This window comes from Paroedura picta, chromosome 14 (assembly GCF_049243985.1).
Source record: "Paroedura picta isolate Pp20150507F chromosome 14, Ppicta_v3.0, whole genome shotgun sequence".
In the NCBI taxonomy this organism is placed as follows: domain Eukaryota; kingdom Metazoa; phylum Chordata; class Lepidosauria; order Squamata; family Gekkonidae; genus Paroedura; species Paroedura picta.
In genome coordinates, this window is record NC_135382.1 from 22,212,320 (window position 1) to 22,500,677 (window position 288,358).

Here is a 288,358-nt window from a genome sequence, read left to right on the forward strand (position 1 = left end):
AGCTGGGTGACCTTGGGCTCGCCACAGTACTGATAAAGCTGTTCTGACCGAGCAGTGATATCAGGGCTCCCTTAGCCTTACCTACCTCACAGGGTGTTTGTTGTGGGAAGGCGATTGGAAGCTGCTTTCAGACTCCTTTGGGTAGAGGAAAGCAGCATAGGAGAACCAACTCTTTTTCTTCTCCAGTAATATGAGGGCTATCTCAGCCTCACCCACCTCACAGGGTCTCTGTTATGGGGAGAGGAAAGGGAAGGTGAACGTAAGCCGCTTTGAGACTCCTTCGGCTAGAGAAAAGGGGCAGATAAGAACCAACTCTCCACCTCCTCCTCCTCCTCCTCCTCCTCCTCCTCCTTCTCCAGAAATTAACTCCCAATAAAAAGTAATGTGGAAGTATGACCTAATTTATAAGGAGCCAATCCCTCCCCTTCCATATTTTACACAAGAATCCTGTCCATAGAATCCAAACAGAAGGGTTGTTGTTTTTTTCCAGCCTTATATTTTTATTATATCATTCGCATCATCCATTAATTCCTTTCAGCACCAATAAAAAGTGAGGGAGGAAAGAATTAGATTCATTTGTCCAAAACCCCTTTCAACGGAGGAATAAGCCATTCATTTCTTTACACACAAAGAAACGGTTGGAACGTTTTCATTCGGCTTTCCTACATGCCAGAAGGTTTTATGTGCTTACCATATAAAAACAGTTTTTGTTGTTGTTTATTTTAGATACAGAAAAAAAAATCATTGAAATAAAAAAAAAGTTGTAGGCTTTCTAAACCTATTAATATTAATACAATATTTATAAAGACAAAGATTCATAGGTTAAAATATGCGCGGGTTATGGATGCATGGATTATAATCCTTTTTCATTGAACTGGGTTGTCCATGAGATCTGTTAATGGGCGGCATTTTGGCATCACATGACTGAATTTGCCATGGTCCCTCCTCCACATGGATGGACCCAGACAGCGTCTCTTAACAGCCTGCAATGGTCTGAAATGGACAAATTCCAACAAACTAGCCTTCCAACATAGTCCAAATTATGGTGGACAACCATAATATTGAAGGAGAAGCCATCCATTGGAGACTCAGAGAATAGCTTTACGCAGCATAAGGGCCCTGTCGTGTTCAGCATGTCTGGGAACCAGGGACGGTCCAAGAACTCAATGCCCAAGGGAGCTCTGGAGACTTATGTGGTGAGAATTTTAAGGGAAAAGGCTCATGGGCGGGTTTTTTTTTTTTTTTTTGCAGTACCTGAAATCTCTCACATCATGCAGATCAAGAAAAAAAAATCTCTATGCAAGAACTGCCCTGTTACATTAGGTCGTGTTCAGCGTTCTGGGTTGGATCCGGTCTGCTTTTTCACTCAATCTCACCAAATGGCTTTTCCTTGCTACAGCTCCCGTGCCGCTGGTCTCATGATCCTCAGCATAGCCTTTTGGGTTTTCAGAGGGTGGCAACCTTTTTCAAGCAACCCCCACCCACAAAATAAACCCGGGTTGGATCCTGTTTCCAACAGGGCTTTGAGGAGGAGTGCAGTCAAGAGCTCTTCCAAGGCTTGTTTAGTTATGGTGGCCATGTGAGGTTCCCCAAGATTCTTTTATAAAAGAGAGAATCATTCTTTCATCCCATAGTTCAGGGCAGAACTAGCCTCTGAGAATTGACTGTTTTCTAATAGTCAGGTTTGCCACTCTTAGATCAAGTGATCTGGATCCCACCTGCTGCAACTCATCCTTCCCTATTCTACAAGACTCAAGACACCTTTATTGGCATCACCTATGCAAGTAGCCTTCACGCTTCACGTGCCTGTTTAAGGTACAGAGAGCTGGTTGCCTTAGTCCTGACCTAAGGCAGAGGATGGTTTCTTAAACTGCCCTGCATCCAGGTAATCTGAAATTCAGGATCCACAAACAAAATAATACCGCTTTCCTACAGGGCTCCTGTTTCTACAGTTGCCACCCCACATGACTTTTGCCCAGGCAGTTCCCATGATCCTCGGCATAGATTTTGTTTTGGCAGTTTTGTTCACCAGCATCAAAATTGGTTGGATCTGACCTGTGGTCCCTGAGAAAGCAACATTATCATTGACTGAGGTGCTCTCTGGAGCTAGAAATGCTTTCTGTTCTTTTGTCTTTGATTCTTATCATATATATTTTTAAAGCAACGCCCTGTTTTCTGGGAGCTTGTTAAGTCATGCAGCTAAATGCTTGGAAGCTGCATGGCTGAAGCCAAATCTTCAAGGACTGGATCCAAATAGTTTGGTCACTCAGTGGCCTCTTGTTCCCCCCTCCCTAGTACAGCTGTATGACTTTTGCCCATGGAGGTCCCATATTTCCAGGCTGCTTAAGGTGGTCAGAGGGAGACCCTCTTTTTCCTTTTTCACCAGCTGAAAAACTGGTTGGGATCCAACCCTGGGGGGGGGGGGGCAGGATACGTAACAAAGGCATCGACTAGAGTTCTTTTGCATTTCTAGCATTAGCATGATCCTTTTGCACACACAAGGCCTGTTCAAACCTTTATCCCTCTTGTGTACTTAGGAAGCCCTTGCTGTTTGGTGGGAGAACTCTGGCCTTTTGCTGTGGCCCCAAACCACAGGATGCATGGTCTCGGAAGGTCCTGAATACAAAATGCAGGCATGTGAACTCAGTTGTGTTCATGCTTCCCTAATTTATGTAAACGGGGGAGTGGGAACGGGTTATCCCGCTCTTGTGTTCTGAAGAGAAAACCCCATTTACATTGTACCCTTCACAAAGAACACTCCATGCATGTGTTCGGTGCTGTCAAATTTGGCTTCCAAACCTTTCATTCAAAGTGTTCTGACTGCTCTTGGCATGGACCTCCACCACGCACCTCTTAAAGGCTGCCTCTGTTTGCAGGAGCTGGTAAAATACATGGCCAGCCAAGCCCTCCAGCTCCATTCTTAGGGACTGATATTTGCGTTAAATATGGAACAAGGTGTTCGGAACAAAATCTTGTGGCACGTGGGATTCAGGTCCTGGGTAGGTTATGTGGGACACCGGGATTTGCTGCAGGAATACACTCTCATTGGACTTTGGTTCTCATGTCACCGGAAATACAATTGGGCTCAAAGACCCTATGGAGAATGATGCATTCCTTTGGAGCTCATGCACAAAAATCCCATTGAAGTCAATGGGTTTAGAAGGGTGCAATCCTGCTTAGGATGGCACCGTTAGCTGAGTACACCATCATCCGAGCAGCACATCCCTCAGCAGTAATGACCAACAATATAGTCATGGTTGCATTGGGAGTTTTCCTGCTTTAACTTTTAAAATGTAGATTTAATATATTTAATTGGGATTGGGAATGTCCTTCTGTTCCCCCACTCTGTGGAGCAAGGAAGCCGGTTTCTTTCCATGAGCCCTCTAGAATCATAGAATCATAGAGTTGGAAGGGGCCACACAGGCCATCTAGTCCAACCCCCTGCTCAACGCAGGATCAGCCCAAAGCATCCTAAAGTGATGGTATTCCAACCCAGGAAAGCAGATCAATGTATCAGAAGGCACAAGGTCGATGCACTAAAAGCAGGCAAGGAATACAATTTCCCCCTCCTAAATACTTCCCCCACTGTTTGACCACGAGACCGTTCAAGGGTAACGGACAACGCTCATTATGGCTAATCCAAAAACAGGCCAGTCTTTTTTTTTTTTTTTTTTTAACAAGAATGAATTTTTTCCCCCTACGGTTAAAAATGGAGAATCTCCAAGAATGATAAAACTCAGAAAATCTACTTCAGCACTGGCCCTCCCCTCCCCCTCCCCAGATTCTCAATGCATCTTAAAATCGAGAGTAGTAATAATAAACTCAGTTCGCATCTGAAATCGCAAGAATCCACAGAAAGGTGAACAGAAAGGAATTTAGACAGCCATTAGTCGCTTGTTTTTACTGTAAAGAATAGAGTACTGTTTGGCAGTCATTTGTACAGGTTTACTTCTAGACTACACAGAATGTCTACCGGAGCTACTGGGGCGGGGCGGGGGGGCGTGTCTCGGAGAATGCAGAGAGCCAACTGGAATCTACACGGTTAGGAAAGCTATTAAAATACCGCACCTTGAGTTAGTATTATGATGGGCGGCAGACGTTCTAGGCAGAGATGGTGGTCTGAGGACACATGGTGGTTCATACGGCTTTTTAAAAAAAAATGGAAATAAAAATGCAGGCAAGATAGAGAACAGAAGCAAGGCTTCGGATTTCTTTTAAAGAACTCTCCGATTAGGCTGGGTGTCTAAGCTAGCAAACGCCTTGCTTTGCACACAGGTAGAGAAAGGGAGTGGAGACAGAGTTGCATGGTAGGATGGATCCTATAGCTCCCTTCTGTTATTCTGGATCCTGTGCTAAGTGCTCCTTCAAGCCTTCCTCCAGGAGAGAGGAGTTGTTTTCTGACAATGTGCTCCTCAGATGAAGACCAGCCTTTCTCTGTTGGAGGAAGATTTGGTGGAATGGAGTCCTGAGAGGCATCAGAGCTAGGCCTACATCTTTGCCTCTGAACAAGAAGTCCCTCACTGGCCGAAGGAAGGGCTGCTTCCAACATCCCAGAAGCTGCTGGCCTCGAGCCACCCCATGGTAGGTACAGCACGGTCAGTAAGCTGCTCGACCAAATGAGGTTTGCACAGGTGCGCCTGGAAGCAGAGCAGTGGAGAGACGGGGAAGTTGAGGCACCCCAGACTTCCCTCCCCGAACTCTCCTCCAAACCTGTATTGCTCAACTCCATTGCTAGATGTGTTTTTGCCATGGGGGGGGAAATAAAAACAACTGGGGGGGGGATGCAGGGGATAAGCAGCAGCAAGAACTGATGAACCATCCCTTCCCATGCCTTTCTCCTAAAGTGTTCCCCCTGCGGTTTTTCAGAGGTTTGGAGATCCAGGTTTCAGGCCCCAATTTCCCCCAGCTGATTTTGTTTATTGGTTCTTATAACAAAATTGGAACCAAGTGGTGGCATACCTTAACTGCATTTTATGCTTCCCCCAGGGATGTCTCCAAGTTGGGCTGAGAGGCATGCTCAGAAGTCCTGTATTCTGCAGGCACTTGGGAGCCTGATTTGGATTGGGACTATGGCATGAGGAAAGAAAGGAGGGCCTTCTACACAATGATTGCAGGGCTGTCAACATCCTTGGCTTCATTTTTGAGCATGGCTGGATTCTCTAACCCAGCCCCAGTCCCCAAGCTGCTCTGCCAGGGCATTTCCAGAGTGCAGCTAACTCTTCTTCCCAGCTTGCCCTTCTCAATTCATTATGTTATCTTCCCATGGCATTTGTTTCTCCAGAAATCTTCCTTTCCCTTTCAATCAGTTTCCACCCATGTGCTGATGCTTTGACTCCTTCCCTTCCCTCCATTCCTTTGTTTCTGGAAGAACCATAACACTGTTTCTGGTACAACGCTGGGACCATATAGCTCCTCTAATCATGACCCCAAGGACGGGTTACCCAGCAAATCAACGTGAAACGGTAGGCAACAGAGCTTCCTGTTCTTGAGGTACCAGGCATGTCTTCCACAGCATAACTCTATGCCCGATGTTCTGTCCTGCATTGCCAATCCCATTGTTACCTGTTCATTGTATGCCAGGGTTGGCCAAACTGGGTTCATTGTATGCCAGGGTTCGCTAGATGTCCATTCCCATGAGCCCCTGCCAGCATGATCAATTGTCAGGGGCTCATGGGAATTGTAGTCCATGGGCATCTGGAGAGCCACAGTTTGGCCACCCCTGTCCTATGCTAATTCCCCTGCTCCTCTAGTCAATGCCGCAGCCCTGCGGAGAAAACCAATGACACAATTTCTTAAGCAAACCATGCCTAGCCCAACTGCTCTATCCAACTGCTTCCAGAGCAGTATTACAACAACCCACTGGGGGAAAAAACAAACAAAAAGAAGTTCTGAGGCTCCTGAAAGTTAGTTATGGACCAGCCTATGTTGGTGGGGACTCTAGCAATGACTCTAGCAACTCCTCAGTGGAGTTGGCTGTATGCTGGCACAGTTGTGGTCTTCTACGTGTTGCCCTAAGGATGAACATTTGCCCAACACAAGGCCCAATGTTTGGGAGGCTAGCCCAATCCGGTGCTTTTGAAAGTACCAAGTAGGTCACCATCATTTGATTTAAGAGACGGTCTCCACCACTTTTCTCTTCCTTGCTCTCTCAATTGTCCTTGGTGTTGAGGAAGCCTCATTCAGCTATTGCTGGAATTGCCACTTGCCTGTGGCTAGATCCCACAACTGTTCAGGTAATCCCTGGAGAGCAGACTCTCATGCCCTGGTAGGAGAGGCTTCTCAGCTGTCATGGTGGTTACCAGTGCTGGCCATCCATTCATCTATTCCACTGAGATTCCTCGGCCAAATGTTATTGGGCCCCCAAGGAATTTGGAAACATTGTTCCCTCCCCAACAGTGTATTTAGTAGGCTTACAGCCAGCTTATACCAAGTAATTACTGTCTAGGATTCGGCTACACTGTACACTTTGAACTGCACGTTGTCATCTTGATGGGGTTTGTCCAACTCAATACTTTCCCCACCTCTTTATGTTCTACGTGTAGAAGACCAGATTGTAAGGGAGAAACTAGGCTTACCCTCTTCTTGACTCCTTGGTTTTCTATGTGGGGAGAAAGATTTCCCCATGGGGAAGAGCCACTCCTATCTCAGGGAGGGTCTGTGGACTGATGCTAGTACATGAATGTATGCACAATGCACACAGGAAATCCCAGGCTCAAATCCACTAATAAGAACTGCAAGTAGCCAAACTGGGACTGCAACATTCCCCTGTAGTGTCCAGGCATCCAGTTGTCAGTCCTGGTAGACAATGTTAGTCTAGGTAGGCCAAAAGTCAGAGAGAGAAGACATCTTTGAAACCCCCATAGCCCTCAAGCGTAAGTGGTACAGTGCAGGGAAAACTTTGCTACTTGCCTCATCTGTAAGTATAAACTGGGCCTTGGTGATTTCATTTGCACCAGCTGGGTTTGCTCTGCATGCAGAGCTCCTTCCAAGTTTTCTTTGGTGGAGGAGGCCTGGACAGATAATTCCCAGGGTGCTACGCCCTTCTTCTGCCCACCATCAGGCCCCCTGCTGGTGCTCTCCTTCCCTCCCACCCACCTGCTCGTCTCCTACCAGCTTACCTATATGTCCTTCCACTGCCCACTTGAAAGCCCTCTAAGTTTGTCAGGTCCCTCCTGGTAACCAGCAGGGGATTGGGGTGGAGGTGGAGGTGGAGGTGGGGGTCGGGGGACTTGCTGGGAGCAGCAGGGAGGCCCGTCAGAAGCACAGCAACATGCAAACTCTTCCCAGACATCAAGACAATACTCTGATATTTGGGCAAAAACTGCATTGTAAATTTGGTTTTGACCACAGGAGTTTTGGCCAAATACCAGTGTGTCACTCCAATACCCTAGACAGGATGATGTTACTTCTGGGTCACATGGGCAGTGACATAGACACATTGCTGTGCTTTGGATATATCTTCCTACTGGGGCGGTAAGTTCCCCCTGCTGGCCAGCTGATTGGCAGTGGAACCTGGCACTGGGGGAGTCCAGCAACCTTAGAGCCCTTCCAGTGGCCACCTTCAAAGCTGCCTGCAGCCCTTCCACTGAAGGCAATAAGCCATGCATGTAGCTGGGACAACGGGTGGTGAAGTGCAAGCAAGCGACTGAGTGGAGAATAGTAGGGTGGCCAATTTCCAGGTGGCAGTAGGAGATCCCCCATCTCCAAGTGGCAGAGATCGGTTCACCTGGAGAAAACGGCCGCTTTGGAAGGTGAACTTTATGGCCTTGAGGTTCCTCCCCTTCTCAGACTCCACCCCCCAAACTGTAGGTACTTCCCAATCCAGAGCTGGTGACCCTAAGATGAAAGCAGTCCCCTCTCCCCAAGAAACCCTGGACCAAAGCAGATGTTCCACTCCAGCGCATGCTGACACCGGCCCCACCTGTATTAAAATGTATTACGTTTCAGCGTTACAGTTTAAATGGAGAGCCCGCAGGAAATATTCCTCTATTTTACAAACTGGACATATCTCTTCTACAAGAAATGGAGTATGGAAGTTGGATTCTAAGTCCCAGAATGCCGTCCTCTGGGCAGCTTGGATTCTGAATTGTTGCGGCAGTCTTATACGTCTCCCCTCCCCTCCCCTCCGCCGGTCCCTTCCTGACCGTTCTGTCCCCGTAGGGAGTGGCATGCAACGCGGATGCATGCTTTTGATGCAGGCATGCTACTACGACATTGACAGGCTACAAAATTAAAAAGAGAAATTAAGCATTTAGCTCGTTAAGGATATATAAAGAAATGATGCAAAAAAACCCATATAAATAAAAAGCTCACTTTCCGGAGCTGCACTAACACAGAGACGGATTACAAACTAAAGTTGTGCTATATATAATAATAATAATAAGTATATATAAAAAAGAAGAATTTAGTAAGAATGGCACTGGTTCAGAAGGAATCGGGACTTCTAGCTTGGTTCCTTTTAGTCCACAGTGAGAGTCATAGAAGGACAGGCTTGCCCGGTGGCCTGGGCAATTGCGATGCTTGTCTGTGGCTTGGCCCCTGCCCCTCCCAAGCACCCCCTCCCTTCCCCTCCCCTCTCGCCCTTCCCTTTGTACCATCCTCCCGCCTTGCTTGCGAATGGTGAGGAATGTCAAAAGCAGGTGGGCGTCATGGCCGCAGGGGAGCCTGAGTCAGGCCTGGTCCGGCTCGCGGGGAACGGAGGCACCAGAAAATGTCGTTCTTTGACCTGCATCTTGGTCACAAGTTTGGAAGTCCCGTCTTCTAAATTCTTGGAAACGGTCCTTCTTTAAGGATCCTCCTCTCCCATGGAGACCATCAGGCGCATGGCGACAGGCAGGTGATCCGTCAGGCCTGCCAACTGGGTGATAAAGCTGAACTCTTCCACTTCCTGCAGAGAAACAAAAGAGGAAAGGCTTTTTAGGCCCAGCATAGGCTGATGGACGGTTGGCCATTCCCCCGCTTTCTAGTTTCGGCTTGCCTTTCACAAGGGCAGAAGCAAAACTGATGTTCAAATACTGGCAACTGGCAGGGGATTAGCATGCATGTGCTTACCAGGAGTGGGAGGGTGGCCCCTGCTTAAGGTGACCAGATGGTCCCACTTTTGGAGGGACATCTGGGGGCACCTGGCAAATTGTACTTATGTTGAAATTAAAAAATATATATTGCAATACTATTTTTGCATTCTATGCGTTCTATGAAACTTTTTGTTGCTCCATATAGACCAAATTTTTAATCAAGAACCGGTCAATGGTGTCCCGCTTTACCAATATTAAAATCTGGTCACTTTATCCCTGCTACATCACCAGCAATGGGGTGACATCACTTCTGACGTGCACTGGAAGTAATGTCAATACGCTGGGTCTTCCTTGTGATGCTCTGGTATTTGGGGCAAAAATGTGTATGAACCATGTCACTCCATGCGCGCTCAAAACAAATAGACCGGTGGTGGTGCTGGTTAGCTCTGCTTGTTTCAGGCAGCCAGCAAGTAGCCTTCCAAGCCAGGGGACCTGTCAGCAAAAGGGCCAATCCACCCCCTGCTTTCCACATACCACTTTCCACTCCAGGTACAGTCCTTCATCCGTGTAAAGCATGTAGTCAATCCGCCTCCCGTTGCCCTTCAGCGCCGCTTTCCTCCCCTTCTGGCTCGAGCCGTGGGTCTTGCTGGTGGGAAAGACGAGGTACCTTTTGCGCCCGTCTTCACTTTCCATGGTCCTGGTCCACAAACACACACAATCATTTAGCGCCATGCCATGTCAGCACCTCTGTCGCTGACCCCTTGACCAAAACAATAGGTTGTCTTAACTGATGTTTCCCTTGGCACAGAACAAAAGAAAGGCCTTGCAACAAAGGCCTTACAGAATGCAAACTCCATCTACACCAGCCTTTCTAAACTTTTTTTTTATCAATGAGAACCCCCTGAAAGATTCTTCAGGCTTCAAAAAACCCCAGAAGTGGTACGATGGTGCAGAATATGGTTGGGAAGCCTAGCTGTGGACACACCCACACGGGGTCCCTCCCCTTCCAACCCCCCTCCAGGCCCATCATTGGCCATTTTGGGAGGGGAGGCAGGTCAACATGACCATATAGGGCCATATCACCCAATCAATGTTGAACTCATTTAAAAATATATTAAAAATGATTAATTTCTTTCCCTTGGGGAAACCCTTCCAGGACCTTCAAGAAACCCCAGGGTTGAGAAAGCTTAACCTAACAACATTCTCCATCTACAGCAAAACTCCTACAACAACTTTCTTTCTCCAGAGAACTGGGAAGCCAATATGGACACGACCCCCCCCCCCCCCAATTCTTTCCCCAATCTACATTAGCCCATCTGCAACAGCTCTTCTTTATGCATCGGTCTCGTTCCTTTCTAAAGCACCACTAATTATGTGCTGGGTAAAGAAATATTGCACACTCTTTTAAAGTTTACATTTTATAAATATATTATTCCCTTCCCCCCCTCCAGATAGCCTATGAAATGGCCCTGCATCCAGTCTGATTGTCTAGCTCTATACTGTCCACTCCAAAAATCTTTGTGACCATTTGCTATTTTGAGATCTGCAAATATCAGGGGGGGAATGTCTTCAAAAGCAGATGCTTTGCCCCTAGGTCGGAGCACTCTATTGAAGGTGCCTTATGCTAAACCAGATCATTGACCTAACAAGGTCAGTATTGTCTCCCTTGTCTGGTGGCAGAGATCTTTCTGAGCATCTGCTGCTTTCGAACTCCTCTTAACGAGACATGCTAAGGTCTGGACTTTCTGCGGCCTTCTCCCTGGATGGAGAGCTAGCGCAGTGAAATGGTTAGAGCAGGGGTAGTCAAACTGCGGCCCTCCAGATGTCCATGGACCACAATTCACAGAAGCCCCTGCCAGCAAATGCTGGCAGGGGCTTCTGGGAATTGTAGTCCATGGACATCTGGAGGGCCGCAGTTTGACTACCCCTGGGTTAGAGGGTTGAGGTAGGATCTGAGAGACCCAGGTTTGAAGCTAGTTGGCTGACCTTGGACCAGTTACACCCACTCTCAGCCTAACCTACCTCACAGGGTTGTTGTGAGAATAAAATAAACGAGAGGAGAACATTGCAAGCTGCTTTGGGTTGCCACTGAGGACAAAGGTGGGGTATTCATGAAGGAAACAGACAAATGACAACCATGAAGAAATCGTTGTGCCGGAAGCACGTGGGCACACATGTTTGCGAGACACTTAATCCCTGCAAAACCATCTAGGATTGCAAAAGAATCGACTGATGGGCAGCCCAATCTGCTGCAACGTTCCCCAGAAGTCAAGACTACCAAGATCAATGCTGATTACTTTCAAATGAGCACAGAAGGCCGTGCCACAGAGGGGTTTTGAAACATCGAGATGAATGGCTGAATGAGGGGTACAACGATATAGGCTAGATATCAGGAAATTTTTTTCACAGTCAGAGTAGTACAGAAGTGGAATAGGCTGCCTAAGGAGGTGGTGAGCTCCCCCTCACTGGCAGTCTTCAAGCAAAGGTTGGATACACACTTTTCTTGGATGCTTTAGGATGCTTAGGGCTGATCCTGCGTTGAGCAGGGGGTTGGACTAGATGGCCTGTATGGCCCCTTCCGACTCTATGATTCTATGATTCCAATGGTGTTTTTTTTTTTTTTGCCTAATCAGGATCATTAATTGGATTTGATACCGTTAAGCAAGGATACAAGCTCAAACAGATATAAGAAGTTTATATCTTCTCTGCACGTCAGGGTGATGCTCATATTTCTAGACAACTTTTTTCGAAAGGAGTCACGTGGCTGGATCCAACCCACTTTTTTACTCTGCCCCACGTTACAGCCTCCAACCTACATGGCTTTTGTCTCTGCAGATCCCACAATCTTCTTGATGGACAAAGTGACCCCGTTCCTCCTTTTTCACCAGTGGAACAGCTGGTCGGATCCAATCAATAAGGTTGAACCCAATAACTTTGTCCCACTAAACTGAATCCTATGATGTTCTTCTGCTAAGTTTTCCATTAGGGGAGATAGACTTCTTCCAGATAGAGAAAACTTTTTAATGGAGGAAGTCTTTCTACGTTGGAAGAAAGCTCGGTAGAAAGGAGTCACAGAATCCAGCCCATAATGGCTGAAGTCCCATGGCTCATTTCTAATGAAAACCAACAGTACATGAAAATAATTGCTACAATTGACTCTTACTAAGAGGCGGGCTATTTATCAGCTTTTCAAATGCAATATCCGTTTTTTAAACACGTACGACAGTCTTATCTCTGGAGACCTAATCAATTGACGTCTGTTGGCCGCTTCTGATTCGTTTCAGTATCAGGGAATCGATAATTATCCATGCCCGCCCTCCAGAGGAGCATTTTTAATTAACCAAGACAGGCAGGATTGGGAGGTTTTTCCTTTTTGTCTTTTTCTAATTAATTGTCTTCAATAGCACCATTGACAGGCCATTCTTCAGCCAGCTTCTGAAAACATGTGAGATCTTCATTCCTTTCCCTCCTCCACCCAGTGTAGAGCAGGGGTAGTCAACCTGTGGTCCTCCAGATGTCCATGGACTGCAATTCCCATGAGCCCCTGCCAGCAAACGCTGACAGGGGCTCATGGGAATAGTAGTCCATGGACATCTGGAGGACCACAGGTTGACTACCCCTGGTGTAGAGTTTTGGCTCAGATGGAACTGACCTCTCCTGAAACACTGGTGGATTGTCTCCACCTCATAACGCCAAATTAAAATTTAAAAGCAGACCAAAGTGTTGAGGCATGCTCCATGTGTTTTGCAACCTTTTTGCTACTGTGCTAACTCAAAAAGGCAGCGGCACGACCCTTCAAATGTCAAGCCTTTAGGAGACAGCTTCTAAACCAGCTTTCCTCAATGGCAGCTTGAGGGATTTTGTTGGCTAAGCCTCCTCTCATTTTCCTGCATCTCTCCAACTGTTTCCTTGGCCTTTCACTTCCTCAAGCCTCTCTGAATCCAATGTGGCAAGCCATATTGGCCCTCAAGGGGCCCTCTTTCTCAACCAGATCTTGATGATGCTCAGAAAAAAAGTCATCATTCATACCCCCGTTGCTTAAAGCCACTGGCAAGATATGGATTCTTCCACTCTGGAAACAGCATCCATTCAGGTTCTCGTGAAACCTGATCTGCATGTTCTTCAATTCACAGGAGAAGGCACCCACGCATGCTGCGCTTCCGATGAGCGCAACTCGTAGACTCTTGATTTGCGTCAGTGGGACAGAACGTCTTCCATGGGCCTAGTGCATGAACCTGTGCAGACCCCGCATTTAACTGGAGTCTAACAACTGATCTAGGTTTGCAAATAGCATTTCCCCATGTTTGTCCCAACAGTGCCCTATTAATCAAGCAGAAGTTGGGAGGAACATTTGTAGCTAAGTAGCAATAGCATTTATTGATTGGTTTAATAGGGGAACAGGGCCATGTAGTCACTCTCATTGATGTATTTAACTTGGTGATCTCTTTAACTTTATTAATGGGTTTCTAGAGACTGGAGGTGCAAGTCTAAACATTAGTCTAATTTACTGGGCTCCTTTCAGAACTATCGATGCCCCTGTAACCAGGGTGACAAATTAGTTTCCAGATTTTAGTCTTATTGTTGAAGGATACCCGTGAAGGGTTTATTTTAAGCCTAATCTGGTTGAGCCATGACATGAGGAACGCAAGCAGGTATCTGCAAACTCCTCCTCGGTTCATTTTCAATACGACAATGACGTTTCAAAGCTCCTAGACAATTTATCGTTTGTGAACAGCCTTTCAAGGCAAACGGAATTCGGTGTCTGGAATTGCCAGGAGATACAATGCTTTGAAAGTTCAGACAAGGGCTTCCTTTTTGAGATTCTGCAGAGACTCAAGGTTTAGATCAGGGGTAGTCGAACAGCGGCCCTCCAGATGTCCATAGACTACGATTCCCATGAGCTCCTGCCAGCGAAAGCTGGCAGGGGCTCATGGGAATAGTAGTCCATGGTCATCTGGCCACAGTTTGAGTACCCCTGGTTTAGATTACTACTGTCATGTCTGTGGAACAGATGGGCGGCATGCCAATTTGTGAGAAACAAAGGCCGCAAACCTCAGAATCCTTTCCTGGGAGTAAGCCCTATTGGATAACATAGGACTTAATTCTGACTATAACAGGGGTGGCCAAACTGTGGCTCTCCAGATGGCCATAGTCCATGGCCATCTGGAGAGCCAGTTTGGCCACCCCTGGACTATACCAATCAATCAATCAATCAATCTTTATTCTTATGGTCACAGACCAGACCAGATCTTAGACTATAGAATTATCCCCCCACTGCATGTCTTTACACTGCCTAAAATGTACATTCTTGACTCAAACGAATGAAGCAAAGATCACGTACCTTGTTCAGCCCAAACTGCAAACACATTTCTCTCTTTATAATGCTAGTACGAAAGCTCGGAGCCCAAGATGTAATTCACATCTGGAGGGTGAACAACTAAACCTCCTCTTCTCTCCTGCATGGCCTCAAGGCAAATTGTGGCTGTGTGCCATTACCAGGCAGAACAGAACGTGTGATCTTTGTCATGTCTGTTTGAGCCCCTAGATATAGAGGTATGCTGACGTGAGTCTTGGATTTGCATGCAATGCATCTTCAAATCCAAATCCTCTGAATACCAGTATTAGGAGACGACACCAGCAGAAGGTCTTGGCCTCTGCTGCCTTTTCATTGGCTCTGCAATGCTACAGGTTTGCCTGTCTGAAACTGGTGTGATTAGATGGACCAGTGGTCAGATCCAGCAGGGCTGTTCTTATGATCTCATGCATTCCTGCTCCATTCACCAAATGAATATATTCCAACCTTTATCCGTACTCTTCTGTAGGCCCCACCTATATTATTCCTCTACCACAACAGCAAGGAAAAAGTGAGTTGTACAAGTGTCAGAGCACCTAAGAGATTGCTACAAACTGGCCATGGTGTGAATGCAGGGCACATATCCAGCAAAACAGAGTTCATGTTTGACATCTGAATTAACTTGGGAGTCTTGTCAGGCAGGCAATATGTTTCTTTGGAGGTGCTAATTAAAGCCATATCTATAAGCGGAAAGAAAGGCTATACGTACTTCTGTAAGTTATCTGGGGTACAGATCTCTTCATCGTACAGTCCTTCTGGATCTAACAAGGTTCCTGTGAACAGAAAGGCACATGTGATCCTCTTCCAACCTGTACTGTATCCCCGATTCTGCATTGCATGGGGTTTTTTTGTTTGCTTGTTTGTTTGCATGGAAGTGTGCGTGCTGCATTACCATGTCATTTAGTCCCTGGACATTTTGATATGTTCACTCATTGCTTGGAATCATTTCAGTCTTGCGCAATATCATTTTCCTGAATTATCAGGATAGGGTGGAAATCTAGCCCAGAAGCGTACCAATTTAATGTTTGTTGTTTGCATATTTTAAAAAAAAATTCAACATACTCTTTTCAAGGTGCCTTACAAGATAAAACGATTAAAATAACAAGTCAAGGAAACAAGAAAGCAATCAGATAAAACCAGCCACAAAACTCAGAATGTAGTGTCAGGAACTGTACCCCACTTAGCAGTTAAAGGCACAGGTGAACATGATAGACTGGAATTGCCCTTGGCCCCTAAAAAGCCGAGGGTGTGAATTTGGATGGGAAGGAAGTTCCATAAGTGGGGTGCCAGTGCAGAAAAGCCCCTGACTGAAGTGGCCACCTAGTTCAGATCTTAATGGATGGGCAAATGCACACCTTGAGATCTCTTGGGACCAGAATTAGGTGTTTCAGAATTAGGGAAATATGTTTTAAAGCAGGGTTAGTCAACCTGTGGTCCTCCAGATGTTCATGGACTACCATTACCACGAGCCCCTGCCAGCAAACGCTGGCAGGAGCTCATGGGAATGGTAGTCCATGAACATCTGGAGGACCACAGGTTGACTACCCCTGTTCTAAAGGATTTGCTACAGGCAATAGTCTAGCTGCTTTATTCCAGGCTAGCTGAAATGTCTGATCAGTCTTCAAAGGCAGTCCTATGCAAAGCACATTACAGGGACCAAGGCCAGATGTTACCACAGTGCAGAAAACAGCAGAAGGATAATTTGTGGTCCTAAAATGAATGCAGCTGTTGCACAAACTGAAGCATTATATACTGCTTCAGCATGCAACTGCAAAGTTGGTGTTTGGGTTTTTTTTAAACCACACTTGACCTCAATCAGTTTAAAAGTAGCTGCCTGGAATCATATGAGGATACTAATGATCTGGGTTTTCAAACGATAGACTCTCTCCCCTTTCCCCTGGAACTGGGTTGTGGGACAATTTCTGTAGAAATGTTCTTGGGTCCAACAACCACAGCACAAGGGGTATTCAAGGCTACAGTTTGTTGTGGCTTTCTTAGGAAGAAATGGGAAGAAATGCCAGCTACATCCGCTCAAGTATACAGTGTAGATATCCCCTGAGTCTTTCACTCAAACCTCAGACTCCTTGTTCCCAGCATCTCTTTCATGAGGTGTGCTTCTTTTTCTATTTGTATCTGACGACTTATTGGTTTGCCATCATATCGGATTTATGAAACCAAACCAATATTTCTGCCCTTAAAACCGCATTTCACACTAACAGATATAGCCATGGCTCTTATATCGGAGGATGAAATACTGGGAAGATGGAAGAATCATTCTTGGAGGTGGGTGGGAGGAGAAATCAGTGCTTGTACAACTCAAAAGGAGGTTGCGGAGAGCTTCCTGTTCAATCCCATCCCATCCCATCTCTTGTGAGGGGCAGCTATGTAGTAGTGCGTACAGGAGATGCGGTAGCTGTGCACAGCGTCAGTTGAGCACTTCTGACTTTTCCAGAAATGTGTAACATGCTGATAATGGCCCTTGAAAATCACAGCTTGAAACTATTTAATTCCCATTATGGGCGGCTGAAACAGCCCTTCCTGTTCCAGCACGCGTTTCCTGCAGAGAGACGTTTGGTGCTAGGTACTGGGGTTGCAGCTGGCTGTTCTGTTCTGACAGAAAATCAGAAGGTGAGAAAGAGGTAGCCATGAGAAAGGAGCCATCTTTTCCCCTCAGGTTAGCCCAGTGTGCCTAGATCGTTCTTTCTTCCAGATCTCAGATGGCTTGTGCGTTCAGTTTCAGACTCAAAGGCCTAAGACCCCAAAACTACATCATAGCACAGAGCAACCTCATTCCCCCATCTTGAGGATGTTCCCACACTGCTAGCAGGGCCAGTTTATCCATGTAGCATGTATAGCACATGCTACGAGCCTTGCGATTTCAGGGCCTCACAAGGTGCCTTCCTCCTGTAGAACAGGGCCGTAGCCTCTCCCCTCCCTTCTTTTCCTTCTTCACAGGAACTCAGAGTGACACCCCTTTCCACTGTGGGGAGGGGGGTCCCTGTACCCCAGTCTAGCTGCTTCTACCACAGCTGTACTCTGCTATGGCCTCTCAAATCCTTAAACCGGCTCTGGTGCTATGAGCCCCATGAATCCTCAAAACACTTCTGACTGCTAAGGTGGCATATAAAAGTGCTGTCAACATTGTGGGGAAGACTTGGATGAGTCTGAGCTATAAACAGCTAAACCATCAAGAGGCCTTGTTAGGCCTTGTTAGTTGTGTGACGGATTCAGGGTGGGAACGAAATGACAGAGTCTGGAGCAGGGGGTCATGAACTGTGCCACCCAAAAGGCAGGGCAACAACGAAAACCCAAGACAAAGTAGCAAACTAGGTTGAAAAACAAGTTGTGCGCAAGCTTAAAAAAATATATGCAAGCAGAGTAACCAAAAGTACACATTAATAGTAACCGCACAATATATTTCACCGTAAGCAACACAACACAGTAAAATAGCTTCTCCAATGCCAAATCGCCAATAAAGCGATATCAGCAATGCAGATATGGCACAATATTTTATTGTCTTAACGTATAACGAACATCTATGCCCCCTCTCCGACAAAAAACACCCCTTTAGTAATATCCAGCCGGGGATAAACTATCAGCAGGGATGAACCTCCTGGCTAACAATGACACTTTGCTGCTTATTGATGCTCTTATTAATTAGTTTAATTGTTAATGTATGCTGATATTCAGTGTTGTTATTATTTTAACTCTATGGATTATTATGTATGTACACCACCCTGAGCCAGTTTTGGAAGAGTGGTCTAGAAATTTAGACAAAATATTAATATTCATCATTTCATTCATTTATGTGTTTATCACATAATTTATTAATCCAGCAAATGAGGAATGCTGGCATGTAATCTGGGCCTCTTCAAAGGGCAAGCCAATGCCTGCCCTTGGCCCCAATTCCCTGCCCTTGAGAAAACGATGAGCAGGAGGTAAAAATGGCAGGAAAATGGCCCCATAGCATACTTGAGGAATTTCCACACTTAACCACCCAGAAGTGATGTTACATCCTCCCGAAACTCCACCCTCCCTGGGCCCTGCCCTAAACATCCCCCAGCCTTTGCCAAAGCAGAGTGGGTATCCCTAACAACCCACACCTTACTAATTGCTGCTGCCCCACACCTTACCAATTGCCCATGATTTATCCTCCCCCGGACCAAGACGGCACGGGTCCTTGTAACGTGTAAACAAGGAGTGCTGCTGCTCCAGCTTGTCATCTGCAGGGAGAAGAGAGAAGTGAATGAAGAAGCAAACCAATTGTAGGTGAAGAAAGGAAGAGGAGAATCCCATAGGGAAGAACCAGAGCGGACAAAATGCATGAGTGGTCCATGGAAAAGGACGAGTTCCAGTTAATGATGAGACTGAGATGTTACAAAAATTCTACCTGGGTCTTTCCAGAGACTTGTTCTTTCCCTTTTATTTGGAGAAGGGCTGTCCCCTTCCATATGGACCTGTGAGCAACCTGAGGTTGACTATCCATTGGCTATCTTAGGGTCCAGTCCAGCATTGGCCAGTGCCTGGGCCATTTCCTATCTAGCTCCAGCTCTATGGAATGAGCTCCATGAAGAGGTGAGGGGGGGCTGCTTCCTTGGAGAAAGGGTGAGATACCAATGTTCCAATAACTAGCATAGTAAATAGATAAATTGCTGCAATGTGAATATGCACCCAAGGTAGGTAGGGCAAAGCAGGTGCCTTGGGCAGCCTTGAAATGTCCAGTGATTTATTTCACTGGTATTATGCTGTTCGGGCTGTGTGTGAATAGAGGGTTATTGATTTCACACATAGGCGTGGAAATGGCTTGGAGCCAACAGCATGTTCCACCTCTAAATCTGAGCCAGCCTGTTCTCTCCATCTCACCCAGTTTCCTTCCACATTGCAGATTTCAATTCTACATGGCCACTGCTTCCCCCCCAAAAAAGTTCCATGGTCTTCTGCTTGGCCCTAGATGTTCAGAGGGTGCTTCTTCCTCCTCCCTCCATCAGCAGAAAGCCAGTTGGATCCAAGCCGTTACTTGGCCAAGCTGCCTACTATAATCTGTTGCAAAGGGAATAGTATATAAAGCACTGAAAGCCAAAAGCAACCCTCCATCATGGCTGCACTTCTAGCCAGATAAAACTACAGCATTTCTTTTTAGTTCCCCCTGGGGAATCCCACGAGTGAGCATAAAGGGTGCTAATGATATCATTTGTCACTGTCTACTGTCAAGGCAACAGAAGTAATATATTTATGCCTCTCTCTGTCTCTTTTAAAGAAAAGAGAACAATCCCAACTGTTCTGTAGTTCAAAATAAAATCCCGTGAAGGTGACTCTGATTCAATCATCTCCCTAGGCCCCGCTCCCGCATAGCGCAGTGCCTACATTTGCGTTCAGGTAGTTATTTAACATATTGATTTAAGAAACGTAATGTCCCCGCTTTTCCCAAGCCAACAGTCAAGCTGCCTAAGAGTCACAAAACCCAAAATGCAATAACCCAGTCAGCAAAGGTCTAATCCAATCCAACTATGGATAATATTATTGAGTGAAAACAGCAGCACAATAATGAAACCGGGTATATTAAGCGGAACAGTAAAACCGGGCATCTAAGGACATGGCAAGGAAATGGGACTTTGTAACCCATGCTGCTAACAGGGAGAGCTTTGAGGTTTAATGCTGGCCAGCGGAGAGGTTAGGAAAACAAAATGGGATTTGTGAGGTTGCCAACCTCCAGGTGGCACCTGGAGATTTGATTCCCCCAGACGACCAAGATCAGTTTCCCTGGAGAAAATGGCTGCTTTGGAGGGAGGACTCTATGGCAGTATACAGAGGATTCTCCCATCCTCAAACATTGCCATCTCTAGGCTCCTCCCACAAATTCTCCAGGTATTTCCCCAAAAGAGAAGAAGAAGAAGAAGAGGAAGAAGAGGAGGAAGAAGAAGAGAAAGAAGAGTTGATTTTATAATCCGCTTTTCACTGCCCATAGGAGTCACAGGGCGGTTTGCAATCACCTTCCCTTCCTCTCCCCACAGCAGACACCCTGTGAGGCAGGTGAAGCTAAGAGAGCCCTGGTAGGACTGCTCTGTGAAAACAGCACTGTGACGAGCCCAAGGTCACCCAGCCGGCTGCATGTGGAGGAGCAGGGAATCCAACTCAGCTCACCAGATTAGAAGCCACCATTCTCAGCCACGACACCCTGCTGGAAATCCTGGGGCTCAAAGTCTTCCCAAAATTACAACTGATCTCCACGCTACAGGGATCGATTCCATTGGAGGAAACAGCAGCTTCAGAAGGTGGACTCTAGGACATGAGCCCCTGCCAGCAAATTGTAGTCCATGGACATCTGGAGGGCTGCAGTTTGACTACCCCTGCTCTAGGGTAACACATCCCCACTAGGCTCCCTCCTCTCCCCAAACTCTGCCTCCCCAAGCACTACCCCCCCCCAATCTTCAGGAATTTCCTAAGCCAGAAAATGGCAACCCTAAAAGGCTTCAAAGCCCGCTCGTAAGAGCCCCCCTGCCCGCCCGCCCCCCTCCCCGCCGAGTTCCCTGCTTCCCCACGGGCCTCGGAGCAGGCCCACTGCGTCCCTGACGTGGCGGGCCTGCTCCAAGGCCCGCAGGGAAACCTTGCCTGCCTGCCCCCTCCCCCCCAAGTTCCCGCCTTCCGATTGGCCCCTCGCCCAGACTGGCTCCACCCCTTTCTCTGCCCATTTAGGGTTTAGCGCATTATGAAGGCAGCTCCTCCCAGTGGTCACAGATTATGTCAGTTTCCTGTATGGATTTCTTGGAGAGGAGAAGAAACAGAGAGAGGAGGACTTCATCTCACCTGATGAGCAATTGTCGAAGTTCAGATCCCCGCAGAGTACATCAAATGCCACCAGCTCCTCTGGATTGGCTGTGCTGGAGGAGGAGGTAGATTTTCTGAAATCAGACAGCCAATCCTGAAGCAGATCCAGTTGTTCACACCGAACAGTGGTGTCTCCTGGGAGGGAATCGCAAATGAAACAGAACGAAAAAGCCAAGCTGGAACGTTTCAAGTTTCACGCTATTTGGAACGGTCACCTCTTTGCATGTCCAGCCTTAAAATGCAGCTCAAAAATAAAACGCACGCAAAGTTAAACCGAAATCAAGGAGCACCGTTTAGACTCACCAAGTTTATTCCTGCACCAGCTTGTTGCTTCTTCAGATGCTATGAAATGGAAATTTCACACCGACATTTGTAACCAAAACCACAAAGGCATGATCTGCAAGGCTGCCTCTCCCAATATACCCCTGTTAGAGCTTTATGCTCTCAAACAGCAAGCCTCCCCCTGGTCCCTGGTCCAAAGCAAGTGTTCCTTTCATCGGGCTGGTGGGTCAATCTGCTGACCTAATCCATTTCCATTCCCACTTATTTATGTATGTTCTAACTAAAGGCTTGAGTACTGACACTGAAGAAGAAGAGTGGTTCTTATATGACACTTTTTCTCTACCCGAAGGAGTCTCAAAGCAGCTGACAATCGCCTTCCCTTTCCTCTCAAACCCGGCTTGCCAGATTAGAAGTCCACACTCCTAACCACTATACCAAATTGGCTCTGTCAATCAGAGATCCACATACAGTCAGTGACAGAGGCATAATTGCTGACCTGGTTTACGGCTGCCCCATGGAATTCCCTGAGTATAGTGGCAATTAAACCGATGGGACTCTCCCTGTCTCTTTAAGATCTTCTAATACCACCTCATGAGAAGGAAGGACTGCCTGGAGAAGAGCCTAATGCTGGGAGCGACTGAGTGCAAAAGAAGAAGGGGACGACAGAGAATGAGGTGGCTGGATAGAGTCACGGAAGCAAACTTAAATGGACTTCGAGGAATGATATAGGACAGGAAGGCCTGGAGGATCATTGTCCATGGGGTCGCGATGGGTCAGACACGACTTCGCACCGAACAACAACAACAACAATACCAGCATGGTGGTGGTCTCCAGCCCAAAGGACGTATGACTGGCCTCAATCAGGGCCAGTGCCTTTTCGGCCGTGGCTACCACAAACAGTCACCACACCCAACTTCAGGTTCACAGCATCTGGGTCAATGTGCACGGCACTGAGCCATCCTCCACCTGCTGGAGTGGATGTCAGGGACACAGACCAATCCCAGACCAGGGCATGTACCGGGTTGCCATGCCCTAGACATGCCACTGCTCTCGACAGCAGGAGTTTCTGAAGGATAACCCAGGAGGCTCCAGAGATCAGAGCTGAGACAAAGAGAAGCACAGAGTGAAATGCAGAGACCATCTCTAGCACGGAAACCTGACCTCATCCAGGTCCTAGTGATCATTCTTGGCTTCCATGGAGGCCTCTCCACTTGGCCTGCTCAATGATCTACCAGTAAGCCACAGTTTTCCAATATAACTTTCACCAATCATGTATTTGATCCCATCCTTAATTGGCTTTCTGGTTTTGTTCCAGTCTTTTTTTTTGCCCATGGCAAATTTGGATTTCATTTCTTAAAACATAACATTGGCTGTATGCGTCAGATCAAAGTTCAGATGGGGTGACCGGCAAAAGGTATTTTTTATTGCAATTGCTGCTTCACCTTTCCAAAGCTCATGCTTGTTGGGAGGGGGAGGGGGAGGACTTCCGATAAGACAGTGTCTGAAGTTCCCAACTTAGATATGACTTTTGCTACGCTCTCATTGGGTGACGTTTGGCATTCCTCAGTCTCCCTATCTGCACTATGGGGGATTATCTATTGTAATCAGTAGGCTGGGGCAATATTTGTGAACTGCTTTAAAAATTGAAAGAATTCTAGCAAGACTACGTATGTACATACGGATATAAGTGTTGCCATTGCGACACACTTGTGGTGACTCCAGCAAGGGACTCACCACCTTGCCATGGCCTTCCTCTGCAGAGTATTCCTTGGTGGTCTCCCACCCAAGTACCAACCCTGCTCAGTTTATGAGATTGGGCAGGGCCAGATTTACGTGAAAAGAGGCCCTAGGCTATTCCACTTATGTGGCCCTTTCACCTCCCATTTTTAAGTTTGTAAATTACATGAGAGATAACAAAATACATCATTACTGTGATATATATCGATAGGTTAAATGAAACATGTTGTGATTGGTACTAACCTTTAAAAAAAATGTGGAATATAGGCCCTTCTTGATCTTGAGGCCATCGGCTGAAGCCTAGTTATTCTATAGAAGGACTAAGTCATTGAATTTAAGCCTTTGGCTCCCCATATGTGCTATTTAAGTGCTGGCATCTAAGACCAAAAGAGAGTCTGTAAAGCACAGCTCTTTGTTGTTCTTTCGGTAGCCCAAAAGAACTTGCTTGCTTCATATTTCTCTGTGAATAAGATGGTGTATTTTTGTTTAGAGTTATGTTCTTTGAGTCCAGTTGACTGGGACAAAAGTGCAGTATAGACATTTGAAGGAAGGGGGGAGGAGAAGGAAGGAAGGCAGGGAGGGAAGTGAGATCTTTCATTTGTTCAACTCTGGATGCAAATGCAGTGCTAGCACTTGAGGATGCTAATAGCTTCCCAGAAGAAGCAAAGGAACCATCCGCTGGACCTACTTGCCTGTCAAGTCGGGCTCAACAGTGACCCACCAAGGCCTGTGTGCTCAGCCTGGCTTGCATCATCGGTGTGTCTGTCCCTCACTTGCAAGGTTTGATTTATTGCCCAGCGTAACCGTCTGCAGAACAGGCTGTAAATATCCATGCCTTACTTTCTCAGATCATCATTCATGCCATCCAGTCGTCTAGCTTCAAGGATAATTTGAGGCTGCTTGAAAATCTTTCTTTCCAACCGGCAAGAACAGTCTGCCCATATATTTTCATTAACTCCTTCTGAACTGCTTTCTGTCTGAAGTTGAGTCATTCAGCAGTTTGCAGTTGTCTGTTCCCGGACAGCTGGGGGCCTGGTTTGGATTGGCCCCATGGCAAGCAAGAAGGGGTGTCTGAACCACCCACTCTAGTATTTTTCTGGACCTGAAGTGGCCCTCTGAATCTCCCTGCCAGTTGGACAAACTTAAATGTAGCCTGTAGGAACAGCACCAGTAGTAGTAGAAGAAGAAGGGTTTTATACCTCACTTTTCATGGCCTGAAAGTGCCTCAAAGCAGCTTACAATCCCCTTTCCTTCCTCTCCCACAACAGACACCCTGTGAAGTAGGGGAGGCTGAGAGAGCCCCAATATCACTGCTCAGTCACAACAGCTTTATCAGATGCTGATTTTAAGAGGTTTAAAAATGTTATTAATTGTATTTTAATTAAATATTTATGATTGTTGTATACAGCACTGAACTGGGTTGCTGGGAGAGTGGTACATAAACCTAACAGAAACAAAAGACCAGCGAACTCTAATCTGGAGAACTGGGTTTGATTCCCTGCTCCTCCAGATACAGCCAGCGGGGTGTCCTTGGACCCATCACAGTTCTTTTAGGGCTGTTCTCACAAAGCAGTTCTCTCAGAGCATTCTCAGCCCCACCTACCTCGCAAGGTGTCTGTTGTGGGGCAAGGAAGGGAAAGGTGTTTGTCTTTGGGTAGTGAAAAGTGGGGTATATAGAAACCAGCTCTTCTTTTTCTTCCCTGCCTTAGACTGGCACGTCTAAAGCATCAGTTTTGAAATGGGAGCTCCCAAATACTGGAGAGGTTTGCTGGAGAGGAACTTCTGCAGTGGTCAGCTCGTGAGTGCAATAGACTCCCTGCCAGGGCAAGCATGACTCACCCAGCCTTAAGCTCTTTCCTCTCACTTCCCCCAGGAGACTGAGAAGTCTTCCAAGAGCTCTTTGTTTTCACAGCTAATTTGCCTTCCTTTGCCTACTGGAGCTGCATCCAAGTTCTTCTCCCCTCCCCTCCCCACCAGTGGCCTGATTTGTCCTTTCAGTCCCCTAGCTTTCAAATGGGGCTGCTGCTTTGGGTTTTTTCAAAGGCGTATTGCAACAACTAAGTAGAAGAGCTCTTTTTATTTGAGCCATCTCCTCTTCCTCTTGAATGCAGCAATTGCTCTGAACGTTGACAGGGAACCAGTGAGACCTAGGCACATTCTGCACTTGTTGGATAATGTGCTTTGAATGCACTTTAGATGTAGATTTTCCTGTTCTGCACAGGAAAATCCACCCGAAAAAGAACTGTGAAAGTGCATTATCCAATTTGTGCAGAGTGGGCCCTAATGCCGAGAGAGCCAGAGTTGGACCTGGATTCACCTATGGACCTGGGTGTTCTTTGAAAAGGAACGATCTTGTTCTTGCGCCCATTTAATGAACATAAATAGCCTGCAAACCTCCAGAGAATTGTAGTCTCGAGAGGTTAGGAAGCCTTTGTATACATGCTGTGTTTTATGATGTTTAGGGGACTGAGGAGACAAGGTGTGCTCACTTCTCTGGCTCCCGGGTGGGGGAGTAAGAGTTGGGGATAGCAAGACCAACAGAAGTAAGAGCAAAACAAGGGTCGAAAAGGCACGCCCCCCCCCATCTACTCCCAGAGTCCACTTTGCCTCATTATGTCACAGAAAGTTTTCAGGTGGTTGGGATTGGTGGGAAAAAAGAAGACTTGTTTTTTATACCCCACTTTTCTCTACCAGAAGGAATCACCAAGTGACTTACATACATCTTTCCCTTCCTTTCCCCACCACAGACACCTTGTGGGGTAGAGGCTAAGAGAGCTTGGAGAGAACTGCTCTGTAAAAAGAGCTCTAGCAGGACTGTGACTAGCTCAAGGTCACCCAGATGGCTGAATGTGTAAGACTGAGGAATCAAACCCGGCTGTCCAGATAAGAGACTTATGCTCTTAACCACTATACCAAGCTGGAGCAGCCGTGCATGTAGAACATGTTTCTGTTCACAGATCAGAGCTGGACTTCTCTCTGGCAATAAATAGTCTGCTCTTTCCAAAGTAATATGCTTTCTTTGAAAAACAGATCCCAGACCCCCCTGGTCCCTTTTATGCGGCTGAACTTCCCCTTTTGTTCCTGATGTCGCTTTCTACCTCTCTTTTTGAAAAATGCGAAATGTTTGGGATCTGATAATTGAATGGAGCCAAGGAAACTTGGCTGTTAGGAACCTTCAGGTGTTTCTATTTTGTTCCATAAACGAGCAGAGATTTATTGCAGGACATCTAAGCTCTTAAGTGTAAGCGCCCGCATTGGAACAGAGCGTGACCGATAAGACTGGAAATACAGAGCAACCCTAAGATGGGAAAACAGGAAAGGCACTTCTGTAGCCTTAAAGGGAAGCATTCTGGCGGGCGAGGGGAGATTAACTTCTTCAGGTCTGAAATGGATTTGGCAATAAAGAGGATGGTACAAAGGAACTGTGCATACACTGGAAGAAGATCAGATTCATGAATGTAGGAGCTGCAGCTCTCAAGAAGCTGTGCTCGCAATGTAGCTGAACCACAGTACAAGCTATGTTGTGGATAAAACCACGTAAACAGCAGATCCGGATTGAAGGATGCTGGGTAGGTGGGTGGGGCTATCTTGAACTGGTTCAGTAGGGTTGCCGGGTCTGGCTTGGGAAACACCTGTAGATTTGGGGGATGGAGCCTGGTTTGGGAAGGAGAGGGGCCTCAGGAGGGTGTAAGGCCAGAAAGTCCACCCTCCAAAGCAGCCACCTTTTCCAAGGAACCTGTTTTGATCCTCTGGGGATCAGCTGTAGTAGCAAGAGATTGCCAGGTGCCATCTGGAGGTTCCCAGCCCTGCAATGCAACCATGGCCAAACTTGGAGGTGTAATTTACCTAGTGGGGGGAACATTGCGGACATTTTAAACTCTACTCTGCACCATTTTCCTGTTGAGACGGCTCCCCTTGCTTTTAGCACAATCCGGGAATATAAGCCTGGCTTGGCTTCCGCTCCCTGTCTCCCGGCTGGGTCGATGTAACTGGGGAGAGTCTGGGGAAATGGCACGGGGAAGGGGTTAAAGATTTCATGCCCAGCACTGAGGCCCAGTTCATGTATGTCTAGATGACAGGGAGAGTTAATAATGTTTTCCATGAATAAGGGAAACAAGGGAGGAGGCAGCTTTTCCTTCCCTGCTCAGTTTCCTATAAAACATGGACTTCTATTTTGAATGGTGAATGGAAGGCAATGAATAAAGACATATCTCTGACCATCTATGCATGGCAAATTGTAGGCCCATGCAGCCTCTATTTGTTTGGGGGCTGTTCAGGGAAGAGATGCCAGTCCCAGGAGTGACCTGGGGATCCCCCGTTTTACCACTCATCTCCAGACGACAGAGATCAGTTCCCCTGGAGAAAATGGCTGCTTTGGAGGGTGGACTCTATAGCAGGGGTAGTCAACCTGTGGTCCTCCAGATGTTCATGGACTACAATTCCCATAAGCCCCTGCCAGCAAATGCTCTATAGCATTACACTCCACAGAGATCCCCCCACCCCCAAATCCTGCCCTGTCCTGGCTTCACCCCTAAAGTCTCCAGGTATTTCCCAACCCTGAGATGGTAACTCTAGTTCAGGGAAGGGTGAGCTGGTTTAGCCCTTTGGTCTCTGCTTGGTTTCATCTCCCCCAGTCTGTTACAAGTATTTTAAAAGACGTAAACATGTGTTTTAAAAAAAACCCTTCCTCCTCCCTGCCTTTAAAATGCTAACAACAAAGGAGAGGCCTGCTTTGATTACTAAAACTGAATGGAAGTTAAAGGGTTAAATTGGCTCTCCCTTTTCTTCATGGCTCCCGAGGCAAATTGAGGTTGCTCAAGCCCACAATTTAAAATTTATGAGAAGAACAAGTTGCGTGATATTGATCACGGTCAGCTTTCACCATTAAAGGTAAAGGTAAAGGTATCCCCTGTGCAAGCACTGAGTCACACCTGACCCTTGGGGTGACGCCCTCTAGTGTTTTCATGGCAGACTCAATACGGGGTGGTTTGCCAGTGCCTTCTCCAGTCATTACTGTTTACCCCCCAGCAAGCTGGGTACTCATTTTACCGACCTCGGAAGGATGGAAGGCTGAGTCAACCTTGAGCCGGCTGCTGGGATTGAACTTGCAGCCTCATGGGCAGACATCTTAAGGCAGCATTTCTGCCACTTACCAGTCTGCGCCACAAAGGGCTCTTCTTTTACCATTAGCATCCATGAATTGTGTGTATCTGAAGCCTATAGGGCAGCACTGAGTTCTGACTGAAGTTCTGTATAAAGTAGACCATGCACGAGCAGAAGTGTTATTTGAAAAATATTTCCACACAGATAATTAAATTTTGACTAACCGTTTATGTTGGAATGAGAAAGGCCAAGGTTGTAAATTTATCTGATACCAGGAGTTGCTGGGCACAATGAGTTTCCCATCATTCCTTGTGGATGTTAAAAGAGACCCTTTTAAATTTATAATCTAATCCCAAAGCTTTACCAGATGACATGATGTTTATCTTGAGATAAGATTTAACTAATATTTGGATTATCAACAGTTACCCAGATTGGCCGAGAGAAGACAGCTCTGTTGGCTGAAGTGGGCTTGATAAAGAAATAACATCGCTCTGGACTCTTTCTGGATGTGTTCATGCTGATTGAACATGGTGGGAGCATGACCATCCTGTAATTTACTGCAGAATTCTTTTGGCAGAAATTGAAGTACCACTAAAGCCCTTCCCAACTGTTAATAATTTTTGTGCTCAAAGTAAGAGCTACCCTTGAGCCTCCCATAGCACATGGCTGCTTTTCCTTGTAAACTGAGCAACAAATGTATTTTTTGGTCTCCATATGCCGGAATCCATTAAAAAATATCTGGATTTCCAGTTGAGTGTACCAAAGCTGTAAATATGCATATTGCCCTATGTTCCCTAAAACTGAGGACTGCAAATATCAAGAGGACTGCAGGCAGATCCAAACCTGTAAAAACAGAAAAAGTCTTAGGTCAAGGATCTCCAGCCTTTTTGAAACGAGAGGCATTTTGGGGAATTATGACATAGGACGATGAGTTCAATCACAAAATGGCTGCTACAGGAGGTGGGGCTAATCAAACAATGGTTGCCGCAGGAGGCGGGCCCAACCACAAAATTCCAGGGACTGATCTTATATATAACTATAATAGTACTTCTTCAGCATTTCAGGCAGAAACTCTGTTTAACATGATACCTTTAAATCTTCACAGCCAGTGAAATCACCAGTGGCTTGTCAGAAACCCCATTAAAAAAAAACTTGGCCCCACCAACTTTCTAAAACTCTTGGTGGGCACCATGGCACCTGTGGGCACAACAGTGAGGACCCCCAACTTAGGTGATGATTACATACCCTGAGATAAGAGGCCAAATGCAAGACAGAACCTTCCTAGGACTTTGATTGGGGGAGCCAGCCAGTGCCCAGTATGGGAAGATCGACTGGGTAATTTTAGAATAAACTCCCAAAATAAAATGGATGCCCAACAAAACAAGAGATTTATTTATTCCAAAGATCTATGTCCCACATTTTTGTCACTAAGACGCCACACAAGGAAGGTCAGAAATCTCAAACAGCTTAAAACTATTACATGAAGAAGTTAAAATACAAAATCTACAACCAATAGCTAAATAAACTTCTTTTATTTGCTAGAAGTTGCTATCAAAGGAGGTGCTTTGGGCTGGATGAAATCGTTCCTAATGGACTGTAATCAGAAGGTTGCAATGGGTAACCAGTCATTCTCTCAGAATACGCAGGTCTCTGTCCCCTCTCCCATGCTATTCAATCGCTATGCAAAGCCCTTGGGAGATATCGTTTATGGCTTTGGAGCTAGCTGCCATCAATACGCTGACGACACCCAGCTCAATATTTCCTTACCCATATCACCCTGGAATGCTGTGATTAATTGTCTAAGAGTGAACCCTGACAGGGCAGAGGTAATGCTGGTTAGGAAGGTAGAGATCTTGAAGAAATGTATGCTTCCCTCTTTCGATGGAGTCCAGCTGACACTTGCTGACTCAGTTAAGAGCCCAGAGGTTATACTATCCCCAGCTTTGTTGCTGGCAAAGAAAATAAACGCAGTTGCAACAAACTAAGCTTTCAGGCCTGGAAGATGGTCCCCTACCTTGACTCAGCTGATCTAGCTACCTGGATCCATGTTGTGATAGCAGCAAGACTAGAATCAAATTGGCAACCATAACTGAGAAGTGTGATAGGGAATATAGCCTTTGCTGTGTACAGAGTCTAAGATGTTGGTGCATGCCCTCAACCCACTGGATATAGCCTGATGGGCCCTGGATATATTGCACAATTACCAGCCCAACTAAAATAAAAACTCGACATCTTTCTGTATTTTCCACTTGAAAATGGAATCTATGAAGCTATGGCAGCCTCAGCACCATGGAGAGCTCCCCACCCCAATCACTGCTCCTTTCATAATCTCTGACAAGTCTTGATGGATACTTGTGTTGGGGAAAATAACCTGCTCATTGGCATCAATACTGAGGGGGTGGGATGCTGAGCAAACCATGAGCACCATGCTGAGTAACATAAATGCTCAAGTCAGGTTCATACACAGAAATGCAATACAGCTGACAACAGTGTGATCATGTAAACATGCCTAGGAGAGACACGAATGCACTTTCCAAATCAAACCTAGAGGTAAATGAGCCGGGAGATGGGTATTTTTTTCTTGAGTTCTTCCTCTGTCTACAGAACACTTCAATTAGTGGTTAAATCTGCATTCCACTCATGTTGGATCATGCATTTTTTCGTGTGCTTTTGTGTGCCAAACAGGAAATTCTAAAGTTCTTTGAACGTGCATTATCCAGTGTGTGCGGAATGAACCTCGGTCCTGCCTGGAACTTTTGTAGCTGAGAATTGTACAGTATTACCAGGTAGGCAGATCAGTTCTGAAACATCTGGCTGTATCACTATCCCTGTTCTGCTGGTGAAATCAGAAAGAACACACATGATGGAGGCAGTCATAGCAATTCTGGGCCCCTGGGTAAATGCCTAGTGTAGCTCTGCTCAAAATCCCCTTTATTACAACCCAATCCACACCGAACAAAAAGTGCCCAATTTCCACCAGGCACAAAATGCACTGCATTTTGCATTTTGACTTTGTTTTCTCACCAGCATTCTCTATCACCCACACTAATGGTGGCCCCCTGGCCTTCGCCATTGCCTAGCTTGCCCCAGAAGCAAAACTGCCTGTGCAAGTCTCAACAAGAAGTTCCATGCAGTACAGTACCTGCCAGAGCTTGCAAGTGAGTGCAGGAAATGTATCCCACAATTCTTTGGTCCTGAGGTGTACTTCCCACTTGCACCTGGGGAGAGAGGAGGGGGAAGAAACAGAATTGTTAATGGACATCTGGATGGTGTCTAAGATCAAAGGCCCACAATCCAATTTAAAGCATTAGATCTATTATGCAGCAACAATCTCATTTCTCCAAGTACAAACTGTGCAGAAGAGAGGAGACTGTGTTGCTTTTAGGGCTGTGGGTCTCGGACAGAACTTCTCTCGGTAAAAATTAAAACATCACGGAAGCAGCCCACCAGGAAGTAATCCTGCACATTTGAGTTGACAGACACTTTCCCTAGAGCATTAACAATTTTGCCACTGCCACCACATTCACCCCGTCCCTCTTAAGGGGAGGGGCCATCACTCAGTGGCAGAGCATCTGCGTTGCACCAAGAAAGTTGCAGGTTCGATTCCTGGCATCTCCAGTCAAAAAGATCAGTTAGTAAGTGAGGTGAAAGACCTATGCTAGAATGAGTAGTCAATGGACTAAAGCTCAGACTCAGTTAAGGAAGCTTCATGTGTTCATGTGAAACCAATGAGAGGCCAATAGCATTACTCTTTCTTGACTGTATTTACATGTCAGATTTCTTGCATCATGCAGGCTGCCTATATCAGAGGGGATCTGAAGAGGTGCCCCATCTGGGCCCAGTCCAGACCCACACTTGATTACTGAAGCATCAGGGGTTGTCAGACCAGATCCATTCAGATCAAGACTGAATCACCTGGGATCTTATTCCCATTCTCATTCAGCTTTCTGTCTTGAGAATGGGAATAATGTTCTTTTCCAACAAAGTCCCTTAGATTTTTTTTATGTTAGCCCATACAAATGGTTTTCCATCTAAGGTTTTATCGGGAAGATATAGTTGAATCCCTTTTCACAAAAGACTTTGTCCTCATGGACAAAGTTTGCCTGATTCCTTTCCTCATATAATCCTGGATTGTTCTCTATGAAATCCCCTGCAGGAAATTTCTCTCCACTTTTCTACAGGATGAGATTCGTCTGGATAAAGATTGCATGTGCCAACTCCAACTGAATGACATTAATACCAACATCACCAAAGAGGTCGCTAAATTTCTCGTTGCTGTTATTAGAACCAATTCTAACTCTTAATTGCTATTTTCTAATCTTTATGATACTTGGGGCTTTAGCAATCAATTTTTATGCTATTTTAATGTGGTCAATTGTTTGCTACTGTGGTTTTACAATTATTCTAATTAGTTTTAATAGCACACAGTTTTAATTAATAATTGACTTTCATCTTTCTCCTATGATTCCATTACTCTGACTGGTCTTATTTCTATGTCGTTATGCTAGATATGCCAGTAATGCTAACTGGAACTGGATTTGGCAGGAGTTGACCTTTATAACCCCAAGGAGCTTCGGGATGCATGTGGCTCTCTTCTGTTTCATTATTACAACAACCCAATGAGGCAGGTTAGGTTGAATGGCAGTAACTGGCCCCTGCAGCCAGTGATTTGCATGAGGAAGAGGTGCTGTGGCTTAGTGGTAGAGCATCTGCTTGGCATGTAGAAGGTCCCAGGTTCAATCCCCAGCATCTCCAGTTAAGAGGATCAGCTAGTGGGTAATGTGAAAGATCTCATTGGAGAGATGCTGCCAGTCTGACGAAGGTTTCCCAACTAGAGTTGTGCGTTGCAGCATCTGAATCGGTCACGGACAACTCTATTCCCAATCATGACACTGAGTACTGTGTAGTACTTAGAAGGCCCCTCAATGGTACCACGGCATGTTTCCCCCTCCTCAAAATGGAAGCTGGGGAGAGACCTTCCACCCTGTTCCTGCCATTTCTGGCTCCAAGCAAAGATGAAGGAAAAAGTTTTTAATAATTTTGTTTAAAATTTTCTTCCATATTTGGGCACCTTGATCCATCTCCTCATATACTGGCCAATTGTGGGCCTGGAGAAGGAGGGAATTGCCATCTATCTATCAATAAATTGCCATCTATCTATCCACTTATTGTTGTAAGGGGTGTTTTATGGGGTTTTATTGTATTTTTGCCATTTTATCTTGTGTAATCTGCTGCAAGACCACTGGAAGAGTGGCAGTACAAAAATGAATGAATGAATGAATGAACATGTTCATGAAAGAGTAAAAAATTGAAATGTCCCTGGTCTTTCATTCCAGCTTTCAATTTATCGTGATATCTAAGGAAAGGCTGCCCTGAGCAGTGTTTGCATGGAATACCATTTAAGGGACACAGGATGCCTTTCAGAGCTGCAGAACAAAGCAGTTTTCCTGCTGGACAAGATGCCATTTGTCTTTGATGGTACCTTTCTGAGATAATCTGCCATGCACCTTCCTCCAGACTTTGTATATTGATTGCCAAATTCACCACTTGACAGCTTCTTCTCCCTCCCTGCTTTTAGTCTGGAACTGAAAATTGGGCTTTGCAGGAAGTGTGGTTCGAATAATTTGCATGGGCTGATGCTTTGATCGGTTTCATTATATCTCAGTTGCACAGCAAGCTCGCTCCCTCTCTCCCGTTTACTGATTCATCTTGCCCACGGATTTCCAGCAGGGGTACCGTTCCTTCTTCACGGTATGCAGGTGCTCTAGCGTGGTGTTACATTCACCCAGAAAGACAGAAAGCCCTGGAAGGAGCCCATTGGATGCATTTACTGGAGCTCAGTCTCCTCTGAATGGAAAGGCAAGATGGATTTCAAATTCACTCACTTAAGTCCCATATCCACATCGATTTTAGGAAAGCATCCACAGTGACGGTTCAGATTGTAAATCACTATGGCATTATCCAGATTGTAGATCAGCAAACAAAAAAAATGTGTGTTGCATAGAGATTTAAAGTGAAGAGAAAGGGGTTTTTAATTTATTTACATGGCTAGATGGAATTGTTGCTATGCGATGCAAGACCCTTATCCTACAAATCCTGCATTCAGTCAAAAATTACCCAAACTCACAAGAACAAGCCAAAAGACCATGTAAAGAAACAAAACCGTGTTCTGTGTCCTGCCAACAAACCCCCAATTCCTTCCAGCAAATTGGGGGAAATTGAAAATAATCTGGTTGGATCTACACTGCATTCTTTTCTGCATTCTTTCTGCTGCTGCTGTGAATGTACAGGCATTTGAAGTGGCGATGGAGTATCTATATGGTAGTTTCTCCTAAATTTTTCTTTCCCCAGCCATTCCACAACCATCATTTCCCTGCTAAACTTTTTAAGTCTCAGCATATGTCAACTACATTTGGTAATTGACATACCTCTATATCTTAAGATCTGTAATTTACATATAGAAGAAGAGTTGGTTTTTATACTCTTTTCTCTACCCGAAGAAGTCTCAAAGCGACTTACAACCACCTACCTTTCTTTTTCCCACAACAGACACCATGTGAGATAGGTGAGACTGAGAGAGCCCTAAGAGCACTGTCACTAGCCCAAGGTCACTCAGAAGGCTTCATATGGAGGAGAAGTGGGGAATCACACCCGGCACTCCAGATTACAGGCTGCCACTCTTAATCACAATACCATGCTGTAAAGATTAACTGCCCCCCCTCCCTGGAAAAAATAGCTGGTTGGAGGGTGAACTGTGGGGCATTATACATCACTGAGGACCCTCTCTACTCAAACCCCACCCTCCCCAGGTTCTGCCCCCAAATCTCCAGGAATTTCCTAACCCATGGTTGGCAACAGTATGCTGATGGAATCTGCAAACCCATGCACCTTTCCATCCACATGGTGAGCAAACACACTCTGGCTGTGATCTTTCCAGAAAGCCTATACCAAGCTGGGTTTAGGAAAGACTGCTAAGGGAGAGCAAACATGGACTAGCAGGGAACCCCATCATGAGGCTGCCAGTTCAGGTCCCCCCAATCCACCCTGACTAGTCACAACCCCTAAACGGCTCCAGGGTTGCCCACAAAACAGTTGCTGAAATCACAGCCCGACTTTGCATTCCGGTTTGGCTGTAGACTCTCAAACCTTGAGGCAGCGAATTTGTTAGCCTCTCCTATGAATTTGTTAGCCTCTCCTATGCTCCACAAAGGCTTTTGGGGCACACGCAGCTCCAGGAAAGCATGGCGAGAAGGCTGAAAGACATTGCTTACCACCAGTTCCTTTGACACTGTCAAAGAGCGATATGGACTTAATCAGCAAAAGGCGCCTCTACGATCCTGGGGTTGTTGCGGAGATCTACGCCCCCTCTGCCCCCTGAGGAGTTATAGCCATCTAATTCTAAAGAGGTCTTTCCTTTGCAGTGGCAGGAACATCCATATCACAATGGAGTGGACCCGTTTGTGTGCAGGAGCCCAACTGGCCATCCCTCATCCCGGATGGCTGATGAACTCGGCTGCAAATAGGTTTTTATACCCCGCGGAGAAAGCGCATTCATCCCTTTTGACATTTGCCTCATGCTCGCCGGAGGCTCCAGCCAAATTATGTCATTTAAAAGAAAAATTAGTCATGGGCACCATTAAGACCCTAAGTCATCCAGTCAATATTTTCTCGGCAGACGCATTGTGAGGTGCCCTTAACCTGACTTCAATTCCCAGGAGCAAAATTCCTACCCTGCCAGCTCAGACAGTAATGGGGTGACATATGTCCACCTGGTCCTGCTTGGGCTAAAATGCTGTGCTCCCTACAGATGTGTGTGTGGTCTTGGAAGGGGGCAACACTGCCTAGTGGGTGGGGAGGGAACAAAAGCGCTGCTGTTCCTCTCACCCCAATGAAAATAATACAGGTATAGGTCCTGTATATGGATGATTTCACCTTGCTATTAGAATAATAGAATCATGGAATCATAGAGTTGGAAGGGGCCATACAGGCCATCTAGTCCAACCCCCTGCTTAATGCAGGATCAGCCCAAAGCATCCTAAAGCATCCAAGAAAAGTGTGTATCCAACCTTTGCTTGAAGACTGCCAGTGAGGGGGAGCTCACCACCTCCTTAGGCAGCCTATTCCACTGCTGAACTACTCTGTGAAAATTTCCTGATATCTAGCCTATATCGTTGTACTTGTAGTTTAAACCCATTACTGTGCATCCTTTCCTCTGCAGCCAACGGAAACAGCATCCTGCCCTCCTCCAAGTGACAACCTTTCAAATACTTAAAGAGGGCTATCATGTCCCCTCTCAACCTCCTTTTCTCCAGGCTGAACATTCCCAAGTCCCTCAACATATCTTCATAGGGCTTGGTCCCTTGGCCCCAGATCATCCTCGTCACTCTCCTCTGTACCCTTTCAATTTTATCTACGTCTACCTATGCCTCCAGAACCACACACAGTTCTCCAGGTGTATGGAACACTTTTTCCATTAGTATGGAACACTTTTATATAGGACCCGATCTCCACTGAAAAGGACAAGTTCCTAGTTTTGAGAAATGTACCGAATGAAGGGGGGAGGAGAGAAAGAAGATGAAGAGTTGGCTCTTATATGCCACTTTTCTCTACCCGAAGGAGTCTCAAAGCGGCTTACAGTCACCTTCTTTTCCTCTCCCCACAACAGACACCCTGTGAGGGAGATGAAGTTTAGAGATCTCTAAGAGGACGGCTCTGTGAGAACAGCTCTATGAGAACTGTGACTAGTCCAAGGTCACCCAGCTGTCTGCATGTGGAAGAGCAGGGAATCAAACCCGGCTTGCCAGATCAGAAGCAAACTATGACACCAAGCAGGTAAGAGTAAAGAGCCATGAGCTAATGCGGGCAAGAAGGAAAGCCGGGGTGTGGTGTCATGATTAAAATGGCTGACTAGGGTCTGGGCATCTCAGATGCAAATCCCCACTCCTGCTAGGAAATTTCCTGGGTGACCAGTCATAGTCTCTTTCAGCCTGGCCTACCTCACAGGGTTGCTGTGAGGCCAAAATGGGGAAAGAGAAAGCCACCTATGCCACTCTGAGCTTTTTGAATGACGGACAGAATAAAATGGGACGAGATGGGAGGTTCTCAATACTGTTGCGATGGACACCATCATGAAATGAATCCCGCATATAGGTTCTTTTCCCCCTGATCTGCTGTGCAGGAGAATTCTGTCCACAACGGGTCTTTGTCGCAGTAGCTCTGTGCTGACTCTCTTGTAAAGCCTTCCAGTTCCTTCTGCAAAGGATGCTCCAGACGTACCTGCAGATGAGTCACCAGAGGGCTGGGGAGAGACGATTCCACTCCAGCAGCCTGGCTCGCTCCTGAGCAAGTCACCCCCCATTAAGCTTCCAAAAGGATCTGTCAGAAGGCACAGCTTGCATTCTGATGGAGGGGCAGAGGAATTGGGGAGGCTTCAGCCAAGTCTGTAGCGCTGGATTGTTGCTCAATTTCACCTGAAGTGTGAAATTTGGCAGTAAACTCAATAGATTCTCGTGGAGCAAAATGTTCCTTCTTTTGTTGCTCTGGACTTCTGCTGCTTCTCAATTCCAGTTGACCAGGGAGAATTTTAAAATCTGTTCTAGAATTTAAATACTTGCTAACTCCTGAGCCTTTCTGCTCCATTCCTTCATCTGCATCTTCCGGTTGCACGGGCAGTGTCCCAAAGACCCATTCTTTTCCCCTGTAAAGAGCTTTCCCTGGAGCAAAGGGGCCTCTTGCATCAAGGGAAAGACTCCTTGTCCTCCTGGAGAAAAGTGGGGTGGATACATGAGACCCAGCTCAACTTGTACAGGGTTCATTAAAAAAACTGTTGCAAGAAATGCTACCTTTGATTGCATCAAGAATCTCTTTTTGTCCAGAGCTTGAGGACCTATTGAGCACAAGTAGCTCCTTGATACAATTATAATTAGAATCATATCAAAAAAAATATTTTTTGCAGGGTTAAGCATTGCCACCTCCAGGTTTGGAAATTCCTGGAGATTTGGGGGTGGAACCTAGGAATAACGGGATTTGGGGAGAAGAGGGCTTCAGCAGGGTATCATGCCATGGCCCATCAACCATTTTCTCCAGGGGAAGTGATCTCTGGAGTTGAAATTCCAGGAGATCTCCAGGGACCCCGTGGAAACTGGCATCTCAGTAATGTTTTACCAACAATGCATGTTGGTCAAGCAGAAGGGGAAAGATTGACTGGAGGCATACAAAATTCAGAAATAAAAACGGGAAAGATGGAGTATTCCGTGGTAGACCATCTGTTCCCCTTCAGAAAGAAGACCTGGGAAATTCAGAAGTCCAGATTCCCAGTCACAGTGCAGAATTTCAGAAGCATTCATAATTTACCCAGAGTCTACTGGGCAAAGTTTTCATTTTTAATTTTTTTATCATAAAGTTGCCGCTGACTTGCAGTGATCCTGTTGGGTTTTCAAGGCCAGAGAGGGACAGAGGCAGTTACCCACTGCTCAGTGGTCTCCTATCCAAGAACTAAACAAGGCCAACCCTGCCTAGCTTCTGCAATCTGGTGAGATGAGGTTACCGCAGGCTATCCTAGCTGAGAGCCAGTTCTTCTTCTTCTTCTTCTTCTTCTTCTTCTTCTTCTTCTTCTTCTTCTTCTTCTTCTTCTTCTTCTTCTTCTTCTTCTTCTTCTTCTTCTTCTTCTTCTTCTTCTTCTTCTTCTTCTTCTTCTTCTTCTTCTTCTTCTTCAGTAATATCAGGGCTCTCTCAGCCTCTCCCACCTCACAGGTTGTCTGTTGTGGGGAGAGGAAAGGGAAGGCGACTGTAAGCCACTTTGAGCCACCTTCGGGTAGAGAAAAGCAGCTTATAAGAACCAGCTCTTCTTCTTCTTCTTCTTCTTCTTCTTCTTCTTCTTCTTCTTCTTCTTCTTCTTCTTCTTCTTCTTCTTCTTCTTCTTCTTCTTCTTCTTCTTCTTCTTCTTCTTCAGTAATATCAGGGCTCTCTCAGCCTCTCCCACCTCACAGGTTGTCTGTTGTGGGGAGAGGAAAGGGAAGGCGACTGTAAGCCACTTTGAGCCACCTTCGGGTAGAGAAAAGCAGCTTATAAGAACCAGCTCTTCTTCTTCTTCTTCTTCTTCTTCTTCTTCTTCTTCTTCTTCTTCTTCTTCTTCTTCTTCTTCTTCTTCATACAAAGATTGCAATTGCTTCTCACATGCCCACATCTCAGTGCACATTTCAGCAGCAGCGTCTCAGATATTTCCCACAGGAGCCCATTTCTCTTACTTACCTGACTGCTCCGAAATATTATCTTCTCAACCTTACTTATGCTTAGATTGCTTCCCTTCCCTCGGCACTCTGGCAAGGCATCAGGAGAAGCAATTGCTTGAAACTAAAACCGGCCGAGAGGCACAGCCCGATAATGCTGTTCCGTGGAGGCAGTTCGGTGCCCGAGATCTCCCTGCGTAGCTGGGATTAGATCATGCCAGCGTTTCGCCGTCATCCTCGTGTCCCTCTGCCAAAAGGCAAGACCGCAGACTGAACGCAAGAACAGATTTTCTTGGGGCAAACACGCTCCAGAAGGTAGCAAAACGTGAGGCTTCCTCTAAGGAGGTTAAGGGAACAGAAGCTATTACTTAATGTCATAGTGGCAACTTCAGCCTTCAGTACCTAGTGGGAGGGAGATTATATGTGTACCAGCGGGCACGACTAAAGATTTACAAGGTTTGATGGGCAAGTTTTGACTGTATCCAAGAATAAAACCACAAAAGGAATAAAATCACAGCCTTCTATATCAGCCTTTCGCAACCTTTTTACTGTTGAGAAACTCCTGAAACATTCTTTGGGCTTTGAGAAACCCCCGAAGGGGCACAATCATGCAGAATATAGTTGGGAAGCATAGCTGGGTAGATGCCCACCTAGGACTCCTTCCCTTCCCACCCCCGTCAGGCCCATCACTGGCCTTCTCCTCCAAGGCCTTACCAGAAATATTAAGTGGAACCGATTAATGAACTCCCACCCTGCAGGAAACCCTTCCAGGGCTGTCAAGAAACCCCATGAAACTCTGATTGAGAAAGCCTGCTCTAGACACAAAAATCACTGAGGGTGCAGCTCCCACATTCTCCTCTGTCACGTTTGGCTATGTAGGTCTCTGCCAGCTTCAGAAAAGGGGTCAGTAGACTGAGGTTTTCAGCACTCCTCATTTCCCCTTCTTGCCCCTGGAACCTTCACTCTTACAACCAGGCTTCCTGTCCATCCTTCTCCTCCTTGGCTGGCTCAGAGTCCTTTTATACCCCTCCCAAACTTCTGATTTGGCCCCATATGGTCCAGCTTAGACCAATCTCTTGGCCCTGGGGCAGGGAGGGACCTCAGTGGAATATAATGCTATGGAGTCTACCTTCCTAATGAGCAGCCAGTTCCTTCAGGTATTTCCCAATCCTAGATTAGAAGGAAGTTCTGTTTCTTCACTCTTACAGTTGCCAGCCTCCAGGTAACACCAGGAGAGCTGCTGCTGTTACAATGGATCGCCAGAGAATCAAAATCAGTTCCCCTGGAGAAAACGGCTGCTCCAAAGGGTGGAGTCTATGGCATTAGGCCAGGATTTAGCCATGCAAACTGTGGCTGGAATTATATAGTGAGCCTATTGGAATTGTAGCCCATGGACATCTGGAGAGCCACAGTTTGGCTAGCCCTGCATTAGACCATGTTGAGGTTGCGCCCCTCTCCAAGCCTTGCCTTCCCCCGGCTCCACCCCCAACATCTCCAGATATTTCCCAACTCTACCCACTCTCCACTCAGCACTGGGATGACTTGGGGGCCCCATTTCTTCAAATATGTTGCTGCCATCTGATGGATCCCCCAGTGCTGAAGGACAGTCAGTTTTATGTAATGCGAAGGTTAAATATTCAACACTCCAGCAAAAGTCTCCATTTATATGAGGTTACGCTGATATTCAGTGTGTGGTGTGTGTTTTGACTGCTCAAAGGTAAAGGTAAAGGTATCCCCTGTGCAAGCACCGGATCATGTCTGACCCTTGGGGTGATGCCCTCTAGCGTTTTCTTGGCAGACTCAATACAGGGTGGTTTGCCAGTGCCTTCCCCAGTCATTACTGTTTCCCCCCCCAGCAAGCCGGGTACTCATTTTACTGACCTCGGAAGGATGGAAGGCTGAGTCAACCTTGAGCCGGCTGCTGGGATCGAACTCCCAGCCTCATGGGCAGTGCTTTCAGACTGCATTTCTGCTGCCTTACCACTCTGTGCCACGAGAGGCTCAGGCATGTCTTAATCTCATCACAGCCGGTGGTTGTTGCAATGGGGTGGATACACCCCATTGGGGCGGAAACTGAGCCTGAATGGGTCCCCAATAATCTGTCACCCCCAAGGTTCCAGCAAGCAAGCAAGAGCTGGGCTTTAAGTGAAGGTGAAGCAAGTCATGTGCTCCATCTGGAACTGCTGGACAGCGGCTTCCTCATGGCTGGCTGACCTCCAGGCGGCCAGATCCGCCCATCCTGCACTGATGCTCCTTGCCAATAAAACTGTGGCCTAATTAACTGCCAGGCAGCCATGGTAGTCTATTGCAAATCCAGCCAAGGGGAATGGGAACTTTTCCCAAGCCAGCACCCCCAGTTGCCCTGGGGGCACGAGAAAAGCCACATTCTCCTTGAAGCTGTGAAAACTTTGTTGTTGTTGGTCCTACGTGCTGACAGCCTCCTGCATATTTGGCTTCTCGCTGGGGCAGGACAAGATTTGTAGAAATCCGTTTTTAATGAACTTGGCATTCTTGCCTTCAAAGATTTTTTTTCTCCCCGGTACTTTTAAAGCAGCCATATTAGCCATGCAAACTTAATATATTATTTAAACATGTTAACACATAATTAAATGCAAGTATATAAAACATTAATGGGAACTAATTCCAGACTATTTTTTTATGGTGGGACTGCCCAGTGGCTCAAGGCTGTATATTGTAGAACAGTTTAGGACATGTGATGCCAACTGGTGACTGTGGAGTGTGGGAGATGCATGTGAGCTTATTGGCAAGAAGAAGAGTCAGTTCTTATACCCAGCTTTACTCTAACTTAAGAAGAAAAACAAGAAAAAGATTTTTTCTACTAGGAGTCTCAAAGTAGCTTACAATCATCACGCCTCCTCTCCCCACAACAGAGGTAGGTGAGGCTGAGAGAACTCTGAGAGAACCGTCACTGGTCCAAGGTCACCCAGCTGGCTACATGTGGAGGAGGAGTGGGGAATCAAACCCAGTTCTCCAGATTAGAGGCTGTCGCTCTTAACCTTGACACCAAGCTGACTCCCAAGGAACCTCTGAAGGAGTTTCAATGCAGCTTACAATTGTCTTCCCTTCCTCTACCCACCACAGGGGCCTTGTGAAGTAGGTGGGGCCAAGACAGTTCTGAGGAAACTATGCCTGGCCGAGCCCACCCTCCTTTCTCCACAACAGACCCCCTGTGAAGTCAGAGTAAGAGCACTCTGACAGATCTGTGAGTGGCCCAATGTCACCCAGCAGGCTTCACGTGGAGGGTGAGGAAGGAACCAAAACCAGTGCTCCAGATCGGAGTCTGCACCTCTTAACCACAGCGTGACACTGGCTCACCTCAGTGGCAAACATAACAATGGCTGAATGAGGATGGGATGAGGTTCGGATGTAATGCAGAATGGGTAACACAGTTCACTGATGGTATTGGGCACTATTGAGACATGATTCACTGCAGGCAATTTGCTGGCTTTGCAAATTGATTGGTCCGGTCAGACGTTCAGCCTGGAAGCCACCAAAGTGTCACATTTTTGCGAATGTGTTTTGGCAGTTAAGTCTACCTCGTTCAACCGCAAAGGTCAGATGTGAGTTGGTTAATGGGTCGGTACGGCTCAGCGCCGACCGACGCAAAAACCTGCTGAAATTTGCACCTTTCCCCCAAAACAATGATTTTGCTTGCAGAAAAACACCGCCGATCCAAAGAGATCAACAGCCATTAACACTGCTAAGGACGACTTAGACGCACATCAAATTGTAGGTTATTTCCCCCCCCCCAAGCCCACAGTGGTTATTTATGACTGATTCATCTGATTTGAGACTGAATTAGCTGTCTATTGCAACCCTTGCCTGCTGAGTGGAACAGCGGAGAAGCAGGGAGGGGAGGGGGAGTCAATCCGGCCACGGAAGAATGGACAAGCACCAGAAGCCGACTGTGCTGTGCGCTTCCGGAAGGAATACAGCAGACCAACCGCAAACGGTTCCATGAGCAGATGATTGGTGGTGGAAAGCGTGGCCAAGATGCAGCCAATTGATGGCAAGCCCTCTCAAGGGGTTTTCAAAGCAAGTGGTTAACAGAGGTGGTTTGCCATCGCCTTCCTTGGTGTAGTGACCCTGGGAGTCTTTGGTGGTCTCCCATACAAGTACTAACCACAGTCAACTCTGCTTAGCTTCCAAGCTCTGATGAGATCAGGCTAGCCCAATCAGGGTGAGACCAGGGCTCATTCCGCACACATAGGATAATGCACTTTCAATGTGCTTTGGCAGCTGGATAGGAAAATTTATTTCTAAAATGCATTGAATGTGCATTATCTATTTGTGTGCAGAATAGGCCCAGGTCACAGCAGATAACAAGTCTGAATCCACGGGACTTTGGGTAACCGTAATCTTCTGATTTAGGGATTTCTGTGATGGGAGGGGGACTACCTAAGGAGGGGTAAGGAGCTGTGGGATAATCCCAACCCCCTGGCTTCTGAGATTTCAGCAGGTATGGTTTGGACCTATCGAGCATCCCTTTTCAACCATAAGGACTAGACAGTTCATTCAATGAAAACTGAGGTGCACAGACAGTTGATTTCTTTCTCCGGCCACAGCTCATTTGATGCTTTGTCTCTACTCCCAGATACCTGCAAGGGATCGTGGGCTTTCATCCCTCAGCTCCTAGTATGCAGATCGTAGACTGGACCTGGATCAGTAGGACACAGGGAAAGTACAGATGCTCACGCTGTTCCCCATTTCCCCTTGGACTCTTGGCTGTACTTTCAGTCCTTTCTGAATCAGCAAGAGGTTCACACACATATTGAGAAGTCTTTGAAAATGGAACGCTATAAATCTCGGAGGATTCCAAGCCACCGGCTCCCAGTTGCAAATTAAACCGCCACCTCTAATTCTCTGGAGGGCCTTTTGAGATTATTGAGCTATTGGGCTATTGAGAAAAGCAGAACCCATTAACAGTTGGGCCTTGAAGTAGAACCTACTCAATAAATAATGCTTAGCATTTCCGCAACACTTCCGGTGTCCGGCAAGCTGTGCTGAGATCCACCCTGGCAAGAAATGGTTTTAGCCCCCCCCCCACTGTCGCCAAAGGAGATGGGAGCTAAGGCAAGGAGAAATCTGATCAGTCAGGCTGTAGCTGAGATTTAAAACTGGTACCAAGAGGCGTGGGAAGCCAAAAGGGCCCTAGAAAGAACCCTGGCCAACAGTACTGCCACCAGTTTCCACTAGAGGAGGGCAGGAGTGGTTTAAGGAGCTGCGGGGCCCATACCATCAGAGACACTTTAAGGCTCTGTGGGGCCCTAGTAGAGTACAATTTCGGTGGGACCAGCCAAATGGGGGGCAGAGGGCCCCCCACAGTGGAAAGAGGTGTCACTCTGAGTGTCCTTAAAGAGGGGAAAGGAGGGAGGAGCTATGGACCTGATCCATGGGGGAAAGGCAGTACATGAGGCCCCTGGAAGTGCGGGGCCTAGCACTTGCTACATGTGCTACATGAATAAACTGGCCCTGGAGGGGGGCATGTGTGCCTGCCTGCATGGGGTAGGGGCCATCATTTCCTGACTGTGCTGGCTTCTGCCTGCCTATTGCATTCAGGGCAGGGACTGGAGACCTGTGGTGGCAGCAGTTGCCACTCACCCCTCGTGGGGGGCCACCAGCTAGTGATGGTGGGGGTAGCTTTCAGCTACCCTGAGGTCAGGGGCAGCCTCCCTTAAAACATACTTGGTGGAATGGCCAGATAGTCAGATGACTAGGATCTGGGAGACACAGGTTCGAATCCCCATTCTATCATGGGTGACTTTGGGCTACTCACACACACACATCTTAACATGTATCATGGGTTTGATTTAAAGATGACAACAAAGTATGGTATGGGAATTTCCTCCAAGCCAGGCTAGAGCCTGTAGATTTTTGGTGGAGGGATCAATTGGGCATGAAATTGGGGGTCACTGTGGGTGGACAGGTCAATGTGAGTTCCTGCATTGTGCAGGGGTTTGTGGCTAAATGGCTCTGGAGGTCCCTTCCAACTCTATGATTCCATGAGGAAAGAAGAACAACGTACATCTCGTTGGGGAGAAAAGTAGGTCGAAAACATCTAAAGAAACAAATTCATCTTTAAACTTACCAAGAATTTCAGGAATGGGCATAGTCTAAGCACAGCGCTTGTCCTCCCATCAATCCCTGCCCCATCCCTCCCCCCAAAACACTGCTTAAAATTATTCTAATGGCATTCTGTCTTAGAATATAGAATGGATTCAATTGGTAGAAGCTATATCACTATGGCATCACTATACTGCAGCGTCAGGGATCCTGCTATTTTTGAATGGTGGCAAAAGGCCCTCTGGTGGTGCAAAGGTGGGTGGAAGGGCAAGGGGGAATGAAGGGAAAGGGCACCACATCCCCATGCAGATCTTTCATTTCAGCTGCGAATGCCTCTGCACTTGTTGTAGAAATGAATGCACAGCAGGGGAAATCATGCGTGGAAATGACGTCTGTTAATCAGGATATGCCAGCTTGCAAGGACCTGGAGTCTAGAAGCTCTTGGCTCTGAGATGGATGGCACACTTTTCATTCCATTTTCTAGGACTGACCAGGATTTTGCTAGTGGTTCTATGCAGCTGGCCAAGAACCAGCCACCTGAGAGACTCCGGTAAGCCATGCAGCTCAGCTACCTTGTCAGGGATGCTTTCCAGCTGTCTCTTTTAAGATTCTTACCTTATGACTCTACTAAGATGGTTTACCCTGACCTGGAAAGCCCAGGCTAGCCCAATCTCATCAGCTCTTCAATGCTAAGAAGAATCAGGCCTGGGCCCATTCCGCACACATAGGATAATGCACTTTCAATGTGTTTTGGCAGCTGGATTTTCCTGTGCGGAACAGCAAAATCTACTTATAAAGTGCATCGAAAGTGCATTATCTATTGCGTGCAGAATAGGCCCTGGTTAATACTGGAATGGGAGACCACCGGGGAAGTCCAGGGTCACCGCACTGAGGCAGAGAATGGCTAACCACCTCTATTCCCCTTGAAAATCCCGCAGGATCCCCTTGAATCAACTGCAACTTAATGGTTCTTTCCACCATGCGTTGGTTTACTTTAGAGGTAAGAGTGTATCAGTGCATCTTCTGTAGAACGATTCATTCTTGCTCAGGTGTGTAAGCATGTAGGTTTTACTTCAAGTAGGACCTTCTGCCTGGGCAGAGAGGGCTGAGTTACATCATCGTTCCTGGTTTTTTATATTTTATTCTCCTTTCCCATTTCAGGTTTTCAAATAATTTGCACCATGCCCACCTAGCCCTAGGGACGAGCGGTAGGACAAAACAGGCAGCATAGGAGTCACATCTGATCCCAAGAGGACTAGGAATTTCCTTGTAAAAAAATGAGGGTATAATGTAGGACCCATCTTCCAAAGGTAGTCTGAGCAAAGGCTAATTTATCAGTCCTGTCATGCCCAGTGATGTACCTCTAGATAGCAGTATTATATATGATTTCTAAGGAAGAAGAAGAGAGTTGGTTCTTATATGCCGCTTTTCTCTACCCGGAGGAGTCTCAAAGCGGCTTATGTTCGCCTTCCCTTTTCTCTCCCCACAACAGACACCCTGTGAGGGAGGTGAGGCTGAGAGAGCCCTGATATCACTGCTCGGTCAGAACAGGTTTATCAGTGCCGTGGCGAGCCCAAGGTCACCCAGCTGGCTGCATGTAGGGGAGCGTGGAATCAAACCCGGCTCGCCGGATTAGAAGTCTGCGTTCCAAACCACTACACCAAACTGAAAGGATCTATAGGCTGCAGAGGTTACCATCCCTCTTGGGGAAGGTGCCATAATACCTGGAGGAGGGTCAAGACCTGCAGGCTTGCTCCAGAAGGTTGACACTTTGTGATGACTCAACTAGAAAAAAATTATGAATAAAAAACCACCCAAAGAAGTTCCTAGTTAGGGCCCCTTCTTACTGGGTTTCAGAAGGTCAGCAGAGGACTGGTAGTACAGATAAGACTAAGGCTTGCTGTATTCAGCCTACCCAGTAAGCATCTGGAGGCCACGTGAAGGGTCTGGGTGTTCCAACGTGGCAATTGCTGATATTTCTGCTGAGAGAGTGACAGAGGAAGACACCAGCCGGGAGGCTGGCATGCAGCTTGAGAGATCCTGGGCGGTGAAGGGAGATCTCCACCTCTTCAAGTGGCTCAGCCAATGACATCTGTCTGCCTTGAGGCAGGACCAAAGACTGGAATGCAAGAGAGAAACCCCTCCCCTCCAGGAGACAGATAGCCCTACCTGACTACAGGGAGCAGCTACTTGCAGAACTTGAAACTGCCCCATCCTGGAGCACTGGAGAACACTGCTCACCAACGCCAGTCAAAAGGTAACATAAACACATGAAGAAGCCTTATTTTGAGTCAGCCCATTGGTTCGTTAACCTTTGTACCTTATACTGAATTCCGCAGACTCTTAGGAGGATTAAATAAACAAATAAGAAGGTCTTTTGAATCACCTACTACCCCTGACCTACTACATGTGCTACTTAACTGTAGATTGAAGCCGGGTCAGTTTGCATGCACTGGGTCACAGCTACTTCCTAGAGGAGGGCAACACATGGGCAGAGTCCTACCTTGAGAAACAGGGCCCCCTTTGAAGCCAAGGAGTCTGTTCCTTTTCCGTTGGGATAACAGTGATAGGCAGCATCCATGACTGGATAGCGACTGGCAAAAAGCAGGCCACTGTTCACAAACTTAAAGGTACAGCAGCCGTGGCAACTGTAGACCCCAACATCGTAGAGAACGTATTCAAAATAATGGTGGAGCTGTTCTTTCAACTTCTCCGCTGCTCTTTTGTCAAACACTTCCTGCAAACACAGGAAGTCCAAGTTGGCAGGGAAGAAAGCGGAGATCTCGTGGTCAAAGGCCTCGTCTGTGTTCTTCTTCTTCCGCACAGAGGTCTTCTTCATGAGCGAGGCCTTGTAAAGGAGCTTGCTGTTGACGGTGCTTTGGTCTACCATGCCATCTCCAGCCCGTGCCTTTACTAGGGACTCTCGCGAGGCAGTGTAGCTATCCAGACTCCCAGAATCCCCTTCTTTCTGCTTATGATTTGGGGTCTGTCCTTTTAGGCTCTCAGCTTCAGATTCTGGCGAGCGGTCTGCTGGCCCCCTGTTGTTCATCTGCCCCCCTGTGCCATCCACGTCTGGGTCAGAAATGTGGCCGTTGTCCTCTCCACCTATCCGCACGATGCACGTGTTCCCATCTTCCCCCTCATTGGCTTCCCCTCCAGCTTTGGCATCTTTGCATTCTTCACTGTTGTTGGAACCCGAGTTGTCCCCTTTGTACTCCATGGAGGTGGTTCTTTTGATGCCTGCACTGACAGCTCGGTTATTGCTCTCACCGCCTTGAGGGGAGACCAGGCTGCTGAAGCTGGCCGCGCTGATGGACGTGTTGGTGGGGGAATCGATGTAGATCTTGATCTGAGGCCTGCTCGCCCCATTCCGGATCCTCCGCCCGACTTCCTTAGCTCGCGTTTGCGTGTTGAAGACATTGTTGAGCCTCGCCAAGGAGTCCGGGAGGAGGCAAACGTTGGCGCTGCCAAAGCAAAAGCTTTTCCCGTTGCTGGCAGCTTTCCACTCGGTGAGCAGCGTACTCCCGTCGACTTGGCCTTTGTCCTGCAGCCTGGAATAGACATACGGCCGTCGGGCAGACTGGAGCGGGGACCATAACAGGAAACCGATGATGGCAAATGGAAGGGAGACCACGAGCAGCGCTAGGTAGATGGGCGTGGTGATGAAGATGCAGAGAGCATGGAAGTAACAGGGGTCATCCGCCCTTTGGCGCTTCTCGTACGTGGTAGGCACAAACGAGGCGATGAGCCGGTCTCCGAGCCAATAGCATGGGAAGATTAAGCCCCAGGAGAAAGAATGCAGCGCTGATAGAAAGCCGTTGGGAAATGGGGAAGTGTATAAAACCATTGCAACTCCGTTAGGACTCCCTTTCAGGACTTTCTACATGGTGTCCTCTCGCTCAGCCATCCATGGGGACATTGGTTGGTGGACGCGGGAGGGGGCTCCTGATAAGGTTGGGGTCAGCAAGTATCACCTTAGGCGCACCATTTCATTTTGTTGTAGTCAGAAGGAAGGGAGGCAGTGGGTCCTTGGGGCTCTTGGACTCTGCGTGCTTCAGAAGGTTTCATTGCTCACTGCAGCAGGCCATCCTCGACCAGTAAGAAAGATCACCTGCAAAGACAAAAAGGAGGGGGGGGTAATGCCAGTCTGTCAGTGATTTAAAGGAGGAGACAGCAGAATCCAAGCACCCTCAGGTGACAAAGTTTGCTTAGCCCAACTCTCTGTCCCCAGAATATGCTTCTCCCCATCACACCAAAATATCCATCTTATGCAAGGCATGTCTCAGGCAGAGAACTGGTTTGTTACCCACCCCCCTCCATTAAAGAAAATTAAAAATGCACATCAGGATGTACACAACCTGTTCATTTATTTCTTCAGGATTGTCTAATTCTCCATCCTACGGTTTCATGACACGAATGTCATGGACCATCTCAGAGAGCCTTTGTTTTTAACAGATGCACACCTGGAAATTCGCCCCAATGTGGATGGCGTCTGTTTTTGACGGGAGGTGCGTCTAGAGAGGAAGGGGGGAAGTCACATCGCTGATGGAAATCCTTTCTGCGGAAATTTTCCACTGGATCTACCCCAGGGTGCTTTATTTATTTAAGCCTGTTATATTCTATTTCTGCAGACTCCAGCAAAAGCAGCGAAAACCCTCCAAAATCCAAACACATCATAAAGGCCCGCTGTCAAGTTAGAAACCCATGCACGCGGTCCAAAGGCAGTTCAAACAGTTGGCCTTCCAACAGCTCTCCTCTGGAAGAAAACAGACCTCTCGTACGTACCTCCTGAATGTAACAAGAAAAGCTGCTTGGGTAGATCATTCCAGAGGAATGGCTCTACCATGTTCAAGAAAATCTGTCTCCTAACTGGACAGCAAGATCCTTCTGCATTTAAGTACAGATCCACATGATAGCATGCTCATGCTGAATAGGACCCCTTGAGGTGAACTGAATGAAAACCTCCTTTGATCTGTCTGAACGGAGGAACCCTGCAGCAACTTAGGGCAGAGCCATCTATGCAAATATTCAACCCGCAGCCAATAAGGGGAGAGGGCAGGGCTAAACTCCTCCTTCAAAGTGGCTGAGCTCAGTGCCACATTCCCTCCCCTCTCTTAAGCCCTTTAACTGGGTTGTTTGTTTTGCTTCACAGCCCAGACTAGATGTAACTTAATACTTCAGCTTGGCAGAGAAGAGGGAAGGGAAAGGTGGATTGTTGGGCCGTGGGGTGCTAGAGGGACTGTTGGCGAACGCTGACCAGGAAGGGATGGGGGTAAGGCAGCCTCTGCAGCAAGGGGCATGGGCACATGGTGTACAGATGTTATACCCACCCACTTCCAGACTGCTTGCTGCCTTTTCCCACCTCTGCATGGAAGCAGTCACCGACCGATGTGTGCATCAGAGCCCTTGCTGAGTACTGAATTGGATCAAGAGTTCTTAAAAAGCACATCAGGCCGCAGATCTAAACGCTCGATGGCAGGACTGCAGTGGCACTTCAGAGAGAATTTTATCATTTTTCACGGCTTGAGCCGCTGATCACAGCTCTGTCAAGTTCTCAGCGAACGCCGCTTGCCACTTATTTGGAAGTAATTTCTAGACAATATCCCGGGTGGCATCTTATCATTGAAATGAATCTGCCCCTGAAATAGCATCGAAATCTACCAATGAAAAAGGCGGAGGGAAGAATGGAAAGGTCTCCATTCAAGGCAGAAGTTCAGTGTGGCCTGGGAGAAAAGAAAACAAACCCCAAATAGTTAAATCTCAACCCTTTTTTGAAAACAAACCCCGAGAGAGAATGAATTATTTTATACTCATGCTGTGTATTTGCTGAGATGGATCCTGCGAACTTTTTCACTGACTTTTGCCCAGTTCTCCTTTCTACTGCCCCTTACTCCATTGCCCTGACAGCTTCTGTACACGAAGATCTCATAACTGCCAGCTTGGTGCAGTAGTAAAGATCAGCCATTTCTAATCTGGAGAGCCAGGTTTGATTCCCTCCTCCTCCTCCACATGCAGCCAGCTGGGTGACCGCTTGGGCTAATCACAGTCCTGTCAGAGCTGTTCTCACAGAGCAGTCCTGTCAGAGCTCTCTCAGCCCCACCTATCTCACAGGGTGACTGTTGTGGGGAGAGGAAAGGAAGGCGATTGTAAAACCAATTTGAGACTCCTTTGGGTAGTGAAAGGCGTGGTCTAAAAACCAACTCCTTCTTCTTCAGTATTTTTAGGTGGTCAGAGGGGAATCCCCTTTCCTTTTCATCAGAAGAAAAACTGTTTGGATGCAGCCCAAAGTCTAAATGTGTCTGGGTGTGCATGGCTGGTTTCACGAGTGCTTCGGTGCTGCTGGTGTTTTAGATGTATTTTAATGAGGTTGATGTTTTAATAGGCTTGGCAGATTGCATTTTTTAAAAATGTTTACATGACCTAGATACTGTTTGTTTTTTTTTAATTACTGACTCCAGCTCAACTAAGGGGCTGGGGAGGCAATCCTGGGAGTTTGAAAGGAAGTCAAGAACCGTCTCAGCCTGTGATAATGGTTCTCAAACGGTCTCAGGTGGGATCTATTTCTAAACTTTCCCGTATTTTGAGGACCAATTGGCAAATGTACTCCATGCTGCACTTAGGGTCACTAACCTCCAGGTGGAAGCTGGAGAGCTCTAAGAGTGACCCGGAAGTGATGTCAGAACATCAGGATTGTTGGTGTGTGTGTGTGTGACATTCTAGGTTTGGGACAAAACTCTATGGTTATTCCTGATGAACCAAGGTCACTACCAAGTGATGTAGGCATGTCACACAATTCCTCCCTACTCCCAGAAAGGGGCCCTCGTGCCAAGGGACCTGGCTACCCTAGGGAGGAGGATCAGCAAAATGTTAAGAGGAGCATCCTTCTATGATGGAGGGCAGTTGTGACCAACTGGGTGCTCTCTGTAGTCACAGCCTGGGTTTTCCTGAAGCATTTCCTACTCCAGGGAAGGGAAGCCAGACTGCCACTTTGTTTCAGAGAATAGAAGCTACAAGAAAGAGAATTGTTAAGAATTGGAGTTGATCTCCCGCTCCTCCACCCGCAGCCAGCTGATTGACCTTCAGCTAGTCCCAATTATTTTAGAACTGTTCTCCCAGAGCAGTTCTGTCAGAGCAGTTCTGTCAGAGCTCCCTCAGCCTCACCCACCTCACAGGGTGTCTGCTGTGGGGTGACGAAGCCGACTGTAAGCTCCTTAGAGGCTCTTTCGGGTAGTGAAAAGTGGGGTATAAAATCCAACTCTTCTTCTTATATAATTTCCCCCTCCTCCATTTTATCCTTAAAACAATCCCTTGAGGTAGGTTAGGCTTAGTGTGTGTGACTGGCCCAAGGCCTCCTAGCAACACCACTGCAAAGAAACCAGGAGGTGCCAGTTAATGTTTTGGCAAACACCATGGTATCCACTGACACCATTTTGGAAATCTTAGCCTAAGCTATCTCACAAGATTGTTGTAGAGGTAAAAGGGGAGGGTGGGATGGGTGATGCATAGCTCTCCATTGTGGGGGGGGGGGAAGAGAAATGTCGCAAACAGATGTGCAGATCCTGCCCACAACATGCTGCTAGTGGATCTGGGGACACTGTTTCTCTCTAATGTTCTTCTTTTTAAAAAGCGTAACATGATACAGTAATGAAATTTCACTATGGGCAGTTTTCCTGGTTCAGCAAGCACACACCGACTGAACCTCTGCCCTGTGCTGTAATTATCCAGGGCTGTGCAATGACCATGAAGGCCTTTGGCAATCCACAGGGTACTTCAAATGCTTAAAAAAAAATCCCTGCCTAATTGTGTAATTACCCAGCAGACCAGAATGCTCTAATCTACTCTTGTCTCTGGGATAAATAACCTACAATTCTTCAGGGTGTGGATATGCCAAGTGGCTGAGGGACTCATTACATTCTGCTAGGGGGAAAACAGCATGCCGGTTGGGTAGGAATGCCTGCGGGCACTTAAAAGAGGGTCTGCTTGCATTTAGGAGTCAGGTTCCTTCCCTTCTTTTTGTCTCTTCAGAAGTAGCCACATCTGATCCACTGAGTAACCCAATCTCTGTGTAATTTCTTCCTTAGAATATCCTTAAATATAACTTCAGTCCAACTGGCATGGCAGAACCACTCTTACCACACAGGCCTCTGGGTTGACTGGAATTCAGGTGACCATTTTGGTTTCTCTTGGTGGCTTGGCACAATATCGGGTGACACGGCATGATCCGATTTTTAACTGTTCCTCCCCAACAGAGGTGACTTTTAAAAGTTAGCAGGGTAGTGCTCCCAGAGAGCTACATTTACCACTGTGGAGAGAGAGCTCCCTCACCCTTTAGAACAGGGGAAGTCAACCTGTGGTCCTCCAGATGTCCATGGACTACAATTCCCATGAGCCCCTACCAGCGTTTGCTGGCAGGGGCTCATGGGAATTGTAGTCCATGGACATCGGGAGGACCATAGGTTGACTACCCCTGCTTTAGAAAACCTTCATGGGCAGCATCCCTCAGTGATTCAAAGAGCCAGGAGGAAATGGCAGCAGGGTTCTTTTGGGGCGAACCTGCGTGCCGGCTCTTTCTTTCCCTTACCCCTTCCTTCCTTCCTACCTCTTCTGACTGAGGTAAGATGCAAGGGGCCACTTCACTCTGCTCGAAAACAGGGATGCTGGAACTCCTGCCAGTTCTGCTTGTTTCTGGCAAGCAGGGAGACGGTTTTTATGACAAGCTACCGGATGTTTTTGAGCAGCTCAAACCTGCTCATCACGATACTTTTTATGTATTTCAACAGTCCAGTGCTATCAGCATATATTTTGCACATGTGCGATCATCCTGGTTCCCCCTCGCTGCTTGTTATTTGTATAAACCAGGTTTTCTCACCAGGGTTTTGTGAAATCCTGGGGTTTTTGATGGCCCTGGAAGGGTTTCCAAAATGGTTGGGAATTAATGAATAATTTGTTAAACATTTATTAAACGATAGGATCACATACAGAAATGTCACCCTATCCCCCCTTCCCCCAAACGGACCTGGAGGGGTGGGAAGGGGAGGGACCCCGGGTGGGCGTGTACACAGTTGTGCGTCCCAATTCTGCATGATCACACTGCATCTGGGGGTTCTCAAAGCCTGAAGAATGTTTCAGGGGTTTCTCAATGGTGAAAAAGTTGAGAAAGGCTGGTAGAAACAGTCAGTTTTATAAAAGCCATCAAACCTATACAAAAGTCAGTTTAAAAAAATCACGCAAGCCGTGTTATCTCTGCAGGTGCACATTTTTTGCACAGCTTCCAGGAGCTGTAGCACTTTCCCAGCATCCAAGCACAACCATCTCTGATCCTGAAGAAGAATGATTTCGTCTGCTGTGAAGATGTAAAAAGGGGCTTCCAAGACCACAGCTAGTGCTCAGCTGCAAAGCTGTCAAGCAGCTGCTGGAACCAGATGGCCATCAGGTGAGAACATTTACAGCTTGGCTCGCTAGTGATCCTGGCTGCCAAACATGGTCCGTTTCCTGAAAAGGTCATAGAACCCCTGCTGTAAATGAGCAGTCAAACAACTTGCAGAACATCATAAATTACATCTACTCGGTTTCCTGTTGTGGCAGTCTCCTTGCAGAAGGAGCAAAACTGAAAATGATGCCACGCAAGGCCATGATGTCACTTCCAGGTGACAAAGGGCATCACAGCAACTCATGAAGCTCTAGGAATTTCTCCAATCTCTATGGTAAAAATCACACAGTGGAGTATATGACTGGGCCAAGGTCACCCAGGAAGTTTTTTCGGACCATTATATTTTCACAGCACCCCTGTGAAGTAGGCGAGGCTGAGAGAATGTGACTGGTCAGCTTCACTGCTGAGCAGGGATTTGAACTTGGATCCAGGAATCTAATCATGCTCTGGGTAACTCTGGCACTGTGTGTCCTGCATATGCAACCCAGAATAGTGTCACTTAGACCATTTATGCACTGGAGGTTTCATGCTCGGCTGCAGGCTGGAGTTTTACTCATGGCAGGTTGCCCCACCTCTTCCTGCACCCACATGGGGGAGCATTTGGCCTGGTGCCCCTCAACTGCCCCCTATTTGTGCTCCTGCATGGGAGCTGGGACAGTGAAGTTCCCAGTGCATAAACGGTCTTACTTTGCAGAATCCACTGTTCTTCTGCAAATCAAGGGGAGGGCAAGGAGTTAACTGGGGCATCCAAAATGCTGCCCGTAATTTCCAGACCTCCTTTGCCAGTGATGATAACGGGGAGTTCGTAAAAGCTCCCACTTCATCATGGGAGTATCTTGAGTGTTTGTGATACATAGCTGGGGGCAAAAAGGCATGTTTATTTGGTGTCACCGGTTTACATTCCTTCCTTCTTGTGTATCAAACTGTCCCAGGGAAAAGAGAACCATCCCTTTTTAAATAAAACATCCAGGCCATGCCAGAGATGTGCAAGATGTTTGGAGGCAGTGGGAAACGAATCAATGGCAAGGCCTTCTGAGAATCTCTTTCCCGGAGACACCATATTTCCCATCGAAAAACACAGCAAAACAAAGTCTCCCCCATGCTGCCAACTGCTTTCACGAGCAGCCCTCTGCAAATAAGGGCAAGCAGTTGCTTTCACGAAAGGTAAGAATATTGGTCTATGTTAGGGGTGGCCAGTTCTGTGTGGTAAGGAGAAGAGAATTCCTCATGGGACTATCTCATGTCTGGGGAAATCGGGAGCAACAGAATCATCCTCTTCTTGGTCTCTAGAGGGACATCTTGAGGTCCAAGAAGCTAGAGAGGTGGCCAGAAGTACATATTGAAAAGGCAGCATTAAACTGACTCAGTGATTGGAATCCACGTCTTTATTCAGAGGTCAGAACATACAGCTAATCCACACGCTGTTTTCTTTAGGCATACATTGGAAATATTTTACTTATCTTGTTTCTTTAAAAATGAGTATATTATGCTGTCACTATGAGATTCTAGGCCAGGCTTTCTCAACCAGGGTTTTGTGAAACCCTAGGGTTTCTTGACAGCTGTGGAAGGGTTTCCTGAAAGGGTGGGGGTTAATTCATTTTTAATATATTCTTCAAATTTGTTAAACATTCATGACGAGATGATCATGTATGGTCATGTCAACCCATCTCCTCCTCAAATGGCCAATGATGGGCCTGGAGGGGGAGAGAGGGGGCGGGGCCCCAGGTGGGCATGAGCACAGCTGTGATTCCCAACCATATTCTGCAGGAAAGGCTGGGAAAGGCTGTTCTAGGTGGCTCACAGTCTAATAAAGGCCAAGCGAATACAGAAGGTAATCCTTCATCACAAAGAGCAGGGAGGCTCCCAACTTTTTAGCTTTCTGAAAACTGGGCAAACCTGAATTATTCAAGAGGATTTTCCATGCAGGCCATAGGGCAGCACTATACAAAAGGGATCACAAAGTTATTTGGACACATTATTGGGGACTGGAGTGCGAACTACTGTGTATACTTGGTTGTGGGCTGCATCCTATTATGTATTTTTGCACCACATGTTTCATGGTCACACTTAAACTGGTGCTGGTGCTATGGGCTCTGTGAATCCTTAAATCTTTCAGTGTGGTCAAATGCCATTCAGCCCACCTTCTAAAGCAGCTACCTATCACCTAGAGATCGGTGGTAATACCAGGCCACCAGATCACAAGGAGGTTGTGAAGCCTAGCACGGTCCCAGGCCTAAGCTGTGTACTCTGTCATGTGTGAATCGATCACATCATCTCCTGAAGGCTAATCATGAACGAGGGAAGGTCGAGTTAGGATTTTGCAAATGTGCACATTGCATAGGCAGGTCTGGTTCACACAGGGGCTCTCCCTTTTCCTACCCCAAGGGCTGGCCACTGAATGTGTGAACTGAACAGCACAGGGCCTGAGATGGCAGGACAATTTGGCCTGAGCATCATTTCAGACCGTGAAGGATGAATTTGTGCCTGTGACAGTCATGCTCATTGGGATTTTAGGCTTGCTCGTGACTCCTTGAAACAAGGTCTTTCAGTGGCAAGGCTCAGTCTGCCTCGAGCGTGAAAGGACTTGAAAGTTCTCTGCCGACATGTATGTTCTGTTCCACAGCATATGACCAACAACTTTAAGTTTATATAACCATATAGCAGCTGGCTATTGGCCAGCCCTGGGGAAGTAATCCTCGCCCACCCACAAAGCTGACCTCATTAATTTTAAAAGGAAAGATGTCTTGGCTCCAAATCCTTATTTGGGTACGAAGCAATAGTAGCACTAGCCCTTGAATCTGTGACACGAAGCTGTGTTTACACAGGAGAGATGGAAAGGGCCGTGTTTGCAAAACACCTTTCAGTACAGCTTAAGCCTCCTGCTTCATAGGAACCGCCATAACTCAGTTTATATCTAAATAAATCTCATCTTTGCAGGCAGCTTGTTTAACAAAGCTCTGTTACGGTAGAGTGGTGTTTACCGTGCTTGCCTTTGAAAACAGAAGCATGAAAAGGAAACTGGGGCGGGGTAGGGCAAGGAGGAAAGAGTTGGAAGGGGCCATACAAGCCACCTAGTCCAACCCCCTGCTCAATGCAGGATCAGCCTCAAGCATTAAGTATCTATCCAGCTGCTGCTTGAAGACTGCCAGTGAGGGGGAGCTCACCACCTCCTTAGGCAGTCAGTTACACTGTGGAATTACTCTGACTGTGGAAAAAAAAATCCTGATATTTAGCCAATATTGATCTACATGTAGTTTAGGTCCTATCCTCTGGTGGTCCTATCCTCTGCTGCCAACAGGAACCTTTCTCTGCCCTCCTTTCAAGTGACAACTTTTCAAATACTTAAATACTAAAATGGTGCCTAAGGCACAATTAGAGCTTACTGTCATGGTGGTATTTACAACGAGGTTGATCACTGGAGTCAGCTGCATACAAAAGTGAGCATTAAAGAAACTCACTGAGGGTTAAAATGACAACTGGACTTTCTGGGATGCTGTCCTCTTGAGCAGTGGTCCCCAACCTTTTTATCACGGGGGACCACTCAGCGCCGGGGACCACTCAGCGCCGGGGACCACTCATTGGGGACCACTCAACGCCTTTTACTGAGGCCCGGTGTGTGTGGGGGGGTAGTTTACTCCTCTACTCTCAACCACTGCCCTAACGCTCTCTGATCGCTATGGTAATGTTTAAACATCCCTTCAAAATAAGATACAGATATGCCACAACAATGAACATAAGGAACATTTTATTTTTGTGGAAATTTTAATTCACGACAATGACAAATCAATGGGAACCCTGAGCTTGTTTCTCTGCAACGAGATAGTCCCATCTGGGAGTGATGGGAGACAATGACACCCAAAGTGTGTTGTAAAGGGCCGGGGGGGATGAAGGGCGGGGGGGGGGGAAGAGAAGCCGTCCTTTGCAGCCCACCTCCAATTAGTCGACGGACCACATGTGGTCCGCAGCCCACAGGTTGGGGATCGCTACTCTTGAGTTCAGGCCAAGGGTGACCAACAGGTCAAATTACATCTTCAACCCAGACAATGATTTTGGAAAGCATCCCTGAGTTGACTGTCAGTGGGGCACAGGAATGTCACCAGCATTGTTAGTTATGACTTGATAGCACTTCCTTGTGTTTTTTTTTAACAAGAAACTGTTACATACTGAGCCATACCTGGCAATAGATGGCAGACCCCTGTTCTAATAACACCAACCAATGCATAAGTTGCTGTTTTGATGGATTTTTTTCATGCTTGGCCTGAAGATCCAGAGACATGGCATGGTCATTGAGGCCTTAGGGGAGAGGTTGTGGCTCAGAGGTGGAAAGAAGGCTCTGCATGCAGAAGGATCTTGATGTCATCTCCACCATAAGGATCTCCAGTAGGAGGCAAGCAAAAACCTCTGCAGATCTGTTGCCTATCAGAGTGGAACATGCAATGCTAGGCTAGATGAACTGATGGACTAACTCAATACAAGATAGCTTCATCCATCCACATAATCCCTAGTGCATGAGCACATTATCTGCAATCGCTATTTTTTGTGAGTAGGGTAATGCACATATTTGCCACCTATGTGTGGCATTTTTGTGTCCTGAGGCTGGGAGGCACACATATATTCATGAAAACAGGGACCTGCTCATGTCAGGATGATGAGAAAACATGCACACTCCCCTTTCTTGGTGTTAGTGCCTCCAAACTAAATGACCTACACATTGGGCTTTTCCATAGTCTCATTTTCCTACCTTGTAAATTCCTGTTTCTTCAAGGGGGGATCTGTTCCACACATGTTTTGCTCCCTCTAGTGGTCAATTGTATATCACTCAGGCTTATGTCTGGCACATCTTCCTGTAGATTTACAGTTTTTATATGCCAGACATAAACCTACATGATATCAAATGACCACCAGAGGGGAAAAATACAAATGGAACCAGCCTCCCATTCAGAAGAAACAGGAACACATAATTGAGGATAATGAATAGGCAGAAGCCCAATTTCCCATACTTTTGACTTTGACTTAATTTGTGTTATGATGGCCAAAGATTCTGGCCATGACTTATACAAAATTCTTGCTCCTCTCCCTGTCTTAAGTGGATATGGAGGATTCATGCAATGTTTGAGATGAATTGAGAGTTTACTGGAGAACATACTGGAGATATTCTCAAAAGCCCATTGAATTAATACACACGAAGCAACTATCACAGCTTTGAAGCAGAGAACCCCTTGCTATTTATACAACACTGATCATGCAAGTTAAGCAGGATACAGACATGCATATATAGATGTGTGTGTGTGTGTATATCAGACATTCACACAGTGTTAGCAGCACCTTAAGTAATTCCACCCTGATCAGCGGAATGTTGCAGTCCCTGGATGCCTAGCTTTGAAAACATTTAACGAAGTGTAGAAAAGGGCAATCAGTATAATGAGGTAGTCTAATGAGATTTGTTATCAATAGGTTCCTGAGCTCAACAGATTTCTACCTGGGATAACGAGTGAGAATTCTGAGTGCACCCAATGGACTCATGGGACTGTGGAGGAAAAAAGCCTATATAGCCAAAAGATTTTACTCTGGAGCCAAATCAAGAAGAATCTTAATTAGGCTCCATTATCATTTGACAAAGAAACACAACATGCTTTGTTGTGATCCTCAAAATATTCTGAAAGACTGAATCTTTCTAGTACTATATGTCAGAGGACAGGGATTTTCCCTATCTCTTTTTATTTTAAGGTCACGTTTTCTGGTGAGAGTCGTCCCTATGGCCATCGCCCTGTTAACACCTGGAGGAGAACGAGCTGGTAGGTGAGGGAGAAGACTATCCCATTCGTGCGGCAGGTGGAAGATCATGGTTTGGAATGTTTGCCGTGTCAAAAACTCCTGGCCAATAAAAAGTCAACACTGCAAGCAGAAAGAAGGGGAAGAACCTTTTCCTTTCAGGAGCCCTGTTTCTGTTGGCCTGTGATGTGTGTGCCCGAGGGGTAGGGATGCCAGTCAAAGAAACATTCCAAGCAGGAATCTAAAGCCTGCAGCTCAAAGAAGTCTAGTCAACGTTCAACAGCCTCATTCTACTGCACGGCTGAACCAGGTCTTCGACTTGTCATTTCATAAAGGCTTACCCGGGTAAACCATTCCGATGGCCGGGATAACATGCAGACTGCATCCTCTGAGCTGAAGAACGGTGTACTCAGACCCACGCAAAGTGGCTCTGGACAACGATGCCAATTCAGTCGCAAATACTAGTCTGATTCTGCCTCAATGGTTAGAGAGATTTGGGGAGTCAGGGAATCATTTGCCCAGAAAAGGTTAGCAACCAACAATGCAAATGGGTCCAAATACCCTTTCCCTCGTTAGATGACTCCAATTAAATCACACAGCCCACTGAAGAATTCGGCAGGAGGCCGCCACTCAAGATGGGTCTCTATAGCAACTCCTATCCATTCTATTTGCCCCTGCTTTGGGCATCATCTGGGTGTACTAAAACACCCAGAGGCGAATGTTTATATGGGGTAAGGAGGAAGCATCAGCTGTAATCTTTCTCTTGCAGCACTCTTGGCTCCTGATTATTTCACACAGTGGAATTCAGAATAAAGCCCCGCTTCGGCAAATGGCTCTTGGCGGCTAATTTGGGACGTGGAAACCCACAGAGAAGTTGATGGGGTTTCCTCAGGGCGGGGGCAAGGCAAATCAATTGTGTGCTGTCCTCGTACCCACTCATGTGCTTCCATGACACCCCCTCAGGGCTCATAACACAGCCTGACTTCATAAACCGAGGGACAGACGGGCGGAAATGCAGGCAAACGGGCCTTTTATTAGAAGCGGTGAGACTGAGGCTTTAATAAGGCCGGCCGCGCGACAGGCACTCCTCCATTTATTATTGAGCACCAGAAACAATTTCCCCCGCCGGCCACCCAAACACCCCCAGCTCAGAATGCAATATCACAAGAGAGCCGGCTCTTATCACAAAGAAAGGAAAGGCTTGAACGGTGCACGGGAGTTTGAGAAGCCGGCCTTGAACTTCTAATCAGATGTCTGATTCTCATTTCTTTCACAGGAACCTTTCTGGGGTTTTTGTTTTAATGTGCAGAGAATTCTCAAGAGGCTTGGAGACCTCATAACTCTTCTTCGGTTCTGTGCTCGTAGAAGTGAGCCCAGAAATCGCAGGAGACCTGGGGCAACTTCATAAGCCTCCATCAGGCTTTCTGGGTGGTCATTCTATAAAACTGCCTTCAGCTGAGGCTAATCTTTGAGCTATCAAGGTGAGTGTTGTCTACAGTCTCAGGTGTCCTCTTAAGTATAGAGGATGGGGATTGAACTTGGGACCTTCTGCATGCAAAGCAGATGTTCCGTAACTGAATCCAGCTGTCAGGTAGCCTTGCTGGCTCCTTCCATTGTTTTTCTAAGGGGTGCTTGACCAAAGTTCCAGGAGGCTCTGCAGAGATTACTCCCAGGTTCCCCCCCCCCACATACTTTATGTTCCCATCCTTGGAGCTATATCCTCACAGATCAGAATGATTAGACGATCATTTTGCATTTAGAAGTGTTCATTGTGACTGCATTTTCCCTTTGAAGGTAAGACCTGTTCTGTGTGAACGGAAAAAAAATACATTGTTGGTAGAAGGAAGGATTTCTCTGTACCAACTGTCCTCTGAATTTTGACACCTTTGTCTAAAGCGGGCTTCCTCAATCAGGGTTGTATGAAACCCTGGGGGTTCTTGTTGGCCCTAGAAGGGTTTCCTGAATGGGTGGCAGTTAATTTTTAACATATTTTTTACAATTTGTTAAACATATATCGGGTGATATAGCCATATATGGTCAGGTTGATCCACCCACCCCCTCCCAAAATGGGCAATGATGGGCCTGGAGGGGGTGGGAAGGGGAGGGGCCCGGGTGGGCATGGACACAGCTATGCTTCCTACCCTACTCTACACAACTGTTCCACTTCCGGAATTTCCCAAAGCCTGAAGAATGTTTCAGGAGTTTCTCAATAGTCAAGAAGCCCCCTACAGATAGCCTCCAGTGTGTACTCGGTGCGTTTCTCCCTGTATATCTGAGCATTCACAGATACTTTCCTTCTCTCCCAGATGTTTGCATGATCAAGTATCTATCTATCTATCTATCTATCTATCTATCTATCTATCTATCTATCTATCTATCTATCTATCTATCTATCTATCTATCTATCTATCTATCTATCTATCTATCTATCTATCTATCTATCTATCTATCTATCTATCTATCTATCTATTCCCCGCTGTTCCCTGAAGGCTTGCGGCGGGTTGCAACACCTGTTAAAACCCCAATAAAACCCCATAAAACAATAAAAAGATCTCTTACATAAAACCAGCAAGATGTCAAAAACCAGCGGTAAAGCTTGTCCCAATTTAGCAGAACCCTAAAACCATCTTAAGGGGAGAGGGAGGGAGAGAGCACTGATGGAATTCGCTACCACCGCTTCTGTAGGAGGGGCCCTGATCTATCTGGCTGCCCGGCCTCACCCATAGACCTGGCAGAAGAGCTCCGTTCTGCAGGCCCTGCGGAACACCGAAAGCTCCCACAGGGCATTAGGGTTTTCCATTAGGACATTAGGGTTTTCCACCCTCCAAAAGACGGGGGCCGTCATTTATATATACCATCTTCCACTTGATGGCACTTTCCACCACCAAAAGTTTGGGGACAATTGAAAAATGGGTTATGAGCAGGTGGTGGTGGTGGTGGTGGTGGGGAAAGCCGCCTTTTGAATCCATCCTTGTCCGCTTCCTTATTTGCAAGTTTGAATAATCTCTGGTGAGTCATAGAGGCATTTGTCTGAGCCTCTGAGGCCGAACTGGGTGTGAGATTAATGTGCATGATTAAAGCAGTGCTTAGTCTGTATCTCACCGTGAATCTTGGGGGAAGCATTATTCATCCAAGAGACAACACTCCTGGGTTAAATTGTTATTTTTTCAGCACACACGTTCCTCAGGAATCTCTCTTTGGGATGCGACTGACATCGATTTAGGGAAAGGACAGCCCCCCTCCTCAAGTTTAAAAGGGCTCTCGTCACAGATCAGCCTGACCCTAAATGAATTTAAATGCCTGCTTAAAATCATCTTGTCGTTTAGGCACTGTCATGGCCGATCTTCATGTTATCAACATCTTCATGTTTCTGTCCCAGATGAGCGATGAGAGGGGCTTTATGGCTTACAAGAGGCATGCTGATCCTTTTATGTCTGTGTCACTGTGAGGTATGGGGTGAAGGACCTCCAAGCTTCCCTTCCTGACAATGCTTTGGATTCCTGAAACTGCCCTGGGGAGCCGCTGCTACCTCTGCTGTGAAAATTACATGTAGCCACGCAAACTCTGAGATTTTCACAATGAAGCTACTGCCCCCCATGAGGCACAAAGACATGAAAACACCACTGGTGTGGGAAAGGGGGAAGGTTGAAGCTGTGTGGATACCATGCTGAGAGCCAGCTTGGTGTAGTGCAGAGATGGCCAAACTGCAGCTGTCCAGATGTCCACGGACTACAATTCCCATGCTGGAAGGGGTTCATGAGGATTGTAGTCCAGGGACATCTGGACAGCCATGGTATGGCCACACCTGGTATAGTGGTTAAGAGCAGTGGCCTCTAATATGAAGAACTGGGTTTGATTCCCCATTCCTCCACGTGCAGCCAGCTGAGTGACCTTGGGCTAAGCTTTCAGAGCTCTCTCAGCCTCACTACCTCACAGGGTGTCTGTTGAGCGGAGAGGAAGGGAAGGCAATTGTAAGAACCTATGAGACTCCTTTGGGTAGTGAAAAGCAGGTTAATAAAAACCAGCTTGTCTTCTAAACCATATATTTTCAGGGGGGGGGGGATAGCTGCCAGGACTGTTGTGAGGATAAAATAAGGTAGAGGAATCATGTATGCTGGTCTGAGGAAGGATGGGGCAAAATATACTAGATGGGCAGAATTTTGTACAGAGGTTCAGATGAAACACAAGAAGTTTCCTTCTACTGATAGACCTACGGATAGGTCTATCATTGGCCACTAACCATGGTGACTAAAAGCACCCTTCACAATTGGAGGCAGTAAACCTCTGATAACCAGTGCCAGAAGACAGTATTAAGGGAAGGCCTCAGCCTCTGTGTTCTGTTCTTGTTCCTCCAAAATAACTGTTTGGCCACTGTGTGAGACAGGATGCTGGACTAGAAGGACCACTGGTCTGATCCAGCAGGGCTCTTCTTATGTGCACATGATGAACTGCACTATTGGTCTATCAAGGTGAATACTGGATACTACTCTGACTAGAAGTTGTTTCCCAAGGTCTCAGGTGTCTTTCACGTCACCTACTACATGATCTTCAAACTAGAGATGTCCAAGATTGAATTTAGAGACTTTTGAAGGCAAGGCAGATGGCTCATCTCTTGAAGGAAAGGTTGGGGTGGTATTTTCAAAGATTCTGTGAGGTCCTTTCCCTGAATTCCTTCTGGCAACTGTGACTAGATCAGGAAACAGTGTCCCTTCCTCTCCATCTATTGTACTAATGAAAGAAACCATGTTACATGTTCTATCTTAGCCTAGAATAACTCTACTTCAGATTGCACAGTTGTTCATGAAATAAGGAAATTAGAGGAATCATGGGACATGGTTGCTAGGGAATCACCCACGTCTGAGCTGTAGGCCTCATTTTGCAAAGGGGAACATACGTGTGCTTGCAAGCAACCATCTGGTTTATAAAATTGTTCATGATGGGGAGAAAGCAGATACTCTCTTTATCTGCAGCCACACTTTGTGGTATGTTACACTATTCTTATGCTATACCAGTCATTCACAACTGGATTGTGTGCACATGGAAATGCAGTCCAATGACTGCTATCAATATATCTAGTTCTCAACATGGCCAAATCCATGGATACTTAAATCCATAGTTCAGGGCCATGAAGAAAAAAAAAAGAGAGAGAGAGATTTCTGCAAACTTGGGGGGGCACACAGGTTTGTAAAATATACAATTTAAAAAATCCTCTGCAGAGAGGAACATTGTCTATGCTTACAGAGACAATGCTCCTCCAGTGCTCTCCCCCTCCTCACTGTGTATGTGAATTAGCTGCTTGAATCACGACAGGGATGAGTACAAATAGGTAGGCCAAACAATAGAATAAAGAGACAAACAGAGTGGCAGGGAGGTAAACAAATAAGGTAAACAGCAAGTGTTGATTCAAGTGGGTAACCATGTTGGTCTGAAGTAGCACAACGAAATCGGAGTCCAATGGCACCTTTAAGACTAACAAAGGTTTACTCAAGGCATGAGCTTTCGAGTGCATGCCCACAGCAACAGGCAATGCAACAGGGATCATAAAAGTACAGAGAGGAGGAGAAAGTAAATTAGTAGCAAATCAGTAAATAGCATCACAACGTCCAGAATATGCAGTATGACCATTCTTTGCTAGAAAAGCAAATCAGTCCTTTGGGGTCAATTGTCCTTCACAAAAAAACATTTGCCATTCTAGCAAAGAATTATCCTAATGCATATTTTGGACATTGCGATGCTGTTTACTAATTTGCTACTAAGTGACTTTTAGTTATGATGGATCAAGAGAACTTCCATGTTCAGATGCAGCGTATGCCTGAATGCAAGTTGCTGGGCAGCAACAACAAGGGTCAGTGGGCCCTCCATGCCGTGTTTTTGGCCTTACAGGGACATCTGGTTGGCCGAAATGGAATGTTGATTTAGAGATGGCCGGATTCTGCTGGTGGACTTTTCTCCTGTCTTTATAGCCCTCTCCAAAGTACCGTGCAGATTGTAAGGTCAGTGGCAGCAAGAATCAGTCCATAATGAGGAAGTTGTTTTGACACATAGAAGACCCTGAGTAAGCTGGTACCATGCCATGGGGGCAGTCAGTCCAAAGCAGCAGATCTTTGCTTGGAAAAGGACAGCCTTCCCCCACCCAAATGAAGTGCGCATCTGCGACTCACATAATTCATTGTCTCCCTGACTTCCTCAACTTCCCCAAAACCTCATTGGCTCGATTTCAGATTCAATAAAGATGTCTGAATCTGAAAATCTTCATTGGCTATTATTACCCCAAAGCTACCATTTTTGTCCCCCATCTTGTTATTGCTATTGGTCTGGGTTTATGTTTTAATTGTGTGTGTGTGGGGAGTACTGATTTTATTGTATTGACTATTGTAAAGGCTACATGCTTTTTTATTTATAAGCCTCCCCGAGCCGACTTGTCCGGAGGGGTGGGATATAAACCTAATAAACATAAACATTTGTAGCTAGCTTGTACTGCCCCGCAGGGTAATACAGCTGGTGAAGGGCTGGTCTAACGCAGGTGTCTCCAACATAGTGCCTGTGGCACCCATCAGCACCTTTCCTGGAGCCCACCAAATGTTTTGAGATGGGGGCTTCTATGCAGCAGGACCAATGGAAAGCTGATTAACTGTGCAGAGTTTTAAAAACATTGCTTAATCAACAGCTGTCACTACAGTGTAAGAACCTTCCCCATGGTGTTACGGTGCATGTACGCAAGAAAATATTTTGTTTGGGGGGGGGGGGAACGATATTCCTTTCAAAAAGCGTCATGTTAAACTGAAGCTCTGCTTGAAGTGGTGAACAGTTATTTAAATCTATGCACAGCCTGACTCCCTGACTCCCGTGGCAGGCACTTTGTGGTTGTGGTCAGAACGCCAAAGGTAGGAGCAGAATTGAAAAGGTTGGGAACCCAACTCTAAGGCAACACTAACACAGAAGCCAGTAAATGTGTGTGCGCTGTTTATGTTCTTCAATGTGGGAATATTTCCAAGAAGCAGGTAAAAGGACGGTACGGCTTGCTGAGTCAAGCCCCTAAAGGCAACGGACAAGCTTCCAAAAATAACTGCATTTGCTTTAGGAATAAATATTTCCATTGTATTTTTTCTGTTTCTTTATTTACTCATCTGTGGTTATACAGTCATATTTTTAAGCAGCAAGACACATCTGGAAGTCTTCCTTCCTTCCTTCCTTCCTTCCTTCCTTCCTTCCTTCCTTCCTTCCTTCCTTCCTTCCTTCCTTCCTTCCTTCCTTCCTTCCTTCCTTCCTTCCTTCCTTCCTTCCTTCCTTCCTTCCGTGAAAACCTGGGCTCTACTAGCTCCATTTTTAATGCTTGCTTCGGTGGTCAATCTGGAGCCAGCTCAGCATTCCTTTTTTCAGCGATGATGTACTGGCACATGAATAGAAAATGACCAAGGACAGGGCCTCCACTGACATAGCCCTGTTGACATAATTTCACCAACTCCACCCTCCAAGTAGAGCCTGCAGATCCCATGGCATTACAGTTAATCTTCAGAGGGATAAGTTTCCCGGGAGAAAATGTCTGCTTTGGAGGGCAGTCTGTGGCATGGTATCCCGCTAAGGTCCCGACCTTTCCCAAACCCTGCGTTCCTCGGGCTCTATCCCCAAATTCTTCAGGTATTTCCCACGCCAGAGTTGGTGTTGCTACCAATATATATATTACTAAGCCAGCTTGGCATAGAGGCGGCTTCTAGTATGGAGAGCCAGGTCTGATTCCCTGCTCTTCGGCTCTTCCCTGCTTTTTCGGCTAGTCACAGTCCTGTGAGAGCTGTTCTCTCAGAGCTCTCTCAGCCCCACCTACTTCACAGGAGAGAGGAAGGGAAGGCAATTGTAAGCAGCTTTGAGACTACTTTGGCTAGTGAAAAGTAGGGTATAAAATCAACACTTCTTCTAACTCTTATACTTCAGGGGGTAGCCTCCCCTTGCCAGGTCTCCACAGCCTGGGGAAGAGGTGGTCAAAAAGTAGAGGAGGAAGAGACGCTGACTGAGAAGCAGCTGCCATTCTGCTGAGGTTGGATTCTCATCTCAGCGGAAAACAGTGGGGGAGGCCTCCTTGAGAGCAATAGCCTACTTGTGAGCCACAGCCTGCAGGAGAATACTTGTGAGCAAGGCAAAGAATGTAGGGCATTGAGAACATCCATTTGTATAATTATACGACCACTACTTTGGTTTGAGTGTTTTCTCAATGAGCACTCAATGAGCAGATGCAGCAGGAGACAAGTTTGGGAGGGGAGTCATCTCAGCTCAGTTCAATATCACTCTAGGACTTTCGGTTTTCCTAGACTCAATGGTACATCATAGAGTTTGCCCTCCAAAGCTGCTATTGCCTCCAGGGGAATAGATCTCTGTAGTCTAGATATGAGTGGCTACCTTGAGGGAGGCAACCCTAAATAATGGCTTACGTGACTTCCCATTCCGTGAAAGAAATTTCCTTCAGCAGCAAAACGTACATGAAGCACAGCATTTGACCATGGATAAAAATTAGGTCTTGGCTGACAAACATTTTTTTTTTGAAAGGGCAAACCAATTACAAAACCAATCACGGTTAACAAGCTGAAACCATGTCATGTGTTCATCAATTTAGATAAGACTGAAAATAGCAAGCACAGAAAATAAGAGAGGTTAATTCTAATTTAATTCTGATTTAAAGAATTGTTTCCCTTTGATTAACACAGCCAGTATAAGAACCAATTAGGCTAGGAATTATCTTTGCAGTGAGCCTCGTGGTGGGATCGGATTTTGAAGCTGGTTCGCTGAACATAAAAGGTGGCTAGCAAGGCCAGCTGCAACTAGAGGGTGCCTGATAGCAATCCCCTTTTATTGACTTTGAGCATGGTAAGATGAGGGCGTAGGAAGCATTTCAGTAAACAAACACTCAGGGTCAAAACTGAGGTGCTTTTAAAAAAGAGTTTCTTCTGAGTTACCCAGACCTAACTTGGTTTCCCTGCAATAAATGCTTGTCAAAAAAAATAAAAATAAAAAAATAAAGGAGAGCCTGTTGGGGGCATGAGAGAAGGAATGCTTCCCCCCCTCCTGCCGCCAGCTATTCCCCCACACCAAAATGGCAGGGCAGAGACCCGAGACTCAAGTTTTGTACTCCATAATTCTCTGAAGAGCTATCTTTAGTCTGCTATTTGGCTGCTATTGTTGCAAAAGGGGAAAAAATGGCTAATCTATTTAGTGTTCAGGCTGCATTTCAGGCAAGGGCAGAGGAGAGAGGCTGTGACTCAGTGATATGGCATCTGCTTTCCAAGCGACAGGCCGCAGGCCGCAGGTTCAAGCCCCGGCATCTCCTGCTGAAGGGAACAGGGAGCAGCTGATGTGAGAAACCTCCACCTGAGACCCAGGAGTGCTGCTGCCATTCCAAGCAGATAGCCTGGACAGTACATACTTCTGACTCTGTGCAAGGCCGTTCCTTCTATTTGCACTGTGTTTAGCCTGCTCCCCCTTCTTCACCCGCTTGAAACTCAGTCCGTAGACGCGACACTGTCTAATCAAGAGGTGTAATTATACCAAATGCATTGATCTAACAACTTAGAGACCCCCCCCCCACCTCACACATTTACTCTGAATAAATGACTGTCTTATATTATTGACTTTATATAAATTATATAGTAGAGTCAGAGAGACTGTCTGGCTACTTGAATATTTCTTACACTTGTGGGGAAAGCAGCCCCAGCCAATTGCTAAAATGTTTTAGGGCCTTCTGTTAATTGGAAAATGGGTCATGCTCCTCTGTCCATTTGATGTAAATGCTCTGTAGTCAGTGGCTTTAAATCCACGGCAGTGGCAGAACAAAAGGCGCAGAGACTCAGGACATAATTTTGCATTCTTTCTGCTGACGGCTGGATAGACAGGGCTTTTGTACAGCAGACTTGCTGCTGATATCTAAACCCCTGATCGCTGTAAACAATCTCTAAGAGAAAGCCAAGGGTTTGAAAAGGGACACTTAGGCACAAGGTCTCAGCAAAAAGGTAGATGACGAGTTTGCAATAAAAAAGGAGCTCAAAAAATAAACTGGCTCCAGTTCAGCACATCCATTTGTACAGATTGATAATTTCTCTGCGGTTCACAATGAGAATAGTATTGTTAAACTGTATTGATACTTGCACAGTTAGCATCAGTCGGTTGATGTCTGTTCAGAACTTAACTGAGCTGGTGGGTGTTTTGGGGGAGTTATTGGGTTCTTATGGAGTTTTATGGGGGTTTATACTGTAACCCACCATGAATCTCCAGAAAATGGCAGGCTAGAAATGCAACAATAATTTTTAAAAACCCAATTTTTAAATCTTTCCCTTCAATCTGGAAGGCTGCAGAAGCACAGTTCACATCAGCTGTGGCAGGCAGGCATCCAGGGGAAGACTAGGAACTGTAATTTGCAGGGGAGATAGCCCTTGATACAAAGTAGGGTTGCCAGCTCCAGACTGGGAAATTCCTGGAGATTTCGGAGGTAGAATCTGGGGCTGGTGCCATTTGGAGTGGGCAGGACCTTCAGTGGCAGGACCTTCAGCTGTGGCAGGACCACAGAGTCCACCATCCAGAGCAGCCATTTTCTCAAGGGGAGCTGATCTCTGCCACCTGGAGGTCAGTTCTAATTCTGGGACCTCTCCAGGCTCCACTTGGAGGCTGGCAACCCTATCAAAGATTAAGGTTGGGGGTTTAGTCGGAGAGAATTTGTGACTATCAGGCACTTCTGTGAATTTGTGGATATCAGGCACAGCTGTAAACATTTCCTTGAACACTCAAAAGCAACATTTTATTTATTTAAATGTTTTTGAGTGTTAAATGGAGGTGCTCCAAAATTTGCAAACTTTCGTGTCAAGTACAAGAATGTTCACTCAGCAAATATTCAAAGCAGAAAGCCACAGATGCTCTTCAATATAAGATGGTCCAGTTTTGGCTGCATGATCATGCATACACCCTCTGACCTGGGATGGTCCTGGCTAGCCTGATCTAATCAGATCTAAGAGAGATCTAGCTTCTTGTATATCCTAATAGATGGTTGGCAAAGCTCATGTTGACAGGCTTAATTGAGTTTTTTAAAGGCAGGACAAGGCCAGACATTCATCTCTCATCAGTCCCCCGCAAAGGCAATCAGAATTATTGGGGCTGATGCTGCTGACAAGTCATTCAACAGTGTTCCCCTATTCTGCTCTAGAATGAGCAGAAATGGACCAACAATGCTTCCCCCATTGATGGACTGTGAGAGCTGTCCAAGGTTTTGATGTTTAGAAGTTTAGCAAACAAAGCTTTTAAAAATACACATCAGAGAATCTTCTACAAAATGAGAACCTTTGAATATATGTTAAGAATTCATTTGTGCTGCCTGGAGGTCTTCTGAGATTACAGCTGAGACAGATTGGTTCACCTGGAGAAAACAGCCACTTTGGGAGATGGACACTATGGCATTGTACCCCATTGAAGTCCCTCCGTCTCTAAGCCCTCCCGTCTCCAGGCTCCACCCCCCAAATATCAATGCATTTCCCAACTCTAAGCAGGCAGCCCTATTCTAGGCCCACTGACCTGTTTCCAGCCACACCCTGGGCCCTGGGCCATTCAAAAGCAAGACAAAAAGCCCCTCTTCTCTTGTCTGTCCCTAACACTGGGGGGCACAAGAGCTTTGGAGCAGAAGTTCTGTTTGTCTAGCCGGGCTACGCTGCATGATTTTGCTTATTATTTTTTAAAACGCCATGTAAGCACTGCCCAGTGGGGCAATGAATGCCACAGCTCAGTTATTAATCTACTGCAGCTTTTGGTTGTTGTTATTTTTTAAATGAAGAACAACTTCAGTGGCTAAGGACAGCCTGAGGAGGAGCAAATGAAAAAGTGCTACGTTTTATCTGCTTCTCCCTTTTGAGAAGCATCTGGTGAAATCATGAATACTGTTTTCCTTAGGGGAAGGAAGGCCTATCGACATAAATCATCCCCTCTCTCTCTGAGCCCCACAGCACCGCCGGACTCTCATTTGCTTGCCTCCAGGATCTGAAGCAACTCCTAACGCATCTCCATATCTTGGCTTTTGCTTTGATTACAGACTTAATGTTGTTATCTAATCTCACAGGTTTCAAAGGTAAACTGTTCTCATTTTAGCATCTGGTTTCAGCAGGAAGCCAACTGTATTTTGGGTTTGTTTCAACTTCCCTACCAGGTGAGGGGAAAAAAACCCCACTTGTTCCAATGATTATCCAGGAGTTTTACAGTGCAGTCCTAAGAACAGTTTCCTGGGAGGAAATGTCATTAAACACACTTAAACAGGTTTAGGATTCCAAGGACAACTCCTTAGGACTGCTGTCTAAAGGAGCCGCATAATAGGTGGGGCTGAAGTTATGTTATGCCACTCTAGGATTAAGTTGAAAGTTAAAACGGCATGACATCACTTTCAGGTACCATAGAGTTTTGCCCAAATCCTAGAGTGTTGCCTCAACATCACACCAACAGTGTGATTTCACTTCTGGTATTTGCCAGAAATGACTTTGCATGACCAGCTGGAGTCCCACACTTCACTTATAGGGCAGCTTAAGAACGATTAGTAACAAAAGTAGGAGGAGAAACCAAATCTCGTTGACTGAATTAACTGAATCCACTCAGGTTCAAGTTTGCATAAAAATGAAATTTGAATTCAAAGACAAAAGGAGGCATTGTCAGTCATCCAGAAACATTTCAGCCACAGTGAAGTTGATTTATGGCAGATGTCTGAGATCCAAAAGGGGAACCTGCCCTAGAACTTGGAAATCAGGCTCATTCTCTATAAAGACTGAAGCTGAACTGGACTTGGGACTCAATTTGTCCAATGATATTTTGTTGTGGGTTTTCTGGACTGTGTAGCTGCGGTCTGGCAGTTTTGGTTCATGAAGTGTCACCAGAAACTGTGGCTGGCATCTTCAGAGGCAGGACATGGCAAGATGGGTCTCTCTCCATACTAAAATGTCTGGCTCACAGATTCCCATCTTGCTGTGTCCTACCTCTGAAAATGCCAGCCACAGTTATTGGTGACACTTCATGAGCGAAAACTACCAGGCCACAGCCACGCAATCCAGAAAACCCACAAGAACCAACTGACTCAGCTGTGAAAGCTTTAGGCAATTCTTCAGTAACTGTTTTTACTTAATTACAATAAAAATATATCCTACCCTTCTGTGCAAATATCAGATCCTCAGGGCGGGCTATAAATCAAGCAAATGGTATGATAAAATAGGCTCAAAACCTTGGAAAGAAATTTGGATCAATTGGAGGTATTGTGGGTTAATGAGTGGAAATTTACTGAATGTCAAGTGTTAAAAGAAAACTGGGATGAAATGTTTTCAGGCGGCAGACTGCCCCCTCAAGAGATCGCAAGAATTACAAACAGTTGTAATGGCAAATGTTGGAAATGTCAGAATATAAATGCATTACTTTATCTTACGCAGTGGACTTGCCAGGAAGTAGGGAAATGTTGGACTATGATTCATGATGAGATGCAAAAGATATTGAAAATTAAAATTGCACTGGATCCAAAGTGTATGTTATTAAATATGATACCATATTATGACAGCAAATAATATTAAAGTGTACAGTGAGCTTGTTAAATAACAAGATTGTAACAGCCGCTAGGATCCTTTATGCATCAAGATGGCAAAAAAGAATCTTCACCAGGCAATATGGACTGGTTAAACAAACTTTGGAATAAGGGACAGTGGCAAAACTTACCTATCTGGTGCATAATTAAATCAACACTGGAATTCAGAAGAAAATGGAGTCTGGTATTAGATTAAATTGAAGGATAAAAACTGAGTTGGAAAGAAATAAATCAATTTTCAGACTGTATATGTAATTTGCGGCAAAATGTGAGCTCTGGAGAAATTGCAGTAGGTGGTCTATGCTCCCCCCTGCTGCCCTTGCAAGGGCCTTCCTGTTTTGGGTTGTTTTTGCCATTTGTTGAGATTTTGCATATTTTAGTAATTGGGTTTTAATGGGGTTTTATTGGATTTTATTGTATAGATTTTCTTTTGTGTGACCCACTGCGAGCTGATTTTCGAGAGTGGCAGGCTACAAATCCAATTATAAATACATACATACATATTGGAAACTTCCTGTTCCTTTGAGGGTACTTCCTCCCTGCTTGCCTCCACAGCAGACAGAATGAATACAGAACAACAGAGCAGTCAGTGCCTTAGACCTGTCTTTCCCCCTCTTTCTATACAAAGTTGTTTCTCTTCTAAATGAAACTATTGTTCTTTTAAGCCACTTGGTGCTTTGAACTCTTTGCATATTTAAACCCTGCCAACAACAGCTTCATGTGTATAAGTCTCAGAGCCCTCTTCAGGAAGCAAGACCAACATCAGCCCATGCAGTTGCAAGGTATTATCCAGGGTTGGTGATGTAAAAGAACAAGTATAGCCCAAGGTCAGCTTTATGATTATGTTTCCTTCCTTCCTTCAAACAGTAGTTCGGTAATATGTAATATGTAGTACTTCTCTCTTTACTGAATAAACATTTCTACTTAAAAAGGGGATCCAGTCAAAGTCATGAGCTTTGTACTAGTACCAGCCAAGGTGCTCCTAAATGGGGCCTTCTTCCACAAATAGCAAAGACAGGATGAGGCAGATTTCTCCTGGGAATGCAGAAAAATACCAGAGGATACACTGCATGAGCCATCTCTCCGTTCAAGAAGTCTGAAAATCACACGTTTCAAATGTTGAAATGTTCTAGTTGTGCAAATAAGAACCAGATTTTTCCCCCTGTCGACAACCTCTTCCATTGTAAACTCCTCCTCAGAACAGAGAACTGTTTCTGAGCAAAATCCCTCAAAATGTACCACAGACAGATATAGAAAACCACATGGACAATTATCGCCCACAAGCTGATACTGCAGAACCAAGTAGCAAGTGAGGAAGCGACAGAGGCCTGATTTCCATCAACAGCCCATCTGAGGGGCAAAGATTGGCCGTGTACTACAGGCCCCTTGTTCACACCTTGGCAAGCCTGTGCTATTTGACCAAAGAGCCAGTCAGCTGCCAGCAAGACTCTCTTCAGGGCCCACACAGGGTCATTCAAGGTTGTGGAATGAAAGGCTGAAAGAACCAAACTCTGTATTACATTGAGCATAAAAACAGGACCCAGCTGCTATAGGATTGTCCCTGATGATGGGGTCTGGGGAAGAACTTTTGGGTAGGGTGCCCAGGGGAGAGACTGTGGCTCTGGGGCACAGCACAAGATTCACACACAAGAGATCCCTGGTTCAATTCTCAACATCTTCAGTAAATGTATCATAGACACAGCTTCTGCCAATCATTCTTGAACGGTTGGTTGTGTTAATTTGTTGCAGCAAAATCAACCAGAAGTCAAGACCGCTGTCAATGTTGTTGTGCATGTAATCCCTGTTCATTGTCGTGACTCTCCAGGGGGTTTGGCATTTTGGGTCCAGTCAGCTGGCTAGAGACTTAATGGCAAGAAAATTAGGCCCAGGACCACATCAACATATCTTGGGTTGCCAGCTCTGGGAAGGGAAATACCTGGAGGCTTTAGAGATGGAACTGGGAGTGGGTGGGATTTGAGCCAGGGAAGGATCTTAATGGAGTATAATGCTATGGAGTCCACCCTCCAAAGCAGCCATTTTTTCCAGGGGAACTGATCTCTTTAGTCTGGAGATCAGCTAGAATTCCACGGGATCCACTTGGGGACTGACATCCCTATGCATGTCATTACATTGCTGGCAACCTGGAGCCTCTCTGTCGTTTGGGCAACAACTCTATGACAAAAATGGCTTCCACTGTGGAATGTGTGCCAGCCACTGTGTGGCTGAAGGCAGGACATGGCACCCATGTTGTGACTGGCTTTATTTTATGGCTACCAATCTCCAGGCATGGCCTGGAGCTTTCCCAGAATTATAACTGTTCTCCAGACTGCAGAGATCAGTTCCTCTGTTGAAAATGGCTGCTTTGGTGGGTGGTCTCCATGGCAACACATTCCTGCTGAACTCCCTCCCCTCACTTTCCCCTCCCCAGGCTCCGCCCTCAATTCTCCAAGAATTTCCCAGCCCAGAGTTGGCAAAGCTACTCTGCCTCCTGTGGCAGCCATCTGGGGCCATGCCCACTATCCCATCTCAGAATTCCAAAGGTGCCCCCACTACAAAAAGCTTGGGGATCTCTGAGGCAGAGGGAAAGGGGAGCTCTGTACTTCCCCAGTGGCCGCTGGCCCAGTTGTCTTTAGCCAACCTGCCAAGGAAACCCTGTATAAATTGTCTTAAGTTATGAAAGAAGCATTTAGTTTGGCTTCATTCGGCTTAAAATAGGGTCACTGGAGGCAAAGTTTACAAAGGGCTCACTTGAGAGCATTGTTGCCCTGCTGCTGCTGCATCCTCTGGTAGCTCGGCTTCCTCTCCCCTGTGAAAGAGAGAACAGAACTGGATGTGCCGGGGGGGGGGGGGGGGGAGATGCTCTTGGCTATTGTCCAAGATACATCTGCCATCTGTCTAATAGACGTTCCAGTCCAGTGTGCCAACACAGCAGGTCTGAGACTGTGGCTGACCAAGCAGAACCACTTGTAGAAATTACCTGCTTCTCCCCGCTGTCCAGAGTGTTAGCTAAAAATATGGATCAGGAGCCCTGTGCTTTGAAAGGAGAAACTCATGAGCTGAGACAAGGCTGTATGCTGACAGAAGAGGAGCTATAGTTCAGTGGCAGAGCATCTGTCTTACATGCAGAAGGTCCCAGCATAAATCCGCATGATTTGCATGATTGAAAACACAATTAAAAACAAGAAAATGAATAGCAATACAAAATATACTAAATTTGTAAAATTTACAAAGCTGCAACTAGTAACCATCACACCGATCGTTACTTATGTTTTGTCGCCACCATAGGGGTTTTAATGGGTGTTTTAATGGGTTAATATTGTATTTAATTGGGGTTTTAGTGTTACCCACCATGAGCCAGTTTACTGAGAGCAGCGAGATACAAATCGCAACATAAATAAATAAACAAATAAACAATATTGATATAATCACACTGGGCTACTAGATATTAAACTAGGAGGAATCAAAGGGGAACAAAAGGGCAGTGAGGGCAGGAGAGAAGCCCAAGATTCCTTGGATTGTTGTTAAATGGCTGGCCTCAACCATAGACCTGGCGGAAGAGCTCTGTCTTGTAGGCCCCACGGAATTCGGAGAGCTCCTTGTGCTCCAGCACTTCAGATTCTGTTCCAGCCCACAGAGTTTGGCCTGGTTCTATGGCTGGCTTAATATGGCCTACCTGTGCATTCAAATGGGCGCACACATTCCAGCCATCCTTATCTACCATTACTGGCCTGTTTGGTCATTTGTAGGTTGGCTTGTTTTTTGCAGGGTTGGTAGTACCATGCTTCAAAGTTCTTCTCCCACCCTAGGGCCTCGTGATGTGGAACACATGAAACTTCCCTTAAACAGTCAACCTGCAGGTCTATCCACATCAGTCATGTCTATTGTGATTGGCAGCAATTCTCCAGGGTTCCAGCTGAGAAGGACTTTTCCCAATACCTCTTCTTTGAGGTCCATTAACTGGGCATGCCAGGGATTGCATTTAGAACGTTCAGCAACCAAAGCAGTGTTCTTTCACGAAGCTAAATCAAACAAACCTCCAAACCTCCTTTCTCTCCTGAAGGAGACTGCTGAGCTGGGAAGAGAAGCAGAAGCAAAAGCATTGTTTTTACACCCCACTTTTCTCTACCAGGAGGAGTCTCAAAGCAGCTTACAATCACCTTCCCTTTCCTCTCCCCACAACAGACACCCTGCAAGGTATGTGAGGCTGAGAGAGCCCTGATATCACTGCTCAGTCAGAACAGCTTTATCAGTGCTGTGGCAAGCCCAAGGTCACCCAGCTGTGGGGGAGGAGAGGGGAATCAAACACGGCTCACCAGATTAGAAGTCGGCGCTCTAAACCACAACACCACACTGGCACCAAGAGGGCACATCATGTGCTCTTGCAGTGCTGTGCCACACACAGCCTACCAAGGTCAGACACGGCAGCTTTTGGGGTGTATTTTACATGGCTGCTAACTTATTTTAAGAGAACGGCATGTTTCTGGTTTATCTTTAACCAAAGACTAGCATTTCCCTTCCTTTTAAAGTTGTAGGGGGGAAGAGACACATAATAGCAGGGCAAGCCAAATACAGTGCACAAAAGGCACCACTGAGCAGTCTGCTTCCACTGGCATTAAACCCATTATATTAGCGGGTTTATTTTTTTAAGTGGCAGTATCCCAAGAGCTATTTTCATTTGTTAAGGGCATAGCACTGTCATAACAATGCTGGTCTACATTTTTAAACTGAGGAATGCAGTTAACAAATGGTATTCCAAAGCATGAAATGGCTGCAGAAGGATCAGAGTATACCTCGGTATACTTTGGAGAAAGGCTGGCTCCCAGAGGACAGGGATAGTCAACCTGTGGCCATGGCAGGGGCTCATGGGAATTGTTGTCCATGAACAAGCTCACCTACTCTTGTTTTTTTGTAATGGGGAATCTTCCTTTACTTTTTATTGGTGTTGGGGTTTTTTTTCTCCTTGCCAATGTCCCTGCCCCGAGCAGCAATACACACTTAATGAGGATAAATTTAAGATCAACATTCCCCAGCCTATTTAAGATTAGCAATACATGCTGTTCTTTTTTTTTTCATGCTGAATGTCTTCATTATTGCAAAGATTAAGAGTGCCAAGTCCTACACTGATTAATAATACTTAGGCAGCATTGGCAAAGAGTTTGGAAGTTCTGTATAAAGCAACAACACCCCCCTGCTGGTATTTGGAGCCACAGGTGCTAAGGGATTTGTGGCATTGAGTTATGTATAGGATTCAAAACAAAATCTTCCCTGTTTGGTTCTTCAGGGCTACCGGAATACAGCTCCTCTGTACTTACATACCCTGTTGAACCAACACACAGAAATCCATCCTCAGAAAATGAACCTCAAGCAGAGGCAATTTCTAGCTCTTTGACTCAACAGGAGCAAGCTGTTGACAAAAGCTTAATTATACAGGTTTCCTAAACAACAATAAGAAATGGCCCAAGGTATCACTAGATGCGCAGCTTTTTAAAAAACCTTTTGCAGCTGTTATACTTGAAAAACCTGCAATGACAATAAGAGAAAGCCAGCATTCTTCAGGTGACTTTGGGCAATTTTTACTTGGAAATGCACCTCTGGTATGGTAACAGGCAGAGCAAATTTATTTGTGAAGATATTTGTACCCTATGAAGCTCTTATGGTGGTTGACCACCTGGTCAGTTTGGGAGATCTCTCAGTGACAAAGATCAGATCCCCTGGGAGAACAGGCCGCTTTGGAGGATGGACGCCATGGTATTATACCAGGCTAAGGTTCCTCCCTTTCTCAAAACCCACCCACCCCAGGCTCAACTCCCCAAGTCTCCAGGAATTTCTCAATATGATGCATGCAAACCTAGCAGCTCCATATCATCTCCTTTGACTAGCAACAGGTCTTGAAGCTATCAGGCAGAGAAAGCTCCATCCCATCCCAGGTACTTCTCGTTCAACCTGAATTAGGTTGGGGAGGAAACCACTTATATGTCCTTGTCCACCAGTTCAGTAATCTCCAGAGTGGTGGCGATTACAGGCACCCTGGTATCTGGCTTTGTGCTGCCTGTTTGCTTCTTCCCCGAAGCAAGTCGCTAGTCCTGGCTTTTCCCCACCTGATTGGAGCAAAAGGTGTTTCAGAAGAGTCCAGGAGCCTTCACCTCTGCATCTGCAGGGATCATCTGCCCAGAAACAGCCATCTCCATCATAAGAGGAATAGAATCAAAAAATAATAGAGTTGGAATGGACCTCATGGGTCATCTAGGCCAGCCCCCTGCACTATGCAGGACACTCGCAACTCTATCGCTCATCCACTGTAACCTGCCACCCCCTTGAACCTTCACAGAATCAGCCTTTCCATCAGATGGCTATCCAGCCTCTGTTTAGAAATTTCCAAAGATGGAGAACCCACCACCTCCCGAGGAAGCCTGTTCCACTGAGAAACTTCTCTGTCAGGAACTTCTTCCGGATGTTGAGATTGAATTTCTTTTGAATTAATTTCATCCCATTGGTTCTGTTCTGTCCCTCCGGGGCAAGAGAGAACAACTCTGCTCCATCCTCTTTATGGCAGCCTTTTAAAGGAAGCATGACTTACAATCCTTCAGAGTTGTGCCTAGGAGCTGCCAACTTCCAGGGGAAGTCTGAAGTTCTGTAATGACAACCAATCTCCAGAGTACAGAGATCAGTTCTCCCACAAGAAATGATGGCACTGGGAGATGGAATATCTGGTATCACTCTCCTAGGAACTCCCTCTCCAGGCAAACTCTGACCACCCTAAGCACAGCTCTCAAACCTCCAGGAATATCTCAAGCCAAGACCATCAAACATGGTGTAGTTGATAGAGTGTTGGGCTAGGATTCTGAAAGACCCAGGGATGAATGCCAGCCTCTACTATGGAAACACTAGAAGACCTTGGGTGACCTTGGGCCTGTCACAAACTCTCAGCCTATCTCATAGGGCTGGTTTTGTGCCAGAATGGAAGGGAGAATGATGTCCTAACTGGGAGAAAAGTGCAATATAAATATATAAATAAATGCAAATGCAATGCAGAGTCACTATAGCCATTTTGTCACGGCTTTTACTGCCCATTTTTAAAATCACGACACACCTCCGCTGGCTTAAGGAGACCGGGGACTCCTGAAGGGCCGGCATACCATAGGCTGGCTTAAGGATCTCTCACGCCTCCAATATCAGATTTCACTCTCTCCATGCAGTACAATAACGTTACCAGCTGCCGTTCAGACTTGTGGCTGCCGAGGCATGCAAAGGAAAGAGCATGATTTCCACAGGGACTGACGAGTTGAAGCATCGGCAGCAGCAAATATCCGGCAACTCTTGCCCTGGATTCCAGCTCATCAGCTCACCAGCAATCGTTAAACATTTATATATCTCTTCACCACCTTTTCAAAGTGATTTATAGATAAGAGTCAACTGTTAAATATTGCAGTTACCGGTGCCCACCATGAGCTGCTTTTGGCAGAGAGTCAGTCGGAAGATTTCTCGGCTGTATTGATCAAAAGCTTTCAGCATCCAGCAGAGAAATGGGAAGGGGGGGGGGAGGACACGTCTTGACAAGTACAACACAATCAAGTGCATGATTGGGAAGCAAGCTGGCTTTGGGACAAGACACAACAGAGGGGAAGAACAGTCATCATCTGCAGCATGGAACAACCCTCTCTTTATTCTCCTTAAACCGTACACCTGCACAACTGCTTGTTTCCTCTGTCTGGGAGAAGAATAAAACAGGGGCAGAAGGGATCATGCAGCCAGCGGACTGCAATACACAGCCTGTGTTCAGTCGGATTAACACCGCTTTTGTTTGGAGGGTTGTTTTTTTGGAAGGTCAAGGCTGCCTTTCTCAATTTTTTGACCATCGAGAAACCCCTGAAGCATTCTCCTAGCTTCAAGAAACTCCAGATGTGGCATGACCATGCAGAAGATGGTCGGGAAGTATAGCTGTGTACATGCCCACCTGGGGACCCTCCTCTTTCCACCCCCTCCAGGTCCATTATGGGCTATTTTGGGAGGGGGGTAATGTGTCAATATATGGTCATGTCATATGTGTAACAAACTTAACACACATATAAAAAGTTAATTAACACCCACCCATTTGGGAAACCCTTCCAGGGCCATCAAGAAACACCCTGGATCTAGATTACAGAATTGTTTCTGTTCAACAGAGAGCCAAGCTCGTCATTGGGCAAAAAGATGCCCTTTCTCTTGGGTTTGTTGTTCATTTTATATTGGCTTGTTCTTCTTCCCTCCCTGTTTTTACTGTTGGTCCATGCTGTTCCCTACTGTAATTGATTTGGGTTTCTGTGACTTGTTTATCGGCCCATCAAGGGGTTTTAACTAATTGTTTTAGCAACCCCTGGGTTTGCTGCTTTGGTTAGATAGTTATGATGTTACTCATTAATTCTTGCACAGAAGCTGTCCTGAGAGCACTTTGGTACTGAGAGCTGATATATATACACAAGTCTTAAATAAAATAAATATTTGGAGCATCCTGAAATGTAGTGATGTATGAAATCAGATTTATAAATATTTTCCAGTAGTTGGCATTGCTTTTTCGATCACAAGGCAGCATCATGAAGCATTAAAAAGTTCCCTAGTACAAGGGCTTAAAAAAACAACGACATGGCTAAAGCTTCCATCTATTAATCACGCTGAATAATCGATAAGGGCAGCCCGTGATGATGAGAACCTTATTTCCCTGCACCCCTCCCTTCCCTAGTCTGTTGTGGTGAATTGTCTCTAAACCAGGGGTAGTCAAACTGCAGCCCTCCAGATGTCCATGGACTACAATTCCCATGAGTCTATGTACATCTGGAGGGCCGCAGTTTGACTACCCCTGCTCTAAACCACCTGCAGTGCTTCAGACTCAGCCGCACCAGTTCCTTCTAGGATATTTGCAAGCCCATCTGCCTCCTGGGCCATTCTCTTACAAATCAATAGGGATGCCAACCCCCAGGTGGGACCTGGGTATCCCTCAGAATTACAGCTCATCTCCAGACTACAAGGATCAGTTCATTTGGAGAAAATAGAATCTTTGGAGGGAGGGCTCTAGGGCAGGGGTGGTCAAACTGCGGCCCTCCAGATGTCCATGGATTACAATTCCCATGAGCCCCTGGAAAACTGGAGTTTGACCACCCCTGCTCTAGGACCTTGTGCCCAACTGAGGCCTCTGTTCCCCTTCAGGCTCTGTCCTTAGATCTCCAGGAGTTTTATAACCTTGACCTGGCAACCCTGTGCCCTTATCCCCTGACACTGTCCAGGGGGGACCTGGCAACCCTAGAAATCAAACCTTCTTCAATAATCGTCAGGCTGAACACATTTTCAAGACTTCACACCAAAGCCGCTCTCTATAGCTGGATTAAGCCAGCAACAAGCATGGGAGTCGGCGCTAGCTGCAGACACGAGATGTTGCCCCTTGTCATTCTCCGGCTACGTATAATCCACCAGAGAAGCCGGAGGACAGTCAAGTGCCGAGTTCCTCTTCTCGGGTCTCAGCAGAGGGCTGGAGAGGATGTGGATGGCAAGTGGGGGAAAGTAGAGGCCATCTGCTTATTATCGGGATGCTTTAATGTGCCTTCTATATTTAGAAAGCAGCCTGATTTAATATTTATAAGATGCACTTTCAATCAGGTGGTTAATTTCTCCTTTCAGGGAATCTGACGGTGTTAATTCACTTGCACAGCCTTCCTTGAACACCGAAGATATGAATTTTGTTTCCTATTCCGCAAGAAGCAGGACGGAGAAAAGGAATTTTTGCTCCTGGCTTCCTTTGTCCACCGGCTGAACTTAACATTGGGTGATGGCAGACTTCGGCTTTATTTGTTAGGGTGGCTTGCTTTGGATGAGAATTAGAAGTCTTCTGTTACTAGCAAGCCTGATTACTATTTGCTGGGGAAAGGAGTGGTTTATTTAAAGACTCAGGATTTAACCACTGCATGTGACCTTTCTCAGCTGGGCCCACAGAATAGCTCTTTTATTTCTATTGGGGAACATCTGTACAGGTTCACACATTGATCATACAGTGATTGCAACAAGTACTGGGGCAGATCATGCAAAATTCTTAAATCAAGACGGGCTAAGATCAAGACTTTAAGTGGCATTACTATTACTATTATTTATTTATCTATTTTCCACCACTCTCGGCAAAGCCAGCTCATGGTAGGTTGCAAGATAAAAATAGAATAAAATACAAGTCCCCTAAAAACACCACTAAAACACAACAGTTAACAAAATACAAAACCAGCAACAAATGGGCCGGCAAACTAACCCCCCACCTCCCCTGCTGGGAACTATGGGAGAACTGCTGGCCACCACTGTTAGAATGTGGTAGAATTCCTTCCTTCCTTCCTTCCTTCCTTCCTTCCTTCCTTCCTTCCTTCCTTCCTTCCTTCCTTCCTTCCTTCCTTCCTTCCTTCCTTCCTCTCTTTCCTTCCTTCCTTCCTTCCTTCCTTCCTTCCTTCCTTCCTTCCTTCCTTCCTTCCTTTGGGGGCGGGGCACAGATCTTCTCTTTGCACTCACCTCAACCATAGACCTGGTGGAAGAGCTCCATCTTGCAGGCCCTTCAAAAAGCTGAAAGCTTCACAAACACAAGCCTTCACAAACACCTAAGACCTGATTAACATTGGGCAGAGACATCGTGCTGAAACAACCATTTAAAAAGGACCAGATGGTGCTCAGAGACTTATGCGACCTGACTCGATTCCAAACTGCCATTCTTAGGAGGAGCAGATCTAAGATATTTTATCAGCAATGAACCTGGCAAAGTCCTCATCACTGCAAGCTGAATTCTAATGATTGTCTGAGAGATGAATGCCCGCAGCTAAGAAGGGGTTTCATAGAGGCGGATAAAGTTATGCATGGGGTGGAGGAAAAAGTCAGATTTTTCTTCCTTTTCCATAACACTAAAACTTGGGAGCAACCAGTAGATTAATGGGCAACAGGTTTATGGCAGACAAAGGGAAGTACTTCTTTACTCGTTGAATAAGTAAGCTGCGAAATTCACTGTAGCAATAGCCACAGGCATGGATGGCTTTAGGAAGGAAATAGATCCATGGAGAAGCCCACCAATTCTCACTAAAAGTTGCCTCCATATCCAGATGCAGCAAATCTCAGAATACCAATGCAGGAGGCAGCGTTAGTGGAAGGCCTTGACCTATCTGCCCTGTTTTTTGGCCCTCTAAGACATACAGTTAGAGCCTCTTGTGGCGCAGAGTGGTAAGGCAGCTGTCTGAAAGCTCTGCCCATGAGGCTGGGAGTTCGAGCCCAGCAGCCGGCTCAAGGTTGACTCAGCCTTCCATCCTTCCGAGGTCGGTAAAATGAGTACCCAGCTTGCTGGGGGGTAAAACGGTAATGACTGGGGAAGGCACTGGCAAACCACCCCGTATTGAGTCTGCCATGAAAACGCTAGAGGGCGTCACCCCAAGGGTCAGACATGACTCGGTGCTTGCACAGGGGATACCTTTACCTTTACCTTTAAGACATACAGTTGGCTACTGGGTGAAACAGGATGCTGGGCTAGATAGACCACTGGTCTGGTTGCCAGAGAGAGACCTCCTGATAGCAATCCTTACCTCTCTGTCAGCCAGGAGGAGAATAATTAATTTTGAAATCACTGCCAATGTGATGACATGACACCACCTCCATGGAAAACCTAGAAGTGATGTTACAGTGCTCTAGGGATCACTGATTCTCAGAGCAGCATGATGTCACTTCTGGGTGTCCCCCAGAAGTTACATCACGTTGTGTCAATGAAGACCCGCCCCCCTCCCATGTCCTCGCCCCTCCATCTCCTGGCAGGTACTAGTCATTGGTTGGAAATTCTGGTCTGATCCAGCAAGGCTGTTCCTATGTTTTTTATTTCCCCCCCACTCCCAAGACCAGCTCATGGCAGGTTACAGAATGCCCAATAAACCCCCAAATAAAACCCCATTAAAAACAGGACAACAAAATCAGAACAAACTGGAACAAACATGACAGTAATTCCTCAATCTCCCTACCTCCCAACCAGCCTCTAGTAAGGGGTGGAAAGAGGGATCAAAGATAGTAAATAGCCTAACTACTGCGTAACACCAGGTACTTAGATATATGTTCAGATCAGGGCCATAGTGCCTAGGGGAAGGCGGATTCAGCCTCCTCTCCTGTGCTATTTCCCAAAACAGAAATGGTCCCATGGGGTCACTCTTTGCCCTACTGGGGAAATGTGCATGTGCTGATGAGAAACACGTAAACTTTCCCTCTCGCCTCTGTTTCCAAATTCCAGTTCACCTGCTATTCTGAGTACTTGCTCACTCTCTTTGGCCTAGTTCTCACCCAGGTGCTAAACTTGTGACCAGACCAGATAGTACTTCTGCAGACTGCAGGCAAGGACTCATATGGGTAGATGTTTCTCCATATAAACAAACAAAGCCATCCCACACTCAGAAAACTAGCCTATCGAAGGAAAAGAAGGAACTAGCCTGCCTTCTTCCTTGTACCATAGTCCTTTACATTAAATAAGCTATTTTTTTCATGTAAGAACATTTAGTCAAACTCATGAACTCTCAAGTTCAATTAGGTTTACCAACCTCTAGGCCGGCTCAAGGTTGACTCAGCCTTCCATCCTTCCGAGGTCGGTAAAATACCCAGCTTGCTGGGGGGGGGGGGGGGTAAACGGTAATGACTGGGGAAGGCACTGGCAAAGCCACCCTGTATTGAGTCTGCCAAGAAAACGCCAGAGGGCGTCACCCCAAGGGTCAGACATGACTCAATGTTTGCACAGGGGAAACCTTTACCTTTACCTAGGTGCACTTCTATAAGAGCCTCTTGTGGCGCAGAGTGGTAAGGCAGCTGTCTGAAAGCTTTGCCCATAAGGCTGGGAGTTCGATCCCAGCAGCCGGCTCAAGGTTGACTCAGCCTTCCATCCTTCCGCGGTCGGTAAAATGAGTACCCAGCTTGCTGGGGGTAAACGGTAATGACTGGGGAAGGCACTGGCAAACCACCCCGTATTGAGTCTGCCATGAAAACGCTAGAGGGCGTCACCCAAAGGGTCAGACATGACTCGGTGCTTGCACAGGGGATACCTTTAGGTGCACTTCTGCTGGAATGACAACTAACCCCCGAGGTGGAGACACCAGCTTTGCAGGATGGACTCTATCACAATTTCCTTCCCCTCCCCGAACACCAGCCTCCCCTGGCATCGCCTCCAAATCTCCAGGAATTCTATCTGAAGTGATACAGCCCACGGAGGGAGAGCAAGGCCAATCTGAGGCAGGCGTCCTTTAATATCTTGGCACAAAAAGAGGATTATTTGACCTGCCGCTTGACAATCACTGCACACTCTCATATCATATAAAAAAAAATCTGAAGGATTTAGGGGCGGTAAAGGTGGAAATGTCAAGAACACAATTACTTTTGAATGGCAATATGCAAATCCCAGGGTTATCCAAGTCAACATGTGGTATTGCACAGAGTACACACCCCCTTATCGAATAGATTTCCCATCTTGAGCTTGCTTAGTTTTTAATTTCAGGGCATTTGTCTCTCCCTTGCTGTACCCCAGGGAACAGGGTTGGCATGGCAACCACTGTCTCTGTGAATGGCTGGCTGTCCCCCCACCTCCCTGCAAGTCATCTGATTCTCTCCCATGTTCTTCAGGATCAGGTACATTCAAATGCACACTGTTTGTTTGCAGTCTAGTGCTTGGGGAGGATTGGGAGGATTTGGAGAGGTGGCTGGGGAGGAGGGTTAACAAGAGGTTCAGTCAAGCACACCATTAGCAGGAGACCGGGCAACAATTCAAATAAAACTCAAGTCAAAGTGGAAAAAGCAGCCAGAAGGGACCTATCCCCCTGTGGCTGTGCAGACTAGGAATACTCAAATACCTGGCAGGTGGGCTTACGTCTTCTTCTCCAGTTGCAAACAGTAGCCTGATTTTTCAGCAACTGGTTCAACAATTGGTCAATCCATTTGTCGGTGATCGGCAGGCTGTATTCCTTCCTAGCCGTGCAGTTGAACGCGCTTGGCTTTCTTGGCACGCGTGTTTTCATGACGCCTAGCTGAGGTCTTCTGCCTCCCCATCCTTGCCTCAGAACTGCTCTGTTCAGCAGGCAAGAATTTAAATAGACAGATCACTCCTGCATCATACAAATCAGTCATCAATAAAAGCCTAACCTTTTGGTGTTCATCTTAGTAGCCCTTTGTGATGCGAATGGACACCAATCACTTTGAATCATGCACACATGAAGCTGTATTATACGAAAACAGTCCCTAAAGATCAGTATTGTCTATGCCGGTGGTGGGCTAACTGTGGCCCTCCAGATGCCCATGGACTACATTTCCCATGAGCCCCTGCCAGCATTTGCTGGCAGGGGCTCATGGGAATTGTAGTCCATAGACATCTGGAGGGCCACAGTTTGCCCACCCCTGGTCTACTCAGACTGGCATGAGGACTTTCACGTGACCTAGTGCCGGGTCCTTTAACTGGAAATGACAGGGAATGAACATGGGACCTTCTCCATGCCAAGCAGATAGTCCCTCACCATAAAAGGAGCACCAGAAGTGCCTTTGCACATGCGCAGCTTTGGGGAAACGGGTTCAGTAGGCTTTGAGCTGCTAAGCATGAACTGAACAGACCAAATGACTTTGAACACAGTAAGCCGGACAGTCAAGTATATTCACTGCAAAATTTGCAGCAGCTCTAGAGCAGGTGTGCTCCCCCACCCCCATCCCGATTGAGAGAAAATCCCGCTCCCAAGGCCCAAACATTATTGATTGCTCCATGAGGCAATCCGAGAACCAGACAGGTGCACTGTTGGGTAACTGGCCCAACCAACTCAAACTCTACAAGTTGTTACTGTGGTTCAGAGGCTGCTAAAACTGTTGCTGTAGTAGAATTATGATGTAGTTGGATACAGTAGTATCGTGGCCTCCATTTTGCTGGGGAGGGGGACTGTGAGAGCAAAACAGCTTGTTGAATGCTTCCAAGTGAGATCATGTTAGTGATGATACTCATGTTTCTAGTCATTTAGGAAATTTCTATGCCACCTTTCCAGCGGACCTGCCCTAGGTGCCTTACAAAATAAGAACATGAAATGCTATAAAATATTGAAAGTCAGCATTAAAAACCCAGCCAAGCATAAAAACACAGGCCAATTTAGCAAGAATCTTAATGGTCTTCTATGATGCTTTGGATTGGCCGTGGCTGGACACAGGAGATTGAACGAGGCCATATGTCTTCAGCCTTCCAACCCAACTTGAATCTTCTGGCTGCAGCATGTGCCCCACTCAGTACATAATGTGAAGTCACATGATTTTAGTCACATGACAGAAAGAGAAGGAGCCTGAGTCCCCAAAACCCACCCGTATTCAAAAGGAACCCTCTCCTTCAATGAGTGACACTTGCTGTACCATCCTGACCCACCTCTCAGCACACATGCAAACCACACATGCACATGAGCAACAAGTGCTTCCAAAAGGCAACCAAAACATGACACCTGTCTAGAAGTTTGTAATGCAGAAGATGGAGCTCTATGACACACCTGGGGGGGATCCTTCACCATGGGCTGAAGACCACTGAACCAGACACACCCTGGTCTGACCCAGCAAGGTTCTTCATACGCTCTTCTCTGCACTTCCTCCATGCCATCCGATGTTCATCCTCGGAGACAGACAATTTTTACCTTTGTTCTCTCCTAACGGCTGTGCAGGAGCGATTACCTGCCTTAGTCACCACTTGTCTAATTGCTAAGCACTTTGAATGACAAGTATGTGAAAACGAGATCAATGTAATTAAGGTCTGAGTAACGAAAGCAACTCAATATTGGAAGGAAAAAAATACCAAGCCACCGTTAACCTAATAGCAGGTACGATGGAGCAAAAGAAAGCGTTTTTTTTTACCAGCCTGACCTTTTGAAAACATAAACATTAAAAAGGGCAAGTTAAGAGCCCACCTTCAGGATTAGGAGTAGGGAGTGGTGTTCATTTTAATGTTATTTTTTGGAAGAAAAGAAAAAAACATAGCCTTGTACAGTTCATTAAATTGCAAATATTTACAGACCTTGCTTTTTGCCCTTGGATGGAGCAGGTTGTAAATCATGAAAAACAAGGGGGGGGGGCAGAATTTATATTCATAGAAATGCCAACTTGAACCACACATCACAAAACATAATTGAAGGTCATTAGTTCTGTCTGATTGTTACAAAATTGAGATGATTAATACTTGCCCTCTTTTAAACCAATCAGTGAGTTAATGAATTGATCCAATCTCAATAAATGTGCACATTACAAAAAATAAAAATAAAATAATGCAATACATGAGCCCTTTTGAGATACTGAAAGAACCACAGGGCCTCACGGTTTAACCTAATTAAAACCAGAGGAAAGCCCCCCCCTCCCAATCAAGACATCTCCTTTATTCCCCAGGACAGGGACACATCAGTAACAAAGAGCCTCAAAGGGGGGGGGGGAGGGAAGGAGCCATTTAAGGAAACAAAAATTAACTCTTATGTTGCTATTTAAAATTTGCACTCACTAAGCATTGAATATAAACTTCAGTCGATACACTAAAAAAATGAAAACTGGCAGGATTGCACTATTTTGGCTTGTGATATATATGTACTCTTGCTGACCTTTGGCACTTTTTCACAGGCTCATTTTGGCATTATCTCTGTCATGGAAATGGTTGCATTTGTTAATGTGTGGGCAAGACAGCCTGCATGTGCTATCTGTGGTCCCTGAGGCTGGCTGCTGGCTCATAGCTTCTGTGGTGTCCTGGTCAGCCTGAGAGTTGGGAGACTTGGATTCAAGTCTTGAAGGTCATGGTGGCCTTGGACCAATGGTTCTCTCACAGCCTAAAATGGGAGAGGGCATGATGCCAGTCCTAAGGTAGGACCTGGGGTTCCTCTGGTTTTACAGAGATCAGTTCCCTGGAGAAAATGGCAGCTTTGGAAGGTGGACTCTATAGCATTATACCCCACTGAGGTATTATACCCCACCCCAAATCACACTCACTCAAAGTCTCCCAAAGTCCCACTTTGATGTTATCCTGGGCTAGTTACTCTCTGCCAGCCTAACGTATGTTACCAAGTTGTTGTGAGGATAAAATGAAGAGGAAAGCCATAGATTCCACCTTGAGTATCTTGGAAGACAAACAGGATAAAAATGTACATGGAGGTCCATCTTGGTCTTGTGGTTAAAAGTGACGGCTTTTAATCTGGAGGGTTTGTACTAGAGATACTAGTTAGTCCTATGGTCATGAATGTATGTACCTGCTCATTCCCAAAGGCATCCAGTTAATGTACAGATTGTTCTGTGCCCCCTGACTCATCCATGTGTGGTGATGGACCAGTGTTTCTTCTCTTTCCCTCTCTGTATCAACTGTGTCCTGCATACAGGACTATGGTCCACAGAGACAGCTTTTGAATTGGTTTGTCACAGCTTGTAAAGGTGGAACTCCAGCAGAACCACCATTCCGGAAGAAGGCTAAAGACCTCCAAAAAGTTCTTAGCAGCTTCCCACAGCTACAGTTCCTTAATCCTCTCAATTTGCAAAGACGCCATTTTGGTGCATGCAACTGGAGACCGTTAAAAAAAAGATGGTTTCCAATCACAGGTAGTAAAACTGAAAAAATATGTCTGCTGCCTTGTCCACACAAAATGCTGCTCATCTAGATAGAGAGGCCTACTTCCCAGGACACTCAGCAGGAGGCTCCAAAAACATAACTGAAAAGGGGTTTGCGTCACTGCCTCCCAATTACAGAAAAAGCGACCTGAGTTAATGGCGAAGGGGTGGGTGTGCTTAAGACCTGTGCAGTGACAAAATAGGATGTAACAAAAGGCCACGCAGGAAAGAAAGGAAATAAGATTATACTAATTCAAAAAGGGCATAATGAATGGGCTGACTGCCTTAATTCAGGCAATCTGAATTATTAATGAAACTGCTTTTGCCACTGTGGAGGCTTGTTCTACTGGGAAGACTTCCTCGGTGCTCGGATCAGGAAATGGAGGAAATCAGTTTTCGAAAAGGTCAGATGCACTGAGCGGCAGAGAGATTTGTCTTTTCACACGAAGCCTGGTTTCTTTCACAGGCACACCCAGGAAATCATATCCCCCTTTTTCTGTAGAAAAGGAAATGATGGAGGAGGCTGGCGGCTGGATTTTTGGAACAAAAATTCTATGGAAGGCTATTGTACAACAACCACTGTAAAACAAAACGAATGCTGTATTTCCTCCACCCTCTTGTGGGTTTGGATGGGCTAATGAAAAACACATGTGTGAAATTGCAGTCTGCAATGTACCTAAAGCAAAACTGCTTTTGCACTTTCTGGGGTGATCTGTAATTTGGAATACCCGGTGGTATTTAGAACAGGGGTAGTCAACCTGTGGTCCTCCAGATGTCCATGGACTACAAGCATTTGCTGGCAGGAGCTCATGGGAATTGTAGTCCATGGACATCTGGAGGACCACAGGTTGACTACCCCTGATTTAGAATACCCAGTGGTGGGTTTTCTACCCAGGACTGGTTTATCCATGTATCACATGCAACTGGCCGCACGCTTCCAGGGGCATTGCGCTGTGTCTTCCCCCCATGGATCAGGGCTGTAGCCTCTCTCATCAACCTTTTCCCCTCTATAAGAACATTCCACTGTGGGGGGGGGGCTCCCTCCCATATGGCTACTCCTGCTGCAGTTGTACTCTGCTAGGGCCCTGCAAATCCTTATCTGGTTCTGGTGCTACGGGCCCCATGAATTCTTTTCAATTCACTGTTTGTGACCAGTTTGTGACACGGCTAAAGATTGTGATGGCCCATGGTTCACCCATGGGGCATGTTGCAAAACACAAACTGAAACACATATCTCCAGTTTGTACCCATCCATGATCTGTGACGCAGGATTGCACATATAAACCCTTTGTAGCATTTCCTGCACAGCTACCCATTCATTCATTCATTCATTCATTCATTCATTCATTCATTCATTCATTCATTCATTCATTCATTTCAATGATACAAACGAAAACAAAAAAAAATCTGATAAGGCATATGATGAACAGAAATGAACATTTGGAATGGAACACAGGCACAAAAAGGAAAACAACCTCTCTTTTTAACTAGGTTATTTCCAGAACTGCCTCCTAAATCCTGGTGCATCAAAGTAGAGTTGTAGAAACACAAACCACCCACCTCGAATGACGGCTTCAGCGTCTGCCTTTTAAACTCTCCTTCAGCGACTCCTCCTCCAGCATCAGCTTGTTATTGTACGGCTCTTTACCTGAAATAAAAATTTACCTTTATCAGTATTATTTGGGTAAAGGTAAAGGTATCCCCTGTGCAAGCACCGAGTCATGTCTGACCCTTGGGGTGACGCCCTCTAGCGTTTTCATGGCAGACTCAATACGGGGTGGTTTGCCAGTGCCTTCCCCAGTCATTACCGTTTACCCCCCAGCAAGCTGGGTGCTCATTTTACCGACCTCGGAAGGATGGAAGGCTGAGTCAACCTTGAGACGGCTGCTGGGATCGAACTCCCAACCTCATGGACAGACAGCTTCAGACAGCATTTCTGAAACTTACCACTCTGCTCCACAAGAGGCTCACTATTATTTGGGAAGGCTGTGAAATGAAGAAGCAGTCCCCCCCCCTCTCTCTCTCATTAAGATCATGACCTAATTTTAAATTTTATAATGATAATAACATGTCACTATTTTTGCTGAGACCCCTTGCAAAGAGTGATTGTATCCGTTGCTCAGGCTGAGAAGCATCTGAGTAACTAGTATCATTTTCATTCTGTCTTGAAAACTGCCTTAGCCAGGTGTCATGTATGCGTTTAAAATGATGCATCCTTGTTTGGAGACCCTCCCGCAAGGTCTGTGCAATTTGCAAAGTCTGATTTGTCTTGTGTTTATGGAACAGGAGTAACTAGTAAGGGAAAAACCCCTTGAGCGCCCATTCCGCTTGCTGGGTGGTCTACCACTATTTTACCTTCCCTGTTGATTGAGAGATGCAAGGGCTGCCACCCAGTGTTCTGTTTGGGGCAACATGTCCTTAGAATGTTCCTGGAATTGTTCAGGCAATGCTTTTTGGCATTGTTCAGGGAACATTCTGCAGGAAGCCGAACGACTGTCATCTCTAGTCATTTGCCAACCAGGCTGCATCAGGGCTTCACTTTGCCATTGGCTCTCCTCTATAGCAGGGGTGGTCAAACTGTGGCAGGGGCTTGTGGGAATTGTAGTCCATCGCCATCTGGAGAGCCACAGTTTGGCCACCCCTGCCACCGCAGCACAGCATGATGAGTCAAGCAGAAATCTACCTGTTGTTGCCAACCTCCAGGTGAGACCTGGAGATCCGCTAGAATAACAACTGATCTTTAGACTATGGAAATCTGTTCCCATGCAAAATAAATAAAAAGGAAAACGGAAAAATAAACCAGGCTGCTTCAAAGGGTGGATTCCCTGCTGTGCCCCAACCCAAACTCTGGCATTCCCAGGCTCCATCTGAGTCTCCAGAAATCTCCCCAACCAGATTTGGCAACTATACTTGTAGCTAAGAGATCCCAGATGGTCAACTGGATCTTTCATCTTCTGGACCTTGGAGAGCTCCCAGATTTAGAATTGATCTCTAGATCAGGGGTAGTCAACCTGTGGTCCTCCAGATGTTCATGGACTACAATTCCCATGAGCCCCTGCCAGCATTTGCTGGCAGGGGCTCATGGGAATTGTAGTCCATGGACATCTGGAGGACCACAGGTTGACTACCCCTGCTCTAGATGACAGAGGTTAAGATCCCTAGGAGCAAAGTGGGAGCTTTAGAGGGAGGATTCTATGGGGCATTTCCCACGGCTTAAAAATAGCACAATGGTTGCCGATTGAAAACGCTACTAATTTGCCATAACGCACGACGTCGTCAACAATCTGCAACAATCCTGAAACCGATCAGCAATAAGCGCTTCGTTGTGGCGCTTTCAGGGGAATCCAGAAAACTGGATTCACCCTCCGGATAGCGATACACTCCTGCAACCAATCTGCAACAGTAGCGCTAAAGACCTGTGCGTTACCATTGTAGCTGGTTCTTCAAAGTCCCTCCCCCTGGATCTCTCCTCCAAACTTCCGGCGAAGCGATCGCCATTTTTTTTTCTCGGAGCGAGCGGGGATAAACGCACCGGCGAGCCTCTTTCTGTTTAGAGGCTTCCCTGGCTTCAGTCCTTCACCTTTAGTCACTAAGCACAAACCACATAAAAGCCCGTTTGCTGAAATAAAGTCCCTTTATTTTTTACACATAAATTCAGCCGAAAATCGAGCCCGTGAGAAGGGGGGGGGGGAATTTTTTTTTATCACTCGAGCCAGCGTGCCAACGATCATACAATCAAACGATAGATCACATTAGGCAGCTGGATGGGTCTCTCCAGTGCAAGGAATCTACGTAGATTCGTTGCTATGGGTCTGTTTTTTTTTTTAAAAAAGCTTTCTTAAAGGGAAAGGGGCTGTTTGGGAGCATGCTAACGGCTGCCCATTGGCTGCTTGACGGCCAGGGGCGGGACAAGCTTGGCAATAGCGCTTCCTTTCTAGCGATTTCTGCCGAGACCGGAAGCCTGTGGGAAACGCTAAAAAACGCAACTGATTCCACTACAAAGCCAGGTGTGCAAAACGACGAATTCCACTATTTTAAATGGCGATTTTTCATTCCGCAAACAATTTGCAACAAAGATCGCCGTGGGAAATGGCCCTATGGATCGCACCCCAATGGAAATCCATCCCCTCCCCAAATCCCACCCTCCCCAAACTTTGCTCCCTAAGTCTCCAGGAAGTTTCCAACCCAACTCTGCAGCAAATGCTGTCAGTAGATAAATATGTCATATTTAAATCCCTGAAACATCAACATAGTTGACGTTATTTATGACGAGGGTCAAATCTGTCCCTTTGTAGGGCCGGGCCTTATGTGCCATAAAATACGATGCCAGATACTGGAGAGAGAAACTTTATAAAGGACACGGGCAAACCCCATTAATGATATTATTTGTTATTCAAAATGCAAACATGCTTAAAAACGTGAACACTCTTGCAGCATTTTGTTTATTTAACAGCCTTTGATAACTGGCACCTCTTGTTCTAAATTATTCCATCAAAATCTGGAGTCAACGTCTGCTGTAGCAGTCTTTACTCTGCTGTTGAGGTGTGCATCTGTAAACTGAGAAATTTTGATTTATTACAGCCTTTATTACAGGAGAAAAAGAGTCATTCACAGATCTATGTTGTCCCAAACACAGATTTTTAGAAGCAAAAGCCTTAAACTGGGGGGTAATTTTGACCCAAAATCTGGCCTGAAAGCTTATCCTTCAGTACAGCATCTCCCTGCTTCTCCACCTGCCTGTGATTTGTGGCAAGCCTTCATCGGTAGATGGGGAGCAGTGTCAATGTCCCATTTTGTCAACTGTACTGACTCATGATGTGTAATTCACCTTGAGCACACTTCCCATCTTAGAGAAACCTTTTATGTCCACTCCCCCGCCCCTCGCCAACACAAGTAATCTCAGGGGTCCTATTCCCGGTCTAAAAATACACTTCCCCACTACACTAGATCAGCAATTTTTCCCCTCTGCAACACGGGAAGCATTTGTGTGTGTTTGTGTGCATGTGCATGAAAGAGAGAGGGGGGGGGTTCATCCGCATTTAGAGAGCTCCACCCCAAAATGTACACATATAAAATAAACAAGGGACTGGAGTCCTCAACGCTTGCTCAATCCATCACAAAATCATGAACTATCCACCAGCTTTCTAAGTGCACTCCCACCACTCACCCGACTGTATACCCGTCCAGGGGTAGTCAAACTGCAGCCCTCCAGATGTCCATGGACTACAATTCCCAGGAGCCCCTGCCAGCGAATGCTGGCAGGGGACTCCTGGGTATTGTAGTCCATGGACATCTGGAGGGCCACAGTTTGACTACCCCTGCATTAACCCTTCCCATTGGTGCTCCTCTGTTTAGCCCCTTATACCCCTCCCCAGATACTTTGGCGTTTCCATTCCTATGCTCCCTCTAATGCCCCTTTCCATCAGCAGTTCCCCACCCCTCACCCCACATAACAACTTTCTCCCTCCCTTCTTCTTCTTTCTTTCCTCTTTCTTCCTCCCAAAGGGCTACTTCTCCAGCATTGCAAAAGAGAAAAAGCAAGAGAGGAGGGCAGAGGAGGACAAGAAGTTAGTGGTGGCAGTGGTAAAGGAGGCGGCTTCTGCTGCAGGAGCAAAGGGGGAGGTCCAATGTAGATGCGCATTGACAGGGAAGTGATGAACCGCCCCTCCCTCCCCCAGCCTCTAGCCGCAGGAGGAGAGAGGACAGCAAATACACATATGCTTCCAACAGAAAGAGGAAGGGGAGATGGACCCTCCTGCCAGCTGACCAGACGCAGGTCTTTTTGCTACTCTTACTTGCTCGTGGTCCAGATAAGAGACCTGAATGGGCCACATTTGTCACCCCAATTTTAACATGTGATTTTTAATTATGATAGATTCATTAGTAACTGCTAACCTCCATTCATTCAATAACTTCCTCATTTGATTCTGGGAAGGTACTTTGCATTTGAAAGCATCTTGAAAATAGGAGGGTTCAGCCTGCCCACCTGGAGCCCATTCAAAGCAATGTGTCCTTCTTTGTCCACTGGAGTTAGTGGGCTTAGAAGGGTATGGGATTGCACTGCATGGCAACAGTCAATTCAGTGTTGAAGTGAGGTCAGTCTTCAGCTGTGAAATTGCATTTCCCCCCCTACGGTTTGACAATTTATTCCACGTTTGGTATTCAAAATACAGGGTTTGTATTTTTATATATAAAGAGGATTAGCATTATTCATCATGACCCTTATAGTGACTAGATTCTGCATGGAAGCTCACGGCTCCTTGCCTTGGATCAGGTCAGAAATCACTAGCTTCGTTTATGGGCTGGGCTGGAGATTGTCTCCAGAAGTGTAGAGTTCTCAGCTGCCCTTACCCTGCCAACCAGTAGGAATCAAATTCAAGATTTATTGACTGTAAACAAACATTCCCTGTTGGCCCAGCTGCAGGATTGGTCATTGATTTTTGCTTTGAAGAGCAAAACTCATGTTGATGTTGTTGAAAATGTTCTGCATGTTTTCCCTGCGAATGATCCATCACTTCCTAGAATCATAGAATCGTAGAGTTGGAAGGGACCTCATGGGTCATCTAGTCCAACCCTCTGCAATATGCAGGACTCTCATAACCCTATCGCTCATCAACCTGCCGCCTCCTTCATCCGCTGTAACCTGCCACCTCCTTGAGCCTGAAGGAAGAGACCCGTTTTCCAGGCTTCAGAGATGAAATCTGTACTTGCAGGTTCACACATTGAGGTGGGATGGCGAGGCAGCAGGAGTCAACAGCAGAAGGTCTCGGCAAAACGCAAGAACCTGTGCTAGTCCCAGATTTGAACAAAATATAACAGTTCATCAGATGACTCTCACTGGGTCTCTTCTTCAAAGATTTAACAGAAAGAACAGCTATCAATCACCTTTCTGTCATGCTTGGCCCTGGATTCAGCAGAGAGCAACTGACAAACTCATCAGCATAATTACAGGGAAAGGGCCTTTTAGATATTTGTATTCTGCTTATCACTCCTAGCTAGGGTTGCTAGACTGCCCCCCCTCCCAAGTGGAGGTGAGAATTCTCTGCTGCCAGGCTCTGTCCCCTAGTTTCCAGCAGAAAGAGGAAGACCCAGGCCACATCGTTGGTGTTGTGCAGGAAGTGGGATCAGAGCTGGCAACCCTACCTGGGACGTGGATCAAGGCTCAGAAAAAGGAGACTGGCCCTGTAGTCACCCAGTAAACTTCCACGAATGAGTGAGAATTCAGCCAAGTTGCGTTGAAGCCTGGATTTCTCCAGATCCTCATTTGAAACACTAGCCAATACACCACTTGGGATCACTCCTGGCACACGGCCATAGCATCTTTTTGATATTATCCCCCAGCATCTTTTTGATATCACTTGTTCTGCAATCTACTTTGTGCATTTTTATAATAGGGACAAAGCAAGATCAAGATGCAACAAAACACAAATAAATGCCAAAGCGCTTGCTCAGGTCTGGAAAAATCTTACATATACAAAATCTTACACGTACAAAAAACTTACGCTTACAAAAAATTAACATCTGGAAAAATCTTACATTTAAGCAAGTGAATGCTCAGAGCTGTTTGGCGGGTGAAAATGAGCACAGGACAAAGAACATACATTTTAATTTAGGGCTGACTACCTTCTGGTGAGCCTTGGAGATCTCCTGGAATCATAACAGATCTCCAGACAACAGAGATCAATTCCCCTGGAGAAAATAGCTGCTTTAGAGAGGGCATTCGATGGTTTTAAGCACTGCTAGAATCCCTTTCCATCCCAAATCCTCCCTTCTCCAGTCTCCACCCCAAAACCTCCAGGAATTGCCCAGCTTAGGACTGGCATAGCTAAAAAATTCTTGCTGATGACTTTTAAGGCAATCATCCAATTCTATGATCTATGGCATTGCCCCCTGCTGAGGCCACTCCCCTCCCCAAACCCCACCTTCCTCAGGCTTCACCCCCCTCAAATCTCCAGGCAATTCCTCATCTAAAACTGGCAATCCTACCCTGAACCTCTCCTGGAAAGGGTGTAGTCCCACACTAGAGCAAACCCAATCAAGTGCAGTGGTATTGAGTTCTTAGTAGACTTTCCTAGGCTCACTTCCTCATGCCACAATCCTTGCGGCACAATCCTCTTTTTAGGCTTCACAGATTACAGCCAAAAAAAAGTCAAGTTCCATTCGGTGACGGAGTCATGACTGGCGTGGAGGTGGAGGGTGGGGGATAAAGTCTGATTGAGACACTGCATCTTCTCATGGAAGAGTCTGCACCCATTTCTCCAATGGAGAGAATTCACCCTCGGATATGCCAGGGGACGAGTGGAGTGACTCCGTCATGGCTCCTGAATGTTGCAGATGGGGGGGGGGGCGGGGGGAAGGTGAACAGAGTGGACACTGGTGTCAGGTGCAGACTGGTTTTTAAAAATTGAGCTTCCGAACCCCAGTGCTTGATCAGCCCAGGAAAGAGGTGTTCAGTGACAGTTTGCCTGACCCTGTGTAGTAACCCTGGCCTTCTCTGATGACCTCACATCCAAGTACTAACCAGGGCTGACTCTGTTTAGCTTCCAAGATTTGATGAGATGGGGCTAGGCTGAGGCATCTAGGTCAGGGCAACAGAAGCTTAATGGGATATTATTTACCAGGTGATGTTATTTACCTCCGGGCCACATAAAGCTTCCGCGGCCCATTTCTAAACATTAAGCCTCTGTTAAAGGGACAGGACCCTTATCTCCAGGGCTGTTAGCAACCTTGCCCCTTCTCTGGGACTAGCCCAAGACAACTGCAGAGTACTGATGGGCTCGAACAATAATTAAAAGTCTTTATGAAACAGCAGGCATCCAAACAGGGTAGCTGGCTGTCCCAGTACTTTCATGAGACATTAGCCAGACAACACTCAAAGACACTGTGTTTTTTCCCCAGGAGAAATGGTTCTCTATCTCATGAATCCTTTCAAAGCAACGCACATTGGTACATCTATTAGTAAAAGGTTCAGGAAGATAATTTATTTCTCAAGATCCCTTTGCACTTTCCACACTGCTGGCCCATCCTGTAAGTGAAACACACCCTATATTTTCAATGGCCGAGTCCTGGAGACAGCCCAAGAAAAATGTCTTCTTTTGTTGCAAGCAATCCTAATCCTGTGCACATTAACCTGGGATTAAGCCCTGTTGAATTTAGTGGGACTTTAGAGCAAGCAATACTCAGGGTTGCAGTACAAGTGGCAAAAGGCTAGTGAGTCACTTCTGACTTATGGTGACTCTATGCATTAATGCCCTCCACAGTGTCCTATCTGTAACAACCATATTCAGGTCTTGCAAATGGAGGGTTGGAGCTTCCTTTATTGGGCCAATAAATCTCATGTTGGGTCTTTCTCTTTTCCTGCTGCCTTCAGTTTTCTCCAGCATACTTGTCTTTTCCAGTGACTTTTGTCTTCTCAGAATGTGACCAAAGTACAAATGCCTCAGTTTAGTCATTTTAGCTTCTAGGGAGAGTTCAGGCTTGATTTGATTCAAACCCCACTTATTTGTCTTTTTGATGTTTCACGGTAGCCAGAAAACTCTCCTCAAACACGACATTTCAAATGCATCAACTTTCTTCCTGTCAGCTTTCTTAGTTGTTCATCTTCTGCACCCAGACGAGGATGTAATTTTTTTTTCCCTTCAGGAGAAATACTCCTGAACTTGCACAAGAGGGAAACTCCAGCTTATTCCATCGATCCGTTTCTAATCTGTCTTCCGTCCCAGGAGGCACAAAAGGTTCTGTTCCTGACAAAAACCCTGTGAGGCAAGGCACACAAAGAGAAACTGGCTGGTCCAAAGTCACCTGCTGAGCTTCATGGTTGCAAGGGGGAAGGGCTTGGAATCCAGATCTCTCAGGGACTTAGAATGATACTCCAACCACTATCCCACCACTATCCTACATTGCTTCTCTCCCATTCCGTGTTATCTCTCACTGTTCAGGTTGGAACAAAATACTGATAGACCTTAAGGAGCCAAAAGGTTCCTCCTCCACCTCTTCCTCTTCCTCTTCCTCTTCCTCCTCCTCCTCTTTCTTCTTCTTCTTCTTCTTCTTCTTCTTCTTCTTCTTCTTCTTCTTCTTCTTCTTCTTCTTCTTCTTCTTCTTCTTCTTCTTCTTCTTCTTCTTGGAAACACATGTGTTTTGAGGACAGGCACCACTGCTACGATTCCATACAAGCACACTAGAGTTGCTAAGAATGTGAGGTTAAGAAGCATTTGGAGGCAAAGACCAGGGAAAACGAAATTTTGCCCCTACCTGTGAAGAAGGTTTCTCATCAAGAAACCCAAAGGCCAAAGCTTCCCTGGGCATGCAGGACTGAATATTCTGAAGCTAAGTTCTGTTGAGTTACACCAGGGCCACCATGGCACAAGGATCTTCACTGTGTGTAGGGAAGAAAATGTTTTTAAACAATACATCCCTTCAAAAAGTCATACTGTTAAGCAGAGTTTCTGCTTGGAATAATGAGGAACTAGAGTTATGTGTAACCTCTCACTCCCTGACATTTGGAGGCTGCCTCCACCTCCAATGACAGCCATTTTGTGATTGCATCTACTATTGTGCCAGAATTCCAAAGGTAACTGCAGGCTCAAAAAATGTTAAAGACCCCTGAGCTATACCATTGTGCTACCTAGCCCAGGGCTATCTACTCAGGAAGACCCTAATTAAACATAACAATGCTCAAGGGTTTTGAATTAGCTTGCCATTGGCCCAGTTCTCTTAGAACTGCCTTGTCATAAATCCACACTGGCAGCTGAGCAGAAAAGGGCTTTAAACAATATTTGTGAATTCAGTCTTCACTTTCTCCATCTTTCGCCAACCTCCCTCTGAAATCCACAATTTACACAGTTAATATTATTCACCAAGTCAACGAAGGCCAGACAGGATGAGAGAATCCACACTTTGTATACTTTTATAGTTCTCCAAATATCTTTTTATTTTTAAATCCTAAAATATGCATTTAAAAAGCCAGTGGTTGCCCAGTATTTACATCATAGCATGTTTTCCAGCTCTTAAATTTAGCAACCAAAATGGGCAGGCAGGCAGAAGTAGAAAACAGTAAAATGCAGAAGATGGCAATCTGATTTTGAAAAGTCTACAGAAACAGAGGCCCTGTCCATGCTCCATGTGGAATAGATGCCCTTTGATCTTTCAAGGTTTTCTTCATGCACATCTGGCTAGCGGTAGATCCTTTAGGGGAAAAAAGAAGGGCTTAAGCTTGCTCAGAAAGCCCATTCTCTGCCATCCAGAACAGCTGACTTAATTCAGACATCATGCTGAGCCATGGCTTACACTAATGACTGTGGACAGCCCAAGCCCCACACCTTGGCTTCTGGTGCTAACCATACAATATGCAAAGCATGATTTAGAACTGCTTATCTGCGTCCATTTTCCCTTCTTTTCACACATTACTCAGACAGCTGCTGCCAGTCAGAGAAAACAGGACAAATCTCGGTAAGCAAATGGGCTGGCTCTGGATAAGGCAGCTTTATGCATTGGCTGCTCCTCTTCCTGCCAGTTTAAATTGCCACTAACCGATTGTTGTTGAAAGGCTGTCAATAAATGTATTAAATAAAACAGAAACAAACTGTGGTTACAAAGTTGCAGAATGCTGGGGAACGGGAGAGCCTCTTCAAAATGCCTGCTAAATGCTGCTTTTATTTGGCATTAAGTCTGCCAGCCTAAGGCTGGCAATTTTCAAGAAACTCACCTGGGGGGGATGAGCCAGGGATGCGGTGATGTCACTTCCAGCACAACTGGAAATGATGTCATGACATTGTTGGAGACATCGTAGCATTTGCCCCAGACTCTTTGGTTTAACCATAGAGCTTTGCTGTGGTGGTTAAGAGCGGCGGCTTCTAATCTAGCAAACTGGGTTTGATTCCCCACTCCTCCTCCACGTGCAGCCAGCTGGGTGACCTTGGGCCACTCACAGTCCTGTTAGAAGCCATTCTCACGGAGCAGTTTCTCTCAGAGCTCTCTTAGCTTCACCTGCCTCACAGGGTGTCTGTTGTGGGGAGAGGAAGGGAAGGGGTTTGGAAGCTGCCTTGAGACTCCTTTGGGCAGCAATAAGCCGAGTATAAAAACCACCTCTTCTGCTTCTTGGGTGAATGCTGGTGCATTGTGCAAAGTACTAATACCCCTTTTGTGTCGCACCGGAAGTGATATCACTACATGGCTGATCACCTCCTCCACCTCCCCGGCCCCCCTCACAGAGCTGAAGGAGATCTGGCTTCCCTATTTTTATTTATTTATAATTAAATTTATATACCGCTGTTCCCAGCAAGCTGGCTCACAGTGGTTCACAATAAAATATTTCATAAAAACACAATATAATCATAAAACATCATAAAATACAACCCCCCATATCATCAAAACCCACAATTCTTAGATAAGACTCTCCCCCCCCCTGCTTTTTTGTCCTTTCCTTGTATTTCTCATTATCCATTCCTCAAGAAATAACTGGAATTTTATTCGTTATTTTAGTGCCTGAGTACGGCTGTTTAAACATTTAAAATAATCAGCTCTCTTCTTCTTTACCTCCGTCATCATTTAGGGGGTTCTGCCCTGCATGCCCCTCTGAACTCTTCTTTCAGAATCTATATGAATAACGTTGGGGGTTAGGCATTGATTTTAGGGTAGGGCTTCTGGGTCACAGGGAGGAGGAGCGAAATCCACCTCCTGGCTCCTGAAACATTAAAACAGACGTTTTTGTAATCAGCTGCCTGCCAAGACTACTAATCAAAGATGTTCAGATTTTGGGCAATCATTTAAACATTCAAGAGAGGTTCTTTAAAATGCTCCTTGGTGCTTTGTTCTTGGTGCTCTTAAGGCCAGAGCAGCAGATATTCAGGACGGAGATTTTGGCAGCAAATCAAAGCTCCTTGTCATAATTACGGTACGGTGCCTCAGCGCTTGAGTCATAGGCACTTTGAAAGACAATCGTAAATCAGCGTACAGAAAAAAAATTGCTGTGACACTTCATCCAGTCCAGGAATAAAGCTCTGCTTTCCTTTGCCCTACAATAATGTCAATAGTGCAATTCACTCAAAACCTCTCTCCCGCGTTCCACCCGGAGAGCAGATTGCCCTTCTTAGGTAAGCAGCATTTTCTATGACTGTAATTAACCAAGTTATATGCTCGAAACAGTCTTCAAATGTGTGCCACCATTCATTTGCAAACGGGGACGGAAAGCTTAAATTCTATATCAATAGAATTGTTAAGTAGGGTGGTTTGTTCTCCTGGAAGAGCAAAATAATGGAACAGAAGAATGATGCATTAAAAAAAAAAAAAACCTTACCCCTGAATGGAGCCTTTAAAGGAACAAGTTCTGCAAAAGAACCTCTCAGAAAACAACAATAGATGTCCTCAGCTTGCTAAATAAATCATTAACTTATGCAAAAATAACACGGCTTCTGGAGAAAACGGAGGAGATGAACGGTTTTTAGGAGGCAAATTTCATCACACCTGTGCTAGAATTGTAATCAGCCATCACAATGAACCAGAGGTGGGCGACTTCCAGCTTGCATGCGAAAAGTGAGGCACCAGATTATTTTGGTTGGCACCCAGGGCCACCGATATCCTGGCAGCACTGCTGGGGACAGCTGGCATGGAGAGGGCAACAAGCATGGCTGACGCCCACCATCCCCTCCCAGACCTGCACAGCCAGCAGGTGAGGCTGAGGCAGATCTCTAAGATGCAGGTAGTGCCAATGGAGCTTGGCTTGCTCCAAGGGTGTCCACAGGTACAATCCTCATCTCAGCCCCCTCCCATTTTGCTTGTCAGAGCCACCCTATTATCTCTACAAGTAGACACTGCAGTCACTTGCCTATCCCTGCAAAAAGCAATTGTTTGGTTATCTCTGAATTCACTTGTGATATCTGAATGCCGATGGTTCAGGCTGAGATGCCATCAATACACAGATGACATCCAGCTTTTCCTCCTCATGGAGGGCCACCCTGATTCTCCCCCTGAATCCTTAGCCAGATGCCTGGAAGCTGTGATGAGGTGGCTCAAGCAGAGTGGTCTGAAGCCCAACCCTTCAAAGATCCTGTGGCTGGACAGGAAGGGTCTAAATGAGGAAGTGCAACCACCCAACCTGGACAGAGTGCAGCTAACAGTAGCTCACTCCACCAAAAACCTGGGTGGGATCCGTTATGCTTCCCTTTCCATGGAGGCACAGATCACTAGAGTAGTACTGCAGGCTTTCTACTATCTACGCCAAGCTACTAGTGCCCTACTTGGCCCCGGAACACCTAGCTACAGTGATCCATGTGACGGTCACCTCTAGACTAGACTTCTGCAACTCACGCAGGCCTTCCCTTGATCTTGATCTGGAAACTGCAACTGGTCCAGAATGCTGCAGCCAGGATTCTCACAAATACACCATGGAGGGCACACATCCAGCCAGCTCTTCAACAACTCCCCACAATAGACAGCTTGCGAGGCACGTGGGTCTGAGAGACCCCCGAAAGATCTGCTCTGTGAGAATAGCTCTAACAGGACACAGCTGGCTGCATGTGGAGGAGCGGGGAATCAAACCTGGCTCTCCAGATTAGCCAAGAGGCATTAACTGCCTGCTGCTTTCTCCCACAAACTGACGGCAGTGCAGAAGGCCATTGCTGGGCTCTCAGTGATTACTGTCATTGTCACATCCAAGCCAAGCAGCCCCTCAGGTGCTTGCATACCCTGGGCTTGGCTCTGCTTTCTCTTTCCCCTTAGAGCCGTAGCACAACAGGAAATTTTCTTGCAAGTTCAATGGCCAGGTCCTCCCGGGGGAAAGGATCTGTTCTCCTTGACATTCTACCCAATGCCTCATTTTTCAGATACTGCTGCTGCTGCTACTATTAACAATCAACAATTCTTTCAGTATCAGAAGCCCTGCTTGCAAGAGGCTGTAAGGCAGCCATACTTGCTCAGTGGCTCGGGAGCCACACGTGTCTCTTCTGAGCACCAGGTCTAGTGCAGCAATGGCCCCATCTTCTAGGGAAGTAGGCAAGACCGGGAAAGGGGAGGAGGAAGAGATTCTGAGGCCCCATTTTGGAACAGGAAGGGACAATGTGACACTCTAGGTATTCCAAGATCTCTTTGGTTTTTACCAAAGAGATTATAGAAATTGCCAGACCATTGTGATGTCTCTTTCTGCCCCAAAACAGAAAGATATTCAGGTGTTGCTCCACTGAATGAGGATGAGGAGCATCACCAGGCTGTCCCCATGTCTAATTTGGTGAATGGCAATCAAAGGGGGAAACTGTTGCCCGATGAAGCTTGCTGCTCACGGGTCGTTCACAACATGAAACAGCCACTGCCAGAACTGGAAGATGAATAAACTTTTGGCTTCATTCTAACAGATGTAAAGGGCCCAGAAAATCCATGGTTGTGCATATATTTAAGCATTTTATCATATATTATGAAGAGCCTCTTGTGGCACAGGGTGATAAGGCAGCCGACATGCTGTATGAAGCTCTGACCACGAGGCTGGGAGTTCAATCCCAGCAGCCGGCTCAAGGTTGACTCAGCCTTCCATCCTTCCGAGATCGGTAAAATGAGTACCCAGCTTGCTGGGGGGTAAACGGTAATGACTGGGGAAGGCACTGGCAAACCACCCCGTATTGAGTCTGCCATGAAAACGCTAGAGGGCATCACACCAAGGGTCAGACATGACTCGGTGCTTGCACAGGGGATACCTTTACCTTTCTTTACCCTATATTATTGTACATCTGTTCAGAAGCATGCAGCACAGGGCATATTGTAATCATATGGCTACTCTGGTTTCTTGCAACTCACAGGCTGGGTACCACTAATTTAAGGGCTGCAGAGTCCACTGAGCAGTTTTGCATCTAACACGTACTGCTGTCCGATTTTAACTGGAGATTGCCATCAATAAGGAGATGTTTCCGAGTAGAATCTGGGAGCACTTCCTAAGTACACAATGAAAAAAGAGATGGTTCTCCTGGGTTCCCAGCAGTGTTCTCCATTCAAATTAAATTAAAAGAAGAAATTAAGTTTTCTTCTGTTGTATTGCTTGGCCAGGTTCTTAATTATTAAAAACGAGAGAGAGAGAAACCAGATCTTGCACTGCTTATATCTTGGGTAAGCTGTTCATAAACTGGAAAGTGATCTCATTTCCTCCCATTTTGGGTTGAAAATAGAAAGATCTGCATGGAAGGAATTATTCATATTATTCTTGTAGCGTATTTCAATGAGCTCTTTAATGTAAAGCACAAGGTCTCGCCATTTGCTAAACAAGTTCAGGCATATCCGTATCACTTGGCTGAAATGGGAACACGTTCTTAAATTAACACAAAGCATTTTACACCCAAGAACTGTGGGTTGCTTCGGACACGCATGTTCATGACTGAACCTTCAGGGTGGATCGCATGTGTGAATGTGCCAGGATTCATCCCAGGTTATGAGAAGTGACATCAGTGAGGATCAGTGGGGGATGGATAAAAATGAAATTCATCTACAAATTGTGTGCAGCATTGTGAACTGTAGTGGCAAATGGGGAGGGGGGATTCGGGATTTTACACTCTTCCTCCCTCTTGCAATAGTTTTTTGACAGATAGTAAAGAGGAGAGGTTTTATACTGCTTGCTTTTCTTTGAAGATAAAATCCTGGATCCTAGACTCCTGCCCCAGGCATTTTAAAAATCTGGCAAACAGGAATCCAATCAAGTCTGCCGGCAGATTCAAGGGTCTTCTTGAATGGATGCTCAAGACCTGTGCATCATACGAGAGAAGAAAAGCTGTTTTTTATAACCCACTTTTCACTAACCGCAGGAGTCTCAAAGCAGCTTACAAACACCTTTCCCTTCCTCTCCCCACAAGAGACACCCTGTGAGGTAGGTGGGGCTGAGAGAGCTCTAAGGGACCTGTAGGCACATATCACGGTGGTGGGAAGTAATATCAAGCCACAGCTGACATATAGCAACCCTCAGAATTTTCAGGGCAAGAGATGAGCGGTCTGCCATGGCCTGCCCTCTACATAGCAACCCTCAACTTCCTTTGTGGTTTCCCATCCAAGTACTAACTGAGGCCGATCCTGCTGAGCTTCCATGATCTAATGAGATCTAATGGGCTACCTTGGCTCACTGAGGTCAGGGCATGTATATTACAACTGAACTTATATATAAATAAGACTGTTTGGCCTGAAGGGATGGTTTCCAGTCCTAAATTTTAACTTGTGACGGGGGGGGGGGGGGTTGTTGATAATGCTGCATTTTTCCTGGGCAGGATGGCAACAGGTAAAAGGTTCAGGGCCACAAGGCAACAGGAACGTGGAGCTCAAAGAGCAGGCAGCACTGCTTCATTGACCAGGCCAGGAAAGGCCAAGTTTCTACTGGTTCTATCAGGACTGACAATTCTGAGGTCTCCATCCAAGGCTGAGATTTGTTCTCCAGGCACTTGCGATATGAGCTTCAGCTGCTGGCAATGCTGGGCTGCAATTCAAGGTGACAGAGCATCCCTCGAAATCTCCTCTGGCTCAGATGGTGCATCGGAGAAGAATTCTCCCCTTTCCGCCTCCTCTTCCTCCTCTTCAACGGCTGCTTCTCTGTTCTGGGTTCAGCATGAAGAGCCAGCTGGGAGGAAGATTTCTCTCTTCCTAGTTCTTTCGATTGAATTTCAAACTGGAATAAACCGCACTGAGTTTAACTGGGCTTATATTCACAAGACGGGGGATAGACTTGTCCTGAGAGTCCCCTGCTTCCCTGATGTATGCAGGTCTAGTAAGGCAAACACCACAGCACTTGCTTGAAGGGAATTCAGTGCTTTTTCCTCACCTGGAAGGGCACTAGGGAGGTGTTCAGCCCCCCACCCCCCACTCTCACCCGATTGTCCCAGCTGAAAACATGAGGAGTCCTATTGGGGGAAAGACAATTTATTGGGCAAGCTCAATAATACCTTCCCAGAATTGGGGTTGTTACCTTCTGCATGGTAGCTGGAGATCTCCCAGCCTGTATATTCCGTAATATATGAGGGGCAGTCTTCTGACTATCCATTATGTTTTTACCCTGCTGTTCTTACAAGGGTGTCATGCATGGTTCTCACTCCCATCTTGCATTTTCGTTCAAAGTTGGCAGCCAACCATCCTGGACCTAATCCTATGCAGTGGGTCTGGGATGGCGGATCAGAAACTGAACTCCTTCATAAAACTAGATTCCACCTTTTGGCAGAAAAGCAGCCTTAGATCAAAGGGGAAGTGGCTTTTAAAAAACATCTTTAAAACCTACACTAAAGTTAATGTTCTATATGACTGGTTTTATGTACATTTAGATTCAAGTGGGTAGCTGTGTTGGTCTGAAGTAGCACAGCAAAATTTGAGTCCAATGGCACCTTTAAGACCAACAAAGATTTATTCAAGGTGTGAGCTTGTGCATGCACATGAGAGCTCACACCTTGAAGAAAACTTTGTTGGTCTTAAAGGTGCCATTGGATTCAAATTTTGTGTACAGTACAAATTTGTACTGATTGTTTTTAAAGCCTATTGTTACCTGCCCTGAGCCCTCCAGGGAAGGGTGGGTTATAAAAATGAGAATAACATCATAATCATCATCATTATCAGATGTCTCCCTGCCTAAACTGCTCTTTCTCCTACTCCTCTTCTGTACTAGGAATCACACTGACACACAAAGCACCCCCAGTTTTAACCCTGTTCGACAGTCCTGGTATTTTTATTTTAAAACATCTCAACTGGCATGCTAGGCAACAAGCAATTTAAAATCCACATTGGATGAAAATGAATTATCTTGTGCAAATTAGCTATCGCAAACAGTTTCCTCATAGGAACAGCGCCTTCCCAAAGAATCATTTCTGCACAATGAAAACCACATTCAGAATAAATAAGTTTTCACTCCTGCACAGTCTGCATAGGACCCCGGATGGGGGTGGAGGGGGGGTCAGTTTTCAAAACCATTTATAATATGGTGTTAAATTTAACATTTTATCAACAAGTATTAAGCGTTGTTTTGAAGGGGAATAAGTGGTAAGCGAGATGGAACAAAGATTTAGAAAGTGAAGGGTGATGTTGAGCATGTACAGGCAGGTTTTTGTCCCGCTCTCGGGTGGAACAAAATCTTAAAAAGTCACCGTTCTGCAGCAACAGGACTTCAAAAGGAAACTCCAATGTGAAACTACAGAATTAGAATTCATCAAGATGTTTAATACCATCTCCGAGGACTGCAAAAGAGCTTTGGATTCCACATCCACCACAGGCATTAATGAGCTGGGGAGGGGGACACATCACAGGAATCCTCAGCCTCCACAGGTGCTAATTAGATTTGTACTGATCTGATACAGTGTTCAGTTTTGCTAATTACTGTCATGAAGTCTGGCCCCTCTGGTTTTCTTCGTCACCTCTGAGCTTCATCTAATAACATCTTGTCTGTTACCTCCTGCATTTCATAACCCTTTAGCCTTGCTGTTGACAACTTTCCCTCTTAATAATCCTAGTCCTATCAACTGTGCTATTGTGATTGTTGTTATTATGTTGATTTCTATCCCGCCCATCACTCAGCCTCTTGGGGCAGCTAACAGATACAACTGAATCAGAGTCCAGTCGCACCTTTAAGACCAACAAAGATTTATTCAGGGCGTGAGCTTTTGAGTGCAAGCACTCTTCCTCAGACTATGATGTTCGTACATGACAGGGAATATATAGCAAAAATCAATTCTGTTACATCAGTAGACTGTGTCACAACCAAATACAGCCAATGATAATCCTTTGTCAAAACAGCCAAACAATCCCCTAGAATTCAGTGTACTTTACACAGGGAGAACCAAACTGCCTTTTATTAGTGATCAAAGGTTCTCACCTCTCCATATGTTGCTTACTCCATCCATCTCCATACAACTGTGAGACATCCCTCCCAGGGAATTGCTGGTAACTATCCCAAGGCCAGAGAGTCAAACTCAAAATCCCATTACATTACCATATCTTACAGTCACATTATCACAAATAAAATAAATAGTGAGGGATATGGATACACAAGTTGAACAAGGTTAGCATGAATAGTGAGATAAAAAACCTTTGTCCCTGTTGAGTCCTGGGTATGTCTTGGTATTGGTAATTCTTTGCCAAAACAGCCAATCAATCCCCTGGAATTCAGTGTAGTTTACAAAAACACAAGGAGAAACCAAACTGCCTGTTTCAGTGATCAAAGGCTCTCACCTCACCATACGCTGCTTATAAGTCTAGACTACAGCATGGTTTTGAAGTACCGTGTTTAGAGTCAGCACAGCTCAGTCATGCTCCTTTCTAAGGCCATCAGAACCAGTGGGTTTAGGCTGGAGTTACTATGAGGGATTTCACGGTTAGCCCCCAGTGCCTTAGGTATGCAGTGTTTTCCTCCATTGACTTAACCAGGGTCTTACTAGGCACTGGTACCCTTTTAGCAAGACCACTGCACTGGAAACGAAACGCACAATGGAAAAGGAGGAGTGATAAGCAATAGAACCACCAGCCTCCTGCAGGAAAGAATGTGGTGCATGGAGACGCAGACGCTGTGGGGGGAAGCTTTATATCCATTAAGGGTCACTTATGACCACAAATGAAAAGCATTACACAAAACTGGGGGAATGAATAAGATTTGCCATAGCTGGGTTCACATGCACATCATTTCACAGTCCAAAGTTGACCCCAAAGGTCACCCGACATGCCGGGAACATGTATGTCTCCTGATGTTACTTGCACATGAACAATGCCTTTTGACAGCTATGAAAGGAGGGCTAGATTACCTCACGGCAACACTTGGTGTTATTAATTCCAGTCGACGTTTCCTGTGTAACAAAGCAAAGGCAGACATTCTTCCCAGGAATACACTTCCTTAAATGTATATTCTTGTGACCCGTAAGAATCTCCTGGAATCCATAAATCAGTCCCTCCCGCATGGAGTCTTTGCTCTAGTCCTGCATTCAGACTGGAACCGAGGAGGGAGTCAGAATAAAATGTCGTCCCCTAATTGTTCACTGAACAGATCTGCACACACTTTTCTGTGATCTTGATACGATCTTCTGGAAAAGACCACAGTCAAAGCAGCGTTGTATATTAGTTGGAAGAGAAGGGTATGCGTTTTTCGAGGCCCTGCCGACCTCAGCACCATTTCCCACGCTCCAGGCTCCAACGGACTTCATTCCCCACCCCTCTGGCACAGAGGGCCTTTTCGGGCTTTAAAAAACAAAACAGTCATTGACGTATCGCTATAACGTCAGGCTACATCGATATGTCACCTACCACTTTTATGCTGCAGCGATATGTCAATGTTTTTGTATTTTTATACACCCCCAGAATCCCTTGCGGAAGGGAGAGAGGAATAGCAGCAGGCTTCTCTGTGGGGCTGGGGCAAGCAAAGAGCAGAGGAAACTGCCCTGGGCAGGCTCCATTGTCCCTGCAAACAACTCTGCATTCACCATGGCAATCAGAGCTTCACGGATAATTGTTGCCAAGCGGAAGAAAACGTACTAGTAGGGCAGGCAAGAGAAGAAAAAGAAGAGCTGTTTTTAAAAAAATACTCTGCTTTTCACAACCTGAAGGAGTCCCAGAGTAGCTTTCCTTATTTCGCCCCACAACAGACACCCTGTGGAGTAGGCTGGGTTGAGAGAGCTCTAGAAGAACTGTACTGCAAGAACAGCTCTAAAATAGCTGTAACTAGTCCAAGATCACCCAGCTGGTTGCATGTGGAGGAGTGGGGAAGAGTTATTGATGGAGTTATTACAGCACTCTGCTCAAGTTTTTCTGCCTGGAGAGCTGCAGGCTTCCAAAAACCAAGGTTCCTTGCATCCCCCTGCATCTCCAGGTAAAAGCAATAGGTAGTTGGTGATGTATGCATCCTTGCGTGGAGATCCTGGAGGCCAGCTACTGGTCAAAATAGACTGAGAAACAGGATTGCCAACTCCAAATTTGGAAATACCTGGAGATTTGAGGGTGGAACTTGAGAGAGTGTGGTGTTTACAAGCCCATACAGTTTACCTCCCAAAGTGGCCATTTACTGCAGGAGAAGTGGAATAATTTTAAAGAGGGGACATGATTGCTGTCTTTAAGTAGTTGAAAGGCTGACACTTAGAGGAGGGTGGAGAAAGGTTCCTGTTGGCAGCAGAGGAAAGGACCCACAGTAATGTGTTTAAACTACATGGAGAATGATATTGGCTAGAAATCAGGAAAAAATGTTCACACTTAGGAGAGTTCAACAGTGGAATGGGCTGCCTAAGGAGGGGGTGAGCTCCCCTTCACTGGCAGCCTTCAAGCAGTGGCTGGACAGATTCTTATCATGGATGCTTTAGGCTGATCCTGCATTGATGGCCTGTATGGCTCCTTCCAACTCTATGGTCATTTCCGCACATTGCCTAATATAGCATAACACCTTTTCTCCTTCTTGCCCTTTTCAGCCATCTCTTAGTGCAATTTGCCTTCCTTATTTGCAGGCTGAAAAGGCGTAAGAGAGGGCAATGCTCTTTAAACTATTTTGAATAAATAAATAAGTAAACTACATGTAGCTTGGAGATCATCTGCAATTCCTGGAGATCTCCAGCCCTCACCCGAATGTTGGCATCCCTGCTAAGACAGACCAGTGCTTTGATTCGGTTTAAGGCAGCTTCCTATGTTCCCCCCTACCAGTGTTGCAAGGGAGGCTGTGATTGGCTCATGCTGGGGTGTGATCATGTGGATCAGCTATTCTCTGAAGCAAAATAACTGGACCAGGACTGGGGGTGTTGGTAAAAGAAGGTCCCCTTTTCCATTGTGGATTCCTTGGAATAAATTAGCTCCTTTCACATGCAATCATGACAACCATAAAGCAACTGCCTAAGAGCATTATCGCCTGCAAAACCGGCTTATAGAAGGGAAAGGGTGGCAGAGAATCAGCAAAGCTTCCATTTAGATGGGAGCTATATTTAGAATCTCATTTTCGAGCCTCAAACAATTTTCCCCTCCCCTCCCTTTGCTTTTTCCCTCCGCTAGCAAGGCAAAGAAGCTTTTAAAATGATAGCGTTAAGTCAAAGAAGGTGTTGAAGAGGAAACATCGCTCAAAGAGACACGAAGTTCCAATTTGCCCTCACCTCCTTCATTAAAAAATAAAAGAAGAAAAAAGTGTTTTGTGCAGAAGAACCAAGTACTGCTCTCTTACAGATTAACAATGAAGCGATTAGATACATGCAATAGCGGGCAGAAAGATGACTTTGTTAGCATTTTATCACTTGCCATTCTTGCTGTGGCAAAATGCCACCCCTACACTTTCCAACACTCAAGAATTCACAAGGAGTGGAAGAAAAAACAGAGGCCTACGTGAAGAAATGCATTTTTTTTCTCCCGTGGAGGTTTGAACTGAGGGTTGTAAGAGTTATTTTTTCCCCTCTGGGCAGGGAACAGGTAGGGAGGAGGAAATAAGTCAAAGGCTGTCCAAGCTCACCTCAGCTACCTCTTAAGAAATGTTAATAACTCCATCTAAAGACAAGGGGATAGTCAAGCTTTCTCCAAGCTAAGATGTGAGGGAATGAGTTTCCAAGAAGGCTATTTCTGGAGATCTCTAGAAAACACTTCCCTGACCTGGCCTAACCTAGTCAGTGGGTAGAGAAAAGAGAGGTGGTAAAAACTCCTTGCAGCAAGGAGGAGGTCTCTGGTGGGGAGTCTATCAGGGCAGATGGCTCTCTTAACTGAAATCTAGAGCAGTCAGCCATTGATCATGGGGGTGGCAGCTTACAGTGGATGAGTGATAGGGTTGTGCGGGGGTTTAGACTAGATGACCCAGGAGGTCCCTTCCAACTCTATGATTCTATGTGCTCGCCTGGAGAGCTGAAGGAAACTTCAAGGTAATGGAAACTCTGTAGAGATCTATAATTTCCTAAGCTTGTTTTACAATTTAACATCTGATAGCACATGTACAGTGTGAGGAATTGCATTTTACCTACTTCTTTTGGATCCCTTGCTCAGTCTGGTGCTGTGCTAAAAGTATGCTTATGAACATGTTCTTTTTATTATATACTTTATAAATTTGGATGCTGGTAGAAGTTCTCTGTACCACATATACTTCTACTGACTTGGACACACTACTATAAAAGGGGTATAATAGGAGATAGGCTGGCAGTTGGCAAGCAGCTCTCCATCCAAGCCGTACCCTCCCTTATCCAAATGCCGGTCTCCTCCCCCTCCCCCCTCCCCCTCCCCCTCCCCCTCCCCCAATCCTCAGGAATCTCCCAAGCGCAAGTTGACCCCCCCATGTTTGACTTCATGGACAATGTAAAAGAGAAGCCATTAGAGGCTTTTTACACACTTGTGACAAGGGGTTATTTGAGGAATTCAGCTGCCCCAATGAAACATCTCTTACCATTTTCTGCTCCTCGAAACGAGGGTTCCGTAATTCACCATTGACAGGACAGAAGCCCCGCAAACAATACCAATTGCAGCAAAATTCTTAGGGAGCATCACGCTCAGACTGCAAAGGCCAGCGAATGATATGATTTGGCTTCTGTTGCCCAAATGAATGCCTCCAGGAGAGGAGGTCACGCTCCTCTCTGAGATGATTGAGTCTTTAAAATTCACTCCTGTAATTAGCTGCTAGGGGAAACTCATAAGGAATTAATGAATAGATTTAAAAAAAAATCTTTTTGGAAGCACGTTGCCTAGTGATTCTGTCACCAGTGAAGGGCTCAGGATGACTGGCAAGTGAGGATGTCTGTCTGTCAGTCAAAACTCCTGCCTGGCAGCGATAGGGATGCCAGTCCCCAGATGGGACTCAGCTCATCTCCTGGTGACAGAGATCCATTCCCCTGGAGAAAAGGGCTGCTGTGGAGGGCAGACTCCATAGAATTATATCCCACTGAGGTCCCTCCCTGGCTGAAATCCCACCCACACCCGGTTCCACCCCCAAAGTCTCCCCGAAACTTCCATGTGCATGCACACTTCTTCAGCATGCAGACTTCTTCATGCCGTGCCTGTGCTTCTGGCTTGTTTTTAAGGGGGTTCTTTTGTTATTGAGAGTGCTTCTATTGTTGTTTTCTTTATACCATCTTTAATTCCGTAAGCTGCCTCAAGCAGTCTCCGGAGAAGCAGCATACAAATGTCCTAAATAAATAAATAGGCAATTCCACGGTCCCATAAGATAGGCCAGTATTACTACCGGATACGGGTGATGGTTAGGGAACCCAGTTATTGTGGCGGGAGAGAGATTTGAACTAGGGACCACTTGCCTTCTCTTAGCTGCCCCAGTTCGCACCACGGTGACTTTGCTGTCAGCTAGCAAAAATGAATACAACACAGATGATATGATGCTTAAAAAAGGGGATGAAAATCAATTGACCAATTACTAGCCAAGAATGAATCCCATAAATAAAAGACCAAGAAGAAGGGTGGGGGGGGGAGAGAACCAGGATCATGTGAGAGAAAGTGAGCTCTAAGGCAGGGGTAGTCAACCTGTGGTCCTCCAGATGTTCATGGACTACAATTCCCATGAGCCCCTGCCAGCAAATGATCATACGAAATCTGCTTGCCCCCAAGATTTGCTTCTCTTCTGCACCGTCTTTCTTCTTTCGGAAACTGGGTAAAGCCGTTTTCCTAGGCCAGCAATTGGATTCCAGAAACCTCTCAGCAGAATGCATCATCTACTTAATCCCCGGCCTCTTCCCAAGGATCCACGGGGATATATCAGAGTTACAGAGTTATTGTAATTAAAGAAATAAAGTACCACTGTTCTGACAAGGTTCCTAAGATCCTGTAATTGTGAAATCTCCATGGACACAGAGGAAGTGTTTCAAAGTTAAAGTTATTACACTAATTAATAAAATGGTTGCACCGCGGTTTCCTCTGACGCAGAATGGCTGGGGCTGGGAGGCAAGGCCTAGCAACCGGCAAGAGTCGGGAGGGGGACGGGACATGGGGGAATGCCATCGTGAATTGTGTGATGTCACTTCTGGGGGAAATGTGGAAGTGACAGCTCTCTAGGAATTGTTAGACACTCCATGATTCAGCCATAGCATTTCCAACCATTCAGAGAGGGGACTGACTTCACTTTTGGGCTTCCCCCAGAAATGATGTCATCTTTGTCTTTTTCGAAATATGGTTTCCCTCCCACCAGTTGCGGGAACAGGGGTGGGAAACAGAAACCAGGGACAGGCTCTCTGCCAACCCCACATTTTGTGGACCTCCATTGACTAAGATAGTGAATCTCAGTGAATCTCGCCTTGTTGTGGCTTCTGGCTGTGGGCGTGGAGGGGTGGATCCCTTCCCCCAGATTTTCCCCTGGCCTCCACAGATGCCCACTTAGAAATTACAATTCATTCAATGAATAAATATTGCCCTCGATCCCATGGGTGCACCACGAAGAAACTGTGCACCCACACAAACACCCTTCATTCCCTCCATCGGTAACTGCAATGAAAATTGCCAACAGTCATTGAATCATTAACCCGTTTCTAAACAAATAAACACGATATTCACGTAGATTGCCAAAAGATTGTCAGAATGGGAAAGCTAGGGTTGCCAAATCTGGGTTAGGAAATTTCTAGAGATTTGGGGATAGGGGTCTCCGGGCCCCACCTAGAGACTGACAAAACCCAGAGAGAACAGAAGGGCTAACCCAATAGCAGTAGACAATTTGAAGGGAGCTGTGGAGAGCTGTCCTCTACCCACTCATCTTCAATTTTTATTCTGCTAAATATCTTGGACTGACAATTCAGGCCATGCCCTCTGCAAACCGTTCTGATCTCTGTGTCACTTGGAACCTTGCAAAGTGCAAGAGCCAGAATCGTGCACACATAATGTGCCTAGTTGCTCTTTCAGAGGTTATGGCTGGCTGTGCATAGGGGCTAGGGTTGAACCCTCTAACATGAACGGCCGTGGTTCAGCTGCTCCCCCCACCCCCAACGCGCGCTCCTAGTTTTCACTGGTGTTAATCGGTTTTAACAGATTGGGAGCCTGCTGAATTGGATTTTAATCTCATTTTGACATTTCCTGTCATTGCTTGAATGATAAATGTATTCTGGAGCAACCCTAAGTAAGTCTGCTTGGGAGTAAATCCCATTTTATTCATTGGAGCTTAATGCCAGGAAAGTGCTGGGTTTTTTTTTCCCCTTCCTTTTTTAGATTGTATTTTATCCTAAACAAAAATAAATCACAGCATAGAACAACAATGGTGGCACGTCTAGAGAGAAGCGTCTCTAAGAGGGTTCCAAAATGTCTAAAAATATGGCCATGTGCATTTGTTGTCTGTGCGCTGTACATTCAAATGCTGCTAAAGTGGTAAAGCCCTCAGTCCACTGGATTAGTGGAGCAGGGCATTTCCCTCTCCAGTGTGGTGTTTTAGTAACAGCATGGGAGCATAGGGTTCATTGCTTTGACCATCCGGGGTTGCCAGGGCCTTCCTGGCCACCAACAGCGGATGGGAGTGGTTAAGAGCAGTAGCCTCTAATCTGGAGAACAGGGTTTGATTCCTTGATCCTCCACATGTAGCTGGCTGGGTGACCTTGACCTAGTCACAGTCCTGATAGAGCTGTTCTTTCAGAGCTCTCTCAGCCTCACCTACTTCACAGGCGGGTCTTCTGTGAGGAGAGGTAGGTGATTGTAAGCTGCTTTGGGACTCCTTTGGTAATGAAAATCAGGGTACAAAAAAAAACCAGCCCTAGAGTTGCCAGATCCAAGATAGAAAGCTCTTGGATATTTGGGGGCAGAGGCTGGGGAGGACAGGGACCTCTGTGGGGTACAGACCCATAGAGCCTGCCCGCCAAAGCATCCATTTTCTCCGGGGGAACTGATTTGAGTTAATTTGACTTCGATTCAATTTCAACTGGCATCCCTATTTTTTAGAAAGCGATGAGATTGGGAGCAAGACTGTTTCTAAAGGATTTATTTTCCAGCCACAAAGTGTTGTGAGAGTCTGCAACAGGCAACAAAGACCAGTTCCCTGGGAGAATGTGTGGAGTCTGAGATCTCTCCACCCTTCTGGGGCTCCACTCCCCAATTCTCCAGGTATTTCCCCATCCAGAGCTTGCAGCCTTATCTTGACCTCAGAACGCATCCTCTGGTGCATGACAAGATTAGGATCCTACTTGGGTCCATATATAGAACAGACCAAGAAGCAAAAATACATTGTTGCATCCCAACCCAAATCCTCCCCATGTCAGCTCAGGCAACGATCCCTCGATCCCTCGACGCCTGCCTTAGAGAACATCTCATTTTTCAGAAATGGACTTATCTCTGCCTGACATATTAGTCGGGCATCTGAATCTTGAAAGACGTGCGTCACTGGCTTTTTCCACGAAAATTGCATCTGTCAGGATTATCGGACTTGGCCGGCGTCCCACAAAGCGAATGCTTCCTAGGCCAGCTTCAATGAGCTTGAGCTACAACCATTTTCTTTGTTTACTTTCGGTTGGGGGGAGGGGGGGGACTCTGGACAAGCTACAGATTAAGAAGCCATTTGTTTTCGAGGTTCTGCCTTTTTGCGAGGGATCCAATCGGCTGCTGTTTTTCGCTCCGATTCCAGATGGGGGTTAGAATCATAGAATCATAGAGTTGGAAGGGGCCATACAGGCCATCTAGTCCAACCCCCTGCTCATCTAGTCCAACCCCCTGTTCCGTATGCTTCCAGAGGAGGTCCGGCTTTGAACTAGCCCCCACTTTTGCATTTCCTTTTCCAAGATAATGAAGATACGAGCGCTAGCAAGTTCTTTTGAAATGTAAGCTTTTTGCATCATGTTCCGGCAGAACCACGAGCGGTTTGTGCTTAACCTCACAGTGATCATCCCCACAAAGACACACATCTGAAGGACAGCCACAATGTTTGATCAGCTGGAAAACTTGGGCTCTGCTACAAACGTGCCCCCAATTAATCAGGGGACAGATTTCCCCCACATTATTTAAAATCCAAATTGTGCCCTCGGTCGCTTCTGGGGATTATAAACGAGGCCAGAATACAGCCGTCCCCCCAAGCAGGCCACAAGGGCCTTGTCCTGTCACTCAGCCTACGAGGGAGGAACTGAAACTCCTTGGGATACAGCTGGGGAATGCTAATGAATAGCTCCATCCTTTTGAAGGCCGAGACAAAATCTCCCGCTTCACTGAAAAATCATTGTCATTAGCCTCTGCTGCTTGTGACAAAGCACTCCCTGGGGGCTATCTGGGGCTTGTTGTTGTGTCAATAAAAATAATTCATGCCCCTGATTTCATTTTTAAGGCACTGCTTCACAGGCACCTGAGTGTCCCATCCCTCCCCACAACACTCCCTAAACCACTAATGGGGGAAACATTGCCTTCTGGTTGCAGCTGCCCGTACTGACCTCTGGTGGGACCAAGACTTTGTAACTTCCTCCCGCGTGGAGAACTTTTTTGCTCAAGATGGGGAGGGTGCTGGTCTTTCTGCTCCCTCCCCCCCCCACAGCAGCTATGATTTAAAAAAAAAAACCTGCTGTAAGGATCGGATTCAGTGCAGAGGTAGGTTGGCCATTAAGGTCTCCAGGAAGAATCTCAGAGGGCTGATGGCCTGGGGACATCCCTCTCCCTTGGGGACAACCTAATCTCATGGGAGTTCCTGCTCCTGCTGCAAGCCTGGGGGGATCTCACCCTGAACAAGTTGGGCTCCCTACAAGTTAGCAGCTCTTGCCTCATGTAAGATGGGGAGTATTCTGCTCTTCCTACCTCCTCTTCTGTTGTGGGGCATGGATAGTTTTGCCTCCCATTCAGTACCTGGATGAACAGGTTGGATCCAGCCAGCATTCTCACTCAATGTCACCCAGTTCCTCTCCTCATCACAGTCCCATTCCCACATGGCTTTTGTCCTTGCAGGTACCATGATCCCATTTTCCACTGGTGATCAGACCCCACTTTGCTTTTTCACCAGCAGATAAACTGGATGAATCCAACCCCTACACTTGTCATTTTGTTCCTGGCCTCAATTCCAAAGGCTAAATGTCTCTGAGGGAATACATATATCCATGAGGACCTTCTGTACAGCTGCCAACCTACAGGTGGGACCTGGAGATCTCCCAGAATTCCTCCTGATTTCCAGACAACAAAGATCAGTTTGCCTGGATAAAAAGGAGGGTGGGCTCAAGAGGTACACCACCCTGACCAGATCCTGGATTGGCCTGCTCTGGATTTATTCTGAAGAAGAGTTGGTTCTTATATACCGCTTTTTTCTACCCGAAGGAATCTCAAAGCGGCTTACATTCGCCTTCCCTTTCCTCTCCCCACAACAGACACCCTGTGACGCAGGGGAGGCTGAGGGAGTCCAGATATTCCTGCTCAGTCAGAACAGCTTAATCAGTGATGTGGCAAGCCCAAGGTCACCCAGCATGTTGAGGAGGAGCAGGGAATCAAACCCAGCTTGCCAGACTAGAAGTCCACTAATGACTACCCCAAGCTGGCTCTTTATTAGATATCTCATCCACTTTTTCTCCCCAAAGTGACACCAAGCAAAACAGAACAGAATGGGCTGGATCTGGACACCTTTTGCACTCCATTGCACACAGTTCCCCTTCTTACTACATATAGGTCCCATAATCCCCCAAAGACCCTTTTTGTGGCCCCCTTTGCTTTCTTTTTTTCACCAGCCGAAAAAGTGCTTGGGTGGATTTGACCCCATCTAAACCAACCGAATAAGAAACACAGCGACAAGAAATATGCTTTTAGATCCTGCCCGGAGCCTAGCACTTTGAAATTCAAATGGTACAAATCCTTTATTTAAGCCATGCACAAGCTCCACTCAACATTAGGCAACTGAGAGAAAACCCACATCATCCAAATGTTTCATTTTTGACACACGATAAACTAGTGTCCCCCCTTTAGCGTCAAAGGCAATGACAGAATCAAGTGGGTGTGTTTACATGCGCTTTGGATTCCCTAAAGGGATCCTCCCAGCTGCTCTTCATTTTAATCTATGCAGATTCAAAACGGCCTGCTGCCTAGCACTGAGGCCCAGCAAAAGAAAAACCCCAGCTGGGCGGGGAATGGAAGTGGCAATGCCCATTTAAAACTGGCCAGGTGGCAACTCAGCTGCAGGCTTCCCACTCAAGGCTGCTTATCAGCCGCTGGAGCCAGGCAAATGCCTATCTAAACATTTGCTAACATTCTGCAGAGATAAATGAACATTTCATAGCTAATGCAGAGAGAGGGGAGAATGACATCCTCTTGAACAGTGGTGGCCAAACGGTGGCTCTCCAGATGCCCATGGACTACAATGACCATGAGCCCCTGCCAGTGCTGGCAGGGGATCATGGTCATTGTAGTCCATGGACATGTGGAGAGCCACAGTTTGCGCAGCCCTGCTCTAAAATGAAGCAACAGGTGTGGTTGGAATACCAGAGTTGGACTTTCAGATTAGTTCTTTAGTCCTAAAAAGCTGGGGAGGGGGGCAATATTGATTAGGGTTTAGAGTTGCCAATTCCAGCTTGGAAAACTGTAGATTTGAGGGGCGGGGGTGTGCCTGGGGAGGGGTGGGTTTGAGGACTGAGCTCAGCAGGGCCATGTTGCCACCCACTGGAACTGCCATTTTCTTCTGGGGAACTGATATTTGTAGTTCCGGTACGACTAGGCTCCAAATTTGAGTTCGGTGACCCTATGAGGGCTGCAGGACTGAAGATGTGAGGGTGTTCCTCTCCCCCCACATTTATGATGGCCACCTCTGGGCTGGGGGATACCCGGAGGTTTTGAGGATGGAGCCTGGGATCAACAGGGTTTGGGGAGGAGAGAGACCCCATCAGGTTACAATGCCATAAAAGCCACACTTCAGAGCAAAAATTTTCTCCAGGGGAACTGATCTTGGTCCCTTGAAGGCCAACTGAAATAAGAGGAGACCTCGAGTTGACACAACTTGCTATCTTCCCAATCCAAAATAGTCTTCCCCACAGAGGCCCAATGTAGGTACGTACCTTTTTTCCCCAACCCTAGAGAGGTCATGTTAAATTCGGCAGTAGGGTCGCCATCTGCCTGCTACTAGAAGGGGAACCCCTGCTGATGCTTCCCTGGCCCCTTCTAGCATTCAACTGGGCAGTGCAGGGAGAATGAGGATACAGACCTGTAGTCTTCTGACACTGCAACATTGCTCCTGGCTATATCTCTAGCAGTGATGTCACTGCATCATGGGACGCAGTAGAGTTCACATGCTTAGCTATAGTTTTTACCACAGGAGAGTACCTTCCCTTTCCCAAGCACTGTGCCCATATAAGAGGGAGTGGACAGCAGATTTTTAGGACCAAGTAACAACTCCAGAGAGCCTCTTGTGCCACAGAATGGTAAGGCAGCAGACATCCAGTCTGAAAGCTCTGCCCAGCAGCCTGCTCTAAGTCAACTCAGCCTTCCATCCTTCTGAGGTCAGTAAAATGAGTACCCAGTTTGCTGCTGGGGGGTAAAACGGTAATGACTGGGGAAGGCACTGGCAAGGCCACCCTGTATTGAGTCTGCCATAAAAACGCTAGAGGGTATCACCCCAAGGGTCAGACATGACTCGGTGCTTGCACAGGGGATACCTTTACCTTTACCTTTACCTTTACCTTTACCTTTAACACCTCTGGAGCTCCGGTCAATGAAATTCAGTGTCATAAGTCATTTCGTGCTGCCAGCGGAAGACTTAAATAGAAACTGCAGAATTAGGACTGCTCTGAAAAAGTTATTCTGAGTAAGTTGGATTTCATTGGGATTATGGGTTTCCTTCCCGGTGGAAATATAAATTAAAATGCCAGATCTAGAAAACACGGCCTCCTTATGAAGGCCTGCAGCAGTGAATGGTAGCTCCGTGTTTGCCATGGATACCGCCAGGCTCTGTGTCGAAATGCCATGGATGCTTAAAATTTGTCGTCTCTTGACCTTACAGTTTACCAAAAAAAGAAAAACTATCCCCAGGCATGCGTACACCTGTGCCAGCTACAGCTGTAGCTGACGAAATGGGCTCAGCGTCACAAACGCTCATGCCGCGGTAAACCCGTTGGCTTTTAAGGCGCCACAAGATTTATTTTTATTGCTGCAAATGTAATATGTTTAATAATTTAAAAATAGAGTGTCGCACACAGCGAGGAGCAACTGGAGTACAGGGAAGCTTTTAGCCCCCTCTCTTTAAAGGAAAACTGAATATTATTATTATTTTTAAAAGACAGCCTGTCTGAAGGCCAGAGAATGGGGGGGGGGGGAGGGAACCTACAAAGAGCTGAAAGGAAGCATTTACTTTCCCCCAAAAAACTTGTGTCTCCAGTGCCAAAAAGGCTCAGGAAATGGGGCAAAGGAATGGGGACAAAGAGAAGCTCTGCTTTTGAATTATAGAATCATAGAGTTGGAAGGGACCTCCTGGGTCATCTAGTCCAACCCCCTGCACTATGCAGGACACGCACAACCCTATCGCTCATCCACTGTAACCTGCCACTCCTTTGCCTTCACAGAATCAGACTCTCCGTCAGATGGCTATCTAGCCTTTGTTCAAAAATTTCCAAAGATGGAGAACCCACCACCTCCCGAGGAAGCCTGTTCCACTGAGAAACCGCTCTGTCAGGAACTTCTTCTGGGTGTTTTGGTGGAATTTCTTCTGAATTAATTTCATCCCATTGGTTCTGGTCCGTCCCTCCTTTCAAAGTAGTGTGATGCATCTTGCAGCTACAAGCCGCTTTTACAGTGCAGCTAGGCTGAGAAAGAGGAAAGGGCACAGCCTCAGCAAATGCCAGGAGATTTTGAGGGTGGTGGCTGGGAAGGATGGTGATTGGAAGATGGGATGTGATATCACTTTAGAACAGCGCTCTAGGAAATTCCTCTAAATTCGGCTGTAAAGACCATGGAGAAACAGGGGATTTCCTAGAGTGTCACTCTGGAAACTATTTTCTGGCCATTTTTTTCCTCCCACCCCTCCAAGGGGTGGGGCTCAGGGTAGAGAGTTTATTTACCATAGGAAGGAAAACAGCAAATCTGTGGGAAGGACCGGGAGCAATCTGATCTGTACTTTGGGGTATTTATGACCGAAGACAGGGGGAAGTGGTGAGAGAACGGGTGTGTGCAGACCTGGTTATCAATCACTGCTCCCCTCGCTTGCTGATGCTAGAACATGGTTACATTTTCACCCACCCACCCATGTGGATCCCACCCACATTCAGTGGACCACTAGAATGATTAAACACAAGGCTAGAGTCCTCTGAATCTTTCTTTACATCCTTAGGCAGAGGAAATGACTGTTTACCAATTGTTCACCATCCCTGCAAAGGAAAATAGCTATATCTTTGCTTGTTCCCTGTGGTTGTTCTTTTCTTTCCCCCCTCTATTTTTTGGGGGAGTAATTATTCAGCATCTCCCCTCCCCTCCCCCTCCCTCTCAAGCTCAAGTAGGGCTGCTGATCCAGAAGGTGCAGAAGAAATGAGTATAATGTTTGCACCAATGCCTGCCTAAAACCTTTTGTTTCCAAGGAGCAGAACAATGGGGCGTTGCAGGCAATTATCTGCCAAGTTCTCATCTCAGCACAATGTTGGGTAACACGCCTGGCAAAAACAGCAATCAACTAATTTCGGGGGCTGTTCAACTGAAGCGGGGCTGGTTCCCACATGCTGGGCTTGTCACTTGAGGGCCATGACATCAAGGGATGACTTGCAAGTGCAACAAGCCATTCCCGGGTCCATCAGCCATGACAGAAAAATGCGTGTCTGCATGCTTGTTTAATTTTCTTTTCATCGGCCTCTACATCAGAGGGGTGGGCTATGGCTCAGTGGAGACGCAGCTGCTTTGCATGCAGCAGGTCTCCCCTTCAGCCTCCAGCATGCCCAATTAAAAAGGGTCAGGCGGGAGGTGATGTGAAAGACTCTTGAGAGCCTGGGACTCTTGAGAGCTGCGGACAGTCAGAGCAAACAACTGTGACTTGACAGATCAAGAGCCCGACTCAACGTAAGGCGCTTTGCATGTTCAAAGCATCTTACTGAGCAAAGAGCTGATTTTACAACCCTTCCGTTCATGTCATATCACCTGACAAGTTTAACATATTTAAAATGTGGTGTGTGTGTGTGTGTGTGTGTATAACTCCCACCCATTCAGGAAACTCGGGGCCATCAAGAAACCGCAGGGTTTCATGGAATCCTGATTAAGAAAGCCTGATATAATTTATGGGACAATTGAAGGCAGGCTGTAGCTGCCATTTTCTGTCTGGCTCCACCTCCTTCAGAAGCGATTTTGTGGCTACGCCCACCACCTTAAAGCAAATTTTCAAAGATGCCCACAGCAAAGCTGGCAATGCTCTGGCATTTACCCAGCGTCACCCCCCAGTGACATCCAGCAACATGCTCCAGCGGAGGGCTGGAAATCCTGTACCCTAGCCTTGCTTGGTTGGGCTTCACCTTGGAATAGAACAAGCCCATATGGCCTTGCCTCTCAGCATCAAGAGATGGACCGGCCCAGTTTCACCTTACCCAGCTTGGAGTTGACTGGGTAGGCTCTTCTTCACTCTTTTGGAGGCCAAGGCACTTTGGGGGTCTGCCAGTCTTCCCATAAAAGCAAAGCCTGGGGTTATGCATGAGATTTGCACCACAAGAACTGCACGACCTTTGGCTATGTCTCCATTTGCACATTCCTGTGCTTAAGTCTCCGATCTGCCATTTCGAGCCTCGGTCAAACCATCCCACCCTGCCTCAGCTTTTAGGACAAAAAAGAACCCTGCGATCATTCATGCGAAGAATTCTTCTTCTCCACGTGTCCAAATTTAGTGGCAACCATCGAGGGACTCTTATATCCGGCAGCTCATCTAATGAATATTCCATCAGAGGGGAGCCTTTTGGGACTTGGTTCTTCTCATTAAGTGGCAACCTCTGCCCTTTGTTTGAGGCTCCGCCATCACGTTCTGCACAAAGGTCGGCAAAGAAAGAGGAGAGGAGACTCATTCTACTACAAGCCTCGGCTGGGGCCAGAGAGAAAGGCGTTCCGCTGCGAGACTGACGTTTGCATTTCCGTACCTCATTTTCACTCCACTAAGCAAATTTAGTGCAAAGCACCGAGGTGTTGAGTTTTCAAAGGCCTTTGTGATCCCCTAACAGAAGGCGCTCAGAGAGAGTTGGGGATTCAGCCCCGGTCCACAAAGCTATTTTGTGAACAGAGATGACTCCAGATTACCATCCTGCAGATGTCCTGCAGGTGTTGACAGCCAGTCACACAGGATCTGGTGTCCAAAGAAGATCTGGGAGATGGAGATTCAAATCCCCTCCTTATTAAGGAAGTTCATTTGGTGACTTCGGGCTGGTCATTCTTACTGTCTTAACTACCTCATAGATGAGGGGATGTGTGATCTTGAGGGTAAAATGGATGAGAGAAGAACAACGTCGTAAATTGCTCTGAGTCCCATTAGGGAGAAAAGCAGGACATAAATACCTAAATAAATGATGATGATGTTATCTGTTCAGTCGTGTCCGAACCCTCGGTGATTCTATAGGAAAGTTTTTGCCACGTGCTTCTGTCTCTGACTGCTTCTTTTAGTTGGTTAATGATCATCCCTATTGGCTTTGATCATGTCGAGCCAGTGGATCCTTTGGCGACCAAGTTATTTTTGCTGCTGACCATGCCGAGCATTAATGATTTTTCTAATGTTTGATCGCATGATGTGTCCAAAGTAAGTGAGCTTTAGCTATAATATCTTCCCTTCTAATGACATAGTTGGTTTGCTCTTCTCTAAAACTATCTTATTGGTAACTTTGGCTGTCCATGGTATTCGCAGCATTCGTCTCCAACACCACAACCTAAATAAATATGCAGAGCTAAAGAACTTTTTAACACCGTGGTCTGAAAGATTTGTCCATCCATTCCCCCCCCTCCCGTACTTTTGTGTTCTTAGCACCCCCCTTGATGAAGAATTCTGGAGATCTCAAATGTCTGCACAGTTTTCTGTTGTTTTGGTTGGTCCCAATAACAGCTGTTATGCAGCTTTGGTTTCTGGATCCATGTGTAAAACTGCGCCACCGATAGGGCAGAACTAGATATTTTCAACAAGCAATGATTCCTTGCATCACATTTAGTGAAAGAGAGAGACGATGCACGGAAAGGGACAACCAAAGACTCAAGTGAAAGCCAGGAGAGGGAGGAAGGAGCAGGGGAGCACAGAAGGAGGGTGGAAGAAGGCAAACTTTCAAGCAATGGCAGAGTCATTTGGAACATTAACTTTTTAAATCACCAGAGAAGACAAGAAGGGCTATACAGTCCTAGAGGTGCCTTCAGGACAAGACATACATTTAATAAAATGCACTTGTTCTAGGAGAAGGACTAAGGGAAAAAAATCAATAAAAGGGGAGGGGGAATGAAAACCTTGAAGAATTGCTCTTGGTCACCCTCCAAAGGAGAAATACGCTCGAAATGATACCTTCATTTGCAGAAAAGCATTACAGTTGCACTGAACTACTTCAAAATTACTTTCCAGCAGATACCAAGTTCATAATAAGTCGAGCAATTTCATTTTGGAGGAATTAACCTGACTTTGATGCCTGGTGTATAGTTAAAAGCTTCGTACGACATTGCTAGGATGTAGATGTCGGGTTAATAGACCTCTTATGAAGCAAGCAGCAGTCTGAATGTTATGTTGATGACATCTCGTTCCATTTCGCTTTCAAATGAAGGATTTCCAAACAAGCCTAACCTCTGGAAATGGACTGCAGGTCGAACACTGTAAACAAACACCTGTTTGCCTAAAGGCATCTAGAAGTACTTCAAAACTGTGAAACTGATTTTCCAGGGGGGGGGGGGAGTCACCAAATAGCAGTCCTAGCAAGAAACATGAAGGGAAGACGCTGGCATCTATTCATTGGCCCTCCAGTACAACTGGTTGTTGGACTGTTGGACTAGATCAGGGGTGGCCAAACTGTGGCTCTCCAGATTTTACAACCCTTCTGTTCAGGTCATATCACCTGACAAGTTTACATGAGCTATTCCCATGAGCCCCTGCAGAGCCTCGTAATTGACGGGCACCCATTAACGTGCTTGCATTTGAAGAAGAAGAGTTGTTTTTCATACCCCGCTTTTCACTACCCAAAGGGGTCTCAAAGCAGCTTACAATCACCTTCCCTTCCTCTCCGCACAACAGACACCCGGTGAGGCAGGTGGGGCTGAGAGAGCTCTGACAGAACTGCTATGTGAGAACAGCACTAACAGGACTGTGACAAGCCCAAGGTTAACTAGCTGGCTGCGTGGGGGAAAAGTGGGGAATCAAACCCGGCTTGCCAAATTAGAGGCTGCCACTCTTAACCACTACACCAGGCTGGTAGGAGACCACCAAGAAATACCTTGCAGTGCCGAGGCCAGCAACGGCAAACCTCCTCTGTTCATTTCTTGCCTTGAAAACCCTATGAGGTTACCATTAGTCGGCTGCAATTTGACAGTCTGGCTCATGATTCTGGCATGGTTTCTTTCCCCCATGGCACAAAAGCAGACCTATCTGCAGGTGCCTGATCACGGTGTGAATTTGACAGTTTGTTGGAAGGAATTCATATTACAGAACGGGAAATTATCTGTGATGGTAAAGAGTCAGCCACCCTCGCTGGACCTTTTCCTAAGAAAAAAGGAGGAGAACAAAAGCGGAAAGACAGAACGGATCTTCCTTTACTTTTTCTTTTTCTCTTTCAGAAACAGCCAAGCCCCATCTTAAGTCCCACATGTCAGCTGCACCAAAACTTGGTTTCCAGTGTCAAGAGATTTCTCCTCGCTGCACAGAATCTGCACAGCTACATGACCAGCTGGGAGCGCATTCAGTCGGGGTCAGATCCCCATTCATTCATTCATTCATTCATTCATTCATTCATTCATTCATTCATTCATTCATTCATTCATTCGACTTGTTACCTGCCACACCTGAAACTGGCTCACTCCCACTAATGTCCACTAATGCTATTTGCATAATTTTGACTTTGATCTCAGAACTCTGGCTTCCAGTTTGTTTCCAGGCTTACTTCAAATTGCTGGCTTGACACGCAAAGTCCTAAATATGTACAAGATATTGTTTTTGAGTTTGTGATCAGCCTGCTGCAGGGTTGCCAAGGCCCCAGTGCTCCCTTTACCGACCACTACCCAGGATGGCAGTAAGATAAACAAAGGCTGTCTGACAATCCTCTCTAGGAACCACCTGAAACGCCTTGGCTTTACCATAGAGTTCCCAGCAACTCCCAGAGAGGTGTGACATAATTCCTGTGATTTCCCAGAAATGACATCACACTGTTAGTGACAGAAACCCCATGTCTCCCCTCCCCCTCTCCCTGGTTGCTAGGCCGCGCCTGGCAACCCCAGCCTGCCCCATTTTCCTTATCGTTTTTCTGCCAGTTTTCCAAGTGGCTTTTTACAATTTATACTGTGATCTGAACGTTTGATCAAATCATAAACTTCTTTGGCAGTTTTGCAAAACATATGTGTCCAAGTAAATAACTAACAGGCTCATTGGTCAGGGCGGGGGGACAGGAACAAGTGTCTGTCACAAAATAAACCTGACGGCCAATCTTTTCTACATGTTCCAAAGCATCATGTCAATATTGACAGAGCCCATAAAGAGCTCTCCGTGGATCATACCACTTTAGACTGAAAATGGGTGAAAACTACATACTTGGAATGTTCCTTATGTTAAAATGTAGTAGCCTCTAAGCGATCAGCTGAGGGATTTCTCTAGCTCCTTCCCTGATATGCCTAATCTTTAAATCAGGTTTTTTTCAACCAGGGTTTCGATCGCACCACTTCTGAGGTTTCTCAAAATCTGAAGAAAGTTTTAGGGGTTTCTCAACGGTTGAGAAAGGCTTCTCTAAATGCAGGGCTTGTTAACCTGGTTATTTCCTGCAGGTCTGTTCAGCTAGCCCCAGTGCAAGCGGTCCTTGCATCAGAGAGAATGTTCCTTCCGCTGGAGGACAGCATTTCTGCCAGCAACACGGCTTCACAGCATCCAACCCACTGGATAAATTCATTGATCAACTTGAAAGACAAATCAATCAAAATGCATTCAGAGTTTCAGTCCTGTGTCATTGTCCCAGAAAAACAAATTAATACCACCACCACCACCACCACCACCCTGACATTGGTCTCAGGAGACCAAGGGATAAAGGAGCGTTTGGAACAGTGATGAGAAATCTGTTAATCAACTTCACAGAAAGTTGAATGGTGGACGAGGGAAGAAGAAGAAGAAAGAAGAAAGAAGAAAGAAGAAGAAGAAGAAGAAGAAGAAGAAGAAGAAGAGTTAGTCTTTAAGATGCTACTGGACTTTTGCTCTTTTCTACGGCTACAGACTAACACCCATCTTGATCTAGCTCATGGGAAGTGTTCAATTTGCATAGTGCATGCTTCAGAAGGGGATCTCCTCATCCTAGGATCATGACTTATACTTAATCTGACCATTGGCCAAGGTCAGTATTGTCTTCTGAGACTTACAGTAGCTCTCCACGATCTCAGGTGTTCTTCTTTCCCCTCCTTCTGCCTCTAGGTTTCATCGATATGTTGCTGGTCACAGGGAATGTAACAACCGGGTTGAGAAGCTGACAGGTGGAGATGCCATGTTGGTTTCATATCCTTTCTTATCATGCCAGACTTTCCCCTTTTCTTCTCTGTTCTTACAAGGGCAGGGTTGCAGTCATTTTGCTTGTTCATTGTTCACCTTATATCTTAAGAGTGATAGTTTCTGGAGAAGGTGTGTTGCAAGCAGTATAAGAATTGCTGCGATCAGTGTGTGTGTGTGTGAATAACACTTTAAAATGAATGTTTCCTGACAGCAGATGCTCAGAACAGGGGAATATGGAGGGGAGAAATGATTTTCTCATCCTAGGATCATCCTGAAGCCCATTAGAAATGAGCAGCTCTCATTTCCAAAAGTCATCCACATAGAAAGGGATTATTCTGGCGGGTCCTTTCCAAGGAATTGGTTCTCCCCATTCCCCTAGAGCAGGGGTAGTCAAACTGCGGCCCTCCAGATGTCCATGGACTACAATTCCCAGGAGCCCCTGCCAGCGAATGCTGGCATGGGCTTCTGGGAATTGTAGTTCATGGACATCTGGAGGGCCGCAGTTTGACTACCCCTGCCCTAGAGACAATTCTGAGGCTAAATGATGGTGACTGAGTTGTTTCAACGTTACCCCCAGCTGAACCGGAGGCTGCCCAGAGAAACAAAGCAGCAATACAGGGCCATGGGGTAGTCAAACTGCGGCCCTCCAGATGTCCATGGACTACAATTCCCATGAGACCCTGCCAGCATTCGTTGGCTCATGGGAATTGTAGTCCATGGACATCTGGAGGGCCGCGGTTTGACCACCCCTTACGTGATGCAAGAACAAACTCCTCCAAGAACAGGATTGTAGGGTTTTTTTGCCATTGGAACACCAAGTCAAGATATGTTAAAATACGGACAGGGGCCATGGTTTTTGCACTATGGTTTTTGCAAAGTATCTCAGGTCTAGTGTTGACTATGGAGAGCGGCTTGTAAGCCTCTGAAGAGCCATTCTCTTCCTCCAAAGAGTCTTCCTCCCAAGTCAATGTCAGTCCAGGGCAGGGCCTGAGGGAACTTGAACCCAGGCCTCCCTGACTGCAATTCGAAACTGTACCTATTACACTTCACTGGAAACAAGAATCACCAGCCTGTAATGCACACACTTCCAATCGTAAAAATCTAATAATTACATTCCAGAAAAAGCACAGCAACGAAGCAGGACTTCTGACCACTGGCTTAGATAGAATGCTGACCGTGTTACAGGGCTGTGACTGCCTTTCACCCCTAATTCCAGATGCACCAGTCCCCTAACACCCCTCGCGAGGCATTGCTTGGTGCAGCCGTTTCCCCCTTCCTTGGGTCCGCTCAATGGTCTCCAATCTTATCTTGAGCTGTGCGGCTTGGACACCTGACTGCAATATTTCCATGGCTTCAGCCGCCTGCTAGAAATAGCTTTTGTTTGAACAAGTATTCCCTCCCAGTGTTTACAATCGAGCCTTTAAGAGCAGGGCAACGGGATGGCAAGGATAGTTCACCCGGAACGCTTTGCCCCACAAAGATGACTGAGCAAGCAAAGGAGAACCTGAGCAATGCTGAGATTATGGAGGAGGAGGAGGAGGAGGAGGAGAATTAGAAGAAAGGAAGGGTTAGATCTCCAGCGACCTCAGAAGCCTGTCTGTTCTGTGAAACCTTTAACTGACTTTCATCACCAAAATCTGTGGTTCCCATTCTGTTTTGTTTTCTCCTGGGATATCCCTGGGTCTAGTGGAGAGGGATGTTCTGATGTTCCACACTTCCCATGCATCTGGGTGTCTTATTCAGATAGGGACTGTGCCATTTTCCGAAGCTGAAAGCACCTGGAGAAATGGGTTTTCCTCATCGGAGAAGGCACTTTTACCAATGAGATACAAGTTACTTTTTCACAGTGGGGCAAATAAGACTCCTCGCCCTCACCCCAAGGCGACTTCAGGACAGGAAAACAATTGAAGGTCTGACCCTCCCCTCTTCCTATATGCTATGGTCCCAATTCAAATCAAGTTCACACACACCATGGAAGCACAGAACTTGAGAATATGCCTTTCCACCCAAGCTAAGGATGTTTCATACAGCATCCCAGAATGTCTTCCATGCTCCTGAATTAATTTTTTAAATAATTCTGCATAGACACAAGAAGGAGTTTTTATTCTTGATTTACATTTTCATTTTACAAATCAGATTTTTATGCAGACCTGGTGTTCCTCGGGGTTTGCAGGGCCCTATACAGGCACTAGCCCTACCGTACAGGTTCTTTTACCTGCACAGGGGCCAAACCTTGTCTGTTAAGATGTCAGAAATGTGGAGACCAAGAATGAAGAGAGATGGAGAAAAATAACCCTAGGACAAATAGCCATGAAATACAAGTGCAACTTCTGGCATTTCTGCTCAAGGTTCCATTGTATAAGAGCAGCACCGTCCTCATTCACAACAGCTTTAAGACATGACACCACTCTGAAGTGGGCATTATTCTGGACTCTAGTCACATTCATCCACTGGCAGGCTGGTTCTCTGGCCAGTCCTCCCAGGCATCTGCTGGGGGCAACATAATGAGGAGGGGGCCGATGTGCTGCAGGGTCTCCGCTCAGTGCCAGGATTCAGCAGCACAGGAGATGACTGGGATCCCTTCCTACACTCCCACCACTCCTGGCTGTGCTGGGCATCGGAGATGAAGTGCAGGCAACAAAATACCTGGCTAGCCTTCTCACTTCCCATCATCAGCCTGCCCACTTACCTCTGTTGAAATATGGAAGGTAAGCTCCATGGAAGGTAAGCTCCATGGACCAATCTCAAAGTGGGGCCTGGAGTTCTTCTGAAATGGTAACTGACCTTCAGACTACCAAGATCAATTTTCCTGGGGGAAATGGAAGTTTCAGCCTCTACAGTATAGCATGGATCCTAGGAGAAATGGAAGGACTTGGGTGGCCTTTTCCCACTTTTGACTGTTGAGAAACCCCTGAAACATTCTTTAGGCTTTGGGGAGCCCCAGAAGTGGCGAGATTGTGCAGAATATGGTTGGGAAACATAGCTGTGGACATGCCCACCTGGCATCCCTCCTCTTCTCGCCCCCTCGAGGCTCATCGGTGGCCATTTTAGATGGGTTGACATGACCATATATGGTCATCTCACCCAATGAATGTGTCCACACCCAACCTGAGGTCCCTCCCCTTCCCACCTCCTCCAGACCCATCATTGGCCATTTTGGTGGGGGATAAGAAGCAAGAATGAAATAGGAGAGGTAGGTCCCGGTGAAGGACCAGACACCAAGCTAGCAAAAGGGCACTGGGATTCCAATATGGTACATCAAATATAACAGACTTCCAGGGAGTCTTCAAACTTCAGTTGATTCTTAAACATCCAGAATTCTAAATAAATCCCAACGTGTTTCACTGCATAGCTTCATCAAGGGACATCAATTTCAAATGGTTTTCAACTGGAAACTTCACTTTAGAAGAACAATCTCTTAACAGAGAATCTGGAATATATGGTTTTTAACTATAACAATTCTATAAACAGCTACTCCTAGCTTAAGGGGTCCCAATATCACCCAATAAATGTTTAACACATTTGAAAACTATGTAAAAATTAATTAACTCCCACCCTTTCAGGAAACCCTTCCAGGGCTGTCAAGAAACCCCAGGGTTTCACAAAACCCTGATTGAGAAGCTGCGGGAAGCTGTGTGGACCATGCAGTAGAAGAGCACGGTTTGAGTCCGGTAGCACTATAAAAGACCGACACGATATCCATGGGTAAAAGCGGACAAGAGCCAAAGCTCGCTTCAACAGTTATTTCCTGATGTCCAAGTGGCCGCGCTAGATCTCTACATGGAATCATTTGCTGCCAAGCCCAAACTGAAGTGCTCGAGAAATGTCATCGCCCACAACTTAACCTCACCCATGCCAAAAGAAAGGCAACAAACAGCTTCGGAAACAAATCCAGACATCCTGATTAAAGACGCTGACAAAGGAGCAGCAGTTGTCGTCACCGTCAAATCAAGCTGCATTCAGTGTGCTACCTCTGTTTGCCTCAGTTCAACAAGGCCCATTATGGAGCCTAACCCCAAAATCACTGATTGTAGGACTGGAAAACAAGGTCTTAAAAGTGCTTTCCCTCTTATGCTCCATCCACTCTCCCCTGGAAGGCCAATCTATGCATTTGGCAAGGCCGAACTTGAACACACAAAACAATCTTATTCTGAGTCAGACTCTTGGTCCTTCTTGGTCAGTCTCATTGTCGTTTGCCTGGCAACAGTTCCTCTGGCGTCTTCCACATCGCCCCCAACTTAATTCTTTTAACTGGAGGCGATAGTGGGGATTGAAGCTGGGACTTTCGGTGTGCAAAGCAGATGCTCTACCCTTGAGTCATCATGGCTCTCAGAGGCCCAAGTGCGAATCCACACCCCAACCACATAAAAAAGGGGAGCAACATATAAAAGGGAAAAAAAACATAAAAACAACATAAAAAGGGGAAACTGCCACACAGTGTGTAGGATTGTTTTATTGTGGTTTTAATTGCTCTTTTATGTCTTATTTATAGGACAATGTTGTGAGCTGTCCTGAGCCGGTGTTGCTGGGAGGGGCAGAGTAGAAATCAATAAATAAACAAACAAATTAATTAAAATATGCAGTCAATACACAAAGCAGAGAAAAGAGGGAGAGAGGAGGAGGAGAGAGAGAGAGGTGGGGGGGGGGAGTAATAGCATTATTCAAAACCCCAAGATGTCAGAAAAGACCACAAGGGTCAACGGGTTTGAAGCAAAGATACAAAACAATCTGCACAAAATAAATATAGACTATCATAAATTACAGTGTGCTTTTGTTTCATATATGGGTGTGTTAAACCAATCAGTCTTCGTGGCTTTTTGCATATCTTGCGCACAAGGCCATGCACAGGGAGAGGGGAGACTGAATAAAATAAATAATACAAAAATTGAATCAATGAAAACCTATTCACAATGGTACCAGACAGAAAAAATAACAGAAAAAGAGTTTTAAAAAAAGGGGAAAGTGAGAAAGAACTAATTAAATAATTAATTAAGAAGTTTCATGAAGATTCTAGAATGTCTTGCAACCCCCTTCCTTCTAAAACCCCTGTGCATAGGGCTGCTTGTGCATTAGATAATGTTGGGAGGTTTGTGTGTGTGTGTGTGTGTGTGTGTGTGTGCGTGTGTGTCCCCAGTCTCTTGTTTTGATTCTCAAATCCCCACTCAGCCATGACATTTGCTGGGTGACTTTAAGCCAGTTTCTTTCCATCAGCACTGCGGCCCTCCAGATGTCCATGGACAACAATTCCCATGAGCCCCTGTCAGTGAACGCATGGACATCTGGAGGGCCGCAGTTTGACCACCCCTGAGCTAAACCGACCTCACAGGGTTGCTTGTAAAGGTAAAAGGAAGAGGAGGAGGCCAATGAACATTGCCCTGAGCTCCCTATTTGGAAAGATTACACAGTGCCAAATAAATAAATTCAGTAAAACAACAGGAGAAATCTTCCACTAGCCGGTTTCCATTTATCACGTTAAAATAAATACATATATTTATTTAAAATATTTATACTTATTTCTGCTTCCCAGTCGGTGGGAGTCAGATCAACACACCTCCTTTGAGCTGGGTGCCACTTCTGCAGGCTATTTAAATATGTCCCACATGGGAAAATATTTTTATACATGCCTGTAGCTGCCAAGCTAAGCAGGGTCAGCTCTTTTTAGTACTTGGATGGGAGACCACAAACTACGTCCAGGGTTGGTGCACAGAAGCGGGCAGTGACAAGCCACCTCTGAACGTCTCTTGCCTTGCAAATCCCCATGATGGGGTCACCACAAGCATGATGGCAAAGCAAGCAAACAACAGCTCACAATCACACCCCCAGAGAGCCATAAGATGACCTCAAATGGGGTGAACAGAATCTAAAACGATGACGGGCTACAACCTTTCAAGCCAAGAGTATCCATGAGCTGGAAACCCTCTTCCAGAGAAGACCATCTGCAGCTCTGTTAGTTTTAGAGGTGTAGGGTGCATCCATGCACAGGGGATCAGGGCAGCAGTCAAACATTTGCTTCAGTCAGATATTTGATTCCTTCCGCTGCAGTCTGGAATGCTACATGCCAGGAGACTTCTCTCTGGAGACTTCTGCTCCTGGGTTTCAGCTCGGCATGGACTCAGTGTTCTGTACAGCAGCCTAACACAAGGGCTTTCCAAGTCACCACGGCGCCATCCTAAGCAGAGTTATGCCTTTCTAAGTCCACTGAAGTCAATGCATGGGCTTAGAAGAGCACAACTCTGCTTAGGGCGATAAGGGAAGGCTACACTTCTCGAAATGCTTTCCTGGGAGGAAGTGAAACAGGGCTTCCTCCTGTGAAGGTCTGCTGAGGTTTGCTCCCAATTTTGCTGACCAGCTGGGCTCCCCCACACACTTTGATATCCTTTTCTCATTTTTAAGATCGACCTGGCACTGACTTCTCAACGTGTACTTTTTAATGAACCCCCCTGAGTAACAGACCAGCAGCTCAGCAGAAAACGATCCTCCATTGATGAACGGCAGTCCCTAAAGAGCAACCGCGGTGGGAAAAATCTGTTCCTTCCGATGGGCAGGGGCAGAGACTGGCAATGCCAAGACACTGGTTTGCGCACGCTCTGCCACACTTGGCTTCTCTGAAGCAACTGGTGCTAGACCAGGCATGAAGCGGAGTGCACATGAGCAGGCAGGAAAGATGCCTTACACTGAATCAAGTTCAATGGTCTGTCAAGGTCAGCATTGTCCTCTCAGACTGGCAGTGGCTCTCCAGGGTCTCAGACAGAAGGCCTTCACATCACCCACTCTCTGGTCCTTTTAACAGGAGATGGAGGGACTCAACCTGGGGCCTTTTGCATACCAAGCAGATGCTCTACCACTGAGCCACAGCCCCAGAACAAGTACCCATCAGCCTACATCACATAGTCAAGAATGTGACCCTTGACTTTGACTGTGAGTCTGGAACAGTTCCCGGGCTTTTCGATCCTTCCTTCCTTCCTTCCTTCCTTCCTTCCATCCTTCCTTCCTTCCTTCCTTCCTTCCTTCCTTCCTTCCTTCCTTCCTTCCTTCCTTCCTTCCATCCATCCATCCATCCATCCATCCATCCCCAGGGGGGACCTAAAGCAACTCACACCCCTCTCCCCTCCCCTCCTCTATCCCCACAACAATCCTGTGAGGTAGGCTAGACTTAGAGAGTTTGGTTGGCCCAAGGTCACCCAGAACGCTTCCATGGCAGATCAGGGATTGGAACCCAGCCTCCCGGATCCTAGTCCTCCATTATAATCACGACACTACATTGTGTTACCGTGACTACTCTGCATCTGTAGGGGGGGAAATGTAATGCTTGGGCTTGGACTGACTCTTTAACTTACTGGGAAAGTTTTCAGTGGGCCACCGCCAGGAAGGGACAGGTGGACCCTGCAACATTACAGACCCAGGTGTCAGTGATACAGTAGCCATGGGAGTCGTGGTCTCTCTCCAAGCCAAGCAACCCCTGAGCTCAAGGGCCACTTGGCTGAACCTGCTCCAGGGTTGTTTTAAGGTCCCTATGCATGCCTGGTTGCAGCTCATTGGTGTCTCCATTCAAAAGTGTGCTTCAAAAGAGTGGGATCCACCCCTTTCCCACACGGAGCATGTAAAACCAAGGTAGGGGAAGTGCTTCAAGAGATCCACAGCAATTTACCTGGAACTTCACTTCTAGAACTCCCAGAGAATTTGCATGAGTCTCTTGGACCCATCCCCCTTTTTCTTCCTCTTCCAAACCCGTCCCCCGACCCGCCAGCTTCCCTTAGCCGAGAGGCTTTTCCATCGGCACATTGATGGCTCAGCAGCCCGCTATAAAATGGCCAGCGGAGTCTGAAATCCTATTATCCACTCCTGCCGGATGCTCAAAAGAAACAGGGCAGCCCCACTTTGTCCCGAAGAGCCAGTAGCCCCTCCAAGGACCGAACACGCCTACCCTGGAGCCGCGGTGGGAAATGTCCATGAGAAATGGAACCATTCATGCACACCCACTCCCGAAAAAAATGGCTGACATTATTTAACCGGCACACAAAAGAGCCGATCCTGGAATGAGCCACCTTTGTTCACGAGCCTGGCTGGCATTTATTGCCGTTTTTCTGGGAAGACCTTGCTGAGCCGCTGGCTTTAAAATCTTCCATATGCCCATCACTGGTCAGGCTGGCCCCCCGGATCCATAGGAGCCTGCTTCCCCTGTCCAGAAAAAGCCAGATGGCCGATTGCTAATTGGTTTGCTCCCGTATTAAACCAGCCATGCCTTACAGTGGCCATCTCCTCCCCCCCCCCCCAGCCTCAGGAGGCATTTGCATGGCTCTTTCTCATGTGGCAGCCATGCGCCTCCTTGCAACTTCAGACTGACGTTCTCCACGCCCAAAAGAAGCACTTCGCCGAATCGCCTCTCTCCCGAGCAGCTGACCTCTTTTCACTCATCGCTGGCCGAGAAATCGTAAAGCAACAATAATCTGTGTTTCCTCCCCCCCCCCCCACTGCACACAGAGCACCGCCTCCCTCCGCCTTTTACACTTGATGTGGGACAAAGCAAGAAATCCGATCTGATTCAATGGCTCCGGAAAAAAGAGCGCAGACCAGTTAGACAAGCCGACCCGTGGCAGGGGTGTCCTTCTCTTGCACTGGCTGTTCCGTGGCACCGACTGTGCATGCCCTGCCGGTCTCCCATCTGGGGAGTCCACAGCAGATGGCACAGCGGGCAGTGGTCAAATTCAGCCGCCGAGACGAAGGCTTGGGATTTGGACACGTGCCCACCCATGCTGTCTTCTCAGCCGCTGCTCTGGCAGTCGCTGGCCTGTGCCCACCCACAGCTGGGTCCCCGATCCTTGCCAGCCACCCACCGAGAGAAATCCCACTGTGCCACCCCCACCCCCCTAAATGGATGGGGAGGCATTGGAGGGAGAGGCAGGGAAGCATGTGAGAAAACCTCAGCCGCTGCCTCAGATCACTCCGCTTGCTCCTCTCCCTGCATCAGGGCTGCTCACCAGCATGGCACTGGGATTCCATGCAGAGGTTTCACTGGGGAGGGGGGGCACCTCCCAAGTTTAGGAAGGGCATGTGTGGCGGCACTCCTCCCGGCAAAGCCTCTGTTCCGCCAGAAGCCTCCCCCAAGTCCCGACTGGGCTGCATATCCTGCAGCTTGCCTGGCAGGAATCCCCCCCCCCCATGCCACTGAATCCTTGAGCCAGAAAAAAACCAAAGACGTTTCCATCAAAGAGCAAAAGCCGGTATGGGGGATAGGGTGGGGGTGGCACGATCCGGTCTACACGACCCCCCACCCGCCCACCCCTTTCCCTTCTCCAAATCCCCAAGAACGAACTTCACACACAGACCCACGCACACACCCCCGGGAAGCGGAAGGCGTGCGAAGCAGGCGAGAAGGAGAAGCTCAAAAAGAGGGCACACCCCCTCCCCACACACACACCGTGGAAAGGGATCGATCCCTACGGGCTCCGCGCTCCCTTACCGTGCCTGCCCGAGGAGGAAGTCGCCTCCCGCTTCCATGCTTTCGGGCGCGGCGGCGGCAGCACGCGAGAGGCTCAGCACCTGGCCGCTGAACAGCTCCCCACACTGGAGCCGCGGGCAGGCAGCGCGCAGCCTAGCCATGCGCGGCTCCTCTGGCAGCGGCAGCCGCTGGCTCCAGCCTCCGCCCCGCCCCCGGCTCCTGCGATTGGCTCCGCCGAGGGATGCTGCCGCGACCGCTCCTCCCCCTCCCCTCCCCTCCCCTCCCCTCCGCCGCCGCCGCCTCTCCGGCAAGCGACGCTCAGCCCAGGGGCCACCGAACGGCCAGCCAGCGCCCAGGGCCTTGGGACTACATTTCCCAGGCACGACTCGCCTCTGGAGCAAGGGTCTCTCGCAGGGCGTCCCGGGAGTCGTAGTAGTTCTGAGAATGTCAGCTGTCCTCTATTGCTTTCTTCTCCACGGGTCGAGACAAGGTTGGCCAAAGTGGTTTACAGAGGCAGGGGTCCAGATTTTAGAGAAGGAGAAGAACGAGTCATGATGATCAGTTTCAGGCCAGGAGATTCCTGGCGATTTAAGGTGGAACCTGAGAATGTTTGGGGCTTGGGGAGGGGTCTTAACTGGGGATAATGCTGTAAAATCCACCCTCCATTTTCTCCAGGAGGAGCAATCTCTGTAGTCTGGTTGTAATTCTGGGAGATCTTCAGGCTCCAGCTGGAGGATAGCTAAGCACGAATTTAGAATGCTTTGGGCTGATCCTGAGCTGAGCTGGGTGTTGGACTAGATGGCCTGTATAGCCCCTTCCAACTCTATGATTCTATGATTCTATGACCGTGAGAGGCAAATATATAATAAAATAGGATTCTAAGTTCCAGGTTTATTTTGTGGTAGTAAGAGCTTCTGTAAAGGCTTCCTTATTTTAACTTGCTTTATAAAGAACTTCCTTGTGACTAGTTTATCAAGCAGTAAACCGGTTTCCAGAACACTGGTTTCAAATCATAAATCATCAGGATTATAGAGCTCTTAACAAGAACAGCGTATGTAATCCCCATTTCTGGGATATTCCTTTAACATACAAAACCTTGCCCTTGTATCTCCAAATTTTGGAGGCACACAAATTAAAAAGAGCATTTCTATTAGCCTTAACATCTTTCCCTCAAATCTCACCCAAGGTAGATGTTTGAAGATCCCTTCTCTGGAGAGATACTGTTTGCATGGGTGTAGTGTCCCTGAAACATTATACTACATACTCGTGGAATGTCCTAAGTTTGCTCTATATTGTTGCCCTTTATAGCTAATTATTTGAAGAAACTGAGAAACATTGGATTAAAATTATACTGTGTGAGGAATTCCGCAATTATTGTAAAAGTAGCTAAATCTTTGCTGGCCATTTTAAATGAAAATCTTTTCATGATGATATCTGTAACTGAAATTGTTAAAATTTTTAGTTTTATGCTTTGCCAATAAAGATACTCAAATAAATAAATAAATAAATAAATAAATAAATAAATAAATAAATAAATAAATAAATAAATAAATAAATAAATAAATACTCTGACTCCCTTCAAACTCAGTGGAGGATGGCAATCCTGATAACGTCCAACCAAAATTAATTAATTAATTAAAAATTAATTAATTGACATTCCATAGCATTACAACATATAAGGGAGAAAGTCAAACAACTAGAGATATACATAAACAACAAAAGAACAATTGTAAAAAATATATGCTAAAATAACTTAATTCCAATTTTTAGAACTTCCACCAAATTTTTTGCAAAATGACACAAAACAATGTGCAGTGTTCACTAGAACTCACCCTCAGTCTCTGGGGGATCCTTAAAAGAAGGAGGAAGAGAAGAAAATGATGTTTCCGGGCATGATTTTTACTATTCTTAATGCCGGCCATATAGGGTTTGGTGGGAGGTTTGGTGGCAAGGACTTGTGCAGGGGAAGCGAACTGTGTAGTTTGGTAGTTGGCTATGATTCCAGATCAGGGCCCACCTGGAGGGTGACAATCCTAACTGACAGCCACCTTAAAAAGAAAGATCAGCCAGTTCTCTTCTTGTACCTTTAATAGGAAATCATCCTTCGTCATATCCTGTGGCAATGAGTTCCACCGTTTTACCACGCTTTATGTGAAAAAAAATTTGGTTCTCTTAAAAAAATCTGGGGCCTTGAGCAGAGGTTTGCTGCTCCACTTTTGACAGTGTCCTTTTCAGTGAAGATGCTTTGCTCTTGCTCCTGTTTCCCTAAACAGAAATGAAAGGCAAAGACATTTGGATCATTACAGCCACCGGACATGCCACCAGGTAGAATTGCCAGGTCTCCCACTAGGATGGGAGACTTCCCACCTGCAACCCTCACTTCTCATGACTGCTCTGTTAGCCAGCAGGAGAAAAGTTAATTTATAAAGCACTGCTGGTGTAATAGTGTGATGTCACTTCCAGCAGAAACCTGGAAGTGGGGTCCTACCATTCAAGGAATCCCTAGAAACTCCGTGGTTTTACCACACAATGACGGTGTCACCCATGTCCCCGCCCACTGTTTCCTTCCAATAACTGGCAACACTGTTGGAGACTTATAGTGAATACATGTGCAATCCACATACAGTGTATACTTGATGGTCCTTTTTATATTCGCTGAGTAATTGTCATGTTACAGTCCATACATGTACTTGTGAAACAAACCCCATATTTCTCCAGCTACTGGTCTCTGGTTTCATTTGTGAACTGAGCATGCTTTGGTAGGATGCACCTGCATTCAATGTAACATGTGAACAAAGCTAATGATGTTAGAGGAGAATGACTACCAGACACCATGACATGCTCCATGCTGAGTAATGTATGGATCCACGTGCCTTAGTTGCAGGGGGCACATGGTGCGATGAAAAGTGCTACAAAATGAATACATTCAGAAGCATTCCCAAAGTCACAGCTGTGCTAACATCTCTTCCAGTAAAAAAGTGAGGGCAGAGAGAGTGAGAACCTGAGAGAGTTGCATTTCCCCCCACCTTCCAATAAACTCAGCCAACCACTCCGTGAGAATGTCTTTCTCTTGTCGTGTTCATTTCCTCTGGGGCGACTTGAGGTGCTTATATCATAATGTGAATTATAATCCTGAGATGAGTTGCTGGCTTTGTATTTTAATGCCACCATTGCCAGCCTGGAAGTCATGTGATTAGATGCCTCATCAAGTCAGTCAGATTGCCCTCTATTCACAGCCTCCAGTGATGAACAATGGCAATCAATACCGCCAAGTAGGCTTCCACAACTTCTTCTTTGGATGTTCCTGGAGATTTGGCCAAATTAAGTTTGCACAGAGGAAGGAGCTCAGCAGGACTGGGACACCACGGAGTCCACCTTCCAATACGGCCTTTTGCTCACAGGGAACTGAGAACACTGTAGCATTCAGCGAGAAATCCAGGCGCCAACTGGGGAAAAAAAATGGTGGCAAATAGGGGAGAATCCTAGCAGCATCCCGACACACTGACATCACTTCCTGTGCTACTGGAAGTGATATCAAGGTGCTACCAGGCTGTGCCAGCAGTGAACAGGGCGGGGTGCCTGGTGAGGCCCACCCCTGCTGCCAAATAAAAATCTTTATTTTCCCACAGGGTGCACACTTTACACTGCAGTACAGCAGAGACTGGTAACTTTATTACATTATAGTGATGAATGCTAAGCTTTCTTCAAAGCCAAGGGACACTTTGATCATGCTGTTGACACATTCCATCTCTCATTAATGGCAAATCAATGGAAATCAGGGAGATTTTTTTTCAAATGTCTGCATGTCAAAGGTACAAAAGGGAAAGGTCTTGCAAGCATTGCGTTGGACAGAAAAGCATGGATGGTTCATGTGTAATATATTGTGGCCAATGCTACAATTACAGTGCCAAAGGAGAGCAAGCCATTTGTGTGTGTGTGTGTGTGAATCTTCAGGTTTCCTTTGCTTTCCTCACAACTAGAATCTTGTAGGCACATGCTGCAGGCAGTTCTGGTGAGGTCAATTTTTTTGTAATATTCGTTTTGGGCAGGTATTCATTTTGCTTGGAAGTGCCAAATGCATGGAAGAACCAAAATGGGCCATGAAAGCTCTGTCTCAGACATCTTGCAATGCTGCATGCTGAAGATGATGCTGTCAAACTGGTTTTGCTGCAGTTACCAGAATTAATGGATGCCTTAGAGGTGTCTTCTCATGGTACACATCTTGATCGTTATGGGTAAATGCAGGCAAAAAACCACACTTAGTCATGTTTTTATCCAATTAGAGCTCTCAAGGAAGCAAGCTGGTATTTTTAAAAGATACACATTTTATATGATGAGACATGTGTAGAAAGCCAACAATGAAAGGCTTGGATTGGGATATTTGTTGGAAGATTATATTAGCAGCATGAAAGATGTTTCCTGTCTGGAATAGTCTAGGCTAACCTGGGATTATTCTGCACACAATAGATAATGCACTTTCAATGGACTTTAGAAGTAGATTTTCCAGTTCCGCACAGGAAAATCCAGCTGCCAAAACACATCAAAAGTGCATTATCCTATGTGTGCAGAATGGCCCCTGATCTCACCATTTCCTGAAAGTCAAGCAGGGGCAGCTCTCACCGACATTTGAATGGGGGACCTTCAAAGAATACCACACTCATCACACAGAATCAGGCAATGGCAAAGCACCTCTGAACGTCTCTTGTCTTGAAAAACCTATGGCAGCCTTCTCAACTTGTATATCATCGAGAAACCCCTGAAATATTCTTCAGGCTTTGAGAAACCCCAGAAGGAGAGAATGATGCAGAATATGGCTGGGAAACATATTTCATAGGTACTTGGACCTAAAACTGTGGGCTGGTTTCCTACAATTCCTTTCAACCTGGTCTGAATGCTTCCCTGAGGTCTAAAGAGCTTTCCTCTGATGAATGATGTTCTAGGGACTCTTCTGTTGAAGGAAAGCTTAGGTTGGAGATAGGGAAGGAAACGAGTAGAGAGTTTGTCATCATCTACTTGAGGAACTATGGCTGCGCCAAACCAGTCCCAGGTTGAGAAACCCCTGGAGACCGGGGGGGATTGACCCTGGGGAGGGCAGGGACCTCAGTGGGGTTGTGAGATCCCCCTGGGTCACTGGTAGGGGATGGGAAGGGGTTATGGCTGCCAGATCGAGTCTGGGAAATAACTGGAGATTTGGGAGTGGAGCCTGGGGAGGACAGGGACCTCAGTGGGGTACGATGCCAGAGAGTCTACCCTCCAAAGCATCCATTGTCTCCAGGGCAACTTATCTCACTCGTCAGGGGATGAGCTGTAATTCTAGGGGCTCCCCAGGTATCACTTGGAGGCTGGCATCTCTACATCTCAGTGAGATACCATGCCATGGAGATGGCCCTCCGAAGGATTCATGTTCTCCAGGGGAACTGATTTCTGTAATCTGAAGATGGGCTGTTATTCTGGGAGATCCCTGGGTCCCACCTGGAAGCTGGCATCCCTAGGTGAAAAGCTGAAATTTTATCATTTCCTTTTTGTCTGCTGTTGGCAGCCTGCTCTGCTGTCGTTCGCTTCTCCCTTACGACACGATCCCCAAACAATCAGGCATGAAGTAAAGAGATGACGTCACAGCTGTATGAAGCCAATTGGATTGGGCTCCTTAGCACTAAGGCTGCACATCCTACGACAGCCATCAAGGCATGGCGAGAAGGAGAGAACCTGTCCCACTGTTGCCATGGTAACTGGCTGCCATTCCATTCCATGCATTGCTGTGTTTCGCCGAGGATGGGGCAGGGAACCACAGGGGAGATGGGACGGGAACATCGCCAGGTTGCCGTGGCAACATAGGGGCAAGTTTCCTTCCCCTCACCTCTGCATCGCTGGGCAGTCACATGTTCATAGCAAGCCCCCTGCTCTGGATCAGGTCTAAAAGAAAGTCCCTCCCACTGCATGCATTTCAATCTACTTTGGACGTTTTATTTCAAGACAGCCCTAAACTGCAAGAACAGAGTACAAACATAATCTCTCTGCTTAAAAGGGGGGAAAAAATGAAAAGAAAGAAGAATTATTGGGACTTTGGTCTTGGAAGATTTAAAAAACAAATCTAGGCAGTAGGGTTCCAAAGCCTGTTTTCTTTTAATCTGGCTTTTAAAGCAGACATTCCTGCCTGTTGCTATGAATACCCAACAACTTGTATTAAAGTGTAAACATTTTGGTAACCATTGGTAGGGCTTTATATAGAGTATAAAAGAAACAGAATCTGTTGGGCCACATGCATACCAGTTTTAAAGGAGCATGTGTGGTGTATGCATATTAAACATATTAAACCCCCTCCGTGGGTTACCAGCCTCCAGGAAGAGCATGGAGATCTCTCAGAATTACAAGTGACCTCCCGGCTACAGAAATCAGTTCCCCTAGAGAAAAACAAAAAGGGTGCTCTGAAGGGGGGACTCTATGGCCTTGTCCCCTGTGAGGTCCCTCCCTTCCCCAAACCCACCGTACCCAGACTCTACCCCTAAACGCTCTAGGACAGGGGGAGTCAACCTGTGGTCCTCCAGATGTCCATGGACTACAATTCCCATGAGCCCCTGCCAGCAAATGCTGGCAGGGGCTCATGGGAATTGTAGTCCATGGACATCTGGAGGACCACAGGTTGACTACCCCTGCTCTAGGGCATTCCCAATCCAGAGTTAGCAACCCTAGCTATATCCTCACAGAAATACACAGAGAGGTTCCCAACATCAATCTTAAAATCTCATTAACGGAATTTACCTTTGTAAGAAAAACTCCTGTTAGGTTGTTATTTCTTTCTTGAGTTTATGAGTTTAACTCTGCATGAACAGATACCCTGGGATGACACCTCTGGTTTTCTTTCAGCTTCCCATTTGGTGATTGCTGGGTGATTCTGAGGCGGTCTAAATTCAATTCAGAATCAGGGTTGCCAGCTCCATGTTGGGGTGGACACTGAGGAAAGTAGGGTGTTTTTCAGTAGGGGGGGGGGGTGACTTAAAATCATAGAATCATAGAATAAGGGACCGTATGGGTACCATCTAGTCCAACCCCCTGCACTATGCAGGACTTCAAAGCAGTATTGTGCCATAAAGTTCACCTTCCAAAGAGGCCTTTGGCCTTTTGCTCTGTGTGCACTGATGTTTCACCTGGAGATCAGCTTAAACAGCAGGAGATCTGTGGCCACCACCTGCCAGCTTCATGTTGGGAAACATCTGGAGACTTTTGGGGATAGATCCTGAAGAGGGTGGGGTTTGGGGAGGGGAGAGCAACGTCATCCAGTCCACCTTCTGAGCAGCCATTTTCTCCAGGGGAACTGATCTCAGTTGCCTATAAATGAGCTGTAATTCCAGGAGATCCCCAGGTCCCACCTGGAGGTTGGCATGCCTAACAGCAACCCTATTCAGAATGCAATTGACGTGTGATGTCTTGAGAAAGCAGTAGATACTCTATTTTAAAAAACCACAAACATATTTGTCGGGTTCGTAAGAAGTGTATCACAATTCCTTATTCCTTACTTGTAAAAACAAAAATCTAGTCCTAGGAGACTTTGACTGTATGAAAACAGTTTGATGGTGAGAAGCGGCTCTAGTCTCACAATTCCTCACAGGTTTCCACTTTGCAATCAAAATAGCTGTTATTGCCATCAATGGGTGACACATTCCAAGAAATGAAATCCTTGGACACTGCCCTGATGTTTGCAAAGCTATTTTATTCCTCGGAATTGGCTGCTGTTTTCTAGTCATACATGCATAGATGGCAATTTTGCATTTTTCTGTCTCCAGCTCCCAGCTGATCACAGCAACCAATCTCTCCTTGCTGAGGTGAGGTGCAGAGACTGTGCTTCATGTTGCTCAGCCACCAGAGGGCTTCCTGAAAAGGAAATGCAGCGGGGGGGGGGGGGAGCCTTTTCAGCAGTGGCACAAGGACTCGAATTCCTTCCCAAAAGATGTACATGTGCCCTTGTCCCTTTGCCATGTATTTGACCAGCTTCATCTGTGTTTTTAGTCTCAGTTTTAGAATGCTGATTTTTGGTTCTTGTTCCTTAATGGCTCTGTTTCATAGAGGTTTATACCATTGTAGCTGTACACTAAAGTGTGTCTAGTCAAGGCTATGGTCTTCCCATTTGCAATGTATGGCTGTGAAAGTTGGACCATAAGGAAGGCCAAGTGTCAAAGAATTGAGGTTTTTGAACTCTGGTGCTGGAGAAGACTCTTGTGAGTCCCTTGGACTGCAAGGCGAACAAACTGGTCAGTCCTAGAGGAGATCAGCCCTGACTGCTCCTTAGAAGGCCAGATCCTGAAGATGAAACTCAAATACTTTGGCCACCTCATGAGAAGGAAGGACTCCCTGGAGAAGAGCCTAATGCTGGGAACGATTGAGGGCAAAAGAAGAAGGGGATGTCAGAGAATGAGGTGGATGGATGGAGTCACTGAAGCAGTAGGTGCAAACTTAAATGGACTCCGGGGAATGGAAAAGGACAGGAAGGCCTGGAGGATCATTCTCCATGAGATCGGACATGACTTTGCACCTAACAACAACAAGCTTTGAACTATTTTTTCTTATTGCACTTCATTCTGATGCTGCAGTCTTTCAAACTGTTGGTAGCAAGTTGCCTTTGAGTGCTTCTTTCCTCCATGAATGGTGGTGTGTGAAGGCTTAAAACAAAGAAATGATATACAGACATTCAAAGGATCTCCCAGAATTGCATGTAGCTCTTGTCCCATCCAAAATAAGGTTCTTACTCCCCCCTCCCCGGCAAGCTTGTTACTGTGTGTGTGTGTGAATTACTAGTTCTCTGTAGTCTAGAGCAGGGATCCTCAACCTGTGATCCTCCAGATGTTCACGGACTACAATTCCCATGAGCCCCCTGCCAGCGTTTTCTGGCAGGGGCTCATGGGAATTGTAGTCCATGAACATCTGGAGGACCACAGGTTGACTACCCCTGGTCTAGAGATCAGCTGTAATTCTGGAAGATCTCCAGATCTCACCCGGAGTCTGGCAAGTTGAAATAGGGCTTTTTTTTGTCAAAAGATTACAAGTGAAGAATCTGACATCATCCCGACTTTCCAGCAGCCGTTTGCCACAGCCGGTGCAACAGAATCCATCCAGAGCCGATAAAACCACAGAACCATCATCGGTGAAAATAAATGGATGCCTGCACAGGCAGCAGCTGCAGGATGCGCTGTGCACAGGGAAAGAACGCTCACAAAACAGGTGAGGTTTGTTTCCCCGGAACACTCAGCAAGAAATACACTGAGCCAACTCTAAATTGCAAGCCTGTCACTGCATGGAAGCAGCAAGGCAATTATTGTTTAATGCTGGAGCGGGAAAGTGGGAAGGAGAGGCCTCGTTTGTTGCCAAAGAACCAAGTTCCTCTTCCCCGTGGTGTGTCTCAAAACCACTTGGTGCCAGAATGGGTTGCGTTTCAGACTACAGTAGCTTTCCAATTAAGAGCTGGTAGCATGTGCTGCCATGTCCTGACTCAGATGGGCCAGGCTAGCCCACTCCCATAAGATCTCGGAAGCTAAGCAGGCCTGGCACAGGTTAATACTGGGATGGGAGACCACCATGGACAAGTCAGGTTGCGACATCGAGGCAGGCAATGGGAAACTGCCTCTGAACATCTCTGGCTTTGAAAATCCTACAGGACAATCATAGGGTTGCCAGACTGTTAACTGATCAATATAGGGGGAAATGGGAGTACGTCAGCAGTATCCTGAGAAGCTAACGTCACTCCTGGGAGCTCAAACGTGATCTCAGTTTGTCACTGATCTGGTATTTAGATAAACCTCTATGGTCTAGAGCCTCTTGTGGTGCAGAGTGGTAAGGCAGCAGTCATGCAGTCTGAAAGCTCTGCCCATGAGGCTGGGAGTTCGATCCCAGAAGCCGGCTCAAGGTTGACTCAGCCTTCCATCCTTCTGAGGTTGGTAAAATGAGTACCCAGCTTGCTGGGGGGTAAACGGTAATGACTGGGGAAGGCACTGGCAAACCACCCCATAATGAGTCTGCCATGAAAACGCTGGAGGGTGTCACCCCAAGGGTCAGACATGACCCAGTGCTTGCACAGGGGGATATTTTTACTATGGTCTAACCATGGAGTTTTGCCCAAATGCCAGAGCACTCACACTGTCCCCTGGTAATAATAACTACTCTGGCATTTGGGCAAAACTCTATGGTCTAACCATACAGTTTTGTTAAAGTGACAGAGCTTTCCCGTAAGGGAGGACACCAAGGATGTTTTGGCATTTGGGAAAAACTGTATGGTTAGACCGTAGGCTTTTGCCCAAATGCCAGAGCAGTAACACACCAAAGTCACAGGAAATGTGCACCAGAAATGTGCTATGTGTTAAGTTCCCCATAGAGTCCTGCACTCCACCATTTCGAACCGGCTGGTGATCCCTGCCCGCTAAGACATAGACTTAGTCTCAAACAGGGCCAGGGCCTTTTCAAGTCCTGGCCCCAACCTGGCGGAATGAGCTCCCAGAAGAGCTGAGGGCCCTCCAGGAGCTTAAAACAGAAACTAAATCAGGGGAAAGGGGAACCCCAATGCAGAACCAAGCCAAACAAAGAGGTACCCACGCAAAAGAGCTGGTGCTTGCAAAAATAATGAAATGCTATTATATCTAAAGAAATATAAAGATAACAAATCATTAAAACTCATACAAAGATAATATACAAACTGAAGAACATGAAAAATTGAACCTTTATAATGGACTAGCAGCAAAAAACTATCCTGGATAGCTGTGTCAGCTGTGACGTGACAGCACCTTCCACCGCTGCATTCTACCGTATTTTCCAGTGTGGAAGGGCCAAATCACAGAGAAAGGTCTGTGTGAGCTGGGCTGGTGTTCCCAGGATGTTTGGCAGGCACTCTATAGCATCACACCCATGCTAAATCTGATGCTTAGGGGGTGGTTATTTTTGCAAGGATTCAAAAGGCCCTCTACTGCCTCTTTTTATACCCAATTACTACCACCACATTTTTAGCTACAAGCCTTTTTTAAAGGATGCAACACTCATTGCAAGAGCCCAGCTAGCCAAAAGAGCTGCACATTCCTTCTATGTAGCAGCTTGGTTAAGATTGCCAAACTCCAGATGGGAACTGGCATAGGCAAAATAATTTTTCTTCTTTTCTCCAGGCTGAGCCAGAACGGAGTCCGGATATGCAAGCTGTTTTCAAACCAAAATTTTCATCAGTGGCTCACAAATTAATTCTTAACATATATTCGAATGTTCTCATTCTCTAGAAGATTCTCAGATGTGTATCTTTTTTTTTTTTTTTAGCTCTCTGCTAAATTTCCAAACAACAAAACAGTCCCCCTCTCTCACAGTCAAACAACAGAGGAAATGTTGTCGGTCAATTTCTGTTCATTCTGTTCCCCCATAGAATTTGCAGAAATTGACCAGCAGCACTTCCCTCATTGTTGGACTGTGAAAGAGGAGGGCTGCTTTGATGTTTGGAAATTTAGGAACTGAGATGGCAGCCCTACCACCCATCCATGTGCAGGGAGCAGGTTGGGAGTTCAAGCAGCCCTATATCTCTCAAGAAATCCTGCCTCAGCAGCGTTTACTTACTGCCTTGGCAAAATCTGATTATTTGCATCTCCAGCCAAGGGAGAACAGCCAGGCAAATCGGGTTGGTGAATAATCAGCTGGGAGCTGCCAGATTGTAGCCAGGGGCTTTGCTTGAAGCTGAGACAAGACAGGGAAAAGGAAAGGAGAAAATAAGAAGCAAAGTTTGAAGGGCTGAGAGAGCCAAGATGTGTTCATGGAAAGCACAAAGCACAGAAGTAACTCAGGTCTTCCAAATATTCTGCAACTAGAAGCCTTAACAATTTGTTTTCCTTGAGTATCCTGAGAAGGAAAGCTAAACTTCAAATCTTCAGGGCACTTAGGTATAGGGTTGCTGGCTCTGGGTTAAGAAACATCTGGAGATTTGGAGGGTAGATCTGAGAAGGGCAGGGTTTAGAAAAGGGAAGGATTTCAATAGGGGATAAAACCACAGTCTATATCAAGGAAAGTCCAAAAATATGGTCTAAAAGTAATGCAAAAATAGTAGTATACCCCAGTTAGACTATATTACATGTGGAGATAAAAAATGTTGGAGAAGCTGGGAAAATGTTGGGTCCTTTATACATATATGGTGGGAATGTCCAATCATAATGGAATTTGGGCAAAAAAACTAAGAAGTCAATACAATTATAAAAGAGGAATTAGAATCCTCAGTTCAATTAGTTCTCCTGAATTTATTTTTGAATGGAAATGCTCAGTGTAAGCAAAATAATTGATGAATTTCCTTATCATAGCAGCCAGAATAATATTTACCACAAACTGGAATATGCCGAAAATATCTCATTAGATAAATGGTAGAATAAAATAAGGCAATTCATTATTTTGGAAAAATTAACCAATAATATTATTTTGGGCGGTGGAGTGGATGAGGATTTCAATAAAGTTTAGATTAGCGATCCCCAACCTTCTTCTTCTTCTTCTTCTTCTTCTTCTTCTTCTTCTTCTTCTTCTTCTTCTTCTTCTTCTTCTTCTTCTTCTTCTTCTTCTTCTTCTGGAACAAAGGGTGCTCTAGGAACTCCTTGATCCAAATCTTGCCACTGCTACAAGCTTACTAGACACTGTCTCTCAGGGCTCATATGAATTCCAAACTGCAGGCTATACAGCCTCAACTTGCCTTGGGGCCATGCAGGGAAGGGTAAGTTTAACTCTTCCTCCTCTGCTCAGTTTCATGAGTCAAAACCAAGCTTCCTGGTTCATAATTAAAGATTTACATGTGTGTGTGTATGTGTGGGGGGGGAGTGTATTTTAAAATGACCACCTCTTGCATCATCTCAGCCTCTCTCTCCCCTCCCTCACCTGCAGTTCAGTGATACCTGCAAACTTCTAATACTGCTATAAGATTTAAATATTTTGAACAATAAGATATACAAATGTTAAGTGTTATGTAGATGAGCCAGGGCTTTGGGGGGGGGGGGGAATCGTAGCGATGCTGAATTTTTTTTTTTAAAGAACAAAACGGTTTATGGAATTCATATAAATGTGCCGCAGAACAAATTCTTAACCATGATGAAACAGAGAATAAAACAGAAGGAAGGAAGCTGATGCTTCTAATACGCAGCTTTTTCAGCAGGATACCATATTTTCAGATCCAAAAAGCACGCTTTAATTTCACTGCATTTTGCAGTAATGTTGCGCCCCACCAAAATACTATTTTATGCAACTCAAAGCCATGATGTAGAATATAAAAGAGTGATTAGGAGGTAATGGCTTGTGTTGGGCCGAAGCAAGCTTTGCTAAGCTCCTGCTGTGCCCGAAAACATTGCAAAGAGACGCTTGATTCCAGCCTCCCCCCCTCCCCCCCCCACCGTCTGCTTTGCAAAGGAAGGAGCCTGCAAGCCACGAAGACACCGTCTGATTAAATCTATTTTTTAACTGCCAAAAGAAAACAGTATTGATGAAAGATATTTCGGGCCGCTGTTTAAAAAGGGGCAGGGGAGGAATGCTCCTTATACAAACTGGCAATTCACTTCATGTTAAATGTGGCCACTCCAGGACCCAGTGTAATAAAGCCAGCAGGCTAATGTTGAATTATCAATATTGCCCACTATTATTTCTAAAAAGGGTCTATAATATACTAGGTGCTGTATTTTATTTTATTTAAGAAAAAAAAAAGGGGCCTCTCTTCAGCCTTGCAATGTTATTAAGACTGGGGGGAAGAGAAGCAAATAGTTGTTACACCCTGGGCAGAGTAACAGGGCAGCCTGTTTCCACGGCTGGAAGCACTTCATTCTTTGCACTCCCTACAACAGCCCTGGAAGGTAGGCCAGTGTTATTAATCCCAGACTGGAGACTTGGGGAGAAATGCTAATTTGCCACAGTCTCCCAAGTGAGTGTCACAGCACATGTGAAATCTGAACTGGTCTAGTGCAATGCTAAACAAAGTCACACCCTTCTAAATACTCTGAAGTCAACGGGTTTAGAAGGGTGTAAATCTGCTCAGGATTGCCCTGATAAAGGCACAGATTTCATAAGAATTTTATGATGTATGTTTTATTTTGTTAGCTGTCTTGGTGGGCCTTACGGGGGCAGAAAGGTGGGCTATACATTTTGTAAAATAATAAATAACATTTAAAAGCCATAGAGTTTGGAGAGATCCTAGAGCAGGGGTAGTCAAACTGCGGCCCTCCAGATGTCCATGGGCTATGGGAATTGTAGTCCATGGACATCTGGAGGGCCGCAGTTTGATTACCCCTGTCCTAGAGGATCACACCAATGTAATAATGTCACCCTTTGGAGCAGCCTTTCTCAACTTTTTGACCATTGAAAAACCCCTGAAACATTCTTCAGGCTTTGAGAAACCTCAGAAGTGGTGCAATCCTGCAGGATAGGGTTGGGAAGCAGAGCTGTGGACACACTTGCCCAGGGACCCTCCCCTTCCACCCCTCCAGGCCCATCACTGGCCATTTTGGGAGAGGGAGGTTGACATGACCATATATGGCCATATCACCCAATAAATGTTTAGCAAATTGTTAAAATTTATATATAAAAAACTCCCACTTATTTGGGAAACCCTTCAAGGGTTGTCAAGAAACCTCAGGTTTCACAAAACCCTGGTTCACAAAGGCTGGACTAGTGGCTGGGAACCCTTTGAATGAATACAACAGCTGTTAGCATGTCCTCTCCACAAAACTTCCTAGCAGGAGCTGGAGGTCCTAGTAGACACCACTATTTTTCCTTCTGGTTTTTTAGGGCTCTTCTTCTGCCACTCTTAACATTGTTTATACTACCTTATGCCTTAACTCTGCATATTTATCAGGTTTGTGAGGCTGTGATCCACTTGGGGCATTTTGCAATGAAGAAGTAGCCAGTAAATCTGTGTCATAATCAAAATATGCAAATGTCGCAGTGTGCATTTGGCAGTGGTTAGCCTGTTGGGTGGGTGGCAATCCCAAATCTGTTCTGGAAACCAATTTTGGGACTTGTATCCAAGGCCTAAATCGGACCAATTTAATATCTCACTGTCGGATCTCTTTTTCTCTGGCGCTTCTTCCCAGGTTCTTCCGGGCCTGCCAGGTGGTGTCTAAAAATACCCTTCCAAGGAATGAAGCGACCCTTTAGAAAAACACAGACATTGCTGCGGGAATGGCCAACATTACTTTTATAAAGTACATCCACAAAATCACTCTTGTCTTCCTGAAGGTGTGCTTTCAGCAAAACAGTTACAGGCCATGTTTAATTCAAAATATTTTTATGCAAGGCTTTTTACAAAATGTTGGTGGTTTTGCTCCCCCTTCCCACTCAGCCCGTACTAGCCCAGTCTGGTTTCTCTGAAGAAATGGCAAACTGATGTAGACTGCAAATGGGAAGGTTTCTAAGGCTTTGGTGAAGACGGTAACTGTATCACTTCTAAGAAGATCTGGGTCACATTAGGGAATGCATTGAAGAATTCCCAGGATCTCTCAATGTACTTTTCTGCTTCAAAACAGAGAATCCACTTAGTGCTTTCAAAACAGGCATTTTTTGGGGGGAGGGGGGGAGAAACTTTTCTTGTTTGCAGTTACAGTTGCCAGCTCCAGGTAGGGAAAGTCCTGGGGATTTGGGGGTGGAGCTTGGGCAGTTGGGACATTGGCGACAGGGTGGACAAGCCTCATCAGGGGAGTAATGACATAGAGCACACCCTCTAAAGCAGGGGTAGTCAAACTGCGGCCCTCCAGATGTCCATGGACTACAATTCCCAATGAATGCTGGCAGGGGCTTCTGGGAATTGTAGTCCATGGACATCTGGAGGGCCGCAGTTTGACTACCCCTGCTCTAAAGCATATTCAGGTCCACATTGGAGCCAACAGAAGAATCAAAAGGTGGTTTGCAGTTGCTACATCTGCTTCTCCCCAACTGCTTTGCTCACGAACAGCCAGCATAGGTCAGGGAGGCACAAACCTGCCGCTGGAGATACAATACTGAAGTCTTCATGCTGTTTTTCTATCTTGCACCACTTTACTTGTATAACGGCCGGTGTCCATCTTGATCATAGGCTTCTTTGACCTGGGCCTTGGGCCACTTAGAGCTTTAAGGGACAAGAAGCCCTCTGCATTGTGGCTGGATGTAGCTGGCTGACAAAGGTTTGCCAGCCACGTTTCCAAAACTATGCAAGCAATGAAAGATCTTATGACTGACAAGGGCCAGGCATTTATTTACAACCCAAGCCTTCCCAACCTCCCAATTCTCCTCCTCTATCTGGGCTTTGTCCAAATGGCCAGGGGCAACTAGTCCTGTTGGAGCTTTTGACTGCCCCTCCCCCCCATGCTGTAAAAAAACAAAACAAACAAACTCTGGAAAACACGGTCATTGCCCCGCATAACCTTATTGTCTCTAATTGTAACTAAGGAGCTTTCCTTGCTGTTTAAACATTAATCTGTGAATGTACTAAGAATGTAACTCCTTCACTAATCCTGGGTGATGACCCGCAGTAAGGCAGCTGTTGCTGGCAGTACAAATCATCTGTTCTGAACTTTAAAAACACGAGCACCCCTCCTCACCTGCCAGGACAAAGATCACTGGGCAGAATAGCCTTGTGGACAGAGGTTGCTCCATCCATCCCCCTATGTGTGTGTACAGCACAGCGTTTCTCAACTTGTTTACCATTGAGAAACCCCTGAAACATTCTTCAGGCTTCAAGAAACCCTGAAAGTGATGCGATTGTGCAGAACATGGTTGGGGAGCATAGCTATGGACACGCCCACTTGTGGCCCCTCCTAGTCTCATCCCCTCTAGGCCCATCATTGGCCATTTTGAAAGGGGTGTGTGGGTCAACATGACCATATATGGTCATATCACCCAATAAATGTTTAACAAATTATGTGTTTATCAAATTATGTGTGTGTGTGTATATGTATATATATGCATATAAATTAATTAACTTCCACCCATTCAGGAAACCCTTCCAGAGCCATCAAGAAATCCCACATTTTCATAAAATCCTGATTGAGAAAGCCTGGTAAAGCAGCAAGGTGCCCAAGCAAATAGAATGGATCTGTACAATCTGGAACACTTGAGAGACTGGAATGTCCTGGAATGCATTGCAAACTGGAGAGAAGTCAGAGGCATAATATGGGTCTGCTGAATGCTGGTGCCACAAAAGCCAAGGAAGAAGATTAGTCTACCAGCTGATGATGTCACCATGGCAAAGGGAAAGGCTGGTCTGCTAGTTGCTGATGTCATAATGGCAGCAGGAGAAGACTAATCTATTGGCTGCTGGCATCACTGTGGTGGTGGAACAAGACTCATCTCCTTGTGACTGATGCCGCAATGATGCAGAACGAATACTGGTCCACAGTCTGCTGATGTCAGGAGAAGAAGTGTGGTCTACCAGCAGCTGATGTCACAATGGTCACTGCTTCTGCCAGAAGGGCTCTATCTGCAAAAAGAATTAGCAGCTCCGATAACAGCAGAACCACCTGAAGCCAAGACAATGTATTTCTCAGCTTAGTTTTCCCCTGGTGATTTTCCCAGTACTACCACAAAGAGATAGAGGAGGAGTTGATAGTCATTACAGCCTTCTTCTTGAATGACAAAATGCAATTCCTTACAGTAGTTTATACCAGGGGTAGTCAACCTGTGGTCCTCCAGATGTTCATGGACTACAATTCCCATGAGCCCCTGCCAGCATTTGTGGAGGACCACAGGTTGACCACCCCTGGTTTATACCATTGTAATACTGATGTAAAAGGTGGGGTATAAATGCTTTGAAATGAATGGCAGGAGAGTAACAGAGACTTGGCTTTCCTCTATTTTCCAGGGGGGGGGGTCTTTACTGGAGAGGAAAAGTAGGATATAAGTGAAGTAAGAAAGTAAATAGAATTCTGTCTTTTATTGCAAAAGGATTTTGAGTCTCCAAGTATCTCACATCTCTCAGCCCCATCCTCATATCTCTGGGCCAGGAACAGAACTGTCACACGTGCCCCTTCCTCAATCCCACCCAACTCCACTGCAGAATCTTAAACGGAGTTTTAAATCCAATTAAGTCAGTTACTTTAGAAAGATGTGACTCTGTTTACGATAATAATGGTAATTTCATGTATCAAACAGAGGCAGAAATTTTCCGTGCCCGGTGCCATTGAAGCAGTTCAGGTCCAGAAGCCTGACAAAAACAGATGTGCTTGTGGAACATTATTGACAATAATAGTGGAGACTGGATCAATGTTGTTATTTATTTTTTTTTACATTTGTATCTTCTCATCTATTACACAGACCTATCTAGTACAAACTTACATTGATTTCAAATTATACCCATTGAACGCTCACAGCTTCCTTGGAAGAGTTAAGAGTCTGGTGTGGGTGAGAGGTCTGCCTCTTGCCAAAGATGGAGGGAAAGGCTGTAAAACCCATTTGACTCGAAAGTATAGGTATGAAATGCTCTCTTGTGAATCCTCCTTTATTCACCGTTCATCTCCCAGCTGTGTGATGAGCTTTCCCAATAGGTCAAACAGCGGCTCTAGGTATGTATCAGGTCAAGAAAACAATGTGTGTCTGTGTGTGTGTGTGGGGGGGGGGTCTTGAAGTCTCTTCTCCATGCATACAGTGGGTCTTTCTTCCCATTAAGTAGAAGCTCACGATGGCTTCCTATAACAGATGTGGGCCAGGCCAGACAAACACATTAAAAACATTACCAATGCAGAAGCAACAGCAAAAAGACAAAAACAGCCCTGAGACATCTCTGTGCAAAGAAGAGGAGGAGGGGGAAGTTTTACACCCTGCTTTTCTCTACTGCCAGGAGTCTCCATGAGGCTTAGAATTACATTCGCTTCCTCTCCCACCACAGGCAACTTGTGGGGCAAATGGGGCTGAGAGAGTTCTGTGAGAACTGCGACTGGCCCAGGGTGACCGAGCATTACGTTGCCCCGGCTCATGCCATGGTTTCTTTGACCAGAGTCCCACAACCCCTCTCGGGGTTTTGACCTATAGTTGCCTTCTGCTCCTTGCTCCTCTCCGCCCTCCCTCGTTCCTAGGGCTGTGAGCCATCTGGCCCTGTCTGGCTGTTCAGGTATTATTGACTCTGTCTTCCTGCCTTGAAGTGTCAAGCTGTAAACTGTGTTACCTTTGATGATAAGGGGATGAGTTCTGTGTGATTTTCAAATGTGAGTGCAGATGGCATCACAGGGTGGTGGAAGAGGCTCAGGGGCTCAGGAGGCAGCAATGACATCCCTCGGCAAAAGATTACCCCCCACCCCACCCGGACCTCAGTAGAATTGTCAAGCGTTGACCAGTCCCCGGTGATAAAAAGGTTGGGGACCACTGCTCTAGAGCAGGGGTAGTCAACCTGTGGTCCTCCAGATGTCCATGGACTACAATTCCCATGAGCCCCTGCCAGCATTTGCTGGCAGGGGCTCGTGGGAATTGTAGTCCATGGACATCTGGAGGACCACAGGTTGACTACCCCTGCTCTAGACCATGGACAGAGAGTATCCCAGATGAAGCGCAAAACCCATAAACTGATGGGACCAGAGGTCTGATCATTTAGTGCACCAGGGGTTAATCCAGAGTTCTAAGCCTTCAGAAAAGTACCCTTGCTTTTCATTTGAGAAATTCCAGTTTGATCATTAAATTGTTTGGAAAAGACTTATGTTTGAATGGTACACTGGAACTGAACCAGGGCAATCCTAAACAGAGTTACAATTTGTAAATCCACTGATTTCCACAGTCCTGGAGAGTTGTAGATCTGTTTAGGATTGCACTGCTAATCTCCCAAATTCAAGACTCTAATACAGTAGATACTCTTAACAGTTCTAATCATATTAAGGCTTCGTAATCCCTGTGTGAAATACTTCAAATGTTTTCCATTGAAACACGCCATGCATTTTTTACTGACTTTGTGTTTTTTTCCTAACAAAGTTCGAAACCAATCCCATGACCTCCAGCAGAAATATAACAGGAGTAGGTTTTTTTTCTTTAACCCATCAGTGTTTTTATTTATGTGACTTCATGTGGACTCTTCTCTCCTACCTGCCTGCCTATGCACCTGACCCTGGGGTGGGCACTATGCAGGTAACAGCAGGTGGAACTTTCAGTAGCTAAAAACCCTTGCAGATGTGCTATTCATGCATATCGTGTGGACTACTCACACTTCCTGAGAAGTGTGCTAGCCATATCAAGGACCATCCCCTGTTTACCAGGAACGTATAAGCCTTGGCATTCAGGAATGTAAATCCTGAAAACCCTGTTCAGTAGTGCATGCTTAGATGCATATGTGGTGCCCCTGTTCAAGCTACGTAGGTTCTGGTTTTATTGTAGGGTTGCCAGGTTCCCCAGGCCGCTGCTGGAGCATGGGGGTGTGGCTGCTGACTCTGGAATGTTCAGCCTGGAGAAGAGGAAGTGGAGAGGGGGAATGATGTCTCTCTTTAAGTATCTGAAAGGTTGTCATTTGAAGGAGGGCAGGGAGAGGTTCCTGTTGGCAGCAAAGGACAGGGTTTAAACTATGTGTAACTGATCAGATAACAGGAAAAACTGACTAGATATCAGGAAAAAACACTGTTCAGCAGTGGAATAGGCTGCATAAGGAGGTGGTGAGCACCCCTGTTACGCCTGCAGCCCTGCTGAGGACCAAGTTGAGGTCTGCGGCAGGAACATAATCCTGAGAATGTGATTGGCCAGTGAGTGGTCACATCCCATCTTCCAGATCCAGTTTGTTCAAAGTCAAATTGACCTGTAGCACGCACTGGCGGGAAGATCTTTTATTGTGAATTTGTATATACATTGGAGTTGTCGGTGGATTTCTCTCAGTTCGGTTTTAGTGCAGTTGCTTCTTGTATCATCATGCTGGGGGTCACAATAAAGAGGAGAAATGAACTCCCAGTGTCCTGATCTCTTAACACGGATCTAACAGCACCCCCCCCCCGTCTAGCAGACTTCAAGCAGCAGCTGGACAGATACTTATCCTGGATGCTTTAGGCCAGGGGTAGTCAACCTGTTGTCCTCCAGATGTCCATGGACTACAATTCCCATGAGCCCCTGCCAACACATGCTGGCAGGGGCTCATGGGAATTGTAGTCCATGGACATCTGGAGGACCACAGGTTGACTACCCCTCCTTTAAGCTGATTCCCCTGCTTTAAGCTGATTCCACATTGAGCAGGCAGTTAGACTAGATGGCCTGCATGGCCTCTTCCAACTCTATGGTTCTGTGATAATATGGATTGGAAATTCCTCGAGATTTGGGGTAGAGCCTGGGAAGGACAAGATTTGGGGAGGAGAAGGACCTCAGGATCCATTCCCCCCCACAGAAATTGATCTCAATGGTCTGGTTGTAATTCCAAGGAATCCCCAGGCCTCACCTGGAAGTTGGCATCCCTACCATATTGGGAGGGTCATAGGGTCACAGAATAACTTGTGTGTTTGCCCAGATCTGCAAAAAGTGAACCAGGGTTAGGTAAATATTCAGTCGGGAGAACAATCTGTGCAGTCGGAGGCTGTGTGGGGGGTATAAGGCATGTAGGGCTCAGCAAGGATCAGGACTGTTTCTTTGAAATACGTGAATAGAAATGAAAAGCAATAAATCGAATAAAGCTGAAGGGAACGCAGGTGGCTGGCTTTTGTAGAGTGAGGCTAGCAAAGGGATTGTCATAATGCCGGGATTGAGGGAAGAAAAGGTTTTCTATCAGAAAGGTCACTGGAGAGAGTGCGGTGCATTTGGGAGCTGGATCTGTTGGAGAAATTCAGGCTGCTCCAAATCAGGAGTGAAGGAGAGTTTTTTGTGCTCCCTGCAACAGCATTCTTCACTTCACCATAGAGTCGATTCTAAGCTCTCCCCTCCCCCACCTCCCATAACTGTACAAACAAAAAGAAAGCCATCACGGAAGGTTAGAGAGTATCGTATTTCAAGATAAATGCGTGTGACATGATGTTGCAAAAAGCAAGGTGATCCCATCCAACTGGTCCAAAACTCCAACCAGAGTTAGAACAGATTATGAAAGGAGCTGTGGCTCAGGGGAAGAGCATCTGCTTTGCATTCTGAAAGTCCCAGGTTCAATCCCAGGCATCTCCAATTATATAGGATCAGATAGTCGATGTGAATGACCTCTGCTGGAGACCCTGGAGACCTGTCCCCATTCTGAGTAGACAAAACTGACCTTGATGGCCCCGTGGCCTGATTCACTAGGAGGCAGCTTCCTGTGTGTTCATAACCACTCCGATCTCTGTCCTACTAATTTACAGCTACAGATGCATGCAATGATTAATAGCAGGAATTCTAATTGAGGCTTCCATTTAATTTTTCATTTAACTCCAGGTGGAGCTAAAAATACATGCCTCTTTGCCTAACAGAGAACAATAGGCTACCTTTTTGATTTTGCACATCCGTGAGGGCCTTGTGCAGGTGGAACGGCTTGCTTTTAACGACAGAAAGCACACCACAAACATCCATAGGAGAGGCCTTTTTGAACATGGAGATGCCTTGACAAAAAGCATAACCTGTTGGATCTGCTGCCTGATCTGCAGCTGTTCAGGGCTACATTCCAGAAAGAGGTGGCAAGTAGAGATGCAAAGTAAGCAGAAATGCCTAGAAAAAGGGTCTGGCAAAATGATCCAGATGACATTTCAAAGGCTTTGAGATGGGGGAAGGGTTGTAGCTCAGTAAAAGAGTTTTTCCTTCACTTGCAGTTTCAGGCTCAGGTATTTCCGGTTTTAAAGGAACCAGATAAGACGTGATGTGAAAGATTTCTACCTGAGACATCTACCTGCCATTCTTACAAAATCAAACAATGCAAAACTATCCACTGAGAATTTTGCCTCCCGAAGAGTAGATTTGAAATCAATGCCCCCTTACCCCATGGTTTCTGACTCCTCCTTTACAGTAATGTTTACCCCCTCCAGAACTTAATTTGCTGTCTTCCAGCAAGGAACTTCCAAAGTCAAATTTGATTTCCTGCCAGGCCGCCATTTTGTGTTATCAGGATCACATATGTACCCCATCAAGCAGCCTCCTGCCCCCCCAGCTTGTCTCCTGAGCAATCTGATTTTTTAAAGCATAAAATTGATTCTGTTATATTTGTTCCCCATTATAATATAGCAACAGTATAACATGGGGACAAAACAGGCAGCGAGGTTTCATATAGCATTCTCCGTGCAATTACCCACCCATGAAGTCCCTTCCCTTTCTTATTCTTTCTTTTTCTTTTCCTTTTTTTGGGGTGTGGTGTGTGTGCGTGTGTGTAGGGGTAGGTTTTGATGCCACCCACTTCTATTGTTTCTTCATCCCCCCCCCCCCCGTCCTTCCCCTATAGCTCCTGGTGTTTTTTTTTTTTTTAACAATGTTATGATGTTATAACACCACTGCATATGCAAAAAGAGAGAGGAGATTCCTTTGCTGACAAAATACATGAGAAAACATTTAGCATGCTACTGAGGCAGGATATGAATGACAGCTGCGATGGGGGGGAAACGCTGCCGAGAATTTTATTGCGCTGACAGTGGATGACGCATTCCATCTCCACGTCTTTTCCCTGGTGCCACATCTACGCTTCCTTCTGTCTCTTTCCCCCCAAATAGAGAGTACCGATAATCTGCCTAATTCTTCTCTGAGGCACCACTAAGTACCTTCTGCCTGATCCCCACATTACCTAGAAGAAGCCATTTTAAGAGGCTGAAACTGAGATAGAACTTGTCAAGCTATTGATCAGCAAATGGATTGAAAGGCTCACTTATAAGCCAACATTGTGCCCAGGCGCCTATTTCCAGCAGAAGACAAGCTACTTGCTCGAGAACTGCACTCTACAATATTTCTCTGTGCGGAATGTAGAGGAGAATAAATGAGACATGATTGGCATATGGCAGTATTTTCGCACCCTTGGCTCTTGGATTTCATCTATGGTCATAACAACTCCAAGGATCAAGTCTGTCTTAGTAATGACAATCCACAATGTATATTGGGAGACTTCATATATCCCCTCCTTTTTTTTTTCTTTTTTGCTATGTGCCATCACATATGTATGTATGTATGTATGTATGTATGTATGTATGTATGTATGTATGTATGTATGTATGTATGTATGTACAAGAGCCTCTTGGGGCACAGAGTGGTAAGGCAGCCGTCTGAAAGCTCTGCCCATGAGGCTGGGAGTTCGATCCCAGCAGCCGGCTCAAGGTGGACTCAGCCTTCCATCCTTCCGAGGTAGGTAAAATGAGTACCCAGCTTGCTGGGGGGTAAACGGTAATGACTGGGGAAGGCACTGGCAAACCACCCCGTATTGAGTGTGCCATGAAAACGCTAGAGGGCGTCACCCCAAGGGTCAGACGTGACCCGGTGCTTGCACAGGGGATACCTTTACCTTTATGTATGTATTAATTCATTGCTTGCTTGTTTGTTTGTTTGTTTGTTGTACTGGTATACCGCCCTCCCGTAAAGGCTCAGGGGCCTTCAGATAGAATGCAACAGAACAGTACATCAAACTCACTGATCATAATGAATGAATGGTAACAATAATAACAACAATCGACAGAGAAAACCTTCAGCATATAAACAATCTAACAGGCCCACAGTTGGTACGATCAATCACCTGGGTTCAGGGAGTGAGGATTGGGGCTCAGTAGCTGGTTTTTAGTTCTGGTCGACCTCAACCAAATGTCTGGTGGAGGAGCTTTCTTTTGCAGGCCCTGAAAAAACTGTTTTAGCTCTGTCAGGGCGCTGATCTTCTCTGGGAGCTCGTTCCACCAAGTGGGTGCCAGGAAGAAAAGGCTCTGGCCCTGGTTGAAGTCAAGCAGACTTCCTTGGGGCCAGGGATTGCTAGATGGTTGGAGGTGGCAGAGCATAGAACAATTTGAGGGGTGTAGGCAGAGAGGTGGTCCCTCAGGTACACTGGGCCCAGACCATGTATGGCCTTGGAGGTAGTTACCAAGACCTTAAGCCTGATCCAGAATTCAACTGGTAGCTAGCAGGGTTGTTGAAGGATGGGTCGGATATAGGACCTCTATGGTGTTGCTGTGAGGACCCTGGCTGCCATGTTCTGGACCATTTTGTGTAGTTTCCTGCTTCAGGGCACATGATCAGAAAGCCCAGGCATTTGAGATTTGCTGGTTAATCTATTCACACAAATTGACAATCACGCATATCAACAGAGTCCTCCTAGACCCTAATCTGTGCTTATGCATTTAAGCAGTAATGGAAAAGACCAATCCAGACGCAGCAAGAGGGAACGAAAGCATAACACTTGACCCAGGAATAGTAGTGATCCTTCTCAGGTATATCTGAGGGAGAACAAAAGGCAAGTAGACTTACTTTTGAGGGGAAAATACATTAAAAGGGTTGCCCTTCAGAGAAAGCTCTTGTTTTCTTCCAAGCTATGCAGCCAGCTGTTGTCAGAAGTTCTTACGGTCAGGAAACTATCTCAAACAGTTGCCATCACAGATCTATCAGTGAATCCCCCCCACAGCCAAGAAAAAAAGTTCTCATAATAAATTGAACTTGAAATCTAATTTAGTTTTCAAGGTGGAAGCAGAAGGGTGGAAGGGGGTTAGTGTTACATTTGGCAATGAGGCCCTTTCTGCTTTAAGGACAGTTGACAACTTCTCCTCCTCCTCCTCCTCCTCCTCCTCCTCCTCTTCCAAAGAGTCTTCTAGGATTTTGTCTTAAGATGCTGCCAAGGCCTGACTGCTGAAGGGCTCCCAGGATGGATTCTTCCCACCCAAAGTCAATATCAGAGGGGTTGGACCAAGACAGTAATGTTGGGCCTAAGGAAGAAATGCAGGGAAAGCCCTTCACACAACCCTCATTTAAAAAAGAAACAGCTATTAGCTGCCATTGCTTGCATCCCCAGCAGGGACCATTTAATAAGGTTGTCTTGGCGACGAGTCGTTTTCTATCATGCAGCTGGTCCCCATGGCGATCCTTGTAGCTGAAGCATCATTAGAGATGCAGCCCCTTCTGTGCGGGAATTTAAATGCAGGGGATGTTAACATCCTTTTACCTGAATGAGCTCAAAGGCTTCTCTCAAAACCTGAAAGTGCTTAACGGAGATGTGGATGGATAACAACCTAGTTTTCCCTTCTCTGAAGGCTTTGGATCAAGGAAGCCTCGGAGGCAACTGACATGTGTGGCCTAATAAATATACCCCCCACCCCCAAAAAAAGCAGTCCCTGGAGAACATGAGGGTGCACCAGAGTAGTGGAAGAGCAGGAATCAATGGAGAGGGTAGTTTGGGGGCTGGATCATAGAGAAGAGGACAAAACATTTTAATGTATTGCACACGTTTACCAAGTTTCCTGCTTCCCTCCCTGCTGCCTCTTCCTGGGCGGCAGGACAAAAAGTGGGAGAGAGACTGGAAGTGGCAAAAACTCTAGCATTTGAGCTGATTTCTAGAAGGTCCGTGGTCCTGTGATGATGTCACTTCCACTTGCCCCAGAAAGTGACATCACCACAGTGCCAGCAAAGTCCCACCAGACTAGATGAGTCTCCATTTGCAGAGAAAAGGAAGTCAACTTGGGTTTTGTAAAGATTAAATTGAGAAGAGGAGAATGGTGTAAAGACCTTTGAGTCTCCATTGAAGAAAAAGCCAGGGCATAAAAGTAGCAACACATTAATGGTTGATCTGTTATGAGTATATTACTTGGTGGGAGTGGTTAGCACCTGCAACAGCTAGATGGATATCATGTTTTCTGTTGTCTCCAGCCCTGAGTGGCTGGGCCTGCCTTTTGTTAGGTTCATGTTTTCCATCAGTTGGCAAGGAGTATGGCTAATCTAACCTCTGCACCACAACAGTTTCCATCAGCTGATGGATCTTAGCATGGCTGAACCACAGAAGCAAAAGGGGGCCTTTCCTGGATTGGTCCCAAGACTCTCAGTAGTTATAGAGGGAATGAGAGCGGTGAGATAAGAAATGTTATTGCCAGAGGGTTAATTTTGCCTCTTTCCGAGGGGGTCCCCTGCAGTTGCTTTGATTTCACTGTTTCACCACCACCCCTATAAACAATGGGGATTTTTGCTACTTTTAAAGACTTTTCCATCACCTGGCTAGACTCAGAGACCATGGAACCAGTTTGAGAGGCTACTTAATGCTTTTTTGGACATTTTAGCTGTTGTGTTGGGGTTGATTTAGCATATGTCCACATGTTAGTCTGTTCCAGATAATATATTTCTCGTAAGACCTTGAAGGAGGAGCGTGTCTCATGGCTTAAGTGCCACTCAGCACTTAACACCCACTAAGAGTGGCTGTCCCATCCCTGAGTGCCTCCTCCTCCAACCGGCTTGCCTGTCTGTCCAGCAGCCAGCCAATCACCTTCTGTCCCCTACCCCTGATCACCCCTCCTCTTTTCACTTCCCTTCAAGGTTCAGAGGCTGCAGATCTCTGCTGTGTGAGACATGCCCTTGCCAGTGATTTCCCTAACAGCTACCTGCAGCCTTTCCAGGTCCCGTGGAGAGGGGGAGGCCATCTGCAGAGTTCTTCCACTCCACCCTCCTAATCTAGCACCCGTTGTATTTCTGAATTCAAAGGGCTTGGCCCCTAGCATATTTATAATTGTATTCTGGAAGAGCAATTATTGGGGGAGGGGGGGGAGGAGTGTCTTTTTGACATTCCAGTATCATCTTTTCCAGAAAACCTTTGAAATCAACCAGTGTTCTTATATGGACGGATGTCTTTTAGAAGTTTGCCTGGACTACGATGGCATTTTATTTTTGATCCTTTGAAATGCTTCTTAAAGGGCATACTTAATTTTGGTGCTCTGGGAGTTTTCAACTCTGTTGGATGCTTTTCGTATTAATTGGTTTTGGTTTTGCTTCTTGGTTTTAGCTTTTATGTGTTCTGTCTTTATTTTTTATTGTAAGGAACTTGGAAGGTCCCTTGGAGTAGGAGAAGTGGGCATACATTTTCCAAATTGATAGCTGCATCAGTTCATTTTAAAAATCATTATTTGAAATCTAATACGTATGACTGCAAAAACACTTTCTTGAGAATAAACCCCTATGGAATGAAATGGTACTTACTTCTAAGTAAACCTGCTTAGAATTATTCCCTATAATATTTCATGTATGAGTGCATTCATAACCCATAATTTTTATATTTGAAGTATATATGAATATCTATATATGTGTGAAGAAACATATACAGGTGCATCCTATAAATATTTGCCATAAGATCTGTTATGATATGAAGGGTTCAGTTTAAGGCAGCTTGTTTTAAGCCACTGGAGCACACTGTACTACTGCAGACCAATATGGGCTAGAAGAAAGAGTTTGTCCTTATATGCCACTTTTCTCTACCAGAAGGAGTCTCAAAGAGGCTTACAATCACCTTCTGTTTCCTCTCCCCACAACAGACATCCTGTGAGGTGGGTGAGGCTGAGAGAGCCCTAATATCACTGCTCGGTCAGAACAGCTTTATCAGTACCCTGGAGAGCACGAGGCCACCCAGCTGGCTGCTTGTGGAGGAGTGGGGAATCAAACCCGGCTCATGATAACAGTCAGAATAAAACTAAATAATGACCTAGGTATTATAAATTTATGAGAGCAAAACAGGTTGCCCAAGACTCTTTATAAAAAGCATATATATATATATATATTGTTAAAAATCCCTATACTTTATCCTTTTTTTCCATAGTGTGCACCTTGTCAACCAAAAATATGTCCCTTGAGCAACTGACACAAATCATAAACACAGTACTAAGCAATGGAGGGATGGGGGACTTCTGTATCTATATATGGTAGAGGAGCTCCTGGTTGCTCCGTCTTCCTTCTCTGGATTTAGAGGAGGTATCTGGAAGGAGAGGATGAGGTCTGCTCTCAGGGATGATGTAAGAAATCCTGGATTGGATCCAGCCAGATTTTCCATTCTTACACACTTCTTCTTATTACAACTCACATCCCACATGGCTTTTATCTATTCTCGTCCTCTGATTTCCCAACATAGTCTTCTTTGGTGGTCCACCAGTAGAATAGCTTTTTACATTCAACCCCATGGAAATAAACGATTCACGACTATTGTCTAGGAGGTCCCACCCCCCATGGAGAAGTGTGTGTATATCAACTTTGGTGGTAACTGTGCAAAAATGCTAGAGACTGTCATTTTCCAGGCATTTTCTGAAGGTTATCTGAAAGAAAACATGCTTATTCTCTTCTCCCCCTCCCCCCCCCCCCAATTTCCTCTTGTACTATTCTAGCTAGAAGAGATCTGAGAAAATATTTCCTTTAATCCTTGGATTACATGGAATTGTTCTATTGGATGCGACTGGGCTTCTACTGGATTCTGAAATGTCAGCCTTTACTTGGCAAACTAAGGGCATACATACTGGTATTAGCAGAGCGGCTTTGATTCAAATCTTTGGCCAGGTATATTAAATGACACTGTAGCAGTCAGCCCACCAAACATTTCACCACAGTCCCAGCTGCATCTGTATTGATGGTGGCACCTCCTTATTTTTCTCAACACCGGGGAACATTTCTTGTAATGAAAACGAAAGCTGTATAGCATCTTCCTGAACTTGTGCAGTAAGAATTTTTTACTTTCCCCCTTTTCAGGGCTATTATGCTTTGAACATAGTTAAGGTCAACATTGTCTACTCTGATTTGCAATGACTCTCCAGGGTCTTGGTGAAGGTCTTTCACCTCACCTACTAACTAATTGTTTTAGCTGGAAATGTCAAGGACTGAGCCTGTGTTCAAAGCAGATGGTCAACCACTGAGCCACGGATCCTCCCTTGAGAACACCAAGGAGGAGGGAGACCCCCTCCCCCTGCACTCACTGCAAGAAAGGCAAAATAAGATAGGTAGAATTCAGTGGTAAGCTTTCCTATGCAAGCTCAGCTGTCAATGAGAGGTGTGCTGAAGATGTATCCCAAGGGAATCAACAGAGGTAGAGCTGGTCTCCAGATACTAGTTTGGCTGCCTATGGAACTCAATGGGCATAGACATCTTGAAGTATAGGTAGCAGGTTTGCTTCTAGGGTTGCCAGCTCTGGGTTGGGAAATACCTGGAGACTTTGGGGGTGGAGATGAGCTGTAAAACTGGGGGATCCTTGGGTCTTACTTGAAACTGGCATTCCTATCTGCTTCCATTCCATAGAGTCTATGACCCACTGAAAACAGTCCTGAAATAGCCAGAACAATCCAAACATTTTGAGAGATACATTTCAGTATAACCCTAATATTTTGTGAGAATCTTGCTTTGTTTCAGAGCTTTTTCAATCTGAAGCTTTTAATTTTTTTTAATTTTTGCACTTCTATTTCACTCTTCTCCAAAGGTTCAGGACAAATTAGGACATTTAAAAAACATATAGATTAAAAAAAACCCCAAATTTCCCTAACTAAAAGGGGGGAGGCATGGTCAACAAAATAATAATAATAATCCCAAAGATGTAGGTCGAGTTAGATAGGGAGGCCAGGACATTTTTTTAGATGTCTTCAGGGCCCTCAGGCCTAGGTTGGGCAGAGCAACTCAGTTTTGCATACCCTGTGGAGCTGTCTAAGGTCCTGCAGGGCCCTGTTCTCACTAGGCAGAGTGTCCCACCAGGTCCAGCCCAGGGCTGAAAATGACCTGGTTGAGGCCAATTTAATTTATTTGGGGATCCTGAGCAAATTTTCCTCACTTGACTTTAGAAACAAGGAATTTCAGGCACTGTTTTGGACTGGAAATATTCTGACTTATGGTGACCCCAATGAATTAGCGACCTCCCAAATGTCATATTGTTAACAGCCTCACTCAGGTCTTGCAAACTGTGGGCTGTAACTTCCTTGACACAGTCCATCCATCTCCTGCTGGGTTTTCATAGAATCATAGAATCATAGAGTTGGAAGGGGCCATTCAGGCCATCAACCCCCTGCTCTACGCAGGATCTTCTTTTCTTCTTTTCCAGCTGCCTTCAACTTCTCCATTCTGCCTTTTCCCAGTGAGCCTGGTCTTCTCATAATGTGGTCACCATACTTTGGCCAATGATAGTCTCCGTTTAGTCATTTTAGCTTTCATGGTGAGTTCAGGCTTGACATGATCTAGATTCCAAGAGAGTTGTACACCACATTCCAACACCACAGTTCCAAAGAATCACCTTTATTCTGGTTAGCTTTCTTCACTGTCTACCTTTCTCACCTTTGCATATTATTGGGGGAATACAATGGCATACATTAACTTGAGCTCAGTTGCCAGTAACACATCCTTACGCATAAGAATCTTTTCTCACTCTTATATGGCTGCCCTTCCGATTCTCAATCTTCTTTGGATTACTTGGTTGCAGTATCCTGGATGCCCACCCACAATCCCTAATATGGCTCTAAGGTGCCATCTGAATTCCAGTACATGTCAGTGGGGTTCCAAGAAAGCTACACTGCCTGCATGAAGACAGTCTTATTCCACATCGCCTTTTGAAATTCAGAGGAGTATAAACAGAGCTGCCTATTTTTATCCCTCTACTTCTCCTTCTTTGTTCTTTTCCTTTAAAAAATTGTAAATCTGGAGGCTCAAAGATTGCTCTGACTAGCTATTCTCCTGGTGGGTCTTTTGAAATCCTTTGTCTGCGCTCCAGCTGTAATGTTGACCTTGTTTGTGCTTTTCTCATCTTGGTATCATTTGTACCTGGACATCTCTAACTACCCACAATGTCATTCTCCAGACAGTAGCTAAACAAGATTTTTCCAAAAGATATGAAACTGAATGTACTTTAAGGCAGGGGCAGTCAAATTGTGGTCCTCCAGATGTCCATGGACTACAATTCCCATGAGCCCCTGCCAGAATTTGCTCATGGGAATTGTAGTCCATGGACATCTGGAGGACCACAGGTTGACTACCCCTGCTTTAAGGCTAGTGTGAAAAATGCAGGAGGCATACTGGATCTAAGCCCTCCACTTAAAGGGCTCATTTTATATGTGATGCTGGAGTGTACCTCTTCAGGTATAACTAGTATCACCCACAGGCCTCCAATTTAGAGTTATGCTCCTGTTTCATGTCATTTCCACTCCATGCCATATAAAGGTAAAAGTAAAGGTATCCCCTGTGCAAGCATGGCAGACTCAATACGGGGTGGTTTGCCATTCCCTTCCCCAGTCATTACCGTTTACCTCCCAGCAAGCTGGGTACTCATTTTACCGACCTCGGAAGGATGGAAGGCTGAGTCAACCTTGAGCCGGCTGCTGGGATTGAACTCCCAGCTTCATGGGTAGAGCTTCAGACTGCATGTCGCTGCCTTACCACTCTGTGCCACAAGAGGCTCTGCATGCCATATACTATAACCTAAAAAGTAAACCAGAATCCCAAGATCCTTTCCTGGCTCATCTCTTGCTCTCACATCCCCCCCCCCTTGTCCCCTCCTGCTGGGCTCCCCACGTACACACAGCTTGTTCACGGGAAATGCAGTGTCCTTTATAATGTTACCTGTAGTATGCCTGTTTTGTCCTAATGCTCCAGCAAGGGCACTTTTCGGCACCAGATGTAAAACCTGAAACTTTTTTATTCTAACCGTCTTTGAAGATAAAAGCCCTTCTGCTGCCAGGAAGTGTAAACAACAGGAGTTTGAAATGCAGATGGGACTGGGGGGGGGTAGGGGAGAGATACCTATATCTAGCCTATTATTGGTCTGGCTAGCTGTTCTTAGCAATCATTTTTTCCTATCATTAAGTTTCCAGATGTCCCCTCTTGGACTTAATAAAACTTTGATCCTTTTCCCAAGAAGATCATCTGTGTTTCTCTTGTCTGCTAAAAGAGGGTAGCCTTGGTTCATGACAGCCTGCCCCTTAAAAGTGTCTTTAAAAGGTTTCCTCCAGCTGATTTCCTTCTAGTGAAACAGATCCACAAGTTCAAATTTATGGTGCAGCATTTCAACCGGGGGCCATGGCACTAGGAAAAAGGGCTTAACTCTCCCCCCCCCCACACATCATTTCTCCAATATGAAGCATTTTTGTAGACCTCAGGAGGGGAAGATTAGTCTTTTTCTGGCTTTCTTTCCCACTGATGCTAGACGTGGCCTTGGAGGGTGGGGGGTCTTTTCCAATCAGGGAAAGCACAGAAGGAAGAATTAGTCACCCTTCCTCAGCATCACAGCCCCGATTCCTATCGATTTCTATGGCAAAAATATAGACATCAGAAGACAATTCATTCATGAAGCTAGCATCGTATTGTTGATTGATCTCTAAGGGCTCTGCTACAAGTTATGGAGCAAGTCCAGCACATTTTGTTGAAATCAGAAGTCAGGGAAGGCTCTGATTCGCATTACGATCACTGTGCAAGAAGGGATGCTGTTTGACACACTATTTCCCCAGTCTCAAGTAGTCTACCAGAACAGATATGTGGCCCTTCGTGGCAAACATACAGGCATCTTGGAGGTAACCTGCATATTTCACCTAAATATCATTTCAGGTTGGGGCAGGGGATCTTCAGGTCAGAGATCCAATATAAGTTGTAGACTTTTATGATTAAAAATACTATCGCAATCTCTGCCAAGCCAGTGAGCCAGCTTTGTGTAGCGGTTAGGAGCACAGACTTCTAATCTGGCAAGCCGGGTTTGATTCCTCACTCGCACACATGCAGCCAGCTTGGGCTCATCGCAGCCCTGATAAAGCTGTTCTGACTGAGCAGTAATATTCTGCACAGGAAAATCCAGCTGCCATTGAAAGTGCATAATCCTATGTGTGTGGAATGGGCCCAGGTCTGAACTGAATAACCCACCCTGCATACCTCATGAATTATATTACTTCAGTTACTTCAGCTACAAACCCCGTTGGGCTGATCTGACCGTGTGTCTTTCAAGCATCAGTTCTGTATCAAAAGCAAGCCTGATGCTCTGGCTAGAGCAGGGGTGAGCAAATTGCAGCCCTCCAGATGTCCATGGACTACAATTCCCATGAGCCCCTGCGTTTGCTGGCAGGGGCTCGTGGGAATTGTAGTCCATGGACATCTGGAGGGCCGCAGTTTGCCCACCCCTGGACTAGAGTTACATATTAGGTTCAGGAAGGCCCAGATTCGCATCCTTACCTTGCCCTCGAAGCCAGATCCTCTCTCACTCTCACTTAAGTCACAGGGTGGTTATTGTGAGAATATGGCTGCCCAGTCTTGGTTGGGAAATACCTACATCAGGCTATCTCAACCAGGGTTTCATGAAACCCTGGGGTTCCTTAACGGCCCTGGAAGGGTTTCTCGAATGGGTAGGAGTTAACTCATTTCTAATATATATTTTTAAAATGTATCGTGTGATAGGACCATATATGGTCATGTCAACCCTCCCGAAATAGCCAATGATGGGCCTAGAGGGGGTGGGATGGAGAGGAGTCCCAGGTGGGCATGTCCAAAGCTCTGCTTCCCAACCATATTCTGCATGATCGTGCCACTTCTGGGGTTTCTTAAAGTCTGAAGAATGTTTCAGGGGTTTCTCGACAGTAGATAAGAAGTTGAGAAAGGCTGCCCTAGAGGTTTGAGGGTGGATCCTGGGAAGGTTGGTGTTTGGGGAGGAGAGAGACCTCAGCAGGATATAGTGCCATACAGTTACCCTTCCAAAGTAGCCATTGTCTCCAAATGAACTGACCTCCATTTGTAATTCCTGGAGATCTCCAGCTAATACCTGGAGAAAAAAATGTGAGAAAAAATGGAAGAGGGGCACTCAGTGTTACAGGCCACCTTGAGTTTCCATTGGGGAGCAAAACAGCATATAAATATCTAAAATAAATCCCTTTAACAGATGACTGTCTGGTGTCTGTAGAGGCAGTTATTACCAGTCATTACCCCTGTACTTCTAAAATGACAAAGTGAAACAATAGTCTTTGGCTGCTCTCATTCATCCCAATCAAAATCTATTAAGCTGTGACTCATCTATTCATTAAAATGTTTTTACTCCACCTTTCTCCTTCAAAGGAGCTCAAGGGTACATTTTTTAAAAAAATTACCTTTAAAGTAATAAATCAGCATTATGTAAAGAACAGCTTTCATAACTGTGATATCCTCAGAACCCACAAAAGTCAGAGATAAAGTATCTTCCTATGGAGTACAGCGGTTGGGTCCAGGTCCCCTTCCTGCATCTTCTGCAACAGTCAGGTGCATTTTGCAGGTTCTCCTTTATTCCTGCACATATGCTGCCCAATTTGGATTGTAACTGCAGCACGATTGGAGAAGAGTCTTCCATCTTCCTTTCAGCACTGTCTTCCAGAGCTGACATGGTGCAGGGGTGGTGGTGGTGTGGCATTATTTCCTGAGCATCAGAAGGTGTTTATACATGAATCCCAGCAAACTATTCCACAGTCCTTGAATGACCACCAAATTGACTTAGCTCTCTCAATCTGCTGATATGTGACATGTAGTCTGTCTGCAGCCTATCCACAAGAGGCTTGAAATGTGTTTTCTTTGTAAATACTCTCTTTTTTTTTACTCTGCTTCAGCAAGGATACTGGAGCAGATAAATATGATATATGTTTGCAAATCATCTTTCCCAGTAAAGATTACTCTCTTTTAAACCTCAAAGCACTATGAGTCTGGATCTATGTCACATCCACAAAGGTAACTAATAACTGCGTACTTTCAAAATGCTGTGTTACCCTGCAGCTCTATTTCTCTTGGTGGACTCAGGACTGAGCCAAGTCCAAAAGTCCCAACACTCACACCATCCGAACTAGGAAACATCCCTCCTTGCAAGACCTCAACCACACCGATCAGCATCATTATGTCTCATCATTCAGATGTGTGAAGTGACCTTGAGAGTGCTAATCAGGACAAACTTGGTAAAATGACAATTCAGCGCAAGAAAGGAAGACTGTCTGACTGAGTGTGTCCCAGCAGTCTGTGACTGTTGCGAAGATTCAAGATGAAGGGAAACAAAGGCTTTTGAAAATTGTAGAAGGCATTCTGTCGTCTTTGTGTGTTCAACAGTTAAAGGGCAGATTACAGCCAATAAATCCTTTTTATCTAAATGGAGGTATTTAGACAGGCTTGAAGAATGGTAGCAAGGGAAACAGGAAGCCCTAGTTAAATTCTTGCTCCAGGGCTAGACTTACCAGAGAGATCCATGAGTGTATGTATGTATGTAAGTATGTATGTATGTACGCACATACGTACGTACGTTTGTACGTATTCATGTTTGTATGTGTATAAGCATCACTAAGATCACTATTACAATTTCATTATTACAATACTTCTCATACTCCAACTGAACTTCAGAGCAACTTCCAAGTTACTGTTACTAAAATAAACCACATCAGTGATGAAAACTAAGTAAAACAAAAGTCAAAAAATGTTTAGCAAAGTAGTCATGGCATAAACTTAGGGATGCCAGTTCCCAGGTGGTACCTGGGGATCGCCTGGAATTATAGCTCACCTCCATGGCATTATACACCATTGAGGTCCCTCTCACCCCAAATCCTGCCCACTCCTGGTTCTACTCCCAAAGTATCCAGGTATTTCCTAACCCAGAGCTGGCAACCCTATATAAACCATCAATCATAACTTTGCACAGTGCTTCTTCCAAGGAGCTCAGAGTCCTCCCTTCCTCCATGTGATTCTCACAACCCTGTAGAGTAGGGTTAGGCTAGTGTTAATTATTCCTGTTAGGCTAGGGTTAATGGTTCTCTATTTGGGCTGGCTCTTTTTGTTTTGAATCATTTCAGTTCCCACAAATATATTTTAATATGTCAGTAGGTGCCCCAAGGCATCAGTTTTCTGGTTGAGAGATGGGATATAAATGCCTAAAAGAAATGTTGCTATGTACCATTAATCTAGCTGGTACAAGACTTTAATATGCTCTGAAATCCTCAGGGAAAGGAAGACTGGGAATTCAGACCTTAATGGGTGGAGGGGAGGAATGGTTTTAAGAGTGTTTCGTGAGGATCAAGTGGAACCTGAGCATATGTTTTTGTTAATTGATTATCCTTTTTAAGTAGCTTAAAATTAACACCAAGAACAGCATTCTCTTCTATACCTATTTGCCTGGTGTTTTGTAGCAGGTAAGGCTCTCATTTAAATTTATTAAATGCCTATTTTTCAAAAATCAAGTTTCATTGGAGCTTTTTTCCTCCTGGCACTGGACTGGGATTGAACTATGTGTCCACACACATATACCCCATTTCCTCTTTACCATCCTGAAGATAGTATAATTTGGTAAAGCTGTAGGCTACGGAACCCCAGGATATACCAAGAGTAGACTTTAGGCATGTAATCCATAGGATTCAAGCACAGAAATGCGAGGCTGTAAACATTTTTGGTAGTCAACCTGTTTAACAGTCACCTCTCAGAGCTGGAAATACTGGTTCTTAAAAATGGATGCTCTTTTATTCCTGCTCCACAGCATTGTCCTTTTGCATGAATTACAGAAATTCAACTATTTAGAAAAATTAGAGTGGCAAATTGTTTTAAGGATAAGGGAGAGTCAAAACAAGGGCATAGCTCTAAATTTAAACCAAAATTGACGTTTAATCCCCCCACATGGAATCCTAGGCTCTTAGCCTTTCAAGAATTAGTTTTGGAAGATCTAAAAATAATGTATCAAAAAGAAGCATCGCTTTGGCATAATTTCAATGAAGGTGAGAGACAAATGTAAAAAAAAACATTATTAGGCTGTGAAGATCTTATTTTTAAACCTGCAGATAAGGGGGAGCTGTTGTGGTGTAAGATATGAAAGATTACATCAAAAAGGCATACAGGCAATTAAACAACAGCTCATATTTATAGTGACATTGCTGAAGAATCCCATTATTAAGATTATAAGAAAAATCATTAGTATTCTAGATGAAACCTTACTTGCAGGATATTTGTCTAGGTCAACTTACGACTTTCTCCACCAAACTGAGAATATAAATCTACAATTTTACTCTTGTCCAAAATTCATAAAGGGGTGGTGGCAGTACCTGGAGGACCTATTGTCTCAGGATTTGGTTCCATTCTTGAATCTCTGTGTACCTAGAGGAATTTTTGAAACCATTCATTCCTAAAACTGACACATAGTTGAAGAATATAATAGATTTCCTAGGCCACATACGACTAGGATTGGAAGTCATGTTTTTTTTGTCAACTTGGATGAGGTTTCTTTATACACAAATGTACCACAAAATGAAGCTCTAGCAGTACTGTAGAAAACATTAGACAAGAGAAAAAATGTAAAGAAGCAGATTTGTGAATACAGAAGTGGTATTTGGTTACAAAGAAGGAACGCTCCTTTGACTCAACATTTAAAGACCTTGGGACACATAGATAAGCAGCTGTGCTTCTCGGTGTTGGAAAAGATCCAAGCTCTCAGCCTACAACTCCTTCGATGTCGGAGAGCAAGAGAAACATATTGGATTTACATTTTGAATACTCTAGCTCCACATTGTCTTCATGAGGAAGTGGCCTAGTTATGTACTTGACAGAATGTTGTCCTTGTACTATATTGTGTGAGATAATATTGGTATTTATTAACACATTTGAATCTTCTCCCTTCTCCTTCATCTCTCCTGTTACCTGACATTATTCATATAACAAATGTATGTGTGTAAACTGCATTAAAAAAATAATTTGAAACCAGGAGAGCGAGGTCATTTCTATAGATATGCATTTTTATTTGATCATAATTTTTCATCCATAATTTCTCCATAATTTTTTTAAAAAGTATGTTCATCAGGATATCCTTGAATACTTTTTTTGATACACAATTGAATTAAAAACACATCTGCAGGTCATTTAAAATGAGGCCTCTGAATTATATTTCTGCCTTAATCACAGATATTGATGATTTGTAACTCAAAATATATCTTTAGAAGACATCTCTTTGTCATATTCATAACTGTATGAATTCATTCTGATCGGGGGCTACTATTTGAACCTACCTTTAAAAAAATCTAATTTGTAATAAATACATTTACTTTTGGTAATATTTATGTTTTATATTTTGAAATAGAGCTATTGGGCTCACACATTCTGATTTCTTTAACCTTAGGGGAAGTTTTCCAGTGCCAGCAAGGTTTGAGTTTTCAGCCTAGGGTTGCCAGCTCCAGATTGGGAAATATCTGGAGACTTTGGGGGTAGAGTTGGGAGTAGGTGGGACTTGGGGTGGGACCTCAGTGGAGTATAATGCTATGGAGTCCACCCTACAAAGCAGTCATTTTCTCCAGGGGAACTGATCTCTATCATCTGGAGATGAGCTATAATTCCAGGGGATTCCCTGGAGACTGATATCCCTGTTTCAGCTTCAACAAATAAGCTACAGACTGAGCATTTATACAGGAGCAGCAGGAGCAACCTTTGCTTTCATAATTCAGCCACCATTAACAATTGTCAGATTTGATATGATCTTCCCATCACCAGACACCTAAGACTTAATAGTCTTGTTGGGCTATGAAAAAACATTTTTTGTAAGAAAAGGATGGCTTTGCTGATAACAGCTTTGGGTGAGTACATATATGGAAAGATTTGAAAGAAATATGATCTCGTGGTAGGATGGATATGGAAGATGTGTGATAAGGGAGACATTGATTGACCACAAGAAAGCCTTGTGTTTATGTCAAGGGATAAATCCCAACTATCATTTGTTTACAGCTGATTATTTATTATTTTATATCAATATGTTGCAAAATAGATACATCATTTATTCTTCATAGCAGTTTAAAAGATTGCCCAGTAGTCACTGAATGGCTTTCTCCTTCGTGTTCTTGCAAACGCCCTTTTAAACAGAGTTAGACCAATCTAAACCCACTAACTTCTGTGGATTTAGACAGAGGAAACTCTGTTTAAGGACTGCATTGTTAAAAGTCAGCAGAACCAGCTTTAGCCTAATACCCACCATATGAAAGATAATCTTCATCACTCAGCTCCAAGAACTTTGAATATTTATTTGCTGTGTTATTTAAGTTTCATTATTTCCCTCCTGCCTCTCAACCTGTAAGAGGCCCTCAAGGCATCTTAGGATGGTGCCCCACCATCTATGAAAGAAATCCCCACGGTCCACTTGACATTTCCAGCAATTGGATTTGCCAGTATGAAAGATCTTATTTAATCTTGCCAGAGTCGTAGGCCATCAATACAACCATTTATACTGAGTCGCCCCTTACAATGCACATCAAGAAAATTGATATTGTCCAGCTAAGGTACAAAATTTGCTTTGGATCTTAATGGAAATAACTCTCAGATCTATAGCCCATAAATGTTTATGTGGGTCTCTGTTACCACTCTGTTCTAAAATCAATTCATGTATTTCACACCACACATCAGTGTGGTTTGCACTTTTTACAAGATGATCGATTTCTTAAATGTCCTCCAACCCCTGCAGACCTTATATCCTACATAATATTATGGAAAACGTGGTCTCTTCCTGAGTCATGAATTTCTCAGTGATCAACAAATTGATTGAAAAGGGGTTGAATCCAAACAATGAGGCTGATCAGAAGCGTTTTGCAACAGAAACCTGTTGGCAGGTTTAGATTTTGAGAACACTGAGAAGGTAGCATCACAAGATGAGGTCTGGGCCCAATCCCAATAAATTGGGAGGTTCCAAGCAAAGCATCTTCCTATGATGGAGGCAGCTGTTACTGAATGGACCCTCCCACCATAGGGTTACCAGATGTCCTTAGAGGACAAGTCCTTTTGTTTTGGCGACTGTCTTCATTGGGGATTGTTTTAAAAAAACTAATGAAATATCCTTGTTTGGGGTTAGAAGATTAGGATTAAGTCTTCCTAGTTAGTATCAATTATCACAGCTTAACTAGTAGGAGTATTTAAAATGAGCTTTATCATAGAATCATAGAATCATAGAATTGGAAGGGACCTCATGGGTCATCTAGTCCAACCCCCTGCACTATGCAGGACACTCACATAATGATAACTTGTTCAAAGTAGTCAGTTTGTAAATACATCTACTTTTTTGCTTTCCAAAATATAATAACCCTCTCCCATCAGACACAAAGGCAAGGCCTCCTGGACTCTTCTGCAGCAGGGGTAGTCAACCTGTGGTCCTCCAGATGTTCATGGGCTACAATTCCCATGAGCCCCTGCCAGCAAATGCTGTCAGGGGCTCATGGGAATTGTGGTCCATGGACATTTGGAGGACCACAGGTTGACTACCTCTGTTCTGCAGGACCTCATGCTCCAGTAAACTGGAGAAAAGTCAGGACTCTCTCTTTGCTTTGAGAAAGAAAATATTGGTTGGAGGAATGGTCACCCTAGTGACCATGGACATGACATTGGGAAGTATGTAACAATTAAATATTTTAGGGCCAATCAAACGTATTTCCCATTCATCACCATCAATAAAAAAAATTAGGAAGAGTTCTCTTATAATTAAGCAAAAGTCCCCAAACTGGTGTGAAGAATAAAATTAAAAGCTGTCAAAATAGGAAACTTCATTCATTTTCAATACCCTGAGCTGCTTTATTACCTCCTGGAAGGTAATTGGCACATTTCATTTCTCATTAACCTCTGCAGGGATCTGCAAGTGATTGAGGGGGGGAAAGATGTATTTTCTACCTGGGGGAGCTCTGATTGATAAAACTACTTACAGACATGGGAGAGAAGAAAATCCTTCTTTTTCATTTCTTCCCTCTTCTTTAGTCAGGCCACCTGTTGAGTTTATATCCAGAAGCATACAACTTTTTTTTTTTTTTTTTTTGCTAATTAGAATGTCAGAATCTTATCTAGTTTTGCTCCTTTTCCAAACGTTTCAATAGCTTAGGAATGCACCTTTTAGGAACACTGCCGAGCAGAAAGACAAAGCTTTTAATAGAGAAATGTATGAAGTTTTTCCTGGGCTTCTTGTTCTGCGTGAACAAAAGAGCTGCAAATTGAACATTCATCTGTGAGCCAAAGTTGCATCTTTCATGTGGCTTTCTCATCCTGCTTGCCTTCGTACAATGTGACTCTAGGTAGAGATAAACATGATCTTTCCAATGCCTGCTGCTGAAGATCAGAATAAATCCCCAGCTGTTAAAATAAGAAAAATGTATCTCCATGGGAAATAAATATTATGTAATTAAAAAAATATAACAAATCTGCTTTATGTAGGGTTGACTCCAACCAACTTTTTCATTCAATCTCCCCTTCGTACTATAGCCCCCATTCCTTATGGCTTTTGCATGCACAGACCCTGTAATTCTCAGCATAACCATCATAATGGACCTCCTCATTCCTTTTTCACCAGCACAAAAACTGGTTGGATCCAACGCCTAATGTGGGTATTATCCACTTCAGTACCATAAAGTTGCATTGATTCATTAGAGCTGTACAGTGGTTAGAGTGAAATGGTTTACACCCATTTTAGTGGAAAAGTAAAATCCCAAACCCAAGTCAAACCTCTGTTAGGACCTGTCCAATGATACAGAACAGTGTGTCATGTAGACAAGAAGACTTGGTTCTTATATGAAGCTTTTCTCTACCCAAAGGAGGCTCAAAGTGGCTTACATTCACCTTCGCTTTCCTCTCCCCACAACAGACACCCTGTAAGGTAGGTGTGGCTGAGAGAGCCCTGATATTACTGAAGAAGAAGAAGAGTTGGTTCTTACATGCCGCTTTTCTCTACCAGAAGGCTCAAAGCAGCTTACATTCACCTTCCCTTTCCTCTCCCTGCAACAGACACCCTGTGAGGTGGGTGAGGCTGAGAGAGCCCTGATATCACTGCTCGGTCAGAACAGCTTTATCGGTGATGTGGTGAGCCCAAGGTCACCCAGGTGGCTGCATGTGGAGGAGGAGCAGGGAATCAAACCCGGCTTGCCAGATTAGAAGTCCACATTCCTAACCAAGCCCAAGCACATGTTTAAGTACATCAAGGTTGTCTTTGTGTAGAGTGTTATCCATGCTCAAGTGGGCATCGGTAACATATTGTGGAAAGAGATCAAGGGATCCAGTAGCCCCATAAAGACAAGCAAAGATTTTGGTAGGGTAGGAGCTTTTGTGGATGACACTGCTCTGACCACAAAAGAAGTGGACACTGACTCAAGAAAACTCCTACCTTGCCACAATTTTTGTTAGTCTTCAAGGTGCTACTGAACTCTTATTCTTTTCTACTGATACTGGAGAAAGGGTTCACATGAAGAGAAGGACAAACAACACATGATCCACCTCCAGGATTAATTTTAGTAATTTTCTCAACTAAGCAGGAATTAAGCAGCAGTGGAATTCAGGCAGGCTGGTGAAAATGATTCCTGTAATCAGACCCCGCAAACTTCTGTAACAGTCAAGGCCTGGAATTGGAGGATTGTACCCCTCCCTGTGTCTTTTCCAGCACAATGGAGTCATTTCGCACATCTGGCTGTCATTCATCAGGGGTACAGGAATGAAATATTGAAAAACCCAGGCACGTCTGAACCAGGCCTTGCCACACAGAATGAGATGGCAGGGAAATCGATCATATTGTTTCTAATCTGATTTACTAAAACAGGCCACATATTTATGCTTCCCGAGGCATTCTCGTTTTAAACAGGCACTGCTAGGATTCTCCCAGATCCCTCCCATAGCCCTTTTGAAAGGCATCACTCGAAGGAAAGCTAGTGCCACCAAGCCCGGCTCCAAATCTCCCTCCTGGATACTCCGCAACTTACGTCTAACCTGTACATTAATGCGCTCCAACAGCTGTGCCACCTCCTTTCTTTGATCAAGTCATCCTGCGCTTGTTACCATGACGGCAAGTACAATGGCCGCTTATCCGGAGAGACATCGGTTTGCATAAATATGACTCCCTTGCTCTGAATGGTGGTAATTATATCAACTTGATTTGCAGCTGCAGACTGAGATGTGGGACCTGGTCGCAGGGCCCACGGAGAGATGACAATGTTCACGAGCAAGATCTATAGACGAATGCTTCTTTTGATTGATTCTGGTCAAGATTCAGGTTGCTGTGCTTGTGGCCTCATTGCTTTGTCTCTCTGGGTAAACATATTAATTATTAGAAGACAGGCAACTCCAAGGGCTACCAATGATACTCAGGCGCCGGGGCTTTGCTTTCTGCATCCATAATTCGAGGGGTTTTGTCTAGATTGAAATCTTCCACTTCATGCAGTCTTGAATTAAAAGCAGGAAACGGCATTATTTTCAGTGTCAGTTCTGATTGTGGCTCTGCTGATAGATTTCACTGCCATTTTGCCTGTCTTCTCCCCACCCCATTTCCAGACCCTTAATTTTCATTTATTTATTTTTTTGCCCAGGACTATTAATTCATCATTTTTCCTGCAAACGTTTCTGAATTTCATTACTACTGTGTAATGAGAAACAGGAGCCTGCACGAAATCACTGCATAAGGGAATAAATTACCAGGAAGACTCTTAGTGAGTCTGCAGCCTTAGGAAAATGTGGAGTGATTTGAGTGAAGTGATACAAAATGCTTTCGAATCACTGGGTGCAGTTGTTTTAATGCAGCAGCCAGCGGTCGCTGGAAGGCAACGATCAGCTGGAGGGCAGGTCTCCATTTGGCCACAGCTGATCGCCCTGGCTACTGCTCAGCTGCAAGGTACCCACAATTAGTTTCTCCTGTATGGCTTGAGAAATATGATTGCCAACTTCCAGGTGGCATCTGGAGATCTGCTGCTACTACAATTGGTTTCCAGGCAACAAAGATCAGTTCCCCTGGAGAAAATGGATGCTTTGGATGATGGATTCCATGGCACTGTACCCTTCTGAGCTCCCTCTCCTGCCCAAACCTCACCCTCCTCAAGCTCTACCTCAAAAATTTCCAAGTATTTCCCAACCCAGAGCTGGCAAACCCTATTGAGAAACCACTGATGCTTCTGTAATCATGATGGCAGCAAAGACAGAAGCAGCACCTGGGAACCAGGGCAGCTTGGTTGTCAGGGGCCCCTCCGCACAGGAACCTGGGGCAGCTGCCCACAGATGTAGTATCCTTTGGGATCTGGTGTGTAGGATGAAAGGATTTTTCCTTTGGGTAATTTACAAAACAATAATTTTGTGCAAGCCTACGGAGTTTGCCTACATGTAGAAACCTCTGCCTTGTCCATGGGCAGGCCCGTCCACTGGGACAGGCTACTCACTTAACTTTTCAATGTTGATGATTTTGGCACTCTGGCCTTGTATAGCAGGAGAGCGCACCACACACAAACCTTTCACCAGAGATAGTCACTATTTTGTGCAAATAGGGTACTGCATGTATTTTTTGCACCTGTGAGATGCATTACTTTCTACCATCAGACATCTGGACTTCCAGTCAGGTGTACTAAATGTACATATTGCCCTATTCACAAAAAAAAAAGAGCATTGCCCCCAAAGAAATGCTATGGACTTCAACCAGCCTTAAGGAATGAGCCACTAGCAGAGATCCAAGCCCTGCCAAAGTTCTGAAGAGCTGTAAAGGGTGCTCTTACCCCAGACAGATGACTGAGACCAAAGTAAGCATGTAGTAATATCAAGAGGGACCTCTCTTCTCCCCTCTCTGCTTCCCCATTACCAGAACTGGAATTGGGACAGCAGAAGCCACTACCGGTGGGAATTATCAGAGCACTTTAATCTGTTTTAAATTTATATTTATTTATTTATTTATTATTTATTATTGCATTTATATACCGCTGTTCCCAACTGGGTTCACGGTGGTTTACAAGATAAAAAGATAAAATACATAATTCCCCCTAATAAAACTGATACTATCAATACCAATATCAGTATCAAAATCGATAGGTGAACCGCTAACTGTCGACTAACAGTTCCCCTCGTTCAGCCGGGGAAAACGTCCTGCTGTTCTCCTACTGGGAGTAAGGCCTCAGATCTTACAGATCTCTCAGATCAACAGAGGGAGTCCTGGTTGAATATCGGGACTCCACCCTGGCCTCAATCATATGCCTGGCGGAAGAGCTCCGTCTTGCAGACCCTGCGGAAAATTGACAATTCTGACAAGGTCCTTAGCTCTTCTGGGAGCTCATTCCACCAGGTTGGGGCCAGGGCTGAAAAATACATACATAAAACCAGAGGTCATCCATACCAAGAGGATCACGTGTAACACAAGATAGAAGCACCAAAGACATAACGACTGAAAAGGGCTAATGATCAGCACTCTGATTTAACAACAGAGTCACGGGTGTCACAGGCTGGAGTGCTTAGCCTTGGTTCACACATGCATATTCGTCGTGCGATAATGTCCATTATGAGCCCTTATCACAAATCTAGCACCCCAATATATTTATTTGTCTCTTACCAAAAAATGGAGCCATTTGATGTATTTGGCTGGCAACCAGGGACACAACAATGCAACGTTGAGAAACCAAATAACAGACATGCATGTCTGAACCAACCCTTACCTTGCACAGAATGAGAATCCAAAGAAATCCTATACATGTCTTCCAATTTGCCTGCTGAAAGTTCAGATCCCTTGAACAGCAGCTTCATGTGCGAGCACTGTAAGAAGACCTCTGCCATGAACAAAAAACAAGAATCCAGCAAAAAAGAACGTCAAAGCTTAGGGTAGAAAACTATGTGAGTAACTTGGGTGCGCGTGAAGTCTGGCATCGGCCCAGTTAGAAAGCAACCAACACTTGTCTCTGCAGCTCCAAACTTCTTTGAACGGATGATCTAAAGACCATGGCTTCGAGACTAGCTGATGCAGAGATCTCTTTCATGCGTTCCATTCCATCTTTCAAAGACACCGGTTCAAAAAGACGTTGGCTCACCTCTTACGCATTGCAAGATAAGATTTTTTTCCCTTGAGAACTTGAAAGTCAGGGTTGACATCGCTAAAGGTGTCAGGAAGTGCCATGCAGACTAGAGTGCCTTCAGCGCATTGGTTTCAGTGTATCTACGTGATATGTCTACTAAAAGCCAACCATCTAATGACTGGGAGACAGACGGGAGAAGGGAATGGAAAAGCGGCAGGCATTTTACTGTAATAAATGCATGCCGCAGGGCTGAACAGCCGGATATTTCCTGGAACGAGATCCCAACATACAGGACACATTAACTAAAGAGTAGGGAAATATCGTAACACCATCTGCTGGATGGAGGTCCTGTATCTGTAACAACACACAGACTGAGCTAATCCATTCCACAGACTTGATTAAATAATCGTTAGTCATTTTCCAGTATTATGATCGCAAGTAGCAGAAGTCTGCAGATGTGCATTTTGGAAGTGTGTGCATCTGTGCGGCTGTCATATTGCCTGAGAGATAAAACATGCAGAGTTGGTATGTGCCAACAGCCTCAGTACTTGCTACGCAAAACCCTGATTTTTCAGAGTTCTTGTTTGTGTGTACATAAGATCAAGAGCTGTGTATAGACCCTTTTAGACAGCATGGTGACTGTGAATTTGGGGAGAAGCCATACTTGGTTGCCAGCATCCTGGTACAACTAGATTGTAACCTCCAAAGAGGGCTATTTTCTTTTCCCAGGGAAGCCGGGAAATTAAAATTCTCAGGGGGCAGGGATTTTTTAAAGCAAGGTTTCATTTCCTCAACCCAATAGAGGGTCCAGGATTCTCTTGCCCAACATTTTATGCTTCTGTTGTAATATCCCCTTAAAATGAGACGAAACGGAAAATCAACCAATGCCATTGAAAGGGAAACCAAAGAAATCGAGAAGTATCTCCATTCTGAGCATATTTATTAGGCACCCAACCTAGATATTGTAAGCTGAAATGATTCCCTATGAGATTGTCCAGAAACCACCACCTTATCCAAGCCAGCTTTGCCGAGAGTTATCTCTGTATGACCATTTACGCACTGGGAAATTCACTGCCTCAGCTCTCGTGCAGGAGCACAAATCAGGGGCGGATGAGGTATACTGGGCCAAATGCTCCCCCGTGTGGGTGCAGGAAGAGGTGGGGCAACCTGCCACAACTAAAACTCCAGCCTGCAGCCCGGCATGAAACCTCCAGTGCATAAACGGTCCATTTGAAACATCAGGCCTTGGCAGCACCAGTATGATTAGCCTTTAGCCCAATATATATTTAGAGAGGCTGTGAATCATATGCCAGATTTAATTGGAGGGCAAAGGAGAACATTAGAATTGGTTAGTAAAGCTGCTAAGTTTCCTGTTGTGTTCTCTCTTTTTATTTTAAAGGTGGCATCCAAGTCTCCAAAGAACGATCAGAAGATGGCTGGAAAGTTTGTACTATATCCATCGCAATTACGGATACAATCCCAGTGCCATACAGCAGGGGTGGCCAAACAGTGGCTCTCCAGATGTCCGTGGAGGCCTGATATTATATCATAAATGCAATACATAAAAATGAAAAAAGAAATTAAAATCTACACCAATACATGTATTCATTTAGAATGCAGGTTAAAAACTATATACGGCCCCAATAATAGCCTCAATACAAAATCAGTTCTAAAAATCACAAACACAGATCAAATGGCCTGGACCAAGCTTTCTCAGTCAAGGTTTCACGAAACCCTGGGGTTTCTTGACAGCCTTGGAAAGGTTTCCTCAACAGGTGGGGTTATTTAACTTTTTATATATATATTTAAATTTGTTAAACATTTATCAGGTGAAATGACCTTATAGGGTCATGTTGATCCCCCCAATGGGCCTGAAGGGGGTGGGAAGAGGAGGAGCCCCAGGTGGGCGTGTCCACAGCTCTGCTTCCCAGCCATCTTCTGCCTGATCTGGGGTTTCTCGAAGCCTGGAGAAAGTTTCAGGGGTTTCTCAATGGTTAAAAAGTTGAGAAAGGTGGCCTAGACTGAACATGTTTCACTGCACAGCCTTCCTCAGTGGTCAGGCATACAATACATATATAAATTGTAAAAAACACAGGCTCCAGACATATACAGTAAGTTCTATCAAATAATTCAAAGGACACAGTAGAAATTGCAGTCATATACCCTATAGAAGAGGGCTAGGTGTGAATTGCAGAGGCCTTTATATCTTACTGGAAATTTTCATGTATTATTTAAGTCAATTACAGATCTGATCAGCTACTGATATAGCTGAGCCCAAATAAAAGCCAATTTTGGGAACTTTTATTCAGGGATATTCAGCTCTAGTAAGTAGCTGGGGTGGTGCAGAGCTCTTGGCTCCTGCCGCCCCAGCTGATCCTCTCAGGTCTGCATGCCGGGGATAGAGACCTCCCAGCCTGATGCAGATCCTGGGGACAGCTTCTCTGGCACGGTTTAAACCATGCCAAAGGAGAAGCTCTCCAACCATGCCTGTATGCAATGGGGAGAAACTTTCCAGCCTGATATAGATCCTGGGGCACCTCCCTGATGTTTATATTGTCTGCAGCTTCTGTCTTTAGAAAGAAAGCTGTAAGTGGGTATTTGGGTGAGATTTCCTACCATTACGTCAGAGTTAGCACAATAAAATCAGAGTCCAGTAGCACCTTTAAGACCAACAAAGATTTATTCAAGGCGTGAGCTTTTGAGTGCAAGCACTCTTCGTCAGACTATGATCTTCTTACATGACAGTGACTATATAGCAAAAATAAGTTCTGTTACATCAGTAGACACCCTGAATAAATCTTGGTTGGTCTGATTTTATTGTGCTACTTCAGACTCATTTGAATCTATCAGTAGATTGTGTCACAACCAAGTACAGCCAATGATAATCCTTTGTCAAAACAGCCAAACCATCCCGTGGAATCCAGTGAACTTTACAAAAACACAGTGAGAAACCAAACTGCCTTTTATTCTTGATCAAAGGTTCTCACCTCCCCATATTGCTTGCTTGCTCCATCCGTCTCCATACAACTGTGAAACATGCCCCCCAGGAAATTAGCAGTACACTACCCTTGAGTGGCACTCGAATGTTAGCCAAATGTTTGGCAATTCTAGGCAATTAATTTAATTGTTCCTTTTTCTGGGGAGATTCAAAGAGCAGCAACTTATTTTTGGAGCTCAGCTCTCAAATTAGGTTAAAGACCCCAAAAGGAGGCTGGTGATTTCGTTTAAAAACTTCAGCCAAAGGTTGTGCCAGCTAAGCCCGTTTCCATTTGCCCAGATGCTGTGAGTTAGAGACAACCTCTAGATAATCTCTCCCCCCCTTTCATCAGAAATGTGTGTAGAAACCACAAAACAGCCGTGGTTTGGAAAAATCAAAGGAACCTGTTCTTAAGAAGAACAAACAGCCATTCATTATCATTCTAGCCACATCATTTCTAAAAACCTAGACCGTGTTCTTTGTACAGCTGTTCTCGCTTTGCCAGTCCATGGGCAAATATTAAAATGATACAAGAAAGACAAGCATGGCCTGTAAAGAGCAGCATGTAGATTTGTGGCATGTTCCATCGCTTTCTTAAAAATTGAACTTACCACCTAAAGATGGCTGTAGCTCGAAAAGGATCAGGCGAATTCATAAATCTATGTATCTAGAATTTCTCTATGCTGCTTCTTCAGAGTTCTGCTTGTAGGGGGTTACCATGAAAAACAACAATATCAAAACAGTGCATTAAAACATAAGTCCCTAGGCATAAGTACCATGAAAAATAACCATTACAAAGAAACAGACTATTAAGAAGCTGATCATTTAAATTAAAAGCCAGGGGAGAGATATTTTCATCTGGAACCCCGAAAAAAGTACAGTAGGTACCAGTTAAACCTCTAAGGCAGGGGTAGTCAAACTGCGGCCCTCCAGATGTCCATGGACTACAATTCCCAGGAGCCCCTGCCAGCGAATGCTGGCAGGGGCTTGTGGGAATTGTAGTCCATGGACATCTGGAGGGCCGCAGTTTGATTACCCCTGCTCTAAGGAGAGGGTATTTCCTAAAGAACATCAAACAGCCATTAACGTTTTATTCAGGGTATATGTTTTATATGCGCATGCACACTTTGTCAGATAACTGCCATGCACACAAAAGCTTATACCTTGAATAAAACTTAGTTGGTCCTAAAGGTGCCACTGAACTCAAACTCAACACCTGAATTCAAACAGCCAGGACAGAGAAATGGAACCTCCACATCAGAAGCAGTATATCTCTGCCCGGGGGAGCCTTCATGTCCTGTTTGTGAACTCCCAGACACCTTGGCCTAATCACAGACAGAATGAAACAGAACCCTGGATCTTCTAGCTCTGAAAGGCTTCATTATAAAACATCCCCCTTTGTCAAATCCGGTAGCACCATTTTCTTTCCACTTTTCCATACAGGATCAGCCTCAGAGATCAGTGGGGTTAAGCCACCGAGGGAGCCTTGGGGAGTCCACTGTCAAGCCTAGTCTGAGAGGGGAAGTCTGAATGTTCCCAAGGGTTTGATTTTTAAGGCTCCATAGAATGCAGGCATACTCCAAAACCTTAGAGGGAAGACACTGTGCCATTCTTCAGTTTGTCTAACTAAGCTCCAGGGAACACCTCCATCGAAAATCCCCCAAGCTTTATTTTTTTTCCCTCCCTTTACTTTTATCTTTTTAGATTTTCTGTTTCGGAGGAGGAACCAAAATACATTTCCTCAAAAAGATTTGGCGCTAAACGTATTTACATATTTTATGAAGCCGCCAGTGTCTGGATCAGATTCCCAGTTCTTATTTTCATTGTTTATTCGTACCCTGCATTTCTCCCAGATGGGGACCCAAAACATTCTTCTTATTTTCTCTCCTCACAACGACCCTGCAGGAAGGTTAGGCTGAGAGACTATGACAGCCTCCCCCACGGTCACCTGACAGGATTCCATGACACAGCAGGGAAAGGGCCTGTCCCTTTTGTGTCCTTCTTACCCCTTTGGCACTTGGAGATTTCAACAGTGTGGATCGGGGACCTGCAGTTTTCTTTCAGATTCGGCGATATTTTCAGCCCACCAGCAAAGATGATCTCTGGATTTCCTCCATTAGAATGGGGCCCTGTTGCTCCCGGGCTCTATCCGAAGAAACAACAGCACCCTGGGTAGAGCAACACAACAGGAAACATTTAATAGAAAGGCTCAAAGAGTTTCCATCAGTTCTGCACCATGCTTAAAGAAGAGCAGGGGTTTCTGACCTCCATCCTGCAAGCTGAATTGCACCTGAACACGTTATTTGGGGAACAGACTCCTCTTCTCCACCCTGGCTGCAATATCCTATTATCTGCGAAAGCCCTATCCTGTGTTGATTTAAAAGTCAACCACAGCAATGGTTCTTTCAGTTTTAAGCGTGGTAGAAAAAAAATAGCTGCCCTACAAAATTTTCCCAACAGTTCCGAACAAAGCGCAGCAGCTGTGGGGTGTGAAATAGCAAACTGTGCACTGCATGGGACCTCCATGCTCTGGCAGGAGCATTTATTTGCATGGACACAGATGCCTCTGCATACCCACTCAGAGTTCTCACTTTTAGAGACCCTCGGGAGAAAGTAGGGTGCCAAAGAACAGCTCTAACGACTCGCATCAACAAAAGAACAATGCCCAATGGCAAAACAGTGATATACCTGGGCCGTGCATACATGGACCTATGAAGACTCCCTTCTCCTGAGTCAGACCATTGTTCTATCATGGTCGGTATGATCCCCATTCTCCTGGGGTCTCAGGCAGAGACCTGCCACATTACCTGCTGCCTCGTCCATTCAACTGGAGTGGGTGGATATGGAACAGGCCTTTAACTAGCTTTCTGGCACAATGTACCAGCTTTTGCATCAGGGAGAAGATGTCTTCCTTTTGATTATTCCAAAGATCATGTGGACAAAAGCCACAATGGACAGGGGCAGGGCAGCCCACAGAAGGGGCCATCCATCTTCAGGGCCATCCCAGAAAAAAGCAAGGGGTGGCCTCTGGCAGGATGAAGAAGGATGACCCAGCCCAGCCTCACCCCAGATGTTGAGGGGCAACACGAAGACTATTTCTGCACTAGCAATATCATTTGGATTTGCATTTTTAAAGGGTCCACCTAGCAGTGTGCCCAACACTGAGGGGATTTTTTAAAAGGTGGGAGGCAGCTCTGCTAGAGATGGTGTTAACTAGATTCCTGACCTGGCTGGGATGAAAATGAACTCTTCTGTTACAATGCAGAACATGGATCCTTAAAAAATGAGGATTAAATAACGCAGCATTCCAATCTAATAAGGATCCAAGAAGTCCTTTCAGGACTTCATGGGAAACCCTATTACACTGCTAAATCTTACATTTTTTAAAAGAAAAATTAAATTATCTAAAGCCCTGAAGGATCAGAGAATTTATTTGCTTGATTATAGTGCTCAATACTCCATGCTTGTTTCCCCCCTCCACCCCCTATTCCGGTCAAGAAGAGACATCCATAATTTTATGACTCTCCCCAGTCAGGGAATTGCAAATCTGAAAATATTGTATCCTACCAGCTGCCCTTTGCTTCTCTGCATTTATTCAACGGAAGATGTAAGCGGAGGACGAAGAGCTAAAGAATTCAGGTAGAATATGATTTGAATCGCTCTAAACAGTGTGCTCCTTCAGAACAGAAGGAATATTTCAGAATTTTTCTCCCCAAAAAATGCAAGCACAAACCCTGACTTAGCCTAAAATTGTGGCGTGATAGTTGGTTTTCTTGTGGTCCTTGGGAACTCACCTACCGCTTGGGATGTTGGAAAAATGGCTTGCTCAAACAAATCTATAATTAAACCTCATTTATCTTAAAATATATCGTGGGGGCGGGGTCCACCATTCCATTTTAACTTCTTTGAAGCAACAGGGTGGTTTCTTGCCATAGTGCATATTAGAAGCTTTAAAATATACATAAACACATTCCTGGTTTGCCAATGAACGCTGAACGCTGCCCAAGGAAATTACACAGAAGCCTTAAGAATTAGAGAGCCCTCTTGCTTACTCGGGACGTGGCAGGTTTGGAAATTCATGTGTGTGTTTTGCTGACATTTGCATTGTTCAAGCATATTTTTTACATCTGCTGCCATGCACGCATCTTCTGCACTCAAGCAGAACGTGACTTTAGTGTCAGTAAGTGACTTAGTGGCTACTAAACCAGAATAAATCTCAGAGGCAATGCTACAAAATTTCCCAAAGGGACAGTTTTACCAAATAACACCTGAGGGACTGTCTCTCTGTACAACCCCAAAGAGGACTTTGTTCTGCAAATTCCAACATGTTGGTGGTCCCTGGCCCCAGTGAACCGCACCCAGCCTTGACCAGAGCCAGGGCCTTTTGGGGGCTGGCTCCAGCCTGATGGAGTGAGCTGCCAACGGATACCCGACTGAGTCCATACAGAAGTTCCCAAGGGCCTGTAAAATGGCACTATTCCCCTAGGCAAAATCACAATCTTACCATGTGATGGACCCCCTGCCCAATCCCTCGCTCAGGTCTCTGCCTGAGTCACTCTTTCTCATCTAGGTTGGGCCAACTATCTGTATTCCAAAGTGTTGTAACATCAGGCCTGCAGGGACATTTTTATTGATGGAGTGCTCCTCTGTCTGAAAGTAGCCAGAGCCTCCCATAATGGAGTGCTCCAGCAATACAAAAAATGCCCCCCAGCCATAGAAAAATAGCCAGCCAGGGCCCATTGCAATGTGCTTTTGCTGCTAGAATCTCCTGTGTGGAACAGGCTAATCTGGACTCATTCTGCACACCTTGGATAATACACTTTCAATGCACTTTAGAAGTAGGTTTTCCTGTTCTGCACGGGAAAAGTCAGCTGCAAAAGTATGTTGAAAGTGCATTATGCAATGTGTGCAGAACGGGCCCTGGAAGAAGACAGGACCAGAATCCACCTCCCAAACATCTAGGGTTTTTTTTTTGTTTTGTTTTTAGTTGAACATTCCATCATGCAAGCTCTCTTCTGTAGTGGTATACAGTAAGGATCTTAGCCCATGGCAACAGGGGCAGCTGTCCCAGACTTCGTGTTTGGGGGCTACCACCTACCCTCCCAAAAGCAAGGTGGAATGAGAAGAGCAGGCTCTTGCTGTGTAGGACCTTTTATGCACGGTGGCAGCTACCCCGTGCTGCCGCCGTGCCATTGCAGCGGGTCACAATGCACCCCCCGTTTCCCATGTACGCACGGGAGCGTACAATGTCCTTGATGGTGGGTAAAATAATCTATATCCCTCCCACTACCCCAACCACAGCCTATAATGCCAGGGCACACCATTCCCCAATACCCACCATCAACCTCAGAAGAGTTAACCAAAGGCACACCTCTACAGGGGCCTATAGCGGAAGGGACCCAATCTTCCTGGCCTGGCCTTAACCAAATGTCTAAAGCCAGGCCAAGAAGATCGGGTCCCTCCCTATATAGGCCCCTGTAGAGCCCTGTAGAAGTTGGTTCCCAGTAAACTTTTGTAGGCTGTTTCAGCATGAATGGGAACCATTTTCAGCCTCCTAGCGCCAAGGAGTTATGCAGTTACAGGTGGGGACCATGGGGTTACAGGCTTTGGTGTGGCCATCATGACCAGAAAACACAGCAGAATTCAGGTCTGTATCTAGCTGAGAAAATTAATTTTTGTTTTTGAAAAACGAGCACCAATATTGAGATAGCAGATGGGTTTGTTTGTTTTTTAATCCGGTCTCCATAATGAAGAACAAGCCTATTTGACTACATTTGCATCTCCAGGCAGATTTATGTGCAGGATTTTGTGCATGCAAGCAGTTGCGGCAAATTCTATTGGGGCTGCTGTGGAACTTGCATATGGTTCTGTTGGGGGGGGTGTTCTCTCCAGTCACAGTAAGGTAGCACGAATAAACAAAGGATGGAGAATGAGTAGGATGAGTGAACAATACCCAGCGCTCCATTTGCCTAACGTAAATGGGATGTAGATAGCAGACTTGCCAGGTCAATAGCCATTGGCAGAGAGACCTTCCTGAACTTTTGTGAGAACACTACTGAAATAATTGCCTTCCACTGGACCTTGCAGGTGACGGTGCCTATTCTTATGCAAGTGTCAATCTCTTGTTTGCAATTGTGAAATGGCTTTTATTTTTAGGCAGCCTTTCGGTGCGCATCCAAAGCAGGGGAGGAAGAGGACGGGTTCACATAACTACATTTCCCTCTATGAAGGCAACAATGATTGTATATTCAGGCGGGTAGCCATGCTGGTCTGATGGCAAAAGAGGGCTGGTTGAATGGAAATCTCCAAAATAGAAAAATTCAACTGGTTGGCCATCCAAAAAGTAATCTGTTTTTGTTCATAATTGTTCTGAGTTGTTGAATATATATATATAACTTCAATAATCAATATTCAGTAGATATTATCTTCATATATGTGATGTTACAGGCATGAAAACATAAATCAGACCAAAACGGGTTCCGGATAAACACAATTTTTTCTCAGTGCCTCGTTTTCAATGTTTCCTTATTCCTCGGTGGTTTTGTCTAAAACAAATTATTACAACATATTAGTGAGTATTTACATGTGTAATATTCCCTTGAATAAAGCTAACATATGTCCGCGTACTTTTGAATGAGTCGTGTCTCAATATCTTCAAGTATTTTTGTGAGAAAAAATATACCAATCCAGAGTAATGCTTTATTTGTAAATGCATAGCAAAACCTATCAACAAAGCCATCATTAAGTTGGTTCCTGCCAGTTACATAACATAAAGAGGACAAAATGTGAGTCCAAAGGATCCTTTAAGGCCAACAAAGTTTTATTCAAGGTGTGAGCTTCCATGTGTGTGCTTGAATGAAACTTTGTTGGCCTTAAAGGAGCCTTTTGGACTCACATTTTATAATTGTATATATGTATCGCAGCCAGCATATCTCAAACCCCTCCAGGACAACACTTCTGACTCATTGCTTCTGTGTAGAACTGGGCTGTGTGTTTGGTAGTGAATTGCCTGAGCAGAGCTCTGTCCCAGACTAGAAGAACACTTTCCATGAGCAAAGTTTGTAGGGGACAGAAGTGTTAAACTTCTGCCGTCCCCTGACCTGAATGGACCAGGTTAGTCTGATCTTGTCAGATCTCTGAAGCTACATAGAGCCAGTGCTGGTTTGTCCTTAGATGGGAGACCACCAAGAATCTCCAGGGTTACTACACAGATGCAAGCAATGGCAACTCCCCTCCATTTGTCTTTTGTCTTGTAAACCCCATGAAGGGTTGCCCTAAGTTGGCTGCAGCTTGACCAAGACTTTCTTCCACCACCCTCCCCATCTAGTTCCTTTTTGAAGCAGGGCACCTGGCCCTAGATGTAATTTGTCTCTGAAAGGACTGATGAGGATTCTGGATCTCTGCTGCTTGACTGCCACCTACCAGCGAGGTGAAGGAGCTGGCCAGCAAGAACAAAGGCGGGATTTTGAGCAGGGCTCTTGAAACAGCCAGGGAGAATGAACTTAGACCGTTTATGCACTAGAGGTTTCATGCTGGGATGCAGGCTGGAGTTTTAGTTTTGGCAGGTTGCCCCACCTCTTCCTGCACCCACACGGGGGGAGCATTTGGCCTGGTGCACCTCATCTGCCCCTGATTTGTGATCCTGTGTGGGACCTGGGGCAGTGAAGTTCCCAGTGTGTAAACAGTCTTAGTGAACTAGCCCTGCCAGGCAGCAATTAAAAGGCCTTACAGCTAACCTGCAACGCCTCCCTTTCTGAAACAACAGAGAAGTCGGTCTTGGTGGTGCATCAACACAACCAATACTTGGAAGCATCCCCTTGTCAAGAAAGAAATTTCCATCCCCAAGAACAAGGGAGAGGGAGGCGGGTGTGAGGGTGGGATGAGCCAGGTGCCTTTAGCGTATTTTAGCTTCCATAACTTCCCCTCTGCTGGTTGCTCTCCTGTAGTTCACGCTAAATAGGTTGGGGAATCCACTTTATGTGATTCCCCAACTAGCGCTTTAAAATGGAGGATGTAGCCAGCCGGTTACTGCCCAGTCGCTGGATGTTGATGATGTCATATGGAGGGGCCAGAATATAATGAGTACTTAAGGTAAGCATTTCACTATATTTAACGGGTGCAGAAATGCCCCTAGTTTTGCCTGAAATTTCACTCGAGGCATATCACAGATGAATGGTGGTCAACGGAGAAGCTTGTTTGCTCACCTGATGGCCTTTAACAACATTCTACATCTGTGGTTTTATTTGAGCTGCTGGTTCTTTAGGACTAGGAGAAGACAAACATCATCTTCAGAGGATCAGATGTTGGACTAGAGAGACCTTTTCTCCAAAACGCCCGGGCTCTTTTGATATTTTGGCATCCCCTGTCACCACACTATGCCTGATTCTGCCTCTCTCCTTTCCACTTATGCTGTGCCAGGAATGAATTTTAAAGGCTGTTTTGTCTGCAAATTGCTGCTCCGTGCTCCGATCACACAGCTAAAAAAAGAATGGCCACATTCTACCTTCTTAAGGTGAAGATTTAAGTCAGTCATGTTACTATAGAAACCAGAGTTGGTTTCATCATTCCCTGTAAAACAGAGGGGGGATTTTTTTGTTTTTGTTTTTTTTTTAAGCAACAACTTTAGGCTTTGGCTAATGGCTGCCACCACAGCTAGTTTGCACTGTGGCAGGTTGTCAACAAAGTCCAAATCTGCTGCGGCCAGGCCTGTCACAGCTGACTCCTGCCGTCCTTCACAGTCTTTAGGAAATTCAGGCAGGGAGAGAGCAGAGATTAGCACATCTGAGGAAGAGGTGAATTAATCCTCAAGAGGAGGTGCTTTGGCATGGGCTAGGAAAGAAAATTAGACCTGCTCCAGTCTCACAGGAAGTTCGGGGACCTGCTCCTACCCAGCTGTGCTAGAAACAATTTACAATGTAGTCCTGAGAAGAATGACCCATGCTGGGCTCAGTGGTTTCCTAGAATCCTAGTTTAGACCTCCACATCGAGGAAAGACCAGAGACTGTGGTTGGCTGGTTGTTTCAGGATCTCTGGAGGCCCACCCCACTGCTTTGGCTCCCTCAAGTTTGCTTTCTGCTGCTGTCGTTCATCCTACCTGCCTGTAGCAACATGTGCAAAATCCTGCCCATGGAGATTTTCCCCACCACTGGGAGTGCTACAGGTTCAGCAGTTGCTGGGCTGGGTGGATTAATTTCACCAGATCGTGACAACGCAAGTCTATGGTGTTCTGTAAGTAGTCAATGGGGTATGACAGGGACTCATGCAAATAATGGATTGTAATCCACCCTATCAGAGACTGCCTTGGCAGAAGGCTTATGGACCAATGGGAGCCATCCATTAAGAATCAATCAGGGCTCCCGGAGGACTGGTTTGACTGTATATAAATTTGTGGGGCTCCTATAGTGTTAGGTTTTCTGATCGGAGTTGGAGTTAATAAAGAGCTGATTGTTTTCGAAGAGCTGTGCCTGCAGCCTGAATCCATCGTTCATCTAGGAGCCTATAAGCGGGTGGGGTTCTCAGAAGTAAGCCTAGGCTGTCGGGAGGAGACCATATAGACTCCCCCTCCCTGCTGAATCCTAAAGAAACATCTCCAACAAGTGGAGAGAAGGGAAAAGCAAATGTTCCCTTTTTCGTGGGTCCCCCCCCCGCCAGTATTTGTTTTCCTTTTGTCAATAGTTTTGGTTCTGTTTTGCAATGTTAGTTCTGTAAGATTTGTTTGTATTGTGTGTACATATTTTGCATAGTTTTGATAAAATATTTTAACAATCGTATAATGAAGACATGTAAGAAGGGTGCACAGGTAGCCCTCGGAAACGTGTGTCACTTGAGTGCCCCCAGCTGGGGGCTGCTGGTAAGGGGCTTCCTTGCAGTTGGCTGACCACAAGATAGCAGGATCCACCCATGCAGCCCAATGCTCCTGTGGTCATATTTACTGCCCAAAGGTTTGGTGTGGGCATCCTCATTTAAGGCCCCAGAACATGTCCTCCTGACATGCAATGGATGGGGGATTTTCCATTGGCACCACTGCCTCCTGGACAGCCATTCACTGGATCCAAACCCCTGCCTCAGACCTGATTCATGGGGGTAGTGCAGGAGGTGGCAAAGGGTCCAGCGGTCACAACTTCCTGGATCCAACCCAAACAGCTGTTTCAGTACTGCCAGAATCATTCATCTCTGCTTGTTTTAGGTCTCTTTTAACATCCCCGGTTATTCCCAGTCCCTTGCAAAGAGCCCCTGTCTTTGTTTCTGGAAGGTGAAACTAAGTGATTTGTAAGAAAGTTATTACATCTTCATTAAAAAAAAAACTGAAATGGATGTTAAGAAATGGGACACGGGAAAATGAGCAAACAAACCTATTCGGCCCACACTTTAATTAACTGATCGTATTATTTAGAACTGTGACATAAACAATTTGATTACAGTGATAGCCTGAATTAATCATCACAGATAAATGAGCTGCTGAAGTTTGTTGCAAAACTTGACGATTAAGCACAGATCATGAGACAGATGTATTCTCTCTCTCTCTCTCTCTCTCTCTCTCTCTCTCTCTTTCTGTGTGTGTGTGTGTGTGTGTGTTTATGTGTGAAAATATAAAAACCAAAGTAAGTGGAATTTGTGTTATGGAGCAACCTTGGTGATCCAGGATGCTACTGTTAAGAAAAATGGAAAGAATGAAAGAATGAAACATATTTTGGTTGCATGCTGCTAACACTCGGGAAGGGGCCATGGCTCTGTGCTTTGCATACAGTGCGCGTTCTTTGCACAAAGAAGGTCCCAGGTCCAATCCCAGGTATCTCCACTGTGACAAAAACCATCTCAGCAATCAATGCTTGGGAAGCATCACTTGGTACCTGAGAGCCTAGTGAGCTACTGCCAGTCAGAGCAGATGATGCTGAGCTAGATGGACTAATGGTCCTTCCTGGTAGAAGGCAGCTTCTAGTGTCCATACAAGAACTCCTGTGGAGATGAGCTATGGCTTATTTGGTAGTGCTCCTGCCTTGCATATACAAGGTCCTGGGTTCAATCCCTGGCACTTCCAACTGAGAGGATCAGGTGGTGGGAAAGACCTCTTACTGAGATGCTGGAAAAGCTGGCTCTGCCAGTGGGCCTTGATAGACCAACATTTTGACTCAGTAGAAGACATCTTCTTCAAAGGGCTATGGCTCAGTGACTTGGCATGCATCTGCTTGGTATGCAGAGGGCTCCAGGTTCAATTCTTGACATCTAAAAGGATAAAACTGAAACATAAAGTAAAGTAGTACCTGATGTGCATGAGACCCTGGAGAGCTGCCATCAGTCTGAGTTGATGATGCTGACCCAGGGGCTAACTTGATAGAAGGCAGCTTGCTATGTACATTTTCATCCAAAGTGGACCACTCAAGGTCAAGCAAGTGGTATCTCCTAAGCTCTCCTGTGAGCCCCCACTCACATCCATGCTTCTTCTGGAGAAGCACATCTTATTCAATTGTGCCCCATAATCAATGCACACATGCAAATCTTTGAAAGATGAAGAGAGACACAGCCCCTTTACACCTCAGAATGAGTCTATTGCTCCTCCAAAAGGGTCATCTCACCTTCTACCAAATCCATCCAATACAAATGGTCTGCGGCCATTGCCCAGAAGCTAGTAGAGATAAACTTCCCTTTCTTCGCCAGCCCTCTTCCTAAAACAGTCAGTGAGTCAAGTTGTCCGGCCAACATTAGGGCTACTCGGAACTACTCGGAACAGCAGGGTTGCCAGGCAACCCAAACCCTGGATGACCTCTCGCAAGAGGAAGGAATAGTGCGAGAGTTTGGGAAGGCCTATGGGGAGATGTGTCTCTTGCTGGGTTGTTTTGAAAAGGAGCTGGGGGAGAGAGGGCAAGGAAGCCCCTAAGCAGGGGCAAGGATGACTACATGAGGTGAGAGGGATAAGCCAGAAAAGATGGTGGAGGAGGTGTCTGCAGTGGTCAGAGGGGCCTCAGATGCCGAAATATATAGACTTGTAATGGTTTGATTCCTGTTCATTAGAAAGGCCTTAGAAATGTGCCAATTCCCTCACACCTAGTTGCTGTGATCGTGTCAATTGTGGCAGCAACAAGAACGTCAACATAGAGGCATGCACTCTCACAAAAAGCACCTCTGCCTGAGTGTGGTCGGAGCCCAGGTGTGTGGGAAGCAGGCCTTCAGCTTGCCTTTTGTGGCATCATTCCTGACTTTCATTACTCCATAATGTGATCTTAATAGTTTATCGGCAGTCCGTCCTCCTCATTGAGATGGATAATGGGGTGTAAAACAAGGCAGTCAACTCGCATGGGAGATTTAATGAGCAACTCAATAGGACTAGGATAATAAAAATTAGAAGCAGTGCAGGAAAAAGGATCAGACGCAGGGCTGGGTAGGGAGAAACCAGCTCTGGGTAGGGAGATACCTAAAGACTTTGGGGGGTGGAACCAGGAGTAGGTGGGATTTGGGGTGGGCGGGGGCCTCAGTGGCATATAAGGCTATGGAGTCCACCCTCCAAAGCTGCCATTTTCTCCAGTGGAACTGATCTCTGTTGCCTGGAGATGAGCTATAATCCCAAATCCCACCTGGAGGCTGACATCCCTAGGAAGATCTCCCAGCACCAGCTCCTGAGCCCCACCACCATGTAGTATGAGGAAGGGAATGAGGTGAAATTGCCATCTCTACAGTGGCACGATGACGTTTCTAGAGTGAATCTAGAAGTGGCATCATTGCATCAATGCCCAGCTACAGGATTCCCTAGAAACTCCCTGATAAGACTATCGAGTCCCCGGTGAATCCTAGAGCATCATGCTTTAGTGATAGTATCCCCCATGCCTCATCCACCCAGTCCCTCACCCCTGGCTGGCAACCCTAATCAGACATGATAGATCCCGTGCTGCAGAAAATGGAATTACAGAAAGCAGAGCCATACGGAAGGGCAGTATAAAAATCTAATAAAAAGAAAAGAAAACAATGCTGAAATCTATTGTATTGCGTTGGGCAGTCACCCCAACAATCCTGAGTGTAGCAGCAAATGAAAGTCCCCTAGGCAGCAGAGTAAACATGTGAAAAGCTCTTACGGTATTAGATAATGTGTCATAATGCTATGCCCGAAGCCCAAATTCTCCCATTTCATACCATTGAATCTTCCCAGGTATGGCTTTGTACACATCAACTTCCTTCCCAGCAGCCAATGGGATGGAGCAAGACACCATTGGCCTAGCTCGTTAGCAACTCAGACATTCCAATTTTGCAGCTGACCCGCTGCCATTAAGCACGGCTAATTATATTTTGACAAAGCTCATCAGAAATGTGCAGAGGAAAGAAACAATGGACTGCCTTGACAGAACAGCATAGGGCCAAGCACCAGAACTCTTTGAGGCAACGTCCCTGATTTCAACACGTAGTTTTAGGGAGCCAGAGCAGCTGATGCATGGCTGAATTTCAAGAACGTCATTTTCATGCTCCAGAAGGCAGGCAGAATCAGAGAGAGGAAGACGTCAAAACCTCAGATGTGTGAGCCGACATGTCACTCAAGGCAATGCTGAAACCAGGGATCAGTGTCAGCATGTAGAGAAAGTTGCTTCCAGGTTCCTTTCAAGGATGCTGTCACACATGTCTGAGAAAGGCACGTGAGCTTGATCTAATTTGAGCTGCTTCTCCATGGGGGCTTTGTGGTATTTTCACGTCTAAACAGAGCAAGAAATTTTCAAGAAGAAAAAGAAGAGCTGTTTTTTTGTGTTTTTTTGTATCCCACTTTTCACTACCCGAAGGAGTCTCAAAACAGCTGACAATTGTGTACCTTTCCTCCCCCCACAACATAGAAAGCTCTTCAGTATCATAGGCTCCATTGTAGCATCTCAGGCCTGGGACTCCGGTGGTCGTGACTTCGTGTCATAATGTGTCATAATTCTATGCCCGAAGCCCAAATTCTCCCATTTCATACCATTGAATCTTCCCTGCATCTCTGCTTTGATCAAAAATGGAAAAAAGTTCAAAAGCTTAGAAACTGGAGATGTGTAAAATGCATTTCATCATTTTGTGTTTTGAGCCGTATCAAATTTGCGTGACCATTAGGATGGTAAGGGCCGTTTCCGCACTGGGAACTTTGCTTCCCTGGCTCCCATGCGGAAGCACAAATCCGGAACGGACGAGGTACACCAGGCCAAATGTTTCCCTGTGTGGGAGCAGGAAGAGGCGGGGCAACCTGCCCTGCCCTGACTCAAAACTCCAGCTTGTAGCCTGGCATGAAGCCTGCAGCGTGGAAATGGACCAGGTCCACTACACAGATGGTCCTAATCTTCTAAACTGGGGAGAGCATTCAAAAATAAAATTGAGCAGAATGTCACAAGTATGCCATATAACTATCTATACTTCTAACCCCAAGAAAAGTATTTAAAAAGAGAGGAGTTTATTTAATCAAATGGTTAAAGAACCTTAAAAATAAGTTGGCCTTGCAAAGGTGGTAAAACAACCAGATTCTCACTAAGAACAAACAAGCGCGACAGAAATAACTTGGCATCATGTTGGCTGAAGACCCAACCTCTGGATGGAAAAATCCGGCTTCTGTCCTTTACAAGCAAAAGTTATAACCTTGTTACGGGACCTTGGTTCACCTTTTGCAAGGCCCAGATGGCGGTTACCCATGAGCCAAAGTCAAGCTTGAAATATGATTGGCCCACAAGTATGTTTAACCAACATATTTCTGTTTGCTTTGCAGACATGGATAAATGGATTTTTCTGCCATCCCTTTATTATTATTTTTTTACCATGTATTTATTGGAGGGGGGGAATGGGATTTGGGTTTATGCAGGACTCCCGACAGGGTTGGCCTTTCAGACAAAGTGGCCAATGCTGACTGTGTGATCTATAATAGGAAACACATTCTGGGCAAAGCAGCTGCAGAAAGGAGCCCCAGTTAATGTGGTTCATTTACTGAAAGCCTCTCCAGAGTTGTCACCCACCATTATGGGTGAAGGACAGGGGAGGAGAACATGGTGGTCAGCAAAGTTTAGAAGTTCCCTTTTTAGATATGTTCACTACTAAATTAGGGGGCAGGGAGGGCAGATATATCAGCATATTTTATGAGCTTTTGAAAAACAAATATCCAGCCCATAGGCTATTGCAAACCAGTATGCTGTGCACCATGCGGACCAATAGACGGATGTGTGCACTTCACTTATTGCAATACATGCGCTAATAAGGATATACAACATGGTTATGCCAATAAAGGTGCTTTGCCTTTGAAACACATCATTGAAAATTTTGAGCAGCCTTTGAAAGAGATATAATGACTGATAACTAGACATCTTCTTTCATTAAGTGACTCTGATACTTTACAGCTCTTACTTTGGAGCTTTTGTTGGCTGCTGGACATATTTTATGTGTGTTAAGAACTGGGGCGTGTTAAAACCACGCCTTTAAAGAAGGCCCTATAAGGGCTGAATCGCTTAGGCCTGTTGGTTCTCATAGTGCATAGCATACTGGTTTGCAATAGCCCATGGGCTGGACATATGTTTTTAATTCCTAAAGTTGTTTTGAAAAACTGTGCACAATAAAAGTAATATAATTGTAACAACAATACAGACATTCAATCTTTGAAGGTCCTAACTGTTACCAGTTGGGTTTCTGTGGTTCCAGATCTCCAGGTCCCACCTGGAGGCTAGCATTCCTACCAAGGCTAAGTCAAGCACCTGCAGCCCAAATACCATCTTACCATTTTTATTTTGCATAGAAGATTGGAGACAAGAAGAGAGAATTCCTGCTTTGGACGGCTCACCTTCTTTAAGGGCTAATCTACTCATTACAATGTGCGCCTCATATTTTGGGGGAACGAAGGACAAAACTCCAATTTGCCAATATCCTTCTTGAACTGCAGTACCCATAACAGTGCTTCATAACATATAAACTGGTCTCAGGACTCTAGAGGGATTACCAAAGGTCTAGGATGGGCATGGATCCAGTGACTCTGATGACCTAAGCAACCAGCTTGAGACATCCAAGAAGTCATCTTGATCATTGCCAAAGATTCTTCCCCCACCTGAGACACCCTCAGGTCCCACCAAGAGGCTTCAGAATTCTGAAGAAGAGCTCCACTTAAGGTTCCAAGCCAGGCTATAACTTTTGGAGGGGATCCATCTTTTCTGAGGTCATGGGGTTTGGGAAGTCTTCAAAGGCTTTAGGCTTCCGGTAGAGGGAATAGACAAATCAGTTAGCAATGGACATTGCTCTAGCATTGATTTCCTAGGGACACACTTTCCCTTTGAACACAGCCTTAGGCATTCAAAAACAGTGTTCACTTAAGTACATTAACTTTCTTTCTTAAAATGGCTCAGCCAGTGTGACACTCAGTGCCACTTAACACTTAAGCTGGAATTCAAAAACACTGCGATTTTTCACACCCTCCAAAAGGAGACTGGGGTTCTTTCTTAGAAAGGTTGAGGTTATCCCTTTAAAGAGCGGGTAATCTTTCCCCCCACCCTTTTAAAAAAAATAAGCAATTAAACTTGTCGCAATTTCTCTCCACCCACAACAGTTCTGCAGTTTATTTTTTTCAGCTCATGCATGAAAATTACACTAAGTGGCTTCTTTCAATTGAATAAATTTGGGGGGTTATTTAAATAAAGCCCTTTCGCCCAGCCAAATTGGTGCATGAAGAGTGGGGGTGGAACAGATTGTGCAGCGGAGGCAACAGGAGACCACTAGTTTCTCTCTGGGCCCAGCGTCTGCTTGCAAAACTATTTCAAGCTACCAACTAGCAAGTCTCTTGTTCCAGTAAAACTTTGCTGTGTTAGACAGCTGGTTTTTGTATGGATATTTACAAGCAGGAGACAGCAAGACACAGGCAGAGGACACCCCAGCTTCCTCCCCCAGGTAGCCCCCCCCCATACCTGTAGCCTCCTATTCCCCACCAGCTGGTAAGTCCTTTTCAGTTGCTTATGGTGGTTGCTAAGCCATCTTTAAAATGACAGTCATGTTCTGCTCCAGTGCAAGGCCTTTTCACTCCTTGAGTTTCCTTTTAAAGGGTTTTATTTTTCTGCCAAAATGAGAGTTCCTTTAGGTTCATAAAGTGTCCCCCCCCCCCACACACACACATACACATACACCTTTTTTATGCATGGCCCCAAAATGGATTTAAGGGACCACAACTGGAACTATGTGGCATAACAAGCGAGGACCCACAAGGAGGTCCGTCGTCAGGCATCTCATTTCTGCAGCAGCCATTTTGTGACAATGATCACCCCATTGTGGCAGAATTACAAAGGTGCCCACGGACTCAAAAGGGTCAAGAATCTCTGGCATAGATGTCGGCAGAAAGTGGTAACGCTGAACATTGAAAGCCATAGGGATGAATCCTGAATCTTTAGACCAAGGCAGATTTCTGATCTTCCAGGCTCTGATGGGCAGCTGTTCCCAGGGTCTCAGGGAGGTCTTTCCCATCACCACCTGCCTGACCCATCACACCAGAGGTGCTGAGGAGTGAACCTAGGGCCATCAGCAAGCAAAGCAGATGTTCTGCCGCAGAACCATAGCCCCTTCCCTTTTGTCCTGCTCGTTTTTTGGGATGCTGAGTCACACTTCCCCTGAGCTGTCCCAGGTCCACTGACTGAGGTGCCAAATGACCAGCAGTTTCTTTTAGCCACTCCCAAGCATCAGAAATGATTTGGCATAGATTCAGAGTAGTGCGGATATTCACGAATGGGCTCTCCTTGGGTCTAGCCTTGATTAGTAGATTTCTGACTCCAGCCAAGGCCTAATCCTCATTTCTGTGGGACTGGTACAAATCAGTAATGTTGGTACTCCACCACACCCGATCATAACTCACACCTACCATCTCACAAGTTGTACATTGTCTTTCAGAAGCGACCTAGATGGGAGAGATGGTAAGAAGGGGAGTTCCTAAACTCCCCAGTTTTGACAAAGCAATCCCATCTAGGGATTCCAGTCCCCATGTGGATCCTGGGGACTCCCCAGAATTACTCCAGATTAAAGAGATTAGTTCCCCTGGAGAAAGCGGCTTCTTTGGAGGGTAGAGTCCATAGCATTATATAACACCAACGTCTCTCCCCACCCCAAATCCCGACCACTCCCGGCTCCGCCCCCAAAGTCTCCAGGTGTTTTCCAACCCAGGGCTGGCAATCCTAATCCCATCCCACCGTCAACCTGATCCTGACTGCACATCTCCTACGGGCATCTTCTAGGAGTATCTTGAAAGCTGCTTCCACTGTGTTTCAGATGGCAACACAACACACAGCTCTGATGTGGAAAGGTCTATGCATAGCAGGGCATGCAGCAAATTTAATATCAGAGCAAATAAATCATTGCTATTTATTTGCTGGCCTAACTTATTTAGCCAGCAGCTGCTGTAAAGAATTATATAGCTCACCTGCCTGGCAAGCCTTAAATCTGAACAGTAAAACTTTCGGACCAAGAACAGCTGCTGTTCAGAAAAGCTTGGCATTCCACATTATACCTGTGGAGTATAATCATAACATCTGGCACACAACTGCACAGATAAGTTCAAATCCAGGCTTCTGGGTTGTTGCTGCCATTCCACCCGGGACCAGCCACGTCTTTTGAACACAAGTGAACATAGGCAGCTGTCTGATATGGAGCCATACTGTTGGTCTATGCTGGCAGGGGCACATGGTAATTGTAGTCTATGAACAACTGGAGAGCCACCATTTGGCCACCCCTGGCCCATATACACCTGCATTGGCCTACCTCTGATTGGCTTTTCAAAAACTCACTCCGTGACCTCTTCGGTCTTGTAGAGTTTGTTTGTTTATTTACTTATTTATTTGATTATTTAATTATAATTTCAAGTATAGCCCACCACTCCCATTGCTGGCTTGGGGCGGATAACAAAATTCAAACTCCACAATAAAACCCCATAAATCATTAAAAACCCATACACACATGCAGCAGCTGAATAAAATAAAACACCCCCCAAACCCCACTCAACAGAGGGCGTATAATTGACGCCCTTGAGTGTTTTCATGGCAGACTCAATACAGGGTGGTTTGCCATTCCCTTCCCCAGTCATTACCATTTACCCCCCAGCAAGCTGGGTACTCATTTTACCGACCTCGGAAGGATGGAAGGCTGAGTCAACCTTGAGCCGGCTGCTGGGATTGAACTCCCAGCTTCATGGGCAGAGCTTTCAGACTGCATGTCTGCTGCCTTACCACTCTGCGCCACAAGAGGCTCTTTAACTCAGTAAACTCAGTAAAGGTGATCATAAAACCCTCCCCCACCCTACAGGCTTCATAGTAAAAATCTCAGAGGGAACACTATAAGGGGGCAGCCTGGTGGCCTGGCTTGCTCAGGGAGGGGCACAGATCGAATTGCCCCAGCCTCAACCAAAGTCCTGGGTTAGGTAATGCCTGGAATGCCTGGAACCATTGGGAAGGTGGGGTTTGGGAAGGGGAGGCACTGCAGTGGAGGGCAATGCCATACAGTCCATCCTTGCATGCACTTGACACTCCTTTGGTATGTTTGTTTTCCTCCAGTTATTTTACTTCTTTCCCTGTCCCTCTTGTCTCACCATGTTTTCCACAACCCATCTCAGCTCTGTTTCTTTCCCCCTTAAAAAAACCACACTGCTGGTAACTATATAGGCTGTAGGAATGGCCCTTTTCCACTAGTGTAGCTGGGCCCACAGAATGAAGGGAAGCATCTCAGCTGCCCAATGTGGCTGAATATCAACAGACCCCGGATGACAGACACAGCTAACAAGTATCTGAGCCCTGGGAGAAGACTGAGCAACCACACTTGTAAAATAACATTATGGGGAAAGGTTCAGGAACATTTTTTTTAAAAAGCCCTGCTTTCTCCAGTATCCCTCGCAAACTGATAACATACAGAGGGCGATGCTTCAGAAACCAAAACACAGCTGTGCTGTTCTACTTCTAAAGACTCAGCCAAGCGGATAAGGGGACCAGGACTGTCAAATGGCTGCCTGTATCTGAGAGGCGTAGCATCCAATATCTGAGCATCTTGTTGCCTGGGACAAATGCCCCTTCATGCAAAGAGATGGGTAGCTTATGCAATCAAGGCCAGAACTGGGGAAGAAGAAACCATCTCTAAAAGCTCCACCTAACTATTCAAATGCCATGGGGGGAAATCCATTCCTTGTTGGTTAGGAAGTCAGTTTTAGATAGCCAGGTCAGTTATTTATTTAGCCAGGGTGAAGTGCACAGATGAACCAAGGTTCATATCAGGTCCAAAGCAAGAATCAGAGTGTCAGAAGCAAAAGAACAGTCAAGTCTGGCTCCAAAGCATCAAGCACAGTCTAGCCCAGAATGCTCATCTGGGCAATGTGCACAGAGTGATGTACTCCAAGCAATGGCATGCATACGTCATATATTTTAAACACTGCTTTCATTGTGCATGCATGCACACACACATGCACACACACACACACACATACTGGTCCCTCTTGGAGGGGGGGGGGGAAGAGTGCTCAGACTTAGCATTATGCTGAGTTTTGAGTTTGATGGAGCCTTATGGACCATGGCATTCATGACTTTACCCCAGAGGTCAGCTGAAAGCATATTTAGGTAGACCTGGCACCACACGGCAGTGGCCTCCTTGAAGCCCAGATTTCAACCTGGCAAAAGTAGAGTGGCCACAAATGTTGGTGGGAAGAGAGATAAGGAGCCAGAGCCTGGCAACCCAGCAAACATCCTTGGCCGAGTGGGAATTCAAACCTGGTTCCTGTTCTGACAACCATACACACCATGCTGGTTGCATAAAGGCTCCCTGTTGCCTTTTATTGTTCTCATCCAGACTGGTAAACCTAATTTACTCCAAATGGATAATTTCATGCTAAACATTCACTTGAACCATTTATCAGGCATTTCTGGCAAGTGCATATTTTACATGTTGGCGTTGCACTGCAACATGAAACTTGCGGTGCTTATGGAATTGATGTCATCTGTTGTTTCCCTGCTGTATTGGCATACGGGATTAATAGAGCATCACCGCAATAGCTGTAGCAACAAAGCAGTACAAAACTTCAGGGATGAATTTTATGAAAATATTGGTCAGGTCACCCAAATATGTGTGTGCGAGAGAGAAAGAGAAAGAGAGAGTGAAGGGAGACAGAGAGAGGGGCCCATTCCGCACACGTTAGATAATGCACTTTCAAGGCATTTTCGAAGTAGATTTTCCTGTTGCGCACAGGAAAATCCACCTGCGAAAGTACATTGAAAGTGCATCATCCAACATGTGCAGAATGAGCCAGGGTGTAAAACTGAGCCTCAGCTCAACTGTGATATTCATTCTAGAGTTTGACAGCAGCAATATTGCTGACATTTTAGCCATGAGGATGAGTGGGCAGTTCTAGCACAGCTCAGCAGAAGAGTACACCAAAGCCAGCTTGTGTATTGCGGGAAGGGCCATCTGTGCCTTCTTTCCAATGCTTTAAAACAAACAAGGACTTGATGTCGAAGTAGGACACGTGTAATGTCATGAAGGACAGAAATAACACCCCTCTTCCTTCGCAGCGCCCAGCTGACGCACTTGGAAACCCTTCTTGGCCATTTCCCCATTCCACGCTACATAGCAGGCTTGCTCAAGAGGTCATCAACCAGGCAAAACCCAGTCCGACGGTCAGGCATTGAGATTAACAAGACCCTTAAAAAAACCCTCTCCCCATAACTACAGCAGCAGCAAGTCCTTCACTATACGACCATACTGCAATTGTTCAGGTGAGTCACAAGTTGGATGTGCCTGCCACAGGCAGGGAATAGGGGCTGAACAAGTTTGTGGAGTCTAATTCTATCTGAAGGCCGAGCATCAAAGAACTGAGGCTTTTGAACTCTGGTGCTGGAGAAGACTTGGACTGCAAAGCGAACAAACCGGTCAGTCCTAGAGGAGATCAGCCCTGCCTGCTCCTTAGAAGGCCAGATCCTGAAGATGAAACTCAAATACTTTGGCCACCTCATGAGAAGGAAGGACTCCCTGGAGAAGAGCCTAATGCTGGGAGCGATTGAGGGCAAAAGAAGAAGGGGATGACAGAGAATGAGGTGGCTGGATGGAGTCACTGAAGCTGTGGGTGTGAACTTAAATGGACTCCAGGAAATGATAGAGGACAGGAAGGCCTGGAGGATCATTGTCCAGGGGTCGCGATGGGTCGGATGCCACTTCGCAACTAACAACAACAACAATTCTACCCGAGGCTTCCTGCGACCACTCTATGGAGGTTCCATGTAACATGGCAGTGTAGCTTTGGACCCTCATGGCTGTGCAACCACACAGGAGAGGTGTTGCCTTTGTGTTCTGCCCAGAGGCAGGTTGCTGACCATTGCTGGGTATAATAATATACAAAAAAGGGTACACAGAATAAAGCAATGGAAAAAAAACATAATCTCTGTGTTGCTGGAAACACATAGCAACAAGGCATCTTGAAGCTTTCCAACCGACTTGGAGCATGCTAGAAAATTATCTGGATGTCAGCGTTGATAGATCTTAGACAATGGAAGATCAAGTGAAGGGCAATGCCTTTATATAAAGATATCTGTGTCTGAAGAAGAATTATCAAAACAAGCCGAACCAGCGGCTTGTCACTGCGCTTCAATGGGAGACTATAATTGGAGTTAAGGATATTAAAGCTGAATCTATTGGAATAAAGACTATCTAAGCTGACAACTGTATGAAGAACTTTTTTCCAAGACGCCTTTGTAATATTGTATACTAGGCAAAAAGCCAGTTGCAATCAGGAATGCAGTGGGTGCTAGGCCTCTTCACTGGACTGGGGCAGGCAGTTCCATGGCCCCCCTTCTCCCTGACACTTCCCCCCTCCCCAAGAGAGCGAGCAGGTGAGAAATGGTGGTGGGGGGGCAGAGTGGCCCCTGGTTTTTCTACCCTGTTTTCACTTCCTGAAGGAGTCTCAAAGCGGCTTACATTCACCTTCCCTTCCTCTCCCCACAACAGACACCCTGTGAGGGAGGTGAGGCTGAGAGAGCCCTGATATTACTGCTCGGTTAGAACAGCTTTATCAGTGCTGGGATGAGCCCAAGGTCACCCAGCTGGCTGCATGTGGAGAAGGAGTGGGGAATCAAACACACTAGCTCAGCCTCTGCTAATTCTTAACCAATGGTCAGTCTTCTTCCATTCAAGCCTGTCTGACAGTCAGTACGCTTTCTCTCTCATACGCACCACTCTCTTATTGTGAGTCAGGTTGTTGGCCCATCAAGCCCAGAACTGTTTACTCCAACTGCCTACAGAGAACTTGCAAATTAGTTAAAGTAATGATTCGTTTGGGTGTAGGTAAAAACTGAGGAGTGGAAGCAAAACACAGAAAAGGCACTGGCGCTGCTTCCTGCATCATTTCGGGAGAGGTCTTTCATAACTCCTGGAGATCTTTTCTGCCAGAGGTGTCAGCAATGCAAACTTCGATATGCAAAAGGAGGGTACTCTCCCCCCCCTCACACACACATATGCAAACTATGTGAGCAATCCAAACACAAAACCCAGAGCACATCTGGGGAACCTCGTTAACCAAACCTTAACTGGTGGTAGCAGCATGAAGGCCCGGGACATTCCTGCCACATGGAGATGAATCTGGCCCCAGAGCCAGCTAGGCCTGGCAGCAAGAACCTGGAGGCTTCGGGAGCTGCCTCTTTGTGCAGCCGGCAGAGGTGGAAGCCAGCAAGGTATTTCCTGGAGGTCTTTTGCCCTTTAATGATGTTACTTCTCAAACCCTGTGTGGGGGCTGTTGGAGAGAAAAGGACCAGTCAAGTCCATTATCCTTTTATTTGGAATACTTTGTTCAATCCCAGGGCTCAGGAACGTGGGAGAAAGTAAAGAAGGTGCAACTCTGAACATGTACAGAGTGCCTTTCCTGCACTGCTTTTGTGCTCCCACATCTTACCTCTTAGAGGTTAGCATGCTTGCTTTTGCAACCATTGTATCCTCACAACAACCCTGTGAGGTAGGGTAGGCTGACAGAGAGCCATGGCTCTGGAGAATTTCCCAGAAGAAGGTGTATTTGAACCTGTGTCTCTCAAATCCTAGTTGGATACTATATCACTTCCCCGGCCTCTCTGTCTGCTGTTTGCCACATATATTAACTGCACAAGATAGTATTAACTCTTCACAATTAGCGAGTAACAGTTGCAAGGAGTTATCAGCCTCCAGGGAGGGTTCGGCTCACCTGAAATTACAACTGACCTCACAGACAACAGAGAGAATGACTGATGCTTCTGTGGCATTTTAACCTGCCCCTCCCCAAACTATGCCCTCCCCAGGCTCTTCTCCAGGTATTCCCCATCCCATGTGTGGCAACTCTAAGTCCCCATGGGTTACTGCTGCTTGAGTCAGTAATTATTGGTAGCCAAGGAAAGCTAACTGTTCAGATCTCAATCAATTCACACCAGCACATCCTTACACTGTCTTCTAGCAGGTCTTTTTTGTGGGAGAGGCTATCGCTCCCTTGGCTACCAAGTTTCTGGTATCATATCACAGCTGCTCTTACTGGCTGCCTTCACATGCTTGGCATCTTGCAGCAACATGCTGGAAATGGGGTTCCTAATTCTGGCTTAGTAAATTTCAGGAGATTTGGAAACAGGGTTAATTAGAGAGGGGAGGAAGTTCAGAGGAGAATGTGAAGTCACTCTAGGATTACTGCTTCTTCTAAAATCGATGGTTTACCATAAAGTCTAAGCCTGGAAGCTGCTATGTCTTCCAGCTCTGGTGGGCAGTTGAAGTTCTGTGGAACTGCAGGCCCAACCTGGTTTGCAGAAGTGACTAGAAAACAGATCACATTTGAGCCCAAATTCAAACAAAAGCACCGAATCAATTCTAGGGAGAGACTCGACTCCAGTGTAAGGAACCTGATCAGCCATCATTACATTCCAAAAGTTTGCAGCATACCTGCATCCAAGCGTTGACAAGACATGGACAGGCTAGTTTAACTTCAACAGGGTAGTTTTCCATGCATAACCTGAACCTGAGAGATCCGTAAAAGTCTCTTGTTTGTAATGGCTCCTTGTGGCCCAAGTTCGGCATACACAACGGTCTGGAGACCACCCTATATTTCAACTTGTGCGGAATATTTTCTTTGTAGATTTTATGGCTGACTGTTCTTTCCGTGTCGTACTTATCCCTAACTTCGCTGAAGATGCCATGAATTATTTCCTAATTGGTTTCATTGTCATGGGAAGTCTATGTGTGTAATTGTAAATTATACACCTATTCCGTGTAATCCTTGCGTGAAACCATGATGTATCTGGCAGGTTAGAATTACTCCAGCCACTGGAGTTCCGCCGCATAAGAATGCGGTGACATAAGGTGACTTGTGCTTTTGCAAACTGTGCATGACTTTTAAAGCCTTTTTTGAGTGATAAAAATGAGAAACAGTGGAGGGGAAGGTGTCTGTTAGCAGACGAAATCTTTGCTGAACTCTTAATCTACATGTTGTAGTCTGTTGCTCCATCTAGTGTTGACTTCCTGCCTGTGCCACAAAATGTTTGTGCTGCCATTGGTTCCTCCCAGTGCTTTTCTTAAAAAGCAGCCCATTAGTTCTCCATCGGACAGACTTCTATGAGATCAGAGAATTATGGAATATCATTTGTGCAGTGGGAAGACTTGGGTTTAAAGCTCTCTTCTCCCGTTACAGTGAACGTATCTACATCGAGCATGGGCCTGTGTACACCTGTTCATAAGAAAGACCCAGTGTGTGTTCACTTGCACAAACGAAACCATGAACTTGTACCTGGATGAATGTGAGGTTTAGATCACACATTTGGATGTGCATGCATTGACTGTCATATTAGAGTTATTAAAGACATATACAAAGAAAACAACAACCATACCACATAGGTGGATTGTTTGGGTGGTCAACTTGGCTTCTGTGGAGCACTCTCCCCCCCCCGCATCTGCTCCCCCTCATTGATGTGCACACAGGAAGGCAAAGGGTAGCTGGGGGATGCGCCAACCTGCCCCACTGACCCAAAGAGCTGCCCTCCCATGCCCCTCGACAGGCACCCAGGCCCAGACAGGCTTCAGAACTAGCTGGTGTGTCCATGTCAAGGAGCCAAGCCAGGGCCCTGGAGGCCAAGAGGCACAGATTCCCCTGCCACCTCCACCCCCCCCCCCCCGACCAAGCCTCAGCCAGCACAGGGCAGCCCCAGTGTTGGCTGCCTCATCGTGCCTGCCAACTGCTTTCCCTTCTGCCCACCATCCTCCCTGATGGGGACATTGCCCCAGTTTCCTAGAACCCTTTGTATTTCCCCCCACAATGGGCATTATTATTAGTACATGTCATGGTAGCAGCGCTTTCTGTACAAGGGATTCTTCTGGCTGGGCTGTTTAAGAAGCAGAACGAAGCAGAGGAAAGGGGGGGGGGGAGGAATTGCTCTTGATAAAAATAATTGCCTTGCCGGCCACTAGTGCACTGCTAATGCCGTCTCTTTTGCTCAGTGAAGCATGACTCACTTTTTCTTCACATTCCAAGCAACAGAAGGGTGGGGAGCACAGCACACCCCCTCTCCCCAGCTGCACTTTTTAATTAACTTAAATCTTCCTCCGGGGTTGCCTGACAGAATTGCTTGGGGGAGCAAGTCAGGACAACTGGAGATTTATGCCTCTGTTGATCTCTCTTAGGGTGGAACTCCAAGAAGGCAGCAGGCCCAGAGGGGCATTTCCTCAAGCAAACCCCAGAGCAGTAATACCCTCATGTTGGGGCCTATGGGCATCTTGGCATCTGCTGATCAGTTTCCTTGTGCCCACTTGCTTCTTCCTCAAGGCATTAGTTCCCAGAAGGAAAGAGCCAGTCTAAGTTGTCTTCCACCTCACTGGAGCAGAAGCTTCTTCTTCTGGAGAAAGGTGCCCTCACCTTTGTATCTGCAGGGAACAACTGTTTGCATGACTCTGCCATAGAAGGACGGTTGGGCTTGGTTCCCCCAACAGCTTATGATTGACCCTTGCCCCTTCCACTTAAAACCTTGTGGTTCACGTTTTGCACATGCCTTTTAGTTTGCTGAATGAAAGGCAACAGAAGGGAACGCCCGATGTTGAAACTGAGAAGACATTTTTGAAACTGACAAGCGGCGGCAAAGCCCCAATTTTCATATTGCCAAGCACAAGGGGATTCTCTGCTGTGTTATCGGCCACTGGGGAAAAATGGGAGTCACATCATCTCATCATACGGAGGAACAAACTGAATGTACAGAATGCACAGTTGAACCCACTAACATTGGCACTGCAAGCTGTGATCATTGGCAACATGCATGTGTTTGTGTGTGTGTGTGTGCGTGTTTGTGCAAAACTGGTAGCAGCTCCACCACACTTTGCCTAGGGCTGCTATTTATATGTGTGAGAAGTCCTCTGGAAGGTGCAGTGTTCTTTTCTCTCTGTGCTCTTTGCCCTCTCCCATTCTTTTCACATGGCTCTCCATAGAGTCACACATCTCTACAGGTTTCTCTTGCAGACACAATGGCCACATGCATTCACCTACAGCTGGTGAAAGTATGTGGCCACAATCTGGTCACGGATAGGAATAATATTCTTAAATTAGGCTTCTCTCTGTTTATTCTTTTGACTGAAACCCGGATGTGGACTGAATCTACTTGAATAAATGTAAGTTTTATTTTTGCAATATACTTCTTGGGAGATTTATTTACGGCATGCAATAGCATGCTTCTATGACCAAGCAAACGCTGCTATATTAACCATCTAGCCTACCTCAAGCAGAAACAGGGATTGCATCTTCCTTCCTCACTCATGCAGGTGTCTTAAGACCCAGTGAAGCTAACTATGCCTGCCCATTAGGACTTCTTGAACCACCTTAGGACTTCCCTAAGTCAGAAAGTTGGCCTTCGTTGAACCACCATTGTGGATGACTCCATTGCAATCACCATGTCCTCTGCTGAGAAAGACAGCTTGGAAATTTTGAGAGTCTCACTCCTTGGGGAGCTGAGCATGGATGTCTGGTAAAAGGCCTAGCACACTCAGGTTCTCAAATACTTTGTTCTGGTTCAGGATCTGTGAATCGTAGCCTACCAGCCATTGAGTAAAAATGACAATTATTCTGGCTTCTTTTGCCAATTTGCCCTGCTATTAATAAAGCTGAAGGTCTGTACAGCAGATGCAAGGTTGATTAAGGTCAGTTAGAGCTAATCATCAGAATCAAGGGTGACAGCATTTCCTGAACTGAACGTTTCACACTGCTATTGGGAGGGATTCTGTGTTTCAACACCTTGCCTCCTTCAGAAAAATGATTTTGGGCCGACAAAATAGCAACGTTTAAAAGTCTTTTATCACCCTGTATTGTGCCTTGAGACTCAGTGAGGAATGCTGATAAGAAATCAAGTAAATAAATTTCATTTCAAAGACAAGCCTCATTTCCTTACAGTGGAACATTCAAAAATGTGTGCACACATACACACTGTCGTCTATAGCCCACTGGTATAATCCAGGAAAAGCTTTTTTAAAAGAAATCTTTATTCTGATATATTTTTGTCATGCATTTTAGCAAATATTAACTCTCAAAGCATACCACAAATATAGATATAAGCTACCCATGACATTAACATTCAACGCAAATTCTCAGTTGCACTTTGCATAATAAAGGGGTACTTAGTTTGTTTCCTGCCTTCTCTTTGAAGGCCTCACAAATAGCAGGGGGGAGCTGGAAGAATGGCACTGCTCACCTGGAGCTTTACCTGTCTGTGTGGAGACAACTAGTCTGCTGCCTGTGCCCATGTTGTGATCAGGCTTTCCATTTCACCTCAGAGCAAGGAATTACTAGCCCCGAATCCAATGTCCTACTCTTAAGGAACGAACAAATGAACAAACGAATGAATGAGAATTTTTTGCACTGGGCAGCCAAGATTTTCAGAAATGGGAGGGCAACTGGATCTGGTGTTTAGTGTGCGGGAGCTGAAGTTACTTCAGAAAAGCCCAGGTGGCATCACCAGTGCTTCTTCAAGAAAGGTCCATGCGGAAGTATCTGCCACTCTTATAGGAGGAAACTGAGCTTCATACTTCCCAATGCTTTTGTTATTTGCCTTCATTTTGATGGGCCCACTTATTTACTGTTCTTGCCCTCTTGGTAGCCATTTCCTGGAAATACCCTCCTAATCTTTCTCGAAATTCCAAACAACTCTTGCAAGCTCAACCATGTTGGGAACCTCTTGTCTACAGCATGCCTGTGTATGACTTTGCTTCACTGTATACCAGCCCTTCCTTGATTCCTAAGGCAAAAGGGTTTTGGTTTTGTCTAATTAAAAGATACATTTGACCAACATAGTATGACCTATAGCATGCTTTCATCAGTTCTAGGTGTGATTCAAATCTGCAGTGAGTTAAATAGCAAGCTGTGCATTCTGGGGTGCCTGAGTGTTCATGCACAAGTGTTTTATCCACAAGGGTCGCTAACCTTGTTGAGCCTGTGGCCACTTTTATCCTTTCAAAAATGGGCAGTGGGCACCACCACAAGATGGCTGCCATGAGGAACAGGATTGCCAGCCTGCCTCCCACAAATAATGAAGGCTTCCAGAACGGCCTTTGAAAACACCATCATGTACATATTAATGTCAGCTCCTGCAAAAACCCAAACGTGATATCATGGCCATACTAGGAATGCCTCAAATCTCTGTGGAACTAACCATAGAGACTTGGAGCGTTTCTAGAGTGTTACAGGGTCGCCATCATGCCATTTCTTGGTTTTCATAGGAAGTGATGTCACAAGGCACCTGACGCTGCCTCCCTTCCCATTTCCCTCTAGCTGCTCAGAGGAAACTCATGGGAGGGCACAATGGAAGCAGGAGAATGCCCTCTTACACTTCTATGAAGGATGGGGAGAAAATGGTTGCTAAGGCATATGGGACCAACCACATTGGACGCTTTCATGAAATTCTGAGATATTCCAAGTCAAGCGTTCTCCTATGACGCAGATGGTTCTTTCTGAGTGGGAGTTTTCTGCAGGCACAAAGCCAACTGGCACCAGAAAATACATTAGCAGAAAACATGGCTCCTTTGGGCGCTGTATTGGGGATCGTTGAACTACAAGATGACTCCCATTACACATTGACATGTTTAATTGTTGGAGAACAGAACGGCAACATTGAAGTCTCCGTGAACAGTCGAAACAGGGACAGAGCACGGGACAAAATACGGCTCATCCCTGCTGAAAAAGGAACAGCTGGAGAGTTTGAATCATTGGCGTTGGCATGACTAGAAATGGGGGCATTCCCTTGTTTTTGCATGGCCCCCCCAGCTAACAGCGACTATCCTCCCTTCCAAAGGAAGCCTAGGAACACAAAGAGTGACTCATTGGCTTTATGCATTCTGGCCAGATATGAATTCCACTGGGCAGCCACCGCAAAGGTCACATGGGGAAATGTAGTGTTGGCAGACATCAGTTTCCTCAAAGAGCGGGTCTGAGAATCCCATTGGCTTGTGGAGACTTGGATTAAAGGGTGAGCAGCTCTGTTGCCACAAGGGAGATGGGCTGCATCCGATCGGCCCTGACAAACAGGTGTTGCCATGGTAATGAAAGATTACCAAAGGCTCCTCAACCGGCTTGGGCCCGCATCTGCTGGTTTTCTCCCCCCTTGGTTTTCCCCCCCTCCCAATCTTCAAAGCATGCTTTTGCATTTTATGTGGAGGTGGGTAGCCGCTGCTGAAAAGCTAAAGCCAGGCAGGGTTTTTTCCAAGAAGGGCTTTCAAAACCTCATTTCCTTTGGGCGTTTTAATGTTCTAGCTTTTAAAAATACAGGTAGGGACTTGGCAATTCACAGTGCAACCCTAAAGAAACACTTTCCTGGAAGTGAGCCCCTTCGGCTGCCTCTGAGCTGGATTCTGAGTAGGCCTGTTTCAGACAGCTCCGCTAACGTTCAGCCACATTAACCTTTCTTGCAGCGCTCAGCCAGTTTTAAATTGGTTCATGTTTCATTATTCAGAAAAGTTGTTGGGATTCTGCACCTCCTTCTATCTTCCCATCCAATACGTTTTGCAAGGGAACAATTTGCATTTTAATAAGGGAGGAGCTGGGGCTGTTTAGAGATTTCTGAGTCCATCTGAAGCAGGCATTCTTTAAGCACCTACAGAGAAATCAGCCACCGAAATATAAAACTAGTAGACTTCAAATTGGTATTTAGAATTCAAATATCCTGGTGGACAATATCCCGGTTCGAAAAGCCATTTTTTTGGATGGATCTGCTTATGGGGAAGTCTCATAGATCCTTATCACAGCTAAATTCTGGTTATATTTCATTGTATTCTCTTCTCATATTCATGGTATTTTAATTAAAAAATATTTTAAACTATTTTGAAATACCCATGGAAGAAACTATCTGCTTGTACAGCTTTTTAACTACCAAGGCCTTATGCAGCTAACTGCTAGCAAACTGTCTATGCGTAGACAGTTCTAAAAGGGTTAAATAAGAGCCTCTTGCGGCGCAGAGTGGTAAGGCAGCAGGCATGCAGTCTGAAGCTCTGCCCATGAGGCTGGGAGTTCGATCCCAGCAGCCGGCTCAAGGTTGACTCAGCCTTCCATCCTTCTGAGGTCGGTAAAATGAGGACCCAGCTTGCTGGGGGGTAAACGGTAATGACCGGGGAAGGCACTGGCAAACCACCCCGTATTGAGTCTGCCATGAAAACGCTGGAGGGCGTCACCCCAAGGGTCAGACATGACCCGGTTGCTTGCACAGGGGATACCTTTACCTTATAACAGATTCCCATAATATGTTTTTATTGTGCCCCACTGAATGTGGGATCTGGATCCTCAACTGAGCATGGTTCTGTTCTCCAAGCCCTCATTCAAGAAAAGAGCAATCTGGAGAGTTTTCTCCTAACGACTGACAACCACTAAGGAAAATATCCCAGGTTTTAAGGAATGTTCACAGCTGCCCTTCTGGAGCTAATTTTAAAAACACGGCAAGTTGTTTCCGAAAGTGGAAATAGAAGCTATATGTTCAAGCCTCCGTCCTCACCTGTGCACAGCCTGGTCTCTTCACAAAGAGCGGTCCACAAGCTGCGGCTTTTGTACCTGTAAAAAAGAAACAAAATTAAAATGCTTCCATATAAAATATAGATTGCTTCTTTCTCTGCCAGATAATTCTTTTGTGCGAACTTGCAGGTGATGTGGCCAATGCGGTGATTTCTATGGCCCTCGGAGAAATACGCAGACAATAGGCTCGCTTTGTGTGAGACCATTGCCAGCTGCAAAAAAGAGAGGAACAATCTGACACGCTGATCTCCCCGCCATTGTCCCAACCCTTTGAATGGGAAATTAAAAGCCGCACATCTATTGATTTTCTGTCTCCCGTTTTGAATCAGCACAGCCCATGAAATAAAAGCACACACAAACCAGGTTCATGTTGATGGGGGGGGGGGACAACATACATCACATTGGACCCTTGCCTAGGCATTTGCCCAGGTGCAAGAAGCATGGCCGTGCCTTGCAGAGTTTAAAATCCTTGCTCAATGGGGGACAAAGAAAAGCCTTATTAAAACAGCAAGAAAAGGATTGCTTCAAGTCCCTGGTGAGGCCACAAAGTCTGACCCACCCTTCTTGTTCAACCTACCTCACAGGGGTGTTGTGAGAGGGAAGGGGGCATTCCATCTGAGTTCATTGCCTTCAGCTTCTCAACAGAAGAGTGGGGAGGTAAATGGGAGAGATGTGAACAAGACTTTGTAGAAAAAGTAGAATGCTGGGAGAGTTTGTAAGAAGGATAACTCTGGAACAGAGAAAAGTTTTCTTGTTGCAGGAGGGACCAAATTGAGGAGACAGCAGCAGGGAGTGCCTGGAGGGGAGAGAAGGGATAGGGAGGATAAAGGGTTGTGTCTCAGTGGTACAGCATCTGCTTGGCATGCAGAAAGTCCAAGATTGAGTCTTTGGCATCTCTGTTTTAAAAAGGATCAGGCTGCAGATGCTGTGAAAGACTAGGGTGGGGCACAGACTGAGAAAATGGGGTTCAGTTCAGTTTGTGGTGTGCCCAGTTTGTGAAGCATGAACTGCCATGAACTGTTAGGGGCTAAGCAAACTGGTCTGATTTGTGAGGCTCATGATACAGTAGAATGCAGCCCCCCTTGTCATGCTAGAGCCCCATCCCAGTTTGAGGGCTATCATTCCATTCCCTGAACAGTGCTTACACCTAAGGGGGCCCTTCAAGGTAATGCTAACTCTGTAGAGATCTGTAACATTCCACGCTAAGGAACCTGCCTTATATTTAACGGTAGGGCATTTATTGGGAGGCTGCATCGGGAGCGAACGGCCGCTTTGGGTACCGAAACTCCCAACCCCCAGCCTGTTTCCTCCAACTATTCCTTAAGACTAAATTCTCTATCAAGGGAACTAACCCCCAGTCGCATGCAATCTGGCTCTCACTGTCACCCATGTGCTTTAGAAGTGACAATTCTGTTTACGTCATTCAGTCTTGACCTTCCTCTCCTAAGGAGACCAAGAAACGAGGGAAGGCAACACAGACCTATCGGAAGCCATTTTCTGCTGAGTTTTCACTCTGTGCCGCTGAGTCTGTTGTCAGCCGTGTGCGTCTGTTACAAATGTGTGATTTCACACCTTGTCAAAAGCATTTAACCAGGTCAGGCTGGCATAGATATTGATGAAAAGGGAGATGCAGTAGACAAGAAGGCCTGGCTGCCCTGCAACTACCCAGAAGAGTGCCTTAATCTCAGCTTTCCAGTCTGTTGCATAGGGATTGACTGGCCCATTAATATACCAGGATAGTTCCCCATGGGAATAGGGCCAGGAATAAGATGAGTCAAATGGGGCCCATGGAGCACCACAGGGGCCACTTGGTCTTGCCTTCTCCATGGTTATTTAACATCCCAGTCTGCTCCCTGTGAAATGAACAGGAGGCTCTCAGGGATGCCAGCCTCCAGGTGGGACCTGGGGATTCCCTGGAATTATAGGTCATCTCCAAGCTACAAAGGTCAGTTCCCCTGGAGGAAATATGCTTATGCTGTGTAAAATGTATGATGCAGTAACATCTGTAATCGCTCGGCGGGAGCAGCATAAATAAAATAGTAAGGGCTTGGAGGGTGGGCGCTGTCCGGGATTGGGGGGGCAAAGATTGGCCCCTGGTCCAGGACTGACAAGTGGAGGGCCCAATCGGGAGGCCAATCGCCAGCTGGGGCTAAGGGGCCAACGCACCCACCTCCCATCATGGGCCACCTTCACCCCACAGCTGCCATTCCCACGCTGGCCACCAGAGGGAAGGTAGGCCCCAAGTCCCTGGGTGGGTGGGAAGGCCACGGAGCCAGGTTTTTTACGAGAACCAGCTTGAAGTAGTGGCTAAGAGCGGCAGCCTCTAATCTGGCAATCTGGGTTTGATTCCCCACTCCTCCTTCACATGCAGCCAGTTTAGGCTAGCCACAGTACTGTTAGGGCTGTTCTCAGAGCAGTTCTGTCAGAGCTCTCTCAGCCCCATCTACCTCAGGGTGTCTGTTGTGGGGAGAGGAAAGGGAAAGGTGATTGTGAAACTCCTTAGGGTAGTGAAAAGCCGGGGGGATAGAAGCCAACTCTTCTTCTTCTTTACGGCATAGGATTCATAATATTAATTCATAAACTGACTTGGTAGCAATTTGCCAAGAAGCAGTTTAAAAATCCTCTAAAGAAATATATGGCTGCCTTAAATAACACTGTCAAAATGAAGGTTCTTGGCTGCTAAGAAACTCCTCAGCTTTTACAGTGGAGAGAGGGTAAAACCCAACGTTTTTTGGAGAAGGCGGCCAGATTAAGTAAATGCATGGGGGCGGCGGGGGGGGGGGGAATATGTTGAGGCTATCAAAATGGGGGAGGTATCAGCTGAAACGTCTGAGCCACAGCTGGCAGCTCCAAGCCTGCTCTCCTTTTAATATCAAGTTACATTTTTTTCACATTCCACTTACTTTAGGACCGGAGGTTAGCTTGTGCCTTTCAGGGCATTGAAGCTGTGGGTGGAGGAGAGAGGGAAAGCGCCAAAGGGCTTCCTCCGACATAGCAAAGTGGTCTAGCCGTTCGCAAAACAAAGGAAACTTAGGTGGCCGTCTCTTCCTATCACACCAAATATGCCTGTAGGAGCTCTTCCGGTCTTCCAGGCCATGGCTGAGTTTCTCCCGCCAGCATCCAGCCTTGCTCGCGTCCAAGGGAGGGAATCGTCCGAGCGACATGTCAAACTATCCACAAGCAATTCCAAGTGACACCGAGAGGACACTGTGGGAAAAAGAGATGCTCACAGAGAAAAAAGGGGCAATGTAAAGGTGGTGCTAACAGCCATCTGGGCTAGGTTGTGCAACAAATTGGAGTACGTGGAGGAAGAGGATCTTCTGGTTGTGTGCATCAGCTTCCTAACAGCCAAGGGCTGACCCTGTGTGGCTCAAACTGTCAGCAACACAAGCCCAGCCCTCGCTACAATGGGCTGTTTGGTAAACTAGGGGGAGGTCCCCCTTTCCAAATTTGCACAAAAGTCTGAATTTGATAGAAAGGGAGGAGTAAAAAAGGTATACCCCCAAAAGCATGGTTGGTGAATTAATAATAATAATATAAAAATGGTATACTGTCATTCCCCATATGGGCTCAGGGAGGTTCACAACAATAGGAACATTCAAGTCAGCCTGGTATAGGGGTTAGGAGTGCAGACTTCTAATCTGGCATGCTGGGTTTGATTCCCTGCACCTCCTCCACCACATGCAAGCCAGCTGGGTGACCTTGGGCTCACTACAGCACTGATAAAGCTGTTCTGACTGAGCAGTAATATCAGGACTCTCTCAGCCTCACCCACCCCACAGGGTGTCTGTTCTGGGGACAGGACAGGAAAGGGAAGGCGATTGTTAGCCGCTTTGAGACTCCTTTTGGGTAGAGAAAAGTGGCATATAAGAACCAACTCCTCTTCTTCAGTAATATCAGGACTCTCTCAGCCTCACCTCCCTCACAGCATCTGTTGTGGGGAGAGGAAAGGGAAGGCGCTTTGAGCCTCCTTTGGGTAGAGAAAAGCGGCTGATAAGAACCGACTCTTCTTCTAAAATCAGTTGCAATAATAAAATTACAGCAAAACACAGAAAAATATAATTTTGGCCTGTCTGTCAGCTTCCTGCCATGGTCATTTCAGATAGTAATTGGCATGGATGAGTGCCATCTGTCAATGCATGATTATTGAGAGGTATGGTCATTGAAGGTAGAGGGGTGGGAGAGGAGAAAGCCTGAGAAAATCTCATCCTTTCTAACCATCTATTGTTCTGCTATGCTTGTTATTCTCTGTGGTCTCTTGGTACATTCCTCTTGGGAAGAGTAACTTGGAACGTTATCGGATTAGCCTGGCCTTGGTCGGCTTGGCATGAAGCAAAGATTGAGCAACGATTCCTGGTAGGAAGAGACTGAAGATTATTGCACAGTACTTGTGACCCTGCGCACGCACTCCAGGGTTTGGAAGAGGAAGCTCAAGATCGCACCTAGCTTGTGTGTTCCATTAGCACCAGTGGGGCTAAAAGCAGTATGTCCATGCCAGGCTCTGCTCCCCTCCCTCCAGTCACCCAGGCCAACCAGAGGTAGAATCGGGGATTCCCAAATGGAACTCCACAGCCTTTCCTCCCTATCCTACCTTGATGGACTCAACCACAAACTATTCCTGACACTGCCATGAAAAGCAGGAAGCCAGCAGCTTCCATTGACCCGGGGGTGACTGTGCCTGGAAAGGGGGTGGAGCCTGGACCCCTACTCCTGCCTCACAGATCACCTCCTTTCTCCCTGGCTCCATGACCAGCTGACGTCACTTCCAGCCCAGTTCCAGGGCCCCTCGAAGCCTGGATGGGCAGTTGTCTCTATGACATCCAGGGGATGATCTCCTGTTTCTAGATAGGAAGAGCACCCCAAGAAGAAAAGTTGGTTTTTATATCCTGTTTTTCTCTACATTCAGGAGTCTCAAAGCAGCTTCCATCCCTCTCCCAACCCCAGGCACCTTGTGAGGCAGGTGGGGCTGAGAGAGCTCTGAGGGAACTGGGCCTGGCCAACTCCTGGCCCCACCATCAAAGTCTCCAGGCATTTCCCAACCCAAAGCTGGCAACCTTGATTGGAAGGTGGAGCTAGCAAACTCCTCCCTGGCAATTTTAGAGTCTTAATAGAACAATCATGAGGACGTGCTGCCCTCTGCTGGTTGAAGATGGGACTCCATTTCAGCCTTGACTAGACAATGGTTGCCAATTTCCAGGTGGGGCCTGGGGTTATCCTGGAATTCCAACTGACCCCCAGATGAGAGATCCCTTGGAGCCAATAGCTTAGGGAGCTATATACCCCTCCTCAAGCACCTCCTCCTGGATTCTCCAGGAATTTCCCAGCCCAGAGCTGGCAACTCTAGGTTAGACCCTGATATAGGCCTGCATTTAAAACATTTTAAGTATGCAGAACAACTTAGATTTTTGTCAGAAAACTGTTCCAATGGTTGTGAAATAACTGACTGGGTCTAAAGTTTTGTTCTAAAAAAGTCAACTTGGGGATTTTTTTTTAATTTGTATGTTGGAAATTCGCTGGTCGATTACTGTATTAAACCAATTGATTGATAGACTTGGGGGCTTAACAAACTGCTTTTTGGCTAGGGAAGATTTCCTGCATTCCCCTGCAAAGAGACAGTCAGCTGGATTATTAGTCTGCATGAAAAACAATCGCTCTGAATGGGAAGAGAATGAACAGCATTTTCCAACTGGGAGGCATCATGGGGTGTAATGGTGCTCTCTACCGATCTGTTTTTAGGACTGCATGCTTCAAGCAGATTCCGCTGTACAGAGGCTTGCAAAGAAACATAAATCATAGTAACGTCAAATCAGCAATGACTGGAAAGAACTGATACGGAGGAGGGGCAGGAAAACACGGTGACAATCAGGACACGTCAACTGTATTATATCTGAAGCTGCCTTCGACCCAAGACAGCATATCGGACAATCTGGGGTCGTCAAACTGCAGCCCTCCAGATGTCCATGGACTACAATTCCCATGAGCCCCTGCCAGCAAATGCTGGCAGGGGCTCATGGGAATTGTAGTCCATGGACATCTGGAGGGCTGCAGTTTGACGACCCCTGATCTAACCCCAGTACAGCTTAGTCTATCAGCCCTGCCCCCCCCCGAGGAAAAATCTCACTACCCCCTCAGAATTTTTAACTGGGGGTGCCACAAATTGAATCTGAGACATTCCGCATGCACACCATGTGTTATTAAGACAGAGCTCCTCCCCAGCTAAGTTCTGCATAACACACATCCCAAGGCACCAAGAGCAGCTCACCCACTGCACATTGTGATATGCCCTGTGCTTGAGAACACCCAGGGCTGTGATATCAGGCAACCAATGGAGTCCAACCAGCTCTGGTGAGCCAGTGAGGTGGGCAGGCCTTCCAGGCTATTCAATATCAGGCATTACTACACTGCAGAAGGGGGAATCCCACACCGTGGCCATTTCCAGCAGGGCTTGGCCCTTTGAAATTAGCAGCTAAAGGCAAATGGAAAGCCAGTTTGGTGTAGGGGTTAGGAGTGTGAAGTTCTAATCTGGCAAGCCCTACTCCCTCACAGCTGGGTGACCTTGGGCCTGCCACAGCACTGATAAAGCTGTTCTGACGGAGCAGGAATATCAGGGCTCTCTAAGCCTCACCCACCTCACAGGGTGTCTGTTGTGGGGAAAGGGAAGCTGATTGTAAGCCGCTTGGAGACTCCTTCAGGTAGAGAAAAGCAGCATATAAGAACCAACTCTTCTTCTTCAGTAATATCAGGGCTCTCTCAGCCTCACCCACCTCACAGGGTGTCTGTTGTGGGGAGAGGAAAGGATGCCGATTGTAAGCCGCTTTAGACTCCTTCGGGTAGAGAAAAGCGGCATATAAGAACCAACTTTTCTCCTTCTTCTTCAAAAGGCATGGCAAGACAGGTTTGTCCTTAACTGACAGCCAACAACCAGAAAGATTGTTCCTGGAAAAGCAGCCAGGAGTCCCTGACTGCTGCACTTGCTGAAATCAATCACATTCTGTTCCAAAAACAGGCTGCATTTATAACCTGGACTCTTGAGTACCTTAAGGCAAAGCAAGAGGTCACCCCAACCCGACCTCTGTCCGCTATTAAGGATACTTGTATGTAAAATGTTATGTGCTCCAAAGATACTGATAAACAAACCCTCCCCTCTTCCTTCTCAGGCTCAGCAGAGGGTTTGTTTATTCGAGAGAATGCAAAGGTGGCTCTCCGGAGCCAATCTGGCACATCCCTTTTGGGTGACAGACAACAGCGGCTGTTAAAATGCAGGAAAACACCGCTCCCGTCTCTCAAAACTGTCGGCCGACACTAGCGCATACGTCAGTTCATGTCACAAATTCTCAGATGTCCTTTGCCAAACGTTTTCCGGGCTTCCGTGGACAAAGTTTAATCTCAGATGCATGACCAGTAACAGTTGCTCAGTGAACTGGAAAGCACCAAGCACATGATCAGGAAAAAAAACCACTCCGAAATGACAGTCAACAGTGCCAGTCAACGCAGGATAATGAGACTTAGAAATTGCAACATGACCTTTGGAAACAGACTCCCGGAGACAAATGACAGCAGCCACTAAACCTGCCCTGTCTCCTATGGAACTGATGGGTATAGCCAGAACAATGCACCAAATGCGGCTCAGGTTCTTGCTCTGTTTGGTGTAGAGGTTAGGAGTGCGGACTTCTAATCTGGCATGCCGGGTTTGATTCTGCACTCCCCCACATGCAGCCAGCTGGGTGACTTTGGGGTCGCCACAGCACTGATGAAGCTGTTTGGACTGAGCAGTGGTATCAGGGCTCTCTCAGCCTCACCCACCTCACAGGGTGTCTGTTGTGGGGAGAGAAAAGGGAAGGTGACTGTAAGCTGCTTTGAGCCTCCTTCGGGTAGAGAAAAGTGGCTTATAAGAACCAACTCTTCTTCTTCAGTAATATCAGGGCTCTCTCAGCCTCACCCACCTCACAGGGTGTCTGTTGTGGGGAAAGGAAAGGCGATTCTTCTTCGAAGCAGCAGCTGAAATGCTTGTCATTTAAAAAAATATTTTCTGCTTGCAGGGTGTTTGTTGTAGGGGAGAACTCAGAGTCAAACCCTTGGAGGCGGCCACCAATCCATGGGCGGTCACAAGTAAACGCTGACAAATCCCCTTGTGATCAATTCCTAATTAAATGGAGCCAGTCACGGGATTGGGGCAGGAGGGGGAAACCTCAAGTACAAGCCATTTTTGTTTAAAGCAGGAAGGACAGAGCACAAGTGAACAGAGGCTCCATTCCCCTAAAGGAACGAAGCAATGGGGTCTCCCCGACCCAGATCTGAGCTAAAGTGTTCACTACTTTGGTTAACAAATTGACCTTTAGAAAGCGTCAGCTGCTGCATTGCCCGCTGGGGCATTTCTTTGAGCCCAGGGGCTTGGTCCAAGTGGCTAGCCCTCTTGATCTGAAGCAGCCAAACAAAGCGTAGAGTCCAGGGGCACCGTGAGGACCAACAGAGCTTTCTTCAGGGTCGATGCCTCCGTGTGCATGCACTCTTCCTCAGATACAAGCGTGCATGCATACGAGAGCTTATACCTTGTGAAAACTTTGCTGGACTTAAAGGCGCTACCGGCCTCAAGCCTTGTTTCACTTGCTTGAGTTTGGGTTAAAGTCCAATGGACAGAAGAGAAAAAAAAGAACAAGGAGCTTTGAATTGCTTCACATCAGCTGACTAACAAAGCACTGGATTCGTATCAGGCAGGGCTGTGTCACAATCACGTGCGGTCTGACTAGGCTTTTCCCAAAAAAACGCATACCTCTGGGCTTAGAAACCCAAGAACCTGAGAACAGCCCTGTTAGACCAAACCAGCAGACTGGCTTCTCCAGGATGGCTTTACAGGGCAGCCAACCAGTTCCCTGGGAGGACCAATGAAAAGGATGTCGAAATCCAGGCCTTCTCTCCGTGCTGCCTCCGCATGTGGAGATTCCTTGAACTGGTGATGCCTCTTCTGCCCTGGGCCCACTGGGAGGAAACTCTGGAGACCACACAACCAGCCCCTGCCCAACCCCAACCCCAAATCCTGTTACCTGTGACTCTTCCGTAGCATGGAACAAGCATCGTCCTCTCTTATGGGGTGAATCCAAGCACAGCCAGTTTTCAAAAGGGGATTAGACAAATTTCCGGAGAACAGTTCCATCGAGGGCTATTAGCCGTATTGGGTTAATGGAACTTCCATGCTCAGGGGCTGTATACCTCTTAACAGTGGTGGTTAGGGTCCAAACAGCAGAGGAGGAGGAAGAAGAGAAAGTACACCCACATCAAGGTAGCAGCACAGCAGGTGGGCGACCCAGGAAGATGGAAAAGGGGGGCAGACAAGAAGAAGAGATGACTGAGAGGGGATCTGATAGCCATCTTCAAGTATTTAAAAGGCTGCCTGCCATGTAGAGGATGGAGCAGAGTTGTTCTCTCTTGCCCCGGAGGGACGGACTAGAACCAATGGGATGAAATTAACTCAAAAGAAATTCCGTCTAAACATCAGGAAGAAGTTCCTGACAGTTAGAGCAGTTTCTCAGTGGAACAGGCTTCCTCGGGAGGTGGTGGCTTCTCCATCTTTGGAAATTTTTAAACAGAGGCTGGAGAGCCATCTGACTGAGAGGCTGATTCTGTGAAGGCTCAGGGGTGGCAGGTTACAGTGGATGAGCGACAGGGTTGTGAGCGTCCAGGATAGTGCAGGGGGTTGGACTAGATGACCCAGGAGGTCCCTTCCAATTCTATGACCCCCTACTCCCCGCAAGTTTTGCAGGCCCCTGCGGGAAGGGGCACAAGCCAAGTCTCATGGGGCCCTCATGGGGTGTGTGTTTTTCAAGCATGAAACGGACGCTTAGTACACTAAACAGGAAATGCTTCGTGTTTGATCAACTTTATTATGTTATTAAAGTAAACAAATACGCCAAAAACAAAACTACCGAACTCAGTCATTCACAAAGAGAAAAGGGAGTGTAGAAAAACGCTCAGCCTCGCCGGGCAGTGTTCTATACAAAATACTGTTAAAAGCAGAGAACCACAGAAGTCGTTGCTCAGTCCCTGAATTTCGGAAAAGCTCTGGCACCATCAGCGCCAACAAAAGGAAGCTGGACAGGAAGAGATGTTGCTCTGGCACGCCAGCACCTCTGCACTGACTGCTCAGTGGTGAAACCTCACAGCAGCAGCAGCAGCACCTTTCCCCTTTTCTTTCTAAACAAAAAGGGCCGAAGTCCCATCCCTGTTGTCAGAATACATTTGGTCCTAGGAAAGTATTTTGATTTTTTTTATTGAAGACACTTAAGAAAACTGTTTTAAAGAAAAAGAGGGAAAGCTCTCTGAATTGATACCAATACGAAGAGGTGAGATGGTGAAGGATTGGGACACACAAACACACCAGAGATATTTTCTTTGAAATGACAGCAACAGCCGTCCAATTGCAAAAAGAGACTTTGAGGGTTTTTTTTAAAGCTTTTCTGCCCTCAGTAGAAAACTGACACTTTTCCTTTTTTTTTTGTTTTCTGTAGTTCTCTCTCTGTGCTGCTTAAAAACAGATTGTTTTGAAATTCTCCTGTGTTTCAAAAGCAGTTTGCCCTGGAAGACAGGGAGGAGTCTGTCCTAGAAAAACAATCTCCCAGGATCCAAAAGTGGGATTTAGGGGAATGGGTGTTTAGCTACACCGAACTTGTGAATGCCGGCCTGCCTGATACCCAGGTGGGACTGCAGTTTATCAGGCAGAGCTATGGGTCAAGCACCTGGAGCACGACAAAGGCTGCCAGGGAATGGCTGAAAACATCTGAAAGGGAGAGCTTGCATCCCACAATCTGTAAGCGTTACAAAATTAAGAAGCCGTTTGCAGGATATGGATGCTTCTGTGAGCCAAATGCAGAAGAAGGAGAAAACCATCATGTCAACAGCAGAGACCCAAATGGGACATGCCTGTGGATATTAAATGGCCCACAACAGCTGGAACAGCAGATAAGAAAAAGGTCAGGGAACTGGAAGTGACAGGGAGGGCATGAAGAAACATCTGGGCCAAGGAAAGGGGCCACATGACAAAGCACAGTTTTGTTACCTCTCTGAAGTGGAATCATGTGTTAGGCTAGAAAATAGCAACGATGGATGCCAGCACTCACCTGCAGTGGGACAAGACCCGCCAAAGGGGCCATGGGGCGAGAACCTAGCAGGCATGTTCCAGAGTACACCACCAGGCTTTTGCCTTCCTTGATCCCCTAGCCTCCTCCCCGACTAAAACTAAGCCTGTGCTAGTTAACTGAACCCTTATTCTTGCTTGCAGTGTCCCACCCAAGGCCAACCTTTCTGCGTGGCTTACTCTGCGAAGGCTCATTTGGACGATGCTCATGTTCATGATAAGGTACAGGGCAGAAAATGACTCAAGAAAACACCCCTGTTCATAGCAATGGGTATTCCTCTCCCACCTTTCTGCCAGGAGGCAAACCTGCTTAGTTTCCATGCAAGTTGAAGGGGTGCTGGACTTGTGAATTCACCCTGTGGATAGGCTGAGGCCAAGGAAGAAACAAGCTCCAATGTGCAACGGGAACTCTGCCTCATCAATGGAAGGGAAAGACTTTAGCAGCACACTCATCCGCAAGGCATCGGACACAACTAGAGACTGCAAGGGGTCTTGGACAAGACGCCACAGGTACAATCCACTGCACCACCATAATAATAGCCAGGCTACTTCAGCAGGCTCTATTTGCATGAGATCTTGACAAATTCAAACTCAAGAAGATGACATAACCTATGCTGGTACTCAAAGACACGGCTTGAGACCCTCTGTGAGGGGGCCAGGTGTGAATGAACATCTGCCAGGACAGCTTGCACAGTGACTAGTGGGCACACCCACGAGGTTGGCAGCTTTTACTGACCACAGTTGCTGAGCAGGAAAGTGGACAAGACTGTGCATTTCATAAGGCAAGAAACATACACCAAACGTAACTACCTTGGTTTCGAGAAGGACCACAATTAAGCTAAAGGTACTGCACTTGTAACAACAATCCATAACGTCTGAGAACAGGACAGCCGTAAAGCCTGAGGTAAAATGGAAAAGGTTACACAAGACCAGTAACAGGGCTCCCGTTTTCAGCTCGTGAACAATCACTCCCACTCATAGTGTGGCCAGGATGAGGCCTGAAAGCCGGGAACACCAGAATGTGTCCACGACTGCGGCCTTGCTTTCGTGATGGAGAGAGCCAGGCTGGCCGTAGCTTATTCAGAACAAAGTCAACACTTCCACGACAAATTTGGGCTTTGGCACAAGCTTGGGGGGAAAGCATCCTCCCCCCGTCCCACCCCATCACCCTGTGTAATCGCCGACTGTAGCAGCTTTTCCTTTCTGTGCCTTTAAGGCTCGCAACACCGTGAGGAAACCAAGATCCCGCAGTCTACCAAGTGAAAGGCAGGAGAATGGGCTTCTGGCTCTGTGACTGTTAGGCCTCCTTTCGTTTTCTGGCAGTGAGCTCTTTATTTAAGAGCTTGGGAATGCTGTGTGCGGATTCTGAAATCGATGCACACTGGGAAAAGCCGTCAGTCCACAGGCAGGCCAGGACGTGGGGCTGGCTCAGGACTTTTCACTGCCTGGACAGGGTTTTATCCGAGGCAGGGGGTCCTCAATCGTTTGGAGGCTGTGGGCAACTTTGAAATTCCGACACGAGGCAGTAGACACAGCCACAAGACGGCTGCTGCAGGAGGTGAAGCCAGCCACAAAACGTTAGGGAGCAAGGTCATAGATAAACCTAATAATAACTCTGTTTAACAGGACGCCTTTTTTCTCTACATGGCCAGTCAGAACTTCTGCTGGGCAAAGGCCCTGCCCACTTTCTGAAAGCACTTGATTGACAGGCACCATGTGGGGGACCCTTGCTCTAGGGAAATGCCACAAGACTCTGGCTGCATATTACAGGCATCAGACCAGAGCCCAGATTGCTGGTGTGCCTCGATTTAATTTCCCCTCCCATAAGGAACCCATGGAAGAGAACTGAAGCAACAAGGAAAGGAGGTTTCACCAGGACACTCTGCCCTCGGAACGCCCAGGTTTTCTGGAAAGAATTCGCTCTCTATGACCCCTTTTACCTCCATAAAAGCCCTCCAAGGACAAGAGCCATTTGTTTGTAGAGCAAAGTACTAAGCAGAATAGAACCAGATAGAAGCCTGCATCTCCCCAGGAGGGTGGGGGAGGGTTTTTTTCGCATCTGGCTGGAAGATTGTTGGCCAACACCCTGTATTTCGAATGCAGCAAGATCAAGTATTGCCAGAGGCTGCCGACTGATCGCAGTAGTGCTCAAAACCCACCCTAAGTGGGTAAAATACCTCAACCTGACAATGGGCAGCCCTACAGCCGCCAAGTGACGAACTCTTCCTCGGTTCAGCAGTACTTGAGAGACCTCACGCTCGCCTCCCAGGCGAAGAGCAAGCAAACAGATCTCACTCCTAGAAGATCCCGTCAAGAAACCAACTTCACCAAGAGCAAAAGGTCAGGCAAAAAGTGGCTAAACTAAGGTAGCGTTAGAAATCTGTGTGGGTCCGGTCTCACCCTACCGGGACCTACAAAGAACTTGCAACCCTCAAGTTCTCATATCCTCTCCCTTCCATTGCTGCTCAACGTGTACGGAGAGAGTGTAACTTCCCTATTCTCTGGAGACCAGTGAGCATAGCGCGTCCTCCACGCAAATGGACACCCGGGCGTGTGCTGGCCAGAGCATGAGCACTAATCCAAGACAAAGGATAGTTAAAACCAAAGCAGCACCCCAACCTGCCTAAGTAAATGGGATTTTAAAAGAGGGAGCCCACAGACCCCCCCCCTGCTTTGCCCTGACCCCCTCAAGTTAATGCTGTGAGTAAGAAAAGTGTCTTCTCCTGCCCTGGGTCAGGAGCCATTGAGAACCTTCTCTATGTACGAAATGGTGTGGGCGTCGTACAGCATTTCTATGTGTTCACTTCCGGGCAGTTTGTGAAGGATCACCTCCTGCTTTTGCTTCCCCACCCACTTCCGACAATGCAAGGCACTTTCCAAATTCACGGTCCCGTCGCCGTCGCCATAGGATATCTTTGGGTCCTTGTCCGGGAAGGACTCGTAGAAGAACGAGTCCGGGGTCTCCACTCCGATGCCATACAGACAGTGCAGACGCACCCCCGGTGGAGGCATCTCGTAGACGAGGGATTCGGTTTCTTTTCTCATGAGCCAGCCGTCTTCAAAGCCAATGTCCCTGTAGAACTTTGGGAAGTCCTGGAGGGTGTAGTTGGCAATCGGCGTGCTGACAAAGACCTTGTTGGGGGGCCACGTGTAGTTGTACGGCAGCAGCCAGTTGGTCGACACTGCAGATCTCTGCTGGTCCCTGATCTTAAGGGAGCTGATGACCGGGATCCTGTTGTTGTCCCCTGTGGCATTAAAAGCAGGCCTTGTTAGTGATCGTGGGGTGACACATATGCTGGAAAAACCTCACAAAGAAAACCCCCGAAATTTTATTTGGAACTGGATGTGCAAGTCATAGTATCATAGAGTCGGAAGGGGCCAGACAGGCCATCTAGTCCAACCCCCTGCTCAACGCAGGATCAGCCCAAAGCATCCTAAAGCATCCAAGAAAAGTGTGTATCCAACCTTTGCTTGAAGACTGCCAGTGAGGGGGAGCTCACCACCTCCTTAGGCAGCCTATTCCACTGCTGAACTACTCTGACTGTGAATTTTTTTTCCTGATATCCAGCCTATATCGTTGTACTTGTAATTTAAACCCATTACTGCGCGTCCTCTCCTCTGCAGCCAACGGAAACAGCATCCTGCCCTCCTCCAAGTGACAACCTTTCAAATACTTAAAGAGGGCCAATCATGTCCCCTCTCAACCATACATAGCATTTTAGTGTGAGAGTAACTATCCTCAAATCACCCCCAGCAAGCTACCCACGATCCCCAATAACAACAATGCCCTCCTAACCAGTGTTTGGAATGTCTAGTGACCTAAAAGAGCCTCTTGTGGCGCAGAGTGGTAAGGCAGCAGACATGCAGTCTGAAAGCTCTGCCCATGAGGCTGGGAGTTCAATCCCAGCAGCCGGCTCAAGGCTGACTCAGCCTTCCATCCTTCCGAGGTCGGTAAAATGAGTACCCAGCTTGCTGGGGGGTAAACGGTAATGACTGGGGAAGGCACTGGCAAACCACCCTGTATTGAGTCTGCCATGAAAACGCTGGAGGGCGTCACCCCAAGGGTCAGACATGACCCGGTGCTTGCACAGGGGATACCTTTAGCGACCTAAACTACACCATTTTCCCTGGGAGAAGACTGGGTTGATTTAAGAGATTGAACTGGATGAAGATCTCAAACAGACAAGCTTCTGGTCTCCCTGCTGGAGAGCTCCGACGATTCCAACCGTGCAAATGCTTTCAAGGGAAGCACTTTAAGCGGCTTCACACTGTCCTGTAATGAAGGAATTCCATCCCCCTGCAAGTTCAAACGCCTGTTTATCCTGAAGTGAGCCATTCTTTATCTGGCTTTCAGCAGCTGAATCTAGCGCTGACGTGTCTCACGATTATTTGTGTCTGTAGGTATTTGTACTCCTTTTATTTCATTTGGTATCCTTGCCTGTGCGGACTTGCCTTCAACGTAATTTTAAAATTTAAAGCCACCAGGTTTTTGGAGAAGACCAGCAACGAGGACCTCAAAACTGAGCCCATCACCAGGACATTGCAAAGTGCCCCTCTCATCTGTTAGGCCTCCCCTGTTATATGACATACGATGTAATAGATTGGTAATATTTCCATGTTTTTAAATGGTTGCAAATGATTTCATGCGTTTGCCTGTTTCTGTGTTCTATCTACACCACCCCAAAGCGTCAAGGGAGGGGCAGGATTTAAGCCAAAGAACCAATAAATAAAAGTCTACGCATAGTGTGGCCATTTTTGCTGTGAAGCATTAACCTTCCACATACTTCCCTGTGAGTCCAATCATAACACAGCCTCCGGATTTCAGCCCAGATGTTGCTATCAAGTTCTTCAGAAAACTGTACTTGGGAGAAACCTGTGGACCCACAGAAGCCTTCCCAACCCAAGGGCCAGTCCACTGCTGTAAGACACAGGCAGGACAAATGCCCTTCCTTTCCTCTCAGTGCCGGACACAAGTTCTCCTTTCTTCTGGTACCCTGCTGCTCCCCCCCCCACCCCATCAGCCTGATCTTAATCAGAAATCACTGATTCCAACCAGCGCTGGCCAACCATGAGCTAAAGCTGTCACTTCCCTCCAATGCTTTCAGATGCGTTCAGCTGAAAGCAGAAGTTTCTCAACTAGACTAGACGTCACTGGGGAATGTAGACCGATGCTACTAAAGATTCTGAAGAAAAGAACTTCCCTCCATGTTTACCTCCAGTAGGAACATAGGAATTCTTCGGCGAACTGTAAGATTTATTGAGGCACAAGTTGTTCTCTGCTTGGGATGAGCGAAAGCTGCCACCCTCCCTTCAGCCGCATTCAGCAGAAGGAGCATGGACTGCCCATCTTCCTAAGATTAGCATACACACAAACAAATCCAGCACATCCACTTGCTGGAAATGGACTCTGAGGATGCTGAATTGTTTCCCATCACTGCATGCCTTGCTCAGGAACAACCCTTGGTGAAAGCAACCAAATGCCAACCTGAAGTACGCTGGGGCCTTTGGAACTCCACCCAGCTGGGAACGAGATGTAACCACAATTTTTTCATCTGCGCCAATAAAAAGATAATGCCCTGGAATTCCACATGCAAATCCATCGGGCGAAAGCCACCTCTCCCCTAGTGACATATTAATTTGTCCAAATCCAATCCATCCTTTGTTGCTTCTGTTGGGCAGGTCTCCTCAGATCCCCTCACAGAGATGTGGGCCTTTCTCCATCACCCCCGATGAAGGATGAGACAAAGAATTTGTTTCGTTTCTCCACAGCCTTCCCCACCTCCTTCAGACCGCCTGTCACGTTTTTGTCATCTAGCTGTCCTATTGCCTCCCTGGATGGGTCCCTGTTCCTGATGTACAAGAAATGCCAGTCAACTGTTGTTGACGCCTTCGGCAATTTGCTTCCCAAGTCTTGCCTTGTCACCTTACATTTGTTCCGCCAGCATCTTGTGTTCTGTTTCTTCATTACAGCCAGAAGTAAAACTTTTTTTTTGGGGGGGGGGGGGGGACCTTGAGAATTTGGAAGCTGACAAACTGCTGAAGGAGATGCCCTTCTGTTTCACATCCCCCCCCCCCCAAGAGAGAAAACCCAGTCCTAATGCCCCCTTCTCTCTGGACAGAAGGCATTTGTACAAGCCCGCTCAGCAAATCTAACCTGCCTTTCCTCCAAAGGAGCTCTGGGAAGGCAAACGCTGTTCCTCCCATCTTTACCCTAACAATCCTGTGGGGTGGGTTAGGCTGAAAGTGAGCGACAGGCCCAGGGACATTCAGCAAGCTTCATGACAGAGTGGATGCTGATGGACTGCTCTATATAGTTAAGGGGAAAGCGTACAATGCCCTTCAGACCTCTAAAGCCAGGGGTAGTCAACCTGTGATCCTCCAGATGTCCATGGACTACAATTCCCATGAGCCCCTGCCAGCATTTGCTGGCAGGGGCTCCTGGGAATTGTAGTCCATGGACATCTGGAGGACCACAGGTTGGCTACCCCTGCTCTAAGCAATCCCAGACATCAGCCAACTAGGGTTTCACTGTGTGTGAAGTTGCATCAGTGCCCCCCTGAAACCTTTAGCCCCAGTGTAGCCCTGGTACCTACCAGATGCCAATACACGGAGGGTTTTGGCCACACCTCCCCATGGAGCGCCTAGGGACACAAAGTCTCTTATGTACTTGTCTTTCCACTCCTGAGGCTGATGGCTGAGGAAGTAGAGCGTGTACATATTCCCCATGCTGTGGGCGATTAAGACCACCGGTTCTTTGAACTCTTCATACATCGTCTCTATCAGCTTCTGGAGGGCCACAAAGTAGTCTCTGTTCTCATCTAGAAGGACCAAAGTAAGAAAATTTATCAAATTAACAGAATGGATACTAATATAATAATACATTTTTACTTATATCCCCATCCTTCCTCATCGCTTAGGGTGGGTTACATTTAAAATAGGCAAAAAATTGCAAAGATTAAAAATTCTAAAAGTTTAGATTTGTTCCTGATGCCGACAGCTAAACTTTTCTAACTCTTCTCCTCCAACGGAGGCAGAAGCTAAAAATGCTTTGAGGTTCTCAGGCAAAATGATTTTATATATTAGAGACAGGTGTGAACCAAGGAATGTTTTTATATTATAGATCAGGGGTGGCCAAACTGTGACTCTCCAGATGTCCATGGACTACAATTCCCAAGAGCCCCTGCCAGCAACGGGAATTGTAGACCACGGACAACTGGAGAGCCACAGTTCGGCCACCCCTGTTATAGATGCACATGGATTGAAGAAGCACACTTCTTCAATAAGACACCAAGGAGCAACTGGAGTTTCACCATCTTGTTCATCATTCAATGTATGCAGAAACCATTTTACCACAAAGGAAGATGCACAAGTCAAACCTTTGGCTTTCACAGGAACTTCCAAGTCACTAGAGCTTCCTGTGTTGGCCCTTGCTTGTCATATTATGGGCAACACGTAGCCACGACGCATTGATTCAATCTCCGAGAGCATTCAGAGAGCCGCTTACGTTTTAAAAGAGAAATTTAGCAATCTCAAGTACGACAACTGTTTGCCAGATAGCGTTGACTCTTACAGGAGTAGCTGGTGAGGCAATTTCTTGGCCAACGCCGGGAGATCTTACCTCTGATGCACAAAGGTCACGATGATTTGTTTATTACCTATCAGGTGATATTCAGCTGCATCAGAAGATCAATAGCTAACCAAGAGAACTTGCACCAGCTTCCGAGAATTCTGGGCTAAGTTCAAAGAACTGTTTTTCAGCTGGAATAAGACCGGTTTGAGAAATCCCTTTCCTCTTTTCTCAGAAATGAGCAAAGGGGGAAAAAACACACACACATTCTGTTGGAAGTTGGGAGAGCCGTAAGAATGAACACTTTCCGTCCGGATACAGGAAATTATTCATCTTGAATGAGCTACCTATCTTCCATACAAACAGCATAATTTGGCCATAAATAAGTTAGTGGGTTTTTTGCCTGCCGCCTTAGAAGTAGTAGTAGTAGTAGTAGTAGTATTAAGTGAAATTATGGGGTTTTATTGTGTTTTTATTCTTTTATTGCCTGTAAACCGGCATGAGCCCAGTTGGGAACAGCGGTATATAAATCCAAAAATAAATAAATAAAATAAAAGACCAATAGCTTCAGAGACATTTCAAATGAGAAGTTAGATTGCTACAATCTCTTAATCACAGCAAAGGGATGTTTCGTTTACTTGGTGCTTTCCGCCAGTCGTAGGGAGCTCCTCTAATGTCATCATCCCGTCGATAGCCCAGGTTCACCAGGTGCTGCACTATGGTATAGAAGTAAGTGCCTGGGGATTAAAGAACACACTTAAAAGAAGACCAGCAACATACATCACCAGCACAGCGCTTTGTGCGGAACAAGCCGAGAGACCAAAGCAGAATAACAAACTCATAATTCTGGCATGCTTCAAACAAAGACCGGAAACATTGTGTGAATGGTTCATTTGTTCCCATTAAGCAGACTTCAGGGCAGGCTACAGATTACGCAGCGTTGATTATCTCCCGTCAACACTTCAATGGTTGGGAAACAAAAACATTCTCAGATATATTTTGGAATAGAAATAATCCCTAATTAGGCAGGAGAAGCATTTAAGGGTTGCACTAACTATATTCCTGCCAAGAGACACGAATATTACAAGGGTGAGTTGCTATCAGTCAGAGCAGACAATTTTATATGGATCAACAGTATAAGGCAGATGCATTTGTTGGTTAAAAAAAATTAATTTCTCAAATTTATATGCCCCCCTTCCTCAGCGGCTCGGGGGGCAGTTTATGCTTTACAACAGATTAAAATTCCATCATTTATTTTTAATTTACATTCAAAACCATCTAGAACTCCAAGGATTCACTGCTATTTATTCCGAGAAGGAGACCAGAGGGCTTTGTCAGCATATCGAGGGAATGCTCGGTTATCTCCAGTTATGTCTGGGCCATTCTTAGTTTTTTGAAAGGAGGCCAGCTCGTTGTCTATGTTTATGCCTCAACCACAGGCCTGGCATAGCATCTGTTTGACTGTCAATGCAAAACAGCTTTAGGTCCTGCAGGGCCCTGATCTTGCATGGAAGAACTTTTCCCCCAGGCGGGCACCAGGGCTGAAAAGACCCTGGTTTTGGTTGAAGCCAATTTTATTTCTCTGGGATCGGGGACCCTGAGCAACTTCTGGGAGCTCGATTGTAATGGCCTTTGAGGGGCATATTGGAGAAAGCAGTTCTGTTAAACAGGATAATATAGGAGGGATAAAAGAAAAAAGAAAAAGAGGAATCATACAGCAGACCACATTATAAAAACCCACACATTACCAGGTGCATGGAACAAAAAATATTTCTTCCCAACATCCTCTTCATTATAATTTAAAACATTTTCTACACGTTACTGTAATCCTTACGTCAAACATTGCAAGCTTCTAATTGCATCACTGCTGTGTTTTACAACTACCTCATTAATTTCATTATTACTACATATTCCACACTTCATATCTCATCATTCCCACATACCAGTCACAGCTTGTAATATACCAAAGTTCAATGAAAAATAAAGAATTTTTTTTTTTGGAATCCATTTCCTTGTCTCTTTATACTCAAAACTTGTTTGCATTCCGCTTCGAGGCAGATTCGTTCCTTCACACGCCACTGACGCTGCCTGTAGAACCTGTCACCAGATGACAGCCCACAAACTCCACGCCCGGACTGGACATCAGGTGCTGACTTCTGCTGTTATGTAACTCACGTTCTTTCAGGCCTGTGCGCTTTCTAGCAGCAACAATCCCCCAAGTCCAAAACGTTTTCTCTTGTCATTCCAGACCTGAACTCCCTTCTTCATTTTCAAGACCTTGCTCCAATAATGTGTTTCCTCTTAATTTCTTCCCTTTGCTAACCTGACACACGGTGTTCCTTGATTTCGGCTTATTTGTCAAGCTCCAGCCTTTTAACTGTGTCCTGTTCCTTCCGCCGACTTTGAAGCAGCTCAGAGAACTTTTACAGCTATTCGTTTTGTGACAAAATGCACTTTGATGAAAAGGCTTTAAACAAAAAAAAAACCCTCAGTGGAACAAAATAGGATTTTTTCAGAGAGAAACTTTTCTACAATATGTTTAAAGAAAGCAAAGCAATAACCCACTCCCATATTGACAAAGGAGGAGGGGGAGGGGAAATCACACCGTAAAAGAAGCTGAACAGGCAGCTCCACCCCAGCAAGGCAGAGGGCGAGTAAAGCCAAAGGTTACAGAAGTCCTACCTCTTGACCCATGATCATAGATGGGCAGCAACAGGCTCATGACAGGTTTGGATATCTAGCACCACTGCCCTATTCAGGGGTGGCCAAACTGTGGCTGCCCAGATGTTCATGGACTACAATTCCCATGAGCCCCTGCCACCACCAGGGGCTTATGGGAGTTGTAGTCTATGGATACCTGGACAGCCACAGTTTTGCCACCTCTGTCTCATAGTACAGACCAGTTCCACATGCTCAGCTAAAAAGCTACATGACAACATGAAACACAAGCAGTCTGGGGCCCATGTAGTCAGATGAAGGAGTCTTTCTGGGCTCTCCACTAAGTCAAGATGAGAGGAGGAGAATGGAAGCTGCCACAGCACAGCGTCACTGACCAGATGCAAAGAATTGTTTTTTTTTTGGGGGGGGGCAGGAGAGAACATGGACAATCTTAGTACTTGAGTCCTACATGAATAAAGACTGACCTGATTGTCCTAGAGTTCTGTTTTCACCTTAAAATTCAATGTAACTCAAACCAGGACTTTAAAAAAAAGCAGCTCATGAACTACTTTGCTGTAAGGTATTTGTGTTCAAGCATTTTTAGGGAAGTGGTCCTTTCTGCTTATGTGGGACATTTTTTGTCATGGGTGTGAAGCCCTAAAGCGCTCTGACTAAGCACGAATACCTACCAACACTTCTTTTACTTGGGTCAAGGAATTCCAAGGAGAAAGTCTGCCCAAATCCAGGGACTTTGATATCCACCCCATTGGGTGGCCCAGTGGTTCCACTTGTTCGATTGTACAGCAGCCTGGAAAGAGATAAAGGAAGGAGAAGAAAAGCTGATGAGACCTCTAAGAATAACGCAATTCTTCTTTAATTGTAAGCCAGAACAAAATTCAGTATAATACTCATTTTCAAAGGGTGAATTCTTCCTCAGTGGCTTTGACTTATTTAACTTCCAAAAAATTTCTCAAAAAAAAATGTGTTTTACATTCAGTCATACATGGTTCCAGCTATGGTGTATCAATAGGGCCTATGGTTCCAATCAACCTTTTGCGGGGAATCCGTATGACATAAGCCTACCAGAATAACAAACCCTTTGTTGGAAAGAAGGACATCATCATGTCCGACAGAACCCATGCATTTCAGTTGCAAAGTGCCCAAAAGCTGAGCTGTAAGAAGACTTGGGACAAGAGCTTCCTAGCTCCTTTAGGTCAAGCCACTCAGTACTGGACACCACCCGATCCAAAGGCCAGATACACACTCCACAGGGAAGAGATAAGCTTCCTTTGCTAACTCACCCCCAAATGGGACCTGCGTCGAAGATATTTCAGTCAAGCTCAATAAGCCCGAGAAGAATTGCTGCTTAGCCATAAACTAGTATTTGAGAAAGTCAAATCTAATAGCCATGGAAGCTTCTTAAGAACTGGTTAGTTCCTTTACAGCTGCTAAGCAGTTGTCCCTCCTTGCACTCTGTGTAATGCAGTTAAGTTGGAAGCATGGTAGATGCTTGCCTTAGAATACCCACTTCTAATCACTTCAGTTGGTGTTCATCTCAAGTGCCAAGAATTTGGCTTTTGGTCACAGGCTACTGAAGTAATTAATGAGTCTAGTTTCTTCTGGCAGGTAAGTGATCCAAGTTACATGATCCCTCAGCGACACGTGTTCTGCTGACCTACATCTGCTTTTCAACTATAAGAGAGGGACCTCAACCGGTGTCTCCTCCAGCAGATAAACTGCTCTCAGCAAGAATTCAGTGTCTGTGTGACAAGTCAATTCAGCATTAACTTATAAGCTAACAGCCCGACACACCAAGACATCAACTAAGTGCTAAATGCACAAAAGTCAGGTTGAGCAAGAGTCAGAAATCAGAGCTACTTGCCAAGGCTCTTTGTTTACTTCAACAGTCCTTTAAGCTCTGGAGTGGTGCTCTTTTCCTTAAGCAGGTCATATGTTATGGCTGGCCTCTGTCACTGGATCAATTCAGACACGATGCCAGAGCACAGCTCGTGCCCACCAATGAAAGCCACCGTCTGATCTTCCTGGCAATACCGGCAAGTCATTGTTTAAAGTTGCATGTTGGCTTTTGTTCTCTGCCTGTTTCATTCCCAGTTTCTATAGCCTCTGAAGGTACGACGACTGGTTTGTCAATTAAGGCAGTGGTCCCTAACTTTTTTATCACCGGGTCCGGTCAACACTTGACAATTTTACTGAGGCCCGGGGGGGGGGGGTAGTATTTTGCCAAGGGACATTGCCGCCGCCCACTGCCTGAGCCCCTGCTTCACTTGCTTTCCCGCCAGTGCCCCCCAGTGGGCGGTGGGAAGTCAGGGGCAGCAGCTATGCAGTGCCATGCCAAGGGGGAGCCCCAGCCATGGCGGCTGCTGGAGAGCACCAAAGGTGAGCCAGTGTCCCTGTCCATGATGAGGAAGGGTGCCGACAGGCCCCTTCCTCCGGACTGACAATCGGAGGGCCCAATCGGCAGGTGCGAAACGGGCTTCTTTACTAGTCTTCTATAAAATACATTTCCACTAATGGACTGGTATGAACCACACAGGTAATTCACATTTTGATGAAGGCACATATTTTGTCAAGTGTAAAAGCAGCAGTAACCGTTGTAATCAAGCATTCCTGCCATGCACAGCATCCCTTATAATGAGAACCAGCAGGCACAACACTACCTCGTATGACAATTTCCCCCCCTTGTTATCCACCAATAATGAATCAAAATGACTAACTCGCTATGGGGTGGGTTCTTGTTAATTCTGCTCCATCCTCACCTGATATTATCAATCCAGCAGTCAATGATCACAGGAAGAAGTAGTTCTAGGTTCAGCCACAATGTGAAGTAACTGTCTGTCTTCTTGGAACACAGGTAATGCACCACAGAGGGCTTGTCCAACTTCGCTTCTAGCTGGTTGCCCAAATCTCCTGGCACTGAAATGAGAAGGAGGGGTGGAAAGTTACAACAAGTGCTGGGGCTTTGTCCAGATTTTTGCATGGCGCAGACATTTTAGATGACTGAGAATGCAAGCAACTAACACGAAAAATGCCACATTTGGTGAAAGCACCAGAAATCTCCAGTAGGAAAACACGTGTCATTATTACAAAGTGGTATTTACTTAACTTCCAAATGAGTCAGCTGATCTTCAGAGTTACAGGAACCCTTTCATACTTTGAAACCTTGAAATTTTAAGCAATGTGACTATTCTAAAGCAGAGCCTGCGTTTGGGGGAGGGGCTGCTATCTCTAGACATACCAGTTAAGCTGTGTAAAGCCTTATTTATATGCTAAGCTTAATTTTAAGCATGCAAAAAGGCTCTTTTTGAAGAGTTCCCATTACTGGCGGAGGTAAAATGGAACATCCATCCTTTTTTCTGCAACTTCAAGGCACATTTTGACTACAATTCACAAAGTCACAAAGTTTTGATTATTTATCAGCATGGCATTTGCTTTGGGGCAAATTCATTATGGTCTTCAAAGTTGCCTTATGCGGATATCCAAAACATTGATCTAGAAAACAAGCCGATCCACCATACCCGAGGGCTGAAGAAGGAAAGGCTGCAGTGTGAAAGTTCAATCCCACATAGCTGGATATATTTTCTTGAAACTAACAGTCAGTTAAAGGGAACCCAAGTATGTGTACGCTTGCAAACTAATAACTTAGCACTCTGAATGTTTGCTGGCAGGGGCTCATGGGAATTGTAGTCCATGGAGATCTGGAGGGCCGCAGTTTGACTACCCCTGGGATAGAGAGTCAATTTTTCCTACTTTTGCTGAGTTGCCAAGAAGGCTTTGTCAGGTTCCTGCTTCAAAACCAACTTTGCATGCTACACTGGCTCCTCTCAGCCTCGCAGGGTTGCTGTGAGGAAGACCGAGAAGAAAAAGCAACGTCAGCCTCTGGGCCCACTTTCCAGTGTGTTCCATCATGTCCCAGAGAATTCAGAGATGTGCCAGAGGGTGTGCCCTAGATTTCAGTGTTATTCCACTTGAAACGCATTTGTGACCTTGCCCGTACCCCACAGCCTATCCTGTGCCTGCTCACGGTGGCGGAGACACACAGGCTAATCTTTAGGGAAGATTGTTGAGTGTTAATCTGAACATGAGATGCTGACAACAATCTCTTGGATTTCCTGCAAAGCCCTGCATTGAGCCAGAGGCAGCTAAATGCGGAGTCATCATTTGTCCAGGGAGTTGGACGTGCATTCTCCATATTCCTCTCTAAGGCAGCCTTTCCCCTAAATCCGCAGGACTGGGTCATGTGCTAAGCAGAAGAAATTTAAAAGAACACATACTTCAACACATGTTTGGCCTGTAAATTTAATCTGGGATACTTGAGGCGAGTGGTAAGGCAGCAGACATGCTGTCTGAAGCTCTGCCCATGAGGCTGGGAGTTTGATCCCAGCAGGCGGCTCAAGGTTGACTCAGCCTTCCATCCTTCCGAGGTCGGTAAAATGAATACCCAGCTTGCTGGGGGGTAAACGGTAATGACTGGGGAAGGCACTGGCAAACCACCCCGTATTGAGTCTGCCATGAAAACGCTGGAGGGCGTCACCCCAAGGGTCAGACATGACCCAGTGCTTGCACAGGGGATACCTTTACCTGCCATCCTATGTTTACTTTCTGGGCATGCTGTTTCTCCTCTGTAGCAATGCTGCAGGGGTTAAACCGTGGCCAAAAACAGGAGCAGCAATGAAGCAAAGACTGCAGTTGTTTCTCTGGTTTTAAAAGTAATAATTTCATTTTAGTATATTTTGCATCTGAAGAGATGGTTCTTGCATTCCACACAAAGATCCTGAGAAGGTTCCACACACTGCTTAGTCAGGAGATCCGTAAAGCCATCCTAGGATATTCTCGCAGAGACCACACCCTTCAGAAAAGCTGCTTGACAGATCCCCTGGCAAAGGAGCATGCAAAACAGACAAGGAACATTGTGCAGGATGTAATTTTAAAAATGCCCACCGCATCGTCATGTTTGATTCTCCGCTTTGACGCTATTGGTGCACCATCCCACCTTATCAACAAGCCATTCTGGCCCTCTGTTATTCATGCTATTCTGCCCTCCACTAGATAAGTCTTTGAGCATGAGCCAAGCACAGCAAGATTTGTTCTTTCTGCCCCGTACAGTCCATTATTAACCTCATACGCACACAGCACCACAAAGAAAACCACAAAGAAAAACACGCGGACACACAGAGTTCACGAGGCATTCTCTAACTGGAAGAACAGGACGATTAAGAGAGCATTTGTTACAACCGAACAAGAGATTTAAAACATTACCACTTTGTCTGTCTTCCCAGTGAAAGTTGTAGTTCAGATCAGCATCATGAGAGAAACACATTAAAGCAAAGCTCTTGAATATCTGGCAAAATTGTTTAGGAATGTCTATTTATATTATAGATTCAAATGAGTAGCCATGTTGGTCTGAAGTCGCACAATAAAATCAGAGTCCAGTAGCACCTTTAAGACCAACAAAGATTTATTCAGGGCGTGAGCTTTCGAGGTGCGTTAGTACCAATGCTTATAGAATGCCCTCACAACCTGAGAAAGCATTGCCTGCAAATATTGCTATCAGATACAGATAATTTGTTAACCAGCAAAGTAGCAAAATATGCGTGGCTAGCTTTAAGAATTAGGAAAGAATGGGTCACTCATGTATAGCCATAATATGTCCACTGAACTTCTTATATTTTTTGGTTAGTAGATGTATCGCACGCCTCTTAATCTTGTCTTTCGTTTTATATTTGAACAGCCTTATTAGTTTTATTGCTTTTATGGCTCATTTTATCCGTGTAAAATAGTCAACGGCAGTTAATGCTTCTGAGTGTTGGCTTTTATGGTGGAGCAGTTTTAAGTTTTATTGTTGATGCATTTTTAACCTTTTAATGTATTACCTTCCCTTTTACAAACTGCTGTTGTATAGTAGTGCTTCTAAAATTTTGGTCTAAATGACCGTAAATAAATAAATAGAATAGAGTGCAAGCACTCTTCGTCATGTAAGAAGATCATAGTCTGAGGAAGAGTGCCTGCACTCAAAAGCTCACACCCTGAGTAAATCTTCGTTGGTCTTAAAGGTGCCACTGGACTCTGATTTTACTTATATTATGTTTATTTATATACCACCCTCCCCAGACACAAGTAGCGACTCTAATCGGACATTTGAACCCGTGTGCTAAATATGCAGGGACCCTTTTGTTACTCCCTACCGTCTCAAATGCAGAACGCTGAAAAGATCGCAACTATATTTAGACTCCTCTTTCATGGCCAGCCAGTTCGTGGGGCGCACGTGTTAGAAGCCACTCGTCTTGTCCGCTGCCTCAGTGCCAAAAGGGAACTGAAATATCTAGTGGACACAACATTCTGTTCCCCTTGTACAAGAAACAAGAAGCCTGAAACCACTTTAAACATGTATTGTAGCATGAGCCGGCATGGACCAGAGCTGCTTTCGGAGACGCAAGACAGGCCTCTGATGGAGTAAAGGTAAAGGTAAAGGTATCCCCTGTGCAAGCACCGAGTCATGTCTGACCCTTGGGGTGACGCCCTCTAGCGTTTTCATGGCAGACTCAATACGGGGTGGTTTGCCAGTGCCTTCCCCAGTCATTACCGTTTACCCCCCAGCAAGCTGGGTGCTCATTTTACCAACCTCGGAAGGATGGAAGGCTGAGTCAACCTTGAGCCGGCTGCTGGGATTGAACTCCCAGCCTCATGGGCAAAGCGTTCAGACGGCTGCCTTACCACTCTGCGCCACAAGAGGCTCCTGATGGAGTAAGCCCTAGGCAAATGTAGCCGATGCCATCAATTTACCTCTTAGGGCTTGCGGTTCACAGGATTCATGGATTACACTACTGCTGCTCCGTAAATATTTGTGTATCTACACCAGCTTTTCTCAACCTTCTTACCACTGAGTAACCCCTGAAATATTCTTCAGGCTTCAAGTAACCCTGGAAGTGGCCATGCAAGCAAATCCAGGCTGCTACGGCATCCTTGCCTCACATTGTCCGAATAGAAATGGCTCCTCTTGGCCACTCCATTAAAAAAGGACCCTTCTCAACTCCAAATAGGAAATTGTTTTGTTGCGCATAGAAAGAACGATCCATGTAGTAACACACAAGCACGCTCTCAAGGCTGGATCGTGAAGTTCCATCAGCAGAAATGTTATACTCTGTACATCTCAAATTGCTGAGAACTACTAAAGGAGAAGCTAGTAACTAAATGAAATTATGATGATTACTAGGGACCAAGCCTGCTGCATTCAGGAATACAATGGGTGCTAGATTGGGTGAGGTGGAAGAACTCTCCCTCCCCGCAGGACCTGCCTGCAGGCTGGGGAACATACCGGCAAGGGCAGATCTCACATGGCAGGGAACTGCAGCCTCTGAGCCTTAGAGGGAAGTAGAAGGAGGAGGGAGTGGGGCATGGAAGGCAATTGGTTTGCTGCTGGACAGACAGGCAAGCCAGATGGAAGGAGGAGGTACACAGGGGTGGGACAGCCACCCTGAGTGGGTGTTAAGTGCTGAGTGGCACTTAAGCCATGAGACACGATCCTCCTCCAAGGCCTTACCAGAAATATATTATGTGGAACAGATTATTATTATTATTATTATTAAATTTCTATATCGCCCTCCAAAAAATGGATCGGGGCAGTGAACAACACAATTAAAAACTAATATACAAAAAAATTATGAATAATAAATGTCAGTACAATTCTGCAAATTGTCATGAACAATAATAAAACATTTTAAACTGTATTTAAAAAGCTGTCCGGTCAATATATTCCAGCTCACCCCGGGGTCAAGAAAGAGTATCTTTACAAAACATCAGAGTAGGTTACCCAATAGCAAACTGCAATTATTTTAATAAAACCTTCTTTCAAGTTGCATTAATTTGCTCCTTCGCTCATGGCCCTACGTCAGATCATCTCCACGGATTAAACTCCAATATGCCATAGACTCGCTTCTCTAGATGTTTTCATTTTGCCAGCTCCAAAGACTTTGGCACAGACGCATGCAAGATTCTCCTACAGGTTTTGCATTAAAAAGTACACAGGAACTCTCAGAACAATGAACTGCTGATGTATCAAAGCTTTTCTGAACTTTTAACTGAAAACATGGATATACACATACACACACACAATGCGCAAACATGCCACCCTCTTTTTGAAAAGCAAATCTGTCCTGGACACCCATGTTCCAGATGCAGCTTAATGCAACAAGGCAGTAGATCGCTTAATTTAGATCCTGCTTATTCGTGTCTGTCACATGGTTTCCTTTCATTCAATTTTATAAGGATGTTACATAGAATGAGACGGGATTAAGGACTTCCGCAGAAGAAATTAGTTTTGCTATGACTGCACTGGCAGTCTGTTTTTCAACACAGGGGCTGTAATGCCAGTTTCACTTATGCAAACAATTTGAAGCTTTTACAAACGCTGTAAACCACCCCGAGACAACCAGATCAAAAGGGGTGGTCTATCAATGTAATAAATATATTAGACCTGGCAGTGTCATAAATGAACCCTGATGCAAAAGTCTAGTATCTAGCTACGAATAGCCCAATAAAATCAGAGTCCAATAGCACCTTTAAGACCAACAAAGTTTTATTCAAGGCGTGAGTTTTCGAGTGCAAGCACTCTTCGTCAGACTATGAACTGACCATCATGACAGTGGGAGTTCATAGTCTGACAAAAAGTGCTTGCACTCAAAAGCTCACGCCTTGAATAAATCTTTGTTGGTCTTAAAGGTGCTACTGGACTCTGATTTTATTGTGCAACTTCAGACCAACATGGCTACTCATTTGAATCTATGAATAGCCCAGCTAGTATTTCGATGGGAGACCTCTAAGATTTGTGATGAGAGCGCAGACAGTAGCAAATCACCTCTGAACATCTTTTGCCTTGAAAAACCTACAGTCACCATTAATCAGCTGTGATTTGACAGCATTTACCGCCACCAAAAAAGGCACAAGCTCTTTCAAAAAAAAAAAGAACCTTTTAGAGGTGCAGTTGGGAAATTCTGGGATCCAGCATGGTTAAGACACAAAAGGAATCTACACACAAAATAGGGACCTCATTCTCTTGGAACATATCCAGGGCTCTAGAGCTCTAGAATGTAAATATGGAAATTAATACCATCATGACTCTTTAATAACTAACTTCTGCGCTGTTTTCTAAGGAACCTGGCTTCTCTAGAGATTCTGCTGTTAGTCTAAAAGAGGAGGGATTGCAGACAGACCTGCTAAGAAAGGCAGCTGACCCGACTGACCTTCTGTGACAATGCACTGCCACGTAGGAGGCTGGGAAAATGAGCAAGACATTTATTTCAGCAAGAGTTTTAGTGAGTCAGAGCTCACTTCCTCGGACACATAGAAATAGGCATGCATCAACCTGGGGTCAAAATGCAGAAGGGATTGGGGAGATGTTAGAAAGAGAAGTAGCTGACCCCTCGAAAGGGCAATCAGTTCATTTACAAGTGGGTGCTTTATGACTACAACACTGGAATGAACACCATATCTAGTGCAGGAAGAAATGAGACAGGGGAACAAACGAACAGCTACATGGGGTAAGGTATGCCATGTAGGTGCATCTACAGTGAGCTATGTTTGAGTCCAATAGCATCTTAAAGACCAACAAGATTCCAAGGGTACCTGGTGAAGAGAGCTTTGACCAATATGGCTACTCATAGGTAACTATAGTGACTTAGAAAACCAACGTCTCTTCAGTCCTGGATGCATTCTAGATCACAGTGGGTGTTTGGAGCCACAGGGAAATTTCAACAGGATTAGCCAGCACACCTCATGAACTCAGCATGAATCCTAAATATGCTCTTGCATCTTGAGCAATAGGCAAGACGTTCCTTGAGGCTAGGAAAGCCTTTACAAAGCTACCATGTCCAAGGAACTACTGTGCAACTCCAAAGAGATGTCCGATAACTCAACAAAAACACAACAGAAAGGACAGAGAAGAAAATCACCTAAAGTCATCACCATATGTGGAGTACGGCCTGAGGCATTTGTCTAATTTGCACAGGGTGAAGTTGTGAAGGTTACAGATTCTCATCTGACTTGTATGGGGAGAAAAGTGTTTTTGTTGTCACAAGACAGTTTCTGCCCGATTTCACACATGCATGCTAAAAAAACACAATGAAATTAATAGGTGTGCTACAGCCACACCTGCAGCCCCAAGGCAGGTAATGGAGAGGCAAGCAGGCAATCATCATAATCGGCCACCAGGACAGGCATGATCCTTGCCTGCATAGCATCAGCCCCAACTTATGGCCAATTGGAGAGTCACAAAAGCAGCTTCAAAGAAACAGACAGGATGGACTAAGCACATCATGGACAACTTCTTTTCTGTAAGTCAGTAAAGTGATCTCAGCTATTCAGGATGAAAGCCAAGACCTAAGATAAATAGGGAAAGAAGCCTGTGTTTGTTCCAGAGATGAGTTAGAAGAAGAAGAAGAGTTGGTTCTTATATGCCACTTTTCTCTACCCGAAGGAGTCTCAAAGCGGCTCACATTGGCCTTCCCTTTCCTCTCCCCACAACAGACACCCTGTGGGGTGGGTGAGGCTGAGAGAGCCCTGACATCACTGCTTGGTCAGAACAGCTTTATCAGTGCCGTGGCGACCCCAAAGTCACCCAGCTGGCTGCATGTGGGGGAGTGCAGAATCGAACCCGGCATGCCAGATTAGAAGTCCACACTCCTAACCACTACACCAAACTGGTTAGGAGGGATCTGACTGCAACCGTAGACCAACAGTAGGAGAACCTGGGCTCATGTGCATATAATAGAACGGGAGACAGATTAAAAACTAAAGACTATGAGATGAACACCAGAAGCCCAAAAACGACCACATCACTGATTTTATTGAGTCTGTTGCGATGTGATCTGCCAGGAACGAGACATCAGGTTGAGGACCGGTTACTTTTTGCCTATCCCAATCTTTTGAAATTCCAAGACTTCGCCCTCAGAGTAACTTTTAAAAACACCATTTACTTATCCTTGTTCTGCACTAATCTGAATGGCCCACGCTAGCCCAATTGCACCAGATCACAGGAGCTAAGCAGGGTTGGCCCTTATCCCTCATGGGTTGGGGGGCCACCTGGAAGGTCCAGGGTTGCTGTGAGAGGCAGGCAATGGCATCCCTTGCCTTGAAAACCTTACCATAAGTTGGTTGTGACTTAACAACACTTTCCATCGCAAATTGTTCCTCCACAAGCAAGAGTTGAGCTGTGCATAATTTGATTAACCGTTTCTGTTTACTTTTAGAGGGCCTGCTATGAACTGCATTTTTGGAGGAAAGCACACAGGAGTCCTTTGAACATTCAAGCCCCAAACAATCAATCGTGGCCAGCCCCAACTTCTGGGGGGAGGGGCTCTCTAGTGGTCCCCTGTTTCTGAGGACAGTGCCACCATCCCAACCTCTTCCTAGTCTCGACCCTGTTAATTCTCTCTTCATTCATGTGCAGACAAACTCTTGCTGATCACAGAACAGTATGCAGGGAAACAACAAGTGTTGCTTCCTCTAGACACCATGACTCGCTCACTTGGGTTAAGTGAGGAGCAGGCCCCTGTCTGCCATAACTACACAATGCAAGAGGGCACCAATGTTGTTGGTAGTTGCCATCCCACAGTGGACCAGATATTGGCGAAGACCCCTTCTGACCCTCTTGGAACTCAGTAGTCGCCCAGAAGCCCAAAAATGAACCTTTGGTGCCTTTCCCAGTAGAATATAACTAGCTCAGACTCAAGAGCTTTAGGCAGACTGTGAGTAGCAAGTGGGTAGAAGGGACTGTGTCAGTGCTTGGCTCTTGTGGCCCTTTCTTGCATGCCCAGGGAAATGCCAAATGCCATTTTAGGATCAGGAAGCAAATACCATCCAGGCCAATCTGGACAGGGATTCTGGTGCTTTGTGGGGGTGGCATCATCTGGGCATGGAACTGGGTTCAATGTGGGTGGGTAGTTAGTTGTGAATTCCCTGGCAAATGCTGGCAGGGGTTCATGGGAATTGTAGTCCATGAACATCTGGAGGACCACAGGTTGACTACCCCTGGACTAGGTGACTATGGAGCTACCTTCCAACTCTACAATTCTGATCCTTGCTCTCTATTTTAGCAATGAGTGTGGAAAGCTATACGCCTATAACACAATCTTTAGTATACATTTATTGGGTTCTGCGTCTGTACCCACTTCTTCCTGCCCTACACCTGCAGCTGGGAGCTTCATGCCTCATAGGGAAGAAGGCGTAACATGTGGTTTCTGCTCATTTGCAACAAGAGGAAGCTTCTACACCAGTGACTTTCGTGGTCAAAGGATCTTCAGATGGTTTTGTTCCTTTTAAATCTTTTAATTCGATTTTGTATTTTTAGCCCGCCCTTCCCAAAAGGTTCTTCATATAAACGATAAATGCTAATAATAATTCCACAGCACCATTACAGCATCAGAAGGAACATCTGCTTAGTGTACACGAATTACCTAGCTTAATTAACAAGAATGGAGTCTGACACTGAATCAGCAGATACTTGATCTCTGCAGAGCTAGATTAGATGTCAGTCTCCGGGTTCTGTGGAAAACACACAAGGAGGGAGAGTTTAGCCTTGCCAATCGTCATAAGGAAGTTGATAAGCAAAAAGGACTGTGGTTCCTTGAAATATCATTCTTATTCAAATTCACCAGCCTCAGTAAGTCACCCTTACAGCCCAAAGCCTGATTTTTTTACAAGTTAACAATCCTTCCCCCCAAAATGACACAGCACTACTTTCTTTTTCATTCTGATTTGTTAACTGGGTAATGTACACTTGTACAAGTCATACCACAATTTTGTGGAAGTACACCAATGCAAAACAGAAAGCATATACACACTTTTGCATGCTTCTTCTATGCAGTCTGCAGGGCATACATTAAAATATGCTACCCTAAATTCAAAATAATGTCAAACACTTGAAAAATTTAATGGAGTCAAAAATCTCCATGTATCCGAAATATGCAGGGGTACAGATTTTCGTAGAGACAGGTTCCAAGTTTGCTAATCAAAAAATCCAAGCTATGAATTAAGCGAAATTTGTATTTATAAATGTGTGTATCTTTCTACATATATATGCTTTAGGATGCTTAGGGCTGATCCTGCGTTGAGCAGGGGGTTGGACTAGATGGCCTGCATGGCCCCTTCCAACTCTATGATTCTATGATTCTACAACTAGAAATTCTACATATCCCCCGCCTCCCCCCAAAACATGTAAAGCTGCCAGGTGATGCTTCTAAATTGAATAGGGGAAATGTTATTAAGATGTTGTTTAATGCCCGGCCCTCATGCATCACTTCTCTAATTTAAATCTTCTCACATTAGCCTCGTTGGGATGGGGTAGGGTGGGGGGACAGAGGTACTTCTGATGTGGCCATAACAAGTGATTTCTAGCCTTTGGGGCATAGTGCCCCATGAATCCAAATTTAGTTAGTATGGATGCTCACTTTCAAAAGTAGAGCATGCACAATTCCAGAAAACTGCAAAAACCTGAGACCCACTTCCACAGATCTAGTAACCCACAGGATGGGAAATGCAGGCAGTCAACCATTTGCTGGCAGGGGCTCATGGGAATTGTAGTCCATGAACATCTGGAGGACCACAGGTTGACTACCCCTGGACTAGGTGACTATGGAGCTACCTTCCAACTCTACAATTCTGATCCTTGCTCTCTATTTTAGCAATGAGTGTGGATCTATACAACATACGCTGGACCAGGACTAACAGCAGCATTGAAGCCAATGTAGAACCAGGAACCTATATGGAGGAAACAAATTTGAATTCCCTTTCTTCAGAACCATTTACTCAATTACAGTATTCACAGCACTCAGCAGCTTCACAGCTTCAAAAAAAAAAATCAGTGAACCTGAGATGGGTCACTGGATCTCATTTTGTTCGTCCCCAGAAAAGCCACAAAAACAACTCACCGGCCCCACACACCCACTTGAGTAATTAGTGGCATAAAGAAGCCAGGTTTTGCGCAGCTTCTTGCTTGCTCACCCATGAAGGCGATTTCCAGCCGCCCCACCAGGATGGGGCAATAAGGCCGAACTTGCAAATAATGGGAAACAACCAACCCTGCAATGAAGGGTTTGCGACCGACCTGAGTAAGGTGTGATGAGTCAGTTGACTTTCCAAATGATGGTGTCAAAAACGCTCCAAGGCAGCGAGAGAACATTAATTAATCTCCAGTCCTCACTGCCAATATCATACTGACTACAGGCCTGTGACATTTGTCTACCAGCACTCAGGCAAGCCTGCAAGCAGCAGCAGCAGCATCCAGACCTGGAGATTATTGCTACCAATAACCAAGACACGCATTATCCAAGTCTTCCCACAAGCATTACTGGGCATGATCCTCCGTACAGTCTATCTAGGACAGTGGTTCTCAACCTGGGGGTCGGGACCCCTTTGGTGGTCGAACAACCTTTTCACAGGGGTTGTGGCAGGGCAAGGAGCTGGTCCGGGGGACCGCCATCCACACAACAGCCTTGCGGGGTAGATCGGGATAAAGCGTTTGTCTGTCTGAAGCAGCGGAAAAGAGCAAGATCAAGTGGTGGGACAAGAGACAGAACTGAACTGAGAAGCCCTGGGGGGGGGGGAGAGAGATAATTTATATACAATAATAAGGAACAATGGATCTTCACGCCATTGATCAGTTTCAGTTTAATTTCTGTGAAAGAACACTTGCATAATTTTATGATTAGGGGTCACCACAACATGGGGAACTGTATTAAAGGGTCGCGGGCATTAGGAAGGTTGAGAACCCCTGGTCTAGGATCTTTACAGGCCATGGTAAGAATGCCCTGGACTCCCCTGACCAACAACCACTCAGATCAAACAGGACATTCCACACAAATCCTCCTGCCTCTTCAAGTTCCTCAAGGAACCTCCAGCTACGGCCAGCACAGCAATGAACTGATAAGAAAAACCTTGTCAACTGACAACCCGTGATTTGGTCCTGTAAAGGCCAACAATGTCACTGCACAGCCAACCGGTCTTTATTTCACCAGGTTGTCATTTGTTATCACAGGGCCTGACAGGAGGAAGGCCTTGCCCCTTAGCCCTGCTTTTCCTAGTAGATGAACAGACATCTCTGCACAGAACTGGTCTGCTTTCTGCATGCCATAAATACTTTTAATAGCAGAGGGAGGGGGGAGGATATTTACTGTTAACCATCAGCTGACTTCCCCAAGTCTCTTGCTCTATCCTGTAGTCCCACTGAGAGCTTCCCCTCAACCCACTTTCCCAAGCCTTCCCTTCTAATGAACGCCCAAGAGCTTTACCGCATCTATTTCTCATCCACAATCCCTGAAAGCCAGAGACCAAACAGGCATGCAACTTCCCTCTTCTCTCCCATTTGGCAATGAAGGCATGACGGCTTGTCGACTACTCTAAGAGTGCTGAAGAACTATTAACAAATGTATATTTAACTGTCCTTCAAAACCTTTACAAGTGCATTGTATTTTCTGTAAGCCAGTTTGGCGACCTTTCTGTAACTAAAGAAGAACAACAGAAAACAATGATTCAAGAGGGATATGAAAGTCTCATCTTTGATGTACATCCCAGCCGGGCAAGCGATGAAGCCTGAACATTTTGTAAATCTGCAGAACAAAATAAGTAGCACATTAAAGACTTCTCAATGCTGTTTTTTAGTCATCCAGACCACAGTATATTTACAGCTAAATGCAAAGATGGAAACAGGTTGCTGCTATAAGAGTCATCACAGCCCCTTAATCATCCCACAAAACCAGTTTTCAGGGTTGGTTATGGCCTACAAGCTGCCACTATCGCACATTGTTTTCAAACATAGAATCATAGAATAATAGAGTTGGAAGGGACCTCATGGGTCATCTAGTCCAACCCCCATCCTTTTGTCAACTTCAAGAAGCACTCCCCTCAATCTATAACATTGGTTTTCCTTCAAGAACCAATTTCTGGAAAATAACAGCATTACACAGACTGGGGAACACATACAAATTGATGCCTTGTTACAAGAACCTGTAAAGAATAAAGTCCCCCAATTTCCACCTTCCAGGGTGGTGCTTTCCTATAGCTAGTGTTGGTCCAACAGACTGACTAAAGTAGACATCACACCAGAAACCTCGTGCATGGATGCTCTACGGGTTTCTGAAGGAGAATGCAATGGCTCCTAATCCTGATAAGGCCGCAGCATGGCCTGGGGGGTTCCGGATACTGCCAGATAACACAGGACTGACCTTGCTAGACCAAATATCTGACACAGCAGAAAACAGACACGCGTGAACATGCAATATACTCAAGCAGACATGCAATGCTACATCGTGAGAGCCATCAGAAGAGCAGTTAGAAGTGCCAGACTAGCATCTCACAGTCCCAAGTTCAAATCTCCACTCTGCCAAGAAAGCTCACTGGATGACCTTCAACCAGTCCCACACTCTTAGCCTAGCCTACCTCACAGGGGTCCAGCCTGGAGTTTAAAATGGACGAGGGAAAAGGCATAAGCCACCTTTGGCCCATACTGGGGTAAAGAAAAAGCAGGGCAGGCACACTTCCTGGCTAAGCCAACTCACCAGGCTGTGAGACAGCCTACCTGCTATGGTTATTAATGTCAGACCAGGGGCTGTAGGATCCAGGTTCGAATCCCCACTCGAAATTTAATGATTAGTCTTGGACTAGTCTAACCTACCACACAGCCTTGTGTATCAGAATCACAGACAGAGCTGGACGAGACCCCAAAGGGCCATCCAGTCCAGCCCCCCCACTCTTCTCGTGGTCATACAACCACAGGCTTCTGCGAGGCGCTCATCCGACCTCCTCCTAACAACTTCCAACGGAGGAGACTCCACGACCCTCCAAGGCATCCTACCTCCAGCCACAAACAGCCCTCCCCGCCCGAAAAGGCTTGCTGATTCTCCGACGTCGAAGGCCGGCGTTGCGAAGATAAAACACAGAAGAGACCAAATGTTGCAAACAGTCCGCACTGTTATCGTTTGGGGGAGAAGAAAAGCACAGTCGGAAGGAGCCAGTCACGAACCGGGAGAACGTGCAGCGTTGCACCGCTCGCCCCCATCGGAACCCAACGGCGCTTACTCCCGAGTAGACCGTGCCTCCCCACCACCTTCTGCCACGCTCCCTGCCCAACGAAGAGCCCGCCCGTGCAGAACGGAAGCGGCCTGGGCACCTTACCCAGCAAGACGGGAGGCCCCGGCGATCGTCCCCCACCGCCCGGCCGCGGGCGTCCCACGCAAGTACCGGGCGGCGAGCACAGCAACAGGCAAAGGAGGCTGGCCGCGAAGACGCCGCCCTCCGTCGGGCTCCGGAGCAGCCGCGGCCGCCTCGGCCACATCCCCTCCGCTCGCGCACCTGCAACAAAACAACCCCCACCTCGCGGCCAAAGCCCCGCTAAGGCAATGAGCGAGCGGCCGCCCGGGTTTATATATAGGGGGAGTTGGCCAATCAACGTCTCCCCGGCTGCGTCCGAGCCAATGAGAAGAGAGAGGGCGCTCAGCTGCCGCCTGCCGCGCCTTCTCCCCCCTCCCTGCCGCCGCAGGCTTCAGTGTGGGAAAAGGAGCGCGGAGAGATCGATTCAAAAACAAAACAACGCGCAAAAGGGTTTTTTTCCCCTCCGCTCTGCCGCCCCAGGGAAACCAATCGCCCATCGACTAGCGGTAGTTCGCCGCCGCCTTGCCGTTTGCGATGCGTTCTTTCCCTCTAGCGTCGAGTCGTACAACGACCCCGTAAGGCTGGCCAGTATTGGCTGGAAGTGGTGTAATCCTGAGAGGTAGAACAGGAGGGTCCTTGTAAGAATGTCCCGCTCTGCCCCTGTGGATAAACGAGAGTCTTGTGGCTTTTTAGACTAACCCCCAAAAAACTCCAGTTTAATTTTTTGGCTCACTTCAAAGGCGATCGTTAGATCTTCACAGTGCAGATATTTTATACAGGTGTGCGTTTTTTTTTTAAGCCACCATAAACTTTTGTGCACTGCAGCCAGTTTGGTTTGATGAAGTGAGCGTGTCTCATTGTGCAAATATGTTAAGTAGTAAGTGTGGAATGAAGAAAAAGAATCCTGCAGGGTCAAGGAGCCAAGAAATGCAGGAAGTATAAGGTAAACTGTAATAAATGACTCTGTTGTTTATGCCACTGGTTGATCTAGGGTCACAATAAAGTAATAATATAGACCTGAAATCTAGTGGTCTTTTTTAAATGTAAAGAACATCTGAATAAAATTTAAGTCCAGTGGCACCTTTACGATCAACAAAGTTTTATTAAAGGTGTCACTGGACTCCTACTTGGTTCTGCTCCTAGCAGACCAACATAGCTGCCCACCAAATTTATCTACAGAGGTCATCTGTAAGAGGGTGGGGAGTTGCGGCTTTGGCTAAACTAATTAATCACTACCCAGTTTGCCCCCGGGTTGTGATGGAGTGATAGCCTACCATTCCGAAGCAGTAAGGGATTAGTAATCCCAGTCTACTTTACCAAATTGCAAAATATTAATGTATGTTGTGTCTGTAGTTCTGCCCAGGACCAAGCTTGAGGTCTGACCAGGAACCTAAACCTGCACTGTAATTGACCAAGTTGCGGCTAGTCAGTTTAAAGTGAAACTGACCAGTAGTGTCCACTGGCCGGAAGATCTATGGAGTTGTTTTTGTATATTAATTGGAATGACCTTCTTAAGGTTCCCTTTCTTTTGGATAATACCAACACAAAAATAATAGAAAATGTCTCCACATTTTTGCAAGGTGCAATCAAATTGCCTCAGGGCCTCTGTTAAGGACAACCTACAGTATGCTTTTAATTCCTTCTGGGTTCTTTGTCTCTCCTTTGTCTTTGAATGCATACCTATTATTCTAAATTTTGAGTCCAATGGGACCTTTAAGACCAACAAAGGCAGCTTTAAGACCAACAAATGGCACCTTTAAGACCAATGGCACCTTTAAGACCATTCAAGGCGTGAGCACTCATGTGCAGCACACTTTGCAGAGTATTCTAATTTGAACTGTGATAAGTTTTATATACCAATAAAGGATTTTGATTTCAATACAAGTTGGGGGTTGGTTGGGGGTTTTCTTGGTTCAGTTTTGGTCCTTGTACCATCATGCTGGGGGCACAATAAAGAGCTGAAATGAACTACCAGTGTCCTGGTCTCTGAACCCACACGGATCTAACAATGTACTTGAACAGCTTTGAATGGAAAATGTTCTGCACATGACTGTGTTGCAGATGGATGATTACCCTGGGCTGTGGATCAAAGGTTATTAAACTGGGCCCATAATAAAGACCAAGGAATAAATTAAACCGGGCCCATAATGAAGACCAAGGAATAAAATCTCAACAAAAAAGGCGTGCAATAATTGAAATAAATAAGGAAGTACATTCAAAGACGTTAAATATATATTCAATGTACCTACTGGATGTCAATATAATTCTGTGGTATTATACTAATAGGGTACAAAATGTTCAACTAAATCTACATTGTTCTTACCCATATTAACCTGAAAGGAAGACAACCCTAAAAATGACACCTCCCAAAGATGATATATACAAATCATTTTTATTGATTTGTAAATGCTGGCAGGGGCTCATGGGAATTGTAAACCATGAACATCTGGAGGACCACAGGTTGACTACCCCTGTCCTACATGCTGTCCAGCTGCTGCTTAATGACCACGAGTGAGGGGGAAGCTCACTGCCTCCTTAGACAGCTGATCCCAGTGCTGAACTGCTCTGCCTGTGAAAAGGGCTGATCAAAGAGAGCTGCTCAGATAAGATAATGGGGTAAAAGTTCCCTCTAGGTCTCTGTTATTATCCAGACAATGGTAGTACATTGTGGCAGTCGACCAAACGTAACGCTGGAAAACATTGCAAGTACCAACATTCCAGTTAAATCAGTGCACCGTATTTTGGTGTCCTGTGTTTCAGACGGCAAGGCTAATGTCTAAGCCAGGCTTTCTCAACCAGGGTGTCATGGAACCTTGGGGTTTTGTGACAGCCCTGGAAGGGTATTGCTGATTGGGTGGGAATTAATTAAATTTTTATATATCTGTATTTAATTTAAAAAAATAGTGGGTGATATGACCATATATGGTCATGTTGACCTACCCTATCAATGGCCAATGATGAGCCTGGTGGGGATGGGATGGGGAGGGGCCCAAGCCATACAAATCCTTGGTAGCTGAGGCTCATCCTATGTGGTCGTGGGCTGGAATCCAGAGAGGTAAGTACTCTCGTTTTAACTTAACTGTGCGTGGGGTGGGGGGGGTTGATGGAGTCACATAAGCCTGCCCCAACCCTGTTTCTGGTGTTGGCATGGGTGTGACATAACATAGGCAGCCCTATTTATGCAAGTGCTCTTTGGTGAAGAAGCGTAAACTGGTGACCAGCCAGTTATAGTGCAGGTATGGTTCGGATCACAAATCTTCTGAAAATATCTCTGTGCTATCACTGCCTGTGCTGTGGGAGTGGCCTAGTGATGTCACATCCAGTGGGATATCTGGGTGAGGTCACTTCTGGTGACATGTGACTTCTGGGGGCGTGGCAGGAATGTGTGGCCTGCTGACATCATTGCTAGGGTTTTCTCGAAGCCTGAAGAATGTTTCAGGGATTTCTCAATGGTAAGAAGGTTGAGAAAGGCTGGTCTAAACCCTTTCAGAAAGGGTTTCCATTCCAGCCTCTATGGAGAGTTGCCAAATGTCCTTGTTTGGAAGACAGTCCTCTTTTTTTGATGTTTGTTGGTCAGAATGTCTGACTTCTGCTTCTGTACAGAAAATCAGTCCTAAGTGTTTTGGGTTTGGTTTCTTTGCTGAAGATGCTTTCTGTAAACATTCAAGGGAGAGGCATATTCAAGACTATTTGTATATTGCCAACCTTTTTATCACCGGGGATCACTCAACGCCAGGGACCACTCACTGGAGACCACTCAATGCCTTTTACTGAGGCCCGGTGGGGGGGTAGTTTACTCCTCTACTCTCAACCACTGCCCTAACGCTCTCTGATCGCTATGGTAATGTTTAAACATCCCTTCAAAATAAGATACAGACACGCCACAACAATGAACATAAGGAACATTTTATTTTCATGGAAATTTTAACTCATGACAATGACAAATCAATGGGAACCCTGAGCTTGTTTCTCTGCAACGAGATAGTCTCATCTGGGAGTGATGGGAGACAATGACACCCAAAGTGTGTTGTAAAGGGCTGGGGGGGGTGAAGTAAAGGGCCAGTGGGGGGGAGAAGGCGTCCTACGGGGCCCACCTCCAATTAGTCAAAGGACCACATGTGGTCCACGGCTCACAGGTTGGGGATCGCTAATCTAGGGAACTGGCTCTGGCTAGTATATGGGTGAGAGATCACCAATGAATTTTTGAGGTGGAGAGAGACAATGGCAGACCACCTCTGAACGTCTGTCATCTTGAAAACCTTGCAGGTTCACCAAAAATCAGCAACAACCTGAAGGCAAAAAAAAAAAGTATATCATTGAAGTGACAAGACATAAAGTTAGGTATGGTCCTTGTCCTCCTTTGGAGGCCGATATAAAACCCCGATGCCCCATTCCAGGACTTCATCTCAAAGAAGTGTTGCTCTGTCCTTCTGCCAAAGCCTCTTGTTTGAACTTTGTTGCAAAAATTCTGGAAGAGAATGCTCTTCGACATGTGACTGGCTTAATCTGCTGTTTGCTGAGTGGCTTTGTGTTTAACTTCTCAGATAAACTGGAACCAGTCCGGGATGCTTCTTAACTCAGCCTTGTGGAGGGAAACGGCTGAAACAAGTATCTTTTCACCCTTTACTAGTCACTGATTCCTGTTAATCAACAAGCTTCTTTTTGACTAATCTTTGAGTTGACCAGACTCAACTGTGAGACAGAATTGCACAGCTGGTATTAGAAATTAAATATAGTTAGGGCCAAGGCTGCTAGAATCCTACTGGGAAATCCCAGGAGATGAAGATTTGGGAGTGGAGCCTGAGAGCAGGGACAATACCACAGAGTATCTTCCAAAGCAGCCATTTTCTCCAGGGAAACTGATCGCTATAGCTTGGAGATCAACAGGGCTCACCTGGAGGTTGGCAGCTGTAAAAGCAAAACACCCTGCTATATAGACAAAACTGTGTAAATTGCAGAATTCATTCAAGTACAGTTATTTGAGCTTTTATCCATTCTCACCAAGGACCTCTTTGCAATTTCCATAGTTTCCTCTTTTTGTTCCACAACATCCTGTGAGGTAGGGATGATCTTCCTTGTCCCTCCCCTTTGACAGTGCCTCTCCTGTACAGCCTCTGGCACTCCAGCTGTTGGCAGAAGAAGAAGAAATAAATCACCCTTAGTGACATAATGACAGTACTCTAGAAATTGCTGGAAATGCCATATCACATCCGGATGACATCATTTCCTGGGTTTCCCAGAAGGGCGGTCAGAGCATCACAGACCCTTCTCCTTGCCCATCTCTAACTGCATGGATCATGCCTGGCTTGGAACCTGCTAACATTTTGTATAACTTCTCAACTTTCAGGATTGAACGGGGGCTCCAGTGGCAGCCATTTTGTGACTGATTCCAGACCACTTCCCATTTGTTGTGTCTCTTTGTTGTGGAACTCAGTACTTGTTCTCAAAATTCCAAAAACGCCTACAGTTCAACCATCTTTAGGAAACCTAGCTTTGACGCCTAACTGCAGCATGGACCAGTTTGGCCTTCCCTACCTCGCAGGATTGTGAGGATAAAATGGGGACTGGACAAAAGGATGTATGCTGCCATCTTGGTGTAGTGGTTAGGAGTGTGGACTTCTAATCTGGTGAGCTGAGTTTGATTCTGCGCTCCCCCACATGCAACCAGCTGAGTGACCTTGGCCTCACCACAGCACTGATAAAGCTATATTGACCGAGCAGTAATATCAGGGCTCTCTCAGCCTCACCCACCTCACAGGGTGTCTGTTGTGGGGAGAGGAAAGGGAAGGCAAATGTAAGCCGCTTTGAGACGCCTTCTGGTAAAGAAACGTGGCATATAAGAACCAACTCTTTTTCTTCTTCTTCAATAATATCAGGGCTCTCTCAGCCTCACTTACCTCACAAGATGTCTGTTGTGGGAAAAGCCAAGGGAAGACAAATGTAAGCCGCTTTGAGACTCCTTTGGTAGAGAAAAGCAGCATATAAGTACCAACTTTTCTTCTTCTGCCTTATGCTCCTTAAAGAAAGAATGGGATAAAATGTATAGGCAGGGAGAAGAGCAAAAACTACTCGGCTACACCCTTACAGACTCTTGTCAACGGCCAATTGATTTGTAGAAGGGCAAAGACCTCTTCCACTAAGCATTAGCAAGAATATTTGTAGATCTGCTCATGTATTTAAAAACATCTCACTCCCCCCTCTGTGGAGACTTAAAATGGCTCAGAACTGTGCTTTCCCCTTTTCCATTTTTATCTTCACAATGACAACCCTATGATGTAGGCTGGGCTGTGTTACCCAACAGGCTCCCACAGCAGAGTGGGGGATTTGAACCCGGGCCTCCCCAATCCTAGTCCGTAGGACTACACTGGCTCTCAAAGGGTGTGGGACTTAAATAAATCAAACATGTGGAGTCATTAAAGGGAAAGCAGGAAGAAGGGCATGCAAATCGCTTATGAGTTGTAATGCAACTCTTTCCCACGCTGTGTTTCAATATTAATAATCGTAAACAGCCTGAAAGGAAACATTAAAAACATTTCGGCTGTCTAAACGTGTAGGTGGACGTCATGCTGACAAGCCTCCTCCCTTTTCTGTCCTGCTTAATTGCCACCTGACGCCTTATACTAAAGCATGTAAGAGCCTAGCTGCTTGTGTAAAATGAATTTTTGGGATATTAACCCGGATCCAGAAGTCTGCAGCTCCCACACTTAGCTCTGACCTGACTCCAAACATTTTTAGTAGGGCTGGCGTGGTGTTTGCATGCAGATTCAGGGACTGATTTGTTTACTTACTCAAACCGGATTGTGGAATCTTGCTTTTGACGAGGGCATTGTTGAATGATTGCTGAATAATATTAGTGTTATAAAGGGTAAGTAGGGAGGGCTCTTGTGGCGCAGAGTGGTAAGGCAGCCGTCTGAAAGCTCTGCCCATGAGGCTGGGAGTTCAATCCCAGCAGCCGGCTCAAGGTTGACTCAGCCTTCCATCCTTCCGAGGTCGGTAAAATGAGTACCCAGCTTGCTGGGGGGTAAACGGTAATGACTGGGGAAGGCACTGGCAAACCCCCCCGTATTGAGTCTGCCATGAAAACGCTAGAGGGCGTCACCCCAAGGGTCAGACATGACTCGGTGCTTGCACAGGGGATACCTTTACCTTTAGGGAGGGCTAGTCAACGCCGTTGTCCTCCCCATAACAGCCTATGGATGCGAAAGCCGGACCCTGAAGAAGGAAGACAGGAGGAGAATAGATGCTTTCGAATTGTGGTGTTGGAGACGAATGCTGCGAATTCCATGGACAGCCCAAGTTACCCACAAGATAGTTTTAGAGAGGAGCAAACCAACCATGTCATCAGAAGGCTAGATATTATGGCTAAAGCTCACTTACTTTGGACACGTCATGCGATCAAACTCGCTAGAAAATCATTAATGCTCGGCATGGTCAGCAGCAAAAGGAAACGTGGTCGCCAAAGGATCTGCTGGCTCGACACGATCAAAGCCAACACAGGGATGACCAAGAACCAACTGAAAGAAGTGGTCATTGATTGAGATGAATGGAGAAAACTTTCCTATAGAATCACCGAAAGTCAGACACGACTGAATGGATAACATCATCATCAGGGAGGGAAGGCAGCTTGGTACAGCCTGATCTCATCAGATCTTGGAAACTAAACAGGGTCAGCCCTGGGTTAGTGTTTGGAAGGGAAGACTACCTATGAAGGCGACTGAGGAAAACTATGGCACACCACCTCTGTTTCTCACTTACCTTGGAAGCCCCTTACTGGGGTCCCCATAAATTGGCGGTGTTATTTGACGGCCCTTTACACACACACACACACACACAGAGGACTGTGCGGGACCAGCATTTCAATCCCATTTGTGTAGATTTCTGTACTGAACTCAGACAAGTTTTTCTTGCATGCATCTGAACCATGTCACGAGACTATAAGGCTTGCCTGTCGGCTGCTGATCACCTGAGAGATTGTGTTGTGTTTCTGGCAGATAAGGACATTAGTCGGCAAAGCGATCTAGCCAAAACACCAGAAAGAAAGGCTCTGGGCATGTGGATAGGGTGGTGACCACTAATCCGGTGAGCTCGGTTTGATTCCCCACTCCTTTTCCACAGCTGGGTGACCTTGGGCCAGTCACAGTCCTGTTAGAGCTGTTCTCACAGGGGAGAGGATTGGAAGGCGATTGTAAGCCTCTTTGAGACTCCTTCAAGTAGTGAAGATTGAGGTATAAAAAACAACTCTTCTTCTTTGTCTACTGAGTGGTAAACAGCCTGCTTTGCATGCAGGCGGCCCCAGGTTCGAATCCCAGCATCATCAGTAAAACGGACCCAAAAGCAGGTGATGTGGAAGATTTATGCTTGAGACCCTGGAGAGCAGCTGCCAGCCTGAGTGGACAGTTACTGTGTTCAGTTTTGGGCACCGCAGTTGGAAGAGGGATGTAGACAAACTAGAGTGTGTCCAGAGGAGGGCAACAAAGATGGTGAGGGGTTTGGAGACCAAGACCAATAAAAAATAAAGCAATGTGGGGAGAATCATAGAATCATAGAGTTGGAAGGGACCTCATGGGTCATCTAGTCCAGGGGTAGTCAACCTGTGGTCCTCCAGATATTCATGAACTACAATTCCCATGAGCCCCTGCCAGCAAATGTTGGCAGGGGCTCATGGGAATTGTACTCCATGAACATCTGGAAGACCACAGGTTGACTACCCCTGATCTAGTCCAACCTCCTGCACTATGCAGGACACTCACATCCCTATCGCTCATCCACTGTAACCTGCCACCCCCTTGAGCCTTCACAGAATCAGCCTCTCCGTCAGATAGCTAGAACAACAAAAGGCAGACACAGGTCAGAGAGGCACTGGACACCCATGGAAAGCTTATTCTTTATGTCGCTCACCAAACACAAAAACTTTGTAGTTTCTTCCTTTCTTTTAGACATTCATATCCCACTGTATCGTCTCAGACTCACGGCACCTAACAAACAAAACAGTACCATTAACAAGATTTTAAAAGTCTCCGGGGAACCTCCGGGGAGGGCGGTATATAAGTATGATAAATAAATAATAAATAAATAAAACTTTTGGGACTTAAAAGAAAAACACTGATTTTTTTTAAGCATCTTTCAGAACAATTCTCCCCCAAATGTTAAAATCCTCCAAATTAAAGAAACCCTCTCTTTTCAACCCTCACCCCAGTCACATGTGAAGTGGCCCAGCTGGGCTCTCTATTCTCAACGCCTAGCAATTTACAACTTCTTATGAAGCCACTCAATTAAATTCAAACTGGACAGAGAAAACACAGCATTGGGGGGGGGGGGAGGCAGAGAGACAAAAGCATTGCTAAAAACCAGTTTGGAATGAAAACAGAAACAAGGAGACTCTGTATTTGAGGAGGCACATCAAAGACCAGGCAAACAGCCTTTCCCAACAAGCAGGTCCCAGACAGTGTCACCCTCCCCCCCCCAGCTGTGCCTTGCTTTGCATTTGAAAGCATTTTCATTGATCAGAAGCAGCCCCACCCAGTCTTAGCAAAAACGACAGACTTTCCCCCTTATCCAGTCATTTGCTTCAAGGCAGGGTCTGCCTGTCTGTTATCTTCCCAACCCTCAAGCCCTCCTTTCGTCATCCCCCGCAGCCTCATCCAAAGAGCCCTGTGAGTGGTCTACCCCATCCTCCTCCCTTCACACAAGGCCATCTGGTTAATTGCCAGACTAGCTCTGGGCCTCTGGCAGTTCTTTACCTATATTATACAGCCCGACAATTATACAGCAAACTGCTGAGTTATAGTTTCCCCGTGGTGTTTGTTGTGTCTCTGGGCTTCTGCAAGGAAGTGATTCAACCAGTTCCATGTCAGCAAAGTTTGTCTTGAAGCAGGGCAGTTTCAGATTTCTTCTGGGTTAATCTGCAGACCTCATCAAGGTTCAGTGACCAAATTTGGAGGCTGGATTGAGGCTTGTCTAAATTGGAATCTAGGTTTCCTTGCTCTGAGAGAGATTCCCAACCAGGTGACCATGGGGGTCTGCCGCATTTCCCCTCCTGCCTTAATTGGCTCAGCCACAAGCTAGGACAGGGGGAGTCAACCTGTGCGTCCTCCAGATGTCCATGGACTACAATTCCCATGAGCCCCTGCCAGCAAACGCTGGCAGGGGCTCATGGGAATTGTAGTCCATGGACATCTGGAGGGCCGCAGTTTGACTACCCCTGAGCTAGGGAACAGCTGCTTCTGTTGCTCCCCTCCTGACGTTCTCTCATGGTTTTTTATGCCTGGGCAGAGATGGAGTCTGTAAACTGCCTCTTCTCTCTCTCTCTCAGTCCTTCTTGAGCCTGCCTGTTCATCTGGGTGGTGATGTCACTTCCAGTGACATGTCACTTCTGGGGGGTGTGATAAGGAGGCATGGCCAGCTGACATCACTTCTGGGACACTTCAAAACCTGAAATATAATTCAGGGATTCCTCCATGGTAAAATGGTTGGCTATGTTAAAGGACCTTAGCAAGGCCATATAAATTCACTATATGGGTACATTTATACTCATGTATACCAAATAAGATGAGCCTCTTGTGGCGCAGAGTGGTAAGGCAGCAGACATGCAGTCTGAAAGCTCTGCCCATGAGGCTGGGAGTTCAATCCCAGCAGTCGGCTCAAGGTTGACTCAGCCTTCCATCCTTCCGAGGTAGCTAAAATGAGTACCCAGCTTGCTGGGGGGTAAACGGTAATGACTGGGGAAGGCACTGGCAAACCACCCCGTATTGAGTCTGCCATGAAAACGCTAGAGGGCGTCACCCCAAGGGTCAGACATGACCCATTGCTTGCACAGGGGATACCTTTACCTTTATACCAAATAAGAGGGCGGGTTGACAGCTGTCCATTGATAGCAGTTCCTTCCTCCCCGAAGACTCAACATAGCAAGAGTTTTGTGTGGCTTCTGAATGCCATGCAAAATGTCCATTCAGAACAGAATGAGGTGGCTGGATGGAGTGACTGAAGCAGCTGGTGCAAACTTAAATGGGCTTTGAGGAATGATAGAGGACAGGAAGGCCTGGAGGATCATTGTCCATGGGGTCGTGATGGGTCGGACACGACTTCGCACCTAACAACAACAATACCATGGGCATACATGCAGGGTGGGGAAGGGGTGTGAGAGAGAGACAGAGAGAGAGTCCAGAAAATGTATTTATTCCATAGATTGCTTCATTGCCAGCTTGATGGTGGAGTGAAAGTCATTGAATGCCTGGTGGATGCTCTGCATTCCACTTTTCTGAAAGGAAAGTTCAAGGGGCTACTGATAGAAGCACACCAGTGCATTTGTGATGAAGGCCAAATAGAGACAGCTGAACATGTCCTATTTGAGCACGGACTCTATCGTCACCTCCATACAGATTCACTGGCCTCGTTGCTTGCAGAATGCCCGAGAGGTCTGAGGAAACAGCGTCTTAAGCTAATACTGTCAGACACAAATAAAGACCTAACGAAAATTGCTGCTAAATTTGCTTGTGGAAGCTATAAAAATAAGGCAGAGCTGGACCAACCCTACACCCTAATACTTTTATAGTGGATCCATATACAATTGGTCTTATTTCTTAGTTTTTATCCGTTCATAATTGATTTTATATCTGTAATTTTGTTTTCTATTGGTTGGTTTATGACCGTAAATAAAATTGATTGATTGATTGATTGATTGATTGATTGATTGATTGAATGCCTGGTGGAATATGTCAAAGTCTTCTTTACCACATTTCCAGACAGTAAAGATGCCCTCAACGTATCACAAGTACAGGAGAAGCATGAGTGGGTAGGAGTTTAGGAAGTCAATCATAAAGATGTGAGCCTATAGTTCTGAGTGAGAACAAAGTGTGCCCTATTTCTCAGGGCACAATGTGCCCTCAGGGCACTAACCAGAGGATCTTCTGGTTAGTTAGTTAGTTAGCTGTTAGTATAAGCAGTGACACTTCTACAGCAAGATAGGGGACAGCCTCATCCCACTTTTGTTAAAATTAATTCTACCCATTCTCCAAGGAGCTCCTCCAGCACCATTCTGTCCTTGCAACAATTGTAGAAAAGTAGGTTAGGCAAAGAGGCCATGTTGTCCCAAGGTCCCACCAGGGATTTGAACCTAAGACTCCCTAATTATAATCAATAGCTCTAACTACTACGGCTGCCGTCCCTTGGGAACCAGAGGTGCATCTTCTGTTTTTCAGAGCAAGTCTCAGTTAAAACACAGGGATTTAGTTTAAAAAAAACACAGACAACTCTGCTAAGGAGCCCTAAAACTTACTTACAATAGCTCTAGCCCTTGACATTGTCCCAACTTGCTCTTGGATATCATCTTGTCCCGACAAAACCTGCTGGAGTCGGCACATGGGCTTGTTCTGCAGCCTTCATCTAGTCTATCTGCTCTTTTTTTGCATTGGCATCATAGAAGCTGGAAGGAACTACAAAGCACCCATTCCCATCCCCTAAAGCATGGGGCATGGCAGGCATTCCAGACCAAGAGTCCCCTGGGCAGGAATCAGCAGGAACATTCACCCTGGGAAGGTAGCTATTAACTGACTATGAACTTGAGCTGCTGCTTGGAAACCGTAGATGATCTTTGCCACACATTTTTAGAGGGGAAGTTTTCCTTCCTTGGCCCACCCCCTGAGCCTTGCAGAACAGCCTGCCACACAAATAGGGTTACCGGCTCTGGGCTGGGAAATACCTGGAGGCTTTGGGGGTGGAGCCAGGAGTGGGCGGGGTTGGGAGTGGGGAGGACTTCAGTGGAATATAAAGCTGTGGAGTCCACCCTTGGAAGCAGCCATTTTCTCCAGGGGAACTTTCGCCTGCAGATGAGCTATAATCCCAGGAGATCCCTAGGTCCCACCTGGGTCTGGCAATCCTTCACATAAGAAGAGATCCGGTGAAACTCTCCCACCTATTTCTATCTCGGGGAAAGCTTTGCCTGCTACACTGTAGAATGTGGTAGGTAGGTATCCCCTGTGCAAGCACCGAGTCATGTCTGACCCTTGGGGTGACGCCCTCTAGCGTTTTCATGGCAGACTCAATATGGGGTGGTTTGCCAGTGCCTTCCCCAGTCATTACCATTTACCCCCCAGCAAGCTGGGTACTCATTTTACCGACCTCGGAAGGATGGAAGGCTGAGTCAACCTTGAGCCAGCTGCTGGGATCGAACTCCCAGCCTCATGGGCAAAGCTTTCAGACGGCTGCCTTACCACTCTGCGCCACAAGTGGCTCTATGTAGAATGTGGTAGTTTCCTATTAAAGACACAGAAGGAAAATTTAGCCATCCTGACCCAATACCTAGGAAACAGGTACAACTAGAGCTGCCAAGGCCACCGTTGGGAGGAGAGGGAGACCCTACCCCTGGTCCCTAGTCCCCACTGCCATTTGGAATCCTGGAAGGAGAGGGGGGATTAGAAAATACTCACTGGTGTGAGCATGGTGATGTCACTTCTGGGTGAAACCTCGAAGCAACTGTGGTAGCTCTAGGAATCACTGGAAACTTTATGGTTTCTGATAGATTTCTCAGGTTTCCCCTCATCCCATTCATGATGCCTGTTCCAACCCTCCCAATTCAGGATCCACCCAGCTTTTTCATTCAGTCTTACCTAGTTCCCCCTTTTAGTACAACTCCTATACCTCATGACTTTTGTCCATACAGGCCTCATGATTCTCAGGATAGCCTTTTTTATTTAGTGGTCTCCTTTCTTGACCAGCAGAATGGATCAACCAGGTAGATGGGGAAAGAGTTAAGTTTCTCATTTGCAAATTTCATTTCTTCAATGTGTAAAGATACAGTAATAAAGCTTAAAAGCCAGAGCAATCGCTAGCCTCCCGGAGTCACCAGCCTACAGAAACTTCGTTGTGTTAAGCAAGGTGTGGCTATTGCTTACCCAAGGCTCCAGGATACACATCCATTAAGTTTGTGTGATTCAAACATTCTCAGCCAAAAAGGCAACATAATATCTCAGTAAATTATAGGTGAGAAAACCAGAACACAGGAATGGCAAGACACAGAAACATCCCTGCTGATGTTTCACAGGTGATAATACAGATGCGCTTATAAAAATGCCAGTTCTTTCATATCAAGGATCACTGATCCTGACCCACCCGACTATTATGCACTGCTCCAGGCACTGCTTGCCTTCCCATCCCTGGCAATTGATTCTCTGTCACTGATTTAAATCCCTGCAAAATGCTCCAGGTCAAATTTCAGAATGTCTCCGACCGACTGGATTTCCTTGCTTGTTGGTTGCTTCTGGAGGACTCTTCTTCCTTAAAACATCTAATTGAGCCAAGAAATGAAGTGATCCTGGATTAAATGAAAGGTAAAGGTATCCCCTGTGCAAGTACCGGGTCATGTCTGACCCTTGGGGTGATGCCCTCCAGCATTTTCTTGGCAGATTCAATACGGGGTGGTTTGCCAGTGCCTTCCCCAGTCATTACCGTTTACCCCCCAGCAAGCTGGGTACTCCTTTTACTGACCTTGGAAGGATGGAAGGCTGAGTCAAACTTGAGTCAGCTGATGGGATTGAACTCCCAACCTCATGGGCAGACAGCTTCAGACAGCATTTCTGCTGCCTTACCACTCTGCACCACAAGAGGCTCTGATTAAATTAGGAGTCTGCAATAAACCAAAATGCCAGCTTTGTCCCCATATTCACCCCGACCACACTATCTCCAGACCTAACCATATCAGCCATACCATTGTTACACGAAGAAGCAGTTTTCTGGCAGGGGCTCATGGGAATTGTAGTCCATGAACAAATGGAGGACCACAGGTTGACTACCCCTGCTCTAGGGGAGTGAAGTACCAAGCGCAGAAAAGATAAGCAGAAGGAACCAGGGCTGCCTGCTCGTCCACTATGTGAGAGGAAGGGGAGGGGACTGTGGCTCCATGAGTCTGCCATGCTGGCAGGGACTCATGGTAATTGTAGTCCATTAACATCTGGAGAGGCACAGTTTGGCCACCCCTGCACTTCATCATGGAACGCGAAGATACAGAGAGAGCAATTTGGCGATTGGCATTTTTTGTTGCGGTCTTTATTCTTTTTATCTCCAAAATGGTTATTAAAAGGAACATAATCTTGTCCACAGTTGCCTAATGTTATCAGTAAGTCATTTTGTGAGCATAACGCTGCATGTAGATGCAACCATATTTGGATGCAGTTCTTAGAACAGCCTCCAGAGGGCAGCACACATCCATCCAACTAAACATACAGCCATTTTGTCAATTCCCATCAGTAAAAGTTTGGAGTCAGTAAAAGGGAGGGGGGAATGTCAAGAACCCAGATATTAATTTACCCAGAATGGCAGGCGATTTCCTCCCAGTGTCTCCTGATCCCAGACTCCTTGAATGGGTGCTGTGAAGAAAACGAGGGAAGCTAAGACATTGTTCATATGTCTACATTGTGTCTGGCTGACTCTTCAGGATTTCAACAATTTGGATGGATGGATGGATGGATGGATGGATGGATGGATGGATGGATGGATGGATGGATGTTTTATTCTATTCGCCATTGGCCATCACAATTCTGTGAAGTCTACAGAGTGTACAAAAACATGAGATAAAATAAATAATTTCTATATTATTTCATTCCACCTGTTTTCCAAGGGACTCAGGGCAGTATATATGGTCCTGCTCCCTGCCTTCCTTAGGTCCTCACAACAACTCTCTGAGGTAGGCCAGGCTGAAAGAGAGTGACTGGCCCAAGGTCACCAATTTCCACCAGTTCCTATGTGTGGGCATAGAAAGGTGCGTGTGAGAGTGAGAAGAAGGTGGTTCGTGCAATCCCTACCCCTATCCCTAGTTTACTCTTAACTAAATTTCACTGACTTCAGGGGCCTTGCTTTCCAGAAAGCACCCACAGGACTGCAGCCTGAATGTATAAGAGGTGTGCGTACGGATCTATGAGCGACTGTGAGAACGTGCACTTGCACACCTGTGCGGAGAAAACATGCCCCAGGGTCAAATGCTTCTAGACCTCCCCCCCTTCCTCCAGTCCCATGTAGTGGCCAAATCATGGTACGATCATTGGGAGTATCCCTTGAGCTTGCTTTATCCTTCCTCTCCTTTTGTGCTTGGCATTCCTTCCCTGGCTTCCTGGTTTAGGCAAACCAGTTGTTAGATGTACATTCCAGGACAACTGAAATAGGAAGCTGAGCCTCTTGTGGCGCAGAGTGGTAAGGCAGCAGACATGCAGTCTGAAAGCTCTGCCCATGAGGCTGGGAGTTCAATACCAGCAGCCGGCTCAAGGTCGACTCAGCCTTCCACCCTTCCGAGGTTGGTAAAATGAGTACCCAGCTTGCTGGGGGGGTAAACGGTAATGACTGGGGAAGGCACTGGCAAACCACCCCGTATTGAGTCTGCCATGAAAACGCTAGAGGGCGTCACCCCAAGGGTCAGACATGACCTTTATCTTAACACATGGACCACTAGTCTGATCCAGGAGGGTTCTTAAGATAAATTGATCTTAAAAGATAAATGTTCTCAAGATAAATTGATAGAATGTGAAAAATTGTTGTCTGTGTTAGGCTTGAATCAAAGGAATTTTGAAAGACGTGAAGGTGGCCAGGTAAGAACAAAGAAGAGTTGGGTTCTAGACCCTACTTTTCACTACATGGAGGAGTCTCAAAGTGGCTTACAATCACTTTCCCTTCCTCTCCCCATGACAGACACCCTGTGAGGTAGGTCAGGATGAGAAAGCTCTGACAGAACTGCTCTGTGAGAACAACTCTATCCGGACTGTGACTAGCCCAAGGTCACCCAGCCGGTTGCATGTGGAGGAGCGGGGAATCGAACCCAGCTCTCCAGATTGGAGGCTGCCGCTCTCAATCACTACACCAGGCTGGTAACTCAGCGTGTTCATCCTGCCTATCACCATTCATCTGAATCAGTTCTGGAGGTTTTTGGATGTGTCTGAAAACCCACCAGTCGTGTTTGACCCGAGGTGAGAGCAGGACAGAGGCCACCTGCGTGTGTGTCAAAAACAGGCAAAGCCACCTCTAAGCCCTTCACTCTGTCTGAAACTAGGCTCAGAGGCACGTAGAATTTTGCACAGCAAGCACCTAGGTTTTTTCAAGCCCTGAAAGTCTGAACTCTGCGGAAAAACAATAGGATGTGAAACTACCGTCGGTATGAAGTCATTTTTGTAGTTGTGTTATCGTTCAACCCTGGCACTCTCTTTGCCTCTGCAGGAGTGGAGCGGGCTGTGCAGGACCAAGAAGCTCAAGCCCTGGGCCAAAGAAAGGCAATCGCTTTAGGGAGAATGAGTCTGTCCGAAGAAAACGAGGCTCACCCGACCGCTGCCATTGGAAGGGTTTTGGTCTGCACCATACTGAGCTTGTCGTTTGCTGTCGGGGTCCCCGGTAACGCCTTTGTGATCTGGATCATCTGCAGACGAATGAAGCAACGCTCTCTGTCCGTCACCATGATCCTTAACCTAGCCATTGCGGACCTCCTGGTTCTTGTGACCTTGCCCATCTGGATTTATTCCTTTGCCAACACCTGGCTCTTTGGGATTCCTGCCTGCAAGGCCCTTGTCTTTGTTGTTTACTGCAGCATGTACGCAAGCATATTCCTGATCACAGCCCTGAGCTTGGAGAGATTCCTGGCGGTCTTTTGCCCCTTTGCTGTTCAACGGAGGACCAAGATGACCACCCACTTAGTGCTGCTTTTCATCTGGCTTCTCTCCATTGCCTTCGGAGCCGTCATCCTCCCCTTTCAGGAAACAGAGGAGACACCTTTGGGCCTGCAGTGTGCCTATCGCATCTACAGTGACAACACTCAGAAGGTGGCCTGCCTCTTGCTGGAGACTCTTCTGGGCTTTTTGGTTCCGTTTGCTGTTATCTCCATCTGCTACGTGTGCATCGCCCGACGAATCAGCAGCATGACAAGCTCGTCCAAGCAGCGATCAAACAGGCTGGTGGCTTCCGTCGTGATGTCCTTTGCTCTCTTCTGGCTCCCCTATCATGTCTTAAACTTAATGAGTACTGCTTCGACCCTGATGGAAGATTCAGACTTGAAGGCTTCCGAAGCTCTGGAGGACATTGCAGACAAGGGAACCTTGGTCGCAGGCTCTATAGCGTTCCTCAGCAGCTGCGTCAACCCCCTGCTCTATGCCTTTGCGGCCAGGAACTTCCAAAGCAGCGTGAGATTTTCCAAGCTGTCCAGACTGTTTGAACAAATGAGTCGAGAAGCGAAGCTGGAAAGGACAAATGAACTCTGTGTCGTCAATGGGAAAGAGGAAACTTTCGTGAGCACAGAGACGATGTAATGGGGACAAGCAAGGTATGTCTTGGGTGTCTGCGGGGCATTGGGGAAAGATGCGCTCTGGTCCCGTGTCCCACATCAGATCCCTAGGGGCAGCCCCTTCATTCCAAGGAGTGTCACCTCCAGCTGGGATTGTTAAAACAAAGTGACCCGATTTTCTCCCCGAACAGCAGCAGTCCATTTCTTTCCCTCTATTTAGGGATTTTATTCTGTTTCTCATCAATTCCCTTTTAATCCAAGAGAAATTCAAAGAGAGGAGGGGCAGGCAGGAAAGGTTCTACATCATAAATCCATGCTGAATCAGAGCACTGGTCCAGTGATGTTGGTATTGTCTACTCAGAATGGCATCAGCTCTCTGGGATCTCAGGCAAAGGTCTTTCCCCTTTCCTACTAATGGATCTTTTGACTGGAGCTGCTGGGGATTGAACCTGGGACCTTCTGAATGACAAGCAGATACTCTACCACTGAACCATGGCCTCTTCCCCAATTTCACTCTGCAGGTGCTCAGAGGCAGGCAAAGTCTTCCCAAACTTTCCTTTTGTCCTGCTGATTTCTCTGCAAAGGGAAATGAAAGAGAAAACTATTTTTTTAAAACAAAAGAGACAGAGAAACTTCAAGGAACATGTAGCTATAGCTTCAGCACAGCTTTAGTTTCCCTTTTCAATACTTTATTTACTAATTCTCTGTTTGATCGTCATTTTTGACTCTGCTGATTGTTTTTGCTGGAAAACAGAGCATTAAATATTGTACACTATTTTGCCTCTCACAATTTTTCATATTTTTCACCTGTATCATGTGGCCCATTCATTTTGAACCTCCAGAGCAGGGGTAGTCAAACTGCGGCCCTCCAGATGTCCATGGACTACAATTCCCAGGAGCCCTTGCCAGCATTCGCCAGCGAATGCTGGCAAGGGCTCCTGGGAATTGTAGTCCATGGACATCTGGAGGGCCGCAGTTTGTCTACCCCTGCTCCAGAGCATGCCTGGAGATCTCCTCAGATTATAGCTGGTGTCCAGTTGACAGGAATCAGTCCCCTGGAGAAATTGGCAGCTTTGGAGTATGGATTTTATTTTACTTATTAGATTTTGTAGGTACCACTCTCCCAAAGGGATGTGTGTGTTTTTATCCAGGACAGGAACTTTATTAATTCCTTTTTTATCTACATCACAGGGCTTTTCTTGAAGACCACTGATTATAAAAGCAACATCATAACACAAATGTTGTGACGGATCCATCTTCACCAAAGAAAACCACCACCAGGTCAACTCAACCTGAAATCGATCTCCACCCTCCAGTCTGTGGGCTTCCTTTCTAATCCGGCAAGGCCGATAGGTTGCATCCCAGTGCTTCTGGGAAAGTGGCATATATCAAGAACAGCAGATGTGGGGGATGGAAGATGTGTCTTATTGAGTCCCACCTCTAACTTGCTACCATCTAAAGAAATAAAAGATAACCAAATTATTGGAAAGCCTTTTGGTTTCCCTTTGAACCTAGGCAGATTGTGAGTGGGTAGGCAGAAAGGGCCATGTCAGTGCTTGGCTTTTGAGGCCCTTTCTTTTATGCCCAGGGAAATGCCGATTTCCTCCAGGCCGGACTGGTCAGGGATTCTGGTTTTTATTGGGAGGGGCATCATCTGGGCATAGGTGGGCAGGTTTCTGCAGGGGGTTGGACTAGATGACCCTGGAGGTCCCTTCCAATATGATTCTATGATGACTGCATTGTTCCTAAAGGGAAGGCCACATCCATGCGGGATTGGCTGTTGGATCCTCATTGTGCTTTAGTGATTCTCAGCGACCAGATTGTCTTGTGCGCACGAGAACATCCCATGGCAAATTGTTGCTAAAGCCTTGTTTGGCTATTTTAGATACCCTGCAATGCGCTGTGAATTTTGAATGCTATGATTTGCTAGATATAATCCCTTTCCTCTTATGTATCCCTCTTCTCTTTTTATCTTCTCTTTTTATCTTTTTTCTTTAAAAGAAATCATTCCCCCACAATGCTGGCAGAGGAGAGAGGGGTGGTATCTTACAGAAAACTCTAAAATAACTGACCTTTAGTATCAATATGTGCATATGTCTTTTGATAGAAATTATTTGGTCATCTCGACAGCTTTTAAACAAGTGTGAATTCTGAATTGTTGAAGACTTTGGCACGGAGAGATTCCCACCTTGCCGCGTCCTACCTCTGAAGATGCCAGCCACGGTTCCTGGCCAAAGGCCACTAAAACGACCAGACCACAGCCACACAGCCCTAAAACTCATAACAACCAAGTGTAAATGATATCTGAATGTGAGTAAGCAGCCTGCATTTGGGCTGCTAGAGAAACAGCCGTCCCAAGCATTTCTTAGACCCACTGAAATCAGTGAGACAGACTTCAGAGAATACAGGATCGGGATGCAAAAGATGTGTGAGACAAGTTTGTGGGAATTCGACAGTCCCAGGTTTATTAAGCTGCATTTTTGTAAAAAATAAAGGGCGGGGAGAGATAAAAATAAAGTATTGTGAATAAGAAAGTATATTTTTGTTCTCTCAGTCTCTTGCACAAACACAACTTCCTCCTTTAAGATTTCCAGTGGCAAGTGTAAGATGGACAGACCCACCAGCCATTTCCTATAAATGGCCAGTAAGGAGCTGTGATGCTATAGGAGCAAGCCTAAGCAGGTCTGCTCAGAAGTCAGTCCCATTTTATTCAACTGGCTGTTGGAAGAAGAGCTGGGGGGGGGGGAGTTGTGCCCCGCTTTTTACTCCTTGGAGGAGTCTCAGTGGCTTAGAATCAGCTACCCCTCCTCTCCCCACAACAGACAGCCTGTGAGGGAGGTTAAGAAGCTTTTTTAACTGCATGGCCTCACTTAGGGTTGCCATCCTCCAGGTGGGGCCTGGGGATCATAGAATCATAGAGTTGGAAGGGGCCATCACCCCGCTGAATGCAGGATCAGCCTAAAGCACTCAGGAGAAAGGTCTGTCCAGCCACTGCTTGAAGACTGCCAGTGAAGAGGGGGGAGCTCATCACCTCCTTGGGCAGCCCATTCCACTGCTGGGCTACCCTGTGAAATTTCCTCCCACAATATTTAGCTACTATTGTTCTACACGTATTTCCAACCTATCCGTGTGGGTCCTCTCCTGTGCACCCAAAAGGAACCTTTCACTTGTCCGAGTGACAAACTTAAAAATACTTAATCTAGAATTAAAACTGCTCCCCGCCTGGCTACACAGATCAGTTCTCCTGGGGAAAATGGCTGCTGCAGAGGGCAGACTCTGTGGCATTATACCAGGAGTGGTTTAAGGATTCATGAGGCCTGTAGCACCAGAGCCAGTGTAAAGATTTGCAGGGGCTGAGCAGAGTACAACTGTGGTGGGAGCAGCCAGACTGGGGATAGAACCCCCTCCCCAGTGGAAAGGGGTGTCACTCCAAGTGTCCTTAAATAGGGAGGATGGAAGAAGAGCATTGCCAATCTCTAGGTGGGGCCCAGAGATCTCCAGAATGACATCCAATACCCAGATTAGAGACCAGTTCCCCAGGAGAAGTTGGCCACTCTGGAGGGTGTATTTTGTGGCATCACATATCCCTGCTGAAGTCCCTGCCTTCCACAAACTCTGCCCTCGTGAGGCTTCACCCCAAAATCTCCATGACATTCCCAACTCAGCACTGTCATCCCTCTTATGGGGTTAAGAACATGTCAGCACTCTACCTCAGCCTTTCTCAACTTTACCATTGAGAAAACCCTGAAATATTCTTCAGGCTTCAAGCAACCCCAGAAGTGGCATGATAGTGCAGAATATGGTTGGGAAGCAGAGCTGGGTACATGTGAACCCGGGACCCCTCCCCTTCCCACCCCCTCCTGGCCCATCATTAGCCATTTGGACGTGGGGGCAGCTCAACTTGACCATATAGTGTCACACTACCTAATAAATATTTAACAAATTTTAAACATATATTTAAAAATTAATGGACTCCCACTCATTCAGAAAACACTTCCAGAGCCATCAGGAAACCCCAGGGTTTCTTGAAAGCCTGCTCTGCATGACATTAAGAAAATGAATAGACAATTTTCTCCTTCTGCCATAATGCAGGCTTATAGTTACCTAAGGAACTTTATAGGCGGTGGATTCAGATCAGTACTTCCGCACACACTACAAAACAAAAGCTTTGTGGCGATGCCTTTAAAAGGAGACTGCAGAAATCCAAGGAGCAGGGGTGTATTGAGGGCAATCCACGACTACTTCAAGGTACCTCTATGTTCAGAGGCAGTATACCACTGGATACCAGTTGCAGAGGGGCAAATTTTGGGCAGGGCTACTGCCTTCCTGCCCCATCTGTTGGGGCTCCCTGTAAGTGTCTAATTGTTACCCATGGGAAACAGGATTCGAGACTAGCAGTGCTGGAAAAAAACCTTGTTCTTGTTTTTCTGCTTAATTCCTTTTTTCTGAGAATATAGTTTCTCTCCCTCACCCCCCCCCCCCCCCAGTGGAAAATGCTACATTAAGGTAACATCTCCAGGTTGCAGTGCTTACGAGGATGAAAATCTGCACAAAGACAATGAGAAATGTGTACATGTGTGAACCTTGTAGGCAAGAATGCCTCTGAAAACACCAACTTCAAGCACTTGCAAAACTGGATGCTTATGGGCTTTATCTTTCTTGGGAAATGCATTGCTGGAGTTCAGCTTTCCTTTCGGCTAGGTTGGGCTTTCCCAAGCAGGGTTTCGTGAGGATAGATTCAAATGGGTAGCCGTGTTGGACTGAAGTAGCACAATAAAATCAGAGTCCAGTAGCACCGTTAAGACCAACCAAGATTTATTCAAGGCGTGAGCTTTCGAGTGCAAGCACTCGAAAGCTCACGCGTTGAATAAATCTTTGTTGGTCTTAAAGGTGCTACTGGATTCTGATTTTAGGGTTTTGTGAGACCCTGGGGTTTATGACCTTATGGAAGGTTTCCCAAATGAGTGGGAGTTCATTAATATGACCATATGTGGTTATGTCGACCCGCCCCGCCCTCCCCAAATGGCCAATGATGGGCCTGGAGGGAGTGGGAAGAGGAGGGCCCCAGGTGGGCGTGTCCACAGCTCTGCTCCCTAATCTTATTCTGCACCATCGAGCCACTTCTGGAGTTTCTTGACGCCTGAAGAACATTGCAGGGATTTCTCAAAGCTGAACTAGATAGTGATTGTGGGAAGCAATTTTTTGGAAGGTGGCTCCTCATTCCTGCCTAGGGATGCCAGCCTTGAGATGGGACCCGGGGATCCCCCAAAGTACAGCTCATCTCCAGACTAGAGAGACCAGTTCCCCTGGAGAAAATGTTTGCTTTGGAAGGTGGGCTCTGTGACACTGTACATCTCTGAGGCCTGAGTTCTCCCCAAACTCTGCTTCCAAATCCCCAGGAGTTTCCTAACCTTCATCTGGAAACCTTAACCCCCCCCCCCCCAAATTCCCCTCCAGCAGCTAGGAGGGAGCTAGAAACCCCAGTCCTGCCAGAGCCATGGACAGATTATGTATTTATTTAGCTATTTTATATCCTGCTTTGCCCCCCAACAGGAACCCAAGGCAACTCATAGGGTTGTCCGCTCTTCCATTTTATCCTCACAACAGCACTGCACAGTAGGCCACGTGGAAAGAGTACGAGCAACCCAAAGTCCCACGACAGGGCTGCAAGCCTCTCCTGACCTCCAGACTACAGGGATCAGTTTTCCCTTGGAGAACAGGGCTATTTTGGAGGGAGGACTCTAGGTCACCGCATCCCTGCCAAGCATTCTCCCCAAGCTGCAGCCCCATCACTCAGCAAGCTCCCATAACAGCCCGGTGATTGGGATCTGGGCTGCCCTGCTGGTGCCTCTGAGACTTCAGCACCACCCCTGCTCCAAGGGTGAAGGATCTAAATAGTTTCTTGGATGCTCTGGAGTATTTCAAAAATCTGAAACTGAGGGAGTGATAGAGGCCTGTGATACCTGTAGGATTGCTAACTATCTGGGAAATTCCTGAAGATTTGGGAGTGGAGTGTGCTTTTGGGGAACCGAGAGACATCAGCATAGTATAATGCCCTACAGCCCACCTTCCAGGGGAACTGAAATGTGTGGTCTGAATTCCAGTCTAGCCCAAACCTGTAAGATCTTGGAAGCTACGCAAGACTGACCCTGTTGGCTGCTATTTGGATGGGAGACCGCTAGGGATTAGGGTGGTAGTTCCTCCAAGGGACACTAGGGGTCATGAGGCGGAGGCAGGAAATGGTGAACGACCACGGAACGTCCCTTTCCCGGCTGCCGGACAATCCTCAGATCTTCTGGCTATGATGAACTGGGTCCCTTGCCTGACTTGAGCCGATTTATAGGCTGAGGAGTTGCATGTAAATATAAGCAAGAAGCAGAGCTGACATTCCTTTATGTGGGTTTAGCCCTAGGCAATTGCCTGTAACTGTCCTCTCCAGGCCCCGCCTGCAAAACCTCCAGGCATTTTCCAACCTGGAGCTAGAAAACACCAAGAGAAGAGGAATGGGAGGAACAAGGAGAAGAGAGACATCAGCTTGACTGCTCCTTCACTGGCTGAAGCCCTGAGGTGTAGATTTGCATTTCAGAGGACAAGACATTTCCGAAAATGAAAACAGAGATAATTCTCAAGTAGGGTTGCCAGCTCTGTATCCTGAGATCTGCTGCAATAGCGGGAGACCTCCAGCCCCCACCTGGAAGATGGCAAGCCTATTCTCAGGATGCTGGCTTCTGAATGCCATTCAGCCCCCAGGATTCTTCCCTGTGTCTCTTCATGCCCTTGCACACAGCGCCATGACCCTTCCTGCCTGGCATCATTCCTTGAGGTCACCTTTCCTTCCAACCATGACCAGTCTCCTCTGCCTTGGCAGCAAGCGAGTTTGTGCATGGGTGGAAACCCACTGATCCTGATCATCACCTCTTTCCAGCCCTGACACAGGGCAGATTGGATTCCATCCGCCTCCCCCTGCAGGCCATTATCCACAGGTCAGCCACACGAGAAAGACCCACCTGTTTTCCAGGTCACTGCATGCCTAACGGAGTCCCTCCGTTTGCTACTCATTAATGGGATAGGCTGAGCCAAGCAAACCCTCTCGCTGTGCTAGGGGAAAGCCGAGATCCTAATATCATCCTCGTCTGCACAATTAAGTTTGCATGTATGTATGTATAAGACTTTATGGTTTCCAGCCATAGGCCATTACAATGCCATCAATATCATATCAGTTGATATTAAAAAATTGTTTGCATGTGGAACAGCGCTTCGTACATTCACAACCCCAATTTACTGCAGCCAACAGCGCACAAATGTATCCTGTCCCATTCCACCCTGGCCGTTCGTCCCCCATCTGAGTCAGGCCAAAAGCTGTATTTTCAACTGCTGTGATCTTAGGTCCACGGGGGATGATTGTAGGATGGAGCAAGTGGCTGGTATATTTTATATAGGTTCATTTTTATGACTTTCAAGCATTTTATTGTATTGGGACTTTATTCATATCTGTTGTAAGACGCCCCGAGACCTCTTTGGAGAGGAGCAGGTTAAGAAATCCAACGAACAAACAAATAAATCCCCTAATAGACCAGAAACAATTGGGTTGAATCCAGAGGTAATGTTTTTACTTAACAGAGCAATTTCCATCAGCAGTTTAGGGATTGGCCATCCTCTATTTCAGTGCAGTTCAAAACACTCCGTAAAATACTGCTCCAGGAGGATAGGGGGATCCCGCCAGAACAGCAGAAAGGTGAGGTTGCCAACCTCCAGGTGTTTTTGTGGAATTACAACTGATCTTGAGACATCAGAGATCCATTTTCCTGGAGAAAATTATCATTTCTTTGGACTGTGACCCCCCTGGCATTATACTTTACTGTGGTCTCTCTCTCCTTTCCAAACCCCACCCTCCCCAGCTGCAATCTCCAAATCTCCCCATCCACAGCTGGTGCCCCTAAGAGGTCTGCAGTGAAAGGACAAATTGGGCAAACACACACACACACACACACTACTTACATTAGGAGAAATAGACCAGTATGACCAACCTAGAGATTCTAGCCTCCACGTGCTAGCTGGTTCTCTTGGGATTACAAGTGATCTTTACATAGTAAAGATCAATTCACCTGGAGAAGGTGGCTGTTTTGGGAGGTGGACTCTATAGCATGCTACCTTGCTGAGGTCTCTCCCCACCCTAAATCCTGCCTACCCCAGGCCCTGCCCCCTAAATCTCCAGGTACCTCCCAACCTAGAACCGGCAACCTTAAAATTTTCTCTTAAAAATGAAAGATATGCATGTCCATGCGTGATGCACAAACATTG

The 288,358-nt window shown here is 46.0% G+C and overlaps 3 protein-coding genes and 1 long non-coding RNA gene across 5 annotated transcripts; 1 reads left to right on the forward strand and 3 right to left on the reverse strand.

Moving 5' to 3' along the window:
* Positions 1-473: 473 nt before the first annotated feature.
* On the reverse strand, positions 474-142,065 carry SMPD3 (sphingomyelin phosphodiesterase 3). 2 transcript variants are annotated; one of them, XM_077310970.1, is made up of 9 exons: positions 141,895-142,065; positions 93,557-93,644; positions 48,130-49,737; positions 31,457-31,532; positions 21,172-21,327; positions 18,501-18,590; positions 15,077-15,140; positions 9,549-9,711; positions 474-8,887 (listed from the first exon to the last, which is right to left on the reverse strand). In XM_077310970.1, exons 3-9 carry the CDS (start codon positions 49,471-49,473, stop codon positions 8,786-8,788), a joined length of 1,995 nt encoding a protein of 664 aa, XP_077167085.1. In that variant the 5' UTR covers positions 49,474-49,737; positions 93,557-93,644; positions 141,895-142,065; the 3' UTR covers positions 474-8,785. The 2 variants fall into 2 exon arrangements, with proteins under 2 accessions (XP_077167085.1, XP_077167086.1); XM_077310971.1 differs by lacking the exons at positions 93,557-93,644; positions 141,895-142,065 and adding an exon at positions 50,412-50,541.
* Positions 142,066-233,158: 91,093 nt separating this feature from the next.
* Positions 233,159-262,069, reverse strand: PLA2G15 (phospholipase A2 group XV). The gene is made up of 6 exons (XM_077309784.1): positions 261,835-262,069; positions 247,431-247,587; positions 245,343-245,461; positions 242,634-242,732; positions 241,022-241,246; positions 233,159-237,673 (listed from the first exon to the last, which is right to left on the reverse strand). The coding sequence occupies exons 1-6, from the start codon at positions 261,992-261,994 to the stop codon at positions 237,162-237,164; spliced, it is 1,272 nt and encodes a 423-aa protein (XP_077165899.1). The 5' UTR covers positions 261,995-262,069; the 3' UTR covers positions 233,159-237,161.
* Positions 262,070-264,488: 2,419 nt separating this feature from the next.
* Positions 264,489-282,041, forward strand: LOC143823795 (leukotriene B4 receptor 1-like). The gene is made up of 3 exons (XM_077310434.1): positions 264,489-264,865; positions 279,004-280,096; positions 281,249-282,041. Exons 1-2 carry the CDS (start codon positions 264,838-264,840, stop codon positions 280,080-280,082), a joined length of 1,107 nt encoding a protein of 368 aa, XP_077166549.1. The 5' UTR covers positions 264,489-264,837; the 3' UTR covers positions 280,083-280,096; positions 281,249-282,041.
* On the reverse strand, positions 265,939-271,660 carry LOC143823921 (uncharacterized). Its single transcript, XR_013226646.1, has 6 exons — positions 271,551-271,660; positions 270,709-270,785; positions 268,957-269,022; positions 267,708-267,826; positions 266,812-266,936; positions 265,939-266,099 (listed from the first exon to the last, which is right to left on the reverse strand). It is a non-coding gene; the product is annotated as an uncharacterized LOC143823921 (long non-coding RNA).
* Positions 282,042-288,358: the final 6,317 nt, after the last annotated feature.

What these genes read in the sequence shown, in the direction of transcription:
- SMPD3 (XM_077310970.1), bottom strand. Translation starts at nt 49,473, where the DNA reads ATGGTTTTATACACTTCCCCATTTCCCAACGGCTTTCTATCAGCGCTG. An exon ending in TCACTTGCAAGCTCTGGCAG is followed by an intron (nt 21,328 to 31,456) that starts GTACTGTACTGC and finishes ATTCCCTCCCAG; the next exon opens with GAGACACCACTGTTCGGTGT. An exon ending in CTTCGACAATTGCTCATCAG is followed by an intron (nt 18,591 to 21,171) that starts GTGAGATGAAGT and finishes TTCTCCCTGCAG; the next exon opens with ATGACAAGCTGGAGCAGCAG.
- LOC143823795 (XM_077310434.1), top strand. Translation starts at nt 264,838, where the DNA reads ATGTGGTCGTGGGCTGGAATCCAGAGAG. An exon ending in GTGGGCTGGAATCCAGAGAG is followed by an intron (nt 264,866 to 279,003) that starts GTAAGTACTCTC and finishes TTGCCTCTGCAG; the next exon opens with GAGTGGAGCGGGCTGTGCAG.
- PLA2G15 (XM_077309784.1), bottom strand. Translation starts at nt 261,994, where the DNA reads ATGTGGCCGAGGCGGCCGCGGCTGCTCCGGAGCCCGACGGAGGGCGGC. An exon ending in TGCTGGATTGATAATATCAG is followed by an intron (nt 245,462 to 247,430) that starts GTGAGGATGGAG and finishes ATCTCTTTCCAG; the next exon opens with GCTGCTGTACAATCGAACAA. An exon ending in CGACTGGCGGAAAGCACCAA is followed by an intron (nt 241,247 to 242,633) that starts GTAAACGAAACA and finishes TGGTCCTTCTAG; the next exon opens with ATGAGAACAGAGACTACTTT.